At 40.4% G+C, this 288358-nt stretch overlaps 3 protein-coding genes across 16 annotated transcripts; 1 reads left to right on the top strand and 2 right to left on the bottom strand.

Annotated features, from left to right (window-relative positions):
* Positions 1-26658: 26658 nt before the first annotated feature.
* Positions 26659-73761, bottom strand: TMEM154 (transmembrane protein 154). 2 transcript variants are annotated; one of them, XM_032632714.1, is made up of 7 exons: positions 73582-73761; positions 50707-50964; positions 50578-50616; positions 44379-44406; positions 43118-43203; positions 41013-41073; positions 26760-30202 (listed from the first exon to the last, which is right to left on the bottom strand). In XM_032632714.1, the coding sequence occupies exons 1-7, from the start codon at positions 73667-73669 to the stop codon at positions 30187-30189; spliced, it is 576 nt and encodes a 191-aa protein (XP_032488605.1). In that variant the 5' UTR covers positions 73670-73761; the 3' UTR covers positions 26760-30186. The 2 variants fall into 2 exon arrangements, with proteins under 2 accessions (XP_032488607.1, XP_032488605.1); XM_032632716.1 differs by lacking the exon at positions 41013-41073 and having other exon boundaries at positions 26659-30202; positions 73582-73723.
* A 71089-nt stretch (positions 73762-144850) lies between these two features.
* Positions 144851-156645, bottom strand: TIGD4 (tigger transposable element derived 4). Of its 6 annotated transcripts, none has more exons than XM_032633576.1 (3): positions 156625-156645; positions 148968-149058; positions 145183-148804 (listed from the first exon to the last, which is right to left on the bottom strand). In XM_032633576.1, the coding sequence occupies exon 3, from the start codon at positions 148261-148263 to the stop codon at positions 146725-146727; it is 1539 nt and encodes a 512-aa protein (XP_032489467.1). In that variant the 5' UTR covers positions 148264-148804; positions 148968-149058; positions 156625-156645; the 3' UTR covers positions 145183-146724. The 6 variants fall into 6 exon arrangements, with proteins under 6 accessions (XP_032489468.1, XP_032489467.1, XP_032489466.1 ...); XM_032633575.1 differs by lacking the exon at positions 156625-156645 and adding exons at positions 152363-152476; positions 156430-156446 and having other exon boundaries at positions 145183-149855; XM_032633577.1 differs by lacking the exon at positions 148968-149058 and having other exon boundaries at positions 144851-148804; positions 156430-156636.
* A 158-nt stretch (positions 156646-156803) lies between these two features.
* ARFIP1 (ADP ribosylation factor interacting protein 1) lies at positions 156804-287313 on the top strand. 8 transcript variants are annotated; one of them, XM_032633118.1, is made up of 10 exons: positions 156813-157088; positions 174928-175007; positions 206284-206385; positions 223181-223289; positions 228739-228834; positions 230381-230493; positions 240872-241093; positions 248600-248757; positions 257913-258087; positions 285439-287313. In XM_032633118.1, the coding sequence occupies exons 2-10, from the start codon at positions 174930-174932 to the stop codon at positions 285592-285594; spliced, it is 1209 nt and encodes a 402-aa protein (XP_032489009.1). In that variant the 5' UTR covers positions 156813-157088; positions 174928-174929; the 3' UTR covers positions 285595-287313. The 8 variants fall into 8 exon arrangements, with proteins under 8 accessions (XP_032489013.1, XP_032489016.1, XP_032489009.1 ...); XM_032633119.1 differs by having other exon boundaries at positions 156818-156953; XM_032633120.1 differs by lacking the exon at positions 156813-157088 and adding an exon at positions 157121-157319.
* Positions 287314-288358: the final 1045 nt, after the last annotated feature.

Raw genomic sequence — 288358 nt, 5'->3', positions numbered from 1 at the left:
TTGAATTTTATGTTGATATAAACAATGTACAAGGATCTCTTTACGTGAGGGCCTTCCCATTTTGATCACTGCCTTAGCCTTCCTCTGGGTCCTAACAGTATAACCACTTTTTGTTTGTTTGGTATTGGTTACTAACGTATGAAAGTAGATTTCTGCTCTACTTTTTCTGAACTTGGTCTCAAATCTAAATGCCCCACTTTCTTTTGCCTAAGTGAATACACGATCAGTTCCTTTTTCCTGCCCAAATGAGTCTTTTTTAAAGCATGATCCAGAGAAGGGATAGAGGAAATGTTTAAGTATGATTTGGTTAAGGTTGTCTTCTGGGTAGCTTTTGGCAAAATTAAGAGCCTTTTTACATTCAGAAACTTGATGGTAAGCCCTGCCAGTTCTTGCTTAGTTGATGGGCCAAAATGAAGCCAGTCAGAGGTGCAGAGGAATTTAATTAGCTATAAAGCAGAACAAAAACAAAAAAGAGCGAGAAATCAAGCAAACAAGAACAGGATGCTGTGAGTACTAGCCTCCCCCTCTGGCTGGTGAGACAGTGGGAGCGTGGTTGAGTTGGTTAGTGCGGCCCTGAGGTTTTAAAAGATGAAATACCTCCAACCTTAAGTGAGCTGGACAGGAGCTAAGTGCAAGGGAGGTGTGGAAAACGACGAGGAGGCCCATGTCTGGTTCACTGTGGCATTCGGTTCAGGTTAGACACCAAAATAGCCCGCAGTTCCGTGCACAGCACCGGTGGCCAGATGGGAATGCTCTGCAGGGCTGAAAAACGGTCCTTTCTGGGGGGCGGATGACTTTTTCCAACTTATCTGCACATCTTTTTTTCCCCTTCATCTTTGAGATAAGAAGTTGAATCACTAAGTTTCTTTCCTGCTCCTTAACTCAAAAAACCAATAACTTTCATTTTCTAAGCATCTTTCTAGATTCTGCTGGAGGCTGCCCTATAACTGACTCAGTGCTTTCCTAATATCCTATGAACTGTTGATAAATTGAGATTTTAATGTTTTGTATTTCAATGTGACAACATTTGGGAATATCCTAGTTGTCTTTTGAAGAACTTGATCCTAAAGCACTATCATAATCTCTATAGCAAGCTGCTTTTTTGAACCAGAAGTGGTTAAAGATAGATAACTTCATTTTCAGTACATAACATACAACTTCTCTTTACTTCAAAATCAGAAATAGGTTTCTACTGGGGGGAAAAAAAAACCCCTCTCTTTCTCATCAGGCAGTGGTTTAAGAAAGTGTTCTGCAGATTTTCCCAAAGCAAAAACCATACTTTCACTTCTGCAGTGAGCACAGCCTTTGACCAGCACTGAGATGTCACTAAATTTGCAATAATTTTCAAACACGCCACACCCTGGCATCGAGTTACCAGTTGGAGTCATTGGCAGAGGCAGAAATCAGACGCCAGGTTTTGGCAGTAAGGAATGGGTAGAATAAAGCACGTAGGACAGCTTGCTGGAAGCCAAGTGCTGTTTCAGTGCAGTGTCGTTGTCAGTTTCATTTCCTAAGGGTTTGGGGCTGATTGGACAGCACAGTGAGTCCGCTGCGGTCGCAACACCTTCCCGTTGCCATGAATACCTGAAATAAGAAACAAATGTCCCTTATACCCTTTGGTAGATTCTTTAAAGGAATGTCATTTTGATTGTAGCAAGGAGTAAATAAATGGCTAGTAGAGGTACGAGTGAGTCTGTATTGACAGGTTATGCGGGAGGAAGTGACAGTTCCGATGGCCAGAACCTGCCCCCTGCATTGAACAGGGGATGTAAGGGACACTCGCACGTTTTGGCCCTGGAACGGCAGGTCTCAGGGTGTGATGCCAGGTTTGCTGTGTTGTGTCAGGACAGGGGTCTTGTTGAGAGCACAGGGTAAGACCGTATCCTCGTGGGTGAAGAGAGGAATTTCCTGGCATGGAGTGGGGTGGGGCCGGGGATTGGTCATTCCCAGGGAAGGAGGCTGGTCCTCGGGAAGGAGCTAGAAGTGGGAGGGCAGGGCATGTGGACAGAAAGGGCAACCCCTTCCTCTCATGGCCTCTCCCTGGCCTAGGGCCAGGATTTAGACATAATTCTGCAGCCCTGTCCCTCCACCGTGGAGACCACTTGGGAGCAGGGTGTCGAGGCTCATGCAGGGCTCCAGTGGATATCGGAGCACATTGTTACTCTCTGCGGCTTTCATTTAGGTTTGCATTAATGATTTTAGCTCAGTTGTGGCTGTGGCTGTGAGGAGTTAAAGGTAGGATGGTTCATCTTCTCCTGGGTCAAGGGGGAGCTTGTGTTACAAGGGGGTACTCCAGTCTCAAGTGGGACAATCCCAAAAGGATGGTGAGCATGGGAAGCAGAAGATGGCATCTGGCCACCAGCCCCGGTGGCGCTTTTTCCTCTGCTGCCCACCTTGGAAGCAGTTTACATGGTAGTTACCCATCGGACCCTTGAGCAAGACTTCGTGGGTGTATGTCTCTGTCTGTTGCTTATTGGTTGTTGAACTTGGGCAAGTTAGCCTCCTCTTGGCCTCAATTTCATTGTCTGTGAAAGGGGGATGCAACAGGTTGGTTGTAAGGATTAAATGAGTTTATTGGGTAACATGTAAATACTACTTAGGTGTTAGCTTTTCTTGTAAGATTAAGGATACTGGTGGATTTCCTTATAACAAGGTTTCTCAGGATCACTGGTGAAATGCGTGAGCAGCTACAGAAGGCAAGGCCAGGGGGTAAGGGAATATGGGAAGACGATCGAAGAAGAGGATGATGTGGCCGCCACACGGCAATGAACAGGAAATTGTTTAAAAGGATACCCTGCACTGTCACCTCCAGGAGAAGTAGTCATGGCACCCCTGTTTCCGCCCAGTGCAGGGGGTGGGGGGGGGAGAAGGACAGGGGTGAGGCTTCAGCCTAGACTTAGGGTCCTTGATGGTAACAAAAGGAGTTGATGCAAGGAAATCAACCCCCCAGCCAGTCCCCGCCATGAGATGAAAACTCTATATTTTACGACACAGTCTTAAGCACAGACTCCAAGCATATTTGGTGTAGCCGCTCACGGAGGAGCTGATGAAAACCCTCAGTCATAAGGGGAGTCTGTTTCACTCTGGTCTGCTGGCTGCTTCTCGTGACACGTAAGGTCTGCTGATCCCCTGCTGGATGAGTTTCCCAGGGCTGCCATAACAAATGATCACAAACTGAGTGTGGCATAGAACAAAAGAAGGGTGTTCTCTCACAGTTCTGGAGGTTGGAAGTCCCAGATCAAGGGGCTGCCAGAGCCCATTCCTTCTGGAGTCAACAGTCAAGGTTCAGGAGGAGCTCCGTGACCCCCTCCGAACCTCCAGCTGCCGATGGAACTTTCCACAGGGCCAGACTGTGACGGTAATAGGGTGCCTCTGGTGAGCTCAGGTTTTGCACAGAACAGCACGAGGGCAAATGCTGGAGGCAGGGTGTTGGGTGCCTTATCCACGTCTGTTTGTGCAGCTCTCTCCACACCAAACTGCTAAGCCTCCATCAGGGGGTTGCTCCGTCTCCTCAGGGCACAGGTGGCCACAGAGAAGGACAGGTCCTCTGCGCATAGCCCCAGCCCAAGCTCCTGAAGTCTGGCCTGGATCCTGGCGTGAAGGATGGCCCGTTATTAGATGCAACCGAGAAGGACATTCCAAGCCACTTTATTTTCAAATGGGCAGGAGCAAATCAACAGCCTTTCCTTTTCATCTGGTAGGGTATTTTCTCCATGCAGCAGTACTTAGCAACGGCTTCATCTGTCCTGATTAGAGCTGCCATTAGTGAAATGATTCCTCAGCGCCATGAGTCAGCTCAGATCCTGACAACTGTAACCATTCCAGATGGTGAGAACATCAGCGACGATAACGGTCCTACCTGTCAGTGTCTGCGGTACATTATTCTCGGAACCACGGAGACAGACGCAAGCTTGGAGCCTGCAGAGATTTACAAGGTGTGGCTGCAAAGTCACAACACCGATTGCACTAGCCACAGGTGGAAATCAGTATTTCTTTTGGTTTTTTTTTCAGAGTCACAGCTCACCAGAGGGGCCTGAGCACAGCACCAACTGTGAGAATCAGAGAACAAAAAGACTCGTGCGACCCAGCAAAATGCCAAGGAAGAAGTAAGAAACAGGTGCTCAGACCGTCTCGGGGACCGTGCTGGGGACAGGAAGGCTGTTTCTGGGATTCTTTCCTACTGTCACCTCAGTGGACTCGCAGACCTTCGAGGAAAACACAGGCGTCCAATATGTACGTCTTTCGGTGTGAAGAAAAAAAGGCCCCACTGCTGTTGCTCACGGGGGCAGCAAAAAGCCCAACATCCTGGCATATCGGTTTTTCAGGGGAAGATATGCTGAGTCAAAGAGAAAGAAAATCAGTTTTTAGAATGCATGCAAATGACTTCACGAAGCTGTTTGAGCGAAGCAGGTCCCACTTCCCCGCCCCCACACCTCCACCCGAATATCTGGTTTCTTTGGAGAGCTGTGAGCGTGTACTAAGCACAGCTACATTCACTTTAACAATTTTCAAGCTTACGTTATAAAACATAGTCCTGGGCGAAGCCCCATCATCGCTATGGCAGAGCCAAGCGTTCATTTCACAATCGGTTGTTTAAAGTCAATAATAGATCAAGTGAGCAACTGCTAAAAAGATGATGCATTGGCTTCGTTCCGTGTTGTTACAGAGCCCAGCATCCGGAGTTAATATACACACAGAGATGTTGGCAGACGGCTCCTTTTGGTAATAATCTTCATTTTTATGAATGGCTCATTTATTTTTTATATGTTCCTCTTTAGCCCTGCCCTCATTTCTCCCCTCTGTACCAAGCCCGGCTCCCAGGACTCAAAGGTAGAAGAGGAGACATAGATCTATCTGCATCTTAATGGAGACAGTGAGCAGGCTGCTGCAGACTGCAGCTCCACAGCAGTGAAAAACAATGAGGAAAAAAATCAGGAACACGAACCTGAAATTGGTCTCAGAAGTGCCAGTCAGCTGGTTATTTCCTGAATCTACACCCTGTGCATCTTTGTAGGTGTTCGCTTCAAATCTAGTTGGTGACTCATCATTACAGCGCATTCTCTCCCAGCTGCTCACCTCCTGCAGGAGGAAACTTTATATGCACAAGGCGTTTTATCTTTTTCTTCTAATCACCCGAAGACTAAAGGAGCATAGTTACTCGGTCAGAAAAAAAAAGTACAACCCTCAAAGGAAAATGCATTAGACCTTTGCCTTGAAGGTGATTGGGGCCGGGTGTAGAGGGGCTTGCAGTGGCTCCAGCTTTTCTTGCAATTGCCTGTGTGTTAATATCAGAGTCCCCAAGGGTCTGATCATTGCTGTTGAGCTGTCCTGTATTTTTTCTGCCCACCAGGCTCTCTGCTTTCCCCAGATTTCTGAATGTTTATCGCCAAAGAGGGCATGAGGCTGCCCTCTGTTATTCTCCAGAGCACGGATTCCTCTTTGACTGGTCCCCACTCTGCACAGCCCTCCTGCAGACGAAAGATGCAGATGGGCAAATCGAGAGAGGGATGGCTAAGCAGCTCTCTGGGGTCATGAGCTACAGCCAAGGGAGAGTTGAGACTCCTCAAAACATATAAGAAGTGGTAGGGCCAAGTGTAGGACTTTGGCTGCAGTCGGACTGCCCTGCCTGGAATCCTGGGTCTTCTGCTTAGTAGCTGTGTGACCCTCAGTCTCTAGAAAGTGAACACAATCATAGTTCCTCTCGCAGGGGGTTGCTGAGAGGCTTAAATGACTTAGTGCAGGTAGATCACTTAGACTGTCGCCTGGCACAAAGTGAGTTCTAGCCACGGTTGTTATTTCAACTATTGTACTGAGCAGTTCCCGCTTTAAATGCCCCAGAGCGCCCAATGGTGCCCATCACCCTAGATCAGCAATGAGAAGACCTCGTCGGGGGGAAATGCAGCCTCTCCCCCCTGCCTCTCAGATCCTTCGTGAAGGGAGCTGGTCTCTGAAGGTGATTGCTCCTGGGTGCTGATGGAGCCGTGCTTGCGTTTTCCTCCGGGTAAAAAACTGAAAAGATCTCCTCTCCCAGGACTCACGGTTGGTCATGCCTCGCTTGTGTTGGTATCTCATCAAGTCCTGGGGGGCTCACTTGACACTGTGGGGGGCTGTCAAAGCAGACCTGCAGCCGGAGCACTCACACTTTGAAGCAGTGTGGGAACAGTTGGATAACGTAAAAGGCAGCCTCTGATCAGACCTCCCCATTGTATGGCGGGGATGGGAGCGCCCGGGTGCTCAGGGCAGAAAAAGATCAGTGCAAACAGCTCGGCCCTGGAACCGTAACACCTGCCCTACAGACCGCTCTTCTCAGGGCTAACAGGCTCCTCTCTTCCCTTTTCTTTCTCTTCCTCCTCTTCTTCTTCTTAGAGAATTTATTTGAAATATGTTTCCGAGGAAGACCCAGCATATTGAGGTGGTATCCAATATGATGTCACAGCGGATTTCACAGTGTGGTCCTCAGATTCCCGCTGGAAAATGATCTGGTGTGCTCATTAAAGCTGCTGAGGGGCTTCCCTGGTGGCGCAGTAGTTGAGAGTCCGCCTGCCGATGCAGGGGACGCGGGTTCGTGCCCCGGTCCGGGAAGATCCCACATGCCGCGGAGCGGCTGCGCCCGTGAGCCATGGCCGCTGAGCCTGCGCGTCCGGAGCCTGTGCTCCGCAGCGGGAGAGGCCACAGCAGTGAGAGGCCCGCGTACTGCAAAAAAAAAAAACCAAAAAAAAAAACCCTGCTGATTCCCAGGACTATGAATTTTTAAGAAACTGCTCAGATGCTTTTTATGCACGGTTTAGTGTGAGAACTGGTGACTTGGAAATGGTTTAATCTAGTGTCTTGCTATTGCAGATGGGGAAACTGAGGCCAGGGAAGTGAAGCAGCTGTCCCAAAGTCACCCAGCTAGTTAGTGGTAGTTGCAGAAGCCCGTAGGAGAGGGAACTCGGGAGTGTTCTCACCGCAGAGAGGACTTCAGGCTCTCCGGATGAGAGACCTTCCCAGACAAGCAAATACAGAGTTCTGTTTCCTCTCCAGCTGGCATCCAGTCCTGGCCACAGCCATGGGAGACTTATTGCCATATTTTACAACAGACGTAAATTCTGTGTTTCCAAATAAAACTCAAATCCAGTATATGCCCAATGAAAATAAATTAATTTTAATGAGGATCTCACAGTGTTTATGGATTTTGCATGTTTCATTTAGTAGTTTTATGCTATTTTACCTTGAGTGTTGATATTGAATTGATGAAGTGTTTTTTTTTAAGATAGGAAAGAAAAGACCATAAATATAACTATATTTCCCAGCCTTTTATACTTGACAAGAATTACTAATGCTAACACAAAACTATGTAAAGTAGCAAAGAGTAGATCATGACAGAGTTGGGAAATGTCAGGGATAAAGGGTGAAGGTGGGGAAAACATAGCTACAACACAGGTGTCTGTATCTTACCTCCAAGTCACGACGCTTTAGAGACCCTTGCATTTGTCTTCAAATTGGAAGTAATTCAAGGCCAGAGTCTGTGACTGTTGTCTTCTTTATACTGTCCTGCAACACTAAGCTCAGCCTCATGGAAACACTCAAAATATGTTGCCCGATGAATGGAAGAGGGTGTTGAGGTGAAGGTGAAATAGTGGGAGAGGAGATATGTGAAGGTGAGAAAGGAAAATGAAATCAAGGCGTGGAGGAAGCCTTTCTAGGATTGGTGTGTTTGGAAGGGGATCGGTGTCACAGAGAAGAGTGGCATGGTTTGGCAGGCAGACCACAATGAGTCCAAGGAAGCAGAGATGCTAGTAGGACAGATGCGGAGAACTGGAGTGACGGAATTTAAGGCTGAGGCCCATGAGAAGCTACCTATCCAGCTTTACATTGAAAGCATCTCAGATGGCTGGCTGGCTGGCTGTTCTCATTTCATTCATTCATGTTTTATTTATTCACTAATTCATTCAATGACTCCAAAAAAGATTTGTTGGATAATAATGACTACCAATTATGGACTGCCTACTGTGTGCCATTCCCCCTTCACACAGCAGAGGAGCTGGGGCTCAGAGAAGCTGGGTGACTAGCCCAAGGTCACACAGCTGGGATTCAAATCCAAGCCTGCCCCCTGCCAGCTCTCCTCTGAGTCACTATAAAGTTGTTTAAAGTGAGCCCTTATTCAGACAGGTTCAGGTGCAGCTGCTACGAACTCTTCCCGCTGACTCTTCCCTCACTTCCTCCAGGGGCTCTGGCTCTGCCCAGCTCTGCCTCCTACTTGCTGTGTGATGTTGGCCAAGTCCCTTCGTCTCTAGGGGTCGTCTCTTCATCGGCAAAATGCGGGGACTGACTAGGTGATTCCCAAACTTCCTTATTGCTCTAGCATTCCACGCGTCTGTTACTGGACACTCATGCCTCTAAGCTGGGCAAACATTTATGAAAACTCACATTCCTCTCATGACCTCCACGGTCTCCTCTAGGCTGTTGCTTTGTGTGGTAGAATCAGCCCTCACCCACCTGATACACATTATTCTTAGTAGAAGAATCCTTGATTTTCTTCAATGTAGCAGTGCGCGCATCTCAAAGGCTACACTCTCAGCTTTACTTAAAGCAAGAGGCACCTCTTGCCTAAGCTTTGGCCAATGAGATGGAAGTGGGTCGGGCTTTCAGGGGAGTCCATTTCACCTCCCTCTTCTTCCTTCCTGCTGCCAGAAAGACAGCTTTGATGACTGGAGCCCCAGCAGCCACCCGGGGACAAAGGCAACTCTGAGGATTGAATGGTGGCACAGAAAAGAGAGGGAGAGTGTGGGCTCAGGGGACCATGACCCACCAGACCAGCCCTGGACTTCCTACCTCCAGACTTCTTTTAGGGGAGAGAAAAATAAGCCTTTACAAATTTAAGTCTCTGTCTTTAGATTTTATTTTGCTATATGCCCGCAAACTCTCACAGATATACCTACAAACTCTTCATTCTTTCTCTCTTTCCCTCTAGCTGTAATAGTTCCCTTAAGTTGTAGTGTTAAATTTGCTACATCCTGCTGTACAAATTCATGACCTGCTGGCCCCTCCACATCAATATGTACAGTGCCGGATTCATAAACATCCCTAGAAACTTTTTCTCCTGTTCCCTTTTGCGGTAAATGGCAGGGCCACTTTTTCTGTCACTAGCGTTCAAAAGCCTCCATTCCTCTTAATCAGTTATCAAATCCTATAGTTTCTCCACTCATTGATCTAATGTTTTGAGGGCATATTATCTCAAGAGATGCTTGGCATTGGGGTACGATGGTAAGCCAAACAGATATTAATCTATTCTCGCGATGCTTACAATCAGGGGCAAACATTTATCTGTTCTCGTGACGCTTATAATCAAGGCAGGCATTAGTTGGAAAAATAAAACACAAACAAGCAAGTGTTACACACACAGAAAAAGGTGCTGAGGACACACAGTGAGGGCCAGGGAAGGCTTCGACTGAGCTGAAACCAAAAGGATGAGTGGGACCTTGGGTATGGGGGCCCAAGGAAGGAAGGGCAGAGGACACTCCATGAGCTGAAAGAAGGCTGTTGGCTGAAGCAGTAGGAGTCTTGAGGGATCCAAAAGGCAAACGCATATCAAGGACTTTTTTTTTTTTTTGCGGTACGCGGGCCTCTCACTGTTGGCGGAGCACAGGCTCCGTATTGCCTGCTTCTCTTCATGAAGCTCACCCTCCACGGACTGAGCATCATTATCCCAAATTCCAGGGCTGATTATTTTGCCCCCATTCTCAAAAGTCTTCACGGGCTCCTCATTTCCTGCCAAATGAAATCCAATTTGAACTGCACAGCCTTTGTCACCGGCCGGTCTCCCTCCCACCCCTGTGTGCTCCAGCCAGACTGCACCTCGCTGTGCCTCCGTCTCCCTGCCCTTCCCCCTGCTCTTCCCTGGGAACTGCAATGTCATTTTCTTTCTATTTTTTTTGAACTTCTTTTATTAATTGATTCTGCCAGGATTTTTTTTTTTTCTTTGCAGTACACGGGCCTCTCACTGTTGTGGCCTCTCCCGTTGCGGAGCAACAGGCTCCGGACGCGCAGGCTCAGCGGCCATGGCTCACGGGCCCAGCCGCTCTGCGGCATGTGGGATCCTCCCGGACCGGGGCACGAACCCGTGTCCCCTGCATCGGCAGGCGGACTCTCAACCACTGCGCCACCAGGGAAGCCCTGCCAGCATTTATTAAACACCCACTGCATCTAAGTTATTACATATTCCAAAGTCTACCTGTATGATAATGTATGAGATGTATAATAGTACACTGAATATGCAAAAAGTACTTTTAAACGAAAATGAAAAATAATTTGATAAATAGAAATGAGGACTTTACTAGGACATTTTAAATATTATGGAATTAGTATAGATATTACTGCCTGATAGGTAAAATTGTGTGATGTTAATTTAGCAAGTTAGTAGTCATAAATTCAAAGTCATAGTTTGCTATGTATTGATTAAAATGTTATAGTACAGACATAATCTTGGCACTGCCCTGCAGTAAACAAATGTATCCTGTGGAGATTCAATATCTCATGTGTAAAAATTATTAGATCTATATTTAATGTATCAAAACTTATTATAGATTTTCATATTCACTGCTATTACATTTTAATAAACTTTTTTTTTTTTTAGTTTGGAATAAACTTCAATTTCCAGAAGAGTTGCAAAGATAGTACAAAGAGTTTCCCTATGTACTTAATCTAGTGATATTACCATAATCATGATATATTTGTCAAACCAAGAAATTATCATTGACTGCAATGTCATTTTCTTGAATGACCATCTGTAAAAACCTTCTGTCCTTCAAGACTCTGCTCCAAGTCAACTCTTTCCCTGAGGTGTTGCCGGCTTTCCCATCCCAAAGCCATCTTTGCTTCTGTGTCTCTGAGCTCTGTACCTGCTCCTTACTTGTCACTCTCTGCATTTGGGCACAAGCCTTATCGCCCAAAACACCTTGATGGGAGGATCCTAGCTTCCCTTCTGCACCCAACAGGTCTCACTGTGCCCAACTGAGAGCAAGGGGTTCAGCAAATGGCAACTGAAGGAACAGATGAATGAAACTCAAATAAGCACGCAAACAGCATCCAGGGTCACACTTTGCAAACTTTCTCTGAAGTCAAGAAAAATGGCACATCTGCACGGTGACCCTGGTGAGATGCAGGCTGATTTCGGAAACAGATGATCTGGGTTCAAATCCCAGCTCTACCACATACTACCTGTATGACCATGAGTATTTTACCTCACCTCTCTGTGCCTCCGTTGCCTCATCTGTAAAATGGGGATGATAACATACCTATCTGGTGAGGTAAGTGAGTTAACTCACATGGACACTTAGGAAAGTGCCTATTGCAGAGGAATTACTCAATAAAATCTTCATCGTCGCCCTGTCATGATGACTTAGAAGGACTCTCCCTTTGTGAGAAATGCCTTCTGTGACCCAGTGACCTACAAAATGGCACCTGGGGACAGAGCCCTGGGCAGCACGACGCCCCGCAAGCTGTTCATCGGGGGCACCTCCCAGCAACTCTGTAACTTGACGAAATAAACCTGGCAGGTCTTTCATCTTGTTTCATAGACTTCTCGTTTGTGCTGTTTCGGCCTGTGGACTGAACTCCTGAAGGGCAGAGACCATAAGAGCACCAGCCAGTACTATACAATCGTTAACACACGCCAGGCACTCACTGTTCAGAGCATTCACCACAAAAATCTCATGAGGCAACTAGGACACAGAGAGGTCAGGTGACCTGTCCAGGGGCACACAGCCAGCATGTCAACCCAGGTCATCTGGCTCCAGGGGCTCTGGGCTTTACCAGGCCTCTCCACCTCCCCTCTGCGTCTCTAACACCTGGAGCATAATAGGCACTCAATACATGTTTGCTGAATGAAGGAATCCCAGTGGAAGGGAAGCCTTCCAGTATTTTCTCTATACAGGATTTCTGACTGGCTTCCTCTCTCACTGACCCTTTTTTTAAACTCTCCAATAGCAGCTGAAGAGAGAGCCTGCCCTTTTCAGGAAACCCTGCTCGGCTGCTCGAGGGAGTCACCCGCGATCGCCCCACCAAGGTCCACCCCCAGCCCTCTTCTCACTTCCTCTTTCTTAGAAAGAGGATTTTAACTGGAGTTTATTTTCAATAACTTTTTACTCTATCAAAGTTGTGTGTATTCATTGTGGAAACTTTGGCTGCTGCAAAAGTGAATGAGAAACAGAATTTTTTTTTTTTTTTTGCGGTACGCGGGCCTCTCACTGTCGTGGCCTCTCCCGTTGCGGAGCACAGGCTCCGGAGGCGCAGGCTCACCGGGCATGGCTCACGGGCCTAGCCGCTCCGCGGCATGTGGGATCTTCCCGGACTGGCACGAACCCGCGTCGCCTGCATCGGCAGGCGGACTCTCAACCACCAGGGAAGCCCGAGAAAGAGAATTTTAAATGGAGAATATTTTTGCTCTTTATTCAAAATCTTCTTCAATGTTAAATGATCCTTAGGGCAAGAAAATGAAAAGAACCCTAGTGATTAGATATTATGCATTATGGGGAGAGAACATCTTTCCTGGTCTGCCTCAGTCTTGTTTAGCTTCTCAGGGTCCTGATGATCGCCTTAGCCTCCCCTGCTCCTGTCCTGAACAGTAACTTCATCCACAGGGTCTATACAGAGTTCCAGAAAATGCCCTGCTTCTCCCATAGTCTCCAAGGAGAGAGAGGCGAAGTGCCTGGCTTACAGGAGAGCATGTAGAAAAATCTATATATTCTGCCTTATGGAGCAAGTTTTTGAAGACCTCTTACCTTTTTCTTTTTTTCAGTATCCTTTTTCCTACCTACAAAAAAATGGTCCTGGTCATGTACACCTAAATTAAGTCAGTCAGCTTTGCAACTAAGTTTCAAAAGACATTTATGCTGCAAGAATATCAGACCTAAAATTAGGATTTTTCTATGTTTTGCTTCCTGATAGTTCTGCCTTGGTTAATGAAAACTTACCCACTCTGTTCTTTTTTAAAAACTTATACTACAAAGATAATAGATATTTACTGCAGAACATTTAGAAAAGACTTTAAATACACAAAGAAGGATGTGAAAAGCATCGGTAAATCCACCATCCTGAGAACCTGGATGGTTCTGGAGCTCTGACTCTCTGCATGGGTAAATGAGTGGAATGGAAAAGAAAAGCATACCTAGTAGTAAATAACTGTGTACTTGGCTGGGCCCGAATGCCCTTCATCTGGTTGCCACGCTCTGATTCCCCTTGGAAACTGCTTCCCCCGCATCCTCTTCTCCTCAACCAACCAACTAACCAACCAACCAACTAGTCAACCACCCACCTACCCATCCACCCAAGCAACGAGTGCATGCACACACATGCACAGACTTCAGCTTGTGGCCAGAGAAAGAAATGTCCATCGCAGTCAGTCCCAATCCCCATTTTCACGGGGTTAGACATAAAACCCAGATGGTCTAAAATACTTCCTTCTGGGGGACTTTTCTTAATTCGATGCAAGGAAAGAGATTCCCTTCTATTCTGATGGACAAGATGGAAAGATGAGCTCCCTGGAGCTACTAGCTGCAATCGTTATAGCCCTGTGGAGAAAGTTGGTCTCAGAATGAAGGATAGAGAGAAAACTGGAAGCCTGGTTGTGTTGTAGTCCCCAGGCTGGCGTCCCTCTTTCCAGACACTCCTGGCACTGGCTGTCTTCCTGCCTTTCCCCAGTTTGGGTCCAGGAGTCCCTAAGTTTCTTGGTCTGAGCCAGTTTGAGTGGGATATTTTCTTACTGGAAACAACAGTCTTGTTTAAACAAACACACCAACATTTAAGAAAAAAAATAAATTAGGAGAAGTATGTTTATTAAGGGTAATTTTTTTGTTTATTCAAAGGAAAGCATTGGGCCTTGCCCTGTCCACACCTCATGTCACCTCTCTGGATCTGGCCAGAGACATAGGTGGCCTGCCCCCTCCCTCAGGTGGCCTTGTCAGCTCTGACAGGAGTCGGGTATGTGCCCTGTGCTGTGGGGACACTAGTCCTAGCCCAGGGTCTGCTGTTCATGCTGTCTCCCTGGAGCTGGGGTCCCTCACCTGACAGGGAGGGTGTGCAACTCTGGCGAAGAGAAAGCATTAGCTCTTCAGTGTCTTTCCCACCCTCCCACCATTAGGCCAGGCTGACCACCACTCCCTGTGCATCCAGGGGCCAATAGAGGCAGGCTGTGGACATCTCGGCTCCACTGTGGAATCACCCAGAGCCCCTCATCCCACTCCCATCCCTTTCTAGCCCGCTTCTAACACCTGCCTCTAATCTGTGTCCCAGGCTTTGACTCCTCTCCTGCCTTTTTTTTTTTTTTATTTGCGGTACGTGGGCCTCTCACTGTTGTGGCCTCGCCCGTTGCGGAGCACAGGCTCCGGACACGCAGGCTCAGCGGCCATGGCTCATGGGCCCAGCCGCTCCGCGGCACGTGGGATCTTCCCGGACCGGGGCACGAACCCGTGTCCCTGCATCGGCAGGCGGACTCTCAACCACTGCGCCACCAGGGAAGCCCTCTCCTGCCCTTTTCTGATCTTCACAACGAATCCTGGTTTCTCCTGTTTAACCAGAGAACTCCCTAAGAATTTTTTCTCACATTCTCCCCCAACCCCCAGCCCACTAAGTTCTCCTTGCTCAGTTACCAGCCCCACTGAGAACACAAATCCTGACATTAATCCCTGTGGCTGCTTCCTCAGGTATATCTATCCCAACTCCCTGAAGATGGAAGTTGGGTAGTATAAGCACAGAGGAAGAATGGAGGTCCATCTGGAATGAACAGGGGCGGGGATACATTCACACCAGGTAAAAAGTCATCAGTCACCACTTGGAACAAGATGGAGACATTTCTGTCCAGATTCATGGAAGTGTGAAATAAATGGGTCTCCTACTTTATTATCTCGCCCCGTCAACTGGCTTGGCTGCCTTCACCGACATCCAGCGCTGGCTGGAGAACATCTTGGCAAGAATGTATAGCACCTCTTATCTAGTTAATCTGTCTTCCTGCCCAGAGAAGAAACAACCCATATCTTGTGCTTGTATCATCACCTTAAATAGATTATTTACTCTTTGATTAATAAAACCTTTATTTCTTTTCTCCATGGACCCTCCAGAGGGCAAAGAAGAGAAGCCCAGAGCTGAGGCAGAAAGAGCTGTGGAGAGGATCTTAATGATCTGCTGGGCTCCTTCCCGAGGATTCCTTCACCCTCCAAATTGGGGCCACTTTATCTCCTCCAGCTCCACTTGCTTGTTAGTTCAATTATGATTGTTCTCTGCCTCCTTCCAGAATAGATTTAAGGTAGCTAAAAATAAAACACACATACAATAGGACAATTTCAAATAAAGGTAAAAAGTGATATCAGAATCCGCTAGATGGAAGGTGAGAAAAAACACAAACTGGGAAACTTGGAGAGAAAATGGTGATGGAAATTGAGTGATTCTTTGGGTTCTGCTCTCTCTGCTGATAAAGACTGACTAGGTACCAGAGTAAGGGTAGTGCAGTGACTCGTAGCTCAGTAGGTGATTGGTTTTTCCATGATTATTGAGCATCTACTAGTGCAAAACACCGTCTGGGATACACTTGCCTGAGACTTTTCAACTCCTATCCTCAAGGTGCTCACAACAAATCCGGTCCCGTCATTACCTTATGTACTGAGAATAGTCATAAATTTCTATGTGTCTGACCCGCCCACAGTCTGTTCTGTGCCACGGCTCATGCCTCATGAAGTGGGTGAAACCAGTTCTACCACCTACCAAAAATTATTGGACCAGGGATGTATGTCTAAGCCGAAGACAGCCATAGGGGCACTGGCTTCAAGAGATGTCATATATTCCTGAGGACACTTGATGTGAGACCACCTAACATATTTCCTCTGTAATGCTTAGGGCTACACCAATTTGGGCAGATCGTATTTTCCAAAGATGCCTACAGCATATCTCTTATCTCACTTGTCTTCTCACAATGTGACCTTGGCAACCCTCCCACTGAGGGGTAGAATGTATGTCCTCTCCACCTTGAACTCTTTACTGTCTCAGAGTATGACGGAAGTGATGGGATGTGACTTCTGAGTCCAGCTTACTTGCGGCATGCATGTGGAATCTAGTTCCCTGAACAGGGATCGAGCGCGGGGCCCCTGCATTGGGAGTGTGGAGTCTTAACCACTGCATCACCAGGGAAGTCCTGATGCTTGGCTATTCTGAAAGCCAGGATGACTCTGACTGTGAAAGAGGTGATATTTCATGCTATTTTAAATTCTTTCAAATTCTAACATCAACACCCATTCTTAAATTGATTTTATTTGTTTATTTTTGGCTGCATTGGGTCTGCTTTGCTGCGCACAGGCTTTCTCTAGTTGCGGCGAGCAGCTTTGTTGCGGTGCGCAGGCTTCTCATTGTGGTGGCTTCTCTTGTTGTGGAGCACGGGCTGTAGGCGCGCGGGCTTCAGTAGTTGTGGCACGTGGGCTCAGAAGTTGTGGCTCACAGGCTTAGTTGCTCTGCGAAATGTGGGATCTTCCCAGACCAGGGCTTGAACCCATGTCCCGGGCATTGGCAGGCAGATTCTTAACCACTCCGCCACCAGGGAAGCCCCCAACACCCGTTCTTGAGAGTATCTGGGCACGTCTCTCCATTGCAACCTTCAAGAGCATACCTGCTATCCTGCTGACCTCAGCTTCAGCAAGTGGGAACTTCATTTTTTTTCCCAGATGGCCAAACCCTTACCAGTACCTGGGTCCAGAAACTAGACTTTTTCCTCTTCACCCCTATTCTAAGACCTGGCCTTTTTTCGCAGCACGATACACCATTTCCACTGGCTCTGGGGTCTTGCCTTTACTGCCATGCTGCAGCTTCTGTTATTTGTCTCAGGCAGTGCCCATCTTCAGGCCTCCTTGACAATGATTAACACCTTCTGAAACATTTTCCTATTGCTTATAGTGGGGGGAGGCAGTGTCAAACAGCGGTCTAAAGAATGTGCTTTGCAGTTGGGGAGACCTGAAAAGTATACTGTGAGCATTAAAATGAGATGACATGTTGTTTATCACCTATGGCCAGGATTGCTACTCCATCAAATGCCCGATATTCTTTCACTGCTTTGTGAAACAGAACTCTCACTGTTGGGTGTGACCAACCATAGAGACTACAGTTCCCTGCTGCCTTCCAGATGGGTTGGCCAACGAGATGCAGGCCGAGTTGTTTCATTGGGCTGGTGGGGAAAAGTGGCTGACCTAGTTTGGAGCCTCACCCTCGCCCTGGTTCCCTCACTCCCCTTCTTGTGAATATCATGCTGGAGCTGGGGCAACCATCTTCGATCACATGGTGACCCCGTGGATGGAAGCTCAGCACTGATGGACATGGGGGAGAGTCAGCAGAAGCCTGGGTCCCAGATGACCATGGAGTTACGATACCAACTTACCTCTCTACTCCTTCATGTGTGAGAGAAAAACCATCTTGTCAAAAACAATTTTATTAGAGGCTGAACTTAATCCATATCTGATACACATAAGAAATGCTAGTCGAAATTATTGTTCTCTCTAAGCATCATTTCCCTAACTCTGTGAAACTGTGGAAACTGTGTGCTCTTTGGGGCCAAGTCATCTCCAGGCAGATCGGTCCCATCACTTCGGTTGCTCGGTCATTCCAGTTAAAATAAGAAGGAAATCCACACTGCAGCAGACTCTAGAGGCCTATCGATGCCATAACTGACCAGGTTTACTTTATTTATTTATTTATTTAAACAGCTGGTACTGTTTAAAAATATATATATATATTCTTTTAATTTGGCTGCACCGGGTCTTAGTTGCAGCACGCAGGATCATTGTGGCCACATGTGGGATCTTTAGTTGCGGCATGTGAACTCTTAGTTGCGGCATGTGGGATCTAGTTCCTTGACCAGGGATTGAACCCGGGCCCCCTGCATTGGGAGTGTTGCCTCTTAGCCACTGGACCACCAGAGAAGTCCCTGACTAGTTTTACTTTAATTGGGACCATGAGGAGGAATCTTTCTGCTCATCATTTGTCAATGTACTGACTAGTTTTTGTGACCTGCAAGAACGCATCCGCATTCAAAGAAGTCTTCGTGTTTTCTACGTCACGAACCTGCCAGTCGGCCTTGCTGTAACTGTTACAACGTCAAGGTGCGGAAAATGAGATTAGAATTAAAGGCATGAAGAAAAGTGAGTAATCAGGAAAAAGAGAGGTTTTATCTCTAAGATTTTTCCATTTTTACTAAAAATATTTTTAAAAATTACATTCCCATAGACAATTAAAATTTTACTCCTCAACTTAAAAACACTTTGTAAGAAAGAAAAAGACAAGAATGGGTAATAATACCTTTTTGATATGCAGATAATCCAATTAATTTTTCGTCTCGACAATTTTGCATAAAGCAGGTTCAATTCTATGAGAATTTTTTGCATTGATATTGCTTCATTGATTTTAAAGATGTATATGGATCAAAGGAGTACGACTATGAGAGTAACAATCCTTTTTAATAGTCATGGAAGTGAAGTTAAAAGGATTTTCCTTTAGAAAGATGCATAATTCACCTCTTTATACTAAGTCATCAACATTTTAGTAAACAAATATCTTATTTTCAAATAAACATTTATTCTAAATATTGGTATACATTAATTACCTACATATTAACGTAGAAGGTATTCTTTTCTCCTATCTCGTAGAGCTTTTACAATTAAATTTAGAAATGCTTTTCAGTCTATCACTGCTGAACGAGCAATTTGGCATATAAACATATACCAAAAACCATGCAGCTGAGAATAGAATAATATATATATATATATGTATACCTGACATTTATGAAGCCGTAAGTCATAAAGAAAAAATATTATTATATATATCATTCTCAGCATGCAAGGTAGGAGGAAAAATCTGAAACCTTCAATCACTCTTAAAACTTTGACAGTTTTGCAAATCAGTTGCAATCATCAGCAATCGGATCATTTCTTGTATGAGGCTTACAAGGTAGAATTTATACGTTGGTGGGACAAAAGCCAAGTGATAAATATGGCCTCTGATGATCTTAGTGACCTCCTGAGGAAATACTTTACATTGCTTGAAAAATGAGACCATCTAACACAGTATTGTTTTTACATTAATCTCACTTTTAACTTTAAAAGCAAGATACACACATACTAAATTATTGCTGATCTATCAGATTGTTTTTTAACTTGTTGAATCACTACAATTCTTGTTCTTTCTGAAAGCTGACATTTATTAAACATGCAGTTTTCCCGTGTTCCTTATGTTATTTATAATTTCAGGGGTTTCACCTAAGTCAGACTAATACAGTGATTACTCTCAACTGATCTTTTTTTTTTTTTAACATCTTTGTTGGAGTATAATTGCTTTACAATGTTGTGTTCGTTTCTGCTGTATAAAAAATGAATCAGCTATACGTATACATATATCTCCATATCTCCTCCCTCTTGCGTGTCCATCCCACACTCCCTATCCCACCCCTTTAGGTGGTCACAAAGCACTGAGCTGATCTCCCTGTGCTATGCGGCTGCTTCCCCCTAGCTATCTATTTTATATTTGGTAGTATATATAAGTACATGCCACTCTCTCACTTCGTCACACCTTACGCTTCCCCCTCCCCGTGTCCTCAAGCCCATTCTCCACATCTGTGTCTTTATTCCTGTCCTGCCCCTAGGTTCTTCAGAACCTTTCTTTTGTTTTTTTTTTTTTTTGGTTCCATATATATGTGTTAGCATACAGCATTTATTTTTCTCTTTCTGACTTACTTCACTCTGTATGACAGCCTCTAGGTCCATCCACCTCACTACAAATAACTCAATTTTGTTTCTTTTTATGGCTATAATATAATATAATATAATATTAATATATATATATATATATATATATATACAATGTTCCATTTATATATGTGCCACATCTTCTTTATCCATTCATCTGTCTATGGATACTTAGGTTGCTTCCATGTCCTGGCTATTGTAAACAGAGCTGCAATGAACTTTGTGGTACATGACTCTGAATTATGGTTTTCTCAGGGTATATAACCAGTAGTGGGATTGCTGGGTCGTATGGTAGTTCTATTTGTAGTTTTTTAAGGAACCTCCATATTGTTCTCCATAGTGGCTGTATCAATTTACATTCCCACCAACAGTGCAAGAGGGTTCCCTTTTCTCCATACCCTCTCCAGCATTTATTGTTTCTAGAGTTTTTGATGATGGCCATTCTGACTTGTGTGAGGTGCTACCTCATTGGAGTTTTGATTTGCATTTCTCTAATGATAAGTGATGTTGAGCATCCTTTCATGTGTTTGTTGGCCATCTGTATATCTTCTTTGGAGAAATGTCTATTTGGGTCTTCTGCCCATTTTTGGATTGGGTTGTTTGTTTTTTTGATATTGAGTTGCATGAGTTGCTTGTATGTTTTGGAGATTAATCCTTTGTCAGTTGCTTCATTTGCAAATATATTCTCCCATTCTAAGGGCTGTCTTTTTGTCTTGTTTATGGTTTCCTTTGCTGTGCAAAAGGTTTTAAGTTTCATTAGGTCTCATTTGTTTATTTTTGTTTTTATTTCCATTTCTCTAGGAGGTGGGTCAAAAGGGATCTTGCTGTGATTTATGTCATAGAGTGTTCTGCCTATGTTTTCCTCTAAGATGTTATAGTGTCTGGCCTTACATTTAGGTCTTTAATCCATTTTGAGTTTATTTTTGTGTATTGTGTTAGGGAGTGTTCTAATTTCATTCTTTTACATGTAGCTGTCCAGTTTTCCCAGCACCACTTATTGAAGAAGCTGTCTTTTCTCCACTGTATATCCTTGCCTCCTTTATCAAAAATAAGGTGACCATATATGCATGGGTTTATCTCTGGGCTTTCTAAACTGTTCCATTGATCTATATTTCTGTTTTTGTGCCAGTACCATACTGTCTTGATTACTGTAGCTTTGTAGTATAGTCCAAAGTCATGGAGCCTGATTCCTCCAGCTCTGTTTTTCTTTCTCAAGATTGCTTTGGCTCTTTGGGGTCTTCTGTGTTTCCACACAAATTGTGAAATTTTTTGGTCTAGTTCCGTGAAAAATGCCATTGGTAGTTTAATAGGGATTGCATTGAATCTGTAGATTACTTTGGGTAGTAAAGTCATTTTCATAATGTTGATTCTTCCACCCCAAGAACATGGTATATGTCTCCATCTGTTGGTATCATCTTTAATTTCTTTCATCAGTGTCTTATAGTTTTATGCATACAGGTCTTTTGTCTCCTTAGGTAGGTTTATTCCTAGATATTTTATTATTTTTGTTGCAATGGTAAATGGGGGTGTTTCCTTAAATTCTCTTTCAGATTTTTCATCATTAGTGTATAAGAATGCAAGAGATTTCTGTGCATTAATTTTGTACCCTGCTACTTTACCAAATTCATTGATTAGCTCTAGTAGTTTTCTAGTTACATCTTTAAGATTCTCTATGTATAGTATCATGTCATCTGCAAACTGTGACAGCTTTATTTCTTCTTTGCTGATTTGGATTCCTTTTACTTCTTTTTCTTCTCTGATTGTTGTGTGTAAAACTTCCAAAACTGTGTTGAATAATAGTGGTGAGAGTGGACAACCTGGTCTTGTTCCTGATCTTAGTGGAAATGGTTTCAGTTTTTCACCATTGAGAATGATGTTGGCCATGGGTTTGTCGTATATGGCCTTTATTATATTGAGGAAAGTTCCCTCTATGCCTACTTTCTGGAGGGTTTTTTTTTAACATAAGTGGGTGTTGAATTTTGTCAAAAGCTTTTCCTGCATCTATGGAGATGGTCATATGGTTTTTCTCCTTCAATTTGTTAATATAGTTTATCACATTGATTGATTTGCGTATATTAAGAATCCTTGCATTCCTGGGATAAACCCCACTTGATCATGGTGTATGGTCCTTTAAATGTGCTTTTGGATTTTGTTTGCTAGTATTTTGTTGAGGATTTTTGCATCAGTGTTCATCAGTGATATTGGCCTGTAGTTTTCTTTCTTTGTGACATCTTTGTCTGGTTTTGGTATCCGAGTGATGGTGGCCTCATAGAATGAAATTGGGAGTGTTCCTTCCTCTGCTTTATTTTGGAAGAGTTTGAGAAGGATAGGTGTTAGCTCTTCTCTAAATGTTTGACAGAATTCGCCTGTGAAGCCATCTCGTCTTGGGCTTTTGTTTGTTGGAAGATTTTTAATCACAGTCTCAATTTCAGTACTTGTGATTGGTCTGTTCATATTTTCTATTTCTTCCTGGTTCAGTCTCTGAAGATTGTACTTTTCTAAGAATTTGTCCATTTCTTCCAGGTTGTCCATTTTATTGGCATAGAGTTCCTTGTAGTAATCCTCATGATCCTTTGTATTTCTGCAGTGTCAGTTGTTACTTCTCCTTTTTCCATTCTAATTCTATTGATCTGAGTCTTCTCCCTTTTTTTCTTGATGAGTCTGGCTAATGGTTTATCAACTTTGTTTATCTTCTCAAATAACCAGCTTTTAGTTTTAGTGATCTTTGCTATCATTTCCTTCATTTCTGTTTCATTTATTTCTGATCTGATCTTTCTGATTTCTTTCCTTCTGCTAACTTTTTTTTGTTGTTGTTGTTCTTCTCCTTTCTCTAATTGCTTTAGGTGTAAGGTTAGGTTGTTTATTTGAGATGTTTCTTGTTTCTTGAGGTAGGATTGTGTTGCTATAAAATTCCCTCTTAGAACTGCTTTTCCTGTATCCCATAGATTTTGGGTCGTCGTGTTTTCATTGTCATTTGTTTCTAGGTATTTTTTTGATTTCCTCTTTGATTTCTTCAGTGGTCTCTTGGTTATTAAGTAGTGTATTGTTTAGCCTCCTTGTGTTTGTATTTTTCACAGATTTTTTCCTGTAACTGATATCTAGTCTCATAGCATTGCGGTTGGAAAAGATACTTAATATGATTTCAATATTCTTAAATTTACCAAGGCTTGATTTATGATCCAAGAGATAATCTATCCTGGAGAATGTTCCATGAGCACTTGAGAAGAAAGTGTATTCTGTTGTTTTTGGATGGAATGTCCTATAAATATCAATTAAGTCCATCTTGTTTCATGTATCATTTAAAGCTTGTGTTTCCTTATTTATTTTCATTTTGGGTGATCTGTCCATTGGTGAAAATGGGGTGTTAAACTCCCCTACTATGATTGTGTTACTGTTGATTTCCCCTTTCATGGCTGTTAGCATTTGCCTTATGTATTGAGGTGCTCCTACGTTGGGTGCATAAATATTTACAATTGTTATATCTTCTTCTTGGATTGATCCCTTGATCATTATGTAATGTCCTTCTTTGTCTCTTTTAATAGTCTTTATTTTAAAGTCTATTTTGTCTGATATGAGAACTGCTACTCCAGCTTTCTTTTGATTTCCATTTGCACGGAATATCTTTTTCCATCCCCTCACTTTCAGTCTGTATGTATCCCTAGGTCTGAAGTGGGTCTCTTGTAGACAGCATCTATATAGGTCTTATTTTTGTATCCATTCAGCCAGTCTATGTCTTTTGGCTGGAGTGTTTAATCCATCTACGTTTAAGGTAGTTAACAATATGTATGTTCCTATTACCATTTTCTTAACTGTTTTGGGTTTGTTATTGTAGGTCTTTTCCTTCTCTTCTGTTTCCTGCCTAGAGAAGTTCCTTTAGCATTTGTTATAAAGCTGGGCTTGTGGTGCTGAATTCTCTTAGCTTTTGCTTGCCTGTAAAGCTGTTAATTTCTCTGTCAGATCTGAATGAGATCCTTGCTGGGTAGAGTAATTGGTTGTAGGTTTTTCCCTTTCATCACTTTAAATATGTCCTGCCACTCCCTTCTGGCTTTCACCGTTTCTGCTGGAAGATCAGCTATTAATCTTATGGAGATTCCCTTGTATGTTATTTGTTGTTTTTCCCTTGCTGATTTTAATATGTTTTCTTTGTATTTAAGTTTTGATAGTTTGATTAGTATGTGTCTTGGCGTGTTTCTCCTTGGATTTATCCTGTATGGGACGCTCTGTGCTTCCTCAACTTGACTACTTCTTTCCCCATATTAGGAAAGTTTTCAACTATAATCTCTTCAAATATTTTCTTAGTCCCTTTCTTTTTCTCTTCTTCTTCCAGGACCCCTATAATTCGAATGTTGGGGCATTTAATGTTGTCCCAGAGGTCTCTAAGACTGTCCTCAATTCTTTTCATTCTTTTTTCTTTATTCTGCTCTGTGGTATTTATTTCCACTATTTTATCTTCCAGGTCACTTATCCGTTCTTCTGCCTCAGTTATTCTGCTATTGATTCCTTCTAGAGAATTTTAAATTTCATTTATTGTGCTGTTCATGATTGCTTGTTTACTCTTTAGTTGTTCTTCTAGGTCCTTGTTAAATGTTTCTTGTATAATCTCCATTCTATTTCCAAGATTTTGTATCATCTTTACTATCATTACTCTGAATCCTTTTTCAGGTGGACTGCCTATTTCCTCTTCATTTTGGGGTCTAGTGGGTTTTTGCTTCTTCATCTGCTGTGTGTTTCTCTGTCTTCTCATTTTGCTTAACTTACTGTGTTTGGGGTCTCCTTTTCACAGCCTGCAGGTTCCTGTTGTTTTTGGTGTCTGTCCCCAGTGGCTAAGGTTGGTTCAGTGGGTTGTGCAGGCCTCCTGGTGGAGGGGACTGGTGCCTGTGTTCTGGTGGATGAGGCTGGATCTTGTCTTTCTGGTGGGGAGGACCGCGTCTGGTGGTGTGTTTTGGGGTGTCTGTGAACTTATTATGTTTTTAGGCAGCCTCTCTGATAACAGGTGTGGTTTTGTTCCTGTCTCACTAGTTGTTTGGTACAGGGTGTCCAGCACTCTAGCTTCCTGGTTGTTGAGTGGAGCTGGGTCTTAACGTTGAGATGGAGGTCTCTGGGAGAGCTTTTGCCATTTGATATTACATGGAGCTGGGAGGTCTCTTGTGGACCAACGTCCAGTACTCAGCTCTCCCACCTCAGAGGCACAGGCCTGACACCCGGCCGGAGCACCAAAACCCTGTCAGCCACACAGCTCAGAAGAAAAGGGAGAAAAAAAGAAAGAAAAAAGAAATAAACTTATTAATTTTTAAAAATTATTAAAAGTAAAAAAATTTTAAAGTAATTTTAAAAAAAGAAAGAAAAAGAAGAGAGCAACCAGACCAAAAAAAAATCCACCACCAATGATAACAAGCACTAAAAACTATACTAAAAAATAAATAAATAAAAAAATGGACAGACAGAACCCTAGGACAAATGGTAAAAGCAAATCCATACAGACAAAAGCACACAAAGAAGCATACATATACACACTCACAAAAAGAGAAAAAGTTAAAAAATATATATCTATATATTAAAAAAAATAAAGGAAGAGAGCAACCAAATCAATAAACAAATCTACCAATGATAATAAACTCTAAATACTAAACTAAGATAAACATAAACCCAGAAACCAGTCAATCACATACAGCAAACCCCAAGGCTACAGTTGCTCCCAAAGTCCACTGCCTCAGTTTTGGGATGATTCGTTGTCTATTCAGGTATTCCACAGATGCAGGGTACATCAGGTTGATTGTGGAGGTTTAATCCGCTGCTCCTGAGGCTGCTGGGAGAGATTTCCCTTTGTCTTCTTTGTTTGCACAGCTCCTGGGGTTCAGCTTTGGCTTGGCCCCGCCTCTGCGTGTAGGTCGCATGAGGGCGTCTGTTCTTTGCTCAGACAGGATGGGGTTAAAGGAGCAGCTGATTCGGGGTCTCTGGCTCACTCAGCCCGGGGCGAGTGAGGGGGTTACGGATCTGGGGCGAGCCTGCAGCGGCCGAGGCCAACACGATGTTGCACCAGCCTGAGGCGTGCTGTGTGTTCTCCCGGGGAAGTTGTCCCTGGATCACAGGACCCTGGCAGTGGCGGGCTGCACAGGCTCCCCGAAAGGGAGGTGTGGAGAGTGACCTGTGCTCGCACACAGGCTTCTTGGTGGTGGCGGCAGCAGCAGCCTTAGTTAGCTTCTCATGCCTGTCTCTGGGGTCCGTGCTGATAGCCGCGGCTCGCGCCCGTCTCTGGAGCTCCTTTAGACTGTTCTCTGAATCCCCTCTCCTCGCGCACCAGGAAACAATGGTCTCTTGCCTCTTCGGCAGGTCCAGACTTTTCCCCGGACTCCCTCCCGGCTAGCCGTGGCACACTAGCCCCCTTCAGGCTGTGTTCACGCCGCCAACCCCAGTCCTCTCCCTGCGCTCTGACCAAAGCCCGAGGCGAGCCTCAGCTCCCAGCCCTGCCTGCCCCAGCGGGTGAGCAGACAAGCCTGTCGGGCTGGTGAGTGCCGGTCGGCACCGATCCTCTGTACGGGAATCTCTCCGCTTTACCCTCCACACCCCTGTTGCTGTGATCTCCTCTGTGGCTCTGAAGCTTTTCCCCTCCACCACCCGCCGTCTCCACCCGCGAAGGGGCTCCTAGTGTGTGGAAACCTTTCCTCCTTCACAGCTCCTTCCCACTGGTGCAGGGCCCGTCCGTATTCTTTGCCTTTGTCTCTTTTTTCTTTTGCCCTACCCAGGTACGTGGGGAGTTTCTTGCCTTTTGGGAATTCTGAGGTGTTCTGCCAGCGTTCAGTAGGTGTTCTGTAGGAGTCGTTCCACATGTAGATGTATTTCTGATGTATCTGTGGGGAGGAAGGTGATCTCTATGTCTTACTCGTCCGCCATCTTGAATGTTCAGTCAACTGATCTTTACACTGGAAAAGATGTCACCTACTGTTTGTAGTATCTAGAGATCATTATCTTATTCCTTTCCATGTGGACCAAAGAAGTGAAAAATGTGATGAATAGGCTTTTTGTAAAAGTCTATTTATTTATTTATAACCTACCAAAAGCCAATGACAATAATACGATGGCAACGAAGGAGGATGATTCACTGAGCCTTCTGCACCTGGAGACCAATGGGCACAGGACACCATCCACATCTGGTTGTCTTAAGCAGGTTCAACATATATTTCTAATCTTGTACAGCAATGAGATTAAAGTCCTTATGTTACTGTAAGTACTTTGGTTTAAGAATTTAGCTTCTTAAAATATCATTTCAGAAAGGGCTTAGAGTATCCACAGAGGTGATTTTAAAAGTTTTATTTTATATAATTTTATGGATTGCTGTCTCATGAACATGACGTATTATTTAGAAAAGATAAGAGGGCAAAAAACAATACAACCCCCACCAGATATCTACAAGAGGACTAAGAGGAAAATAAAATTTGGCTACTAGATAAGACAGTATCAAGGCAAGGTGAAAGAGCTGTTCAAAAACATAAATAATTCAGGCAATTGGGTGTTTGGTTTTAGCAATTATTAATAACCAATTTGACTACTTCCACACCATACTAATATACGGTGATCTTTTGGTTATTGTAAGAGCAAAGAAATGTAATCTATGAATGAAGCTACTCTGGCCCACCTATTGTAGATATTAAATAGACAGGCCAGAATTCATCCTGAGTGTGAAAAAGCAGCATGTGTAAATTTAATTCAGTAGAAAATGTCAATGTTTTCCTCACAGTGAGAATTTCAGCCATGTCTTCCCAGTGTGAGCCATGTCTTATTGCTCTAGTATATTCAGAATATGTACTAATTCTGACAGAAGTTGAAACTAATGTGTACACTTTATGTTTACTCAACATAAGGGCCTTCTTACAGAGATGGTGAAAACGGATAGTTTAAACAACCAAAACAAACGAATAGACAAAAGTATTTTTTAAAGCACCCGTTTACATTGCTAGAGCTACAAGGGTGATCAGAAGCATCTGTCACCCCATGGATGTCAAGATTGATCCGTGCTATGTGTTCGCTGTTTGGATGACAATGACCTTCCCAGAGAGAGGAGTCACATCGCTGAGTTAAGACTGAGATTTTCACATATTTATTACAACAAGTTTCCTGAGGAGTTCAACAAGGCAATGTTGCTAACTTAGCTTACTTAATATGTACAAAAATACAATAAAATGTACACATTTGAAAATATTCTAAAGTCAGATTTTGCTCTGGTTGGCTACCCAATTAGGGCAAATTATTAAGATTTTTACTAACAGTAATCTGAAACATAAAAATTAAGATTAGGTTTAAATACAATTCTTGGAATGATCATAATCTATGATGCCTCTTGACTGGACAGTAATAAAAAGATACAGAGCACTGAACTTTGGCTGTTTTGACTCATACTAATGTCATGTATCTTGCCAGAATAAACTCTTCTTTTAAAGTGCTTTGCACGTGATGCAACTATAGAGGTTAGTACATTTTTCAGATATAAACACAATGACATATTGCTGAAGCTTGCTTCTTCTGGAATTTGAAATCATTTCAAATACTGAATGAGAATATATGTACCATATCATAAAATATCACTTCATCAAAATGAGACTCCAAGACCTCCTATCCTTCTCTGAACCGCTGAAGTCCATTATTTGATAGGGCTGGATGACGCTTACGGGCCTAAAAGTTCAGCAAAAATCTTAGCTACCTAGAGAAAGAAGAGACTCTTTACAGAGTCAAAATGTGGATGAGAAACAAGGTAACAAAACAGCCAGAAACGATGATTTGGAAAGTAGCGATTTGGGCATAAATATCTTGAGAGTCACTATGGACCACAAGTTGGATATGAATATGCAAAACAGCAAGGAAAACAAAAATGCCATATTAGGATGTGCTAAAGAGAATACAACAGACAGCTCTGTTGTGCTTCTGTACCATGAAGACTGCCTTTTGCCAAAGCTCTTTGCAACCCCGGGATGGCATAAGAGCAGTGGTTAAACACAGCCAGATAGTTCTATCTTTCACTGCGGTGGAAAGACCTCCCTGGCTTGGAACTCTGCCTTTAAAATTGTGGGCATAGTTCAGAAGGCAAGTGCTGGTTAAAAGGATTCTGAAAAAAAAGGACTGTTTTCGTTATGCATTAAGGCAGCCTTTCAAACACAAGACTCCAAATAACAGCAGCAAATATTTGGTGAACCTCAACCCCTCCTCCGTTTATATGCGGGGAGTAAGATACAGTTTTCATTCTTGGTTTCTTTCCTGGAATAAAACATCAGGTGCTGTGGAAGAGCTGAGGGCTCCTAATTTGCTAGATTGCTTTAAAGGTCAGAATTGGAAAATTAAGGATTAAATGGCGATTGATTTGACGTGAGTGGGAGTGATAACTAGGCCCTTCTGCATTTTGCACCATTACTTCTAGCAGGAGGATGTCAACAAATATCACGTAGAATGTCATCTCTGATGACCGGTGGTGGCCTCCTGGGAGCTGCGTTGAGGACACGAGCCCTGGTCAGGCTGGCAGGAAAGATCCTGAGTACGAGGAAGGGTACCTGCCTCGGGCACAGACAGAGCCTATTGCTGGTCTGTTTGTTCCAAACAACCTTAAAGATCTCAGAGACACTGAAGGTGGCAGAGGAGGCCCAGCTGCACACATCTATCCATACATCACACGCAAGGGAGTTGTGGTGAGGGCAGGGATGAGCCGTGGGGAAATGTGAACAAGCAGCTTATTTTCTCCGAGAAGGAAAACAGTTGCTCTTTCACTGAGAATTCCATTCCTCCCTCACCTGGCCAACTCAGGGTCAACACGTCCCCAAACAGCATCCCTTCAGGACTGTGGGCTCTCACACTGTGTCTCATGGCAGGTGGAAATGAGCTTACCCACCCCCTGGGATGGGGTCCACATTGAAACACTTGCTTTGTTTGCTATTATTCCATGACATAACTCACCTTGAGCAAAGTTCCCACTGAATGTAATTGATCTATCAGAGAACTTAACTCACGAGAGGAAATTATCCAAAGCTAGCTAGGTCGCAAGGTGACCCAGAAGGAAACCATAGACAGCTTCCTGATTTGTACCCTGAGGAATGAAGCAGAAAGGTAACAAGGACTTGAGAGCATGGCCAGGGTGATGGTACAGTCATCTAGAGGTTGGCTGAGCGGAGGAAACACCCACTGATAAGTGCTGACTGCATCTTATGGTTCCTCCACCCTCAGCGATGGATGGCAGCCACGCCTTTGCCCAGCACTTCTCAATCGAGCATTCTTCCAAGTACAGGTGATGCACTGGGCGTTGGAAGAGTGGGCACTGGAAGCAACAGCAAAAGGTTCTTGTGTTTACATTGATTTGAAATTAATTAAATTCGGATCCTCTTCATCCTCTGCTGGCAGGCCCAGCAGACTCCCTCCGGGGCTGCTTTCTCTTGGAAAACATTAGCACCATTCAGTTTCAGGATTCATTGTCACTGCAAAAAACAGAACAATAGTATATTTCCAAGAAGCTACTGAGAGCTGGTCGCTCGGCTATGGAGGCGACTCAGGATAACATAGCAGTCAGGGAGCCGACGGTGTCCAGATTACAATTTCTGAAACAAAGGTCAGTTCAGTTTGGATTTTATATCTGAACCCTGAGGAGGAAATCTAGGAAAGCCAAGAAATAATCCCTAGCTCTAGTTGTAATATCCTTCCCCAGGGCTGAGGTGGAGAGAACCAGATGGAGCCGGGGTTCCCCCTTTAAAGAAATCGAATCCCATTCTCTATGAATAGATGCCAAACTGCCTTTTCTTTTTCCTTAAAAAAAAAATTTCGATACGTTATTTTCTCTCAAGGCTTTGTGGTCCTGGCATGTTTTCAAAAGCCCATTTTTTTTTCCCAGGCACAGAGGATCTGGAAGTGCCTTCTCAGTGTCATTTAGAATTCAATCATCAGGCATCTTCAGGTGTGAGTAGACATAAATTATGGACATGGTGTGTGGACATAACCATGCTAGCGGGCTAATTTCTGCTTTTGTTTCTCACTTGGCTCTCTCAGCCACAGGTCTGGCTCTATAGCTCTTTCCCAGTGAGACCATGTCTCCACCCAAGTCTCGTGGAAAGCAGACTACTTGACCTCCCGCACCTCCACCCACTTTTCAAAAATTTTGTGTCCTTTCACCCAAATTCTAGCATGTCTCCACTTGAAATGACCTGTGTTTCCAAGGAAGTGCCTGAATGACGATCATCAACAGGACCTGGTGTCTCCTTAGCTCAGAGGCTCTTAGAGGCTGCAATAGACCGTGTTTTTCTGACTCCTACTTCAGTTCTCGCCTGCTCAGTGACACACCAGGTGTTTCCAAAAGGTCTCTGAAACAACTTGATAGATGATAGAGAGCCAGCTAGCTAGCTAGATGATAGAGAGCCAGCTAGCTAGATGATAGAGAGCCAGCTAGCTAGATGGTAGAGAGCCAGCTAGCTAGATGATAGAGAGCCAGCTAGCTAGCTAGATGATAGAGAGCCAGCTAGCTAGATGATAGAGGGCCAGCTAGCTAGCTAGCTGGCTAGCTAGATAATAGAGAGCTAGCTAGCTAGCTAGCTAGATGATAGACAGCTAGCTAGATGATAAAGAGCTAGCTAGATAGCTAGATGATAGAGACCCAGCTAGCTAGCTAGCTAGCTAGATGATAGCCAGCTAGCTAGATGATAGAGAGCCAGCTAGCTAGCTAGATGATAGAGAGCTAGCTAGCTAGCTAGCTAGATCTATCCAAGAAAGAGGAGGAGAGACATTGTGTATGTGTTTGTGTGTCTGTGTCTGTGTTGTGAAGACAGGGGGAAGAAGCTGTGACCAGGAAGACTGACAAATGGGAAGGAAAGGGGAAAGCAGACATGGACAAAAGGACAACTTCTGTAGGAAAACTTATTTAATGGAAACCTGACTGCAAATGAAGACATTCTTTATCTGAAGAACGAACATAACAACTCGTTTCATAAGTCACACTAAACAGCTCTTAAACTGGGCAAGGAGGCTTCCTTTCTTGGAAATTGGGTGGTAGCAAGATAATATTTCTGAGATCCAGGAGTTCATCTCTATGGAGCATAAGTCTCTGAAGTGCATGTTTTCCTTTTGTGGCCTTATCTTGACATTTCAGCTACTCTAAGCAGACCAAAATACAAGGCTGTACAGCAACGGGCACAATCCCTCTTTTGTCCACAACGCTAATCTGTGTCCAGCAGTTAAAATAGAAGTGATTTTTAAAGTTAATTATTATAAGACCAAGCCATATTCATTGTTGAAAAAATACAAAATACAAATAAGCCAAATAAAAATACTAACAACCTCACTACAGTTAACATTTTGGTATTTATTCTTCCAAACTTTTTTCTGTGATAATGATATATATTCTTTTTGTACAAAAATGGAATTATGTTATGCATATTGTTCTGTAATCTGCTTTTCTCACTCTCATTCATATATAGACCTCTTTTCTGGCTAATAAATATACCATATCTTTTTAATTGGCTATAGAGCACACCATTGTCTCACCAAGAACATTATTTTTAGGCGTATCCTTATTGTTAAACATTTAAGCTATTTCCAATTTATAATTTTTATTTATTATAAAAATTGCTACATTTTTGCATGCTTCCAGTTGTTACCTTTGCATAAATATCTAGAAGAGGAACTGCTAGGTTAAAATGTATGCAATTTTAAAGCTTGACCAGCCCATTGTCCAATTACCCCCCTTCCCTAGAAATTTACCTTCTCTTGACAGTTTCCTTTATGGAAATATCCTTTCCCCAACATTCTAATACTGGATATTATTACTTTTAGCTTTTGTAAATTCAATAGGTGAAAATAATCTAATATTTACCTTAACGTATTCTTGGGTTACTTTTTTTTGTTACTAGGAAGACTAAAGTTTTTTTCAAAGCTCTGTTGGTAATTTTAATTTCTTCTTTTGCCAAACTGCTCATTAATATTCTTTGCCCACATGGGGCATTATCTTTTTATTGATTTATGTATTAAGAATAATAATTCCTTGTTCATCATACATATCGCATATACTTTCCCCCAATTTGTCATTTTCCTCCTAATTTTATATTGTGTTTTTGGAAGTATAAAAAATTTGAGTTTTTAATGTAGTTAAGTCTATCCTTTTCTGATATGGTTTCTGACTGTGTGTCATGTTTTCAACCAGACCTCACCTTACAGTTATAACATTTATCTTTAATTTTTCTGGATTTTATTTCTTTCTTTTTCACGTATAAACTTATCCGGAGTCTATTTTAATCTAAAGTGTGAGGTCGAGTTCTAAATTTTCCCTCCAAATGTTAGTCAGTTGTTTTAAGACTATTTACTGAATAATCCACTTGCTATGAATTGCTACTTTTATAATATATTAAATGTTTACATATACTTGAGGCTGTTTTGAATATACTATTCTATGCCAGTAATACTTATTTGGTTCTGGGTATACACAGTTTTAATTATTGGAGCATGTTCCCTGCAAATCCACCTCCCCACACACAATTGTTCTTTTTCCTTCTCTTAGAATTACCCTGACTATCTGCGCACAATTATTCTCCCAGATGAAATGCTCATTGGGATCTTTAAAAGACTCAGTTGAATTTAAAAGGATAATTTTCACACTGTTGAGTCTTTCATTCAGAAACACAGTACGTCTCTCTCCATTTGTTTATATCTTTGTTGTCCCTCCATAAAAATTTGAACAATTTCTTTTTATATTATCCATACATTTTTTGATTAAGTTTTTGCCTAGGTATTTCTCTTCTTGGGCTGCTTCTATGGTTGAGCCAATGCTGGTGTGTGCTCATGGTGGCTTTTTGAGCACAGGGTCAGGAGGGCAGAGCTTAAATCAGGGCTCAGCCACTTTCTCGCTGTGTGACCTTGAGCAAGTTAACATTTCTTAGCTCATCTCATCTGCAAAACATGCATAATAATACCATGTGCCTTAGAAGGCTGTTGGAAAAAAAATCAATGAGAAAATGTAGGGCTTCCCTGGTGGTGCAGTGGTTGAGAGTCCGCCTGCCGAGGCAGGGGATGTGGGTTCGTGCCCCGGTCCGGGAAGATCCCACATGCTGCGGAGCGGCTGGGCCCGTGAGCCATGGCCGCTGAGCCTGCGCGTCCGGAGCCTGTGCTCCACAACGGGAGAGGCCACAGCAGTGAGAGGCCCACGTACCGAAAAAATAAAAAAAAAAAAAAAAAAAAAAAAAAGAAAATGTAGGCGAAGCTCTATGCCACAGGCCTGCCCTCCAGACACATGAACGGGCATTCTGATTTTGCTAGATTCTATGCTAGCAAATGTTCAGTTAAACACAAGCTTGAACATTGCTTCAAATATCCAGAGCCTTTAAGAAACCATCTTCCAAAACAAACTTTCAGTTTCTGAGGACAGTGTAACCTAAATGCGGTTTGTTTAGAACACTCTACAAACATTATGAAGGCTTAGAGTGTGACACTGCCCACCAACCAGAACCCATTCATTTAAAGCATCAAAGAGCACAGGACCTCACGCATGATACGTGTGGAACTTATGTGTTTATAGATCTGGCCACCGACAACGTGCCAGGCCCGCCACACCAGAGACAGTCCCAGTGTGGGTACAAGTTGCTTCAGCAGTGGGTCAGCAGGTCATTCCTAGTGTCGCAACTCTCACACGTGATTTTCACCGGTGGTGTGATGGCCAACGTGCCTGTTAGTAAGTCAGCAACCCGGGACCTGGCTCCCCACCCATGCCCGAGCCTGGAGGCATTATTCTCCCTCATGCTCATTCCTTTATTGAGTTAGATGTGTTCCCTGCTATCTTTGTGGCTATTTATCATCTCTGTGAAATGATCGAATCAGCCCTGATGTTTCCAGCTCTGGCAAATGCTAGAATTCCCTGTTAAAAATACCTTGGCAAACTGCCACAGAATTGCAACAAATAAAATCAGTGATCCCGCTTCAAACCTCTGTTGTTTGCCTTGATGTTAATTCGTACGGCTTTGGTCACTTATCTGTGACAGCAGCATGAGTGAGTGATTTTTCTCAGAGGGTTATATGTAGATATTTTAAGAATGTGGGGTAGCTTTCCAAAAAGCTGTATAGTAACAAGCCTCCAAACTGTAAAAAACCAATTGAATTGATTAAAAAGCATCATCTGATGATTTTTAAGAAAGCATTTAAGTGGAACGCCACCAGTTAAATGAGGAGGTGCAATTGTAACACCTGGTTTCATAACTGCCCCTTGGTTGCAGTCAGGATCAGATAAGCCATCTTTGTCCTTCTGACCAGTTTACCTTGTAACAATCCCTCTTTCTGACCACAGCTAATGTTGCCTGTCTCCCAAGATGTAATAAACCTATGCTAAACCTTTCTCTAATTATGATGCTCTCTAACTTGGTTTGGGGAGGAGTGCCAAGTTCAGTTTAGCACAAAGTCACGGAACAGTTAGATCATGCTCTCTTCCGCGTCATCAATAGAACGTCCCTTCTCCTTCCCGTAAGAGGCCTGCCCAGGTGGAATTATAGAGACGAGAATCTGGCTGCCATCAGAGCCAGGCCCAGAACTGGTCCAAGACACATAGATCATGCCCATGGTGTAGACACAATCTGGACTAGTATTCAAACGAGGCTGTGGTGTATTGAATTTAGTGCATCTTCTCTCACCCACCACAGACAGGCATAGACACACACACATACACACACCCCTACGTGTTAACCATGTCATTTGAGGTTAGCATCCTGCAGGATTATAAACTGTTACTTTGCATCCCTCATGATACTTAGCTCGGATTTGAGGGAAATCAGTTGGCACTTAATATACTTAATATTTAATACTTGTTGACTTTTAAATGACTAGAGGGACTGGAGAGAAAAAGAGGAAGGAAACTCATAAAGCAATTGGAAGCGGCCACAGAGATTTACTGGAGTGGAGAGGCCAGAACGGTTCACACAAAACTGCTGTTTTCTCGCAATTCATGGTTCAGTCTTGTCAATGTCTGCACTGCATCAGCCACCAAAGACTTTCATAGTTGGCCTCATGGTGGATGGCTTTCTTGCTACTAAGGGTTCTTTTTAAAAGTTTCTAATTTGTCTTTTCATTTATGGAATATCTCTTTTATTTTAACTAATTAGTCAAAGAAAATGAAAATCCAATTTTAAACTCTTCTCTAGATTGAGCTTCATCAAAAACTCGCTGTGCAAGTTTTTAACCTCTCTGATTTCCAGGTTTACTCAGATGGATTGTTTCAGTTTTAGCTGGTTGTCTTGGCATGATGTGGACAATGTCAGGCACATATTAGGCACTCAATAAGTATATTTGAAAAATTACACTGACGATCATACTTTCTCCAAGAAAACACAAAGAGAAGGGAAGAAACAGGGAGAAATTCAAAAAATTCTCTATTAATCTAACCTGCATTTTCCTGAAAAATACTAAAGTGATACATTTTTATAATATTATTGAGCTCAGCAATGAATCATAAAATGAACAATGGAGGGCTTCCCTGGTGGCGCATTAGTTGAGAATCTGCCTGCTGATGCAGGGGACATGGGTTCGAGCCCTGGTCTGGGAAGATCCCACATGCCGCGGAGCAACTGGGCCTGTGAGCCACAACTGCTGAGCCTGCGCGTCTGGAGCCCGTGCTCCGCAACAAGAGAGGCCGCAATAGTGATAGGCCCACGCACCGCGATGAAGAGTGGCCCCTGCTTGTCACAACCAGAGAAAGCCCTCGCACAGAAACGAAAACCCAACACAGCAAAAATAAATAAATTAATAAAAATACATTGGTGTCTGAGTCTCACACCCGAGATTCTTAAAAAAAAAAAAATGAACAATGGAATTATTACAAAAGCAGAACAGGTATACTGTTACTTCCCTTCTTTGACTTGGTTAATTTCCTAGGTAGTAGTAGCTAGGTGTCTGGCATCTAGAATAAGTGTCTTATTATTGTTGTTATTACCGTACTTTCAAAGTTATAAATTGACTTGGATGAAATCTAATTCTCCCCCAATCTTTCCCAATGCTGTTACTCAACATAAAATCATCACTGTGGCCAACAGGCATAAAGGGAAAGAAGACGTGCGCTTGGCTAATATTTGCAATTCCTTTTCTGTGGTTATTCACCTAAGCTTGCAGAGGCAGAAACACCACGCTTTCAGGAAATTGTCTAGTTATAAAGGCCTCAGGAAGAAGGAAGAGACTGCCCAGACTGTAAGCACCAAGATGAAAGGAATTCCATCTTGTTTTTGCCACTGTCGAGTGGCATTAGAGAACGTATTGTAAGGATGGGGGTAGACAATAAGGGAGTGAATTCTTTCAAGACAATTTAAACAATAATAAAACCAACTCAATGGATCTGTTTTTTGTTATCAACACACGCTGGCAAGGCTGAACAATGTCGGTGATGAAATTCTCTTCAACTCTAGGGCAGACCTCAGCTCCACCCTGCCCACCCCTTGGACACTGTTCCACTGACACTGTTCCCGGTACCCCATACGTTGCCTGGCACATAACATGTACGAATTATAGGGAAAAATGCTAAGGTGGGAAATAAGGATATAGAATTCCCCTTCCCCCACCATTCCTTTGCTGTCTTTTCCCACTGATTTTTTTGAAAACATGAAAACCATACTTTAAACTTCCCATGGTACTTTGTACATCCCTGGCCCTTATTAAAATCCTGTGCTAAATTTCAGATTCCACAGCTCAAGGAAAATGTCCACTCAGTGAGGACAAGGCAAAGTAATGAGGAACTGCTGGCTAATGGGATGTGTGGGAAAAGTCCGGAAAGACCTGAGCTTATGGACCTGAATAAGAGAAGGTGAAGGGTTGAAGTCTGCACACAATGTAGTGCATTAAGTGTAGGATGGTGACCAGATCACCTCGTTTTTCCCAGGATCAGAGTGGACTTTATGGATAACAGAGGCTCTATGTCACAGTGTCTTTCTAGCATCAAGAAGTAAATGGATTCCAGAAGTCTTAGTTCCCCATCCTCCTGCTAATCCAAGCAGGATGGGGAAGTGTGTTTTCCACTAAGTTCAGTCTGCAGTGACTGTTATATACTTTCTGAAGCATTAGAGTCACCCGTACACTGCTTAGACGGTAGAGGAAGGATGATTCACAGAGGTCAAAACCACTGGGGAACTTTGGACGTAATGATGTGTCAAAATAGGTTAACCGATTGTAACTAAGATCCTGCTCTGGTGGGGGGTGTCAACAGCGGGGAGGGTTGTGCATGTGGGAGCCAGGGGTATGGGGGACTTCTATGTACTTTCTGCTCAATTTTGCTGTGAATCTAAAACTGCTCTAAAAGAGAAAATCTTAAAAAAAAAAAAAAAAGTCAGTTGGAGAGGATGGGGAGAATTATTGCCAGAGCATAAAAGAATTCATTTCATTTGTGTGGTGCTTTAAAACTTACAAAGTTTTTTTCTCTCTTGGGATCCTGTGAAACTAGAAGGACAGGTGGCATTATATCCATTTTACAAGATGAGGAAACTGAAGCTTACAGAGTTAAAGTGACTTGTCTTAGTACAAGGAATAAATGATCATCCAAGTCGGGTCTTGAAACCAGTCTTCTGATTCTAAGCCCAGTGACCATTGCACTCACCACCTGTATCTCTAATGATTCACAAGCTTTCAGAAAAAAAATCTTCTATCTGTCCTGGATTCCAGGTTCAAAGTAAATGTTTCATCAATTATCAATGTAATTAAGACAATAAGAGAAAGAAATGTAAATAAAATCACGACAGAAAAGATTATCCAAAATACAAGATAATCCAAACTATGTACCCTTTCAAAAATTCCGGACGGCTGAGAGGACTATTCTGAAATCACCAGCATATTACCTACACTGGTAATGGATGCGGAACCTAAAGGCTCCAGATCATTACTAGGGGATGAAACAAATTGCTCAGGATTGGTAAGTTCCAAAAAGAAGTCCCCAGGGAAACCAGGAGCAAAAATAATGCTCCACATACTAGATGTGCCTGGACCTTAGGACACAGGCTCATTCACCCAAAAGGCAATACGTTTATGTATATCAATTATAAATTTTTATAATAATTAAAAATAACTAATACTTACTGAGAGTTAATTTTGTACCAGGATTTGTTCTAAGTGCTTTGTACTTTTCTGAGTTTTTAGTGAATAAAAATTAAATTTGCTCTGCAATGTCATGATACCCTTTGATGTAATCAGACAGTGTCATCAGCACCAAAGACTGGGGACTTGCCACTCTTGGTTCTATAACCCTGGTCCTGGCTTCATCAAGAGGGAATGCGGTGACAGCTTGACAGCTGTCCTGTGAATTAAAACCAGACCAACAGAGGAATGTAGACATTCCCTTTAAAATCAATAATTTAGCATGAAGCAGCTCTCCGAATAGGTCAAGCCTTTTTGCCTTAGAAGCGGAAATGTGGTAGAGCTTACTTCAGAGACCAGCCTCTCGGTATCTCAAAAACATGATTTCTAAGAAGCTTTTACCACCATACAATTCTCCAACGTTAAGCTTCTTCTATGTTGCCAATAATTTCAAGGAACAAGAGGTGGGTATATAAAAAACAATGACATCTCACATCTTTTTTTTTTTTTTTTCATCTCACATCTTTTGAGGGTGCACATCAGAGATGCAGTAATAAGATATTTATAAGGTTTTGGGGGGTGATCTGAGCCCTAAACTGGACACACATAGATATTCATTTTTAGGTAAAAATGCAAAGGAAATAATTCCTTCGTAATGTCCTCTGTGATACTCCCACTAGCATTCTTTTTTTCTTTCATCTTCTTGTTAATGTCTGATATCTTCTTTAAATAGGATAGACTCTTTTCTGAACCAGTGGTGAATTCTAACATGCAAGTACCCGCAGAGGTAACAATGACTGACATCTACAGTAAGACGCATATTCTACATCAGAGAGGAGGCTCACCTCAGTAAGATTATGGTGGCACGACTTCTCAGGTAAGGCTTAGGGGAGGAAGCAGAACAAGGGTCTGGAAGACAAACATCTGACTGCCCCAATCACTGTCTAATAATCAGTCTTTCCTTGCATCGCTCTGGCTTCAGGAACTGCTTATGACAAGTGACTGCGCTCTGGAAACATTTAAGGTGACTGGTGCAGGGCCTCTGGTTAACTTGGAAGGAGAGACGGTGGGTGGTCTTTATCCTGCTTTGGAAATGTATTCTCTTTGTTCCGACAGAAGTGTAATATCTCAGTTACAGGCTCAGTCAAGTTCCCTACTCGTTGGTCATCTCGGAGTCACCCCATCAGCAATTCTGTGCCCCCCAAATCACAGCAGTGCTCTGTGGAGCAAGTCCCTGACTTACTGAATCATCAATCCTATTTCCTGCGAGCATGTCCCAGGTCCTGACCAAAGGATTCTCTGATCAAAAACACCCAGACACGGTAATTTCTATCCTCACAAAAGATAATATAATTTAAACAAGACTGTGGAAGGCTAAAGGACACACAGGTCCCAGTGTGCTAAAATTTTCTATTAAGCAGAGCCACCTAGTGGTAGAATGGAATATGGTTTTTTTTTTAATTCTCATTTAATTTCTCTCATATAACAATCCAATTCAGGCGGGGTTTTCTTTTGTTTTGTTTATGTTCATTTTACTCACTCTTGTTTACAGTTACCCCTTTGAGATTGTCACCTCCATCTGTTTTCCTTACCAAACATCTACTCATCCAAGGTCAACAAACCTACAGTTTGTCATAATCAGAAAGTTTTAGGACTAAAACAGAAGCCAACTCGACAGTGTCTCTTTAGAAGGGCAAAAAACTGTCACTACTAATTTATTTCTAAAGATAAAGAGTCACTAGGATATTTAATTTGTACCTTTCTATTTTCCATAACTCACACTTTCGTTTCTCCATACACCCATGAAAACTGTCACATAAAATTTATAGGCACAGGGACTCTCCTGGTGGTCCAGTGGTAAAGAATCCACCTTCCAATGCAGGGGACATGGGTTCCATCCCTGGTCAGGGAACTAAGATCCCACATGTCGCGGGGCAGCTAAGCCCGCACGCCACAACTACTGAGCTGGCGCCCTGAACTACAGAAGAGAAAACCCGCACACCACAACTAGAGAGAAGCCCGCGTACCACAACAAAGAGCCCGTGTGCCAGCAACTAAGACCCGACGCGGCCAAAAATAATAAAATAAATAAATGAATAATAAAGAAATCTTAAAAAAAAATTTATAGGCACAGAGAAGGTGAGCAAAAGTCCTCAACTGTGGTCTCCAATCTCCCCCTCCCAACCATATATAATCTGTGGTAGAAATTAGAAGTACCTTGGGTTGCTGTGGTTTGGTTCCTTTTCTTCCTCTAAAGTAGGTAAACACTCATAGTTGGCTAGGACAGAATAAAAGCAAGCTCATTGTTAGTCACTAAAATTCTGGTTTTTATCTACAAAACTCGTGCAGTTGAGTATCACATTTCTCTGATCTGTATGGTTAGTTGTGCAGAAATGGCCTCACCAGGGAGTTTCAGAGGTTAAAAGATTAATGACGGCAAGGCTCTTGAAATGGAAAAAGCACTAACACACAGATACAAGACTTCAACGTGCCTCTGGCCCCGTTGGAAAGGGCACAATTCATCACTGCTTGGTTATTCAGTCCCTGAGGAACACCACTGGGGCTCCAAAGGCTAGAATCTGCGTGGATCAGAGTAGACACAGGAATAAAACGGCTTCACCCAAGGTCCTGATGTGTCTGCAGAATGATTTCAGTCTGGAGGCACAACAGGAAAGAAGCAGGTAAAGTGGGGAACAGCCGACCTTGTTAAAGTCATCAGAATTCTCTCCTATTACACGACTGCTGTTTCCAAGGGGGAGAAAAATCCACTGGATCTATCACCTATGTGTCAAAGCCATTCTCTGCTTTAGCTGTCAAATGGAAATGGCTTCTTCCAGATTTCTGGTTTTAGTGAGTGTAACAGGATCATGATTTTATATTACAATTTTCTGAGTCACAAAAGCAAATACACCAAAATATTAAGAGAGGTTGGTTCTGGGTGGTGGAACACTTTTCTTCTTCTTTTTTTTTTTGCATTTTCCAAATTCTACTGTGTACGTATAATATTTTTATAAACTAAAAACAACAAAATGAAACTACTTTAAGGACTATCTCAATGACCCACCCCATCCTCAAATGCTTTACAGAACCATTCTTCCCTCAATATTGGACTATGAAAAACTGCTCAAAATTGTACAATTTAGTTAAATGGTTCTCATCTTCTGGAAAGCTCATCTTGATGAGCCTCTGGTACAAAAATTCTAACACCAAGCCTCTGGATTTGAGAACTCCATTGTAGATTGTTGAATCTGACAGCTCCCAGGGTATTTTCTTTAAGATAAATGTTAAAAATACAAGTGATAGGATAATATAAATAGTAGATTGTAGTAGTTTAGCATGAGCATTAAAATAATTTATTTTTTTAAAGGAATCAAAAATAGAAAACACAGCTGTCATGATTTTTACATCTAAATGTTGATTTAATGAAAAGTAAGGGACATATACTACAATTACTGCCAGATATCAATTGGAAAGTAAGTTATAATTGGATATTTATATTACTATCTCTATTAGTGCTGTCCAGTAGAACTTTCTACAGTGAAGGGAGTGTTCTAGATTTGCACTGTCTGATATAATAGCTGTTAGCCACAGGTGGCTACTGAGCCCTCAAAATGTGGCTGGAATGAGTAAGGGACAAAATTTTAAATTTCATTTAATTTTTTAAATTTTAAGTTAAATAGACATATATGGCTAGTGCCTACTAGACAGACAGATCTATGTAAACCATATTTGATAAAGTTTTATATTTATATACAGATTAAAATCACAGATCTCTAGATTCTATAATATATCAGATAATGTCAGATGGTAACTTTTTCCAGATAGTTTGGTTTCAAGAGATTTCCTTGCTCGAAAATAAGATCATTTTCAAGAAGAAAAAGACCATTTGAAAAACTTGTGCAAAAATACAAAAGAGGGCTTCCCTGGTGGCGCGGTGGTTGAGAGTCCGCCTGCCGATGCAGGGGACACAGGTTCGTGCCCTGGTCCGGGAAGATCCCACATGCCGCGGAGCGGCTGGGCCCGTGAGCCATGGCCGCTGAGCCTGCGCGTCCGGAGCCTGTGCTCCACAACGGGAGAGGCCACAACAGTGAGAGGCCCGCGTACCGCAAAAAAATACAAAAGAGTAGCAACCATTGATGCAATAATTAAACTGCATATTTAAGGATGGTCAGACACCCTGCTTACTTCGTGCATGTGTCAGATGTAATGTGGGTGGGCTCACAGGGTCCCTCCAGGACTCATGGCATAGTTACAAATTGGGGGCAGCCTTCTCTACCAGAGAGCACAAAAAAACCCACCTTAGGTTATTCCACACCACATACCATTTCTATTCATGCTGTTCATCCACTTATCAAGCTCTTCCATTTCTATTTCCATCACAGAGGGTGTGTCTTCCTCAAAAATAGGGCTGGAGAGAGAAAATAAAGAGCTTGTTGGAAAAAACAAAACCAACATGTGTGATGTGCTGAATTTCGTTTGAGGAGCGCCTAGGATGTTGACCGTTGGCTGTGAGGAAGACGAACTTGATTCAGTGTCTTACACTCCAGGGTAGGCTGGGGGTTTGCCCTATTCAAGAGGACCAAACTCTCTAATAGGAAAAAAGGCAAAAACGAAAATAAACCGTCATCCATTACTGATGATGGGCTGAAAGGCAGCCCAGGAGACTCTGCTCCTCCGGAAGGTACCAAGCCCGAGACTCCTCCGGGGAGTTGCCACATTTAGCATTTTAGCCTTGCTCAATTTCACTTCCCTTTCTTTGGGGGTTTTTGAGCAGTGCTCCAGGTCCAGAGGCCACGGTCAACAGGCTACTTTCATCACCTCGCCCTTCCATCCCCAGGCTTTCCTGCCTTGAAGAAATGGAGCCCTTGTGCTAAAAACTCCACCGTCCTCCCTAGCCGGGGCTCAGCGCGCAGTTCAGGGGAGGAGCCCAGGTTAATGTAGGTGGGGTTGGGGGAGGGGACCACCTGCTCTGACCGCTGTGCTGCGTAGGCGCCACCCTGCAGAGGAAGCCAGCCTAGTGTCCAAATAACCGGGTGTGTGTGTGAGACAGAGGTGGTGGTGACATCGCCCCAGGCCACTCCTCCGGGTGTCATCCTCTCTTCCTCTCTCTCCTCCACCCCCTCCCGTCACCTCCATTCCTCTCCTCGCCCCCTCTCCCCACCACGCACTGCTTCTCAACATACAAACCTCAGGCTTCTACCAGGGCTCCCCTCCCTTAATAACCAGCTAAAGTCTCTTCCCTGGAGAGAAAATTTTTAATCAGAATAAATGAACGGATGTCCTTGAAATACACCCAGCGTCAGCATACTCAACCAACAATGCATTTGGAATCAGTAGCAGTCAGAAAAAAAGTTCTTTTCTGAACAAAGGACCTTGCCCTCCTCTCAGATCTCCCCTGGGGTGAGGTGTGGGCACTCGGGCACATCTTCCTGGGGCTGGGGAAGCCAAAGGTCCCCGGAAGGGGTGTCAAACCCAAAACTCTTGAAAAGCCGGCTCTCCAATCTGTTCATCCCCCGACATCCTGGCCCATCCCGGCCCATCCCGGCCCATCCCGAGCTGGACTGGAGGCAGTGGGGAACTTACAGTTTCATGTTTTCACTTCCCAGGTCATCTAAAAGAGAGTAAATATAAAAGTCATGTTAACTTTCAGTGTGTGTAACAACTTTTTATTTCTAACAGCTGAAATCTCCTCTACAAAGACAGGAAATTACTTCAAATAGATAACGTTTTGAAAGGAGCAGTAGTTAACCTCTATGTCACACAAGGGCAGACTGCCATATTGAAATGAGGTCCCATCCACGTGAAATCTGTTCTTTTAGATCTGGTGGTCCTCTGAGAGCGCTCACTTCACAGCGGATGTCCATCCCTCTTGACTATTTTTATCCATAGGAAGAGGAAAACAGTGGTAAGATGGAGAAAGGAGGAGTTGAAAAGAGGGCTTGTTCCTGGGCCCCCAGATGTGCCAGTTCAAACCACTGCTGTCTCATCTCCTTGCAACACACAAACCCAAACGTGACACTGTCCCTTTGTCCTGGAGTAGGATGTGGGTTATCAATCACCGGCTCCCCCTGGAACTCTCCTCTCGCCCTGCTCTTTGTATGGGTGGATCTCTCACAACCTTCTGGTCTCAGTGAAACCAAGTCCCCCCTAAGACAGAAGGTCCCCTACCAAGTTTATGATTAATCTCTCTATCCAAATCTTCATTCCCCTTCTTGTTCCCTCTGACCTCAGTCCTGTGCTAACTGAACACTAACCAACCAGAGTCAGATGACTAAAACTGCTGTTATCGATAACATTGTTAATGTACTAAAATTGCTGTTGTAGATCTCATCATTAAAGCACAGACTCAGGTTGTTTCTCCAGGGCAAGTGGTGCTCACAGACCCCCAGCCGTGGACCAGAAACCAGAAACGTCCTGACTCCCAGAATCACGATTAAGAAATGTCACAGAGGGCTTCCCTGGTGGCACAGTGGTTGAGAGTCCGCCTGCCGATGCAGGGGACACGGGTTCGTGCCCCGGTCCGGGAAGATCCCACATGCCGCGGAGCAGCTGGGCCCGTGAGCCATGGCTGCTGAGCCTGCGCGTCCGGAGCCTGTGCTCCGCAACGGGAGAGGCCACAGCAGTGAGAGGCCCACGTACAGCCAAAAAAAAAAAAAAAAAAATGTCACAAGACAATGACTAATCTCAGCTTTGTTCTTCTTTAAAAACACCCCTAACTCAGTGATCAAGTTGGACTGGATCTGAGGCGTGTCTCCCACCCCCTTGCTTGGCACCCTGCAATAAATCCTTCCTTTGCTGCAAACTCTGGCTTCCTTTGCTCTTTCAGAGCCTGGCTTCCTGCACCCTGGGCACTCGAGCCCTTTTCCCAGTTACATCAGCTTATACTCTTTCCTCAGAGAGGCCTCCCCTACCTCCTCTGTCTGAAGTAAGGCCCATCTTTCCTACTGCTTCCCAGCTCAGATCCTCGTGTGCTCCTCCATAGTGTCTGCCACAATTTGTCATTGATCGGTTTCTCTGTTTAACTCTTTTTTGTCTGTCACTCCCACTAGACCATAGCTGCCAAAGGGTGGGGATCATGTCTGCCTTGTTCATGGTGGCATCCCCCAGCCCTACCCCATCCAGCTTGCCCGGTACCTGACAAACACCCCGTAAATATTTATTGAATAAATGAATAGGTCTTAATCTGGATTGTCCAGCCCTGGGGTTAAATTCGTGCCCAATGTTTTGGATTTAACATTCTCATAATAGTGAAACTTCCAACAAGCCTGCTTTTTGTTGCTGTTAGTTGAAGTGAGTCAGGTAACAGTTTGCAAAATGGCTTGAATGCTGACCAGACTCCAGATGAACACGGGCAAGAATTAGAGCCCAGGGCTCAGACTCTGTTTTGTTTGGCAGGGGAACCAATGCACCCAGAGAAACGAGGCAATGATGGCCAGCGAGTGGATAGCACAGCCCCACTGCACCTTCTATGATGTGAAAACCACTGAGAAGCAAACCACTTTGTAGAGGTCCACTGAATAGTCAAATGGTCTCGCTCCTTAGCCATCAGAGGCCGCCTTTGTCTGGCAGGCAGAGGTGCAGGTCCTCAGCGAGGGAACACAACCAGCAGGCACCTGGAACTGAGCTCCTGGCAGCCGGGAGCTGCTGTAATTTCCTGTGGGTTGGCAAGCTTTAATGGCACAGCTAACCCAGGAAAGTTGGGCACAGATGTCAGTTTCATGCCATCACTGCTTCCCTTCGAGGGGCTGTAGGTTGTGTCCTCCTGCCTCTCGGTAGGAATCTGAAGCTTCCTGCAGGTGCCTGACTCCTCAGACACTTCAACTGGGGAAAGCGGAGTATGTTCATCTCATTTTATATCCATGCATTTTTCATCTAAAATGTACAGGCTATTTCCTTAAGGGATTTTACTATAAATAAAGCCCCTATACAGCTGAACCTCCCTTACAGGTGACCCATAACAATGCCCCTGTTTTGTCCCTCCCGCCCTCCCCTCCCTCTTTCCCTGCTTAATAACCCCTTACAGCCCCACTGTCAGGGGGCGGGGGGGATTTATCTTTCTAATCTGGGTGCCCGCAGGCTTCACGGTGAGTCAAAGCTAGCCCTGCATGCGGATGATAGAAAAGTTTAAAAACCCACTACAAAAGTGCTCCAGGTGCACCAAACGTGAAGCTCCTGTAATCGGTATTCAAAGAGAGCAAAAAGCCTCCTGTGGCCTCGTCTCCCCTGCTCCACGGCCATTACCCCTGCCCCAATCGCCATGGCAACGGGAAAACATCTGGGAGAGCGCCCAGGAGCCGAGCATTAAACTGGGAGGGAGACCAATTACCCGTCCTCAGCGATCAGGCCCTGCCCGCTCCACTCCACCTGGCTTCTGTCTCTTTATTAATAGCCACCTACTCCTTCTGCACCGGGAGGCAGAGGCAGGTCTCACACAACCCACGACCCGCGTTTGATTCCATTTTCCCTCCCACAGCCCTGCCGCTTCCTGTCGGCCTCCACACTCCCTCCGCCTCCTTCAGTTCCCCCCTGACACCCACTTAGCCCCACGAAGCCCCCTGCTGGCTAGACTCCCGGGTGCACTTGACGGTAGGATTGCAGGGTAGAGGTGGGGACGGGGGACCCAGCAGGGCACCGGCTCTCTTCTCTGGTTTCTGTGCTGAACAGTGAGCGAGAGAGTCTTTCTTGAGCCCAGCCAGGTGTCCTGGAGTTAAAGCCTGTTTAAAGGGATGCTTTACTGCCAGCTGTTTCCCCTGCAGCTCTTTCCCAGAGATGCAGCACATCAGGACACCTAATAAATGTTAAATAATAACAACTGCAAATCTAATGCCTGCAAGTCTAGGGAAAAGGACAATAGCTCATTAAGTCACTACACAGCCTTCCCTTTCCTGGACAAGGAACGGACAGGCCCAAAGAAAAAAGGTAATTTCCAAACAGGTGAAGTGTTCTTTCTACAAATATTGGCCAAGTGCTCCCCAGTTGTCAAATTTAAAGACATTTCTTGGTGTGGAAGAATACAGCAGGCTCTATTCACCTGAGGACAGAAACAACGTGTCTATTCCTAACCTGAGACATCACCCATGCCCTCCCACAAAACATTCCTTTGGGAACTTTCCAAGCAAAATGCTGGTCTGACGCAGTATGACAGTTTTATTTTTCCTGGAAAAATAAATTAAAAATATATTTAAAAAAAAAAAATTAAAAAAAAAAATATATTTAAATCAAATTCCGTTAATTTAAATATATTCTCCTTTTATTGACTTGCATTATAATGTTAAATATGAATGGGGGGACTTCAGTGGGCAGTGGTTGTGAACCTTTTCTCTGTCAGTCTGTCTGAAGAGAGAGTCATCAGTTAACCATCTGAATCTATATTAAAGGAGTGGCAAGTAAAAGAAAATATTCCAATAAAGCGCTCCTTACCAAAAACTTTGGTGATAAGCAGTTGCTTTGAAATTCTAAGTTTTCCATTTGTGTTTTCTTAAAGTGAGGCATATTTAAAGTAAAAACGATATGCCAATTTGTATTAAGAATAATGTGCAAATTTACTTTTACCTCTGAGAATAAGTGTTCTCTAAAAAAAGTTCTCACATTCTTTCATCAACTCATTCCTGCAACACATTTATTGAGCAGCTAATATAGGTGTTGGGCTAGGCATTCTGTTAGATAAAAGGGATAATAATAATTAGCTGACACAATATGCTGGGTACTGTTTTTTCTAAGTGCTTTAAACAGATGAATCCACTTAATTCAAGCAACAACTCTATGAGGTACGTGCTGAGTTTGCCCATTTGACAGATGAGGAAACTGAAGCAGAGGTCATAGAGCTAGGAAAGGCAAAAGCCAACTAGGCAGAGTATTCCAAAGTCTGTCCTCGCCACACTATTCAACAAGATAAATAAGACAAGTTCTTAGTTCTCTCGGACCTTAAAGAGAACATAACCTCGTAAGAAAGAGAGACCAAAAAAAGGCAAGTCACCAACTTATGCCAGTGTAAATACCGTGCACAATAGGTGTGAACAGTCAAGAGGTGGTGGTTAATTTTGCCTGGGGTGTGATTACTCAGCTCTTCATAAAATCCTTAGAACTGGGCATTGAAGAAGGGGGTGGCAGTTTGCCAAGCAACCAAGAAGGAAATTCCAGACGGAAGACATAGCATCAATCAGGCAATGGAGGCATCAGGAAAGGGAACAGCAAATACTGCCTGGACCGTGTCTGAGGTCAGTTCTCACTTGTGAATGGCTTTTGAATTTGAGATTCTCCAAATAAAATTCAGTGAAAAGTCCCTTTCTGGATTTAGAGCCTCAGAGCGTGACCATTTGACTAGTCAACCCCGACCTCTCCCTGACCCCATGACTACATTAGGTGAGATCAGCTATAGGCTAGGGTTTGGGCAGGAAATTCTTACTTTCCCTACTTAAAAAAAAAACAAACGGGTCCAGGCAGCTCTGTTTGCTTTTTCTCTTTCTCTAGCTTACAAAGGAGCTCCCACATGATGACTGTTATTAGGTCACCCTGAAATTGCAAGCAGTGGAGAAACATATGTATATCTTCTACTTTCTTGGAATCTATTACCCTGCCGTGAAAGGTAATGCTCTTCTCTGCTTCTTTCCCAACTCGCATTTGCCCTACCTGCTGGCATAATGGAAAACGACCATTTACAGCTCCACGAGAGCTTAAAGCCTCTCCTGGTACAAGGATGGTGAGGGGGCCCGCAGGCCAAGGGCATGATCTCAAAGCCAGAGGTGCCCTGTTAGTGGATGTGAAGTACACAGAGTGAGTTTTGTATGCACATATAAATATGTGTCTTATCACCCTTGAGTGATTTTTGGAATCCCTAAAGGCTTCAACTTGAAAATCTAATTGGGGCTTCCCTGGTGGCGCAGTTGGTTGAGAGTCCACCTGCTGATGCAGGGAACACGGGTTCGTGCCCCGGTCCGGGAAGATCCCACATGCCGAGGAGCGACTGGGCCCGTGAGCCACGGCCGCTGAGCCTGCGCGTCCAGAGCCTGTGCTCCACAACGGGAGAGGGCACAACAGTGAGAGGCCCGCGTACCGCAAAAACAAACAAACAAACAAACAAATCTAATTGGAGTCACTTTTACCAGCACAAGCCAAAAGAAACCAAGTTTGCTTTGGACTCGGAACTATCCCGACACCTAGTATTTGATAGTCCTGGCATTGGAAGTGAATCCTCTCAGAGTGTATCTCTGACCCCGGGGATGTTCTATCAGATTAGTTTTCCATTGATGATAGTTATCTTTAGCCGATCAGGGATTTCATTCTAAAATTTAGCATAGCTTTAATAGGAATAAGAACCATGCTTCACCCAGGCCTTTTCAAGATTAAATGGGGATGGGGCATGGGGCAGAAAACAGTATCTGTGACAAAGCACAGATGGAAGAATCCTCTTCTTGTGGCGATGAGCCCAAGGACTCCAGCCTTCCCACCCTGTCTGCAATCTGACCCACAGCTTCACCAGCCTGTTTCCTCCAATGGTCGGGAAATGTTACGTTGACCTATTGGCCAAAATTACACAGGGCCCTCATCTAGATTAGACACAGAGATGGCAACTGTGTATTTTAATTTTCAATTTAGGCTGAAAGCATTCTCTCTTTTTTTTTTTTTTAAATAGGAAGGAATATGGCATTTATAAACTCTGGAGAACTTCATTGAAACAAGTCATTCATCACGTATTATTTTATGCAGTTGCTTCACTTAAAAACCTCTCGGTTTCTTTTCCCACACCATCCCAACTCCAGGCAGGTGTTAGGATAATACTTACTTGTCTGTAAAGCACTCTGAGATCCTCGGCTAGAAGGCTCTGTGTGGAAGCAAAAAGTATTGTGTTTTATCGTTTATTCATTAACATATGAAGCAGTTGTCTGGAAATGGGAACAGGCAAAATATTTACCTTGTTTATTCCTTTTTCTTTTACGGTATATTACAAAGAGTATCACGGAGAAAAGTAGGACGGCCAATAAAATCACTGGGATCAACCCCATTAATATAAACTGTAATTGGCCTGCATCTTCATTAATAAGGGTAGGACTCATACTGACAGTGAATATTTCTGTGGTCACCGCAGCAAATATGCTTGGAACTGTAGCCTCTCCATCACTGCTTCCCATGTCTGTGGGTATGTCTGCTGACAGTTCTGTTTCTTCCATTTCTGTGGGAACACACACAAAATTGAGATTGTCATGGAGACAAAGTTAGTATGGTATGTTTTCAATGATTTGAAATTTATCCTACATGCATCCAGTGATAAACCTGATCTGCTGGCTTTGGTCTTCCAGTTCAGTGTGACACAGAATACTATTGATCGAACATAAATGGAGCTCAACCTGGGAGTATATTGAACATGGATCAGAGCCCAGAGATAAACCTCCCACAAAGGCTGGCAGTTTAGACGCACTTAAGCCAAGGGCGTTGAGAAGCTTTGTTGTGTCAAGGGCGATATTCCAGGATATCCTATAGGGTATTTTAATAACATTTCTGAATAAATCTAAATCCCCTTTTACTGAGAGTTAAGCACTTGGCACGTAACACTTTTAGGTAAAAGGATTTGCACTACGTCCTAATTTTTTTTTTTTTTAATAAAATTTACCTACCAATGGAAAAGAATTCTTTGAAATCAGGGTGACTGATCGGATGTCAGTGTAGGCCTCAGTTCTGCAGAGAACTAAGTCGCCTCTGAAATGATCCTACAGAAATCCTCCTGGACTCTAAATAAAAATACAGTGTGTATCTCATTTGTACAGTGAAATTCTCAAGGGGAAGTTCCCTTAGAAACTAAGGAAACTACACCAATATTTAAATTTATTGAATAACATGCATCTTTAGAACTTTCCCTATTAATAAGCTATATGCATGTTTATTCTGTTGGGACCTCAGATTGTGTTCAGAAACATCCATGGTTCATCACAGGATAGGAAAAGACTAGTAGCTAGATGATTATTTGAAAAATCTTTCCTCACCCTGCTCTGTAGTGACCATGGTCAGGAGAGCCCAGGTTTTCTTCCCAGCGTGTTGCCTATCATTCAGGTGGGGTCCAATGAGAAAACCAGCATATGAGCTGAGGCTACAGACAACTTATCCAATGGGATAATTTATGTGAAAGTTCTTTCTGAGGTGAAAGTTACTCTGCAAAGGAAGATGTCCACTTCCTGAGGCCATGTTGAGGCACGCTAGGCCACCACCCAGAGGGTGACCGACTGGGCATGGCAGGGTCAATTCCGTCCTTAGCTCTCCACATGACTGCGTGACAATGATCTATAAAAGGATTCCTTTGATCGCAGTCTAACTTTTCAGTTATATAAACACTTCAATTTCTCCGAAGGCCAGGGGATCCACTTGGTAATCATATCTGTCAAAGCCACCCCCAAACCCTCAGAATCAATTACAAAATGCAGAGTCTAAGTAACTGGTGTTCTTCTCGTGTATATACTGAAAGCAGGATTAAAAAATATCTACCACTTATTGACCTCTGCCTTCAGGGTTAAGTGACTTTGCCCTATATTTATGTCTCTGAAATAAGGTAAGTCAATAACGTATTCACTCATTTGTTAAAAGCTTTGATATGTCACGTATCACTCTGGACCAGGAAAAGATATTTGTCCACCAGGACAATCTCCTCCTTAAAATCACCCTGCTTGCAGAACTACTGGGACCAAACAGCATTCTTCACTGGTAACCCAGGCCAGCAAAGACTGGAAACATTTGGGGGGGACGGGTGGGCAGTGGGAGCAGTGGCACACACACAAATGCAGTTGGTGACAATGGCCCTATTCCTTGAAGTCAGTGCTGATGGACCTTCCTCCAATAATCAGACCTCCTTTTTATTTCTTCTGTTTATTTACTTCTGCTACTGCTATAGCTGCTGCTATGATTTCAAGTTACCTTTTCAGATAACTTACTAAGAGCCAAGCCCTGTGCTCTGCCTTGTACCCAGATTATCTCATTTTGTCCCCACCATTTTTTCAGATAGAAACCGGGCAGGGAGCTTATACAACTAGCACACAACCACAAAGCTATCACAGGGCAGTGAAGATTTAAACTCAGGAGGGATGATTGCAGAACCTGAGCTTGGAACCTCACACAATATTTTCCTTCCCATCAGGCAGGAATAGAATGATTACGAATCATGAAGTGGTAACCAAGAGAGGGAAACTTGTGTTCTTGCCCCTCAGCCTACAGGAAGGTGGATTTCTGGCACAAAGGCAATGAGGGGCTCTCATTGGACTCTTGCTAAGCTCCTCAGCCCAGGCAGCTGTGAGCAGAGCTGCACAGAACAACAGGATCTTTCCAGCCTCTCCACGGAAGGCGAACAATTTCCCAGTAGAACACTCAGAGCTCTGAGTCACACTTGACCTGTTGCCCCAGAAGAGGAGAAAATGGGAAAGGAAATAAGCTAGCAAGAATAATGAGGGTGTTTGGACAATCAGGCATGAAAGAGAAATGGAGAGAAGCACACAGATGGTCCTGGGTTGTGCACATTTATTTCTCAGCACAAGGGACAATGCTGGTCACAGGTGGCTCTTAGTGGCATTTTGGAGTGAAAAGGACTGGAAATTTTCTCCACAATATCCCTCTTACACACACCCTAACATATGTTTTCCATGTTAACCATCATTTACTCTCTCTGATTCTCTAGTGACTACTTAAATAAATGAGAGTCAAGGGTTCTCTGTGTGTGTTTTATTTTTCTTTATTCTGCAAGCCTTCATCTCCAGACGCTCCTGTGACATCCTTCCTCACAACCCTCCCTCCCCAAACAAGACCATAATAGCTCCAAATAACAAATAACAGTCATCTATCAGATGCTGATAGTACATGCTAGGTACTAGGATAAACATGCACCATCTAACTATCTTCACGACAAGTTCATTGTTCACAGTACAAATAAGGAAACTGAGTCTCAAATGTCTCACTCTGTGGTACAACCCTGATATTTACACTGTCGGCTCTACTGATACACAGAGTTCTTTTTAAATTTTATTGAAGTACCGTTGATTTGCAATGTTGTTCATTTCTGCTGTACAGCAAAGTGACTCAGATATAGATAGATAGATAGATATAGATATATATATAGATATACACACACACACATATAATATATATATATATATATATATTCTTTTCATATTCTTTTCCATTATGGTTTATCACAGGATATTCAGTATAGTTCCTTGTGCTATACAGTGACCTGGGAAGAGCCTCTCTCGCCTCCAACCCTCCCTTTCCTTTTGTTGTTTACCCATCCTATATATAACAGTTTGCATCTGCTAATCCCAAGATCCCAATACTTCCCTCCCCCACTCTCCTCCCCCTTGGCAACCACAAGTCTGTTCTCTATGTCTGTGAGTCTGTTTCTGTTTTGTAGATAAGTCCATTTGTGCCGTATTTTAGATTCCACGTATAAGTGATATCATGTGATATTTGTCTTTTTCTGACTTATTTCGCTTAATATGATAATCTCTACGTCCATCTATGTTGCTGCAAATGGCATTTCATTCTTTTTTATGGCTGAGTAGTATTCCATTGTGTATATACGCCACATCATCTTTATCCATTCATCTGTTGATGGACATTGAGGTTGCTTCTATATCTTGGCTATTGTGAATCGTGCTGCTGTGAACATAGGCATGCATGTGATATGTAGGGTTTTGAAGGCTGCGTTCCCTTGAGCATAGGTGCCAGTGACGGTGAGGGTTCTAGTCACTTAGTGGTTATGGAAATTTGGGCTCAATGTTCTAATCTGTACAACTAAGGAATGAGACCCAAGGTCCCATCTATTTCCACATCTCTATGTTGATTCTAAAGCATTTATCTTGTTTTTAATTAGACTTTTTGAACAGGCACTACACACATGGCACTGAGCTCAGAGAGGACATTTCACTACACCCTTTCCCCAGCCACTCAGTTTTCCTCCCCAGAGGTAATCACAGTTTCTGCCAGAAAACTCTCTGCATGTACAAGTGTAAGTATCATTTCCTGTTTCCTTTTTTAACACAAATGGTAGCAGAATTTATATACTGTGCTGCCCCCTGCTTTTTTCACTTAAAATTAGATCCTGAAGACTATTCCTTGTCTGTATACAGAGAGCTGCCTTTCCCTCCATTATTTGTATATATCACAACCTATTCCTATCGATGGGGACTTAGGTTATTTCTTTTGTGCTTCCCATGATGCTGCCACAGTCGCCCCTGCACACCTGTCAGCTTGCACATCTGCAGTGTATCTCCAGACTAGGGAGAGGAGGTTGGGTGCAGCACCAAACTGCTCTTGGGGGGTTCTGCCCTCACAACTGCTCCAAGACAACTCCAGCCAGTCCCTGCGCAATGAGAATCGGCAGAAACTGAGTTGGAGAAGGGCTGGGTACGCAGAGGGTCTGTGATGGAAAAGTTGAAAATGTTGGGGATCAGCCCAAGGGCCTGTGCCAAGAGCATCAAATGTCATCAAAGGGGGAGCCGGAAAACCAGGGCGGGACCGGCCTCTCTAACCAGGAGTGAGTCGCCAGGGGGACAGGAGTCCCAGCTGTGAAAATGCTGTGTGTTCCACAAAGGCCCACGCTCATGCCTGGTGTTGGTAGTTTGCTATTTCCTCCGTCCTCTGCCCACTCTGTTTCCCCATCTCTAGACTGATCTGTTCTCTGTTGCCCAGGAGACTAATCTTTCCGGTATAACTTCTTCATTTTGTCTTCTTATCTAAATGTGGACATATTTCATGGAAAAAGGGGTGCAGCCAGGGGTTGGGGGGTGGTAAAACTGAAGAAGCTGCAGAAATAGAAAGAGGACCAAGCGTGAGAGTGGAGAGATGGGAGGCAGCCAGCGAAGTGCACAAGAGAAGAAGCAGAAGAAAGAAGGAGGACCGTTGTCGACAGCAGAAGGGCTGTGTGAAGGGCAGCGGGCGTGGCTTTGAACCCCGCCTGCACTGGTGTAGGGGCTTGAGGGCGGGTCTGCCGGGACCCCTCTTCCCTCCAGGGGCCTTAGTCACGCTCTCTCCAGTGACCCCAGTACAAACCTCCCGGGATTCTCCCTTTCACTCTCTCTCTCTCTGCTCAGATAATGGAGCATTAATAGCAGATAATGGGAGTGGTCGTGTGAGCGATGAAATTAAGCTGCAATACTTCCCTTTACTTTTAATCCTAAAATCCTAAAATGGCCAGATAATTAACTGCACAGTGTAGAGAGTCACTTAGAAACGACTATTGACAATATCCATGCAAACACAGCTGGGATGCGTATTTCACACATCTATCTGGTGGGGACCCTGGGAGGGATCCTCATAAGTGGGAAAAGAGGGAAAATGCTTGAGGTGAGCCTGGCAACCCAGCAACCGGGTGGGCACCTCGCCCCTTTGTCACCACTCCGAGCATCGTCCCCCAGTGGACGTGACTCTGTTTCTCGATGAAGCAAACTAGCTGACTTCTCCTTTTGAAAATGGAACAAATGTGCGACCAAGCTCTAGTTCTTAAAGTTAAAATAAAAGTCTTATATAGCAACTGCAAGACTGCCACACTGATATTACAATGTAAAATAAAACAATGAGGAGAGAATGTTATTAAACTCAGAATATCGGGAAGCATGTTAGACCTCAATCAGACGCCCCATTCTTTCACTTGTTATGTCGACTCCATACACAGATTGTTGAAACTATCTTATAATTCAGGTAGTGAAACGAAGAAAACACGGCAGGCGTCAGGTATTCAAATGCTGTCCTGCTCGGTGGAGAAACTGGATTTAATATGGATTTCAAGATGCTCAAGAAACCAAACCCAAGAAGCCTGCCCACTTTCCATTCCCCCGTACCTCTGTCTACAGCAAAGAGATTCATGTTAAAAGGAAGAGATCAAACCAAACCAAGAAGTCCTCCAGTGCTTTTCAGCCTTGGTCGTACATTAGAGTCACCTGGGGCCCTTTCCAGCCTCCCAATGCCCAGGGCACACACCCAAACCATTACATCCGAATACCTGGGGTGAACCCAGGCCTCAGTATCTTTTACAGAGTCCAGTGTGCAGCCAAGGCTGAGAACCAGGGCTCCAGACCCTGCCCGCTCCTGGCCCTCCCCTGTCTACCCCTCTTTCTCTCTGTTCCTTCTTGGTGAACTGGAGGAGAATCAGGCCAGGGATTTGGATCCCAGCTCCCAGCAGCTGCCCACTCTATCACAAGAACACAGTCGTTTAAAAATCAACACTGAAGGGGCTTCCCTGGTGGCGCAGTGGTTGAGAGTCCGCCTGCCGATGCAGGGGACACAGGTTCGTGCCCCGGTCTGGGAAGATCCCACATGCCGCGGAGCGGCTGGGCCCGTGAGCCATGGCCGCTGAGCCTGTGCGTCCAAGAGCCTGTGCTCCGCAATGGGAGAGGCCGCAACAGTGAGAGGCCCACGTACCGCAAAAAAAAAAAATCATCACTGAAGTCTTGAACCCCTGAGAGCCTCTGGCCGGGATATATTGAGAGAGAGCTGTGACAATCGTGCCTTATTATACGAATAAGTTTGAATAAGGGACTTATTAATAACAGAGATTGTGCTGGAAGTTAAAAACCACGTCTCCAGCAAAGGTCACTGCTGGCAGAGCGGCTTGGAGGTCTGAACCAGCAGTCCACCCACATTGGTGTGCTCCAGAATCATCGGGAGGGCTCGTCCCACACACATGGCTGGGCGCCACCCCCAGAGCTTCTGATTTAGCAGGTCTGGGATGAGGCCAAGAACTTTCACTTCTAACAAAATACTGATGCTGCTGGTCTGGGGGCCATACCTGGAGAACCATGGGTTTGAGTGGCCCAAACAATCTCACGGAGTTGTGTTTAATTATCAGTCATACCTATTGCTGTTCACGGCACTTACTGTGCACCAGCGTCATCTGGTATTTTAAGCTCCGCCCAGATCAGTTACTTGAGGACATCCGAGGTTGTGGCCCTGAGCAACGGAATGTTTTTAAAGCTCCCTAGATGAGTCCATTAAGTGTTTATGCTGGGTTGAAAATTACTGAGTTAAATCATAATTCAAATGACTTTAATTTGCTGTTATTCATGAAGATAGTCCTATTAGCTTTAAAGATGACTGGAGAATCCTACCCAGAAAGAAGCCTTTGGGAGCAAAATTAATAAGGTGTATTTTGGCATAGAAATTGGAAGGAAAGAGTAAAACTGTCACTATTTGAAGATCACATGATACTTTATTTAGAAAACCCTAAAGTCTCCACCCCCAGACTATTAGAACTAATAAATGAATTCAGCAAAGTTGCAGGATACAAGATTAATATACAGAAATCTGTTACATTTCTATACATTAATAATGAACTATCAGAAAGAGAAAGTTTTTAAAAATGCTGTTTAAAATTGCATCAGAAAGAAGAAAATACCTCAGAATAAACTTAACCAAGGAGGTGAAAGACCTATACTCTGAAAACTATAACACATTGATGAAGGAAATTGAAGATGATACCAAGAAATGGAAAGCTATCCCATGCTCTTGGATTGGAAGAATCAATACTGCCTAAAGCAATCTACAGGTTTAATGCAATCCCTCTCAAAATACCCATGACATTTTTCACAGAACTAGAACAACTAATCCTACAATTCATATGGAACCATAAAAGACCCAGAATTGCCAAAGCAATCCTGAAGAGAAAGAACAAAGCTGGAAGCATAACCCTCCCAGACTTCAGACTATACTACAAAGCCAGAATAATAGAAACATGGTATTGGAACAAAAACAGACACGTAGATCAGTGGAAGAGAATAGAGAGCCTAGAAATAAACCCAAGCACCTATGGTCAATTAATCTAAGAGGAGACAGGAATATACAATGGAGAAAAGACAGTCTCTTCAATAAATGGTGCTGGGAAAACTGGACAGCTACATGTAAAAGAATAAAATTAAAACATCCCCTCACATTATATACAAAAATAAAGTCAAAATGGTTTAAAGACCTAAATGTAAGACCTGAAACCATAAAAGTCCTAGGAGAGAACACAGGCAGAATACCGTTTGACATAAATTGTAGCAATATATTTTTAGATCTGTCTCCTAATACAAAAGAAATAAAAGCAAAAATAAACAAATGGGACCTAATTACAAAAAGCTTTTGCACAGCAAAGGAAACCATCTACAAAACGAAAACACAACCTACAGAATGGGAGAAAATATTTGAAAATGATATGGATGACAAGTGGTTAATATCCAAAATACATAAACAGCTCATACAACTCAATATCAAAAAACAAATAACCCAGTCCAAAAATGGGCAGAGGACCTGAACAGACATTTTTCCAAAGAAGACATAGACATGGCCAACAGGCACATGAAAAGATGCTCAGTATCACTATTAGAGAAATGCAAATCAAAATCACAATGAGATATCACCTCACACCTGTCAGATGGCCATCATCAAAAAGTCTACAAATAACAAATGTTGAAGAGGGTGTAGAGAAAAGGGAACCCTCCTACACTATTGGTGAGAATGTAAATTGCTACAGTCACTGTGGAAAACAGTCTGGAGGTTCCTCAAAAAACTAAAAATAGGGCTTCCCTGGTGGCGCAGTGGTTGAGAGTCCGCCTGCCGATGCAGGGTACACGGGTTCGTGCCCCGGTCCGGGAGGATCCCACATGCCGCAGAGTGGCTAGGCCCGTGAGCCATGGCTGCTGAGCCTGCGCGTCCGGAGCCTGTGCTCCGCAATGGGAGAGGCCGCAACAGTGAGAGGTCCGCGTACCACAAAAAAAAAAAAAAAAAAAATCTAAAAATAGAACTACCACATGATCCAGCAAGTCCACTCCTGGGTATGTATCCAGAAAAAATGAAAATCCTAATTCAAAAAGATACATGTACCCCAATCTTCACAGCAGCACTATTTACAATAGCCAAGATAGGGAAGCAGCCCAAGTGTCCATCAACAGATGAATGGATAAAGAAGGTGGGGTAAATATTGTGGGGGCCAAAAGGTTCATTCAGTTTTTTCCTCAAGATGGCTCCAGTAGCACTTGGTTGTCTTTAACTTCAATCCAAACAGTTTTGTTAGATTGTATAGTGACAGCTGTCATATCAGCATGCATTTTAAAAAAGACTTACCAAAATTGGTGAATTTTTGTGCAGCCATTTTAATATTGAAGATGGAAGAAAAAAAGCAACATTTTCAGCATATTATGCTTTATTATTTCAAGAAAGGGAAAAACGCAACTGAAACGCACAATAAGATTTGTGCGGTGTATGCAGAAAGTACTGTGACTGATCAAACGTGTCAAAAGTGGTTTGCAAAGTTTCATGCCAGAGATTTGTTGCTGGACGGTGCTCCACAGTTGGGTAGACCAGCTGAAGTTGATAGTGATCAAATCAAAACAATGATTAACAACAATCAACGTTATACCACGCAGGAGATAGCTGATATACTCAAAATATCCAAATCAAGCATTGAAAATCATTTGCACCAGCTTGGTTATGTGAATTCCTTTGATGTTTGGGTTCCACGTAAGTTAAGCGAAGAAAACCTTCTTGACCATATTTCTGCATGTGATTCTCTACTGAAAAGTGATGAAAACGTTCTGTTTTTAAAACAAATTGTGATGGGCGATGAAAAGTGGATACTGAACAATAACGTGGAATGGAAGAGATCGTGGGGCAAGCGAAATGAACCACCACGAACCACACCAAGGGCCAATCTTCATCCAAAGAAGGTGATGTTGTGTGTATAGAGGGACTGGAAGGGAGTCCTCTATAATGAACTCCTTCTGGAAAACCAAATGATTAATTCCAGTAAGTGCTACTCCCAATTAGACCAACTGAAAGCAGCACTCGATGAAAAGGTCCAGAATTAGTCAACAGAAAACGCAAAATCTTCCATCAGGGTAATGCAAGACCGCATGTTTGTTTGATGACCAGGTGAAAACTGTTACAGCTTGGCTGGGAAGTTCTGATTCATCCACCTATTCATCAGACATTGCACCTTCGAATTTCCATTTATTTCAGTCTTTACAAAATTCTTTGAATGGAAAAAATTTCAATTCCCTGAGAGACTGTAAAAGGCACCAGGAACGCTTCTTTGCTCAAAAAGATAAAAAGTTTTGGGAAGATGGAATTATGAAGTTGCCTGAAAAATGGCAGAAAGTAGTGGAACAAAAGGGTGAATACATTGTTTAATAAAGTTCTTGGTGAAAATGAAAAATGTGTCTTTTATTTTTACTTAAAAAACTGAAGGCAGTTTTTGGCCCACCCAATATATACAATGGAATACTACTCAGCCATAAAAGAGAATGAAATTCTGCCATTTGCAGCAACATGGAATCACCTAGGCAATATTATGCTTAGTGAATATAAGTCAGACAAAGACAAATACTGTATGAGATCACTTATATGTGGAATCTAAAAAGTAATACAAATGAATCTATATGAAAAACAGAAATAGACTCACAGATACAGAAAACAAACTAGTGGTTACCAGCGAGGAGAAGGAAGGGGGGAGGGGCAAATTAGGGATATGGGACTAAGAGATGAAAACCATTATGTATAAAATAGATAAACAGCAAAGATATATTGTACAACATGGGGAACTATAGCCATTATCTTGTAATAACTTGTAATGGAGAATAATCTATAAAAATACTGAATCATTATGCTGTACACCTGAAACTAATATAATAATGTAAATCAACTATACTTTAACAACAACAAAAATAGGTGCATGTACCTGTCAAGCAGTCTATCTCTTCAACTCTGACATTTTTTTTTTGCGGTACACGGGCCTCTCACTGTTGTGGCCTCTCCCGTTGCAGAGCACAGGCTCCGGACGCGCAGGCTCAGCGGCCATGGCTCACGGGCCCAGCCGCTCCGCAGCATGTGGGATCTTCCCGGACCGGGGCACGAACCCGGTCCCCTGCATCGGCAGGCGGACTCTCAACCACTGCGCCACCAGGGAAGCCCTGACATCTTTTTACAAAAATCAGTTGTTCAGTATCTGTGACATCTGACTGTGATGTGGCCAGGGGTAAAACGGGAATACAACAGGAACAAACAAACCAGACTCCCCAGGCCCAAGCTGGGCTGCAGGAGGATGACTGTGCTGATGCAGGGGGTACTAACGCTGAGTGGATGGACCACCTCCTCGGTGCTGGGGTGCTGGCGTGGACCAGACGGTGCCACTGGGACACCATCCTGCATAAGGCACAGGGGGAGCTCTGAAGGGTTCTGCCCTTTCTCTAGTTTACTTGGTTTTGAAACAGTACTATGAGCTGTTAATTACCTGAAATGATTTCCTCCTTGTACTATTTGCTTATTGTCTGTGTCCTCCTTTGTTCTGCTCTGTATCTATCTCCAGCCCCGGGAACCGTGTCTGCTGTATGGTTGCTGTTCACTGAACAGCTATTTAGGAAAAAGGCCAGATGAGTCGGAGGTAAAGTGGTAGACAGGCCTCTCGCCTTTTTATCAAGAGACTGATATCCTCCTCCCTCAATCAACCTAACCCCCTTCCAGGAACACACACAGTGTGTTCTTAGTCACAGAGAGAAAAGAGATCTACGGTGGTTGTCTCAAAAACTTATCTGAATTTTAAAGAAAACACTGGGAAATGAGAGGAATTGTTTAGTGAAAAGATAAGACTCTCTAATGATGAAATTTCACGTTTCTAGCTTTTTGGGTTTTCTTTTTGTTTGCTGGTTTTGGTTTTGGTTTTGGAATCAGGTGTGTCACAGGGTTCCTCACGTGTATAGTCCAGGCACCTGAACTCTCTCTGGGGTGCAGGACTAGTGGGGGTGGACTGTTATTTCCTCTGTAAGCTCTGTTGTACTAGGCATCTGACCATCTTTATTAAGTGAATATGTTCACTTAGTATGTTTTTTTCCTGACATTATAAATCGTTGGGTGAACAGGCTCAGTGCAAAATCAGCGAAGGTTAGTGGCAGATTGTAAGCACCGAAGGGCAGTCTAGGTAAAGTGGTGTCTGTGTTTCGTACACCCTTTCTCTTCAGCCATCAGATGACGAAAGGTGACAATGCCTTATGTAGAGAGATCATTAAGAAATGCCTCTTTTGCTTATTTTGAGCAGGGTCATCTGATAAAAGGCTTTCATACAATAGTCTGCTCTGGGAAGCACCCGTGAAGCACCATTGTGTTTTACCCCATTGCCTTGAGAAGCACCCTGCAATTGCAATTTACTATCAGATTACAACACGCCTGTCATATGATATCACTCATACGTGGAATCTAATTTTTAAAAATGATACAAACGAACTTATTTACAAAACAGAAACAGACGTACAGATATTGAAAACAAACTTATGGTTACCAAAGGGGAAACGTGGTGGGGAGGGAGAAATCAGGAGTTTGGGATTAACATACACACACTACTATATATGAAGTAGATAACCAACAAGAACCTACTGTAGAGCACAGGGAACTCTACTCAGTACTCTGTAATAACACATATGGGAAAAGAATCTTAAAAAGACTGGATATATGTTTATGTATAACTGAATCACTTTGCTGTACACCTGAAATTGACACAACATTTTAAATCAACTATGCTCCAATAACATTAAAAAAAAAGAGAAGAAAGGAAAACATGTCCCACCATGGAGGCCCACATGCTCAGATGCATTTTTCATTTTATACTTTTTATTTGGTGTCTTTTTCAGAGAAAGCTTCCTTGTTTTGAAGCAGACTTGCCCAGACCCTAAGGCTGTCTCTGGTTTGAAGTTACTCACCTCTCCAGCTGCATTTTTGACCATCTGAGTACCTTTTCAAACACTGGAATCCTATCCTGGCCTGTCAGTACCTGGCAGTTTTAAGAAATGTATATATTTTTATGACACAGAGTACACTTTTAACATTTAAAATCTCTTCCTACCATCAGTGGGATGATAGATACAAAAGTACTTTATTGTTTTAAATTTTTATTTTATATTGGAGTATAGTTGATTTACAGTGTTGTGTTAGTTTTAGGTGTAGAGCAAAGTGGTTCAGTTATACATACACATATATCTATTCTTTTTCAGATTCTTTTCCCACATAGGTTATTACAGAGTATTGAGTACAGTTCCCTGTGCTATACAGTAGGTCCTTGTTGATTATTTTATATACAGTAGTGTGAAAAATTCTTTACAATGAAAAAAAGAAAGATTATTAAGTGATAGAAAAGTATTCAGGTTAGTAATGATAATTACTACTTTTATTATATTTCTACCTCTCTTTTGAAGCCAATTTCAAAATTACAATGGAAAAGAGTAACGTGAAAACAAATGTTCCTCGACCTGCCCTGCCCTCCCTGGCTGCTGTGTCAGCCTCCCTCTGGGTGGATAAATGAGGGGAACTCTGGTGCAGGTCACACAGGTCTCTGTGCTGGCCTGGCCTCCTTGCTCAGGTCAGCACAAGCTCAGTGTTACCAGAAGCCACTGCAGGAGAGACAAACCAAAACCTAAATGGTAGCTGCATGCTTGTGATCATCAGAGAAGAGGAAGGCAGGGGAAGGAGATGTGGGGGCCCAGGAGCTGCAGGAGGGAAGGGGGGAGGGTATAACCAAAAGTTCTCCGTGCCAGCCTTTGGGGCAGCAGAGGGCCAGAGTGTGTTTGCTGTTGGAAGTTTTCTTACAGGAGGCTCAAGAAGGAAGCAAGTTCGTGAGGTCTTCCAAGTGGCATCTGAGCGGAGAAAACGGTGGATGGGATTTTCTAGGGTCAGCAAAGCCACTTAGCAGGTCTCTAAGGCTGGCCTGGCTTGTGATCCTAGTTTACCTCCAAAGAGAATCAGTCCTGCCCTTGCATCCAAGATCCTTGCCCATCCATCTAAGTCCTCAGAATTTCAGTATCGCAGCTTGAGCTAGCTTCTGGGCTATTCTCACTCTCTTTTGTCAACCTCTTTCCTGCATTTATTAATACAATCCCATGACTTTTTTCCCATTTAGTTTTTTAAAAATTTAGTTATTTATTTTATTTTTGTCTGTGTTGGGTCTTGGTTGCTGCGCATGGGCTTTCTCTAGTTGCGGTGAGCTGAGCGGGGGCTACTCTTGGTTGCAGTGTGTGGGCTTCTCATTGCAGTGGCTTTCCTTGTTGCGGAGCACGGGCTCTAGGCGCATGGACTTCAGTAGTTGTGGGGCACAGGCTCAGCTGCTCTGTGGCACATGGGACCTTCCCGGACCAGGGATCGAACCCGTGTCCCCTGCATTGGCAGGCGGATGCTTAACCACTGCGCCACCATGGAAGTCCCTCTCATTTAGCTTTTGATGTGACAAATTACATGAATAGATTCTCTAAAGTTGATCCACTCTTGGATTCCTAGTTTTAGTCTACTTAATCACCAGGGGTTGGTTTGTTTGTTTGTTTATTTTTTAGTGATAATTCCTTGTTATTTGAATGACTGATCTAGGACTCAACTTAGATATTCTAATATTTGTTAACTGGCTACATAGCCAAAATGTCTCTGGTCTTCGTGATGCACCAATACAGCAATGGTCTTTGCCTGCCAAAACATCATCATAATCATAAATAGAGTTACTAGATAAAATACAGGACACCTGTTAAATTTGAATATCAGGTAAACAACAAATAATGTCTTACTATAAATGTGTCCCATGCAATATTTTATGTATACTCACATTAAATTGCATGGGATGTACAATAGTTATACTAAAAATTTTTTGTTTATTGGAAATTTACATGTATCTGAGTGTTTTATATTATTTGCTAAATCTGGCCATCTGAATCATAGAAAAATAAATAAGCATAATCTTTAGAAAAGAATAAATAGATGTTAAAATTAATAAACAGTGTTGTCAGGGGGAAAAAATGTCAACAAACCCTCCTAACAAGTAGACTCCTGTTTCTGAATGCCACAATGGGGTGGGGAAATAAGAAATAATAAAGATTGTTTTAATTCATATAAAATAAAGAAACATAGAAAAAAATTCAGATTGCACCAAAAAAACTAGATTCGCTGGTTTTGTTTTAAGGAAGCAAACGCAAAACACCACAACCCATGAGATCCTGCTGGGGTGGATAGCTCTCCTTTCCAACCACCTCCTCTAATTTCTCAGGAAACGCTTCTATGCTGTCTTAGGCACCAGAGGCAGACTTTTCTATTCTTTTTATGTTACATAACTTTTTTTTTCAAGTTTTCAAATCAGCTCTTACTGGCTTGAAATTTCATGTCTATGAAACTAATATTCCCCTTTTTTTTTTTTCAAAAATACTTCCCCAGGGACTTCCCTGGTGGTTCAGTGGTAAGGACTCTGTGCTTCCATTGCAGGGGGCACATGTTCGATCCCTGGTCGGGGAACTAAGATCCAGCATGCCGTGGGGCACGGCCAAATAAATAAATACAAAAATAAATATGTAAAAAAAAAAAAAAAGTACTTCCCCAAAATGTCTGTAACTACCTGGCTTTTCTGCAAATTGTCATGCTGCTCAATGCCTATCTACTGGGTCTGAACTTCCTCTATATTCTGAGAGGGAGATGGACAGAAGGCTCTCTCGGAACTACTCATAGGTACAGCCACGTAGCTTTCTCTACAGGAGAGGGAGCTGTAGCTGTTCCCTGTTTGGTTTGAGGAGCCAGAACTGAACTATTCACACACAAAATGATTTGGGAGACTTTTAACATTTCAGAACAAAATAAAACTGGATTAACGAAAAGTCACATTTATCCAGGTATCACCACAGTTTCATTGCATTATTGAAATGATTATAATTTTGTCACAAACACAAGTAAGTCTTGGGCTATAGAATAAATTTCATGTCATTCATTCCTTTAGTCAGTGAGTTGTGTGCCTGTCATGTACCAGGAACTATTCTAGAGACGTAAGGGTGAATGAGACCAGGCCCCAACCTCCCTGGGAAGTGACTGGTAAATAGGGACAATGGCATACAAATCAATAATTACATTACAGTTTCATAAAAGCCATAATATGTTTGGGCACAGAGCATCACGAGGATATGGGAGGGGAAGGCATTCATTGCATCCGGGGTGGAGGATTCAGGAGAACTTCCCAGAGGAGGTGACCACTGAGTTGAATCTCAGGAGTTCGTCAAGCAACGATGGCAAGGAAGGCACTGCAGCTGAAGCACAGCTATAGAAAGCTCCGTGGCCCGACAGAGGTTGGCACATTCAAGTACTTATATCATAGGATGCATGGCGGGAAGTGTCTAGTAGGAAAGGAACACAGCACAAGCTTACACGGGGCCTCTTAATGAGGCTGAGGGGGCTGGAATCTATCCGAAGGAAATGAAAAACCACTGAAGGGGTGAAAACAAGAGAAAAATAATCACAGTTTTGTTAGAGAACCATCACTCTGGAGGTTATGTGAAATTGGGTTGGAGAAGAGACTAAAGGCAAAGAGACTAGTTAAGAAGTTAATGAAGTAACCTAGGTGAGAGCTAAGAAGGGCCTAAACCAGTAGGGAGCAGAGAAAGAGTTCCGTTTTGGCCAAGCTGAGCCCAGGGCTCCTGGGACGTCTCCAAGGAAGACAGATGATGAATATGTAGGGCTGGAGCTAAACAGACATCCCTGATTGGAGTGATCTGGGGAACCATCAGCCCAGGAGGGAGATAAAAATGATGAAAGTGTGTCACGACCCTGAGATGATGTAAGGAGTGAGAAAAGAAAAGATAAATACAAAAGGAACAGGTGGGAGAGAAAGATTCATAACTCCAAACGGGAAAGGAACAATCAGAGTCCTAGGAGACCAAGAAGAAAATGGCCTCATAAGACCCAAGGAAGAGGAGGGTTTCAATAATTGATTATGTTAAGTGCTACAGAGAAAAACAGAAGATAAAGATGGAAATGGGTCCTTTGGGTTCGGCTATTAGAAGGCACCGGTGACCCAGACAGAGCAATTTGAGTGCGGTGCTTGACATGGCAGCCAGATCGCAGGGGGTTGAGAAGTGAACGGAGAGTGAAAATGAAGATGTGTTGGCTGTCTTTCAAAGAGACTGGGAGTTATAGAAAAGAAAGAGGGAGGAGGGCTCGCGGAGACTCAGGAGAGCTGGAAAGGAGCTCACAGGCTCTCTCACTTTTCATTATGAATGTATACCTACCAAAGGGAATAGAGACGAATGTAACAAATGACAGGGGACCAACCCTAATTATCTTCTATTTCCCCATAATGACTAGAGCAGAGGTTGGCAAACTTTTTCCTAACAGGCCAGAGAGTAACTGTTTTAGAGCTTGTGGGCCAAAATACAGGCTATTATCTGTTTTTATATAACCATTAAAAATATAAAAACCATTCTTAGCTCAAGCGTTGGAAAAAAGCAGGAAGCTGGCTGAGTTTGGCCCATGATTCTTGGTTTGCTGACCCTGGACCACCATGTATTTTTCTGAAAGAAACATAACATTGTAAACACAGCTGAAGCCCTCCTTCCCCCAATCTCTTTCAAGTTACCGGCTCTCCTCAATTAACACGGATCAGTCCCACACTTTCCAAATACACCCGTGTCCCTAAGCAATAGAAGCAGAATTTGGAGTGTTTTAAAAACTTTAAATAAATGTAATTATTCTGTAATTATTAATCTTCCACTGGTTTTTGTCAACATTACATTTGAGACTCATTTATCTTAATACATTTGGCTGTAGTTCATTAAGTTTACCTGCTCTATGATATCTCATTCTGTGACTATACCAAGTTTCATGTATTTTTCTTTTGTTAATAGATATTTAGATTGTTTCTATTTTTACAAACAATGCTACAATCCACATCCTTGGCCATGACTCTTTGAGGTCGAACATTTGTGAGTGATGTGACAGTGAACTGTTGTAGTTGTATATCTCCAGTTGACTAAATATTTCCCGATTGTCCTCCAGAATGGTTGAATCGAAAAAAATTCCTTTTCCGATAACCTCATATAGTTAGTAACCTGAAAAATTCGCCCAGTATGCAGCACCTAGAAATACTGGATGAAATAGAAGAAACAACTTCTTGAATGTATAAAGAAATAACAAAAAAGCAAGGAAATCCCAAGAGCCCAGAAAATATGGAGAAAGAAAAAAAAAACTTGTAGAGGAAATTTAAATTCAGAGCCATACCTACCCACCTATGGGGACTTGCCCAAATCCCGCAGGATATGAGAAGCTATATAGTACTCTCAGGCGTTCCTGTCTACCTACAGGGTCAAAAGTGAAAGCTAAAACACCAGTTCATGGCTTTAAAAAAGAAAGAAAGGAAAAAGAAAAGCAGCTGCAATGATTCTGGCAAAGTTCAAAGTCAGCTGCACTTCCCCCAGGCTGACCTCACCATCATCCTGACACTGTGGACCCCTGACCCACGGCCTTGTTTTGAATTTGTTTTTGTCTACTTTTTCTCCTTGGCAGTCACTTTGGTCTCTTTGGTCACCTTTGGTCTCTTTGGTCTCTTTGGTCACCTGCTTCTGGTTACCGGCTTGCCTCTGCTGGCCTGCACCTCTAATGAGGTTTTGGTACCTCACACAGCTCTTGGAGGCTGATCCCTGAGGTCTCCCTCTCCCCAACCCTAGGCTGGGGTTTAAGCCTGAGGTCCAAGCACCCGCTCTCCTCGAGCCCAGAGCACACCCCTATCTGAGTTTCTTCCAAACGCTATTTTGTGGTGACAGGACTGAGGCTGTCCTGGGAAAGTATTTACAGTAGCTTGGTGACAGGATCAGAAAATCTGGGGTTCTGTTAAATAGGGTGGGCCAAGCTCTGTGGGCTGGGTTTTGCCCTAATTCCCCCAAGATTTTCATCATGATGGGAGGTGACAGATACAAGAAGCAACAAGATCTGATCTACATAAACTTCAGATAAAAATTATCAAATAGTGAATAGTATGTTTAAAGACATAAAAGAAGGAATAAATAAGGAAAAATAAAACCAAGACTCTCTCTATATATTGTACAATATTCTAGGATTTTCTAGAAATGGAAAATATGGTTACTTAAATTCAAAGCCCAATGCATGGGTTCAGCAGCAGGAGACACTAGAGGACTGCACTGATCTGCCCTCCCATGGGCGGTGCCTGGTTCCTGTTTCTCCACATCTTTGCCAACAGTTGAGGGTGGTGCAAACTATATACACAGGTAGGCAAATTGCAGGTTGCACTGTTTCTTTACAGAACTGAGCCTATCCCAGCCAAAGTCCTGCCCTCTCCTGGTTTCCTGGGTCAGCCTTCTAGACACAGAAGAACTTTAAGCCTTAATAAAACCCTCTCTGCTTGTTTGTTTTTCTTCTTTTCTCTTTGCCCCTGAGGGCTGTTTGGTCCTTGGGGTCAGTTCTTAGCAGGGCTCTCCCACGGCAGTGACTCTGCCTGACAGAGGGCTGGGCTTTCTCTCCCTGGTTCCCACACCCCAAAGCCTCTTACCCAGTGACTTCAACATTCTGTTTTTCCTGCTTCTGGTCTTAACTGTGCTAATCCCCAGATTCTCTGTTGCTCACTCTGTACCTTTCAGCCTCTCCCTTCCCCTCCACAGGCCGAAGTTTAACCCAACTCCACTATCCCTTTTCCCGTCAGCCAGTCTCTGACCCAATCAAACAAATACAGCTCCTTTATGAACATGTGATAAACTTACCGCCCAGCCAAGAGTTTGTATGATACACCTACACAGTCAGGAAGGCACCAGAGACATACTTTTCCAAACCTAAAACTAGACACATAGCCTGGCAGAGCCTGAAAACCCAGAGGTAATACAGTGTATTGTTAGAGCGTGGACTCCTGAGGCTGAATCTTACTTAGATCCACTACTTAGCTGTGTGACCTTGGGCAAGTCAGTTAACCCCTCTGTGCCTGTTTTCTCATCTGTAAAATAGGAATAATAGTAGCCACTGTATAAGGTTTGTTATGAGAATTGAATGAGTTGGTCCTGTGTTCAGAACAGGCATATACTGAGCAGTATGTATGTTGGCCATCATCATTTTTACTACTTGAAATTGGGACTGTCCCAGGAAATAGCAGATGGCAGTCACATTCACTGAAATAAAAACAGTATCAGAAAGTGCAGTTTCATCTTTGCAACCCATATTTTCTTCTCTTCTTTCTCTCCTTCTGAAGGTTCGTCCAATAATTATATGATCCTTACTGTTCTGAAACAGCCCAGAAAAATCTCCTAGTCCTCTCTGTCAAATTCCATGTTTAGCTCTGGTCACCAAAACAGTTACAGAGGACTTATTTCTGCCTTGTGACTTTTTGCTCTTTTTTCTACAGACCGTTCTGCTTTTAGCAGCTAATAAATCCCGTGCTTTTGGTATCTGGAAGTTGCTTTTAGCTTTCTGATAGTGTTAAGCTGACATTGAGAGGGCACAGGGTAAGGAACGAGGTGGCCCTTCATTCCACGGGCAGAATGTTGCCTTGAGTCTGAACTTTCTTAGCATCCTACACTGGCCAAGATACCTAGGCTCAGAGCTTTTCTTTAATTATTCTCATCTGTTTTGTCAAAATCCCAGAAAAGCTATTTTCTCATTTCTCTCACTTCTAAGTGGATTATTTCACTTGTGATAGTAATCAGTTCTGCACCACACTCTCTATCTACATAAAGCAAAAATGATGCTGACTCAACCGTAATGATGCTGGTCTCAGGTAACTGCAGTTATTAAATAATGTTGCCTATTTGTGGTTAATAAAGGCTTGACTTGAGATAAACCTGGATTATGCCTGCAAAGGAGAATCAGGCTGTTCAGTAGATCGGATTCTTTTACCAAATACCTCCAAGGTATTTTTTGAAGGATTCAAAGAAATAGATACAACTGTGACACCTTTAAACGAACTCACGTCCTAAAGTCTCAGGCACCATTAGCTCAAAAGGATATACCTTATTTAATTTTACAATATATATTCAGTCCTTAATTTAGAACAGCCTTTCCCTTGGCTAATCTCAAAGTAATAAGCTTTGATTATACAGCTGCTTGCAAGTGGGCAGTTTTGCATTTTCAGGCACTGGGAATGGAGACAGGTGAGTGTGTGGGATGATTCAGATAATCCCTGTGCTCCCCTGAAATGCAGCTTTTCACCTTCCACTTCTCCTGACATCCTAACACTACCTGCTCTCAGGAGCTCATCAGTCTTTAGTGATCAATCTCATACCCATTCTAGGATGATTTTAGTATTTATCAAGAATAACTGAGTTTCTCATTTATGTTGACCCCTTACAAGATTTGGGGAAATCAAAGATGAACAAAAGGGGATTTTCTTTTCCCTGGAGGTGCTCACAGCCTGGTGGGAGGCATGGACACAGACACAGTTATGATTCCAGGTGGTTAGCTGGGTTTACAGAAGTTTAGGTCTCTGGGGGCATAACAGGCAGCGTGCCAGGGAAGGGGCAGTGAGAGAGACACCAAAGAAAAGGTAACATTCAGTCTGAGCATAGGCATAGGCATAAGGCATTCATTCAGTAGAAAAAAATGGAACTTGTCATCACTTGTGGCCAGAGCCCCAGAGGCCTGGAGCATACACTCTGTACCGTGACTGAGGGGCTGCAGCTGGGGAGCAGAAGGGAGACAGAAGGAGATACCGTGGAAAGGAGGTTGCAGTGAGAGGCCAGGGGCCATAAATGAGGAGCCACCGGAGCTCTTTCAGGGGAAGAGTCACTGCTCAGATACGGGTCTCAGAGGGACACCTTTCACTGAGTCCTTTGCACCTCCTGAACTGTAGACACTTTGAGTCAATCATTTTCAGATGCTCAAGAAACTACTCAGGCAGGTTAAATGTCATTCTCGGGAGTGTGTTTGAGGCAAGTGTGGTGGCTGTGAGAGTTAAAAGAGGTGAAGAGGGGTGGCTGGGCCCTGCTCCCGTGGGTGCTGAGGGACGCCCCTCAGGGAAAGGAATATGGTCCAGAGGTCCAGGCAGGGGGCGTGGTCGATCCCCTGCGGGGAGAGGGGAGAGCCTGGAGTCTAAATCAGGAGAGCCGACTGTCGGTGGGTCTCACCTTCCTCCACCTCAGTTTCTTCATCTGCACCCCCAGAACAGCTGTACACTCAGTATAGCTGCACCCCCAGTACAGCTCTACACTAGCAGCAGGCAGTGTTCACTGACAGGAACCACAGGCAGCTAGCTTACTTACCCAAGGGCAAACCCACACAACTGCAAGAGGCAATGGAGGGTGATTGTACTTGTCGTCAGGGTATAAATCAACTGCTGCTCTTAGCTCATAATTATGAGATTTAATATTTTGTCTTTTCTGGTACCTTTGATTCACTACAGTCACATTACTTTTTTTTTTTTTTTGTCACGTTACTTTTTAAAACAAAGCTTCATTAGTCACAATCAATACAAAGAAAATCTCTCCCAAAGTAACAAGATCAAAGGAAAGCAGATGAAAGACTTAATAAGTTACAGTGGATGCCTGGTAATTCCTCAGATAATTTCCTGTTTACTTTTTTTTTAATTTAATTACGGTGTTTCTTTAGTCTACTTTCCAGTAGTAAATGTCCATACTCCAGTTTTCCAGGAATTTTTGGAACCAGCAGACTTCTCAGCTCACATTATTAAAAGTAAATTCATAATTTCTCTGTTTCAGCTGATTGAAACGTTCTTTTACAGGAACTGCCAAAGAGTTGATCATTTTCTTAATATGCCCATTAAAGCCGGTAAATGACTGGGACCGGTAAATTACATCTTAGAAAACAAAGACTGCGGGAAGGGCGTAAATTCAGTGAGTGAGCTGGAGCTGGATTAGCCGGCTGCAAACGAAGCCAAGTCCCTCCTCCCTCCTTCCCCCCGAAAAAGACAGTTCGACTTTTCTCCACTTTTTTCACAGGAAGGCTTAGATTTTTCCGGGTGTTACCCTCCCCGGCAGAGTTCTGTAGCCTCGGCACGAGACAAGCGTTCATTATCCTCCTCGCCTGGAGTGGAAAGCCTAGGGGTGCTTACCCTGCGCCTGGCGGGTGGGGAGGAACGCGATGACCAGGGCGAAGATGAGGGCGGCGCGGCGAGCCTCGGGATACGCGCGCCCCGGCATCGTGATGCTGCGCGCAGTTTCAGCCCCGCAGAAACGTGAACGTTTCCTGTTTCCTGCTTGTTTGGGTCGGTGCTGACTTGAAGCAGAGGTGTTTGCCTGTTTTTTAGGAAGTGATGTAATTCGGCAGGAGCCTGTCAGACCAGCAAGAATTGCCAAAGAGAAGTTGCTCTTCAAGCACTGATTTAGTTAACACGCCTCTCGAGCCCTTGTGCCTCCGTCTTTTGACATTGTCCCCGTGGAAGCAGTGTCCGTTGCTCAGATGTCATTCAGAATCTGGGACTGGGGGGTCGGTTCTCGATTTGTGATTTTATTGATCCTCAGACTCCAGGTCAGCCTCCAGGGCTGCCTGGAGTCTAGAGCAGCGCTCCCCGGTAGAACTTTCTGACAGGATGGAAATGTTCTGAATCTGAGAGGTCCAATACAGTAGCCATTAGCCACATAGGCTGCTGAGTACTCGAAATAGGGCTAGCGAGAAGTGAATTGTTCGTTTTTATTTTTTTTAATGTAAATTTAAGTAACTCCATGTGGCTAGTGGCTACCATATTGGACACCAGACAGCAGGGACACCTGTGCTGTCAGGAGATGGTCATCCCACTTCTCTCTGGCCAGGCACATGCATGCTCCTCCTTGGGCCCCCCACAGCTCATCAGAAGGGAAAGGACAATGCTACACCCATGCCTGAAGGGTGTGCTCTTCTTCTCCAGAGAGAAATCACCTTTTTAGGTTTGGTTGGTTTATCTTTTTTCATTATAAAGACTTTATTTTTTAGAGCAGTTTTAAGTTCACAGCAAAATTAAGAGGAAAGCACAGAGATTTTCCATGTACCCCCAGTCCCCAAACATGCACAGCCTCCCCCATTATCAATACCCCCTGCAGAGTGGTACATTTGTTACCATTGATGAACTTACATGGATACATCATAACCACCCCAAGTCCATAGTCCACATTAGAATTCACCCTTGGCGTTGTATATGCTATGGGTTTGGACAAAGGTATAGTGATGATATGTATCATCATTATAGTATTATACTGAGTAGTTTCCCTGCCCTAAAACTCCTCTGTGCTCCACCCGTTCATGCCTCCCTCACCACCACCACCGCTGACAACTACTGATCTTTTTACTGTCACCACAGTTTTGCCTTTTCCAAAATGACAGATAGTTAGACTCATGAAGTACATAACCTTTTCGGACTGGCTTCTTTCACTTAGTGAAATGCATTTAAGTTTCCTGCATGTCTCTTCCTGGCTTGAGAGCTCATTTCTTTTTAGTGCTGAATAATATTCCATTGTCTGGATGGACCACAGTTTATTTATCCATTCACCTACTGAAGGACATTGAGGTTGCTTCCATGTTTTGGCAATTAGGAACAAAGCTGCTAGAAGCTTCCGTGTACGGCTATTTGTGTGGACATAAATTTTCAACTCCTTTGGGAAAATACCAAGGAGCTCGATTGCTGGATCTATGGTAAGAGATAAATGATCTTTTAAGGGGCCTATTTCCAAAGCAGAATATGTTCTCAGGGAGGAAAAAATTCTGTATTTTACCTTTCTTCCTTCTTGAATGACTATTTTCTCAGAGGTTGTTAACAACAAACAAAATAGAACTGAGTTGGATTAGAATGGAGGTGGAAATCTTACCCAGTTGAAACAATACAGGAAGGAGGTGATAGTTCATAGCAGTGTTTGGGGCAATTAGAGTAGGTTAGGTTTTCTGTGTCCTATTGAAGTCCCCTTGGTTTAGGTCTAGGTCCTAAACACTGCAGAATGGAATTTCATCATAAACGTTGAGCGTTTATCTCACAAATATCATAAGACCGTTTTGAGAAATAAAGTTTATAGAAAAACCACAAAAAAAGAATGGAATTTCATAATCATGTTTGTTATGGTGCCAAGAGAGACAGGCAGAGAGAGGCATCGGACACCCATCTCATCTCTAACCCTTTGCCGGTAGCCTATCGTGAGTCACCAACTTCTGGTCCATACCATCTTCACTGATCCAACAACTGTGAGAGCACGAGGTGACTGGATTCTTCAGCTCCTGACATGGCCATTAATTTTTTGTTTAGTGCATTGCTGCTCTTCACTGTCATTAGTCACTGCTTATCTCAGTTTTTAACTGCAGAAATAGGTTGACGATTCACGTGCTAATCCGTGTTAATGGATTTACAGTCTGCATTTCGATATTTTAAACTGGCAGTTAAGTCAATTCCTGATAAAATATGCTTTTGCGCTCTAGGTGACAATACAGAACAAACAGCAGAAGAAAAGAGTTCAAAACTGGATGATCGATTTGAAAACAAAGGAGGAAGACCTGTTAATCAGACTATCGATGAACAAATGAAAAGACCACTGGCTCCAAAACCCTCTAGTGCTAAGTTTGAGGGCTCTAGCAGGCATTTCTCCTGCTGCAACGCGTGTGTGCCAGAGAGAAGACCCAGGGCTTGGGAGATCTCTTCATTTTGCCATTTACGCTCTATTAAAACAATCTTGGATCCTAGGCTTGAGGCATGTGTTTGGCAATAGCAAGGTGTGAGCCTTGGTTTCCTTGATTTTTCTTTGATTTTAAAATACAGCTTGCTGGAGGCTTTGCAGAGTCAGGTGTCTGCGGCTGGAGCACAGACCTCCGTGGAGCCTACACCCTGCCAGCCAGTGTCTCAGTCTCTCTAAGGGTGCCCGGTGTTGCTTCTGAGCAGGCAACACTACCTCACTTAGAATGATGTGCAAAATAAGCCGCAGAGAAACCCTGCATCACCCTGTACTTTTCTCTTGACTCCTGTGCACTCTAAGACCCTTCGAGTGATAAGCTGACCTCCAGGGGAAGAAAATCACCATCACTGATCAGAAAATTGTGGCACCTCTGTGATCTCTTTGCTGCAGTTAAATCCCAGGGTGACTGTGCACTAGGTAAAGGGCTGTTTACCTTTGTTTGTTCTAATTTTACCCACCATTCATTTTGGCAGTGGCCTCCTGGCCTCAGATTAAATCCTGATACACTCGTGGCAGGAAGTCAGGGCCCCAGTCACAACTGTGAGGCAGCGGGGAGCCTCAGAGAGAATGGCAGGCACACGGGCCAGGGGGTGAGGTCAGCAGTGCCTGCCTTCGGCTCTCAGCGCAGGTAGGAGGAGGGGAGGTAAGGAGGTAGGGTGCCTAGGAGGTGCCCTGAAGGCCCCTCCTGCTCAGGAGGGCAGGAAGAGAAGCCCGTTACTGGTTGGAGGTGCTCTTTATGACTTTCACACAAGAGCCTGGCTTTTACAATCAACTCTCATCCAATTCCTCCTCCCTTCCCTTCTGCCCCTCCTCGTCAGCCCTAAAGGAAGAGGGACTCCAAGGGAACAGCCCAGAAGTGATAAGATCTTGCAGGGAGTGCACCCGCCCCCATTTTCCCCCTCTAGCTGCCAACCTCGCCACGTCCAACACACAGGCACACCCCCTACTCATGGACGCTGTGGAAATACAGGAAGGCCAACCAAATGATGGCAAAGGCCATTTATCGAGAGCTTGCTACAACAAGGGAGTCGGCCACCATCACTTGCATTACGCAGAAACTCAAAGTCTAGCAGAGGCGTGGGAAAGCTCTACAGTGGAAAAAAGGGGAGGTTTCAGCACCCTGATGGGAGCTGTTGGCATGGGGAACTAGAAGCCAGTTCTAGTGACTGGTTCCAGTGACTGGTTAGGCGTTACATATCTGGCTTCTCCTAAATTAGGAGCGGAGCAATAATTAGGGTCCACTCTTACTGGGATTGTTGCTCAGTTTCTTGGACCAGTTGCTAGAGGTAAGGTCTGAGCTCTGTTTTCATGTACATATATATGCCCTGGCCGTGGTCTGTATACAGTCTCTCAACACCCACCCACACGAACACTCACATCCTCATAAATGTACATGCACACACACAAACTCACACTTGCACACACTTTCTGGGGCTCCTTTCTCTGTCTAAATGCTAGCTGGTAGTAATGAAAGACTCTGCACTGTTTGCTCAACTAGGGGGTAGGCCCTCAGACAATGTAATAGTAACATCAGGTGGGGCCTGTAGATCACTCTAAAGCCAGCTAGGAGGGTACAGGTTAAGGTCCCAGGGTCTAAAGGAGTGCCCAGAGAGATGAGTGGGCAGGGCAAGGGCTGGGGCAGACTCCAGAGCATTCAGAGAATCCCAGCCAGGAGAGGGCCTGACAGCACTTCCACTGTGTCTTAGTCAGCTGGGCTGCCATGCAGAATACCATAGACTGGGCAGCTTAAACAACAGGCACATTTTCTCATAGTTCAGAGGCTGGAATTCCAAGATCAGAGGCCAGAACATCGAGTCCTGGTGAGGACCCCCTTCCTGATCTGTAGACGGCTGCCTTCTTACTGGGTCCTCACACAGCACTGAGACAGAGCGAGCTGTCTGGCATATCTTCTCACAAGGACACTAATGTCATCGTAAGGGCCTCACCGTAACAACCCCATCTAATCCTAATCACCCCCCAAAGACCCTGTCTCCAAATACCACCATATGGGAGGTTAGGGCTTCCAATCTGAATTTGCTGGGACATGAGCATTCAGTCTTTAGTACACTGCCTTTGAAGCTGGGAGTCCACACTGCTAGGTTCATCTTGACCAGCCCCTGTGACCCATCAGAACCCTCAGTGGCTCTGTCGCTGCATCCTGGCTGCCGACCCTGGTCACTCACCCTTCAGCTGGTCACTCCGAGAAGCTGTTGCAGGATTTGGGGAATTCCAGCAGCTTCAGCCTGGACCTCCTCTGTTACTGAGTCTAAGGTCATACTGCTGGCTGCACGACAGGCCAATAATCGAGAGACGAGTTGTTGCGGCAAGGAATAACGACTTTATTTGGAAAGCTAGCAGACCGAGAGATGGTGGACTCATACCCCAAGGAACCATCTTGCCTGAGTTAGAATTCAGCCTCCTTTTATACTAGAAGGGGAGGGAGTAAAGTCAAACACTTCCTGGTTCCCATCCGCCTCCAGAGGGGAACGTGTTTTTCTTCCTTCCTGCAGTCATTCACTGGTGGACCTGATCAGGATGTTTCCTGTGAGCCAAACAAAGGTATTTTAGCTTGATGCTCATTACCTGGGAGGCAGGATTCCTGGAGATAGGCCATCATGTATAATTTAAGCCTATAGGCAACATCCCTTTTGTGATTAACTTGTAATAGAATACAAAAGATTCTTCCCTATTACACCTCCACGACAGAGTCTTCAGGGCCTAAGCAGATGGTCTGGTCACCAAAAACGAAACTGAGAAGGTTTGAAGTTAGGAGCTGAAGTGGCGCGTGGGCTCTGGTCTGAAGGGTCCTGTGCGGAGCGCCTGAGGAGAAGAAGCTGGCTGGTCTGGAGATTCAGGGCCCTCCTCTCAGTGATCAGCAAGCCCCTGCGGGCAGGGGGCTTCTCTGTCTGTTTCTCCAGTCTAGCCACAGCATTTAGGACAGTGCATGTCTTGTTCTGTTTTTTTTTTTTTTTGCAGTACGCGGGCCTCTCACTGTTGTGGCCTCTCCCGTTGCGGAGCACAGGCTCCGGATGCGCAGGCTCAGTGGCCGTGGCTCATGGGCCCAGCCGCTCCTCGGCATGTGGGATCTTCCTGGACTGGGGCACGAACCCCCTGCATCGGCAGGCCGACTCTCAACCACTGCACCACCAGGGAAGCCCTGGTTTGTTTTTTTGAATGAATGAGTAGGCAGATAAAAAATTCCCTTTACAGCAGTATTTTTTAGGTGGGCTGGGGGTGGGGGCACCTACCCCAGAATTATTCGGGGAGTTTGTTCAAATGCGTAGCCTTGGACCCCACCCCAGCACTACTGAGTCTGAGTCACTGTAGCTGAGCTCCAGAACTCTGCATTTTTAATGATGCTTGGGGGCATTTTCACACACAATAAAAACTAGAGAATCACTATACTGGCGTTTCATTTTTGGTTCCTAGAAAATTATGTCCCCTTTGTCACACAGTAAGAAATAAATAGCACGATGTATTTTTGTTTTTGCCTTGTTTGCCAAAAAACCTGGAACTAGAAGTAAAGCTTGGGTGTAGAACTTTCATTAGCCCAGGTTTCCTTACCACTTCTATGGACATTCCTTTCCCTGACTAACTCTCATCCTTCAGGACTTAGTCTAGGAGACATCTCCACCAGGGAACCTTCTCAGAAGCCTCCCCCTGCCCCCAGCTGGCTTAAGGGGCCTTCCCCCACCTCATCCCACAACACACATCAGAATGTACCAAGAAGATCCGGTTGGTCATTCTCCCCACCTGACTGCCCTGGTGGCCTCCCACACCTGTTAAAAGGAGTTAAACTTCCTTCCACTGCTGTTTCAGTTTTGATCAAATCATATCTTGATAGCTTTTCTTTCTAAGTCCCTTCAAGTATTTTTGAAGTAGGACATACATCACTAATAAATACAGAGTATCTATATCAAACCCCACTTGAGAATGATAAATGCAGATGAGTGACTTCAGCGCTTGTTCTTTTATTTCTTTTTCTGTTTAATTTGACTTTCCAGATTCACAGTTGATGATGTACTGGCCAACTAAGTCCTCAACACCAATGAAACTGGATTATACAAAGGCACGAAGATTTGGGGGAAATAGTAAATTATAATGGAATAAAGAAAGACACCACGAGGAACAACTCCAGTGCCAAGGTATGTGGGTCATGCCAAAAATAAGCAAAAACTGGGAGGATATGAATCAAGTGGGAGAGAGTAGGGGAGGCTGGGAGGTAATTGTTTTTAAATTAAATAATATATTTTTAAATTGCAAAAACAGTACATGTTTATTGTGGACCTTTTTTTTTTTTTATAAATTTATCTATTTGGGTATTCGTTAACGCACACGGGCTTTCTCTAGTTGCGGCAAGTGGGGGTTACTCTTCGTTGCAGTGCGTGTGCTTCTCATTGCAGTGGCTTCTTTTGTTGCTGAGCACGCAGGCTTCAGTAGTTGTGGCACGAGGGCTCAGTAGTTGTGGTTCACGGGCTCTAGAGCGCAGGCTCAGTAGTTGTGGCGCACGGGCTTAGTTGCTCCGCAGCATGTGGGATCTTCCCGGATCTGGGCTCAAACCCATGTCCCCTGCATTAGCAGGCAGATTCTTAACCACTGTGCCAGCAGGGAAGTCCCTATTGTGGAACAATTTTAAATGCATATAAGCAAAACAAATGTATTTCATGTTTAAATCCTTCAGATCTTTTTCTATAGATATTAGCTAGCAGTATCACTTCTACTTCCACTTGCAGCACTAGCCATTCATGTCGTTATCCTGCCAACAGACTGTAGGTACAAACTCGGGTGTGGAAAAATGGTAATTTGCTCTATTTTTCTATTATAGCATCAATTTCAAATTTCAGTTCTGGTCGTGGTAAACTGAATACAGTCACAGATACAACCCGTCATCTCTCTCCCTCCATCCTCCAGCTTTCTCTGAGATTGCCTTGGGAATGCCAGAGCTGGTAGGGAGGGCTGTCTCCTTCCTTGGGCCTTTAGAAGATCACAAGTGATTGACTCTTTATCTTTGTATTTTAGCTGAGTTCTCCTTTTCCTAGACCAAATAGTAGCCTAATTTGCTAGTTATGGGGTCCTTAGGCAGGTGTGTAAATGGAGTCCAGAGCCCCCCGCTCCACATATTTTTTAAATTTCATCTAGTATCCTGCCACCATGTTCATGATAATTTCAATAACAGTGAAACTAACTCCCCTGGAGGGAGGATGGATGTGGTGGGACACTGGCTCCACTGGACTGAGAATCCCAAGTTCAAGGCCCCAGTCTTAGTTCTTTCATGAACTAGATTCTCTGGCCTCATTTGCTTTGCCTGTGAAAAGTGGGGTTGACTAGATGATTGCTAAAGCCCATATTCTATGAGTCTATGAGGTTCTTTTGAGAGCATGTTCATTTAAAAGTTCTTAGTGGAGGGCTTCCCTGGTGGCGCAGTGGTTGAGAGTCCGCCTGCCGATTCAGGGGACACAGGTTCGTGCCCCAGTCCGGGAAGATCCCACATGCCACGGAGCGGCTGGGCCCGTGAGCCATGGCCGCTGAGCCTGTGCGTCCAGAGCCTGTGCTCCGCAATGGGAGAGGCCACAACAGTGAGAGGCCCGGGTACCACAAAAAAAAAAAAAAAAAAAAAGCTCCACCCTCATAACCTAATTACCTCCCAAAATGTCCCATCTCCAAATAAAAATAAATAAGTAAATAAATAAAAGTTCTTAGTGGAGAAGTAGACCTCAACTTCTAAAGACAGGACCTGCAACAAACAACCCAGCCCATTCTCAAGCCTGTCCTTCATCACTGAGCTCCAGAAATGTAGGCAGGTATTTACAGCAACGTTGCAGCCCTGGGCTGAATGAGAGAGGAGGGCGGAGGACCTCCAGAATTGCCAGACAGCTGAGTACGATGAAGTTGAAATGGAGCAGCTGTTAACGTGGGGGTTGGAGCAGCATGACAATTGTGGATCTGGGGCAGGAGGAAGGAAATAAACCAGCAAGTAACACCGGTTACTTTAAACATGAAATACATTTGAAGCAGCAGGCGCAAGACTTATCTGAAGGCGGGGACAAACGTCTTCAAGTCCCTACAGTGATGATCATTTCAGCTACAACCACGCAGGGGCACTGGCACTGGTGTCTCAGCACCCACGGGTCCGCAACAACTCCACTACATGGAAAGAGGTCGCTTACTTCTAGATCTCATTGTGAGGTTTTCTCTCGAGGAGAATGGCAGTCCCTCATAGCTGATTAGATAGGAACGACAGGAATTTCATCCATGCCCTGTAACTTGGCAGTTTCTCCCACTCATGTAGGCAACATTTACTGCCCCGCCTTCTCCGTCTTGACCCAGGCCACGTATGACTTGCTCTGACCAAAAAAATACGGGTGGAAGAGACAGTGTGGGCTGAATTCTTTGAGAGCCATCACACAGTCTGGCTCGCTGTCTTGAGTTCCCGGGATCTTGCATTTCTGTGATCTGAGATCCTGAGGCCCGTAATGCGAAACAGACCTCAACAGGATCAGCAATGTGGAATCCCGTCCAGCTCAGCCTGGATCAGCCAGATCTCAACTGACTGACAGATCCATGAACATAAATGTTTATGGTTGTAAGCTATGGAGAGATTTAGGGTTGTTTTCACATAGCATCAGTGCAGCGATAGCTGACGAATACAGCCCGTAAGATTCTTCATTCACAAGTTGCAGACCTGAATAGAAAATGTCAGGGAAGAAAATAAGAGCTGCTTTTGGAGAAGTCGTGAAAGCACTGAGAAATGTGGCTGTCACATCATCCTGTAAACAGTAAAGATAAGGCTTGTGGAGATAGAGCTGTTTACACTTAACTCGCCACTGTCATCTTCCTGCCGGCCACCTGCGGGGGGGGCCAGTGTTCAGTCCAGAGCCAGCAAATGTACATGGCTGAGTCACGCTGAGCGATCACCCATGGCCTTCCTGGATCTCTGGGTCCCTGGACAATTGTGCTGGAAACACTGTTCACGGCAGTATTTATTGCAGAAGAAGTATACTGATAGCATCTGCAGCATGTTGGCTGTACTCGTGACCTTTATCACATTATATTTGGATTATATAATTTATTTATTTTTTATTTTTTTGCGGTACGCGGGCCTCTCGCTGCTGTGGCCTCTCCCGTTGCGGAGCACAGGCTCCGGACGCGCAGGCTCAGCGGCCATGGCTCACGGGCCCAGTCGCTCTGCGGCATGTGGGATCTTCCCGGACCGGGGCACGAACCCGCGTCCCCTGCATCGGCAGGTGGACTCCCAACCACTGTGCCACCAGGGAAGCCCTGGATTATATAATTTAGACAATCTCTTTCTGCCCTGATGGACCATGTGCTTCTGGAGAGCAGGATCCATGTCTGAATCAACTTGATGACTTCCGTCTCCTCAAAACTCTGCCCCACAAGACAGCCTAAAACTACTGCATACATGTTGAATGAACAGAGGAATTAGAGGAAGAATCTAAAAATGGCCCTTATTCAAATGGGATTTTTAAGACTCTCTTCTTTGTCCTTGGGCACCTGCATTTGTAAACAGTCATGAGTTACTGAATCAGCAACATCTCCCAGCCAGGAATTTAATCCGAGAGCCTTTTCAAAGGAGCACAGTCCCTGGAATGAGCCCCAATAACACCCTGCCTAATTCTCCTCCTCTGGTGTAGCTATTTTTTGCCATTGCATAAACCTGTCTGTCCTCTCTCCTCAGGCTCCTTTGCAAAACGTGTTGCTTCTTTAAAAAAAAAAAAAAAAAAAAAGAATCAAAGAGAATGGAATGGAGGTCTTCATGTGTGGGTTAGGGTGTGAATACCTGAAGGGGGTCGCCTGGCTTTGTTGGGCTACCCAGTGGTTCCGGCACATGTGGCTGCTCCCGTGGGGCTTTGGCAGGAGTGGACTCTATTTTTGATGCCTGCAGAGCACTAGTAAAACCTCTTTGACCATCTTTAGGGATGGAGAATTATTCTGGCCAGACACAGAATAAGAGAAAACTCATCGTCATCGTATACAAACATTAGCATGTTGAAAAAGCAGTGAGGAAAAAATATGCTTGCATCTGGATAGAAAACTGGAGGATAAGATCCACCAGGAATTAACAGTTATCTCTGGAGAGAGACAGTGAAATCCGGGCGGGAGGGGGCAGGGGGAGGGGGAGGGGAAATCAAGGGGACAGATCTCCTTTAATACACTTTGGTACTATTGGAAACAATGTAATACATGTATTGCCTTCTTAATATTAACAAGCAGAGCAAAACAGATGTGTGAGGAGAAAAAGAGACCCACAATGATGGAATGACTTTTAGGCCTGCAGGTAGGTTGGAAAAAACTTGGATTTTTAAGAGAAATTGTGTGTCAAAAGTAGGATTGTCTAGTAAACAAAGATGGAAGGATGAGTTAGAAAAGAGGAAGTGTTTTTCAGTTCAGTGTCCAGAAAATGAAGTTTTCTTCTGGGAGAGTCTGTGGACAGAATCCAGAGAAGCTACTAAGTCTGCACATGGATAACTGCAAAAACATCTTTATAAAAGGTTGGCAGAGAGTGGGAGAAGGCATCGGACATGGAATTTTTAAAAGCCTTGTTTATCTGATGATGAGAAAAGACTGTGAATGGGGCTAGAGGGAACAGTTTAGGGGGAGAGATGGAAGGGTGACCAGAATACAACTCTAAGGACTTCCCTGGTGGTCCAGTGGTTAAGACTCCATGCTTCCAATGCAGGGGGCATGGGTTCAATCCCTGGTCAGGGACGTTCCACATGCCATGTGGTATGGCCAAAACAAAACAAAACGAAAGAACACAACTTTAAAAATTCATCCTATACCAGGGGTTCTCACCAGGGGCACTTTCTCCCCAGGGACATTTGGAAATGTCTAGAAATATTTTTGGTGATGCTACTGGCATCTAGTAAGGAGACATCCTGCAACACAGGCCAGCACCACCACCAAAGGGATCATCCAGCCACCCAAGATGTCAATAGCACTGAGGCTGAGAACCCCTGTACTAGACTACAGTGAAAATTGAGATTGAGACGTGAACACCTCACCCTGGATGTGCTTTACAGCTTACAAGGTGTTTTCACACCCATTTACTCCTCATCTCAAACCCCGAGGGAGGCAGGGCAGGCATCCTTATTTCCCTGAGGCAGCTGAGGAATGGAAAGTCTGGGACTGACCCAAGGTCACAGAGCTTGGAATCCAGGTACTGGGCCTGGGCTCCATGCTCGTCCGACTTTCTCATGGTACCCACATGGCACACCGAAGTCCTCTTGGAACCAAATGGTTGAGTGAATATGTGCTATACTCCAGGAAAGGGGTTGCCATTGAAGCACAAAGTAGGAATGTCCCAATTCCAGGGTGTGGTGATCAGAAGAAACTGATGGAAAATTATTCAAGTGTCAGTGAAATAGCTACAGAGTTTTCTCCTTAGTAGTGGCTCTTAGTCACGTTTGTTGTACATCCGCAAAAGGAATTTTTGATATACAGAGATCTGAAAGTGCTCGGTTTCCTCAGGGAAGGGCAATCTCACATGGTCAGAAAGTGGGGTGTATCAAGAGACGTGGTGGGCGATAAGGTTAGGGAGGAAGCTAGGACGAGGGCTGGAGACGGAGTGAGGAATGGAATTGGATTCTGTCGGTGACAGGGAACCCTGGACATTGTTAAGGGCAGTGGTGACACGACAAGACTGGTATTTAGTAAGCCTGCTCCATGAAGAACATTGTCTTTTAAAGAACATTTATTGTTCCTGCCCATATTACAAAACAGGTTGCTTTCGAAATCATTGCATTTGATGTTGGTGGGTTTTCATTGAGGACTGGGTGCTTTGCCGCAATTTGGATGAAACCACTTTCTGAGAGACTGGAGCCAGATGAAAATAGCATCTTGCACAGCTGTCCGTCTGGGTGCCTATTTAAGTACATAGTAAGTGAAGTCATGGCACAAATACTCACATGACTAACCATCATCTGAACTAACCCAAATGGGTTTATTACTCCAATTCTAAATTCAAATGCACCAAAATAGGCTCCAGTGTGTTCCCAGGGTATGTGGTGTCATTTACACGTGCTAACTCTGGAATGGAGATCATCATACTCAAAGGCATTAGAAAAGAGAGCCCTTATTTACTTACTTATGGCACCATGCTGGCTACTAAACCAAATAAGTTGCTGTCTTTGCCTTTTAATTGCTTCCAATTCATATGTTAATACAACATTTATATATTTCTCAGGTGATACATTCTCACTGTAGAAACATTAGAAAATGCAGATAAGTAGATGGCAGAAAATGCATCGCCCACTAGTTCTTTCTAGAGTTTTTTTCAAATTAATAAAGATAAGTTATCATTTTTTTCAAAGAATAATTCTGAAATCACACTTGTGTTTTCCTGTTTAAAAATTAAATCTTGGGACTTCCCTGGTGGTCCAGTGGTTAAGAATCCGCCTGCCAGTGCAGGGGACACGAGTTCAAGCCCTGGTCTGGGAAGATCCCACATGCCGCGGAGCAACTAAGCCCGTGCGCCACAACTACTGAGCCTGCGTGCCACAACTACTGGAGCCCGTGCGCCTAGAACATGTGCTCTGCAATAAGAAAAGCCACGGCAATGAGAAGCTGTGCACTGCAATGAAGACCCAGCAGCCATCAATAAATAAATAAACAAATTTATTTTTTAAAAAAATTAAAATCTTCCATTTAAGTAAGTACATAAACCTAATCTATCCTCCAGGTAACTCTTTTTCTTCTTGGTGAGGTTTATGCCAATGTGATAACCTCTCTGGGAGTATAATTGCATGTACAAAAGTATTTGCCCTTAAAATCTACAACATTGCCTCATGAATTGTTTTTATTTTTAACTAGTTAATTTAACATTTCTAAATATTCTTAGTCTTTCAGAAATTATTACATTGTGGATTATTTGTTCCTATAGAGCACATTTTTGTTTCAGCCCTGATAATTCAATTTTCATTTCTTTTCCCCAAAACGGGTTAAAAATCATTGCTGATTCTAAAAGAGAGACTTTGATTCAATTTTACTTCGTTCTTTAAACCTGCGGTGGGGGAATCAGTGTGTGTCACTCATTCACAGCTCTCCAGGACACGGAGGCACAGTTAGTACCGTGAGGGTATCGCAGCAGTGACTGAAGGTTCTAGCTCTAGAGTTGTTTTCTAAATCATCCTTTTAAACATGCAAGGCATGGTGCCTTTCACTCCTAACTTCCTCTTACAGTTTCAGGGAAGATATTTTATTGTCTTGAGGTTGTCACTGTCATTGTCACTCTAGGGGGCCCTTGATCCAACGCTGTCCAGTGACCCATAAGGTAGTGGGTCTGAGGGCTTTTGCCCTGTAAAGGTGATCACAAGCTAATCAAACTTTGCCCCTCTGAAATGAGGACTAAATGATTTGTGGCCCTTTGGCCAGTAGGTAGTGAAAGGAGAAGGCAGAATTCACAAGCAGAGAAAGAGAGGCCTATGCAGGAGACCACGTGGGTCAGAGAAGCTGGAGGCAAGGAGAGGATGGAGGAGCTGTGAGTGGTCCATCCACGGGCATCCTTATAATAAACCTCCTTTCTCTTTAAGGGGATCACATGCCTTGTTTTTGTTTTGAACAATCAAAAGTGCTCCATGCTTATTTTCATTCTAGAGTTCATGGTGATTAGCATAAGCTTTACACAAAGTGAGTCTTAATGTTTATGGAAATAAATAATTCATTTGTTCTCTCCAACAACATTGTATTCAAGACTTTAGAAAAACTCCACATAAAATGTCATGATTCTGAAAGACAATATGAAGAGAATTGGCAGACAAGACCCAGACTGGGAGAAAATACTTGCAAAAGACATATCTGATAAAGGACTGTTATCCAAAATATACAAAGAACTCCTGAAACTCAACGATAAGAAAACAAACAATTAAAAAAGGAGCCAAAGACCTTAACAGACACCTTACCAAAGAAGATATACAGATGGCAAATATGCATATGGAACGATGCTCCACGTGTCTCATCAGGGAAATGCAAATTAAAACAAAGAGATACCACTACACACCTATTAGAATGGTCCAAATCCAGAACACTGACAACACCAAATGCTGACAAGGATGTGGAACAACTGGAATTTTCATTTATTGCTGGTGGGAAAGGAAAATGGTCCAGCCACTTTGGAAGACAGTTTCTCACAAAATGAAACAAATTCTTGCCACATGATTCAGCGATCATGCTTCTTGGTATTTACCCAGAAGAGTTGAAAATTTTATGTCCACAAAACAACCTGCACATGGATGTTTCTAGCAGCTTTATTCATAATTGCCAAAACTTGAAAGTAACCAGGATGTCCTTCAGTCGGTGAATGGATAAACTGTGGTCCATCCAGACAACGGAATATTATACAGCACTAAAAAGAAATGAGCTCTCAAGCCATGAAAATACATGGAAGAACCTTAAATACATATTACTAAGTAAAGGAAGCCAATCTGCAAAGGTATACATACTTTGTGATTCTAACTATATGCCATTCTGGAAAAGGCAAAACTATGGAGACAGTAAAAAGACTGGTAGTTGCCAAGGGTTGGGTGGGGGGGGGCGATGAATAGGCAGAGAGGAGTTTTTGTTTTTGTTTTTTGTTTGTTTTGTTTTTTTTTGCGGTACGCAGGCCTCTCACTGTTGTGGCCTCTCTCGTCGCGGAGCACAGGCTCCGGACGCGCAGGCTCAGCGGCCATGGCTCACGGGCCCAGCCGCTCCAACAGCACGTGGGATCTTCCCGGACCGGGGTACGAACCCGTGTCCCCTGCATCGGCAGGTGGACTCTCGACCACTGCGCCACCAGGGAAGCCCCAAAGAGGAGTTTCAAGTCAGTGAAACTACTCTGTATGATACTATCATTGTGGACTTATGTAATTTACATTTGTCTAAACCCATAAAATGTACAGCACCAAGAGTGAACCCTAATGTAAACTATGGTCTTTGGGTGATAATGATGTGTCAATGTGTGCTCCTCAACTGTGACAAATGTACCACTCTGATGGCAGATCTTTTAACAGGGGTTGGGCGTGCTATACATGTGTGGGGCAGGGAGTATATGGGAAATCTCTGTACCTTCTTAATTTTGCTGTGAACCTAAAACCACTCTAAAAATATGAAGTATTTTCTAAAAATACAAAAAAAAATCATCATTCCTGATCTCAAGGAATTTTTGAGATATACACACAAATATCTGCAGACAAATAAAAATATAGTAATTTTAAGATGGCTAAAATAACGTATAACATTTAGGATGCTTTTGACCTCAGCAAACAGAAGACCTAACTTAAATAGCTTAAACAAAGAGAATCTCACATAACCAGAAGTCTGGAGATAAGGCACCTCCAGAGTTTGTTGGTTCAGTGGCCCAAGGACATCATCAAGGAAGGACGTGGGTTCCTCCCATCTTTGTGCTCTGCCATCTTCAAGGTGTTGACTTCGGTCCTGAGGCTTGTTCCCTCATAGATGTCAGATGGCTATTCCTCCTCCAAGTATCAAACCTCACATAACAGTCTGAAGACTGGCACAGAGAATGGTCCTGAGTCCTGTTCCAAGGGAAATTTTCCCAGAGACCTACCAGCTGACTTCCCTTCACGTTTATTGCCATTTTTTTTTTTTTTTTTTTTTTTGCGGTACGCGGGCGTCTCACTGTTGTGGCCTCTCCCTCTGCAGAGCACAGTCTCTGGACGCGCAGGCTCAGCGGCCATAGCACACGGGCCCAGCCGCTCTGCGGCATGTGGGATCTTCCCGGACCAGGGCACGAACCTGTATCCCATGCATCGGCAGGCGGACTCTCAACCACTGCGCCATCAGGGAAGCCCTTATTGCCATTTTTTTATACCAGTCACTGGCAGAGGAAATGGAATTACCTTTATTGGTTTAGCCTAATCAAGAGTCCCACCTGATTATACTGTATTACAATAATTGAAATTTGCCAAGCAAAATGTTCTTTCTCTTTCCCTCCCTCCCTCTCCTTCTCTCTCTCTCTCTCTCTCTCTCTCTCTCTCACACACACACACACACACACACACACACACACACACACACACACACGATAAATATATAAGATGTCGGATGTGTTAATTAACTAGATGGGAATCCTTTCATAATGTATACATATATCAAATCATTACAATATACACATTAAGTATCTTACAATTTTATTTGTCAATTACACCTCAATAAAGCTGAAAAAAAGACTTTAGAGGGGCTCATGAAGTATATGACTATCCAATCCCTCAACCTAATAGGGGTCTAGTAAACAGGAGGTAGGCGGTATAAAATGACTCTTGAGTGGGCGAGAGCGTCTGTCACATGGATCAAAAAGGCAAGTTAAAAATACTGATAGAATAAAATAGAAGATAAATTAAAGGTAGTAAGAAAAATCTAGATAAAATATAAATTAAGAAAAAAGATTAAATACAGCATAGTTTAATGAGAAGAGGAAAATAAAAGCTGAGGAAAATTAAGATCTAACTGAAACAGTAAATCCAGACAACTAAAAGACTGAAAGGATGAAATGATAAAACAGGTTAAGACCAGCAGTTCTCAAAGTATGGTTCTTGAACAGGCAGCAGCAGCGTTACCTGGGAACTTGTTAGAGGTGCAGATGATCAGAACCCACCCCAGGGTTACTGAATCAGAAACTCTGGGGGTAGCACCCAGCATCTGTTTTAACAGGTTCTCCTGGAGATTCTGATGCAGCCAAAATCTGAGGACCCAAAAGGGAAATAGACATTTTCAAACATTAAGAATTATAAAACCGAAAAGATCAATAGGCAAAAGGGCAAAATAAAAACCAGCACCTGGACCAATTCCAGGGTTAACGGTCCTCTGATTCCCTTTAGCACAGCCACCCTTTACCATCCCTTCCTGACCGACCACCCATTTGGTTGCCCAGCCAAATCAGAGGTTCTCCCCCACTACCCTTTAGAATCACCTGGAGAATATTTAAATGATGTTATTTCTCAGATCCCACCTCAAACCAACTAGGTTGGAATCCCTAGGGGTGGGGACCTGTCGTCTGTTTTCTTAAGAAATCCTTAGGTGATTCTATTGCATACCCATAGCTTTGAACCACTGGCTGAGAGCCTCCGGGCTGAGAGCTGAGGGTCAGAGAGGCTTCCTGCTCTCCGTGGCTCCCTTGACCTCACGTTTGCTGCTCATATCCCCAGCAACCTGACTAAGAACATTTGGGGAAAGATGAAGCAAGCATGCGTGCAGCTCCTTTCTCCAGCAGGTCTACACATCCTGCCCTACCAAATAACTCCATTTGGATTCTGGGTTGCTCAGCGTGGGAAAGCACAGGCCGATGCTGGAGTCATTTATGTCTCTTGTGTTTTCTAAACACCTGCTGCGAACACAGTGTCCTCCAGCTAGGCAGCATCCCATCAGTGCAGCTGCTTTGGATGGGCAGAGCTTGGTCCCCACGGAGGCTGGGCATGGCAGTTAAAAGCAAACCACACTGGCCAACAACTCATCCAAGCACTCCCTCAAAGAGCGCCCCTCCCCAGGCTGATCTGGTGCTCTGCTCTCTCACCGAGAATGCAGCAACACTTTTATCTCAATCTTGGGCAGGTGTATTAGCCAGTTTTCCTTCCTGGCTCATTTTCGTCCCCTCTCTGACATGGATCGCTTGATCCTTCAGCGATCCTTCAGCCCATGGCCCACACCACTGACCCCTCATTGAATCAGCAGTGCTTACAAGGTAAGACACTTCCTGTTCACTTGGAGAAAGATTTCTGGAGTCCTGAGCATTAAAGGGCCACAGTACAGGCCTCTGGTCCATTCTTGAGTTATCTCCCTGAACTTCACATCTCTACAGACAGATCCCTTCTCCTCTGCACACCTTAGTGCCTGTCTGCCCTTATCCACTCTGCAGATAGGACCTGTTGACTCGTTTCCCCTATGTGTCCTTCAATCAGCAACCTTGACCCCCACGGTCCCCTCATCATACATCTTAAATATCTGAATCAATGATCCTCAGTCATGGCCAGACACCCCTGGGAAGATCATATACATACATGGGACTTCCCCGGTGGTCCAGTGGTAAAGAATCTGCCTTCCAATGCAGGGGACATGGGTTCGATCCCTGGTCAGGGAACTAAGATCCCACATGCAACGGGGCAACTAAGCCCGCACACCACAACTACTGAGCTTGCGTGCCTCAAAAAGAGAGACTGTGTGCAGCAAAAACTACAGAGCCCACGCGCCCTGGAGCCCACGCGCCACAACTAGAGAGAGAAAACCTGCAAGCCACAACTAGAGAGAAGCCCGCGAGCTGCAACTAGAGAGAAGCCTGCGCGCCACAATGAAAACCCGACACAGATAAAAAAAAAAAAAGAAAAGAAATAAAGAAGATTATATATATACATATGGATAGTGCTTTGTGGTGGTGATGCTTCTCAAGAGGGTGAGTGCAGAGAGGAATCAAAGAAGGGTCTAAGGAAGGAGCCTAAGGAAACCTAAGGAATCTGTGTGTGTGTGTGTGTGTGTGTGTGTGTGTGTATATATATATATAATTATAATATATAACATATATAATGTATAAAAGAATTCATACAATACATATGTAATGTATGTATAAAAGAATTTATATATGTTATCATAACATATAATATGTAAGTTCATATATATAAAGGAATTTACATATATAATATAATCAAATACAATATATAATCATATATAATTAATATAGTATATATTATATTGATTACAATATTATATAAAAATCCCTTTATATTTATATACTGTATGTAATTATAGTACATATGTAATTATATATACATATATATGAATTTCTATGAAATTTTATTATATATATTTACATACAATATAATATCCTATTATATTATAATTAATACAATACATTATATATTATTTATATATATTAAATTACATGTTCCATGTAATTATATTATATTAAATCCCTTTATATATTATATGTAATTATTATGCATATACCTATATATAAATTCCCTAGGAATTCATATATATGTAAACTATTATAATTAATATGATATGTAATATTGAAAGGAATTTATATATAACGTAGTTAATATATTATATATTAATTATATATGATTACATATTATATGCAATTATATATAAATTCTTTATATAAGTTCATATATTATTTATAATAATATATATACATTCCTTCAGTTATATGTAATTACTTTATATTATATAGATATATAAATTCCCTAGGTTCCCTTCTTAGAGATTCTGATTTATGTGGTCTAGGTCGGGGTCTGAGAATTTTAGAAGCTTCTCAGGTGATCTTCCTGCACAGCCAGGGTTGGGAACCACCAATTTAGAATGAAACTTCTGTAAACTCAGATTTCTAGGTAAGGTAAACATAACACATTTAAAGCAAAAGGGAGAAATACAGCTAACAAAAGTCCCCAAGTAATTCATGTCCAGGGGAAGAAGCCCTGACTGGTCACCTCCTCTGCCCTCACCCACTTGAGAAGCATCACCACAAAGCACTATCAGTGGCCCCTGAAGACCACACGGACTCCTCCACTGAACCTTCATCTTCCATCCTGGCCCAAAGTCTTCGCTCGCACTCCTCCCCACCCCCCGCCCACCGACCTCCACACCAGTAGGGAGCTCAGTTCAATCGCCTCTTCACACCTGCCTTTACTGCTAAGTCTCCCTGGAACCAACCACACAGGTGATGCTCCTGAGGCTTCTTCTCGTCTTCAAGACCATCTTTGCTGAACCTCCCAGCAGTGGCAAAGCAAGACACATGAGAGGAATGGCCCACAAGGGCCGGCAAGCGGCAGTTCAGCAGAAAAGAGGACTGGGAGGTAAGTGACCAGCTGTCCTGGCTTGCTTGTTTCAGTGCTAAAACTGGGACAGTATTAGACAAACCAGGTCAGTTGGTCACCCTACGGCTTTGTATCCTTCTGGAATGGAAACTCAGGTGGGGCAGTGAGACCTTCCTTAACGCAAGCATCTTCTGTCTTCTTTGTTGCCCTGTACCCATGCAGGGAGTTATTTTTCCAATTTTATTTTTGCTTTTTCAAAAAATTAAGCAATTGATGTGTCAATCATAGAAAAATTTAAATATCCAGAGAAGCAAGAAGAAAACAAATGAAATCGCTTGTAATCTCATTCCCCGAAGTAAACGGCTTTTGAGATTCTAGCGTTTCTCCTCCCAATCTTTTTATTCATATATATTCTAAGTTTCTATGCATATATAAATCTGTTAAATTTATTTTTCTATTAGAGAAATCAAAGCTGTCGAGAGAGTAGAAAAGATCATTCAGCACAAATGAAAGATGGCGCACCAAGGGAAATGAAGATGAAAACGTGAATGACTCGGTAAGTTTAAGTGGAGAGCATTTGAGCTTTGCCAGAGCCATGGTTTTGTTCTGAGGCATCGGGGTTGTGCTTTGTCTGTGAGGGAGACGGTTAGAGCCATGAGGTCATTCTCCTGGCATCCCCTCTGATGGTGACCAAGGTTCTGTGTACATCCTAGGCTCCAGAACTCAAGGGGACTGTATGGCGCTTTCACAAGAGGCAGTTGCTATAGCACGTGGAAAGGGCTCAGAGAAGAGAAACAGGGATGGCTAAAGGGAGCACAATGAAGCCTGCGAACAGAGGTGAAAAAGCAGAGCTCTTCAGCCTGAAAAGAAAGAAAGTGAGGTGCAACTTAATGGCACCCTTCATGTAGATGAAGTGTTTGCCCCACAGGCTGACCTGCTGTTCTCCATCTTCACTAAGGACCAAAAAAGGAGAACAAATAACAAATGTTCCTCTCCTGTGTAAGGGCTTTTACTTTGCCCAACGCCTTTCCTTCCCATTGGTTGATATCATCCTCAGAACATCTCTGAGATGCTGAAAGAACTCACACAAGGGATTTAGTTTACACAAGAGAAAATGACGTGAGGGTGGTTAGAGCACCCAATGAGATTTTCCACGGAGGTCACAGATTCTTCTTTTAAAGGTCAATGAAAACAGAGTCATTTTTCATCAAGTAGGGATGCTTTATACATCACCGTGCCTAAGGGCAAGGGATAATAAGTATGCCTTCCATTTATATAATACATTTAAAAAATATCTTTCACCTTCCTAAACTCATTCTTTCTATGAAAGAATCATTTGAGGTCACAAGGAGATATTACTTTCCCATTTTCCAGATGAGAAAATGGAGGTTTAAAGAAATGAAGTGGCTTGCCCGAGGTCCCATAGTGAATTGGGGAGGTAGAGTATATTCTAGACCTAGTGGTTCTTGATTTCCAGGTCTCTTGCCACACTAGTGGTCCTCAGCCTTTAACACACATCGGAATCTCCAGAAGGGCTTGTTAAAGCACAGGTCTCTGAGCACCCACCCCGCCCCTGCCCCCCCCGCCCCCCGCCCCCCCCCCACCCCCCCCACCCCCCCCCACCCCCCCCCCCCCACCCCCCCGCCTCCAAGTTTCTGATTCAGTAAGTCTGAGAATTTGCATTTCTAAGTTCCTGCTGGCCAACTAGATGAGTGATAGAAAATAATGTCAGTAAGGCCTTAGACCCATAGAAGCTGTGTTTAACTTCAGAAATTGTCTCCATGGAAACCATTACCTTCTGACTGCCTTTACAGCTGGCCCCTATGTCATCAGAGCAAAATAGCACATATGTCTGCTCACAGTGTAGGGGTCCAGCTCTCCTTCCCAAACAGTGTCTCAGAAGAATACAACCCAAAGGGTAGAAGTAGAGCAAGAAACCAAGACATTTTGGGCACCTATTCTTTTTTTTTAATTATTTTAAATTAAAAAAAAAATTTTTTTTTTAATTTACACCTATTCTATTCTGTGACAAGCACTCTTCAGGTCTTTTATAATAAATTACTTTACATTTGCAGTTACTCTTTGATATAGAAACAATTATTCCCATTTTATAGATTAAGAAAGTGAGGCTCTGAAAAGCTATGCAACTTGCCTAAGAATTAGAATTTTCAGCTTCGAAACTATATTTTTCTTTGACATCATAGATTTAATTATTTTAGATCCATTACCTGATTTCCATTACACTCAGCCTAATTCTTTTAGGTCCTCAGCATATTACACAATGGTTCTTTCCCCTACTCTACATGGTTAGTAATTTTCCCCAGCCTATGGTATTATACTTAATTTCTTTTTAGTTCATCAAGTTCTCTTCTGGACCTTGGAGTCAGAATCATTTAGGATTCGTTAGTTGGCTGATTAGTTTGATGCAAAAGACATGTCTAGGAGGGAATTAATTGGGATATTGTGGTACGTCCATACGGTGATGTTTTATTTAGTACATATTGACATGAAAAGATTGTCATGATATATTTGATTTTTTTTTTTTTTTTTTTTTTGCGGTACGCGGGCCTCTCACTGTTGCGGCCTCTCCCGTTGCGGAGCACAGGCTCCGGATGCGCAGGCTCAGCGGCCACGGCTCACGGGCCCAGCCGCTCCGTGGCATGCGGGATCTTCCCGGACCGGGGCACGAACCCGTGTCCCCTGCATCGGCAGGTGGACTCTCAACCACTGCGCCACCAGGGAAGCCCGATATATTTGACTTTCTAAAAAGCAAGTTATAAAACATGCACAGAATGCTATTTTTGTAAAAAAAAAAAAAAATTGTATGTAAACACAAACGTGCATATGCAAATGCACATTCCAACATATACACTCAGAGCGAACATCCAAACGTTAACAGTGATTAACTCAGAACAAGGGGATGATGGGTGACTTTTTAATTTTCTCCCATTTGCTTTTCTGAATTTTATAATTTCTCTTCCATGGGTATATATTATTTTGTGTAAGAAAGTCCTCTTTGCCCATCCTTAAAATTTCCCTCTTCTCTCCGCACACTACGTTCTTTATGTGTTCCGGGTGTTTATTCTCCTAATTAAATACTTAGCTCTATGTTATTCTCTATACCAGGAAATAATAGTTCTTTGGGAGCAGAAAGAAAAAAAACCAGCCTCCCACCCATGTCCCATTCAATGAGACGGAAGGCAGCTACTAAATCTCCCCTTGGACTCCCATTTTGTACATGCAGTGAGAGTGCTACTCAAAGGCATCTAAGAAGAGAACGTATGTAATAATTGTAAGGTCGGATCTTAACAAACGGCACCACGAAACAGAGGAAAGCTTCAAGTGAGCTTTATTAGGGAGTGCTCCCGGGCGAGGTTCACTGGTCCGAGAGAAAGGGGCCAGAGAAGTCGCACCCGGGCGAGGGTTGGGCAAGATTTTATAGGGGAAGAAGGGAAAGGGGCGTGGTGAATCTGGGAGGGCGCAGGGTATTCCTTATTTGGTGCTCTTTTCGGGTATCCTGGGGAACCGTTAGTCCTGCCCCTCGAAAGGCGGGAAGGCTGGGTTGGGTTCAAAGTCCCCAGGTCAGTTCCTGGAACTGGGTGGTCCGGATTGTCTCCAGGGCGGTTTCTGGAACTGGGTGGTCCATAGAATTTCGGTCTGATGCAACCTGTGAATCTGATTGTGTTCCCCTGCCTTGGGCCAGTTGGCCTTACAATAATGATTTCTTCAGGATTCCAGGGCTCTGGAGGGTATGCCTAAGAATTTATTAATTATTTATACTTACCAACTCGTAAATCTAAATGATTAATATCAACAGCAAATACACCATAATAAATACTTATAGGACTCAATGAACAAAACTTGCATGTTGCAGCAGTGCATAAACAATTAATAGCTGATGTTTGAAGCCCTCTGTAAAGTAGTAAATTCTCTGGCATTTCTCTGCCCAGGTGACTCTGTTTGAGACCCCCGTACAATGGGGACCAAAGCTGTGCAGGTTTGAGGAAGGAAGATTCTGCAGTGTGAAGCCACTTGAGGAACAAGCCTCGGGTCCAGGCCTCTTCCAGTGAAGGCCTTTCTCCAGTGAAACAGGGACCACAGGTGATGCCCTGGGTTGGGGAGTACTCAGTCCGTCACACCCGATGCCCTGGGTCAATCCACCCACCCAGTTAAAGGGAGTAGATCCTCAAGGACACAATCACCTTTGACCTCTACTGTCTCTGGAGCCAGAAAGGGAAGGAATGTGTCTTCTTTCATGTGAGCTTCTAGAAAGGACAGGATCTGCAAGTGGGGAGTGAGGGGACAGGGAATCATTCACTGCACAAAGACAAATATTTGAAACTAGGACGTCTCTAAGCCTGCAAATTAAAAAGAAATCTATAAATCTTCTGAATAGGATCATGAGAGTGAAAACATCCTCTGGTCCAGGTCCCAGCCCCTCAGTGCTGCGTTGGGACAACCCTCCTAAGGAAAGCAAAGGAGTGACCCATCAGGCCTGCTGGGCCCGGCCTGGGGGCTGGTTGCTTAAACAATGACTGTCTTCTAACGAACTCTCAGGGAGAGCAAAAGTCACGCAAGCATCTCAAGTATTCTATCTGGGAGAGCCAGCCTCTGGCATTCTCCACACTCACCCTGCACCTTATCTGTCTTGTCACCATTAAACGGGTGATGTGGGCAAGGGGTATACAAAAAACAGAATGACTCACAGGCCCTGCCCTGTGGGTTAGGGATCCAGGCAACTCTTTGCACCTGGGTACCTGGTGGCCAAGAACGAGGTGCCCTGTCGCTGCATTTCCACTGGGCGCTGGCTGAACAGGTTCCTTCTGCCTTCTCTCCTGGCCCTGTTGCTGAACAAAAGTACCCCAGACTTGCTTCCTCTCCGGGGTGATCTTTGGGAACAGATGTGCACGATAGGCGTCTGTTCCCAGCCTAGCCTGCCTGCCTACAGTGAATTAAATCTACGTTTCAGTCCGCCCTCAGCGATGTCAGGGGCTATCCACAGCTTGTTCCTTCCCCACCTCCCAACGCTCAGAGGGTCTGTGCAGACTGAGGCCCCAGAAAGGAGGGCCGAGCAGGACAGCACGGAAACGGCCCAGCTGGCGGCCCCTCACATCCTGAGCCCTCTGCCCAAACAGCACTGAGAATGTTTCTTGAGCAACCTAAGTTAAGAGGTAAACACACAGTGGTCCTGGGAATGCCTCTGCTCCAGCAGAGAAGCAAAACCATCACTTTGTGCGTGCAAAGGGGGAGAGAGCTCTTAGAAACATTCTTCAGGAACCTTGACAAGAAGCTAAATACCATGAGGCACAGTCGTTTTCTAGCCGCATTTTTTGCAGTTCTGTGCTGTGTGTTTATAACTCCCGACCACTCACTTTATCACTCTGCCTCCTTCCACTCCTCCAGAAAGGCTCAGGGAAGCAGCATCTCTCCGAGTGCCTTCCAGAATAGCAGAATGTTTCTTGTCTCCCACAGGCTGATAGCACCTTTGCTCCTGTAACCGAACCAGGGCCCCTTCTCCCTTCCTGTCCTCCTCCGACTGGTAGAGTCACTAACACATTCCCTCTGCCTTTCTACATTATAACTAAACACCATGACACTGATCTTTCTGATCTGCTCCCCATTCCCCAGCAATTTCTCAGGCGCACTGTTTTACTTTGAGTTTCTAAAACAGCTTGTGTCGGCAGGTACAAGAGCCCTATTGTGTAGACAGCCTCAAGCTCAGCTACTAAGAACGAAGCTAGAGCAAGACATCTGAATGAGCCCCTGAAAAGCTAGGTGGATGGCAAACAAGCACATGAAAAGATGCTCAGTGTCACTTGTCCTTCGAGAAATGCAAATTAAAACCACACTGAGATACCACCACCTATTTGAAGAGCTAAAACTAAACTAAACTAACCACACCAGGTGCTGGTGATTATGTGAAGCAACAAGAAGGTTCATACACTGCTGATGGGAATGTAAAATGGACAACCACTTTGGAAAACTTCAGAAGTTTGCCAGCTTCTTATAAGATTAAACACATACCTTGCCATATGACCCAACAATCCCACTCCTGACAGAAATAAAAACCTATGTTCACATAACAAACTTTATTTGAATGTCTACAGTAGCCTTATTAAAAATTGCCCAAAGCTGGAAACAACCTAAATGTCCTTCCACTGGGAACAGATAAACTATGCTTCATCCATACAGTGAAATATTACTCTGCAATGAAAAGAAAGGAACTGCTAATATACATGCCGCAACATTGATGAACCTCAAAAACATTATGCTGAATGAAAGAAGCCAGGCCCAAAAATCCACGTAATGGGGCTTCCCCGGTGGCGCAGTGGTTGAGAGTCCACCTGTCGATGCAGGGGACATGGGTTTGTGCCCCAGTCCGGGAGGATCCCACATGCCGCGGAGCGGCTGGGCCCTTGAGCCATGGCCGCTGAGCCTGCGCGTCCGGAGCCTGCGCTCCGCAACGGGAGAGGCCACAACAGTGAGAGGCCCACGTACTGCAAAAAAAAAAAAATCCACACAATGTATGTTTTTTCCATTATCATGATATTTTTGTGAGATTCTTGCAAAGGCAAAATTTTAGGGGCAGAAAACAGACCAGTGGTGGCCAGGGACTGGGGGTGTGGCGGGGTTAACTACAAAGGGGCGTGGGGGAATTCTGGGAGTGATGGAGTGTTCGAGATCTTAATTAGGGTGGTGGTTACACTACTGCACGCATTCATCAAAGCTCACAGAACTATACACTGAGGGTGAAGTTTGCCCTACATAAACTATACCTTAGCTTTTAAAATACAAAGCCAGAGTCTCCAGGCAGCCTGTGTAAATGCTTACGATGTCACCTTTCCTGTCAGCCTCCCATGAAGGGCCATGCCACTGCTTCTCTCCTCTCCGTCTGTATGAGAAATGTCACCTCAGAGCCGCTGAAAAGGAATGTAGCTTTGCCACAGGCTTTTCCATCTCTGGAGGAAATTGCTGTTGCTGCTTCGTTGACAGAGGTGACGCTGGTAATGAAAGTCAGCTTGTGGAGCTGGTTAAATCCAGCTGGGAGGGGCGCTGTCAGGTCTGCCCTTTATACACATCAAGTCATCAGGGGTCATGTAGGACACGGCCACCACGAGCCACTGAGCACCCAGGATGACCTCTAGGGTGAACGTGACAGGAGGCAGCCCTGCCTACCCTGTGGTCAGCACACGACAATCTCAAGAAGGTCCCCAACCCAGGTTACCCCCCATGCCTCCCCTCCCCGACACAATGCCCAGTGCCGGAGGTAGGCGCAGGCGCAGCTGTACTGGTGAGCAATGCCTCACTCTGCCAGCAGAAAGCTGCCTGGCTCTGGCTTAGAAAACCAGGTCCCCTGGTCGCTGGTTACCCTGATGAGCGAGGTCTAGCTCTGAGCCAGTTTGAGACTGTGGGTTCCCTCCACACGGAAAGCACGTGTTCCTGGGAGCCAGCCAGCTGCTGCTTCTGGAAAGAATCCTTTGGGCCCGAGTTGAACTGGACCCTGGATGTTTCTCCCAGGTGAGTTCCTCTCCAGACTGCTGAGCCCGGGGGGGTCCCTAGCGAGGCAGGCCAGCCCCGAGCAGAGCACGTGGAGGGCAGGATGAGGACTCGCCTCGCCCCTGGTTTCTGCCTCGCGCTGGCCCCAGGCCTCTCTCCACTGGTCTTTCTCCTCAACGTTCTTTCCTGGCTCTCGGTTATTCTGGCCATCAGCTTCTCTCTCTCTAGCAGCTTCTTTGAGGTATAACTGATACACGATAAGCTGTACACTTTAAAGCTCACAGTTGGATACAGTTTGCCATGTGCCTACATCCAGGAAACCCTCACCAGAATCAAGATAGAGAACCTACATATCACCCTCCAAAGCTTCCTTGTGCCCCTTGGTCATCCCTCCTCCTGCCGTTACTTGCCCCTCATTCCCAAGAACCACTAACCTGCTGTCACTATAGGTTAGTTGCATTTCTAGAGTTTGACATAAATGCAACCATACAGAATTGCTCTTTTTTGGGGGGTGGGGCTGGGGAGGGTCTGGCTACTTTCAGAAAAATTGTTTTAAGATTTACCCATGTTGCCGCACGCATCAATAATTCGTTCCTTTTTCTTGCTGAGTAGCATTCCACCGTGTGGCTACACCACAATCCATTTATCCATTCGTCTCTTGATGAACGTTTCAATCGTTTCAAGGTTTGGGGCAGCCTTTTTCTTAAACCAGTCAGGCTGGCTGTTCTCTAGGAAAAACCCAGAGCTCCTCACTCTGGCTTCTTGCTCTGACCCCTCCTGACCTTCCCAGTGGGAGCGGCAGGAAGTCATTCTGAGGTAGGAGATAGATAGGCCTTGGGAAAACCTGCTGAAGCCAGTTTCATGCTGACCCTTTAAGATAAACTACCAACGGGAACAATGCGCCCCGACTGGGGGAAAGACAAAGCAGCCCACCGCAGCCTCCTCATTTTTGTGGTTGAGAGGATTTCCCAGTCCAACACATGCACAGAAGGGGTCTCAAGTCATCCTCTAGTAACCTTGGCTGCATTGTAATATCATCATTAGCATTGCGGTTTTGACAGCCCCCCTCCCCGTGGGTTTTTCTTAGGTGCTCACTGGAAAGATTCAAAATGGCGCCTGGTGGAAGGCCAAGTAAGGAATTATAGATGACATGATCATAGGGGAGGGAAAAAGGGAGTCATCCTCATCTAAATCCCTGAAGACTAACCCCATATTAACAAACTTAGCTACCCCTACAGGGTGCAACTCACTCTGCAAGTTCTCGTGTGTGTTCTCCCACACTTACTGCGCTTCTAATAAACTCTGTGCCTGGTATGCAATCTTGGTCTCTTTGCTGAATTCTTTCTTCAAAGAAGACAAAGACCGGGCTTCCCTAATGGCGCAGTGGTTGAGAGTTCACCTGCCGATGCAGGGGACACGGGTTCGTGCCTCGGTCCGGGAAAATCCCACATGCCGCGGAGCGGCTGGGCTCGTGAGCCATGGCCGCTGAGCCTGCGCGTCCGGAGACTGTGGTCCGCAACGGGAGAGGCCACAACAGTGAGAGGCCCGCGTACCGCAAAAAAATAAATAAATAAAAATAAATTAAAAAAAAAAAAGAAGACAAGGACCTTCACTTGCTGAAATCAATTCCACAGAGCATGGGAATTATGGTGTGGAGCACTGACATCTCCTTACGGCCCTCCTCCTTCCCACCGCCCCCATTCCAGTGGCCTCTCAAATCTCAACTGCCCCTTGATTTGAGCCAGAAAGAGAGGGGAGAACTGGGAGGAATGGGGCAATTCAATACTGACACCTTCTCTCCGTTTGCCTTTGAGAAGAAGGCAAGTCTCTGCAGAGTAGTTGGTTGCTGACAGTTTTTATAATACCGGCTCTTGGAACATGGTTTTTTTTTTTTTTTTTTTTTTTTTTTTTTTGCGGTACACGGGCCTCTCACTGTTGTGGCCTCTCCCATTGCGGGGCACAGGCTCCGGACGCGCAGACTCAGCAGCCATGGCTCACGGGCCCAGCCGCTCCGCGGCACGTGGGATCCTCCCGGACCAGGGCACGAACCCGTGTCCCCTGCATCGGCAGGCGGACTCTCAACCACTGCGCCACCAGGGAAGCCCTGAACATGTTTTTAAGAGCCCAATATAGAACGTCAATGGCAGTGCTTCTTAAACTTCGATGTGGACACAAATCATTATAGGATCATGCTAAAAATACAGATTCTGGTTCAGTAGGCCTGGGATAGAGACCTCAGATTCTAGATTTCTAGCAAGGTCCTAGACAATTCGATACTGGTGGTCTTCAGACCACACTCTTGGGAGGGTCAGTCACAAGTGTTTAATTATTTAGTAATTTCTTTTAACAAGCGTTTAATCACTACCTATAAAACTCCACTAAATACAGGCTGATTGCAGTCTGCCTCTCTCCTAGAGATCCTACAGCTCTTCTGATCTGGCCAGGACTTACTGAACACCTCCATTGCTCCCTTGAAGCCAGGAGGAAGAAGGACTAGTCGGTGTCAGATTCTAGAGGGTCAAGAACAACATCTCTTATTAGCAAAATATCTACTGCTTCTCTTGTGTTCTGCCTTGTACATTAGTCCCTGGGAAATACTAAGTCCAGGAACTAAGACTGCAGAAATGGGTTATGGGACAGGCTGAAAGACTGGAAAAAAGGGGAAAGGAAACAAGGGTATTCAGAGGAATGCAAGGAGGAACTCCTAATTATGTTCCCCAGGCAGATCCAGCTTAAAGCCCAGGACCAAATGGGGAATCTGAGATGTGCTGTTAGTTTAAAACCTCGATCCCCAGGAAAACTTTCCAAAAGGGCTCAGCTGCTCCACTATCCCCATGAAATGCCCCTCCCCTTCCTTTCACTGGCCCTGAATAACCCCCACATTTGAGAAACGGTTGCATTCATTTGGCTCATTCTTTAGGCCGAACACACTTGGCCCAGAGCCTAAACCTAATGGAATCTTTTTTCCGTAGGGACCAACTATCGCAGACCTATCTCGAGTGGAAATGAGCTGGTAATGGTAACTGTGGAGATCACAGATCTCTGGGTGAAAAGTTTCAATCAAGTGATTCACTCAATCATGCAAATGAATATCCATCTCCTATAATGTGCCAGACACTGTGGACACAGCCCCTTCCCTCAAGGGAGGACGAGATATATACTGATATATCTACACTCCTTCATGGGGGGAGGTACAAACAAGCTTCTTGGGAGATCAGAGAAGGTCACTTCTAACCATGGTATACAGGGAAGGCGGCCCCGGGCAGGTGGCACTTACCTGGATGGTCGCTAGGAGCTGGTCAGGGGAAAGCTGGGGAGAGGGTTTTCCAAGACAAAGTCACAAAGGTGAGAATGCCCGCTGTCTGTGGAGAAAGCAAGTCACCTGGTCTTTGTGTCGAGAGGAATGGAACATGGAGATGTGCAGGGACGCCAGAGGCTCACCTGCTGTACTTGATGGCTAACTGAAGATACAGAAGGGACAGAACAAAAATGGTTCTTTAATGTTGATTGGCCCCAACGTGCTTGGATCAGAGCGTGGGTGAGTCGGGAAGTGAGGAGAACCATTAGGAGGCCACCTTGTCAGTCTAGGTGGGAGGGCCTCGGCCAGGATGGGGTTCTGGGAACAGAAATGTGGTTCGGACGAGCGGGTAGGGAAGGAAGACACCCCAGGATCAGGTGGCTGCGTGTCAAAAGTGATGGAGAGCAGGTGCAATTCTGAGTCTTTCTGGGAGAATGACAGTTCCAAACCGTGAGTTTGGTTCTAGTTCAATTGAGACATTTATGTGAAAATGTCCAGCAATCAGTTAGAAACACAAAGCTGCAGGTTTGAAAGCCAGGGCCTCCCAGAGACACGGGCTTAGGTTACTCACACTGGGGTCCTTTTACAGTCAAGCAAACAAAATCTCATGTTTGTAAAGGAAACAGGCCCTCCTGCCATCACAGATCCCAGGGCCGTGGGCCATCCGCCGTGGAGGTATGTGCAGAGCTGCGGGAACACAGCTGGCCAAGGGGTGTGAGGGAAGGACAGGCTCTTTTCTCTCGGGCCTACATTTTCCCAGTGTTTACAACGAGCCAGGCACTGGGCTGAGCACGGCAACGTGCAGAATCGTGCCCGCTGCACTCTACTGTCCCCCTAAGTAATGTCTGCCTAGGCAGAGGAGAGACACTAGTCAGAGAAGGAAATGGAAGGGAACAGTCCCAGGGGTAGGAAATCAAGATACTGAGATGCCCGGAAGCCAAAAAGGAAACAATTCCAAGTGATAGCCGTGCTCATCCATGTCAAATACTACTAAAAAGTCAGGAAGGAGAAGGAGAACTGAGCAGAGGTGACTGAATTGGGGACGTAGAGGTCACGGTGACCTTTGGTAGCAATTTCAGTTAAGACGCATCAGAGAAAGTCATATTCTAAGGGATTAAGGCAGGTGGAGGAACACTGAGTGTAGATGCCTTTTTAGAAAATTTTGGTAATAAAAGGGAAAATGACTGCTCCTGGTTCAAGGTGAGAGCAATGTAGGATTCTTTTTTTTAAGATAAGAGAGCCTGGGGCAGGACTTCCCTGGTGGCGCAGTGGTTAAGAATCCGCCTGCCAATGCAGGGGACAGGAGTTCGAGCCCTGGGCTAGGAAGATCCCACATGCCACGGAGCGGCTAAGCCCACACACCACAACTACTGAGCCTGCGCTCTAGAGCCCACGAGCCACAACTACTGAGCCTGTGTGCCACACCTGCTAAGCCTGTGCTCTAGAGCCCGTGTGCCACAACCACTGAAGCCCGTGCGCCTGCAGCCCGTGCTCTGCAACAAGAGAAGCCACCGCAATGAGAAGCCCACGCATGGCAACAAAGAGTAGGCCCCGCTCTCACAACTAGAGAAAGCCCATGACGTGCAGCAACGAAGACCCCACGCAGCCAAAAATGAATAAATAAATTTTTAAAAAAGATAAAGTACTTTCCCTTTAAAAAAAGAAAGAGAGAGCCTGGGCCAGGTTGGTATTCAGAGGAAGAAGGAACCAATGGGGTGGTAATGTTCAAAGATGAAGGAGATAATTAACGCACTAGATTCGAGAGTGTAAAGGTCTGGGCTGCCCACATCTAGGGGCCCTGTCCTCCCCTCGGCAGCCACCAGACCCTCCACTGTACCTGCAGCCTCCGCGGGGAAACGGGGCCCCCGTCATCAGCATTCTGGTTGGACCCTGAGTCCTTCTGGAACCGCCCTGCCCTGATCTGTGGTTTCTCTCTTCTGCTCCATTTCCCTGACAGTGAATCATTGGCCTAAAGCCCAGTTTCCTAGTGGCGTTATTTCTCCGTGTTCTCACCTGTAAAAATAAAGTTCTGTCCAGACCCAAAGACCTCAAGAAACTGGTTTTCCTAGTCCTAGACACCAGAATCCCCTGATACCCAATGACAGCTCTGTTAAGTGCTGACCATTTGTCCACCTAGATTTCTATGAAGTCCAGCTATGTGAACTTTGACACTCAGGATTTAGGACTCGATTTGGAAATTTTGGTAGCTGTCCTTCTCCCAAGAGATGTCATGCAGAAAAATGCCTTTCTTAACCCACAGCTGTCAAATTACTTGCTTTATTTGCACCAGATGACCAGTGTTCAGCTTCTCCAGTTTAGGCAGCCTGCTGTTGCTTCAGCTTCAGGGTTGAGAACAGGAGAAACTCTGCTAACAGGTGTAGGTGCGGGGCATGGGGTGGGGGGCACGTCCTTCCCTCCAGGAAGTTTAAAATTAGAGGAGAAAGCTTGGGGAGTTCCAGCAGTTCAGCCTGTTGCTCCCCAGTCTCCAGCCACAAAGCCATCCTCCTGTCCGTTCTTTTTTTTTTTTTTTTTTGTAACATCTTTATTGGGATATAATTGCTTTACAATGGTGTGTTAGCTTCTGCCTTATAACAAAGTGAATCAGCTATACATATACATGTGTTCCCATATCTCTTCCCTCTTGTGTCTTATTCCACCCCTCAGTCATCCACTTCCCTGTCTGCCAGTCAACAATGCTCGTGAAGCACCCACAGCATGGCGGGCTCCAGAAACAAGAGACCGAGAAAGCCTCAGGAAAGACTGCAACTAGCCCATCAGTGACTCAGAGACCTAGACACGCCCAAACCGCTCTGCTTTCTGCCAAGGAGAAAGGGGAAAACCTGTTTTATTTGCAGTCTCAGTGCCGGAGCTTCCCTTAACCAATTAGGACAGCAGGCCTCACACCCCACAGTCCGGCCTAGGAGATGTAAGCAGACCCATCCTTTGGCAATGCTGGGTAGTATGGCCCGCACGGGGTGCCAGGCATTTAAAGACCTCGCCCCATTGCCCAATCCGGAGGTGAGGATGAACGCTACCTGCCTGATAATTCTTGCTATTAATCATAGCGATAGGAACATGAGTATTTTTAGCATTTGAAACTCAAATCGAACACCAGGCCCTGCTCCAGCAGAAGACCCATTACCAGCGGCTTCTCCTGTTCAGCAGTTAGGGACCAGCAGCGGCTCCCACAGCCCGGTTCTACCTGGAGACGCCTGCTTCTACCTCCACTGCCTTCCCTAACAAGACGCATGGGACCCACAGTCCTTCCAGCTCCATCTGCTCCTCCAGGACCAGAGCAGAGCCCAGCCTAAGGCCAGGGAAAGGAAGATGCAGGGACATCAACTCAAGGGAGGAGTGAAAGAAAAGACTTTAACAAACCAGCAGGAAGCGTGGCCTACCTCACCCAGCCTCTGTCAGACATGGGAATCAACAGGCCTCTAGCTACGTGATGTTCATTTCAAAATAGATTCGTATTTTTTACTTTTCTGATTAAAAGCAAAAATACTGTTATGGTGGAAATTTATCAAACATTAAAAAGGATTAAGAAGAAATCAGAGTCATACAGAAATAAACACTGTTCACGTTCGGTCTGTTGCCAGCCTTGCTTTGTCTACATATATGTTATATGTTCCCAAAGTTGTCTCTTTTGTAATCGGCTCTTTTGTTCACTTCATACATCATGTCCACTTCCTCACATTTTCAGATATTCTTCGACACCATATTTAATGGCCATGTTGAATCCATGGAAAGAATAATAATAATGACAGCAGCTAACACTTAGAATAGAGCAGGCACTTAACACAGAATAACTCGTTTCATTCTCACAATAACTTAATGGGGCAGATGCTATAAAATTATCCTCATTTTACATATGAGGACACTGAAGCACAGAGAAGCCACACAGCTAGTAAGTGGAGAGGCAGAATTTGAACCCAGGCCGTCTCAGTGTCCATGCTGTTAACCACTTAATCATACTGCAACGAAATTTACTGAACCGAAATTCCCTCTTGATGGAGATCACTCCAGCTCAGGGGCTTTTTTACTGTCATAAACAATACTGAATTGAACATCCTTGAATACACAATTTTGTACACAATTATTTCTTTTCTTTTTTTTTTTTTTGTGGTACACGGGCCTCTCACTGCTGTGACCTCTCCCGTTGCAGAGCACAGGCTCCGGACGCACAGGCTCAGCGGCCATGGCTCACGGGCCCAGCCGCTCCGCGGCATGTGGGATCCTCCCGGACCGGGGCACGAACCCGTGTCCCCTGCATCGGCAGGTGGACTCTCAACCACTGCGCCTCCAGGGAAGCCCACACAATTATTTCTTTACAACAATTCCTAGGCCAAAGGGAAAAATCACTTTTAAGACTTTTGATACGTATTTCTGAATTTCAGAAACATACCAAATTATATTCTGCATATATGAAAGTATGACTTTTTAAAGAATGCTTACCAATGCTGGGTATTTTTTTTTTATCTTAGCAATTTATTTGGAGGAAATGGTTCCTTATGATTGTTTTAATGTGCATTTCCTTGTTTACTAGTTTTATAGAAATTTTTTTCATAAAAGTATTGGCTAGTTGCATTTTTTTCTTATAAATAGCCATTTTGTTTGTTAACATATTTTTTCTATTAGGGTATTCTCTTTTATTTTAATTAGAACTGTTCCGAGTATATTAAGATTTTAAGTCTTATGTCAGGTATGTGTGTTGGAAACATCATTCAAGGTTGTCATTTGCCTTTTAATGTTGTTTACAGTGGTTTTTAAAAATATACATTTTTAATTTTTACTGTGTCCAATTCACTGATCTTTTCCCTTATGTTCTATTTTTAATGCCATGTTTAGAAAGGATTTCCCTACCTCAAGAGATTAATATTCACTTATATTTTTCTTGCAGTTCTTTCCAAACAATATCATTTAATGGCTTTATGATCCAGTGAGGAAAACTGCAGAAAATCAGAACAACTTGTCCAATGACATGATTGTTTGCCCAGCTCAATACCTACTTTGCTGCCATTTTAAAAAATGTCCCTCTTGGGAAAGGACAGGACTCGGTGCCATTTTGTGGGTCTCCTGGGAGCTGCCTATCATTCCGACTCAGGGACTTTAGTTCCTCACGTACCCCAAGGCTTCATTTCCTATCTCAGAGGTTGCCTGCTTGAGTCAAGATGATTTCTTTGCTGCTATTGATGGGAGCCGTGGGTTGGCCATCTGTGTGCACTTGGACGACTTTCTTTCCTCTCCAGGCTTCTCCAAAGAATATGTTTAGGAAAAATAAACACCTAGAGCTCCCAAAGACATTGAGAAATTGGTCCAAGGACTCCAACATTTCCTTCCTTAAAAAAAAAAGAAAAGAAAAGATCATTGCCTTTGTAGATGCTCGCTAAACCTTCTCCCGACAGGAATACCCCACCCAGGGGACCACCTCTATCTGGCTGTGATCCTTACTCAGTAAAGTTGTTTTTCAAGCTCCACTGAGCATTCTTGCTGAGTGACAAGAAGACTTGGGGTATTCAGCTGCACTGCCACAGCAGCCACCAGAAGTAAGAAAAAGATAATTTAAGTGCCCGAGAGTCACACACTGCTGGCACGGAGTGTCTTTCTAGACAAACTTTACCAGGTGGGGAATGACCAAGTTACATTCTAAACGCCTGAGCAAGAAGCTGACAGTCAAGGTGACAGTCACGCGAATAGACCCACTTGTGAGTGAAGAGCCGCTGAATTCCCGATTCTTATAATATTTCTCCCCCGCATTGTAAGGAAAAGTAAAGAAAAATATTTTCTCTGCATAAGTTGTCTTCATCCCCTCATTTCACCATCTTTTTTTTCCCCTTGTATTACAATTACTAAAGAAAAATACTTTCTCTGCATAATTTACCTTTATCCCCTCATAGAAATTCTAAGAAATTCAGTTCAGCATACTATCACACTAAACCCAAAAACAAATAGTTTTGTTCTTCTAAATACACTTTCCTTCTTAGATTTACAGAATTTACAGTTTTAGAGTTACAGAATTATTGTGAAGAGAGAGTTCCTATATACCTAGATTCTCCTATTATTAACATCTTACATTAGTATGGTACATTTTTTACAGTTAAAGAACCGATATTGATACGTTATTATCAAAATCCATACATTATTCACGTTTTTTAGTTTTTACCTAATATCCTTTTTCTGTTCCAGGATCCCATCCAGGACCCCACATTACATGAATTTGTCACGTCTCCTTAGGCTCCCCTTGACTGTGACAGTTTCTCAGACTTTCCTTGCTTTGTTATGAGGGCTGGTCAGGTATTTCGTAGAATGGCCCTTAGTTTGGGTTTGTCTGATAGTTTTCTCAGGATTAGACTGGGCTACTACATTTTTAGGAGGCAGATGACAGAGGCAAAGGGTCATTCTCATCACATCAGGCTAGGGACACATACCATCAATATGCTTCACCACTGTTGACATTAACCTTGATCGCCAGGCTTGAGGTGGTGTAGGGCAGGTTTCTTCACTGCACAGTTGCTCTTCTTCGTGCCCTTTCCATCATGCTCTCAGGAAGAAAGTTGTTATGCTGAGGCCACACTTCAGGATGGGGAGCTATGATCTGCTTCGTTGAGGGCAGGGTGTCCACATTAATGATTTGGAGTTCTTCTTCCACACTTATGTATTTATTTTATGTAAATCATTATTGATCCATGGACATTTATATTATCATATTATAATATGTAAGTTCTATTTATATACGTTATATATGTTATAATTATAGTATAACTTTAGGTTATAATTCCATATGACTTAAGTCAATAGTTCTTTTTTCTTTTACTTTTTATTACAAAATATTTTGAATATATACAAAAGTAAACAAAATAGTGTAATGAGCCCTCATGTACCAGTCATCCAGCCCTAATAGCCATTAAACCATGGGCAATTCTGCCCCCCAAACACCCTCAGGTATTTCTATATGTATCCCTAAAAGACAAGGATTTTTTAAAAATAACTATGATACAATGAGCACAGCTAAAACAATTAACAATAAATCCTGAAAAGCAAATCGTCAAGATTTAAATTTTGCATTGTTTCATAATTGTATATTTTACAGTTTTTCTTGTAAATCAGGATCCAAATCAGATCCACACATTGTGATTAATGTGTCCTTTAAGTCTTGTTTAATCTGTAAATTCCCTTTTTATCTCTCTCCTTTTTTTTTTTTTTTTGTAAGCTTTGCAATTTATTTGATGAAGTGATCAATTGTACATCCTGAGAGTTTTCCAGGCTGGATTTTGCTGATGTTATTGCTGGGGAGAAGTTCGAGATTCCTCCGGCCTCTGTAGTGCATTCAAATTGGTAGTTGATCTAGCACCACCGCTGGTTTTCAAAGCTTACATCAATCGTCAGTGAATAATGAGACAGAAGTCATCTGTCCCTGCTAGTGTAACCAAGAACATGGAAGCTGGTCTGGGCGGGGCCACGTTCGAGCCTTGGACCAGCGTTACCTAGAGGTGGGTGCACGCTGTGCGCCTCCAGAACCCCGTCTTCACCTGAAGCTGCCTGAAGGATGCCCGCCGGCCGGCTGTGAAAATGACTGCATACTAACTTGGCATGATCTGCAAGGGAATCCCCACAGAATTCAGGTCCCAAGTGGCCTGTGCAGATCTCGATCTCCTGTTTCTATTAATTTTTAAAGGTTTTTGAGGTTCTTTATAAGCAGCTGCTGAGGCACTAAGTTTCTTATCTATTAAAATTCCTGAGCCCTGTGATCAGAAACAACTACATAATAGGTAAGAAGCCTAGGTATGAAGAGGTGGAGTCCCTTGTTCAAAAGTATTTAGAGGGACTTCCCTGGCAGCCCAGAGGTTAGGGCTCTGAGCTTCCACTGCAGGGGACACAGGTTCCATCCCTTGTTGGGGACCTAGGATCCCGCATGCCCTGCAGCGCTCCCCACCCCCTACCAGAAAAAAAAGTATTAAGAATTTCAAGACAGCAATAGCAGAGCATTAAACCAAGCACTGGGTCCTTCTAAGTGTAGGATCCTGTGTGACTGAAGGGCCTGGGAAGCCCGTCCTGGCTGTAACACTCATTAGGAGTTAAATGGGAAGATGGATACTTTTATCATCTCTGCCCCTTACACAGGCCGAAGGAAAGGCACCTCTACGGAACAGAGCACTTCCAACTAGAGCTCTCCAAGTTCTTTTTGGAATACCCTAGGACACCGACACACACATCCCTCCATGACAAATCCCTCCTAATCTAACTCAGGGACACCAGCAGCAAAGGCCTTGGCTCTACATCCAGGGCACGATGGGACAGTTCCATGGCAGGTTACACTGCCTGGCATCAGGGGAGTTCAGATTCCAAGAGCCCCATCTCTATTATTGTGGTTATGTGGGAAATGTCTCTTATTCTTAAGAGATACATGCTTAAGTATTTTGGACTGAAGCATCAAAATGCCTGCAACTAATTTTCAGATGGTTCAGGATATATGTACACTACATATACATGTAGTGGTAAGGGAAGGCCACTCTAAGAGTGCGTCAAGTGGAAATCTAGGGAAAGAACGTTCCAGAACAGAGAACCACAGGAGCAAAGTCTTGAACCAAGGTGCCCTTGAACCAGGCAACCAGCCTGGCAGAGCTAAAAGCTTAAATTTGGGGTTCCGAAAAGAAACACTTTATTCCATCTATCACTGTAGGAACTCATCCTGCTCTGTCATTTGTTTGTTTCTTTCTTCTCTCCCGGACCCATTAGAATGTGAGGCCGTGAGAGAAGGAAGCCTGTGCTCCTTATTCACCCTGTCCCACTGGATCCCAGCACCCAGAACAGGGCTGCAGCCTGAAAACTCGGGATTTGTTTACTGGGTGACAATGGATGAATAAGTGGTCGGAAGGCGTGCTTAACTCAAGACCGTCCCCGGGGGGCTTCCCTGGTGGCCCAGTGGTTGAGAGTCTGCCTGCCGATGCAGGGCACACGGGTTCATGCCCCGGTCGGGGGGATCCCACATGCCGCGGAGCGGCTAGGCCCGTGAGCCATGGCCACTGAGCTTGCGCGTCCGGAGCCTGTGCTCCACAACTGGAGAGGCCGCAACAGTGAGAGGCCCGCGTACCGCAAAAAAAAAAAAAGACCGTCCCCGGGGCCCGTTTCTCCTTGCTCTCCCGCGCACTGTTGGCCCGACGGGAGGAAAGGAATCGTTGATGTCAATCACACTGATCCATCAGATCTGCTGCAGCTTCTCGGGAGTATGAGACGTTTCACAGAAAGCCAAGAGAGAGTGCTTTTGCTAGAACAGCAAACATCTGTGGAAGAGATGGTGGGGTGGGCGGAAGAGGAGGATGAAAGGGGGAGCTTTCCTGTTGTTCAGCTCATTCCACACAGAGTCTGGGCTCCACCCTCCCTTTCCCTTTGTGGACCCTCCTAAAATGTGTGTGCCTGGAGTTGCTGCCGGTGTGTTTCATCTTTACTCAGCAGCCCTCTCTTGTCAGAAACAGGATTTCAAAGGTCCAAGGGTTAAAATACCACGAAGCCCCCTCACCAGGCTCCCCAGGGGGCTTCACAACCTGTTGGAATTAATCTCCTGAGGTTTAAGGCATAACCCACGGAGCGATGTGGTTATTATAATTTTTCAATCTGGCAAGACACAGGAGCAGGCTGATTTAAAGGGAGATTTACATTCACCTGCCTAGAATGTTGATGATCTGGAAGAATTACAGTGGAATCCAGGGCCACATTTTCAAAATAATTTTTAGCAGACAGGCCTAGTCTGGTGCCAAAAAAAAAAGAAAAAGAAAACAACTGTCTGGGAGATCAAATAAAATGATAATTCCGGACCTTGAGAATCAGAGTTGTTACATGCCACGGTGCTCAGCACTCTTGTCTAACATGTTTTAAGAACAGCAGTTTTCTTCAAAACAGCCCCATATGCGGTATTGAGCAACCTGTGAGGTTGCATCCTCACCTTGTGAAAATGTGTGCAGTTATTCATCCTAAAACTTCCTGAGATTGTGAAATACTGAAAAGTAAAAATAGGACTTGTTATGTCAGACAGACAGGATTTACGAACCAAATATGACTTGGATGTCAGAGAGTAAAAATTAGAAGCCTCTGAAGAGTTAGAAGTTTGAAAATATAAAGGTTTTTTTTTTTTCCTATCATTCCTCAAAGCCAAGAAAACAAAATACAAATGATGCCAAATGATTCCACTGTTTCTCTCTTCTAGTGAGTTTAAAATATTTTAGGGAACAGTCCATCTGTTTAGATAAAAGAGCCAGTCCCTTAGCCTTGACACAGGTCAAACTTCTTAAGAGACTTGGCCCTTTGCCTTGGATAAAAGCTAGACACACCAAGCCCACAGACGTATCAGAAATGAAGGTGATTCCCTTCCAGGAACACTTATTAGTTCAGCCATTTGGCAAATGAATAGGTAAGCGCCTTGTTGGCAGATGGATAAAACTGAAGCAAACAGCGGCTTGAAAGTTTCTGTAGCTTCTCTCACAATCAAAGAAATATAAAGTCGGTGATATCACCCAGCCCATTATGGACTAGAAAAACTGGCATTAAGTATTCCATTGCAGCAGGGCTTGTATCATACAAATAACCAATCTAACGAATCAATGCATCTAACAATAATTAGACAGCTCCTTTAGAAGAATTGTCATCTACGTCTTCGTCTTAGTCATCGTAAGTTTTAAGAACAAACTTAAAACTACTAGCAAAATCAAGCAAATCCCTTCAGATGGTAAGCAAGAGTCTGAAGACGACCTAGGAAATAAATGTAAGGAAAGGCCAAGTTCATCGTCTATTTTTCTTTGGGTCTTTACTTCTGCTTCTTTTGCTTTCAGGCTGGGGCAAGTCCTTTCTTAACAGTATCCAGCTAATGTCTTAGAAACTAAACCGGTAAGAACTGATACGGGGATATATGCTGTTGAGATAGCCTCTGAAACACACATTTTAAATGATAACAGTGTTTTTAAAAACAGTTTGGAATTTGAAACTATTTTCTAAGACCTATGTCTAAATATTAGTCAGAAAACTTTTTAAAAGCCCAGGCTTTCATGAATTCATTTGGAAAAAAATGTTTGTTATACATGTATGTTGGAACCAAAACAACACCTTTAATTTTTATTTTATTTTATTTTATTTTTTTCTGCAGTACGCGGGCCTCTCACTGCTGTGGCCTCTCCCGTTGCGAAGCACACGCTCCGGACGCGCAGGCTCAGCGGCCATGGCTCACGGGCCCAGCCGCTCCACGGCATGTGGGATCTTCCCGGACGGGGGCACGAACCCGTGTCCCCTGCATCGGCAGGCGGACTCTCAACCACTGCGCCACCAGGGAAGCCCCACCTTTAATTTTTAAATCTCATTTTCTTTATTCATATAAATGAAGTAATCATTTCTATCTTATGATTGCTGCTAGATAGAAAAATGCCCTCACACTAAGATTCTCAGCAAAGAGGGCTGATCATGTGTTCAGCTTGGGTCTCTCTTGACTATGATGACACACGCCACTCATCCTCTATTTACTGAGACCCACTATGTGCAAAGAAATGCACTAAATGCTTTGGTGCATACAGAGATGGCTCAGGTGTAGCTCATTTTGCATTTTGCATGTTAGATAAGGGACACACAGGGTTAGAAATCGGGGGATTGAGTTCTAGTCCTGGGTCTGCCACTGACAGTGTGACTCTTGGCAAATCACTTAACCTCTGGAGGCCGCACTCTCTTCACCTATAAAAATAGGAAGAAACTAGATCAGTAGTTCTTAACCTGGGGTCTACAACCCCCAAGGTGTTCGAGGATGATATTCGGGTCAATAAACTTGTATGGGGAAAAACTGCATTGTATTTCCACTCGCCTCTAACTGAAAAAGTACATTTCTTCCCATTGTGAATGTAGGCAACAAACCACAGTTTTATTAGCTATGTATTAGCTGTGCTTTGCCACCAACAGAAACCAATTGGCAATTGCTGCAAATATGTTGAAATATTGTTTAGGCTCATTATTACTTTGAAGTTATGGTAATTATTAGATTAGCTGCTAGATTTTTTTTAAAATAACCTGTTAATAAAAAGCATATATATCTATTACTACAAATTTGTTTTAAAAAATATGTTGAAAACTCCACCTTATACCCATTAGGATGGTTACTATTTAAAAACAAACAAACAAAAATAACAAATGCTGGAGAGGGTGTGGAGAAAAAGGAACCCTCGCACTGTTGGTGGGAATGTAAAATGGTGCAGCCACTATGAAACACAGTATGATAGGTCCTCAAGAAATTAAATATAGAATTACCATATGATCCAGAAATTCCACTTCTGGGTATATACCCAAAAGAATTGAAAGAAAGAGTTCAAACAGATATTTGTATACCCATATTCATGGAAGCATTGTTTATAATAGCCAAGAAGTGGAACAACTCACATGTCCATGAAGGGATGAATGAAATAAATAAAGTGTGGCTTATACTTACAATGAAATATTATTCGGCTGTGAAAAGCTACATCCATGCTACAACATGGATGAAGCTTGAGGACATGATGCTAAATGAAATAAGCCAGATACAAAAGGACAATACCATATGTTTCCCCTGTTTTCTGAGGTACTTAGAGTAGACAGTACATTTTAAAATGGTTAAGATGGCAAATTTTATGTTATGTGTACTTTATCACAATTTTAAAAGAATAATAATATATATTGGTAACTATATTTCAAGATGGTTGACATTTCTGGAATCTTACGCATTTTATTTTATGCATTTAAACATATTATTCTGAAAGGGGACAGTGGGCTTCACAAGAATGCCAAAGGGGTCCATGACACAAAAAATAAAGAACTCCTTAAAACCTCCAAAGCGGGGGCTTCCTTGGTGGCGCAGTGGTTGAGAGTCCGCCTGCCGATGCAGGGGACACGGGTTCGTGCCCCGGTCTGGGAGGATCCCACATGCCGCGGAGCGGCTGGGCCCGTGAGCCATGGCCGCTGAGCCTGCGCGTCCGGAGCCTGTGCTCCGCAACGGGAGAGGCCACAACAGTGAGAGGCCCGCGTAACGCATAAAAAAAAAAAAAAAAAACAAAAACAAAAAACCTCCAAAGCGGTTGTCAGTTTGGAAACTCAGGAATTCTCTGTAATGGAAAAAGAAGCAAGAGAAAAAAAATAGCTGTTTTATAAGATGGAAGAATGCAGCTCTACAGAGGAATATTGAAACCTTCACTATAAAGTATTTTTTCATAATAAAAATTTTAAACTAGATTCAGAAATATTTTAACTGTTCTTCAAATCCCAAGAAATAACAACGATTCTACAAGCTTCCCTTTTCTTCATAATGCTCACCTTGGGCATCTGATCAGGCGCTCTGTGAATAATTTTAATTATTGATTACAACTAATCAAGCCATTTTTTCCCCAGCATTTACCAAGATACTGTAGCAGGCTAAGACTTTTATATCATTTTGCATGTAGGAAAAAAACAGAAAAGACATCCTTTCACTTTTTTTAATATATTGACTTCAAATGGGAAGAGGAAAGTACCTCCAATCTTTAAGGCAGTTTATTTGCTCTGACGCTTCTGGACCAGCCTCCCCTTGCCTGCCCCAACTGGCCCCACTGCAGAAAGCAGGCCAGTTTGGGCAAAGGTCAAAAGGAAATTCCTTCCTCAAGGAGAAGCAAGGTCTATTTCCCTTACCTGATCCCCAAGGTTTTGTCTAATTACCTAAGTTGCAAGTATGTCATTTTCGGTTGTAAAGGATTTTTGTATTAACTGCTAACTAGGGTGTCATTTGTACAAACTCCCTGCCCTGCAGAAGGTCTTCATGTTGCTTATCTCACACGTTCCCGATTTTGTCCTCCAGGGACGTGTGGCCAGGCCTGGAGGCATCATTGGTCATCCCGACTGAGGGGTGGGATGGGCGGGGGTGTGTATTGGCATTTAGTGGAGAGGTCGGGGCCAGGGGTGCTGCTACACGTGCTGCAATGCACAGGACAGACCTCTACCCACCTCCCCCCCAAAAAAATTATCCCGCTCAAAATGTCCATAATGTTCAAGTTGAGAAACCCTGCTTTATCTGATTTTGTTTAAAAGAAAAAGATTCTCAGATGTCTCTTGAGAGCCATCTTGGGGGGAGGGGCGGTGGGCAAGGGAGAAGAGCAGAAAGTCCTACTGAGCAGTTCAGGCTTTACTAACACCTGTCATGCTCACTGCAACCGTGTATTTTAGTATTTTCTCCATTTGTACAAATGAAGAAGTAGGCTCTGTACACAAGCCACTTGGGGTTGTAATGTGACAGGTCTAGAATGAACCTGAGACAGTCTGGCCCTAAAGCCTATGAGCTCTCTATTATTTGTGATCTAGGTACTAAAAATTCATCTGGAGTGTAATAGAATGAGCCTCAAAAACCCGGGTTCCTAGTCTTTATTAAGCCCTTACCATGCCACGGACAGAGACCTAGGATCTCATACGAGACCCTGTCTAGCCTAACCCTCTGTTGCTAAAGTGGTGTACCAAAGAAGTACTGGATTGGGCTTCCCTGGTGGCGCAGTGGTTGAGAGTCCGCCTGCCGATGCAGGGGACACGGGTTCGTGCCCCGGTCCGGGAAGATCCCACATGCCGCGGAGCGGCTGAGCCCGTGAGCCATGGCCGCTGAGCCTGCACGTCCGGAGCCTGTGCTCCGCAACGGGAGAGGCCCCAACAGTGAGAGGCCCGCATACCACAAAAAAAAAAAAAAAAAAAAAAGAAGTACTGGATTGTTCGAGGGGAGCAGAAATGAATTGAGAAGAAAAAATGAATCTGTATGAAGCTACTAAATAATAACACAACCTATTGTAGCACAGTGTATTGAATTGAAATAATAGCACACATATACAACAAGAGTTGAATTATTTGGCATCAGCAGTGAGTGCGATGGGAGTTGAGAAGGGGCCCCTCTCACGTGTGTTGGTGTAGATAGGACCACTTCATAAAGGAAGTCGAAACTGTGCTTTCAGAGAGCATAGGCTTTGAAGACAGAATTAAATTCAGGAGGTTAAGGCAACATGTTATTGTGGGGAGTATGAGGTGCTCAGACATCACATTCCCTAGGTTTAACTCCTTCCTCTAGCACTTAATAAGTGGTGTGGGCTTGAGCAAAGCATTAAATCTTTTGGTGTTTGTTTTTTGCATATGTAGAATCCAGATACTACATTTGGGTTGTTATGAGAATTAAATAAGATAATGCATAGAAAGTCTCGGCCTAGCACTACATTACCCCATGGTAAATGCTCACTGACTGTTAGCTTAAAAAAAAGTCAGGGTGTGTGTGTGTATTTGTGTGTGCATGTGTGGGCACACAATGTCAGCAGTTCTTATTTGGAAGCAACAGAAACCTAGTTAACTTAAGTAGGAAATAATTTTGCTGGAAGGCTACAAGGTAGCTCCAAGAATTGACAGAAGACAAGAAACCTGGATCAAGAAGCCAAGGGCAGCTGGGTCACTGAAATTACAGCCCAAATCATGTGGTGACAGGCATGGTCCTGTCTCCCACCAACACTCACACAAGGAGGAGTTCCTCCAAGGAGGAAGGGGACGAAGAATTTGGGTAGCTTCTCAATTATGAAATATCTACTAATGTGGGTGTTATGTTTGGGGGGGAGTCAGAATGGATTTTAAGGGTTCGATGGTGAGGGATAACAAGAGGAAAGCCTCTGATATTGAATGGACACAGGGTCGGAGGTGCAATGGAAACTTCCAACGGTGCCTATAAGAGCAAGTCAAATGAAGGGAGTGAGTGGAAGGGAGAGCGGCTTCACCAGCAGGTAGAGGAGAATGAGCTCTAACCTCTGAAGGACCAGGAGGCACAGCCCAGGGGGACCCGCCACAAACTCAAAACTTCTTTTAAGTGTCCTGTTTAGAATTTAAAGTTGCTGTGAATTTAATATTCTTGTTCCTAATAGGTTCGTTTTACTATATAGTATGATTTAGGTGCCATACTAGTTAAAACTTTTTAATATTTTTCCCTCAAATCTTCCAGTAAAATGGATATTGCAGGAAAATATTTTATCCATGTGACTTCACACATCCCTACCCAAACCCTACCCAAACCTTGTACGCTCCAGGGGGATATGCATGGTTTCAAACATTCATTCATCAAACCTTGATTAAGCCCCTCCTATGAGCCAGATGCTAGGTATACGAAGTGAGTAGTAACCAGTAAGGCCCCTTCCCACGTGGAGTGATGGTCTAGGTCATACTCCAATCTAAGAAGCGTGAATTCTAGACGGTTGTGAACAAATACAGATGGAGAAATATGGATGGGGCAGACCATGGAGTTGATCTCAGTTCAACAAACACTGGGCCCTAAAAAGAAAAAAGAGTTTACAACAAGTAGGAGAGGCAGACAGGAAGAGGAGAAAATTAGACTCAGAAAGTGGGCAGAAAATATATAAAGACTTTCAATATGAATGACGTAATTCCTCATAGAAATACCTATAAGAAAGAAAGACAGCACAAATGAGGCAGAAATGAATTCTGCAGAGGAGGGGACATTGGCCTGAAGAGGGTTTTAAAGGATGACTAGAAGCTGATCAGGCAGACAAGGAGGGAAGGGCTTTCCAGGCAGGGAAGACACAGCCTTGTGACACAGTATGGGGTGTTGGGGAGTTTTAAGTGTAAGAGAGCGAGTGGAGGAGACTGGAGAGATGATCAGGGGCCAGACAGTTGTCCCTTTGTCTGTCTGTCACATAAGTGCTGGGACTTTATCTGAAAGCAGTGAAGAGTCACCAAAAATGTAACATTTCTCAGGAATGAAAGGATCAAATTTGTTTTCAAGAAACATAACTATGGAAGCATTGGGTGGGTCTGAAGGAGACAAAACCATGGACTGGTTTGAGACTAGTGAGATAGTCTAGGCAATAGATAGTAAGAACCTGAAATGGGAAAACCACTGTTTTGTACGAACTGGGAAGGAGAGGAGGGAATAAATCCAGTAGTGATGAAGAAGATGATAATTATAGCAATAAAAAATTCCAGTTAAGATTAATAAAACCGGGCTTCCCTGGTGGCACAGTGGTTGAGAGCCCGCCTGCCGATGCAGGGGACACGGGTTCGTGTCCCGGTCCGGGAAGATCCCACATGCCGCGGAGCGGCTGGGCCCGTGAGCCATAGCTGCTAAGCCTGCGTGTCCGGAACCTGTGCTCCACGACGGGAGAGGCCACAACAGTGAGAGGCCCACATACAGCAAAAAAAAAAAAAAGATTAATAAAACCATTACTATATGCTAGGCACTGTTCTATGGCCATTAAGTGAATTATTTCATTTTATGAATTCACTCAATAAATACTTATTGAGCACCTAATATATGCCAGATACAGAACCAGGCAATAGGATACAGCAGTGAATAAACTCAACAAAAAATCATTGCCTTCATAGGGCTTACATTCTCCTGGGGGAGACAGACAATAAACAAACAATAAATACAATTTAGTAGCATGTTAGATAGTGCTAAGAGTTAAGGAGAAAAAACTGATGCCGGAAAGGAGAAATAAAGTATTGTGGAGGGTGTAAAGATTTTAGAGAGCAGAGCCATGCAAGACCTCGATATAAGGTGAGATTTGAATAGACGTGAAGAAATGAGGGAACCAGCCACAGAGATATCTGGGGGAAGGGCCCTGCAGGCAGAGTGAACAGCATGTGTGACACAGAGGCCGAAGCATCCCTGGTAAGTTCCAGTAACAGCAGGAAGGTCATTTGGTCTTAGCTAATGAGAGGAAGAGGAACTGGAGACATGCTAGGAACAGTGATGGGGTCGTGATCTTGTTGGACCTTGAAAGCTATAATAAGGGCTTTGGCTTTTACTGAGTGATTCGGGAACTGGAGCACCTGGAACAGAAGAGTGACGCGATGGGACTTGAATCTTAACAGGGTCACTCCTGGTGGATTTTTGAGAATAGATTGGAGAGACCAGGGCAGACTTGGAGAAACCTATATGGTACCGTCATCCAGGAGACAAATGGTGGTGGCTCAGAACAAAACGGTCACAACAGGGATGTTGAAAAGTGATCCGTCTCTGATTAGAATTTGAAGGTTGAGTCAATAAAATTTGCTGATGGATCAGATATTTTGTGTGTGTGTGTGTGTGTGTGTGTGTGTGTGTGTGTGTGTGTGTGTAAGAGAAAGAGAGACAGAGAGAGAGAAAGAGAAGAGAGAGAAGACAGAAACCAAGGATTTCTAAGGGGTTTGGCTGAGCAGATGGAAAAAATCGAATGACGTTTACAGGGTGGACTGCAGGGTGGTGGATTCAGCGGCTCAGCTTGGGACCTGATAAATTAGCGATGTCAAGTTAACAGCTGGATATATCGGTCTGGGCTTCAGGGGAGCGGTCTGTTCTGGAGATAAAAATGCTAGAATGATCAGCATATAGGTGACGTTTAAAGCTAGGTGAGATCAACGAGGGAGTGAATAGCTAGTAAAAAGGAGAGGTCCAAGGAGTAAGTCCCCACGCACTCTGACGGTCAGAGGTTGAGGAGTTGAGGAAGAAGAAGTTATTTTAGGAGATGTAGATGGAGCAGTCAGAAGGGTGGGAGGAAAACCAGTAAGTGTGCTGTCCTGGAAGCCAAGTGAAGAAAGCGTTTCGAGGAGGAAGGTGTCGGAAACATCATCTGTGTGTAACTTGAGACTGTGAAGACTTAAGCCAGGGGTAACACTGGAAGGAAGGTGAGACAGCTATTAAAATAAACAAAAAGTGATACAAATGACTGGAGACTAGGTGTTCCGGTCTGAGGACAAGATCATCAGAGTTGACGCGACAAGGAAGAGCCCCACCCCACCTCCGAGCTCTGTGAGTGGGGATCCGGCCCCCAGCAGAGGGCGCAGGGGAGGGAGTGTCCCTGAGGGACAGAGCCAAGTTTCAGTTAGGGAGGACAAGAGACTGCTCAGGAGAGGGAAGGGAAGGAGGTTTTTGCTGATGACTGACCCAAGTTCCAGAGGGTAGGTGAAAGGGTTTCAGAGATGGGCAGGGGAGCCCAATGAGGTCAGAAAATAACGTGGGGATTAGACTCCCAGGGACGAAAGATGACCTGTGAATGCTGAGTCTTGTGGGGGTGGGCATCGGTGGGGATAAGGGACACGATGGGCTAGTCTTGATGGTCACAAGGCAGATGGCAAGGGATCTGGGGGACTCGATAGGAGTTGGACAGGTTTGGGGGCTGCCCCCTGATGGCTGTTGGGAGGGGTGTGGGGTCTGGCATAGGGGTGGTCTACCCTGAGCTGGTCCCTCTCTAGGGCCCTATTTAATCCACACAACACTGTGAAGTGAGTACTGTTATTCCAATTTTACAAAAGAAGACATATTCAAAAAGCAAGGAGGATGAAAAGCAAGAGGACTTGGTGAACAAAGGCCTTAAATTGCAGGTTGAATCTGGTCTTAATCACCAGAAGGGAGTTGAGAAGGGAGGCTACTTGGGTGTGAAAGTGGAGGGAAGAATAGACTGGGAAGTTGATTCCTGTTTAACAGGTTTTGAGTTGAAGGTGCAGGCAGAGGGAATTGGAAATGAGTTGAAGATGACTGGAAACATAGAAGCAGGCTTGACTGATATGTCAGAGCAGGAGAGCTTGATCTGGAAGTCAGCAGTCCAAGCCAGAGCACACCTTTCCATCCCACATCTTCCCTGGGTAGGGGTCTTACTACCACAGGGGAAACATTTGTTTTCTAGGGGTGAGAAACAGGAGGAGATTAGAAGTGGATTTCAATTTAGGAACTTGATAAAATCCCAGCTGTTGCCCTCAAACTACCCTTGGTAGTTTGCCCTCAACTTCTCGCCCTCAACTTCTCATACCAGCTTCTCACTTGGCGTGATCTGAAGGATCTTCTCTCAATTTTATTGCTGGTGTAAAGCTGATGCTTTTGAAATATTGCTTGAACAGTGACCTCTAGTGTTATAAAGAGATCTCTGCTAACCGATGAGGCAGTCTAAAAATGAAAATTCCCTTAAGAGTCATTGCGTAGATTCATATTGCCAGGATGTACCTTAATAAATTATTCAATCCATCTCTCTCCCTTTAGGGAGGACATCACTTGAACAATTCCAGGTCACTTCCCTTCGAGGCAGATGTAATGGAGCTTGAGAAAGTTCAGAGAATGGCAACTAGAGTAAACAAGGAGAGAAATGTACTTTTCTGTGAGAATGGATTTTTTTTAGAGATGAAGAAGAATATACTACAGACTAGAAAGTTGACACGTATGAAACACTGAACTAACGGAACAGATCTCCAAGTGTGAGATCTCTTTGAAACCATGAAGAGAGGACTTTAGTATAATACTGGCTACCACTTTTGAGTATTTGCTCTGTGCCAGGTATGCTTTCAACCACCCTAGAGGTAAGAACCATTATGATCTCCATTTTACAGGTAAGAAAACCAAGGTATAGAAAAATTGATTGCTATTGTAATGAACCAAGGTGACACAGCTGAAAGGGGGCAAAATCAGGATTGGAACCAAGCTTCCTGACTCCCAAGTCGGCGCTCCTAACCTGTAGACACAACAACCCTGGAATAAACAAGAATGCTAATTTAGATATAGGATGCACATGAATCAGTAAATTAGCAAAGGATAAAAATGTAAATGTGGGCTTCCCTGGTGGCGCAGTGGTTGAGAGTCCGCCTGCCGATGCAGGGGACGCGGGTTCGTGCCCCGGTCCGGGAAGATCCCACATGCCGCGGAGCGGCTGGGCCGTGAGCCATGGCCGCTGAGCCTGCGCGTCTGGAGCCTGTGCTCCGCAACGGGAGAGGCCACAGCAGTGAGAGGCCCGCGTACCGCAAAAAAAAAAAAAAAAAATGTAAATTTGTTCAAGAAAAGTGTGGTTGTGGACATGGCAGTTTGGGAACGACTAGGATATTCTAAGCATGGGTGGTTCTCTTCCATTTCTCACCCAGCGCTCCTCAGTCCTAGCAAACCGTGGATCTGTGAACCTTCAGAGAAGAAACCCCATGCAGACTGAGCCAGGCATTTCAATTTTTTAAAACCCTCATTAGCAGAAAAATTCTTCGTGTCTAGTCTAAATCCCTCCTGTTGATGCCCATTTTCTTTTATTTTCTTTTATTCTTTTTTTTTTTAAAAAAAGAATCAATTTATTTATTTAGTTTTGGCTGCGTTGGGTCTTCATTGCTGCACACAGGCTTTCTCTAGTTGCGGCAAGCGGGGGCTACTCTTCATTGCAGTGTGTGGACTTCTCATTGCGGTGGCCTCTCCTGTTGCAGAGCACGGGCTCCAGGCACGCGGGTTTCAGTTGTGGCACACAGGCCCAGTAGTTGTGGCTCACGAGCTTAGTTGCTCCGTGGTATGTGGGATCTTCCTGGACCAGGGCTCAAACCCATGTCCCCTGCATTGACAGGCGGATTCTTAACCACTGTGCCACCAGGGAAGTCCTCATTTTCTTTTATTCTGTCATCAGTGAAGATGGAAAACAGGTGGACAGAATCCTCACTGTTTTTCTGTATCTGAATACCATCCTCAAGTCCCTCTTCAGTCTTCTGGTCTACCCGCCTTCAAGATATACCATCATCCCCCATCATTTCCAGTATCTCCATAGGTCTTTTGTCTACCTTAAGGCTTTAATGCATCTTATGGGAACATTTTCAACCCTAAAAAGAAGTTTGTGCTTACAAAATAAATCATAAAAATGTCTTCCTTCATAATATTTACACAATGTTTCTCATTTTCAAAAGACTTCCATATACCTTATCTTGCTTGATTCCCATGTGCTTGTCCCTGTTTAACAGAAGAGAAAATGAGGCTCTGGGAAGTGAAGTGATTTGCCTAAGGTCCCATAAGGGAGTAGTAGAAAAATAATGAAGTTGACAAGAAAAGAGGCTGCATGGTATTTTATGACAGATTTTTTTAGAAGGCATGTAAGGGTTAGAAAATAATCCTTTTTATCTTTTCTGTTTGTTTTAGTAGCTCTCAGCATCTGATGATAGAAATATCTAGCAAACAAAACAAAAGTACAGCTTCCCTTTCCGGTCATCCTTGGGGGTTTCATTTTCATAATTAGAGCCCAGAACCTCTCCTTCAATTTACGGGACTTAGGTAACTGCCAACTCAGTGCTACCCAATTATTGGGCCAGGCACTGTTCCAACCATCCTCCATGCACCAACTCATGTAATCTTCACAACAACCTTGTGTGGTGGGGACTATTTTTACCTCTCATTTTACAGATGAGGAAATAAGCACAGACAGGGTAAATAATTTGCTCAAGATTTTACAGGTAGTCCTGGCCAATATAAAGGTAAAGTTAAAGTAAAATCCGCCTAAAGCCTGCTGTCAAACAGTAAGCATCCATCACAGACTATGACCCATCATAATGCTGTGTAGGCCGACAAATATGCTTCCTTTGACACATGAGGAATTTGGGTTTTAGTGAGATTAAGTCACTTAGTGTTGGTCACACAGTGAGGCAGGGCTGGTACCCGCTGGCACCCTCCAACGGTCATACCAGTTGTTAAAACGGTAAATTTTTCTGTACGGGTTGACCATGCTGTTGCCTCAAGCTCCCCAAGAATCCCCATCACCCCTGCTGCCCAGGCTTCTCGCCTACGAGCCCTCCAGATCTCCCTACAGCCCGGCGACTCCAGGGGTCCCTGCTCCGATGATGCTTTCACCCAGCTCTGGCAGGCTCCCTTTGGGAACTGGCATCAGGGACACAGGAGGGGGGTTTCAGGGAGAGGGGGTGTCCACAGGAGAGAGGGCAGCCCAGGACAGGAGGATCTGAGGGGTGTCTGCTGCATAGGTGGTTTCATTTCCCCTCTGCGTTATTACCTAACAGACAAAATAGGACTCAGGAACGGCAGGAGGTATTTCTCCTTTGTTTTCACATTTCCTGGAGAAACTCTAGGTGTCTGAGCAAGGAAACAAGCCTGTCTGTGCTGCTGGTGGACTTAGAGGAGAGAGGACCCCAGCACCTGGGGAGGGCCAGAGGGCTGGAAATGAAGACTAAGGGATCTATCTCCTTCCTGATAGATGGATCCATGATGATACCTACACATGAAGCCCTCCTATACCGGGCCAGGCCCTCACCTGGGCCTCCGTAAGTATGTGTGTACTTTCTTAAATTATGATGTGAGTTGTTTAAAAAAGAGCCGTGAGTCTGCTTTCAGCCTTGCATTTAGTAGGGGATTACTGTAGCTCCAGAGCAGACAGGCGGCAGCCAGGAAGGGATCACCAAATAGGGAGACATTGTTTTGGTAAAAGAGAGAGTCTCTGAAATGGGCCAGTAGTTATAAATATCAGTGGGAAATGCCTGTATGCTGATGTCAGAAGATGAATAGTAAAAGCAAGAAAGCCTTAGAAAAGGCCTGTGAGCATAACTGATTCTTCCAAGTATAAATCCTCTCAGTTAGTTCCCAGTCTCCTCAGGCATTATGTGGAAAAAGGAATAGCAGATAAGGCATCCATCTGTCTGTACAAGTACGCTCTCAGAGCACAAGGAAGCAAACAGAAGCAAAAACAGGATAAATGGCACAGGGTGGAAGTCAAGACAGATGACCTGTGCCTGTCATCTGCCTGAAAACTGGCAAAGGTGTGTGAAGAAGTGTTCCTTAGTCAACAAAGAGATTCCACAAAGATTCACTTGTTGAGTTTAATAACCACATTCTTGCAAAGGGTATAGCAGAAAGAGAACTGAGCCATAAAAAGCAAAAGATGTTTGTATTACTTTCCTAGGGCTGCTAACTCGGTGACTTACAACAAAAATTTATTCTTTCACAGTTCCAGGGGCCAGAGTCCAAAATGGAGGTGTCGGCAGGGTCATGCTCTGTCTGAAGGCTCCGAGAGACAAACTTTTCTTGTGTCTTCCAACTTCTGGTGGCTCCTGGCATTCCGTGGCTTGTGGCAGCATCACCTCAATCTCTGCCTCTATCTTGTGACCTCTCCTCTTTTTATTTTTATTATTTTAGGGGTGATTCTTTTTCTTCCAGTTTTGTTGAGATATAATTGACATATAGCACTGTATAAGTTACAGCATCCTGATTTGACTTACATACATCGTGGAATGCTGACCACAATAAAGTTAGTGAACATGCATCATCTCGTACGGATACAAAATTAAGAAAAAGAAAAAAAAACCTTTTTTCCTTGTGATAAGAACTCTTAAGGATTTATTCTTTTAACTTTCACATATAACATATAGCAGTGTTAGTTATATTTATCATGTTGCATATTACATCCTTAGTATTTATTTACCTTAAAACTGGAGGTTCACACCTTCTGACTGACTTCATCCAACTCTCCCTCCTCCCACTCCCCACCTCTGGTAACCACACATTTGATCTCTTTTTCTATGACTTTTTGTCTGTTTGTTTGGTGAGGTGTAATTGACCTACAGCACTGTGTCAGTTCCTGGCACAGTCTTTCCTCTTCTTATAAGAACACTGGTCATTGAATTTAGGGCCTGCCCTAAATCCAGCCTGATTTCATTTCAAGACCCTTAACTAATTACGTCTGCAAAGACCCTCTTTCCAAATAAGTCCACATTCTGAAGTTCTGGGTGGATATGAATTTTGGGGGGGTCATTATTCAACCCACTACAATGTGTGACCCATTGCAGGAAATGGACAAAAGGGGGAGACTATGCATTTATAAGACAGGAAATTCTTTTACTCTTTGTGATTAACTTGTTATTCTTACTGCAGCAAATTATCTCACGATTACTGACAATTAAAAGCAAACTTGACCTTTACCTATATCCTGGTCCAAGGGAAGTTTTCACAGGTCAAGGCATCTTTTCCTATAAACCCTGCAGGTCCTGAGTTGAGGCCCCGGGGCCTCCAGCTGCCCAGTCTCAGCTAAGCGGAATCACTGAGTAGGAGTTTCTTATAGGCACCTGGGTTCTTCAGGGCCCAGCAGAGAATGAGTGTGGCATCAGCGCCGTCAGTGAACTTGCTTCAGTTTGCACAGAATATTCCAAATTAAGAGAAATGCCCTGAAGAGTGTCACTTCCGTTTTTGTTAACAAATCTATGAGAAACAGAGTTTAATAGTGAAAGATAAAGGCAAAATATGAGAATAAATTGAACATTTACGCTCTACTTCATGATATCTCATTGAATGTATAACCACAAGCTGATAAGTGTGTATCAGACTAACAATTATATAAATGTAATATTGTAAAACAAAATTTCATATTGCAATTCTTCTCAACTCAAACACTATGTATATATTTGTAAAATTGTATTTCATCTGTGTTTGTTGTCAGGCTATACCAACTGACCTTTATGCTATGTCCCTTTTACTTTCTGCATGTCAAATTAGTATTTTTTTAATGAAATAATAGCAAAAATAGATTTCTACCTCACAAAATTTAAAGAGGGCAATTTTTTTTTTTTTTTTTTTTTTTTTGCGGTACGTGGGCCTCTCACTGTTGTGGCCTCTCCCGTCGTGGAGCACAGGCTCTAGACGTGCAGGCTCAGCGGCCAGGGCTCACGGGCCCAGCCGCTCCACAGCATGTGAGATCTTCCCAGACCGGGGCACGAACCCGCGTCCCCTGCATCGGCAGGCGGACTCTCAACCGCTGCACCACCAGGGAAGCCCAAAGTGCTCCTTTTTAAGAACTCAGCTTCTGACGTGTAGATAAGCTTGAGAGAGACTGGAAGGGAATCCAAGCAGTGTTGTATTATTGGACTTGTAGGGGGCATACAAGTATCCTTGTCAGCTTCAGAAGGGTCAGTGAGTACACTGTTCACTGAAAAATTTCACCCATTGCACGGAGATGAAATGGTATGGAGAATGAAATGAAATGTCACCCACAGTGAAATTAAATGTCTGGGGGAAGGAAAAGGAGGCTGACAAGGATGACATAGTTGACAGTCACGGGCAGACAGCGTTTAGCTTAAGTTAATTTACCGGCCAGCTCAATCCAAAAGGATGCTTATATCTGCCTCACACTATGACACATTAGACTCTAACATGATGGGAGGAGGGGGAGAAAACAAGGGCCATTTCCAAAGGCATAATGTATTTTATGTATGAATTGCAGAAGCACAAGAGAGACCAAGAAGAAATTGTTTTTCATCTTCTTTAGACTCCTGCCATCCTCCTGTCTATGCCAGCTCCGTCTCTGGAATGCAAGGCCCAAGCAGTTTGATGCATTAAGTTAAACTATGTATCTCCATGGAGGTGAATAAGAGATTTCACTGGGAATCAGCCAGAGATACGCATATACCACAAGTTAGAATTTGAAAGCAAGTCAGCCATGTGACAGACATGTCTCTTAGAATATGACTTGGTACTGGAGATTGGTAAATAAACCTCTGGTTGTAATTCAAAAACATTTAAAATGAATAAGACCTTGGTTTCTAAAAGCTTGAAATATTTGGAAAGACTAGATGACAACTTGATTTAGTGCTTTTCTAATTATCGGTAGCTGACAAAAACAATTCCTAGAAAAGCATCTGAAAGTTTTGACTTTTCTCCCTAAGGATACAGGGAGAGAAGCACAGAAGCAGTTACACAGACAAACACCAAAGAGGTAATGACAATAAAACACGATTAGGCATGAGCCACTCCCCTTGGAACACCTTGGACAGAGTAGGTGTTCCACTTCCTTTAAACGAGGCTGGGGTGAGGGTTTCCTTCTCAAGGAGGACTGAGGTCTTCTGCATTTGAAAGTGACTGGAGTGACGATCCGGGGACCCTGCCATCACTGTCAGTTGTCACGTGCTGGTCAATTACAGTAAAGGCCCAGGGAAAAGAAGAGCCGATGTCCTGGCCAGGATGACTATGCCCAGTCTGGGTGTGGCTCCCACCTCTGCAGCCCTTCTTCCTGCCTGATCTCAAGGTGCCAGGGGAGCGCTCAGGTGGGTGGGACAGGTGGGAGCTGCAGCTAGAATACCGTGCCTACCGCTGGCTGTAATTTGATTTGCAAAGAGTCTATACTCTTTAAATTTTGGATTTAAATATAAAATGGAATCATATTATAAATGCACTTCAGAAGCTGATTGTGTAAAGGACCTCCATGGTGTACCTTCCCTCAAGTGCAAACTCTCTTACTGTAAAGCAAAACAGTACATGTGGTAATATTTTAACCAATATAGCCTTTAAATCTGACTTTTAAATGGCAGGTTTTCTTTTCTTATGGTGAAATACCTTTATATTCTGAAATCTATTTCTGTAATCATTCTGTGCTCCAAATCAATAGGTTAATAAGTCACTGAAATGTAAACTATATTCAGTAAATTTTTTTTAAGGTACAGAACAACAAAAAGTTGCCCTCTTGGGCTTTGCCCACTAGCCTATTAAAGACCTTCATGGGATAGATTATCCTTGATGGTGTGTGTCTGTAATGAAGGCTTAAGTCCAGTTTTGGGATTTGAGCACAGGTGGGAGAAGTGCTCCTTTTCAACTCTTTTTTTTTTTTTTTTTGCGGTACGCCGGCCTCTCACTGTTGTGGCCTGTAGGAATCAGAAATCAAGGTATTTTCTAAGCACTTAAACAGTGCGACCTTGGGTGTTGGCCTGGTCTCAGAGTCACATTAGGAGCCCGTGATCCTCATGTGCTTTATGATAATAAGAGATTCCTAGCAGAGCAACTTTCTGGACGTCTCCTATAAATATACTGGGGACCTAAGTTCCCTGCACCTCTTCAGTCCAGATACAGAATCACTTTCTCACACAACTATTTACTGAGGTCCCACTACGTGCCAGGATTAGATATTGCTAAATGCTGAGAATGCAAGGCTGAAAAAGATGTGTGTGGCTTAGTTCCTCACCAAGCTTATGGTCTGGCTGAGGAACTAGACAAGAAAACTATGAAGAAAAGAAGCTGGGAAGCATAGAACACTGTGGGAGCACACAGGAAAAAGTCCCTAACACAGGTCTTGGGAATCAGGAGGGCTTCCAAGAGGAAGCAATATTAAGCTGAGACCTGAAAGGTGAGTGGAAATTAGATAAGAGAATAGTGAGGGGACCAATCTCCTGTGGATTAAACACTGGCTAGGTTTATTATAGTAATCACTCACACACATGCACACACACCATTCTCGATTAACTTTAATGACCTCTTACTATCTCATGCTCTTCTGAAACCTGAGATGCAGTTTCTGGTTCTACTGCCCAGTCTCTACAGCTTGGGTTTGGCCAAGTCCTGACTCATGGTGGGTGCCCAATAAATGAATGAAATGAAATGACTATGAACCCAGCATCTGACTCATTGAAGATGCATTCTTTTGTTTCCTGGGAAGTTGAATCAACTGAATGGAGACAGAACGTTTTTGGAGAGGAAGTAGAATGAAATAGTAATTATAGATAACCCTTACATACTCCGTGCACCTGAAACTATTCTACATGTTCACACATATTAATGCTTGTGCTCTTAGGACAGTTACTTAACCTCTCTCTGCCTTAAGTTTCCCATCTGTAAAGTGGAAATAATAATAGCACTGACCTCATAGCCTCGTCGTGAGAGTTAAGTCGGTTAATCCATACATAATTCTTAGAACAATTCCTCATACATGGTAAGTACTCGATACGTTTTAACTCTGATTAGGTTATGAAATCACCACCCCTCCATGTTTTACCAATGTGCTGTTCTGAGTTCAGTAAATAAGTGCTTTACAAGTTCTGAAAGGCCAATGTAGGCAGTAGGAGCATTTACCAGAGGACATAGGATTTAAGCTGGGCCTTCACTCAATTTGGGTGGGCAGAGTGGAGTGGGAAGGGCATTCCAGGAGGAGGGAGGATGTAGGGGGATGAGGTTACAGTCATCCTCTAATGTGCTTGGATTCCAGCTTGACCATTTACTGGTTTCCCCGTGTGTAAAATCAGGACAATATCTGCCTCACAGTGTTATTGCTATTTGGATGTTCTATGAAATAGTGAACATAAAATTCTTAGCACAATGCCAGGCACATGGTAAGCATCCAATGTAGGTAGCTAGTGTTACTATTGTCATAGAATAGAAGGGCAGAAATAGAAGTTTGTGAGACTATGAGGAAACTAACCACTTCCATCTAGAATTGGCTCCCCTATTCTATCATTAACTTACTGACGTTTTCACCTACATAAGACCTTATTAATAGCACAAACCTGGTTTAAGTGGAGCCTTAAATTTTAATGGTTTGGAATTGGGGAGTGGGCAGTGGGACCTGATTTTGAATAGACTACTTAGAATACCTTTCATTCTTAAACTGGTTAAGTTTAAAGTTACTGAGAAACTGAATCACCGGAAAGTAAACCAAATAGCAAGTGTAGTGGGGAGGTGATTTGCTCTTTCTTCACACCCTTGCAAGCAGGCAGACTCGTGCTCCTTGTAAGTCCCCTTGCTGCTGCTGGGGCAGGAAGAAGAAGTAACATGAGCCAGATGCCTTTCCAGCCACTCCTTAACATACTTGATATGAACTTCTAGCTCCCAGAATAATTTCCCTGACCTCAGCGCTCTTTTGAACTCGGGTTTTCCCTACTTGATCTTTCAGCCAACTCTACCCCAGATGTCCTACAGAAGCCCAAGCTTAGGCCCCTCTAACGTTTTCTTTCATATCTAGGGCAGGAATTGTTTTAATCAATTTTTGGTTTCCTGTGAAGATTCCATGCACATATGGGATGCAAGGGCATTTTCTCTTCAGAGCTTTATGCACTCAAGGGTGGTGTTTTGTAGATTTATCTACAACATGTACGAAGCCCCAAGTGACTTCATGGACTCTTCTACAATCTACATTTGGAGATACTGTAGATGTACGCTCTTTCTTCCTTATATACAGCACAGAAAATATCAAATTAAAAACCTCTGAATTCTTCCAACCTGGTTTTATCGCCCTGCACTTCACCTGTCCAAGCCTGGGACCCCCTGCAGGAAAGCTTCCTGAGCAGCTCATGCCAAGCTTTTCTCTATACTCTAGGAATTCCTTTACCACACTGATTTGAAACTTAGCATACGATGGCTTTTATTACCCAGTGTGTTTATTCTGTCTTCCCAACCAGATGGCAAAATCCAAGGTAGGGATGAGGTCTTTCACTTCTCTTTATCCCCTCTCACTACCTAACGCGATGCACCGGCAGAGAAAGCTCTCGAAATAATATCTTACCCCTATGCGACAGTCCTCTTCCCATTTCAGAAATAACTCAACTAATAGTGATCCTATGATTGAATCTTTATTTTCTTTGCTCTGAAAACAGAAAATACGTCATTCTGAAGAGGTTCGCTTGGGGTCTGTAGGGTTCACTTTTTAAACATTGTGTTTCAGATGTTTCACCAGATGAGAATATCTCTGAATGTCAAAATGACCAAGTCCTGGTGGTGGAGATTCAGCTGGGGGCTAATTTCGGACTCTGTGTTCAGATTCTAGAGAGCCAAGCCCTCACACAGTTCTATTTATTAATTGGATTTGGCAAGGGGAGTTAATTCCTTGTAAAAGTACACAAGCAAGCTTTTAAAAGTGACAGTCAAAGAAGAAAGTTAAAAATAATGAGCAAAAGACCAAACTACTTAACTCAAATACAGGTTTAGAAAAATAATTCTCTTACAATTTCTCTAAGTATTTATTGGTAACATTGAAGAGTTTGAAAAAGAAGAGGGAGAGGTGGGATGTTAGCTTAATATCCTCAGAGAGTGAGACATCTTTTTTAACAGTTTGTATAACTTTTAATACTGAATACTTTATATACGGTGGAAAGATGAAGTAGGGTTTCCTAATAGTGAAATCTTAAACAAATGTTATATGCACGTCCTTTTTCTGGAGAAAAAAATCCAAAGCTTTATTTGAATTCTCAGAAGGGGCTGTTAATCAGAAGAGATTTAAAAACACAGGTTACCTTCCTCCATACTACTCTGAGTTTAGTAGGAGAGATGTAGACACTTCTAAATTACCTTTATTCCAAGTACATCTCAGATTTCAACGCATTTTTCAGTTCTTTTAAAGTAAACAACAACCCAAAAAATCTTGTACCCTTAACAAATCTTAAAATCAAAAAGAAAAAAAAAAACGCACAGATAGTATTTATTCAAAGGCTAAGCTTATACAATGATCCCATGGGCCTATGGAACTTGACAAGGATTTCTAGAGTTGCTCTCCAGAGCTTTGAACATCTGGAGTCCTCATAGCAGTGGGCTGCTAAGTCATTAAAAAGTGTTAGCTTTTTAGTTTGCCTGATTAAAAACATGTATCATCTCCCTCAGGCCCCACGAAAAGCACTATATGTACTTAACGGATTTCCACACAGTGAAACCATTCTCTGGGCAGTTAATTAGGAACCAGGTCTTCCCTAGACTCGGATGTTTTTTTTTTTTTTTTTTTTTTTTTTTTTTGCGGTACGCGGGCCTCTCACTGTCGTGGCCTCTCCCGCTGTAGAGCACAGGGTCCGGACGCGCAGGCTCAGCGGCCATGGCTCACGGGCGCATTTGCTCGGCTGCATGTGGGAACCTCCCGGACCGGGGCACGAACCCGCGTCCCCTGCATCGGCAGGCTCGGATGTTTTTTGAACTGATCAGTACGATGTATCTATTCCACACATTATTGAAAGTAAAAAAAAAAAAGAAAAAAAAAATTGCCGAATTTGTGGAGAAGGTTCTTACAGAAACTAAAAATCCAAAGAACCTTCTTCTAACCAGGGGCATTATGTGAGATAGTTTTTTAGAAGTCTGGCTTCGCATTTTGAAATAGGGGGAGGTGGAGTAGTGTGAGAAGAAGAACGGATTGTCAGTGAATAATTTTAAAGACACCGTCTCCTGCTCATGTGCTCATCACAAAGCAGTGAATGATACTCGAGCTGAGAACAGTGGTCATTCAAGTGACAACAGAATTTGGAGAGGACGGCGAATAGTTCTAAAAATATATATTCTATCTTTTATGTTAAGGATAGCTGCAGAAGAGCCAAGAATTAAAAATTAGAGAATGAACCTTATCTGTTGGGCTTTCCATCTCCTAAAATATACTTTTATTATTCCTTCTTGAGCCCCAGCCTGTTATATAGACCAACACATCTTGTTACTATACTAGATAAGAAAAAAAATAAAGGAGGGGGAAATCATTTAGTAGAGAATCATTTGTTTTTAAACATTAATTTTGCCTTTCGCCATGTTGTATTTTTCCCTCCTCAGGTGTTTTCAGATCCTCATTTTGAGGCTTGAATCTTAAAAGACATAGCTTTCAGATGGATTATTTACTCTTTTTCCCAATAGTATTGAGGATGTCTTATTCCAAGGAGGATGTTCATTCCCAATGAGACCATTTGAGAGCACTGGCCTAACATAATTCAAGCTGCCCCCGATAAACCACACCTCAAAACAGAGAATTAGGAGAACCCTGGTTATTAGTTAACCTGTGGTTCCTAATTACACACAATAGTCATAATATTTATAGAGAAGTGACAGAAAGGGAATCAAGAATGTTAATATGTGGGGTGGGGGAGGGACAGACTGGGAGTTTGGGGTGAGCAGATGCAAACTATTACATATAGGATGGATAAACAACAAGGCCCTACTGTACAGCACAGGGAACTATATTCAACATCCTGTGATAAACCATAATGGAAAAGAATATTTTGAAAATGTATATACATGTATAACTGAATCACTTTGCTGTACAGCAGAAATTAACACAACATTGTAAATCACTACTTCAATTTTTAAAAAATGTTAATATGAGACTGTTCAAATCTATTTTATTGTCTTGTAAAGATGTATGTCTTACAGCGTGGCCTTATCTATTTGTTCCATAGACACGTTCTTTCCTTCCAGGTTATAATTTACCTTAACATAAAGGAAATGGTTTCAGCACTAGGAGAGTATGTCAGGAGGAGGGGGGACAGTTTACAGGGATCTTAAATGAGCTCCGTTTAGGTCTTATTTCAGGAATGGGAAGATTTCTCTTCCTCGTCCCCGCTGCCACCTCAGAGGCATCCAAGGTCCACCTGCCCTTCTCTTGGGCAGTTGAAAGGCAGGCTGCTCACATGGGGAAGTGGACAAGATCTGCCAAGGTCTTGGGGCTAAGATTGGAACCACCTCTGCAAGGTGGTCACCAAACAAAGTACTGGCTGCTGTGGAAGGAGGATTCCCCCGGATGCCATGAGGAGGGGGGGGCAACGGACACTGCCCATCCCAGGGGGCACTGGGCCATCTGCAGAGTCAACTCAGCTCCGGTAGTTATTTGACCTCCAAACAATGTCCATCTCAGTGACCCTGGCTATAATCTTCCTCATTCCTGTGTGGCTCCCAGGGCCTTTCTTTTCTCCCCACACCTGGAGGAAATTCTTTTTCTTCTTGAGAGGAGCCTCCACTTTTCTCAAACTCTCCTTTCTAATGCTTTGCTTATGTTCCAAGTCAGGCTTTGGAAAACAAAGATGGGAAGACTTCTCCTTTTCCTCCTCCATTTTATTTTTGTTTTGGAAATAAGAGAGTGAATGCTTACCCCGTCCTGACTATAGGCCAGTCCCTGCAGGCCTGGCTTCTACCTCCTCATCCCACTTTTCATCACTTGAGATGCTTTCTTCCGGTTCTTTAACCCATTCAGTCTCCTTCCCTCCGAGAACCTTTGCCTAGAACGTCTTCTCTTTTCATCTCCTTCGACTCGTTGACCCTTATTTATCAGTCAAATCTCAGATCTCAGCTCCCGACACTTCCTTCCTGACCTTGAGATTAGGTCAGGTTCCCATATTATATGGTTTTATAGAAGCAGGTACTATTCCTTCAGATATTTCAGCATGGTCGTAATTTTTTATTTCTTCGTGTCATTATTGAGTACCGTCTGCCTCCGCCACTAGCCTGTCAATTCCATCACGGCGGGGACTTTTTTTTCACTCTCACCGTTCAACCCGCAGTCCCTCACATGATGAGTGTGATAGGCTCTTATGGAATAACCAGCCATTTTTTTCCTCACTATAATCTTCTGGAGTCACTAGGCTTGAATCAAGTCTATCTGGAAAATTCTCTGAGCAACAAACTCAATTAGGCAATATCAATCTGGACTTCCTAGGATTTTGTATTATTTCTCTAACAGAATAACTGAATATGGCAGATAATGATCAAATGTAGGGAAAGAGAAAAGATAAAGTTGAAATTCCACAGCCTAAGTGGATGTTGTAATAGGTTATTAGCCTTGTTGTAGACTTTAACTGTACAACTACAATTCAGGAATGCAAAAATATACTTTTTTTTTTTTTTTTTTTTTTTTACAAAATTAAACTTTACGGGACTTCCCTGCTGGTGCAGTGGTTAAGAATCCATCTGTCAATGCAGGGGACACAGGTTCAAGCCCTGGTCCGGGAAGATCCCACATGCTGTGGAGCAAATAAGCCCGTGCGCCACAACTACTGAGCCTGCGCTCTAGAGCCTGTGACAAGAGAAGCCAACGCAATGAGAAGCCCACACACTGCAATGAAGAGTAGCCCCCGATCACCACAACTAGAGAAAGCCTGCGCGCTGCAACGAAGACCCAACGCAGACAAAAATTAAAAAAAAAAAAAATTAAACTTTACTTGTCCACGAGCCCCCATTTCCATTTAGCCGCAGGAAAAACAACAATCTTTCCACTTAAATATTAATTGTCTTCTGGTTTAAAATTTAATTTCACTTTAGAAATTACTCAGACATTGTGGGATTTAAACTCTTCAGCATGACCTCTCAGTGCAGGTGCAGGAACTTGTTATAAATAGAAAAGACATTACAAAAGAGTAAACTAGTCAGATAGGGTGATAACTTTCCCTTTAGGAAAACAGGATTAGATTCTTGCCTCTACCACACAAAGGATAAATCCAAATATGAAAACAAAGCTTGTAAGCTACTAGAAGAAAATCCAGAGGACTATTTCACGGCCTTGAAGTAGCGACAAGAAAAATAAAATAATTAGTATAAATTAAAAAAACACAGAGATTAAGTGATCCCAATTTTAAATAATGAAATGATCTGACTAAAAACCATACTTGAATTAGTAAGAAACTTTGATGATGTGACTAGATATAAAATAGTCAAAAATCATTCACTATTCTCTATACTAGTAATAATCAGAAAATTAAAAATTAAAAAACTATTCCATTCACAGTTGCAACCAAACTATAAAATATTTAGGAATAAATTAAGAAAATAAAGGATATATATGGTAATCTGAAGCAAACATCATATTATGTAAATTGGTAGATATTTGTATTGTATATACTTTCCCATATTTTTAAATTAAAAATTAGAGTATGTCAAATTAATGATTATTCTCTTGTGATATTGTATATGAGTCTTCTTTTACCAAGTTTATTGCTGGGTGACTTTACAACAATTAAAATGGTTGCAGTGTCTGAGTTTTTTGGTGTTATTTGCTTTATTTTCTTTCTTACTTTTTTGGTAACTAATTTGTTTGGTTTAATTTTACTTGGGAATTAACTGTTCATTGCAACAAACAGTATGAAATTCTCATACATATTTAGAGTGTAGGGGTGGGGCAAATATCTCTCTGCAAACCACTCCAAGTGTTGAGAGATGCAATTTTGGATCTTTTTATGGGAGCAGTTGTGCTCAGTGGGGCAGGTAATAACATGAAAATGACTCTTATCTCCGTGCTGAGTTATCTATTTTGCGATATAGAAAATAACGTGCGGCACCAGCCAGCAATGCTGTTCTGACTTTGCATTAACAGCAGGAGAGTTTAGTGGCATACAAAGAGGAAGTTAGGGGAAAACAAAACAAAACAAAACGTGGTCTTTATTCCTAATACAGGAAACAAGACTATCTGTAACGTCATTGAGTTCCCCAATTGAGCAAATATTTAATCATATCAACAACCTGCCTATATTTAATAGGTACTATTGGAAGGATATAAAGGGATTATATGAGTCCACCTTTAAAAAGCAAAACATGATGTTGTTGGGATTTGATGACTCAGAAAAAAATAAGTAAAAGTGGAGTGAAATGGGGCTCCTATTCTTCTGATTTTTCTCCCTGACACATTGGCTAAGAGTTTTCCTATCAAGGAAGCTGACTTCTTTGGACTTGTATTGGACTAAGGAGCGAAGGTGAACGTGTAATTTATAGTACCTTAAACCAGCAAGTCTAGTTTTTCACCAGTGTAATCCTATGTATAGTTTCTGTTTCACTTGGCAAGGAATTTCCTAGCCTTGTGGTAACAGTAAGATGTTCAAAAAGGAGAATCAGAAGATTTTAGTTCCAGAATTTGCAAGTTGAATTTAGAAAATATCCACTTCAGTTCAAGCAAGGAAATTTGCATATACACACAAGTAAAAGAAATTTTAGAAAAGTTTAGACCTTGATGTTTCATCAACGTAAACATATACGTAATCAATTTTCTTAAAAACCTTCAAATAGTTTTTGTTTTTGCTTTAAGCTATTATAGGACTGCAATCTGCTATCTGCATTCTGAAACATGAAAAGCTCTGAAAATCTTTTTGTAACCTGCATGGTGGTAAAAGCTGGCCTGACATGAACTTATTTGGCAGTAAAAACTAGGAAGCTACTAAGCTATTTATAATCTTTACATATCTGACTTCATGCGAATATGATTCACCACAAAATTATTGTTTGGGGATGCTGCCATAGTATTCCCAGGGGGTGTTATATAATATGAAGTATATGCATTATTATCTTTTTCAAATCTGAGAAATTCTTAATTCTGAAACATATATGCCCCCAAGGCTTTGGATAAGGAACTATGGTCCTGTATACACTGCAACAAATATTCTTAATATCTTTGTTTTGTTAGGATGAATTTATATCATGTACAACATATTTCTAAGTCAGGTTTTCTGGGTTTAAATCCTTGTTTTGTTATTTATTAGCTGTAGCTGTACTTAAATTTTCTCAGTGGTAAAATGGAAACGATAATAATTGGAGGTATTCTGAGGATTAAGTGAGACAACATATGCAAAACACTTAGAACAGTTGGGTAATTAGTAAGCATTTAATACATGTCAGCTGTAATTTTAACAGAGTGTACCAAATTATATTTCCAACAACAGTGCACCCATTTTTCTGTGCTCTTGTCTACATTTGGTATTATCCTTCTTTATAACATTTTCTAATGTGCTACGCCCTCCCCCAAAAGATATCCCATTTTTGCTTGCATTTCTTTGATTTCTAGTGATGTTGAAAATATTTTCATACTTTCTTAGTATCTTAATACTCAACTACTTTTCTTGAGTATCATACTTTTTAAAAGATCTCTGTTGAAGTAATATTAAAATATATACATTTACCTATATTTTTCTTGGTGTTTGCAAGTTTCTTTCCTCTCTTCCTTTCTCTTTTTCTTTTGCCTTTCCTCTTCTCCTTCCTTTCTTCCTTTTTCGCTTTCTTTCCTTCTTTTCTTCCTTTTAAGAGTTTAATCCTTCTAGGATTCATTTTGAATATGACTTTAAAAAATCCTATATTGTTAACCAGTTGCCCCAGTGCCAGTTACTTAATAATCCATCTTTTTCACCACTGATTAAAAACTATTTTTATCATATGCAAATTCTTTGTCTTTTTCTAGACATCATACATTATTCCTTTGATTGAGCTATTAATTCCCTTGCCAACACTATACCGTTTACACTTCTGCTATAGGTCAAATACTACCTACTTTTATTTTTCAAGAATTCCTTAGATATTGATACATTTTTATTCTTCCAGATAAAAATCAGAATTATTTTGCAAACTTTTCAGCAAACCTGCATTGGGATTTTGTTTGAAATTAACTTGGAGAAAACGGACATATTTCAAAGTTGAGTCCATTTGTTCAAGGACATGAAATATGTTCCCATTTCTTTTTAAAGTTTCATAAATTTTAAAGTCTTTGCTAATAGCTACAGCTAATTAACAAGTTCTGAAATATGCATGCCTTTTTAGTTTATAGCAAATTGAAAACTAAATTAATATGTGAGAACAGTTAACCCTTGAACAACTTGTGGGTTAGGGGCACCGACCCTCCAGGAAGTTGAAAATATGCGTATAACTTTACAGTCTCCTCTCTGTATCCATGCATTCAACCAACTGGGGGCCAGTGTGGTCCTGTAGTATGTATTTAGTGAAAGAAATGCACATCTAAGTGGACCCTTGCAATTCAAAGCTGTGTTTTTCAAGGGTCAACTGTACCTTCATCGGTACGAGGTAGTCGTTATGGACAGAACGAATGACTCAGAATTCATATGTTGAAGCCCTAACTCCCCAGTGTGATGGTACTTGGAGATGGAGCTTTAAGAAAGTAATTAGGGTTAGATGAGGTCATGAAGATGGGGTCCTCGCGACAGGATAGTGCTCTTATAAGGGACACCAGAGAGCTAGCACTTGCTCTCTCTCCCTGTGCTGGCACAAAGAAGAGGTCACATGAGTATCAGTAAGAAGACAACTGTCTGCAACCCAAGGCAAGAGCCCTCACCATAAATTGACCAGCTGGCACCCTGATTTCAAGACTTCCAGCCTCTAGAATGGTAAGAAAATAAGTTTCTGTTGTTTAAGCCACCCAGTCAATGATATTTTGTTATGGCAACCCAAGCAGATTACACTAGCAGTGTGTATATTAGTATTCCCCCCGACTCGGGGTTATCCTCAGCTACACAAGTTAAGCACAGGCCAAGGAAATAGTACAATCAAATCAGCTAGCGTGGTGATGGAAGGGGCTACTTCGAAAGGGCTACTTCACAATGAGTGCTTATTTTATTGAATTGCTTTCCATGAGGATCCGTTTTTTAAAAGTGAAGCTTTCAAAGTCTCTTTATTCCCTCACTCAAAAAGGAAATAATTTTTTTATTTCTACAGATGAATTGCGTATTTCTAGAAGTGTTGGCTTTTCTGTTTTACTGCACAGAAGAATCTCAATGAGAAAACTGTCAGTGGTGTTTAGCGACCACAATATTAATACTTGAGCATATCTGGGAGTAGCAACATAGAGGCACCTTTCTGGTCATTCTCTATAGTTCTGGAACACTTCAGAGTTTGCTAAAGGCATTCACATGCAAATTTTTCTTTCATCTTCAAAATAAATTCAAATGAAGTGTCAGTCTCATTTTATGGATGGAGGAAACTGAGATTCAGAGAAATGAAATGTCTTTTTCAAGGTAGCATAGAACTAGGGCCAGATTTAATATATTCCAGCGAATGAAATGTTTTCTTAGAACTTAATTGTATGCATATCGTGGCCCCTAACCTAGGCCTTTCTCTCATGGGATCTTCTCTCAGCAGCTAGGGTAGCTGTCTGGCTGCCTTATACCACTCTGTCCTCAGCCCAAGTAGCTTTTAGTGCCCCCAAAGATCCAGCCCACCACTGGACTCTGAACCTCTGGGCAGATGTGTGGTGTCATCTTTCCTAGAGGCAAACCTCTATCTGCCTGTCTCTACCATGCCCCTGCTGGGCCAGTGATTGAGAGGGCTTCTCTTGACATCTGACATGTTTGCATGGCAAGCTCTCCTTCGACTCTTCCTCTCCTACTTTACTCCCCCTTCCAATTATACTGCTTTGTATACACTAAGAGGGAGGTTTAACATTTGATATTAGGTCCAAGTAAGAAGCCAGGCATGTAACATGAAACCCACAGGCCTTGATTTACTCATTGTCCTACTTTATCCTGAACCAAACCTCTTACTAGTGGAGTGAAACCATGTCCCAAATTCAACACAAGGTATGTTGCTTGATGAAGTAGAAACAGGTAAAAACACTGTTGAAACAGTAGGAATTTATAAGGAAGAATAATGAAAATAATGCCACATTTAATTGAAAAATGAGTGAATTGCAAATCAAGTTCTTTGAAAAGGCAAGTGACATTTAGTCCCAACTTTGTATTGACTGTGTATAGAGAAGATAAATCAGGAGTGAGGCAAGCAGTAGTGACTGTCTTAGGAAAAGTGACTTTTTAAAACTTTTGTTCTGAGAATGATTTAAATCTATATATCTTGTAAACTACACAGAAGCATGCACGTCATCAACAACTTAAAAGTTTATCTTTGAATTTAAATCTGCAGGTATCTTTTGCTTATTCTTTATAGGAGCTTTGTCTTATTTTATCACCTTTAGATTTATTATGCCCCAGAAGTAAAAAATGGATGATGTCATACAGAGGAAAAAGGAGTAGGTACTTTGGGAATATTAAAGTTGTTCTAAATATTTTCATTAGAACTCCACTGGAACCTCTGTGTTAAAGTGGTACAGAATTACCAAATCAAAAGTTCCTGGTATTTTATTAGCAACAATGTTCTCAGGAGAGATGTTAATGAATACAGCTATCAGCAAAGATCCAGGCAGGGTATTTTCTGAAATACTTTGACCTCGGGGCCCTAAACTCAAGGGAAAAAAAACAACAGAATTTTCTTTTATAGAGTATAGAAAAGAAGTATTGTGGTATATAGTTAGAAGAACACAGGACGAGGTGATGGGGAACTACTGCATTTTAGTTTTGGTCCTGAGATTTTAACCAAGTCATCTTTCCAGGTTTTAATTTCCTCATCTGTAAAAATGGAGATAATAATTCTTATGTCATAAAATATCTGGAATGATTAAATAAAATATTTGATATCAAAATGGTATGAAGTGGAGAAAGAAAGAGAAAAAATTTATTGAGGGCTCAGTATACACCAAGTACTTTGGTTACGGGTGGGGCTCTTAAGACAGATCAACGTCCATGATTTAAGTCCATGATTCCACCACTTTAACATTTTAAATCAAATCATTAATAAAAATGCTTTTAATTAAATTTAAATAATCCGTATTTCACTCTAAAAGAAACTTTCTTAATATTAATATATTTTTAAGGCTTACTGTAACTAAATCTCAAAAGCAAAGTAAACCAACAGTGGAAAATAAAAATACTTTCTATAAATATTTCCTTCCAAATGTGTCTTGTGTTGGCAGATTAATGATAATTCAGAATAAAAATCATCTGTATAATGTTTTATACTTTTTCAAAATACTTTTCAAAGGGAACACTAAATTAGATGTAATAAGTTAAATAAACGTAGTATTTAAAATTTAACAACAGTAAAGTCTGACACATTGTTATATTTTTCTGTTGGTTAAAGACTATTTTATGGATGGAATATAAATAATTTCATACAACATTTTAAAACATTCTGAAGACAAAACTTCCCCAAACAGAAAGCTAATCCAAAATGTTACCCACTGGATTTGAAAAAAAAAAAAAAAAAAAAAAATCAAAATATGCTGAAAGAACAATCAGTTTTTCCTGAAAATAAAATTCAGTAAAATCCAAAAAATTCAACATTACAGATTAAAAGTTTCAGCTCTTAAAATCGGAAAACTATCTAAGAACTACGTAAGACATTTTCTTTTTTAGTAACTGCATATGTATATTCATATTTACTTTTTAAGAGTAATCTTATTAAAATATAAATATCGTAAGAGTTTAATACATGTTTTAATAATGTACTTTTCTATTTAAACACACACATATACATACAAATATTTAGGAAGAACCCATATCACCTTCTGGTTATAGATGATTAAAAAAAATCTGATAAGGTCATAGTCTTTTATTTGATCTTATATAGAAATAACTTGAAAGTTAGACACATTTTTAATCATATCGGTATATAATTGGGTCAGATTTTATTTTCAGTAATTTTTCATAGTTTTTATTAGGATGATTAGCTAGTTATGAGAAAAATAATTTAAAATTAACACTTGATATTTAAGTCTAGTTAGAATATATATGTTTATAAAACTAAATATCTAACCAATAGATAGATATTTTGTTTCTTAGATGAGGTAGATAAATTAAAATATCCTAGAACATGACCTGAACTTCATAAAAAACAGAAAATAGCAATCACCAGTTCAACCTGTATGAATCAAACAGCTGGAGAGTTCTTTTTATTTTTGACATATACGCTGTATGTTTCAGGTACAAGGCCTCTGAAATTCACTTTCTGCTCCCCAAAACCTTACTAAATTGAAATTCATATTTTTCATTTACTTACTTATTATTTAATCTACCTAGGGAACTTTGCTCTTCAGACTAAAGACATTTGCAATTAAACCAAAGATTACTAGTTTTTCATTTTTTAGGTTTAAGTAGTATTTTCCCTTCACATACCTTAAACAGTAAAATGTATTACAAAAAGCTATTATCTTCAGATGTTATACAATAAATAATTACTTAGATGATAAAGAGTTAATAAAAATTTCAAGGTCTGCTAAAGAATTATGAAGCTCATCATTCATATCTTGACTTCTAAGAAAACTTTTCAGAGTATCTAAAGCGGTTATTGCCACATTTTTTGATGGTAAAGGGAGTTCGGTTCCCAGAGATCCACCATCATCCTCTTCGTCAGAAGTATAAAATCCAGTTTCATCTGATTTACTTTCTTTGGTCCACACAGCATCATCACTTGGTGCTGCTTCACATGTCTCTAAATCATCATCCAGGCCAGCGTACTCTTCTATGGATAAGCCTTCAGGAAATTCCACTCCTGCCGCCTGGGCATGGACAACCAAATCAAGACCAGTGTCCGTCTCTGCATTTGTCTTGTCACTTTCTCCCTTTTGAGATTTGAATCCTGCCTCTTCGTAGCTCTTAACAATAGTCTCTGGGGTGACAGCCCTCCAACAGAGATGCAAGGTATCAACTGCATCTAGCAGGGAAAACATAAATTCTTTGCTGCCTTCAACAGAGCTTAAAAATTTCTTAATGAGACAATGTCGATATTTGATTTTAAGGCTTTTAATAACACCTTGTTTCATGGCTATAAGTTTGGAAGATAAACATGATGGAAAGAACGCTAACTCAATGGATTTTAGGTTTTTTACCTCTGGATGTGCAGGAAACGATTCAACAAAAATCACCACTCTTCTTTGCTGGGCTTGAAATTTCTCATCAAGCTTCCGCATCCATTGTTCAAAGACAACTGAGGTCATCCGTGCCATTTTGTTAGCTTCATAATACACAGGCAATGATTTTACGCCTTTGAAACAATGTGGATTTCTGTTCTTTCCAATGATAAGCAAAGGAAGCTTCTCTGAGCCGTCCATGTTTGTCCCAACCACCAGAGTTATTCTGTCTTTGCATAACTTGCCAATTGAGCATGTTTCCCCTTTAAATGCAAATGTATTTGTAGGCAACATTCGATAAAGCAGCCCAGTCTCTTTTACATTAAAAACATTTTTAGGATGATAATCATTTAAATAATAAGGAAGTATGTTTTGGTGCCAGACATCTGAAGGGTCTACTGATACACCTGTAGCTTCTACAGGTTGAGCTCTGAATACTAAACCATACCTGGATTTAAAGCGATCCAGCCAACCATTGCTGCACTTAAAATCATTATGTCCCAGTTTCTGGGCAAAATCATTAGCTTTTAGACGCAACATTGGACCATTAACTGGTACATTCAGACACTGGGCGATTCGATACCACCTCATTAGTGCCTCTTCCAGATCTGTGTAAAAAGCAGTTCTCAGTCTTTTTCTCTTTGGATCAAATCTCAGAGATTCAAAGGCTTCTAGAACCTTGTCTTTATTCTTCATAATAGAAGACAATGAATTTTTCTTTATTCCATATTCAGCTGCAATCTCTGCTTTTTTCTTACCACTTTCTACTGCATTTATGATGTCGATCTTTTCTTCAATGGATAGACTTTTCTTTTTCTTCACAGTTACGGGCAGAGTTGAGGCATCCACAGGAGCCTCTGCCATCTCACCCTGTGCTTATGTAGAGATGTCTTCTCTTTCTGGGTCTGTTTCTTGATGAAAATTTATTTTCCAGTATGATACAAGTTGCTGCTTTCTATTCCACTTCATGTATTAAAAGTCGTAAGTGTCTAATAGTCGTATTCCTCAGAAAATGAATGAGTAAATAATTTCCTCAAAGGATCTGAATAAGAAAAATGTTATCTGCAGCTAGAATATTTTAGAAGAGAAACTTCCTCCCCAGGACCTTGTGTAGCTCAGTTTATAGTTTATTCGGAGTTCCAGAAGTCAAGCTAAAATAGAAATCTCATTATGTCAAACCTGTCCAGTCCTGCTGATGTATTTTTGGAACGTCAATCCTTTAAGATGATCCATTTTATCCATGCGTGCATTCAACCTCCTCTTAATTCTCCACAGAAGGCCTCAGAGATAAGAAGAAAAGCATCCAGTAATTTCATGCAAAATGTTACCCATTAATTTCCAAGTCTCTTTAGGATGGAGAAGAAAATGGTAGAACCCTTCTAGGACTTGACGATATCCTCCATCTCTTGAAATATTAAAAAAAACCAAAACAACAATTTTAACAATGATATGTCAACTGAATATCAAAAGATATTTATACTAATTAGTTATGCTTTTGATAATAATGAAAAGAATGGGAACATATTTCTAAAAATACAATAACTAAAGCTTCCAGGAGAAATGCTTACCTCCTAAATGGTGTCTCTGTGAAAAGCTCTCTAGCTCTGCTCTGAGACTCTGAATTCTCACTTGCCTTTAAATGCTTTGTAATATATACTTCTGAAATAAATCAGACAAATTTAATCTGTTTTGAAAGTGTGAGCTTACCAAAATTAAAGAACTAAAAATGCTGCTGGATAGATCTTTGGTGGCTATTTTTTCCATGAAGTCACACACTGCCCCCTCTGACTTCTCTAAAAGAAAAACACAGTCAGACAGTGGTCATAATGTCCAACTTTTAATAGCACATGGGAGACAGTGTCTCTTTTATAGGAGTCTGGTACAAAATGCTTCACTAAAAATCAAACCAAGGGATTCCATTACAAATTTTAAAAATCGAAATCTTGTTCTGTCTAAATGCTTAAAAATCTAGTAACTTTAAATCAATTTGACACATTAGCTGGATGCACAAAGGCCAAAAATACTTGACAAAATGCATAGGAATAAACAAATTACTTAGAAGATATAATGCAGAAAAAGACCTAGACGAAGAGTTAGAATGAGAGTGACCATGGTCTTAACCTCTCAGGACTTCCACTTCTTTATCTGTAAAATAAAGGGCTTATCATAGTGTAAGGAGATGGGCTTTGGTGCCAGACACACCCGAACTGACAAGTGACTCTGACATTTAGTACTGAATGTGATCCTGGGTAGTTTATTTAACCATCTGAAGCCTTGGCACCCTTATTTGTAAAATAAGGGTAACTACAGCACGTACCTCGTGGGGTAATTGAACATGCAGTGAGATGGTGTAAAGCACTTAGCACAGTATTTTGCACCTTACAGAGTGTTCAATAAATGTTTGATGATCTCAGCATCATTGTCTTCTCTCTAATGTTCCTTTCATCTGTGTCAATCTATAAAATTCAGAGATTTAATGAAATCGTACTTCGAATAGAAGCAAGAATCCCACCTAAAACATACACTGAAAGCAGAGCTCTTCTTAAGCCAAACAGTACTGTGAGAACAGTCACAGGGCCCCAGGTGGGCTCGCCTCTACCTTCCCAGGTAGCATCTCCCCTACCGGAAACCACAGTCTTTGGGTCTCCCGCAGGCCAAGGAAACAAGCTAATTTGATGAACCCGTGTTACTTCCCTGTGAGAGTGTGGGCACTCCATTCCTCTAATTTTTCTCTGTCCTCCGAGGTTTCAAGATGACACATGCATTTTTTTTTTTTTTTTGGCACAAAACTTTGTTAAAATTCCTCTGCCTTTGTCATCAAAATCAAAGAAGTGATTTTTATTATAGGAAATACAACCAGTAAAGGAGTTTTCGTTGTTGCTGTTATTGCAAAAAAAAAGGTCTTAAAAATAATTATGAGAGCCTAGAGTGTTAGTTTCTAAACTGCTTGATTTCCTGTATTCCAAACAATGCGGGAGGGAGGTAAAAGTGGATTCAAAGCTCATACAGTTATAATGTGGTTGAATGCAGTCCAGAATCCAGGCTTTCTAATGTCAAGTCTACATTCTTTTCACTATATTAGTGTCCTTGAATTACATGGTGTGGCTCCTCTAACAGGGGCACATTCTATGCCCCCAGCACCAAGCCAACTCAGCATTTCCAATGCCTATCCAAACCTACCCCCACCCCAAGAAGCAATATCAGGCCTCCATAGGAGAACAGCCATTATGAATTCTGTGGACACAAATAGCAACCACATTCCATATCCAACTGTTAGGGTGGTCTGACCTTTCTAAGTAAATAAGATTTGACCATTCAACTAAAAAAAAAAAAAATCTTACTCATATATGGGACCTCCCTGTATATTTTTCTGCAATTTCCTATAAATCTACCATTATTTCAAAATAAAAAATTAAAAATATCTTGCTCTCATTAGGAAGATACCAATCTTCAGAAATTTAGGTAGCAAGAACCAATTTCTTAAGAAAAATCAAGCAAAACTACTCTCCAAAAGAAAGAGGGAATCTCTTTCTTCTTTCTGTTCTTTCCTTTCTTCCTCTTTTCTTCTTTCCTTCCTTTTTCCCTTCTGCCTTATTTCATTTGTCAGAAATAAACCCTATCATCTCAAATAACAAGGATTACAGAAAAGTGACTTGAATTTTCTCCCTTACCCCATCCCAAATAAAGCAATGTAATATACACATCAGAGATTACTGATTATCTTGATCAAATTGAAAATAGTGATATGTTTATTTAGGAAGATAGTTTTTTTCTGAAGTTAACAGTATATTTTTCCTTCCTGAACAGTAGTCAAATCTACAATTTTCCATGGTAAGATGCAATATATCTTTATTCCTGAAACAACCACACTTCTAATGACAAACCAGACATGCTAAACTTTTTCCCCAGCAAAGAATAAGGCACCAATACTGCCTGATTAATGAAGCTGACATTTTCCATTCTCCCACAGTACAATGGCTCGGACATCTTTTTGCAGGGAGTGATGGCAGCAGCTAATATTTCTTAGAATATTCATTCTATCAATTAATTAATCATTCTCTCAATTAATCATTCTACTCCTTGAAAATATTACATGTTTTAGGAATAGTACTACATGTTAGGAACATGTAGTTCCTACATGTTAGGAACAACCTTCTCTATGTCAACAGTAAAGCTAACTAACGACTAAGAACAGGCAATTCACTAAAAAAGACTTACCAACTGAATTCCAAATGAAGAAAACAATGGTCAGTAATAAGAGAAATGTAAATCTTCCTTCAAAACAGGAGATACCTTTTTGTTTTTCCTTTTATTTACCAGAACAGCAGTATCTAGTGTTTGCCAGGATGCAGTAACATAGGTTGCTAGGAACCTATGTTAAATAAATTGGTACAAAGCTTATGGAGGGCAAATTAGCAATACAGTACAAAAACCTTAAAAAAGGGGCTTCCCTGGGGGCGCAGTGGTTAAGAATCTGCCTGCCAACGCAGGGGAAACGGGTTCGAGCCCCGGTCTGGGAAGATACCGCATTCTGCGGAGCAACTAAGCCCGTGCGCCACAACTATTGAGCCTGCGCTCTAGAGCCTGTGAGCCACAACTACTGAAGTCTGTGTGCCTAGAGCCCGTGCTCCACAACAAGAGAAGCCACTGCAACGATAAGCCCCTACACTGCAACGAAGAGTAGCCTCTGCTCGCCACAACTAGAGAAAGCCCACGCACAGCAACGAAGACCCAATGCAGCCAAAAATAAATAAATAAAAATAAATAAATAAATAAATAAATAACAACCTTAAAAATGTGCATAGGTTTTATCCAGCAAGTCCATACTGAGGATTTTATCCCCTCCCCCCAAAATTGTAGATGTAAAAATAATCTAGCTTACAAAATATATTTATTTTCTATTGCTGTGTAACAAATTAACACATATTTAATGGCTTAAAACAACACCCATTTATTATCTTACAGTCTGTAGCCAGAAGTCCAGGTGGGCTTAACTAAGTCCGCTGCTTCGGGTCTTACAGGGCAGAAATCAAGATGTCAGTCAGACTGGGCTCTTATCTAGAGGCTGGAGGAGAATCTGTTTCCAAATTCATTCAGGTTATTTGCAGAATTCAACTTCTGTGGTTGCAGGGCTGAGGTCCCTGGGTTTTTTGTTGGCTGTGAGCAGAGACTGCTCTCAGCTCTTGGAAGCCTCCCTCAGGTACTTGCCTGTGGACCTCTTTATTTCAGCAACAGAGAACCTTCCTCACGTCAAATCTCTTTCATGCTTCAAACCTCTCTAATTTCCTCTGCTGCCACCAGCAGGAGAAAACGCTCTGCTTTTAAAAGTTTCATGTAACCTAATTAAACTTAAAAGCTTTTGGACAGCAAAGGAAACCATACACAGAATGAAAAGACAACTTACTGAATGGGAGGAAATATTTGCAAATGATGTGACCAAGAAGGGGTTAATATCCAAAATATATAAACAGCCCATTAACTCAATATCAAAAAACAAACAACCCAATTAGAAATAGGCAGAAGATCTAATTAGACATTTTTCCAAAGAAGATACACAGATGGCCAACAGGCACATGAAAAGATGCTCAACATCACTAATACTCAGGGAAATGCAAATTAAAACCACAATGAGATACCACATCACACCTGTCAGAATGGCTATCATCAAAAATAATAAAAAATGTTGGCGAGGATGTGGATAAAAGGGAACCTTTGTACACTGTTGGTGGGAATGTAAATTGATGCAACCAATGTGGAAAACAGTATTGAGGTTCCTCAGAAAACTAGAAACAGAGCTATCATATGACCCAGCAATTCCAGTGCTGGATATATATCTGAAGAAAACAAAAACATTCATATGAAAAGATACACACACCCCAATGTTGTTAGCAGCATTATTTACAATAGCCAGGATACGGAAGCAACCTAAGTGTCCATCAACAGGTGAATGGATAAAGATGTGGTATAAATATACAATGGAATATTACTCAGCCCTAAAAAAGAATGAAACCCTGCCATTTGCAATAATGTGGATGGACCTAGAGGGTATTATGCTTTGTGAAATAAGTCAGACAGAGAAAGACAAATAATCTATGATATCACTTTTATGTGGAATCCAAAATATACAAGGGAATGTATATAACAAAACAGAAACAGACTCACAGATATAGAAAACAAACTAGTGACTATCACTGAGAAGAGGGAAAGGAGGAGGGGCAAGATAGGGGTATGGGATTAAGAGATACAAACTACTATTTATAAAATAAATAATCAACAATGATATATTGTACAGCATAGGGAAATGTAGCTATTATTTTGTAATAACTTTAAATGGAGTGTAATCTATAGAAATATTGAATCACTACGTTGTACATATGAAACTAATATAATATTGTAAATCAACTATACTTCAATAAAATAAAATAAAATATAAGGCTCACGTAGTCAGTTTAGGACCACTCAGATTATCTTCCTTTTGAGTAACTCAAAGTCAACTGATTAATAACCTAAATTACATCTGCAAGATTCCTTTTGTATGTAATATAATATAATCATAGGAATGATATCCTATCATGTTCACAGAGGAGGGAATTATACAAGGTGAACGTCATTGGAAATCATCTAAGAATTCAACCACACAAGACTGTTCCTCATATTGTTGTTTTATAATTATAGACAAAACTAAAAAAAATCCAAATGTGTAACAAAAAGGATTAGATAACTAACTTAAGGAATATCTATATGCTAAAATACTATTGAGTCACTGAAGGAGAATATTTAATGATATGATGGAAATTCCATAATATATTAAGTGGAAAAAGCAAAATACAAAACTGTATGCCAACAAATACAACATACACTGAAAGTTACATGAGGGCAAAGGCTCATGGCTATCCCTACAGTGCTTAGTGCCCAGGAAACAGTAGGTTCTTAATAACGATCTGTTAAATAAATGAAGAAAAAAATACTCACAGAAAAAAAAGGTACTGACCAAAATGTTGAATGTTAACTCCAGAAAATGGAATTATGAATAGGTTTTTTTCTTTTAGTTAAAACAATTTCTACTCTGATGTTCTACTCATTTGACTATTCATGGGCTTGTTTAAATGTTCCATTAATCAGTACCCTCTAATAAAGGGTTTATTTCCAGAGAATTACACTGTGCAATCAGTAACTAAATATCTCTTCATGAAAAGGAAGCTGTCAATAAACAGTGATAAAATTACTGTGACACTACCAGAATTCCCCTAGAAAAGAAAAATAGCACCTTCTTCTTCCAAGGAAATACTGATAAGCAGAATACAATATTCAACATCTAAAGCAAAGAGAAAAGGTTGCATGCACATTTAATTCACTCAGAAAGGAAAAGTAACAATATCCTTTAACCCGTTGCCTCCTTTCCTTCCCGGTCAATAAATAAAAGATAGGCTGCCACAGTTTCCCACAAGCCAAGTGAATAAATGGTACCTGATTTTTCTAAAGCTGAATAATAGCCAATAGCAGCGCAAAGGTAAATGAGTAGATAAGCCCCATGTCATAAGCATATGTGACAGGCAGCTATTCCCTTTTTGTCTTACTTCTCCAAACACAATGGCAATTAAAAGAAAAGTAGTAATCTTCTGTTCTTCCTAAGGAGAATGGGCAGGCAGAAGTCCCCAAGCTGTAGGGAGAGGGGGAGATAGAGATAGAGATAGAGATAGAGATAGAGATAGAGAGAGAGAGAGAGAGAGAGAGATGAAAAAAAGTCTCCATCTAAGCAAGGTTAGGTTTAAAATAGTCTTGAGTTAGTATGAAAAATTTTCCCCAAACCCAAGAATAATGGCTACTACTTCCTTTTTCCCAAAGAAAGTGCATAGACTTTCACTGTTTTCCATCTACTACTAAGTTCCATTCTGTTCCTATATAATAAGAGCAGTAATTATCCTAGATTGGAATCCTTTTCTTATAATTGAGAAGCCTAACAGGATGGCTTTGAACAGGAAAATCCACAGTAAACTGTAGAACTTAAGTTAAATGAACCGGCATATATATTCACCCATTTAAGATAAGGGCCCTTTAACCACAGATTTATGTTTTGGGATTCCATTACGGTTTTTGTCAGAGAAGGTGTCCTGGAGATTTCAGACAATAAATATTGTTATTTACTTTTGAAATATTGGTGGTGTCACGGGTATCTACTCGTCACAGATATGGGAAAGATTATCTGTACAGGGATGTACAGTTCACTACGCTGAAACTCCCTACAAATTTGGTGCCTTCGGGCACTTAGTCATTAAAAATGTCTTGTCAACTAATGTGACAAGGCAGGTGAGAATTATGGTCTAAAGAGGGGTAGGTCCCACGGAGTGCACTGTTGCCTTTGGCATTCCTGCAAGTGAAATGGTGGTGAAAATGAGCACCCAAGGCTGTCAAAGTAAAAGCGGAGTCCGGAACCTTGAAGGGAGATGCGCTCGGCTGGATCACCGGTATGTACTGCATGTAACTGCGCTTCAGGCTTGTCTAGCACCACTGTAGAGCCATACAGTGCTGGGGACAGCGAGAATATCCGAAGTACAGATTGGGGCCTCCACTTAGGAAACTACAAAGAGAGAAGGACTGTTCGTCGGTTTCTGTAGACAGGGCAGTGATCTACTTAAGTAACGGGGCGAGCAAAGAAAGCAGAAATCAGTCCTCTGGATAAACAGTAACAGGAAAGAACAGTATCATGGACCCACTGTCTGCGAGCGAGCAGAGCAGAAGGTGATCACAAAGATAGAGCAAATAATAAGAACTCAGGGGTGCCGGGCGAGGAGGTCTGGTCTTCCTGAAGGGGGTGGGCGTGAGTGACGTGGCCAGAGGCACTGGGGAAAGAGAGTGAGGCGCCCGCATCCCGTCTGCTCCCTAAACCCCGCATTCCCTCCACCCTCCCACCTCCCACGGGGCTGAAATAACCTTCTACGTGCTCTCTGGCAGCTGAGAAAGAAGCCTGGCTCTCCTGTGATTGCGAGGCGGTGAGCTACGTCCACCTCCACCCTCCCGCCACCGGCTCACCGTCTGTTGGGGGGACGCCTAATACTTGAGGCTGGGGTGTGTGGGTGAGAAAAGGATGCCGAGGGCTCCTGGACCTCCGACCACTCAAGACCAGGCCGGCGCGCCCTTCGGCAAGCCCCCAGCTCTGGCAGGTGCATCTGGACCCGCGCTCACAGCCGCCCCCACCCAGCGATCTAGCCGCAGCCAGAAAATTACCCGGGCAAAGGCGCCGGCTGAGTCCCGGATGTGGTTGCTAGGGGCCGCAGCGGGAGGGGCGGGGCCCGCCTCCTGGAGCGGGGCGGAGGGGGCCTCGGGGGAAGCGCGCTGGCACCATCGAGACGCGGCTGGGCCGGCCAGACTGAGGGAGAGAGAGGCCGTCCAGGGCTACGGACAACGCTACTTCCGGTCCCCTCACTTCCGGCTCCGCTGCTCTCGGTGTTAGAGCTGTAGGCCTGGTGGAGCTGCTGCCGGTCTGAGTGTCCTCGGCGGTTGGTCAGTGTGAGGCTGTGACAGCTGCTGTTGCTCCCCGCCCCCGAGGAGCCTAGGTGCGTGGGAGAAGGGGAAGAAGGAAAAGGCCCGGGTCGCGTTTCCGCTCACTTCTTGCCAGGGCTGAGGCGACTCCGGAGAGCAGAGGCAGGGATAATCCTCGACGTGCGAGCTGCCGGCTTCCCTGCAGATAGGTGAGGGCGGAGCTGGCCGGCTGGGAAAGAGGCGGGGGAATGCTTCTCGGAGATGGGTGGCGGGGCTGGACACGTTGCCTCTGGGGCTCGCAGTTCCGGACTTCCACAGGGCACCTATGTCCTTAGTCTGTGTGTGCCATCTCTCTCTGTCCAGGCATTCGGCCTTGGGTTTCTGTCCCTTCGTTCCTCCTGTGCCCCCTGAGTGTACCCCCGAAACAGCCGGGTGAAGAGGTAAGACTGGCCCTCCTAGGGCGGCACCCTCCCGGTTTTGCATGTATTGAGCAGAGAAAGGGGTTGAAGGATCCAGGTCTTTCTCGACTAAGCCTCGGAGCGGGCCACCTTCAGGTTTGGTGTCCAGCCTTCATTGCTCTCCTTCTTTCCCTGCATCCCCTATTTCTCCTCTCCCGCAGTGAGAGGAAGGGAGATAGCGATAGTCCCTGCGAGAGGTTCGTCGGGCAGTGGTGCAGGGAGGAGCCTTGCCTGTGACATGTCCCAAGCCTGACTGCTTGCGAGGACGTCCAAGGAATGCTGGAGTTTGGGAAGGAAGTTGTGCCGTCGTCTCGTCCGTTCCTCTTTGCCAAGTTACTACTGTTTACGTGTCTAGGAAAAAGGAAGGAGGTTTTTGTTTTGTTTTAAGAACAGTTTCTAGACGCTTTTCCCTTTTACTTTATTTTATTATTACTTCCTTTGTTTTATTCTCATCTCCCTCTTGAGCCCTTTGATCTCAAAAGGTTTGTAGTTAACACTTCCTGCAGATCCTTTAGCCATCACGTTTGAGGATTTCTGGCCCCCTCCCTTCCTTTTTTCTCCTAGATTAAAGCATATAATTTCTCTCAGTCGGTTCTTAAGGAAAAAATGGAAGATTTGCAGGACTTTGGTTAAACTTGTGCTTTCACCTGCAAGTGTGGCAGGTGTGTGTTCACATTTGCCATTTAATTAACTTCACTGGCGTGGGAGTGTGCACCAGAATTGGTTACCTTAAATCGTTCCTTGTTAAGGCTGCAGGAATTGGCCATTTTATTGCTGCTGTCTCAGAGTGAATGCAACAGACTACATGTCACTGTTTTAATTCCACTTTTCTTTTGTTAGTCCTGTATTTTTTTGTTTTCCCCATTCAACATGACCAACACCCTCTCCCAGCCACCACGTCTAACACTCATTAGCTGAGAAAACAAAATGTTTCTAATCTTGTTTTATTTTCTGGATTAAAATCTCGGTCTCAGTTACTTTCATTCCATTTCAAATTGATAAATTAGTTTGCCTTAATCCTGGGTCATGCCTTTGGGGACTGTGGTCTAGTGGTCAGTGACTTTCAGGGGACTTCCTCATCCCCACCCCTGAAATTAAGTGCACAGTTTTGTTTTCAGTGCATGTTCTCCTTTCTGGGGAGAATGTCCATTCTTTTTATCAGATTCTCAAAGGAGATATATAACCTCCAGGTAGATAAAAAGCCACTCCTTAGACAGTGTCTTGAAGTTAATGAAAACTTTTTTTGTGGAGCTACTACTTTTTCAAACTGTACATAGCTAGTTTGGGCACCAAGGAGAGTAGAATGCAGAGATTCCAGCTTTATAGTGATGAAATCTCTAGCTACTTCAAAACTTCAGTGTTTCTAAATTTCTTCCTAGACCTAGAGAAGGAAGTAAGACCGCCTCTTTATTTAGTTCCTGATTTGTGGTTTCGAGGTTTCTCTTTAGGGATAAGTATTTGTGGCCAATGTTGTGGCGATCCAGTGGATTTATAAATTGATACATTTATTATTATTTTATACATATTATATCACCTACCTACTGGGTACGGTTCAGAGTAAAAGTTTAAATTTCTAGTGTACTTTGTTTTCATTTTCTTGTTTTTCACTTGAGGCATCTACTTTGGGCTTCGGCTTTGTTCAGAAGGGCAAATGATGCTTCAGTGGTGTGGTCTGTAAGCCTTTGGCATGTTGCTGCTCATCTCGACATCTCCTTTCCCTCCATATTACCTCTATATTAGGAATTTAATGATCGTTCTCTTTTGTGACTAAGTTAGTATCCTTCCAAACTTAATGTAAGTTTAGAGCGCATATTTGAACTTACGGATTTGATGGTAAAGTGTTTGTTGATCAAAGGTTGACGTTCTAAAATGTTTGACACCTGTTTCATAGAATGTTAGAACTTGAAGAGACCTATACAGTTCATCATAGTCTATATGGAGTAACCCGTGTATTCTGCGCACAAAATAATTTTCCCTCTGTCTAGCATCCTCACTTTGGGGGGCAGAAAACATAAGTTTATAAAGAGTCAATTATGCTAAATTAGTTTCCTTCTAAGGTAATGACAAAGTCAGAAGATTGATTACATCTGACACCATAACAACAATTAACATTTGTTTGCTTACTGTGTGCCAGGCATTATGCTAAGTGCTTAATATGATTATCTCATCCAACCCTCACAGCAACCTTATAAAGTGGCTAAATTTTTCATTTTTGTAGATGAAGAAATTGAAACTAAATGATTAACTGAAGCTGAAGTAATCTGCTCAGAATTCACTGGTCAGGCCAGGATCGAACCTAGGTTATCTGAATCCAGACTGTGAGCTCTTAACTACTACTCTAGGCTGCTTCTACGATATTTTCGTTACATCTTTTATTGGCATGTGTTGGGGTATCTCACCTGATTTTCTATCAGACATTAAGTAAAGAAGGTCTTTTCCTTTATTAATCTTCAGTAGCTGAACACCTGGTTGAATATCACACCAAAAAGTATGACAAAAAGAAATGAATTCGGAGGAGGCCTATGGAGTGTTATTTGATAGTTTTCCCACAGGGTGGATATAAATCTGTGTATGTGTTTGTCGGGTGTGTGTGTGTGTGAGTGTGTGTGTGTGTGTGTGTGTGTTTGTGTGTATGTATGATGACATATGAGGAGTGGAAAATGTGAAAATAAAGGTTTTAAGTAATAGACTTGGCATTGTAAGAGTCTGGAGGTATAAATACATTCCAGAATGATAACCTTGGGATGGGGTAAGGAATAAATTCAGGATGGAGGAAGGAGTAAATTTAATAGGGAATTTAAGATAATATGGCTGTGGATGAAAAACTAACAATATATGTACAGATTGGAAACAGTAGTCCCACAAAATATGGATGATGATGATGTAGGGACCATAACAGTCTAAAAGTCAGATACACACCAGCATTAGTTCTAGAAAGTATGAAAAAGACTATAAAACAAAGGAACCTGAAAATAATCTTGTTCTCTTTAGTCTCTAGATTAGCTTTAGGCAGTCATGGAAGCCAGTGATTAGCTCTTACGGATTCTCAGCTATTTTCTACAAGACAAAAGTCTACATTTTCTTTTTCTCTTTGTTTCTTTTCTCTTTCATCTTCCCTCCATCCCTATTTCCCTCTCTTCCATTACTTCTAAACTTTTGTCTTAAGATGGTTCTAGGCAGGTATTGCTGGAAGTTGCTCAAATCTTTTGTGAAAATATGGTAACATCTTTGCCATATTGTCACCTGAGAGTTTTTATTTTGTTTCATTTTTTGTATATGTATGATGGCATTGGACTAGCAGCTCCTTGATGTTCGGGCTTGATCCTTTGGAGAACTGTGACATCACTGTCTTTGAAGCAGGATCATAAGAATAACAGAGTTGGTGGTGAGACCTAAATTGTCCAGAGGAGGGAGTCATTTGGCCATCTCCAGTGTCTGCCGACATGAGATAGTGTGTTAGAGCAAAGTTTCCAAACTTCTGCATCATGGCACACATAAAAATGATTATTTGTATGGCAGATTCCCCAGCTCCCTGTAGGCCGAGGGGACCAGGGAGAGGGGGTGTCAATATTTTCAGCACATCTGTAATCCATTCTTTTTTTTTTAATTTATTTATTTTTGGCTGCGCTGGGTCTTTCATTGCTGCGCATGGACTTTCTCTAGTTTCAGTGAATGGGGACTACGCTTCACTGTGGTGCGCGGGCTTCTCATTGCGGTGTCTTCTCTTATTGTAGAGCATGGGCTCTAGGCGCGCAGGCTTCAGTAGTTGTGGCACATGAGCTCAGTAGTTGTGGCTAACGGTCTCTAGAGCGCAGGCTCAGTAGTTGTGGCGCACGGGCTTAGTTGCTCTGCGGCAACTAAGAGATCTTAGTTGCCACGGAGCAACAACTAAGATTGGGATTTTCCCGGACCAGGGCTCGAACCTGTGTCCCCTGCCTTCCCACCAGGGAAGTCCCTGTAATCCATTCTTGGCATATTGATTGGAAAGCTTTGTCCAAGAGAGGAGGAGTATGATACTCTTTAATACCTTCTTTTTATTTAGCATATAATAATTTACAAAGCATTTTCCCATATATTCTCATTTTATTTTTACTCCAGCCATCTCAAGTAGGTAAGAGCAGATAACATAACCATGTTAGAAATGAAGAAATTTAGATTTTAGATGAAGTACTTTTCATAAGGTCACACATCTAATAAGGGATGGATCAGGAATTCACATCCCAGATGGAAAGAGTCCCTGGGGTTAAACCAGTGTAATGTAACCTCTAGGATGGCTGGGATTCTGTTTTGTTTCAGAGCTCTCCCCTTCAATATCTAGGGCAGCGCCAGGCACATAGAAGTCCGTAATAGTTGTCATTTATCGAGTGCTACTCTGGCTAGGCATTATGCTTTATAGATGCTATCTGTGTATTAGGTACTGTTATTTTCTATAAACAAATGAAGAAACAGGTATAGAAACCAGCAGAAGTAATTAGTCCAAGGTCATCCAAATGGTAAAAGGAGAACCACAGACTCATAAAGTTGCTTGACTCCAAAGCTTGTACTCTTTTTCACTATAGTGACTAATGATTCCATGATATTGTGGGGTAGAGATTGGGTTCCAGTTAAAGTGTATGACACTGGTGGCAGAGGGTGGTCGTGATGGTGGTGAAAGGGAGATAAGCAAGAGGACTATTGTTTATTTTTGGCAGCCTTGAGGTAGAGTTCTAGAGATGATAGCTTTCTAATAGGATTCTCAAGGTGTTTGGGATGGGGATGGGGTAGAAGAGAAATATGATAAAACTCATAGAGAGTAACTTGGGCCATTGGTGCGCCTTCTAACAAAAGGGTTAAAAATGTAGATCCTCTTCATATATGGCTAAATGTTAATTATAGATTATTTCTTAAAGGAGGTTTACAGATTATTTTCATTTTCCTCTTTCTGTATTTCCTAATTTTTCTGTGCAGCATTTAATTAATTTTAAAATTAAAAATATTTTAAATTTTACAAGTAAGATATATTCTTGAAATAAAAATTCAAATAATATAATAAGCGGGTTGAATGCAAGCTTCTACTTCTTTAATCCCTCTATCCCCCACACTGGCTCTCAATTAATTCACAAGGTGGTTGTTTGGGATTAGATGAAATATACAAGGAAGCTCTAAACTGCACCTCTCCAATAGAGTAGCCACTAGCCACATGTGACTATTTAAATTAGTTAAGATAAAATAGGATAAAAATGCAGTTCCTCAGTCAAACCAGTCACATATCAAGTGCTCAGTAGCCACATGTGGCTAGTGGCTACTTTACTGACTAGTGCAGGTATTGAATATTTCCAAGGACATTGGCCAGCCCTGCTAAAACTTTAAAATACTGTATGATTAGTGACATAATAAATATACTGTTGAAACAAGATTTTTAAAACTCTGTGTTCCGCATGGTGCCTAGCAGTTTTTGTTGTAGTTGATGAAATATTACTGCCATGTTCTGTCTCAGCTTTTTGTTTTAACTAAATACAGATGGTCAAAGTCTAATGTTTTTCTTGGATATTTGGCAATTATAGTTAGCTGTTTTACTAGGATAAAGATGTCAGCTTTTCTAAGGACGTGAGTGTTTTCTGTCTCGTCTGAGCTCTAGATCTATATATTTTGCTTTCCAGTTGGCACCTCTCTTGCATATATTAGAGATATCGCAAATACAAGGTCTAAAACTAAACTGATTTTTCCCTCACTCCCAAAACCCCCCCAAAATGTTGGTCCTCTTTCTTTGCTTTTTATTTCAGTGAATGACTCCATTATTTTTCCAGTTGGAAAATACAGGGCAGTAGGAGTGATCCTTAATATCTCCCTCTCCCTTATACGTCTAGTCTGTCAACAAGTTTTATTAATCTTACTTTCTAAATATCCCTTAAATCTGTCAACTACTTCCCATTTCCACTACCACCACTTTATTTTGTTACCATCATCTTGCCTGAAATTTCTACAGTAGCCTTCATTCTTGTCTACCCACTTCTGTTTCAACCCCTCTCTAATCCAGTATCCATCCCGAAGGCACAGTGATTTATTTTGAAACACATGTCTGATTGTCACTCTTCCCTCCTCTTCACCAGTCTTTTTATGGCTTCTCATTGCTTGTAGGATAAAAACAAAACTCCTTCACAATGGTCCAGCCTTATTTTTTATCATGTTCTGCTTAACTCTCCATTTCACCCATGCTGGCTTTCGTTTCTCCCTTTGTACTTGTCTTGCTCCTTGCATTACATGGCTTTTGCACATGCTTTTCTCCCTGTCTTTACCACTCTTTCTTTTCTTCCATTTCACTTGTTGGCTCTTAGCTATCCTTCACACCTCAACTGAAGTTTTGCTTCTTGAGGAAATATCCTGACCTCCCAGATGAGGTAGTAATGTCATACGTTTTCCACAGTTTGCCATTTACATTTATATGTGTGACTGTATGATTGTCTTTCTCTTCTGCTACCGCCATATCCATGCAGGTAGGGACCACATCATATTTTCTTTTTGGCTCATTGACTCCCAAGGACCTAGGCCAGTGCCTGATACCTAAATATTGATTGAATTTCCAAGTTGATAGTATTAAGATTTCAGTTCATGGAGTTTTGCCATATAGGATTTTAATATAAATATTTATAAAATATTAGTTAAACTGCCAGTTATGCTGTTTTTTCCAAGTGCATGAAAATAATTTTTTTTCTTTTTTATTGGGGTATAGTTGCTTCGCAATGTTGTGTCAGTTCCTGTTGTACAACAAAGTGAATCAGCTATATGTATACATATATCCCCTCCCTCTTGGACCTCCCTCCCCCCTCCATCCCGCCCATCTAAGTCACCACAGAGCACTGAGCTGAGCTCCCTGCGCTATACAGCAGGTTCCCACTAGCTATCCGTTTTACACATGATACTGTATATGTTATCAATCCCAATCTCCCAGTTCATCCCACACACCCGTTCCCCACCTCCATGTCCACACATCCCTTCTCTACGTCTGCATCTCTATTCCTGCCATGCAGATAGGTTCATCTGTACCATTTTTCTAGACTCCACATACATGTGTTAATATACGATATTTGTTTTTTCACTTTCTTACTTACTTCACTCTGTATGATAGACTCTAGGTCATCCATGTCTCTACAAATGACCCAATTTCGTTCCTTTTTATGGCTGAGTAATATTCCATTGTATATATGTACCACATCTTCTTTATCCATTCATCTGTTGATGGGCATTTAGGTTGCTTCCATGTCCTGGCTATTGTAAATAGTGCTGCAATGAACATTGGGGTGCATACATGTAAAAGAATGAAATATTTTAATAATATACATTTATATTATTAATTATTAAAAACAATAATTATAGAATAATAATATAGCAAAGTATTCTTAGATTATTTTATAATAAACTCTTATTTTAGAATCATTTTAGATTTACAGAATTACTGTAGAGATAGTATACAGATTCCTATATACACCATGTCCAGTTTCCCACATTATTAACGTATTACATTAGTATGGTACATTTGTCACAGTTCATGAACCAGTATTTATACATTACTAGATAACATATGTTCAGATTGCCTCAGTTTTCTCCTAATGACCTTTTTCTATACCAGGATTCTATGCAGGAATAAATCCTGGTTATCATGTGTGCTCTTAGCTTTAACAGTTTCTCGGACTCCTCATTTTTAATGACAGTTGATAGTTTTGAGGATTGCTGGTCAGGTGTTTTGTAGAATGTCCCTCAGTTGGGATTTGGCTGATTCTTTTCTCATGGTTAGGCTGGGTAATGTGTTTTGGAGAGAAAGGAACAGAGGTAAAGTGCCATTCTTAATCATATATCAAGAGTAAATGCTATCAGTATGCCTTACCACTGTTGATGTTAACCTTGATCACCTGGCTTAAGACAGTGTTTGTCAAGTTTGTACCTTGTAAAGTTACTTTTCTTCTCCTCCCTTTGCATATTTTACTTTTTAGAAGGAAGTCATTATGTGCACACTTAATGTGTGGGGAATTATGTTCTACCTCCGTAACAGTGGAGTGTGTACATAATTTTTTGGAATTCTTCTGCAAGGGATTTGCCTCTTCTCTCCCATTTATTAATTTATTCAATCATTTATTTATATCAGCATTGACTCATGGTTATTTATTTTATACTTTGCATTATAATCCAGTATTACTTTATTTTATTGCTCAAATTGTTCCAACTTTGGCCACTGGAAGCTCTTTCAGTTGGTTCCTATATTCTTTTGAGCTTTTGTTGTTGTTCTGTTATGGTGTTTTTTTTTAAAGCATGTTCTTACTTTCCAGCACTACAAGATACTCCAGGCTTATCTTGTATGTAATCCTGCCTCAGTCCTAGAATCAGCCATTTCTCCAAGGAGCACTGGTTCCCTTTATTGGAGAATGGTATTAGAAACCAAGATCTGGGCACTATGTGTGCTCATTGTTGCTGGAGTTGCTTCTAGGAAATATACACTAACTCATGTATATACACATATCTATAAATATTTCTGTGTGTAACTATCTATATTATTAAGCTGTCTTCTTAGATTATTTCCTCTGAGCTTTTTCCCATTGAAAAAATTACCTGAGAATATTGAGGGGTTTATTTTATATGGTTTTGGGAATTAATACGGAATTTTAAAGTAACTCTCCAGTTCTCTTGGTTGGCTTCATTGCTGATGTTCTGGACCTTAGCTAGCCATTTGTGAAGAACGAGGCCACAGTACCCTGAATAATTTAGAGTTTATTTACAGCTAGTTTTATTTTCAGGGAGTAATTTAGTTTTGAGAGTCTTATCATTTTACTTCTCATTAGTTTCTCTGTAACACAATCTGAATGGGGAAAAAAAAAAGACTTCTCCAAACTGTTAATTTTGTCACTTAGTTAGAAGGTGGTATAATGGTGAGGATGAGAATAGTTGAATATCTCTTGATTTTTAAATTGTTTCTCATCACTGCATATAATTGAGAATTAACCTTTTTTTGTCAAAGCTTTCTACTTTTGAATTATCTAGGCTGATGTGTTTATCTTAATGAGCAACGTGAACTTAATTTATCACTGTCTAAAAGATTTAGGAGTATCTAACAAAATAGCTTTTACAGATACCAGATAGTTGTTGACATAAAGACAGCAGTATAATGTAGATGATTCTTTATCTTACTCTTGATTATTCTACTTATGAAAGAAAATGTAATATACTTTGAACATATTGTGTGGTAAACCATTTTCAGTTTAGTATCATTTGCATTGACAATAGGGAAAAGGATCTTTCCTCCATGTTAAGGAAACTACCATCATAAAAAAACCCCACTATTTTAAATTGTTTTGACCAAAACAGAAAAATAATGTATTTTGGATACTGTTTTTCACTCAGCATATATAGTTATTTAATGTAGTCACTATGTATTTTAACTCTAAATTTTTTACTGTAAACAAGTCAGTTCAACTTGAAAATTAATATTGAATTATGAAATTAAAACAAATCTTACCATTCTCTTCCTGTTTATCTATGAGCAAGAAAAGACAGACATATTTGAGTGAAAGAAATAGAGCCATTTTCTTTAATCTCTAACCAGTCTCTGAAATCAGTGATATACCCAGTCTAGAGAAGCTAAGCAAGTTCAGACCAAAGCAAGCCCAAGTTTTGCTACTTTTTGCCCTCAGTTTTCTGTATTTACCTCCCTAGCATTGTCCTTGAGTTCCAGTCAGAGCTCCTTACTCCCATACATCAAAGTTATTTATAGTACTTCTCCAACTTTTTTACTGAAGTACCCCTAGAAAGAATAACTCTTCAGATATTCCTTTGGAGATTCATATTTCATCATAAAAATTCAAGAAATTTCTTAGAAGGCTTATGTGTATTTTATTCAAGTGGATTTTGTTTTACATTCCATAACAGCATACTTATTTTCATTTAGAAAAAGTGTAAATTCTCATTCCACTATGATGTGCTCTGTTTATCCTGTTTGTATCTGCTCTCCTGTGCCTTGAGCATACCATTTCAGATCCCCTGTGGTATGTGAGTACCTTAATTTGAAATGTGCTCATGTTATAATTTCTATTCAACATTCATCCTTTAGTATTATAATTCTGAATCTTTAACTCATGGAGATTGTAAATGCAGTCTTTTCTTCTCTGGTATCCATGGAGTATTTTGTTTCTTCTTACCTTATAGGATCCTGGCAAGTCTCTTACCTCCTGCCCTCTCTTTCCTGGGTCCTTGGAAAGACCTTAAATGCACTTAACAGTTGTAGGATATAAAAGTCTCCCTCATTAAATTCTGGTTAAAGTTCTTATATAGTTTCCCTCTATAAACTGAATAGATCTAGTCTGTTCAGTTTATAGAAAACAAAATGTGATTTTGATAATAAATCAAAAACAACTCCAAAAAGTTGGATGAATTATAAACTTCAGGTAATATTATACTTTTTTTTTTTTTTACAAATGTTAATTAGTAATTCACTTTATTGGTCATTGGTTCTCACATTCATTAGTTAATGAATACCCCTGGCTGATTTATGGAAGTAGAGCCCCAGAGATGACTTGAGGCATATTTGGCCTCAAGTATAAACCAGTCTGTGAAGCCTCAACATTGATGGCAGTTTTGTAATAATGATTTATCATTTTATTTTGAAGACAAATTTAAAGATAACTTTAAATTCGTGTAAAGATCAGAGCACATATATCTTAAACAGCACATTCTGCAAGTCATTAACTTTTTGTTTTGTTTTCCCATAATTATAAGTTTTTCTTTTCTTCCAGTTTTATTGAGATATGATTGACATATAGCACATATAAATTTAAGGTGTACAGCATAATGATTTGATTTACATACATCATGAAGTGATTATCACAGTAAGTTCAGTGAATAAATCATTAACTTTAAATCTTGTTGTCATTCCCTATGTGTGTCCATTATTAAAGTTATGAACAAATGAACTTTTAAAAAATGTGAAGGTAAGAGCATTTAAATAATATGAAGAAAACACAGACTTAGTACCTGACTCCGTAATTCTCAGAAATTTGATTCCCTGTTTCCCAATCTGCTTGGAGTTATTTGGTCTTTTTTTTTTTTTTTAATACTTATCGGTTTATTATATAGTAAAGGATATGATAAAGGATACAGGATAGATAGCCAGATGGAAAGGACATTGGGCAAGATCTGGAAGCGTTCTGAGTACAGGAGCTTCTGTCTCTGTGAGTTGGGGTGTTCCATGATCCCAGGACATGGATGTGTTCACCACAGAATTTCTCCAAACCCCATAGTTCAGGGATTTTTGTGAAGGCTTCCTCACTGACGCATTATCAGTTATTAACTCCTCTAGCCCCTTTCACCTCTGAAAGTTCCAAACTTCTAATCATGGCTTGGTCTTCCTGGTGACCAGCCCCATTCTAAAGTTATCATTTGGTCTTTTCTTGAGCTGGATGATAATGATATATTTTGCTAATTGGCGCTACTGATGAATACAGGGGAGCAGATGATAACCCCTATTTCACAAGAAAGTAGAAGACAGCAAAAATGAACTGTCTTAACTTTCTTCTGTTTTCCATTCCATTCCTCACTATTTCCATGGGTTCCTTCCTTCTTTCACTCTTCCTTCTAAGGAAGAGATTTCCTCCTTCTATCTAAGGGTAATTCCTCTACCTTTGCTCAGCATTCCTTACTGTTCTTTAAAAACTTTTATTTTGATCTAATTTTAGACTTGCAGAAATGGTACAGAGAGTTGCTTTATATTCCTTACCCTACTTCCCATAATGCTAACGTCTTACATAACCATAATATAATTATCAAGAATAAGAAATTAGGGGCTTCCCTGGTGGCGCAGTGGTTAAGAATCCGGGGACACGGGTTCGAGCCCTGGTCTGGGAAGGTCCCACATACAGAGCAATGAAGCCCGTGCGCCACAACTACTGAGCCTGCGCACCACAACTACTAAAGCCCGCGCGCCTGAAGCCCATGCTGCACAACAAGAGAAGCCACCACGATGAAGAGTAGCCCCTGCTCACTGCAACTAGAGAAAGCCTGTGTGCACCAACAAAGACCCAACGCAGCCAAAAGTAAAAAAAAATAAATTTATATTTTAAAAAAGAATAGAAAATTAACATTGGTATAATATTATTAACTGAACTACAGACCTTATTGGAATTTCACCAAATTTTCAACTAACTGTCCTTTTTCTGCTGCAGGATTCTGACTAGGAACCCATATTGAGTTTGGTTATTTCTCCATAGTCTCTTTCAATCTGTACGTTTCTCACACTTTCCTGGTCTTCATGACCATGACACTTTGAAGAGAACTGGTCAGTTATTTCGTAGAATGTTCCTCAGTTTGGGTTTGTCCAGTGTTTTCTCATGATTGGACTGAGTTAATGCATTTGGGGGAAGAATACCACAAAAAATAATGTTGTCCTTTTCAGTGCAATGTATCAGGGATTATGCTCTTGATATGTCTTACTACTGGTGATTAATTAATCACTTAGTTAAGTTAGATCTGCTGAGTTTCTTCACTGTGAACTGTGAGTTTCTCCACTTAACTGTCTTTCTTTTTTCAGTTAAGTACCTTGTGGGAGATATTGGAGATTATGTAAATGCTGTTTCTCATCAAACTTTTGCTCTCTAATTTTAGCATCCATCAGTGAATCTTTCTGCAACACTTATTACTGTGATGTTTGCCTGGTGGAGAGTTCTGGTTTTCTCTTTCTTTTCTGTGTTTATTAATTGAGATTCTGTTGTGAGGAATTGTCACTTTACCCCCATTTACCTATTTATTTCTATCAATATGGACTCATTAATATTTGTTTTATTCTAGGAGTTTCAATTCAGTACTGTCATTATTTGTTGCTCAAGATGTCTCAGGATTGGCCATTAGGGGCCTTCAGGTTGGGTCCTTTTTTCTTTCGACAAGCCCCTGTCCTCTTTTGAATTTTTTCTTATTTTCTGACACCAGAAAAATGTCCCAGGCTCCTCTTGTATTTTCCTTGCCTCAGTATTAGAATCAACCACTTTTCCTTAAGAGTTGTGGTTCCTTTTATTGGAGAATGGTGTTTAGAGACCAAGATTTGAGCACCAAGTGTACTCATAGTTACTGGGTATCACTGCTTCTAGGTCCTCTCAGTGGACAAAGCTAGGAAACCTATACATACATGCATATGTATGTGTATAACAAATATATATACATGAATACGGACACACACATATTAAAAACCATGTGTTTATACTGATAACTCTGATTCCAGTCCAGTACCACAGGGTTTATTTAGCATTTCTCCTTTCTTTATTAATTTTTTCTCTAGCAGTGAGAAACCAAATTCTCAATATCTACATTCTATTTACATATTTGTTCTGTTCTGTTACATACATAAAGTACTTTAAGAATTACTAACCTATACCCCTGTGAGAAATACTTTTACTAACTATATTAACAGAATTTGTGTATAATTCTTTTTGTCTTTAGCCTCATGGTGTCCAGTCAAGATACTCTTTTCTACTGCTCTTCCTTTCCCTCCCCTTCCCCTCTACTCCCCCTCCCCTTCTTCTCTCTCTCCGCCCCCATCTCCCTTTGCCCCACCTTCCCCTTTCCCCCTTCCCTGCTTCCCCCTTCCCTTTCCTGGGTTATTCATTTCTAATACAGTTGGTTTCATGTGTTAGTGATTTTTTACTGTTTGAATTCCTCTCAAATCCTGGTTGGTTTTATTTTTTTTTTGAAGGGTATGTGAAAATTTCTATGGTTCTAAGAGTCAGAATTATTTAAAACTATATATTCAGAGAAGTGTCACTCCTTCCGTATTCCTGCTACTTTGTTCCCATTTCCTACTTTTTTTTACATTCTTTTCCCACCTCTCCCTGTAGGTAACCTATCTCTTTAGTTCCTGGTTTATTCTTCTTGTATTTCTTTTGTTCCAATGAGCAGAAACATGTATTTTCATGTATCCTCTTTGTTTTTATATGGAGACAGCATACCCATAGGTATTTTTGGACTTTGCTTTTTTCGCTTATCACTATGTCCTGGAAATTACAGTATATCATAGAGATCTTCATTTTTTTCAACAGTTGCACAGTACTTCATTGTCTGGATGTGTCATAGTTTATTCAGCCATTTTCCTATGTAAAGACATTTAGGCTCTTCCCAATATTTTACAATTATGCAGAATGCTGCAATGTGTAAGTATTTTTGTATTAATTGGAGATGTATTCCTGGGATGGATTCTAGACATGGGATTGCTGGTTTCAAAGGTGAGTACATGTGTGATTTTGTTAGGCATTACCAAAGTTCCTTCCAGAATGGATGTACAAATTTGTGTTCCTATCAGCAATGTATATGAGTGCCTGTTTCCTTACATCCTCAGTAGCAGAATGTTTTGTTACATTAAAAAAATTTCTTCTAGTCTAATAGATGAGAAATGGTATCTCAGCATTGTTTTAACTTGCATTTCTCTAATTATGAGTGAATTTGATCATTTTTTATATTTTGGAGACCATTTTAATCTTTTTTTTTTTGAATCGTCTGTTCATGTCTTTTTCCTGCTTTCTATCTGATTTTGGTTTTTTCCCCTTTGTTTTTAAGACTTTAATATATTAGGGATATTAACCTATTGTGGCATATGTTGTAAATTTTTTTTTTTTTTTTTTTGGCTGCACTGGGTCTTCATTGCTGCGCACCGGCTTTTTCTAGTTGCGGTGAGCAGGGGCTACTCTTCGTTGCGGTGCGCAGGCTTCTTGTTGCGGTGGCTTCTCTTGTTGCAGGGCATGGGCTTCAGTAGTTGTGGCTCACAGGCTCTAGAGCACAGGCTCAGTAGTTGTGGCACACGGATTAGTTGCTGCGCATGTGGGATCTTCCCAGACCAGAGCTCGAACCCGTGTCCCCTGCTTTGGCAGGCGGATTCTTAACCACTGTGCCACCAGGGAAGTCCCTGTTGTAAATATTTTATCCTAGTTTTTCAGTTGTCTTTTTTCTTTGTTTATAGTGCTTATGTTATACAATTTTTAAAACATCTTTATTTAGTCAAATTAATCAATTTTTAAAATTATCTCTAGATTCTTAGAATTAGAAAGTTTAAAGAACAATTCATCTATGTTTTCTTTTAACAGTTCATCTATGGTTTCATTTTTTACATCTAGATTCCTAATCTATTTGGAGTTTATTCTTGTGTGTGGTGGTCTAATTTTTTATTTTTCCAAATGGCTACCTAGTTTTCCTGGCATCATTTACTGAGAAGCCCATCTTTAATTAAGCAATTTGAGATGTCACCTTTGTTATATATTAAATGTTTGTATATATTTGGTCTAACTTTAGACTTTTTATTCTGGTCTCATTGTTTATTCATGTGCTAGTACCATAGTGCTTTAAGTATAGATACTTTATGGTATGTTTTAACATCTGACAAAGTTAGTCCCCTTGTGAGTTTCCTTTTTCAGTGTTTTCCTGACTACTCTTGCATGTTTGATTTTTCCATATCAACTTTAGTATAACTTATCTAACTGTATGATTTAGCTTGTTATATTTTTCTCTATTGCACTGAATTTGTGAATTAACTAAGGGAGAAATGACTTCTTTATAATGTCATCATAGCCGAGAACAGGATGTCTTTTCATTTGCTCAGTCTTTAGTGTCTCTCAGTTGTGTGTAAACATTTTTCTCATATAGGTTTTATACATTGTTTAATTTATTCCTAAGTATTTAATCTTCTTTGTTGTAATTGTAAACGGGATTTTTCTCTGCCTTTATGTCCACTGATTATTGTTTTTCAATAACAGTTCAAAAATTGAGTTTTTTTTAATTGAAATATAGTTGATTTACAATGTTCTGTTAGTTTCAGGTATACAGCAAAGTGATTCATATATATATATAATATATATATAATATATATATATTCTTTTTCAGATTCTTTCCCCTTATAGGTTATTACAAAATATTGAGTATAGTTACCTGTGCTATACAGTGGGTCCTTGTTGGTTATCTATTTTGTGTATAGTAGTGTGTATATGTTAATCCCAAACTCCTTTTGTATGTTAATTTTTTATCCTACTTTTTCACTGAATTCTTTTAATTTTTAGTTAGTTTTACCATTGAGTCTTTGGAGTTTTTCAGGTGTACTATCATATCATCTGCAAAAAGAAATAGTTTTACTTCTTTACCTATTATTCTTCTAATTGGTTTGTCTACTTGGATTGGCTAATACCTCTAGTTCAGTGTTGAATAGTAGCAGAAATGGTGGGTTCCTTTGCATTGTTCCTGTTCGTAGTGGAAATGCCTCTGTTATTTCTTTATTAAATAAAATAATGGTTGTAGGATTAAAGCGTGTATCATGTTGAAGACATCTCCCTTAATTCCTTTTTCCTTGAGTATTGAATTATGAATGGGTATTGAATTCTGTCAATAGATTTCTCAACATCTACATAGAAAACCATGGTTTTTTTCCCCTTAGCTTTATGAATATATTATATATTAATAGCTTTCTTAATTGAACAGCCTTGTATTCCTGGAATAAATCCCACTTGTTCATGTTGTATTACTTTCTTAATGGGGTATTGGATTTGATCTGTGAACAATAAAATTGTTCCCTCCATTGTATTTCATGAGTAAAACTTTGCTTCTGTACATTATAGTACCTAATATGGTGTTTTGTACTTATTTATCTGTCTCCTTGATTAGATTCAGAATACAGTCGCCCTCGCTATATATGGGGTATGGGTTCTAGTACACCCACAGATAACAAAATCTGCAGATGCTCAAGTCCCTTATAAAATGGTATAGTACTTGCATATAACCTATGCACATCCTCCCATATACTTTAAATCCTCTCTACATTACTTATAATATATAATATAATGTAAGTGTTATATAAATAGTTACTGATGCATGGCAAATTCAAGTTTTGCTTTTTGGAACTTTCTGGAATTCTTTTTTCAAATATTTTTGATCTTTGTTTGAACCTGCAGATATGGAGGGCATTATGCTCTTATAACCTGAATTAGATTTTACTTTTCTTTCTCCTTAGTGCCTAGCAGAATTCTTCACATGTAGTTGGCATTCTCTAAATGTTGTTGAATAAGTTAGAAGCAGAAATAGCACATTAAAGTTTTATTGAATGAAATCTGAGTATAGTGTTTGACTTTGACAATGAGCAGTCACATCTGTTATCAGTACTAAAGAGCACTGGTCAGAGAGTTGGAAGATGTCTGAGTTCTGTTCTGAAACTTTGATTTTATATAGGCCATGAAAACTAATATTTTGGCTTTATCTTTGGATATTTTGACATTTTTGATCTCAGTTTTTTCATCTAGCAAATCAAGTTGACACTCTGATCTTTTAAATTGTTTCATATCTAAAATGATTTTATGAAATTATTTTTTAGTCACTGAGGTATGTGTTTTTACATTTTGCATAAAAACTTTTCCTGAATTTTTGTCTGTTTTTAGAATTGTTTATCTGTTATAATCAATAGATACTCATGTGGTTATAGATAGTTTTGCAAAACAAATTCTGACTGCAAATAAATGATTTATGTTGTGGATATATTGTAAGAATATCGGTAAGGTGATATAGCTCTTTTAACTAAATTATTTAATGTGTGCTTAACACATTTTACTTTTAGGTATGTCTGACTGCAGCAATGATACTACAACTCTTGGTACATCTAAACCAGCCACAGAAGAAGTCAAGTCTAATTCTGAGGTGAATGGGTGGTATTTATATTGTTTTCTTAAAGTCAACCCATATCAATCAAATTTAGACTGTCCAAATTAACTTAGTTTGTCTAAATATGTGCCATTCTAAATAAACTCTTCTACACACATAGACACAGGAAAGGGGTGGGAGGAGAGAGAGCTATTTCTTCATAATTGGAAGTAAGTTAACATTTGCCTTTGGGCATATGAAATTTTAGAGTATACCTGTCCCATAAAAACAACATAAAAGTCTGGTCGAACTATAGTTTTAAGTTTAAATATGAAATGAAGTTTCTGTTGAAATAACAGTGGTAATTGGTTCACATTTGCGTTCACCTACTCCCATATTCTCTCTCTAGTTAATTATGCATCAGAATCCAAATGTAGTGTTTAAAAAAATACTGAGTTCTGGACTTCAGACTCACGAAATCTGAGTCTGTAGTGATAGACACCAGGCTGTGTGTGTGTGTGTGTGTGTGTGTTCTTTTTGGAAATTCTACAGGTGATTCTAATATATACCACCTAAGAACCACTGTTCTAGCTCATTAGAGTAGAAAGATGTTAAGAAGTTAATTTTATATTGAATTCAAGTCATCAGATGTTTTTTTGAACACCTAATCCTAGTAACATCTCTCAAATTTATAATGCTTAAAGATTTACAGAGTAGCACTTTCATAATTGTCCCGCCTTGATCCTTAGACTGATTTGATACAATTCAGTTAGGCAAGTAGAACAACCATTATCTCCCCCATTTATTTGTTGATCATATTTACCTTTCACAGAGGTAGTGCCTGAGTTAGAGTAGCTGGCAAGGCTGGAACACAACATGGGTTCTTCCAGCTCTAGTTGCAGTGTGTTCTGAACTAGTTTGCCGTCTGTGTATGTGGCATAGTGCTAGCCACAGTGTTTCATCATCACTCCAAGATGCTGAGTCTGTGTGACAGGCTTTAATGTAGGGTTTAGAGCTGGATAATTTATTTTTCGCCCAAAAGTCAAAGATGAGTTCTGGTTGGCAAAATATGTATTATCTGTGAAGGATTCAGGATTCTTTGTGATTTAAAATAGTTTGGCTGGGACTTCCTGGTGGTGCAGTAGTTAAGAATCTGCCTGCCAATATAGGGGACACGGGTTTGATCCCTGTCCGGGAAGATCCCACCTACCACAGAGCAACTAAGCCCGTGTGCCACAACTACTGAGCCTGTGCTCTAGAGCCCGCAAGCTGCAACTACTGAGCCCGCATGCCACAACCACTGAAGCCCGCGTGCCTAGAGCCTGTGCTCTGCAACAAGAGAAGCCACCGCAATGAGAAGCCCACGCACCGCAACAAAGAGTGGGCCCCGCTCACCACAACTAGAGAAAGCCCGTGCACAGCAACAAAGACCCAATGCAGCCAAAAATAAATAAATAAATAAATAAAATAAAAATAAAATAGTTTGGCTGTTTACCATTTGTCAAAGCAGTGTTGTAGTTATATTTAGTTCTGAGAACCTAGGGAATTATGTATACCGTATTTGTCTTAACTCATGGATTTGATTTTTTATGATCAGATCTCTGAATCTATACTGTTGAGAGATGGTCAGAGGAAGTTTAATGCTTGTGAACTACAGGAAGGATTGGCAGCCCTGTCAGTGATGGGACTCATCATAATAAATGAAAGTATTCCCTTTGTGGTTTACCACTGTGAGTTTCTTCTATGTGAATGTCACACCAATAGATGCTAAAGTAGAAATCTGCTCAGGAGAGTTAAGGCTGGATGACAGTGATCTGAAGGAATCCACTACCAAATAATTGTTCAAATTTGTCTGTAAATTAACATTATAATTCATATTAGGCATTCCCTGTGTTTTTAGCCATGCCCAAATGTGCAGCATCCACAGGGAATATTGTAATTAAAAAAAAAAGGGCCAGGTGTATGAGTATAATCTGAATTTATACCCAAATTTAAAAGCATTGTATGAGTTTGCAGTTAACCAAAGTAGGATTTAGGAATATTCTGTAACTTTAAAATTCCCCATTTATCAGTATTATTATTCTACTAACTTAAATCTTCTTTTTTCAATATCCTTGATGAAAACATTTTGGGGTCAGATTTGCTTATAAGAGTTCTTCTTTTAATATATGTGTATATATATTTATATTTTTAAAGTTTTTGTCTGCGTTGGGTCTTCATTGCTGCGTGCAGGCTTTCTCTAGTTGCTGCAAGTGGGGACTACTCTTCGTTGTGGTGCGTGGGCTTCTCTCATTTGCGGTGGCTTCTCTCGTTGCGGAGCACGGGCTCCAGGTGTGCAGGCTTCAGTAGTTGTGGCACGTGGGCTCAGTAGTTGTGGCTCCCAGGCTCTAGAGCACAGGCTCAGTAGTTGTGGCGTGTGGGCTTAGTTGCCCCACGGCATGTGGGATCTTCCCGGACCAGGGATCAAACCTGTGTCCCATGTATTGGCAGGCAGATTCTTAACCACTGTGCCACCAGGGAAGTCCCTTCTTTTAATCTATTATAACTCTCTATATATTATGGTCATTAACTCTTAATTAAATGTTCTATACATTGGACTTTTCAGTAATTCAGGCTAATCCTAGCAGAGGTTGGCACATCACTGATGGTCAGTTTGAAGAATGAATTAATCCTCACACCACTAGTATAAATGATATATGGATACTGGTTTCTTAGGAATAGAATATGATGACCTGGATGATAGTTTTTATTTCTTTAAGAGCAAAACAAAACAACAACAACAAAAACTCCAGCATTTTGAACTGAGCCAAAAACAGTATCAACCCTGAACAAGAAGGGACTTAAGGTTCATTTTAGGTTCTGTCAGGTGAATTGCCTTTGTGCAGGATCACTCAGCTAGTTAATTGCAGAATCCAGGTGATTTCCTCTCAATCAAATGATGTTTTCATTAGGATATCCATCCTATCAGTGACTATAAAAACGCTTTCTTCTCATTTTTTTTTATGACATCAGTTGTTTGGGTTTTTTTTTCTTTTTGAATTAAAAAAGAAGAAAACGTGAGCTTGGCTTGCTTTGTACTCTATTCCAGTCTTGATTAGAGCAGAAAAAGGTGGATTTTGTTTTTGTATTTTTAATATTCAAACTTTACACCCTGAAATGTGTTTAAAATCTGCAGCTTCTATATCTGTAGAAGAAACAATAGCCAAATAGGCACCATTCACTGAGAGCCTGTTAGGTGCCAGGCACCATACTGGGTTTTATGAGATATATTATCTCATTTAATACTATAATAACCTGCTTGCAGTTGAGGTTTTCTCCTTCATTCTATAGATTAGGCAACAGAGACCTGGAAGGGTTAACATGGCTGATGAGGAAAAGAGCTATGATTTGAACCCAAAGAAAAGTGGGAAAGATGAGTAAATGTAAGAAACTTAATAGGAAAAAATTATGTAAAGATGGAAGCAAGGAAGTTGGGAAAACAAGTGTATTTTTAACAACAATAAAAAAGGAAAGAAAGCAAAGTAGTTGTGTTGGGTATTTATTAGTGTATCTTAGGATTATTGCATGAATTCTCCTTTTCTGTCTGCCCTTTGATACAGTAACACTAATACATATACTTACTTCTAATATCCAAGAAAAAATATACAGATATTTCCATTCCTCTTTTATGTAAGTAACCCAGAGGTCTAAAAGTGAATTGGTTTAGATCCTGCACTCAAGCTGCATGTTGATTATTAGAGGAAATTTTAAAATAAATAAAATGTAGAATAATAATGCCTTTAGAGTGGTACAGTTCAGAGGAGTATCAGCCAGGAATATCAGTAAAGGTGGTGTTTAAACTGTTTCTTACAGTGTGGGTAGAATTTGAGTATGTGGATGATGATGGTCACAGCTTGGGCTGAGTCGTAGAGAAAGGAAATTGAGAGATGTGTATGGGGAAGTGTGAGTAATTAAGTTTGATTTAATAGGGTATCTGAAGAAGCATAATAAGTGGGAAGAACATAGTTCAGGTCATGGAAGGATTGTGAGTGTCCGGAGGAGTTGGCTTTTATGTTGTAAACATATTGGGGAGGGAGACAGACATGTTAAATATATACATAACATATGCATAAATTATTTTATAATATAATGTAAAGTAGTCTTTACTGCTGTAAAGCAGGATAAGGGGCTAAAGAGTGATGAAGTGTGCTAATTTACATCAGTTGTTCAGGGAAGGCCCTTTCTGTTTGAGCAGAAACCTAAATGAAATGAGGAAGGGTCATGTAAAAATCTGGGAGTAAGAACCTTCCAGAGAGAGCAAAGTCAAGGGCAAAAATAAGATTGGTATGTTTGAGGAATAGCAGTGAGAACTCTGGCTGGAACTGAGGGTCAGTGAGGGAAGAGTGGGAGGAAATGCAGTTCAGGTGGTAGCTAGTGGCTAAGATTGGCTTGACCCAGAAATGAGAATGACAGGCAGAAGGTGAGAAACTTGGGAGACCTGAAATGCAGTATTCGAGTAGCAAGCGGTTGAAAATATAAGACAAATAGGTGTTGATGCTAGTAGATTCAAACATCAGTTAACAAAAATATGCAACGTATGAAATAAAGGTGAAGTGGTAAATGAATTACCATATATTAATCATCCAGATTCAGTAATTATTTGGACTTGACCACATTGCTTTATCCATCCTTATGTAGGATCATCTTCCTTTTAAAATCATGAAATTGCCAAGAAGGAAAAAAAAGAACTTGGCCAAAGATGATAACACTTGTAACCATATTTCAGCTCTGTCTTGATATTGTTCTGTTTTAGAGAAATGTATTTAGGGTACCCATAGTGACAGTTAGGAGGAGTAGCTATGCTGGTAAATGCTAGTGTTGATGGGACCACTCCAATATTTGTCCTTAGCCGAAATCAGTGTGCTATAATTATAACATCTTTATAACGTTTTCAGTTTGCCAAGCAATTTCATATTTGATTCTTATAATGGCTGTATGATATATAGGTGAAGTTAAGAATCTCATTTTATAAATGAGGACTTTGAAACTTAGGGAAGTACAGTGACTTCTGTAAACTTATAAAAAAGTGGCAGAGCTGGTCCTTAAATCTGTGTCTCCTGACACCTTGGTTAGTTATCTTGAGACCTCACGGGTAGGCTTATTCACCTAATACTTTTGAACCATGTTAAATTAACTTTGCTATAAATATATTAACCAGTTTTTAAAGGTCATATTTTTACTAATATGGGGGAAATTTCAAAGACTGAATTATGAGTTTAATAGAATTGCTTTCTTTTTTTGTAGGCAAGCAGAAATCTAAATAATTTCATCTGACACAGAAGGCATTTGTGCTTTTTGGTTTTAGAACAAAATATGGTCTCTGTTGACATACATAATTAGTTCACTAAGCACTGCGACCTTCATTGTCTGAAACCATAACTAGAACAATTAGAGTTGAATATTTGTAGCTTCCCTTCTTTTCATTTTTTTTTCCCACACTGTTTATTCACTGCTCTGTTGTCTAGATTTGACTGAAATTAAGAATTCAGTCCTTTAAATTAGAAGAACTACTTGATAGCAGAACAAAATACCTACGGAGCATTAGAAATATTTCATAGTGCTTTTCAATGCATTTTCAAATAACTATTTTTAAAAAATGGTAGATGTAAGAAACAATTGGAAAAACTTTAAGCTTTTTATTATACTACTTTATTTTTACCAGCTCAGTGGTAAATTGGATTAAAGAACAATGTTAAATATGTGTGTTTTAGAAGATGTGATGCCTTGTATTGTTTCAGAAGTCTGATTAAGGCTAAGACAAGTTCTTTTACATCCTTTGTAGAAAGTTTCTGTCTTTTTCTAATAAGCATTTTAGAAATTAGGTTTTACCATTCATAATGTAATATATTGATAACATCAAGAAACTTATTTCCAGTATCCTTCTCTTGCATTATTAAGATAGATTTTTAGTCTTTGGGTGAATTTTTGTTAATGTTGAATCTTTTATTTTTCATTAAGTGTTCACCCATAGATGCTGATTGTCAAATGTAAAGCCTTTTATAATGTTAATGTCAAGGTATATTTTCAGGATTTGAAAAACATAAGTAGTGCCAGGAAAAATTACGTGAGCTTTTTTCTTTTAGCTTTGGTCTTGGGCAGCTACAGAAAAGGCCATAGACTAAGAGTTGAATTTACAGGGAGAAGGGTTACTGTGCACCATGAAGTGAGCAGACATTTAGTTGGCCAGTACGGAGAAAGGGAAGAATATGGTCTGAGAAGTGGCTGGAGAAGTGGGTAGGGGTCAGACTATCAGCAGTGTTATGAGCCATGTTATAGCTATTGCAGTGTTGAGAAAGTTCTCTGGAGTGATGGATAGTGTTAAGTGGTGCACCCAAGGAGGGCATGGGGGAGTTATCCTCCCCCAGTGCAGTTGGTCTTGCTTTGAAATGGTTACATTTATGACATTAAAGTAAGTTTTGTTTTTAATTGAAGTATAGTTGATTTACAATGTTATGTTAGTTTCTGGTGTACAGCAGAGTGATTCAGTTATACATATAGATACATATTCTTTTTCATATTCTTTTCCATTATGGTTTATTACAGGATATTATATGTAGTTCCCTGTGCTATACAGAGGACCTTGTTGTTTACTTTATATAGTTTGTATCTGTCAATCTCAAACTCCTAATTTATCCCTCCCCCACCCCCTTTCCCCTTTGGTAACCATAAGTTTGTTTTCTATGTCTCTGAGTTTGTTTCTTTTTCGTAAATATGTTCATTTGTGTCATATTTTAGGTTCTGCATATAAGTGATATGGTATTTGTGTTTCTCTTTCTGAGTTACATCAGTATGATAATCTCTAGGTCCATCCATGTTGCTGCAAATGGCATTATTTCATTCTTTTTTACAGCTAGTATTCCACTGTGTATATGTACACCACATCTTCTTTATCCATTCATCTGTCGCTGGACATTTAGGTTGTTTCCATGTCCTGGCTATTGTAAATAGTGCTGCTGTGAACATTGGGGTGCATGTATCTTTTCAGATTATAGTTTTCTCTGGATATATACCCAGGAGTGGGGTTGCTGGATCATATGGCAACTCAATTTTTAGTTTTTTAAGGAACCTCCATACTGTTCTCCATAGTGGCTGTATCAATTTACATTCCCACCAACAATGCAGGAGAGTTCCCTTTTCTCCACACGCTCTCCAGCGTTTGTTGTTTGTAGATTTTTTTGATGATGGCCATTCTGACTGGTGTGAGGTGGTACCACATTGTAGTTTTGATTTGCATTTCTCTAATGGTTAGTGATGTTGAGCATCTTTTCATGTGCCTGTTGGCCATCTGTATATCTTCTTTGGAGAAATGTCTACTTAGGTCTTCTCCCCATTTTTTGATTGGGTTGTTTGTTTTTTTGTTACTGAGTTGTATGAGCTGTTTGTATAATTTGGAAATTAAGCCCTTATTGGTCACATCATTTTCAGATATTTTCTCCCAGTCTGTAGGTTGTCTTTTCATTTTGTTCATGGCTTCCTTCGCTGTGCAAAAGCTTATAAGTTTGATTAGGTCCCACTCATTTATTTTTGCTCTCGTTTCTATTGCTTTGGGAGACTGAGCTAAGAAACCATTGGTACAGTTTATGTCAGAGAATGTTTTGCCTGTGTTCTCTTCTAATTTTATGGTGTCATGTCTGATATTTAAGTCTTTAAACCATTTTGAGTTTTTTTGTGTATGGTGTGAGGGTGTGTTCTAACTTCATTGATTTACATGAGGCTGTCCAGCTTTCCCAGTACCGTTTGCTGAAGAGACTGTCTTTTCTCCACTGTACATTCTTGCCTCCTTTGTTAAAGCTTAATTGACCATAGGTGTATGGGTTTGTTTCTGGGCTCTCTATTCTGTTTCATTGATCCATGTGTCTGTTTTTGTGCCAATACCACACTGTTTTGATTACTGTGGCTTTATAGTATTGTCTGAAGTCTGGGAGGGTTATGCCTTCAGCGTTGTTCTTTTTCCTTGGGATTGCTTTGGCAATTCTGGTTCTTTTGTGGTCCCATATAAATTTTAGGATTATTTGTTCTACTTCTGTGAAAAATGTCTTGGGTAATTTGATAAAATGAGTAAGTATTAAGACCCATTGGGCCTGCTATTATAAGAAGGAGTTTATAGCATCAGGCTATTTACAGAGTTTTTCAGCCTTGACTCTGTGGCATATTTGGCTATATGATTTTTTATTGTGGGGGATTATCCTGTGCATTGTAGGACCTCTAGCAACATTCCTGGCCTGTACCTTCAAGAAGCCAGTAGCACACCATCCCCAGCTATAACAACCAGAAATGTCCCTAGATGTTGTTTGGGGGGATGGGTACTAAAATTGACCCCAATTGCTAGCCAAGGAGTTATCAGGATCAATAATAACATGCATATTTTCTGGCAGCTGATGCCATTTGCAGCATCAGGCTTAGTCCATATCCTGAAGCTCCTGATTCCCAGATGTCCTAGTTTAATTCTGCAACCTCCCACAGCTAGGAGTAGGAAGTTCCTGGTCACAGCTGTCTCTAGGGCTCTGTTACTAGCAAAAGGCAGCAATAATGATATAATTGGAGGCTGTTGCTTCAATCTTGAATTGTTGGAAGTGAAGGGTCAGATTAAGACAAGTAGCACAGTTAGAGTAGCGCAGGTTGATATGGAAACAGAAGGAACAACGGTACAAGTCAACATCAAGAAAGCAGTACGTTTGACTCATAAATATCTGAAGGCATATATATTGGTTGGCATGGCCCATTGATGTATTTCAGTCACCTTTAGGGAGGCAGTATAATGTCGAGGTTAAAAATAAGGTCTCTGAAGCCGGACTGCCAGATTTGAATCCCAGTTCATCACTTGCTAGCTGCATGTCATTAAGCACATTTCTTAATCTTTGTGTTCTCTTACCTGTAAAACAGGAATAACAATGGTATCTAGGTTTGCGAGTTGTGGCAGGTTTGAATGAGTTAATGCATAATTAGAATTAAATCAGTTAGTATGTGAAAAACGTATAGAACAGTGCCTGACACTTGGTATGTACTCATTGTTAGCTCTTACTATTCTGGTAGGGCTCCATTTGCAAGAGGATACATTATTTAAATTCTTTAACCTTCCTAGCCCTCAGTTTTCTCATCTGTAAAATTGGGAAAATCTTATCTACCTTACAGGGCAGTTGTGAGGGTTAAGTGAAATATTTCCTGTAATGTGCTTATTATTAGCACAGTGCCTGGCATGTAGAAGGTAGTTAATTAAGGTCAGCTTTTTGGTTATTATTGGCATATTAGATTAGGGAATCATGAAGGTATCAAACAAGTTCCATAGCTAACTTGTTCACTAACATTCTCAAAAGTTTCTAGACCATTTCATAGTTATCACTTGGTATGCAGAAGCACTCATAAAGATAATATAAGACCTTTTCACATTTATCCACTTTTTGCAGGTCAGCTGTCAGGCTCTTATGTTGCAAGCAAATGAAACCAACTCCAGCTCACTTACATAGAAAAGACATTTGCTAAGAGGATCTGATGTAGCTTACTGGAAGGTTGGAAAACCAGTATGCATGCTCCATATCTGGGAGTATGCTCCAAATCATGGTTCAGCACAATTTCAGTGAGGGCACTGTCGCTGCCATTGCTTAGCACTGACCCTAGCACCTCGCACTGCCAGGACTCTGGTGACTAGCTCTGGTGACTGGGTTCTGCCCCTGGTGCTGTGGCCACTGCTGAAGGCATTTGGTCTCACTACAGTTGTGGCTGCCCCAGAGTGAGCTCCCCATCATTCCTCTTTCTTGTTATCGCTAGTTTCTGATTCCAGGTCTGGGGCAAGTGCCTTTGATTTGGCAGAGCCAAGGTCATATGGCAGTGCCCCCAGAGTTTGGGAAACAAATAATTATAATGTAACCTATATACCACTTATTATATGCCAGATACTTTTCTAAGTACTTTATATTTTATTTTATCCTCACAACAACATTGTAAGGTAGGCACAATACTATTATCATTTTACTGATGAGGAAAGAGAATTTTAGGAAGTTTACATAGCTAGTATGTGGAGGAGCCAGGGATTGAACTCAAGTAATCTGGCTCCAGATAGTTGCTTGATTATATGGTGTTTTGAGCTTTTATATAATAAGAAGCAGGCTCTGCCTTTCCCCAGACTTATGTGGAGGCTTTCCCCAACATTGTGGGGGACTGTGGCTGGGCAGCCAGGAGAATGAGATATACACAGTGCTTGGCTAAAAGTCTGACTTGGCAAACCAGTCATTGCCTCTGTGGCTGCCTTAAAAGATCTAGGATGAGGGACACTGGATCTGAGGAACAGAGGGATTTTTTAATGCTCTGCCATTTTTTAGATATTCTCTTAGAGGCGAGTGCTTGTGAATTTTCAGACTCTGGATCAAACGGAATATATGTCTGTAAATGACACTAAGGATTCTGCAGTAATTTTTATAGTGAGAGGGTATTGACCTAATTTATTTTTGTCATGAACACATATTTTGGAAGGTGACAAACTTTATTTGCTACTGGGTTGTAGAGCTGCAAGTCCGTTCTTCTTGTAGGTGGGCAAGGAAGATCATGATCAGGGCCATATGCCTCCCCCCATCAGGCTGGTATGGTCTCCCTGAGGGTGGATTTTGGACTTTCAGGCAAAACGGATCCTCTGTCCTTAGAGACAGTAGAATGGAATTCACCCTTAAAAAAAATGACAGTTTATTGAAGTAAATTTTGCATATGATAAAATGCATCCATTTAAAATACGCAGTTTGATGAGTTTTTTTTTTTACATCTTTATTGGAGTATAATTGCTTTACAATGGTGTGTTAGTTTCCGCTTTATAACAAAGTGAATCAGTTATACATATACATATGTTCCCGTATCTCTTTCCTCTTGGATCTCCCTCCCTCCCACCCTCCCTATCCCACCCCTCTAGGTGGTCACAAAGCACTGAGCTGATCTCCCTGGGCTATGTGGCTGCTTCCCACGAGCTATCTATTTTACGTTTGGTAGTGTATATATGTCCATGCCACTCTCTCACTTTGTCCCAGCTTACCCTTCCCCCTCCCCATATCCTCAAGTCCATTCTCTAGTAGATCTGTGTCTTTATTCCTGTCTTACCCCTAGGTTCTTCATGACATTTTTTTTCTTAAATTCCATATATATGTGTTAGCATACGGTATTTGTCTTTCTCTTTTTTTTTTTTTTTTTTTTTTTGTGGTACGTGGGCCTCTCACTGTTGTGGCCTCTCCCGTTGCGGAGCACAGGCTCCGGACGCGCAGGCTCAGAGGCCATGGCTCACGGGCCCAGCCACTCCGCGGCATGTGGGATCTTCCTGGACCAGGGCACGAACCCATGTCCCCTGTATTGGCAGGGAGACTCTCAACCACTGCGCCACCAGGGAAGCCCCTGTCTTTCTCTTTCTGACTTACTTCACTTTGTATGACAGACTCTAGGTCCATCCACCTCATTACAACTAGCTCAGTTTCGTTTCTTTTTATGGCTGAGTAATATTCCATTGTATATATGTGCCACATCTTCTGTATCCATTCATCCAGTGATGGACACTTAGGTTGTTTCCATCTCTGGCCTATTGTAAATAGAGCTGCAGTGAACACTTTGGTACATGACTCTTTTTGGTTTTTTTTTTTTTTTTTTTTTGCGGTACGCGGCCCTCTCACTGTTGTGGCCTCTCCCGTTGCGGAGCACAGGCTCCGAACGTGCAGGCTTAGCGGCCATGGCTCACGGGCCCAGCCGCTCTGTGGCATGTGGGATCTTCCTGGACCAGGGCACAAACCCGTGTCTCCTGCATTGGCAGGCGGACTCTCAACCACTGCGCCACCAGGGAAGCCCCATGACTCTTTTTTTTTTTTTTTTTTTTTTAAACATCTTTATTGGGGTATAATTACTTTACAATGGTGTGTTAGTTTCTGCTTTATAACAAAGTGAATCAGCTATACATATACATATGTTCCCATATGTCTTCCCTCTTGCGTCTCCCTCCCTCCCACTCTCCCCATCCCACCCTTCCAGGCTGTCACAACCCATGACTCTTTTTGAATTATGGTTTTCTCAGGGTATATGCCCAGTAGTGGGATTGTTGGGTCATATGGTAGTTCTATTTGTAGTGTTTTAAGGAAACTCCATACTGTTCTCCATAGTGGTTGTACCAGTTGGCATTCCCACCAGCAGTGCAAGAGTGTTCCCTTTTCTCCACACCCTCTCCAGCATTTATTGTTTCTACATTTTTTTGATGATGGCCATTCTCATTGGTGTGAGATGATATCTCATTGTAGTTTTTTTGGTTTTTTTTTGCGGTTCGCGGACCTCTCACTGTTGTGGCCCCTCCCGCCGCGGAGCACAGGCTCCGGACGCGCAGGCTCAGCCACTATGCCCAGCTGCTCCTCGGCACGTGGGATCCTCCCGGACCGGGGCACAAACCCGTGTCCCCTGCATCGGCAGGCGGACTCCCAACCACTGCGCCACCAGGGAAGCCCTCATTGTAGTTTTGATTTGCATTTCTCTAATGATTAATAATGTTGAGCATTCTTTCATGTGTTTGTTGGCAGTCTGTATATCTTCTTTGGAGAAATGTCTATTTAGGTCTTCTGCCCATTTTTGGATTGGGTTGTTTGTTCTTTTGTTATTGAGCTGCTTATAAATTTTGGAGATTAATCCTTTGTCAGTTGCTTCATTTGCAAATATTTTCTCCCATTCTGAGGGTTGTCTTTTGGTCTTGTTTATGGTTTCCTTTGCTGTGCAAAAGCTTTGAAGTTTCATTAGGTCCCATTTTTAAATTTTTGTTTTTATTTCCATTTCTCTAGGAGGTGGGCCAAAAAGGATCTTGCTGTGATTTATGTCATACAGTGTTCTGCCTATGTTTTCCTCTAAGAGTTTGATAGTTTCTGGCCTTACATTTAGATCTTTAATCCATTCTGAGCTTATTTTTGTGTATGGTGTTAGGGAGTGATCTAATCTCATACTTTTACATGTACCTGTCCAGTTTTCCCAGCACCACTTATTGAAGAGGCTGTCCTTTCTCCACTGTACATTCCTGCCTCCTTTATCAAAGATAAGGTGACCATATGTGCGTGGGTTTATCTCTGGGCTTTCTGTCCTGTTCCATTGATCTATCCTTCTGTTTTTGGGCCAGTACCATACTGTCTTGATTACTGTAGCTTTGTAGTATAGTCTGAAGTCAGGGAGTCTGATTCCTCCAGCTTCGTTTTTCGTTCTCAATATTGCTTTGACTATTCGGGGTCCTTTGTGTTTCATACAAATTGTGAAATTTTTTGTTCTACTTCTGTGAAAAATGCCAGTGGTAGTTTGATAGGGATTGCATTGAATCTGTAAATTGCTTTAGGTAGTAGAGTCATTTTCACAATGTTGATTCTTCCAATCCAAGAACATGGTATTTCTCTCCATCTATTTGTACCATCTTTAATTTCTTTCGTCAGTGTCTTATAATTTTCTGCATACAGGTCTTTTGTCTCCTTAGGTAGGTTTATTCCGAGATATTTTATTCTTTTTGTGAAATGGTAAATGGGAGTGTTTTCTTGATTTCACTTTCAGATTTTTCATCATTAGTGTATAGGAATGCCAGAGATTTCTGTGCATTAATTTTGATTAGCTCTAGTAGTTTTCTGGTAGCATCTTTAGGATTCTCTATGTATAGTATCATGTCATCTGCAAACAGTGACAGCTTTACTTCTTTTCCAATTTGGATTCCTTTTATTTCCTTTTCTTCTCTGATTGCCGTGGCTAAAACTTCCAAAACTGTTGAATAAGAGTGGTGAGAGTGGGCAACCTTGTCTTGTTCCTGATCTTAGTGGAAATGGTTTCAGTTTTTCACCATTGAGGATGATGTTGGCTGTGGGTTTGTCATATATGGCCTTTATTATGTTGAGCAAAGTTCCCTCTCTGCCTACTTTCTGCATGGTTTTTATCATAAATGGGTGTTGAATTTTGTGGAAAGCTTTCTCTGCATCTATTGAGATGACCATGTGGTTTTTCTCCTTCAGTTTGTTAATATGGTGTATCACGTCGATTGATTTGTGTATATTGAAGAATCCTTGCATTCCTGGAATAAACCCCACTTGATCATGGTGTATGATCCTTTTAATGTACTGTTGGATTCTGTTTGTTAGTATTTTGTTGAGGATTTTTGGATCTATGTTCATCAGTGGTACTGGCCTGTAGTTTTCTTTTTTGTGACATCCTTTTCTGGTTTTGGTATCAAGATGATGGTGGCCTTGTAGAATGAGTTTGGGAGTGTTCCTCCCTCTGCTATATTTTGGAAGAGTTTGAGAAGGATAGATGTTAGCTCTTCTCTAAATGTTTGATAGAATTTGCCTGTGAAGCCATCTGGTCCTGGGCTTTTGTTTGTTGGAAGATTTTTTTTTTTTTTTTTTCTGTACGCGGGCCTCTCACTGTTGTGGCCTCTCCCGTTGCGGAGCACAGGCTCTGGACGCGCAGGCTCAGCGGCCATGGCTCACGGGCCCATCCGCTCCGTGGCATGTGGGATCTTCCCGGACCGGGGCACGAACCCGTGTCCCCTGCATCGGCAGGCAGACTCTCAACCACTGCACCACCAGGGAAGCCCCCTGTTGGAAGATTTTTAATCACAGTTTCGATTTCAATGCTTGTGATTCATCTGTTCATATTTTCTATTTCTTCCTGGTTCAGTCTTGGCATGTTCTGCATTTCTAAGAATTTGTCCATTTCTTCCAGGTTGTCCATTTTATTGGCATAGAGTTGCTTGTAGTAATCTCTCATGATCTTTTGTATTTCTGCAGTGTCAGTTGTTACTTCTCCTTTTTCATTTCTAATTCTATTGATTTGAGTCTTCTCCCTTCTTTTCTTGATGAGTTTGGCTAATGGTTTATCAATTTTGTTTATCTTCTCAAAGAACCAGCTTTTAGTTTTATTCATCTTTGCTATCGTTTCCTTCATTTCTTTTTCATTTATTTCTGATCTGATCTTTATGATTTCTTTCCTTCTGCTAACTTTGGGGTTTTTTTGTTCTTCTTTCTCTAATTGCTTTAGGTGCAAGGTTAGGTTGTTTATTTGAGATGTTTCCTGTTTCTTAAGGTAGGGTTGTATTGCTATAAATTTCCCTCTTAGAACTGCTTTTGCTGCATCCCATAGGTTTTGGGTCATCGTGTCTCCATTGTCATTTGTTTCTAGGTATTTTTTTAATTTCCTCTTTCGTTTCTTCAGTGATCACTTCATTATTAAATAGTGTATTGTTTAGCCTCCATGTATTTGTATTTTTTACAGATCTTTTCCTGTAATTGATATCTAGTCTCATAGCGTTGTGGTCGGAAAAGATACTTGATATAATTTCAATTTTCTTAAATTTACCAAGGCTTGATTTGTGACCCAAGATATGATCTATCCTGGAGAATGTTCCATGAGCACTTGAGAGAAATATGTATTCTGTTGTTTTTGGATGGAATGTCCTATAAATATCAGTTAAGTCCATCTTGTTTAATGTATCATTTAAAGCTTGTGTTTCCTTATTTATTTTCATTTTGGATGATCTGTCCATTGGTGAAAGTGGGGTGTTAAAGTCCCCTACTATGAATGTGTTACTATCGATTTCCCCTTTTATGGCTGTTAGTATTTGCCTTATGTATTGAGGTGCTCCTTTGTTGGGAGCAACATACAATTGTTATGCAACTGTAATTGTTATTACAATTGTTATATCTTCTTCTTGGATCGATCCCTAGATCATTATGTAGTGTCCTTCTTTGTAACTTCTTTCTTTCTAACATCTTTATTGGGGTATAATTGCTTTACAATGGTGTGTTAGTTTCTGCTTTATAACAAAGTGAATCAGTTATACATATATATATGTTCCCATATCTCTTCCCTCTTGCGTCTCCCTCCCTCCCACCCTTCTGTAACTTTTAATAGTTCTTATTTTAAAGTCTATTTTGTCTGATATGAGAATTGCTACTCCAGCTTTCTTTTGGTTTCCATTTGCATGGAATATCTTTTTCCATCCCCTTACTTTCAGTCTGTATGTGTCTCTAGGTCTGAAGTGGGTCAAGATCTTGTAGACAGCATATATATGGGTCTTGTTTTTGTATCCATTCAGCCAATCTGTGTCTTTTGGTGGGGGCATTTAGTCCATTTACATTTAAGGTAATTATCGATATATATGTTCCTATTCCCATTTTCTTAATTGTTTTGGGTTCGTTATTGTAGGTCTTTTCCTTCTCTTGTGTTTCTTGCCTAGAGGAGATCCTTTAGCATTTGTTGTAAACCTCGTTTGGTGGTGCTGAACTCTCTCAGCTTTTGCTTGTCTGTAAAGATTTTAATTTCTCCATCAAATCTGAATGAGATCCTTGCTGGGTAGAGTAATCTTGGTTGCAGGTTTTCTCCTTCATCACTTTAAATATGTCCTGCCAGTCCCTTCTGGCTTGTAGGGTTTCTGCTGAGAGATCAGCTGTTAACCTTATGGGGATTCCCTTGTGTGTTATTTGTTGTTTTTCCCTTGCTGCTTTTAATATGCTTTCTTTGTATTTAATTTTTGACAGTTTGATTATTATGTGTCTTGGCGTATTTCTCCTTGGATTTATCCTGTATGGGACTCTCTGTGCTTCCTGGACTTGATTAACTATTTCCTTTCCCATATTAGGGAAGTTTTCAACTATAATCTCTTCAAATATTTTCTCAGTCCCATTCTTTTTCACTTCTTCTTCTGGAACCCCTATAATTCGAATGTTGGTGCATTTAATGTTGTCCCAGAGGTCTCTGAGACTGTCCTCGGTTCTTTTCATTCTTTTGTCTTTATTCTGCTCTGCAGTAGTTATTTTCACTGTTTTATCTTCCAGGTCACTTATCCGTTTTTCTGCCTCAGTTATTCTGCTATTGATCCCGTGTAGGGTATTTTTAATTTCATTTATTGTGTTGTTCATTGTTGTTTGTTTCATCTTTAGTTCTTCTAGGTCCTTGTTAAATGTTTCTTGCATTTTGTCTATTCTATTTCCAAGATTTTGGATCATCTTTACTATCATTGTTCTGAATTCTTTTTCAGGTAGGCTGCCTATTTCCTCCTCTTTTTTTAGGTCTGGTGGGTTTTTATCTTGCTCCTTCATCTGCTGTGTGTTTTTCTGTCTTCTCATTTTGCTTATCTTACTGTGTTTGAGGTCTCCTCTTTGCAGGCTGCAGGTTCGTAGTTCCCGCTGTTCTTGGTGTCTGTCCCCAGTGGCTAAGGTTGGTTCAGTGGGTTGTGTAGGCTTCCTGGTGGAGGGGACTAATGCCTATATTCTGGTGTATGAGGCTGGATCTTGTCTTTCTGGTGGGCAGGTCCACGTCTAGTGGTGTGTTTTGGGGTGTCTGTGGACTTATTATGATTTTAGGCAGCCTCTCTGCTAATGGGTGGGGTTGTGTTCCTGTGTTGCTAGTTGTTTGGCATAGGGTGTCCAGCACTGTAGCTTGCTGGTCGTTGAGTGAAGCTGGGTGTTGGTGTTGAGATGGAGATCTCTGGGAGATTTTCATCGTTTGATATTATGTGGAGCTGGGGGGTCTCTTGTGGACCAGTGTCCTGAAGTTGGCTCTCCCACCTCAGAGGCACAGCACTGACTCCTGGTTGCAGCACCAAGAGCCTTTCATCGACACGGCTCAGAATAAAAGGAGATAAAGTAGAAAGAGAGAATTAGTAGAAAAGAAAGAAAGAAAGAAAGAGAGGAAGAGGGAGAAGAAAGGAAGGAAGGAAGGAAGGAAAGAAAGAAAGAAGGAAAGGAGGGAGGGAGGAAGGACGGAAGGAGGGAAGAAGAAAAGAAAGAAGATAAAGTAAAATAAAGTAAGATAAAATATAATAAAGTTATTAAAATAAAAAATAATTATTAAGAAAAAAATTAAAAAAAAATAAAAATGGACGGAAAGAACTGTAGGACAAATGGTGGAAGCAAAGCTATACAGAGAAAGTCTTACACAGAAGCATACACATACACACTCAAAAAAGAGGAAAGGGGGAAAAAAATCGTAAATCTTGCTCTCAAAGTCCACCTCCTCAATTTGGGATGATTCGTTGTCTAAAGGAGAGAAGCAAGGAAAGAAGGAAAGAAAGAAGATAAAGTAAAATAAAATAAAGTTATTAAAATAAATAATTATTAAGAAAAAAATTATTAAAAATAAACGGACAGATAGAACCCTAGGACAAATTGTGGAAGCAAAGCTATACAGACAAAATCTCACACAGAAGCATACACATACACACTCACAAAAAGAGGAAAAGGGGAAAAAATCATAAATCTTGCTCTCAAAGTCCACCTCCTCAATTTGGAATGATTCATTGTCTATTCATGTATTCCACAGATGCAGGATACATCAAGTTGATTGTGGAGGTTTAATCCGCTGCTTCAGAGGCTGCTGGGAGAGATTTCCCTTTCTCTTCTTTGTTCTCACAGCTCCCGGGGCTCAGCTTTGGATTTGGCCCCGCCTCTGCGTGTAGGTCGCCGGAGGGCGTTTGTTCTTCGCTCAGACAGGACGGGGTTAAAGGAATAGCTGCTTCGGGGACTCTGGCTCACTCAGGCCGGGGGGAGGGAGGGGTACGGAGTGCGGGGCGAACCTGCGGCGGCAGAGGCCGGTGTGACGTTGCACCAGCCTGAGGCGCGCCGTGCGTTCTCCCGGGGAAGTTGTCCCTGGATCCCGGGACCCTGGCAGTGGCGGGCTGCACAGGCTCCCTGGAAGGGGGCTGTGGTTAGTGACCTGTGCTCGCACACAGGCTTCTTGGTGGCGGCAGCACCAGCCTTAGCATCTCATGCCCGTCTCTGGGGTCCGTGCTTTTAGCCGTGGCTTGCGCCCATCTCTGGAGCTCCTTTAAGCAGCACTCTTAATCCCCTCTCCTTGCGCACCAGGAAACAAAGAGGGAAGAAAAAGTCTCTTGCCTCTTTGGCAGATCCAGACTTTTCCCCGTACTCCCTCATAGCTAGCTGTGGTGCACTAACCCCTTCAGGCTGTGTTCACACCGCCAACCCCAGTCCTCTCCCTGCACTCCGACCTCACCCTCAAGCCTGAGCCTCAGCTCCCAGCCCCGCCCTTCCCCGGCGGGTGAACAGACAAGCCTCTCGGGCTGGTGAGTGCCGGTCGGCACCGATCCTCAATGCGGGAATCTCTCCGCTTTGCCCTCCACACCCCTGTTGCTGTGCTCTCCTCCGCGGCCCCGAAGCTTCCCCCCTCCGCCACCTGCAGTCTCCGCCCGCGAAGGGGCTCCTAGTGTGTGGAAACCTTTCCTCCTCCACAGCTCCCTCTCACTGGTGCAGGTCCCGTCCCTATCCTTTTGTCTCTGTTTATTCGTTTTTCTTTTGCCCTACCCAGGTACGTGGGGAGTTTCTTACCTTTTGGGAGGTCTGAGGTCTTCTGCCAGCGTTCAGTAGGTGTTCTGTAGGAGTTATTCCACGTGTAGATGTATTTCTGGTGTATCGGTGGGGAGGAAGGTGATCTCCGCGTCTTACTCTTCTGGCATCTTCCCCTCCTCGATGAGTTTTGACAAATGTATAAACTTGGGAAACCCATAACCACAATCGAGATACAGATAAAGTTTCTTGTGCCCCTTTGCCATCAGTCCTCCCCTATCCACCCCTCTCCCCAGGCAACAACTGATTCGTTGTGATAAATTAATTTTGTGTGTTCTAGAGTTCTGTATAAATGGAATCATATAGCATGTATTCTTTTTGTGTCTGGCTGTTTTTAGCTCAGCATAATATTATGAGATCAATCAACAGTTATTGCATGCATCAGTAATTCACTTGAGGAATATTCCGTTATATGTATGTACTATAATTTGTTTATCCATTAACCTGTTAATGGGTTTTTTTTTTTTTCTAGTTTTGGGCTCTTAAGAGTAAAGCTGCTATGAATACACATATACAAGTCTCTTTGGGACATTTGTTTTTATTTTTCTTGTGAATGCTTAGGTACAGAATGACTGAGTGATATGATCAAGTGTATATTTACTTTTATAAGAAATTGCTAAACAGTTCTCCAAAGTGAAGTAGTTTTTTACATTTCCTCCAGCAGTGTATGCAAATTCCAGTTACTCTTTACCAACACTTGGTATTGTCAGTCTTTTTAAACTTTAGCCACTGTATTGGGTATATAGTTGTATCTTCTTGTAGCTTTAAATTGCATTTCCTTGATGATTAGTGATGTTGAACATCTTCTCGTGCACTTACTTGCTATTCATTTGTTTTCTTTAGTGAAGCGTCTGTTAAAATTTTGGGCCATATTTTATTTGGGTTGTTTGTTGTCTTATTGAATTTTAAGACTTATTTATATATTTTGAATACCAGTCATTTGTCAGATACATATGTTACATCTGTTTTCTCCCTATCTGTGGCTTGCCTTTTCATTTTTTTAATGGTGTGTTTTTGAAAAGAAGTTTTTAATTTTGATGAAGTCCAGGTTATCAGTGTTTCTCTTATTGTTTATGTTTTTTGCTTCCTAAGAAATGTTTGCCTACCCCAAGGTCATTGTTCAGTCTACTAATAAGCCCGTCAAAGGCATTCTTCATTTCTGTTATTAAGTGATTTTTATCTCTAGATTTCTTTTTGGTTCTTTCTTAGGATTTCTACATCTCTGCTTATGTTGCTCGTCTGTTCATGCATGCTGTCTACTTTATCCATTACAGCCCTTAGCATATTAATCATAGTTGTTTTTAAATTCCTGGTCTGATAATTCCAACGTCCCTGCCATTTCTGATTGTGATGCTTGCTCTGTGATCTCACATTGTGTTTTTTTGCCTTTGGAAGCCTTGTAATTTTTTCCTTTATAGTCAGCCATGATGTATCAGGTAAAAGGAACTGCTGTAAATAGGCCTTTAGCAATATCTGGGTAAGGTGTGGGAGGAGGGAAGCACTGTGTAGTCCTATGATTAGGTCTCAGTCTTTTAGTGAGCCTGTGCCTCTGGATTGTGAACTTCACAAGCGTTTCTCAGTTTTTCTGTCCTCCCCTTAGGTGGGACAGGATAGTTAGAGTGTGCTGGGTTTGGGTATTTCCCTTCCTCATCTCTGTTAGGTGCTGGTTTTACCCAAGCAGGTTAGGTTCTGGTTTCTCCTGAGGGTAGGCCTTGTTAAGAACAGAGTGCTTGGTGTATTTCAAAATGGTTTCAATTCTCCACCACTTGCTGGAAGGATGAGGGGGTTTTTCTGCGATATTTGCAGGGGTAACCTGGTCTGGCTCGTGGAAGCACTCAATATTGTGAGACCCTGCTTATGACTGGGTCCCCTTGGAGTCTTTAATTCTCACAGTTGTCCACACTGAGCCTCCAGCAGCTCATCGATTACAGTTCAGGTTTTCCTACCCCAGCACTGGTTCCTGAGGTGTTTTTTGCTGTGGTGAGCCATGGCTCCCTGCATTTGCCTGTCTCTCTAATTTTGGGAGTAGCGGTGTGCCCTGTGTCTCCCCTTTTACGAATCCAAGAAGAGTTGTTGACTTTTTAATCTCTTCAGCTTCTTACTTATTGTTAGAATGAATTGGTGACTCCCAAGCTCCTTCCATGCAGAAACGAAACCGAAAGTCAAGGTCATGACTGAGTACTTCCTCACACCAAGATTACCACTGTTCTGCCTACAGTCATCGTTCCTTATTGGTTTTCTTTTTGAATTGAATCGTATGGTATGTACTCTTTGGGCCTGGCTTCATTGGCTCAACATTGTCTGTGAGATTTTTTGTTTTTAATACCCACAGTTCTGTTTTATTGCTGTGTAGTGTTCCTTTTTATGATTATGCTACAGCTTCTTTATCCATTCTACCGTTGATGGACATTTGGGTTGTTTCCAGTTTTTAGCTATTTTGGATAAAGCTGCTATGAATATTCTTGTATTTGTTTTATGATGGACACATGCACTATGTTTCTTGGGTATATTTCCTAGGAGTGGAGTTGCTGGGTCATGGGATAGGCATATGTTTAACTTTAATAGTTAAATACTGCCAAAAAGTTTTCCACAGTGCTTTTACCAATTTTTACTTGCACCAGCAATGTATGAGAATCCACATACTTGCTAACACTTGGTTTTGTCAGTCTTTCTAAATTTGGCCATTCTAATGGGTGTACGATAGTATCTGATTTGTGGCTTTAATCTGCGTGACAAGTTGAACTGAATGACTTGTAGATCCTCCCCGATACTAAAGTTTTATGTTTGGTTGTTTGTTTAAAGAGTCTAGTGCCTGCTTATAGCAGTGGTTCTCAATTAGCTACATGTTGGAATCACCTGGTGAACTTTTAAAACTTTAAGTTCCCCAGGTAGTTCTAAGATTCAGAGAGGGTTGAAAATCATTGGCATTTATGGATGAAACAGTCTGTGCCTCTCAGGACTTTGCTCTACCCTTTGGTGAGTGACATGTTCGTCTTTCTCCTTGCCCAAGCCAAAAATTGGGTAGGGGGCAGGGAGGGGGCATGGGTTATCCTACATTCCTCCCCCTTCTTGATCCCCCACAATCTAGTCACTCTGTCTCTTACTTTACCTCCTAAAGAACTCTTGAATCTACCTTTTTCCATTCCCACAACCTTAATTTAGATCTTTATTATTTCTTACTTGGACTGTAAAATACCTCCTAAATAGTTCTACTTCTAGTCTTTCCTTCTTTCCCTTCAGTCTAACCTCCTACCAGACTGTCCTCTAAAATAAATTGATCAGATTCTTCTGCTTCTTTCTCCCTTACCTGTTTTAGGAGAAGTCCACACTTCTTGGTCTGGCATTTATAAAGTCCATCATGATAGTCTCCTGCATACTTCTCTAGCCTCTTTTGTTATTTTTATTTTTCAAACTTTAAATTTTGATAAAATTTCATACAGAAAACTTAAACTCTTTACCCAGATTTACCAGTCATTGTTTTGTCCCATTTACTTTAATGTTTTCTCTTTATATATATATATATATATATATATATATATATATATATATATATATATAGTTTCTTCTCTTTTCAACCATTTGAGAGTGATTTGCAGACATCATGTCCCTTTATTCCTAAGAACAAGGACTTTTTCTTATATAATCTCAGTACTTTTATCAAAATTAGAAAATTATTTAGGAAATTGATACAGTATCCACAGTTGTTCCAGTAATATCCTTTATAGCTATTTTTTTCCTATTTTGTGATCCAGTCCATATTGTATATTGTATTTAGCTGGCATTTATCTTGTCTCCTTTTATCTGCAGCAGTTCATCTACTTTTATTTTTCATGAGCTTAAGCTTTTTGAAGTATGCGAGCCAGTTTTTCTACTGCCTACCATCTATTTCCTTGATTTTTGGCCTTTATTATTATTTCCTTCCTACGTCTTCTGGTTTAATTTGCTCTTTTTCTGTTTTCTTAAGGTACAATCTTAGATTGTTGGTTTAAGATCTTCCTTCTATTCAAATATAAGCGTTTAAAGCTATAAATTTCTCTGTAAGCTTTGCTTTAGGTGCATCGCACAAATATTGCTATGTTATGTTTTCATTATCATTCAGTTCAAAATATTTTCTTTCTCTTGTGGTTTCTTCCTTTTCACATTAATTTTTTAGATGTGTTATTTAATTTCCAAATTTTGGGGGTTTCCTTCATATCTCTATGTTGACTGTAATGAAATTCCACTGTGGTCATAGAGCATTCTCTATATGATTTCACTCTTTTAAAATTTGAGTCTTGTTTTATGGCACCAAATATGACTTGTTTTGCTAAATACATCATGTTTGTGTGAAAATAATATGTATTCTGCCATTATTAAGTTTCCTATTCCATAAATATTAGTCAGGGTGGCTGATGGTGTTCAGATCTTCTATGTCTATGCCAGTTTTCTTTGTCTAGTTGCTCTTTCAGTTGCTGTAAGAGTGGTGGTAAAGTCTCCAAAGATGATTGTGGAGTTGTCTGTTTTTCCTTTTAATTCAGTCAATGTTTGTTTCATTTATTTTGAAGCTCTATTATTGGAACCAACATACGCATTTATGTTTGTTACATATTCCTGATGAATTGATCATTTTATCATTATGAAACACCTCTATCTTTGGTAATACTTTAAAAAACCCTATTTTATCAGATATTAGTAAAACCATGCCAACTTTCTTATGCCTACTCTTTGCGTGGTGTATCTTTCTCCATCCATTTATTTTCCATCTATTTATACCTTTGGCTTTAAAGTGCATCTCTCATAGAAGATAGTAGGGTCATTTAAAAAAAATATACAGGTAATTCCCTGATGGTCCAGCAGTTAGGACTTTGCACTTTCATTGCCAAGGGCCCAGGTTCAATCCCTGGTTGGGGAACTAAGATACCGCAAGATGTGTGGCATGGCCAAAAATAATAATAATAATAAAAATTCCACTCTGACAATCTCTGCCTTTTAACTAAAATGTTTAGTCCAATAATATTTAATGCCATTATTGATGTGGTTGATTTTGTATCTACCCTCTTAGTTTCTTTGTTTTTTACTTCTTTCCTCTGTATTTTTTCTCTCCTCTTTTCCTGCCTTTTTATTTATTATCTGAATATTTTAAAGAATTTTATTTTCCTGATAATTTTTTACTTACACTTCTTTGCATTATACTTCTAGTGGTTGCCATGATTATAGAATATATATTAAACTTTTCATATTTCACTTATAATTAATAATGTACTGCTTTTCTCTTAAAACATAGAAATTTTGTATCCTTTTAGGTCCATATTTCCCTTACCTCCCCCTTTGTTCTTTAATACAGTTGTTTTATATATATTACATCTAGATACATTGTAAACCACAGAAATGATGTTCTAACATTTGCTTTAAGCAGTTTTATGGTTTATAAAGGATTGAGATGAAAAGGCAAAAAGAAAAAAAATGGTTTTTGCATTTACGCGGGGACTTACCATTTCATTTCCTTCTCATTCTTTTCTGAACATCTATTTTTTCTGTCTGGTTTTATTTCCCTTCAGCCTGAGAACTTCCTTTAGCATTTCTTGTAGTTCAGGTCTGCTGGTGATGAATTCTCTTAGTTTTATCTGAAAATATCCTTAATATCCTCTCTAATTCTTAAAGGATATTTTCACTGGATATGGAATTCTAGGTGGACAGTTTTCTTCTTTTTACCATGGTGTCCTACTCTCTTCTGGCCTTTACAGTTTCTGATGAGAAATCAGACATTAGTTGGATTGTTGTTCTCTGATAGTAATTTTTTTTTTCTCTCTTGCTGCTTTTGAGGTTACCCTTTTCTCTCTCCTTTTCTTCTGGTATTTTACTTACACATAAATTGGAATATTTAATATTTTCTTACAGGTCTGTGAAGCTCTTTTTCTTTCGTCTTTTTTTCTCTCTGTTCTTTACCTTGGATAGTTTATATTGATTTAATTTAGTTTTATTTTACTCTTTCCTGTCATCTTCATTTGGCTAGGTCCATCTAGTGAATATCTTCTTTGAAAAATTGTAGTTTTCAATTCTAGAATCCATTTGCTTCATTTTTACTATGCTGAGATTTCCTGTTATTTTTCACTGATATTTTTGATTCACTGAAAATATTTTGTTTTACTTAATTGAAGGTATTATAATAGTGTCTTTTAAATCCTTATCTGTTAGTTCCAATCTCTTGTTCATCTCAGAGCCAGACTAAATTGATTTTCTTTTCCCTTGGGAATTCTGTTTCATTTTCTTGGTTCATTATATACCCGATAATTTTGGATTGTATCCTGAATGTTTTGAACATTGAGATGTGAAGATCCTGAATTCTGTTATTTTTCTCCAATGAGTATTGCTTCCTTTGTTTTGGCCGATAATTTTCTTGGCTGGACTTGCATTACAAACTGTTTCTTGGGTGGCAGCTCTGGTCTCAATTCAGGTCTTTTGGCTTTAGGTGAGCTCAGTCGAGTCTGTTCTGTGCAGGTACCTTGAGGGGTTAGAGATGTGAGTAGACAGAGTTTGGGAATCCCCTTTCTGGATCTTTCCTTTTCAGGATTCCCCTATACCTTTTACTTTTGTGAGCTTAACTTTTCCCCAGCTCAGGACTAGTTTTCCCCTGGATGCTCTGGCAGCTACCGGGCGCACAGCATAGATAGGATTTAGTTTTAGGCTAAAAGCCAAGGAGATGGAAACTTGCTTGCATAGCTCCCTATCTCCCCTCCTCCAAGCAAGCATGTGCTCTCCACCAGAGTCTCTTTACTCTCCAGTGGTTTCAATTAATTGCTTTTTAAATTGTGTTCAGCTTTTACAGTTGTTTTCTGTGCAGGGTTGGGGAGGTTTAGTATAGGGGCTTAGTCCATTAGTTCCAGAAGCAGAAACCTGTCCTCGGAAGCCTCCTGTTGTGGTTTTCCTCCTACCCTGCTTGCCATCCCTTATAAGTTTCCTTTGCTAGTTCCTCCCATGTCCAAATATTGGGGTGTCTACAAACCTCTCTTTTCTATCTACATCAACTTTCTAGATCAGAGGTCAAGCCAAATCCATGCCTAGTCATTTATGTATTGCCTGTGTCTGCTTTTGGGCTATAACAGCAGAGTTGAGTAGTTATAACAGAGACCTTACAGCTCACAGAGCCTAAAATGTTTGCTATTTGGCCCTTTATAGAAAATGTTTGTTGACCCCTGTTCTAGGTGATCTTATCCAATCCAAGGGATTTTAATGTCATCTACACACTGATGACTTCTAAATTTCTTATCCCCAGCTTCAAGCTTTCTTCTGGACTCAGGCTCATATATCCAAGAGTCTAGTAACCTTATCCACATAAACCTTAATATGTCCTACACTAAACTTTAGCTATTTTCTCTATGTTGTGCTCCACCCCAAGTCTTGCCCAGATCTATTAACAGCAATTTCACCTTTCCAGCTGTTCAGGCCAAAAACCTCTGTAGTTGTCCTTCACCTCTCTTTTTCCCATCTTTCACGTCTGTCTGTAAGGAATTCCAATTGGTTCTACCTTCAGAATATGCCTAGAATCTAACCACTTCTTACCTCCTCAGCCACTGTCACCTTACTCCAAGCTACCATTATCTCTTGCTTAGATTATTCCATTAAATTGTTCTTCTTGCTTCTGCCTTTGCTCACTTATAGTTTAATGCAACACAGCAGGAAAAAAGTGATTCTTTTTAAACATAAGTCAGGTCATTTCACTCTTACGTTCAAACCTTCAAGTGGCTTCTCATTTCACTAAGAATAAAATCCAAAGTTCTTATTATGGTCTTTAAAGCTGCACATGTTCTTGCCCTTCGCTGCCTCTCTGACATTTCCTTCTGTTCTCCTCTGGCCCGCAAGGTGCATGGCCTTCTTCTTGTTCCTCGAAAAGCTGAGCATGTTCCCACTTCCTCGTCTTTGTATTTACTATTTCTTCTGCCTGGGATTCTGGACTCCCGGATATCTTTATGGCTCACTCCCTCACTTTATTCAGTTCTCACAAAAATATGATACCTCTTCTGAGGTTTTCCCTGACTACCTTATTTAAAGCAGCACATTCGTGAGCACATGCCCATTAGCATTTATGACTGTATAACATGTGTATTTATTTATTTGTTTTCCCCAACTAGGATATGAGCTCTTTGAGGGTAGGGAGTTTGGTCTGTTTTGTTCACCACTCTACCCTGAGTATCTGATTGTGCCTGGCACATGAGAGAGCTCAATAAATTAGTAGAACCGATGAATGTATGAAAGAATAATCACCATTCTACCCAAATTGCTTTAGTTGCAGTTTCTAGAATATACTAGACTCTTTCTATTCTGCTCCTGTTATTCCTTCTATTTAGAATCTCTCCTTTACTGTGTCCCCATCTGTCATCCTATAAGATTCAGCTTAAATATCACCTCTGATTAAGTCTTCCCTCTGAGTGCTCACCACACTGTACTGTAATTATTTTTTACCAATACTTCTAGTTCCTAGAAGCCTAAGATCTGATTTCTGTTTCTATTTCATCCCATGCATATTGCCTAGAAGATAGTAAATACCTGTTGAATCACCAACTATTTTTAGGAGGAAGAAAGTAAGAGCATATTTTACAATTTGGAAGAGTGATGATTATTTAGATAGCTAGATCTTAATCTTCCTGATTGGATTAGAGACCAAATACCTAGTGTCTGTACCTCTCTTAACCACAAGGAGCAGAAACTTAACTCCAGTAGCCTCAAGTAAGCTGGGTATATTGTAAGGAGGCAGTGGCAGTGAGCAAAGTAGGGATCTCAAAAGAAGCCAAGATGCTGAGACCCTTCAATGGGAAAAAGAAAGTCTCTTCAACAAATGGCGCTGGGAAAACTGGATATCAACATGAAAGTTGGACCCTGTCTTATACCATACACAAAACCAGCTCCAGAATGTATCTAAGACCTATAAGTATAAAACTCTTAGAAGAAAAGCTTATGATAGTGGATTTGGCAAAGATTTCCTGAATATGACATCAAAAGCACTGGCAACAAAAGTAAAAATAGACAAATTGGGGGCTTCCCTGGTGGCGCAGTGGTTGAGAGTCCACCTGCCGATGCAGGGGACCCGGGTTCGTGCCCTGGTCCGGGAAGATCCCACATGCCGCGGAGCGGCTGGGCCGTGAGCCATGGCCGCTGGGCCTGCGCGTCTAGAGCCTGTGCTCCGCGGCGGGAGAGGCCACGGCAGTGGGAGGCCCGCGTACCGCAAAAAAAAAAGGAACTTTTGACATATGTCCAACATGGATGAATCTTGAGGACATTATGTAAAGTGAGATAAGCCAGTCATAAAAAGTCAAATACTATATGATTCCATTGGTATGAGGTATTCAGAACAGTCAAATTCATAGAAATAAAAAGTAGAATGATGCTTGCCAAGGGCTCTGGGGGAGTAGGGGAGGGGAATGGAGAGTTGTTTAATGGGTGTAGAGTTTCAGTTTTGCAAGATGAAGAAGTTCTGGAGATTGCACAGCATTGAGAATACTATACATAACACTACTGAACTATACATTTAGAAATGGTTAAGATGGTAGATTTTACGTTACACTTTTTTACCATAATAAAAAAAACAGAAGATTTTCATAAGGTTATAATTTAGAAACAGAGGAAGATCTAGATACAGATAACACTTTGTCAACAAACTGACGAGTTTGATAACACTTGTCAAGTAGAGTTTGTGAATTTTTAAGCTGTGACTTTTCATCAAAATAATTCTACTCTTTGCTCTTCTTGTGCTTTCATTTGTCTTCCCAGTACCCTAGTTGACTGATTCACTCAGCATCCCCAACTCAAACCTTCTGAAAGAGTCTGGATTAGCTCAGGAAATTCCTCTTTCCTCTCTCGGGCAGTGGTTTTCTAACCCGGCCTTATCTTGAAACCTGTAGCTTGCGAGGCCTTGTGTCAGGGGTTCTTCTTTGGTTCAATCAGGAGCCACCCCTTAATTGGGGACTGTGAAAGAGACAGTTTGTCTTAGTAGAGATCAGTGAAAGTCTGTAAATATATGCATAAAAGTAACCAGATATAATTTAAGACATTTCAAATCCTTTTAAAGTAGATACTGCTTTAGAATAATAATAAGGAAGATATAGTGGATGCTATGGTGAGGGGCTCAGTTACCTCCTTTAGGACCAGGGCTGTCCTTCCAGGAGTGATGCCTGCTGAGGGCTCATAGCTGAGTCTCCCCAGGAATTGCCTCTGCCAAAGAGTACTGCCTTGTGCACGATTATACCCCTATCCAGGGGATAGCCTGCATCTAATAACCAGGGGTAGGGATGCGGGGGTACAAAGGCCTGGCCCCCTTCCCTTAATTTGGAACAACTTTAAAGAGCCATCTCAGCTTCAGTGCTCCATATACGATTGGCCAAGGCCTATGATGTAACAACAGCATTGCAGCTCTGTCCAGTCTTACTACCTTCACTCACTGCATTCAGAGACCCTTCCCCCAGAATCCAGTCTAAAGCAGAGAAGTTTTTGTTTTCCCCTCTTGAACTTTTGAAATCTTCTCTCTGAATTTTTTTTTTTAATTTTCAAGTCTTACATGAGATGTTCAGTTTATTAATTCCCTCACTAGTTTCAAGCCTGTGGTAAGGTGAACTGTGAAATACGGCATTTTTTAAACCAGTATTTTTTTAATAAGATATTTAGGAATGCAAGGAAATAACTGAGTGTTCTGGGAAATGTTTTAAGTGATATTAACAGGATTTTGCCTTATTATAAAAGTTCTCTTTTCATTGGCTTAACCAAGTTCAGTTTGATATTTTAGTCTTTTATTAAAACTGTCTCCATATAATTAAAGTACACTGATTTTGAGATACTTGGTAATTCACTTTTTTTGTTTTGCTATTTCGACATTTCCCCTTGGTTTGTTTTACTGCAGTGATATCCATAAGAAGTAACGCATGTGTGAGTATATGCTCAATGGGTGGGACAAGGGAGAGAGTGAGGGTGGAACATAATGATCATTTTAACACCTTCATAACTACAAATCAGACTTTTGATGTAGCTCGTATCCTTTCCATTCAGTAAACATTTATTGAGAACCCTGGGCTAATCTCTAATGATACAGAGATGTCTATGACTGTCTCTGTCCTCAAGGACCTGACTTTACTGAAAGGGAATGTATTAATTTATTTGCTTAGATTTGTATTCTGTTGCCCTGGGAATACAAAGATGTAGAGGTAGTCTATGAAATTTTGTGTCAGACATTAGAAACATTACTATGTATAAAGTTTGTCATGGTAAAGAAAAAGAGGTTTGTATAAGGAGTAGAAGTGTAATATAAATGTGGATCTATGGGAAGCAGAACATTTCTAGAGCTGCCAGGAAATAGAAATGTGGCATAGGAAGACCGTAGGATTTATCCGATCTACAACTATTCCAAAAGGTTTGGTTTTAGAGGATCCAAAAGGAAGAGGGGCAGATACTTACTGTTCTAGGTATTTACTGAAGAGTCCAGTCAGTCTCCCAAACTGAGGCAGTGGTACTTTCCCCCAGAGCAGTGCCTATCTCATCTTTTTTTTTTTTAATATTCTCTAGAACTAGTAGAGTGTCTTGCACATAACAAGTTTCACTAAATATTGGTTAAATTTGTCTATACCAGTGTTTTTCAAAGTGTGGTCTGTAGATCCAAGAATCTTTCAGGCAGCCTGTAAAGTCAAAACTATTTTCAATCATACTAAGACATAATTTGCATTTTTTGATTTTTGTGTCATTTGTACTATTTACAAGGTAAGGATATTGCCCCCTGGTACCTACAATACGATCAAGAAATCTAAGTTGAATGCAGTTTTAAAGGCCAGATGTGTTTTTTATTATATTAGTATCATGTTTATTTCATAAGGATTAGGTAGGTTGTAATTATTTTTAAAAAGGGCTATAATGATGGCTTTTAAGTGCCATAAACATGAATATAGTCTTTTGAATGTTTGCCTTTTATGATTTGGTGTTATTTATAACTATTTCTTTCCTCCTTTTTTTAGGAGTCTACTATGGCTCAAGAATCTCCAAAAAATTCAGCAGCAGAAATTCCAGTGACTAGTAATGGAGAAGTTGATGACTCTCATGAACATGGCTTTAATAGGGTAAGAACACTTTTCTGTCTCTTAATACAGAGAATCATGATAAGCCCTTAAAGCTGAGACAAAAGTAATAGAGTTTAATATAGGAATATGTTCTTAGATAGGCTGAAATGCCAGGAATCCACTGTTATTATGGAGGGATGACTAGGTGGGTCGTGTTAGTGATTTGTCAAGAATAAGCTCCAGGCCAGTAAAGCATTTAGGCTTTGATGTTACTATCTGCAGTTTTATTACATGACCAGAACAAGAGTATATCTGATGATTTTGGCATATAACTTTAAGAAAATGACTTCATTTTACTTGTGATAAGAAAAAATATTAACTATAGATCATCCTTTAAAAAACTGGTACTATCTTATCGCTTTTCTTAGTACATAATTCCGTAGTACATAATTCCTAAGTAGGCTTCTCTTGACTTGGCCGTTACTTTCTAAAATGGCATATTTGACTCAGTGGAAAATGAAACTCGGGGTGTGTTTTGATCTGCTCTGGATTTGAAATTGACATTTAATGCATTTTAATGGAAGCATCATGGGTTTAGAGATAATGTGGGTTCAAATTTCAGCTGTGCTATTCCTAGCAGTGTAACCTTGGGCAGATATTTACTTAATCTCTTCTAGTTGTGGTTTTCTAATCTCTCTAAATGAGATCTTATTTTCATGGGGATATTAATATTAAATGAGATTAAAATAAGTTATATGCCTAATATAGTCCTAGAAATGATAATGATGGTTATCATTTCTGGAGATACTTGAATTAAACATCCCTTTTTATGACATTTGATACATGTGTACAACTTTAAATAACTTTAAAAATATAGTTTCATATTCTTGAAAAGGTATTGGTTGAAAGATACTTGAATTATTTTACAGCTTAAATAGGACTCTTTTTACTTCATATGTTTTAAGAATAAAATTCTTTATTTTAGTTTAACAGAAGGTGATATTTTAGATCAGGATTTCTCATTCTCAGCATTATCTACATTTTGGGCCAGGTAAATTCCTTAGTGGAGGGTTGGCCTGTGCATGTAAGGTGGTTAGCTGGATCCCTGGCCTCCTCCTAGTAGATGCCCGTAGCACCCTCCAGTTGTGACAAGCAAAAATGTTTCCAGATGTTGCCAAATGTCAAGGGTAGGGAAAAACTTGCCTCTGGTTGAAAACTACTGTTTTAGATAGATCATTTTAATGGAGTTTTAGAAAATTCCACTGAATTTCACTTATTTTTGGCTCAGTAGTCCTTTGGAAGAAACAAATGTTTTCAAGCTTGGGATATGTTTATTTTAATTGCAAGTGTTTTAACTCGGTTTCTAGGCATCCATGGCCCAATATACGGTGACTGACAGAAGAAAGACTTAAATTCTGAACACTCAAAGGAAATTTTCACTTTCTGGTATTTGAAAACACTAAGACACACTTGGATATTAAGGAGACTCAAGTTACCATCATTAGACAGTCTACCAATTACTTTATAAACTTCTATTAATTCAAATAATTTGTTATACCAGGATTTTAGTTAATGATTGCTTCATCTTATTTTTGGTAACAGTTCCTTTTTGTGAATTTATTCTGCAAACATTTATTGAGTGTCTGTTGTATACCAGGCATTGGGGATATCATCACAACAAAAATGACAGAAATACCTGCCACCAGGGAGTTGATACTCTAATAGTGTAATGAAACCTTTGAGAAAAATGCAACACATACAAAATGCTGCATTATTTTGGGGATTCGCCTGTTCTTTTTTTTTTTTTTTTTTGAGCTATAGCTATACATAGTAAAAAGCACAAATGTTAAGTGTAAAGCTCAACAGAACCACTACCCACATCAAGAAGTAGAACATTTCGAGGTCCTGCCTTACCTAGCTCCCTCTTGCCCTCTTGTAAGCAATATACCTCCCTCCCTTCCAGGATAATTACTGCTATAATTCTGTTGTCATTGATTGCTTTTGACTCTTCCTGAACTGCATATAAATGGAATCATACAGTGTGTACTCTTTTCTGACTGGCTTTCACTCAACATTATGTCTATAATATTGTTGTTGTTGCTTTGGCAGTATTTAATTCTTTTTCATTGTAATATAGTTTTCCATTGTGTCAATACACCACGATTTGTATATCCATTCTTCAGTTTGGATACCTAGGTTGTTTCCAGCCTGTGCCAATTATGAATAAAGCTGCTGTGACCATTCTTATACAGGTCTTTTGGTGTACGTAATCACCTATTTCTGTTGAGTGTATACCCTGAGTGAAATTGCCAAGTCATGGTGATGTTTGGGTTTGGTAGATATTGTCACCTAGTTTGCCGAGTGATCAAACCAGCTGACAATCCTGACAGCAGTGAATAAGTATTGTAGTTATTCCACATCATTACCAATTTTTGGTATTGTCGTACTTTTAAATTTTAGCCATTCTGGTGGAATCATAATGGTTATCTTATTGTGGTTTTAACATGCATCTCCCTGATGACTAATGATGTTGAGCGTATTTTCAGATTATTATTATTGACTATTTGAATATTATCTTTTATGAAGTATCTTTTCAAGTGCTTTGCCCATTTTTCTATTAAGTATATGCCTTTTTCTAATTCATTTGTAGGAGTTCTTTATATGTTCTGAGTATAAGTCATTTGTATGGATGTGTGTATTGCAGATGTTTACCTCCAGTCTGTAACTTGCTTTTGTACTCTATTAATGGTATCTTTAGATGAGCAAAAGTTAATTTTAATGAAGTCCAATTTATTAGTGTTTCTTTCCCTTTAATGATTTTTGTGACCCTTCTAAGAAATCTTTGCCTATCCCAGTATCATGAAGATACTCTATCTTCTTCTAAAAGTTTTACTGTTTTACTTCTTACACATAGGTCTGTGATTCATCTTGAATTTTGTGTATGGCATGATGTAGGGGTCAAGTTTCATTTTCTTTTCTCATATGCATGTGATTTTCATCATTTGTTGAAAAGACTATCCTTTCCCACGTAGGGGCCGTTGCTGTTAATCAGGTGATCGTAGATGTGTGGCTCTGCTGCGGGGCTGTTTTATTTCTTGGTCTTTTTGTCTATCCTTGCAATAATACCACACTATCTTACCTACTTACTTATTAGAGTAATTAAGTCTGGAGCAATACTAGCTTCAACCGTGATACCTGGTAGTTAATTCCGCCAGCTTCATTCTTCTGCAGGGTTGCTTTGTACCTTAAACCTATTCATGAGTTTTAGTTAAGAACCTTTATTGCCTTTGAGTAGTACTGAAAAGTTTTTTTTAATCCTTTCAAATTTTAACTTTAGAATAGAGTCTTATTAGAGTGAAGTGAATTAAATTGTTATATATAAGTTCTTTGCTTATGCAGTCAAAGCCAGTTAACTTGCTGCTTTGTAAGTTTACTTCTTATTTAATGTTTAGTTCTCTTTTTGGAGATTCCGCTATAATGTTATTTCATTTTCTATTGAGGGGTAAAGAAGGAAAAAAGGAAATGATGTTCTGGAGCTCTCCTCTTATTGGATGTGAACTTTACCAGTAGGCAAGACTCCTTAGAAGCAATAATCCACTTCAAACAGTACACCCCACTTTACCTCCCTAAAGAAATTCAACACCATAAAACTTGTTTCTCTTTGTAGCTGCTCTTATGAACAATATATATCATATATATATTGAAGTATCTTTTCAAGATACTTGAAATATATACAATATATATATACAATATACAATATATATACAATATATACAATATATATCATATATATAAATATGTAAGAGTTTCTTACATATTTAATATTCTTTAAAATAAAACTTGGCTATGTGATCCCTTTTACTATGAGTGAAAACAGTATTTCAAAAGCATCTTTTGACTGTTTTAAACAAATTACACTCAAGATCTGTTAGGCATATATTTACCTACATTTTGGCATACTCCTTTATTTTCCTGAGCAATAAAAGGGAAATTGTATTTAACGTCATATTCATATTTCTCTTTTAATATAGATAAAAGTTCATAAGGAAATTGTGAATAATGTACTGCTCTGCTTAGCATTATATAGACTAATAAAGAGATTTCATGAGAAACTAGCTCATAACTAAGGGTATTTTACTAATATACATCTTTTATACATTTTGATGTTTAAAATCATACAATACACAACATTGTAAATCAACTATATTCAATAAAAAATATTGAAAAAATGAAATAAAATCATATAATGGCTTTTATTTAATGCATACTGCCTAATGCATTTTAAAAGGTATAAAGTCTTGTATGAAATTAAGATGATGGCTTATTAAGTTGTCATAACTTTTCTGGCCAGTTGGCGTCACTGTGGCCCAGGCAGTGAAATTGTAAATGATTGTGTTCTCCTTTGTGTGTCTCACTGCCGATGTTTCATTTTTCATTTGATTTCCCTTCTTAGTCTCCTACTACGAGAGGCTCTGGTGGACTTTAACTCAATATTCACATTGAAATAGAGAATGTACTGGGAGAATTTGTCCTAGAAATTCCCTGGCAGCAGCTTAACATGTGTTAATGTTTCAAGGTTTGTTACTTTTATTATTAAGATGAGGGGCAACAGCTATACGTAGAGAGGATAGGATAATAATCTTAGTATTATCTCAGTTCTTTACAGCAAAAATATTTTTGCTTCTAAATAAAAAGTAATTGTTATTTTTTATAGAGTAATAAAGTTTAATCTCTAAAGAATACAAATTACTCTTTTACTTATGAACTGCATATTATTTATAATTTATTCTGTTATAGTGCTGGTCAAAATATTAGGTTAGAAATGTGCAATTTGTACCATGAGTTAAAGAAGTGAATATTAGCTCCTTGTGAATTAAGTTGAAACTTCTTGTGAATTAAGTTATATTTGGCAGATTTAGAGAAATTACCTTAGTAAATATAGCTAAAATAAAACTTTTCCTGTGGTAGGCCCAAAACTAAAATTCATAATTTAGGTTTTTCCACCTATAAACATTTTCTCTAGAAAAACCTATATATACACGAAGCTACCAAATCTTGTGTTCAATTTGAAGGAGTTTAGGATCCCTTGAACCTTGCAGGTGGATCCTTAGGTTCCCTGTGTTTTAAATACTCCTGATCTACAAGTTTTGAGTTAAATCACAGGATTTTAATCCAGTAGGAATACCTTGAAGATCCCTGTGTCTCACTACTTTATTTTACAACTGAGGAAAAGGGACCCTGAGGTTGTGATGGAATTACCCATATTAACTCGCTGTACCAAAAGCTTATGTGATTGACCGTAAGTATAGTGTGGGCAAGAATGCTCATTCATTACCTTATCTCCAGGGCCTGGCAGCATTGCTGGCACATAATAGATAATCAGGCTTTCATTAAATGTTTAGTGAATGAATGAACAAATGTTAGAACCAGGACTAGGAACACAGTTTCTAGACTTCCATGGAACAACAGGAAGAGATATTATACTCTTAGAGTTGACACATCTTTTGTCCTTAATTTTCCACATGCATCATGGTCATCACTGTTGTAGCTGTTGGAAGTTTTATTGTTTTGGAAGTTTTTATTGTTATTTTTCTTTTACTCTTTAATTCTTTTGTTAAACTAAGTAGTTTCTCCATTCCCCTGTACTTATTAGTCTGGATAACATACTTTAGCAGTCTAAAGAAGACTTGGGAAAGAATATAAGAATAGAAATTATAAGAACCCTTTTTAGAACATATTTCCTCTCCTCACCTTAATGTCGTAACTGTCCATTTATTTATCTGCTTTTCCCAAGAGCTTGGAATCACTCTGTTTATGGCGGAGATGGTATGTGTGCACTGCACAGCTTATGGTTCACAGTAGTTCAGTGAAAGAATGAGTTTCAGTATGACTTAAATTTAACATAATTTCTACTTCAGCCATCCTATCCTAGAGTTTGAGTAGCATCTGATGACAGTTTTTCCCCATACTATATGGTGATACAATATAATGCTTCTGCATTGTCTGAAAAATTTAGTAGCTCTGTCATTGGCAGCATTGATTTTTTTTTTTTTTTTTTTGCGGTACACGGGCCTCTCAACTGTTGTGGCCTCTCCCGTTGCGGAGCACAGGCTCCGGACGCGCAGGCTCAGTGGCCATGGCTCACGGGCCCAGCGGCTCCGCGGCATGTGGGATCCTCCCGGACCGGGGCACGCACTCGCGTCCCCTGCATCGGCAGGCGGACTCTCAACCACTGCGCCACCAGGGAAGCCCGGCAGCATTGATTTGATGAGGGCTTTTTCCTAAGGCCAGTTTTTTTTACCAGATGTATATCTTAGATCCTTTTAAAAGTATGGCAAATGTTTTTCAGGGGTTGTTTAATCCATGCAAATCTAAATTCATTTTAATATTTACTTTTTTTAAGTATAGAATATATTCTTAGTACTATTACCACAAATTAAGTTTTAAAATATATGTTTATTATATATACATCTATTAAATTAACTCTGGATTCATATTCCTGTTGAAAATTGTGAATAAGTATAATTTTTAATGAAAAGCCGAAGCCATATGTGTCTTAATTATAATTTTTAGATTGCACCTTTATAAACAAATGCTATCATGGATAAGTGTTTTACTATTTAGGAGAAATTGTTTTGAATGTAGTTATATACAAACATTTCCATAGTGATAGTCTTTGAATGAGTTCAGCATTTCCTTGATGCAAATTGGTACATCTTAACTTCAGTACTACTTAGAATCTAGACTTTAGTCTAAGATGCAGGGGTTGGGGTGGAACCAAGAGAATAGACAGTAAACTGCCAGAAGATAGTGATGCTCTAAGTTCTTGTTAAATGTTTGTTGAGTAAATGAGAGGGAACTGGAGAGAGAGAGAGAGAGAGAAATGAGATTGAGATTTTGTGTGTGTGTGTGTGTGTGTGTGTTGATAAAATGAAAGTAGGTAAGTCAGGAGATTTGCTGTCTTGATCAACTAGAGTAACAGATATGGGAGGAGATTGTGATCATAAAATAAGTTATTAGATTTAAGATTCCAGAAGTGTTGCTTCCTGAGCAGTGACAAGATCCAAAGAGTGGCCATGGGAGTTCCAGTTGCTTAAGTAGAATTGGGCGTGAAAGGTGAAAGCCATTAGAGATGAAGAAGTTAATGAAATCTGAGACTAAAGTGTAGGTTGGGATGTACTGTATTAGTTGAATATATCTTTTATCTGCCGTCACACTCTTGGCCTCTTGTCCAGCTACAGATCACCAAATCTGAATGAAACTACCAACCTTAGGCTTCCTACAAGCATACTGAGGGGGAAGAAATCATACATCTTTACAGATGGTTATTACTACAACCCATCATTCTGCATCAACATAGGTAGGCAGGCTCATGCAATAGATTTTATTTCATTTTAAGTATTTCACAGTTTGTATTAAAAAAAATAAAGCAATAGACTACATACCGTGCCATTAGTAGAGTATGTTTTTGATGAGCTGTAAAACTCAGCTTAGACACCTTACATATCACTTTGGAAGTAATTGCAAACTGAACATAGAGTCATTCCCTGAAAGCGTCCCCAAAACGTTGGGAACACCCAGGATAATGGTAAAAGTTGGGGATAGAGCAGAAGACCTGGATATGCCAAAGCCCTCATTATTGAGGGGACTGACCGGAAAGAAGGTGGGTGATGGAGGGTCAGTAGGTGGGGCGGCTCGCAAGGGCAGTGAGGTGGGAGTCAGCACTGCACACTACAGCAGAGTTCCTCAGAGTGTAGACAGAGGGTTACCTACATCAGAGTCACCTCACTTAACTTGTTTGAAATTCTGACTCCTGGGCTCCACACTTCAACTTAACCAGAATTACAACAGGCAACTAAGAAGAACCTGCATTTTTAGTAGTTTTCTCAGGTGATTCTTACCCAAACCAAAGTTTGAGAACTGGTAGTTAGGAAGTGGAGAGCTGAGAAAATGCTGACCCTCCCTCTACCTGCTTGATAAACAATGTTGGAGAATAGTCCACTTTGACTCAAGATAATTGTAGAGTGTCAGAGAGGACACTGTGAGGAGGTTAAGGATGTTGCAGTATGTTTACAGCAGAATTAGGAATGTGGAGGTCTGTTGAATAACAGCTTTGCTTCTGGCAGATACTCCTTATAAGCAGCTAACTGTTAAAACAACAAAAGGGGGTTTTAAATTACCAAAGTTTATAGAATATTTAACATAAAATTTTCAATTTGTTTCTTTTAAAATTATATTATGTAGATGCTGTGGAAGGTTTTATCCATTTTGAAGAATGAGATAAGGTGTTTAAATTGAGAAAATTAAATGAAGTATTAGTATTATATCTGCTAAATACTAGGAGTACCAAAGAGGAACAAAATAGATGGTCTTAGGGAGCTTACCGTCTTCAGGAGAGAGAATGTAGACAAATAATGTCAATGCTGTGTGAGAAGTGATATGCTAAGCCCAGTATAGCATGGGCTGATAACGGGTACGAACAAGTATGGGAAGATTACCTGAGGAAGTGCTATCCAAGCTGAATCTAAAGGATGAGCCAACCCGATGAAGAAGAGTAAAGAATGGTCCCATCAGAGGCAACTAGAAAGACCTGAAAAAGTTGCGAGACCGTAGAATTGAAAATTCGTTATTGTTGGAGTGGGGAACGTGGGGGCAGATGTGTGAGAAATGAGGTTGGAGAGTAAGTAGGGACGAGGTCCTGTAAAACCTCAAAACCGTGTGGAGGAGTTTGGACTTTACCTAAAAAGCAATGGAGGACCACTAAAATGAGTAAAAACTGAAGTGCCTCATCACATTCGCATTTTAGAAAGTTGTCTCTGCCTACTGTACAAAGAATGAATTTCAGGGCTGACAAGACTAAAGACAAGGGAGACAGATTCTTCAGGTCACCATGGGAGGAAGGGAAGTAAGACTTCGGACTTTGCTCTTGGAGGGAAACTAGAGCCAGGAAAGAACACAAAGCAATTTTTAAATATGCAGATAGGAGGAAAACTGGGAAAATATAGTGTAAGGAAACTAGGGAGAAGAGAGTTCGTGTAGTTTGTGGAATACTTGGAGAATCCTTACAGATTGTTGGTGGTTACAATGCATGCTTTGCGAATTCCTCATTTTTAAAAGATTTCTCCTCCTCTCTCTGAGTAAAAGGGGAGAATTCATTAATAAATCTCTAATTTTTTTTAACATCTTTATTGGAATATAATTGCTTTACAGTGCTGTGTTAGTTTCTGCTTTATAACAAAGTGAATCAGCTATACATATATCCCCATATCTCCTCCCTCTTGTGTCTCCCTCCCACCCTCCCTATCCCACCCCTCTAGGTGGTCACAAAGCACCGAGCTTAAAATCTCTAGTTCTACTTATATACTGTAGTGTTGTGCATCTTACTGAGCATGTGTATTTTTTAAAATTAATTAATTTATTTTATTTTTGGCTGCGTTGGGTCCTCATTGCTGCGCACGGGCTTTCTTTTAGTTGCAGCAAGTGGGGGCTACTCTTCATTGCGGTAGGCGGGCTTCTCATTGCAGTGGCTTCTCTTGTGGAGCATGGGCTCTAGGCACACGGGCTTCAGTAGTTGTGACACGCAGGCTCTAGAGCACAGGCTCAGTAGTTGTGGCGCACGGGCTTAGTTGCTCCGCGGCATGTGGGATCTTCCCGGACCAGGACTCAAACCCGTGTCCCCTGCATTGACAGACGGGATTCTTAACCACTGCGCCACCAGGGAATCCCCAAAGCATGTGTATTTTAAAGCAAATTTGCTGAACATTTGGTGTTCTTTAATTGTTAATTTTGCTGTAACTTCAGTTCAAAAGTAGATTACTATGCTAAATTATAAAGTTACATCTTTAACCTCATTCTTATTCTTACCTCTGTTAAAATATGCAAATGGAAGCAAGTTATTTTGGTTGAAAATGAACATCCCTTCACAGCTTTATGGAAGCTGTAACTACAAGTATTATCTTGTATCCTCTGAAAAGAACTTAAACTATACATGAAACTTTTTTGCCAAAAGCATTATATTTTATTTTAATTGTTTGAAGATTTATTTTTAAAAACTGTTAAATACGCCAGTATTATCCTAGTAGCTTGAATAGAAAATTAACTTCAGGTTTATTCCATTTTATTGTGCAATTGTTAAGCATGACTTTGCAAAGTCTTAAACGTTGAGTTGAATGTGAGCGACATAAAAATGCAAACTAGGGATTTTACATTGTTGGTTATAAATGGGCTCATTGTCTCTCAAATATATTCTGGAAACTATAGGAGTAAATGCAGTAACATATATTTTAAAAGTTACTAAGCTAGGCACAACCTTACAACTGAGACACTAAAAGTTTAAGGGTTATGTAAAGATACATTTTAAAGTTTTTGTGAACTATGAGGCTAAATTATATTACTTAGAGAATGTGTATTTTACAGAAAGCAGTCAACAAGCTCATAAAATACTGTTTTCTTACAAGTCATGCATTCCACTCATAGCGCATATCATTTTGTGTTGCAGCAACTTAACTGCCAGACCACTATCAAAATGATAATTCTGTTCACAATCTGAATGGATCTATTTGTACCACTTTTGGTGAGGCTCCTTCTGCTAGTAAGAGTTTAAGCAAGGGAAGGCCTTAGTGTTTTTCAGATTTTACAGCTGTTTTACATAAAGGACACGAGGTTTTTTTCTAGAAGAACTTTTGTTTGTTGAGTAAAGGACCCTTGGGAGACCATTGGGAGAGGTTTGAGTGAAATGTAATATCCTCAGACAGCTAGAAGTTGTTTCTTCCAGAGGCCATGCATGACAAGATGGAAGCATCCCTTAACTTCTTAAAAACTTAGGGAATGAGAGGTATCCGTCAAATTCCCTATTTAACCTGTTACTCGCTCCCCTCTTCCCAGCTACTACTACTATATCTCTTTTCTGGGAATTCACACAATATTTTGTGACAGGACAGATGATTCAAATGAATAATGTTCTTTCAGTTAAGTTCTAAGAATACAGCAAACTCTCCTGGACCTCTGTGCCATTTGTATGTTGTTTATGGTTTTTCACCCTCATATTTTGAGAGAGCTGTCTTTGATACTTTTTTCCTTAAGGAGAGCTAAAAAGCTGTCAAGACTTGGAGCAAAGCAATATCCAGGGAAACCACTCTATAAATAATTGACCTTAATAACCAAACTCACAGAGTTTAAGAAATATCTTGGTGCTTTGACATTATTTATTTTGTAAGTGATGTATTTGTCTTTTAGAGAGAAAAAATTATCTGGTTTTATGTAAATATGAATAAAAGTGTCAGTAGTATTTAAAACTGGAAACCATTGATTTAGTACATTAGTATATTAAAAAATAAACTGGGATGGTAAAGATCATTTATTTAGCAAAATGAACAGACTCAGAGATTTGGTTTAAAAATAAGAAGTAAATAAAACTGAGTGTAAAGAGTGTTGTCTTTTTAATTCTAAGTGCTCTCCAAAACAATACACAGATGAAAAGGATATTGTCCTGTGACAAGAGGTTTTACGTGACATTAGGAAATAAGTGAAATGGAATGAAAGTTGTTTTCTGTTTTGTGCCAGTAGGAAATTACAAGTTGAGAATATATTTGCATTAGTGTGTTTAAACTAGTGAGCAGATTCTGCAATGATTTTTAAAAGATACTTTTTAAATAATTTTTTTAAGAAAACATACTAGCTAAAATAAATTGAGTCTCTAACAAATTGCTTGTGTCTGTTTACATTTACTATACATTACAGTTAATAGTGTGTCTTGAAGCTTGGTCCTATTTCTGTGTTCCTGTTTTCTCATCTGTAAAATAGTAGTGATAGTACTACTAAATGAGATAATATTAGGCAGTTCTTGCTTTGTATAGTTCCAAAATGCATTAATTTTGGTTAATTAAATAATATCTGTCCCGAACAACACAGCTCAGATTTCTTTCACCACAGTGTATTAACTGTAGTTGTATAAACTTCACTGCTAGCACTTAAGTTCAAAAATCACCATGTGAATGACGATGCATATCATGATTATTGAGTAATCACATGACTTTCAAAGTCTCTTGGTGACTGGTCACTGTATCTGTTATTCATTTCATACACAGACAGCAAATCATGTGGTTCTGTTATCACCTTGTCTCCTGGTCGTAAACCCATGTGGCACTTTACAGAAGTGGATAATCAAAAGGGAGTGGGTAAACAAAGGTAGAAGTGCAGCAAAGAAATGAAAAGTGATAACATAAATTCAGACCAAACCTAAACGGGGGTGGGGGGGCTTCCCTGGTGTCTCAGTGGTTAAGAATCCACCTGCCAATGCAGGGGACACGGGTTCGAGCCCTGGTCTGGGAAGATCCCACATGCCGTGGAACAGCTAAGCCCGTGAGCCACAACTACTGAGCCTGTGCTCTAGAGCCAGCGAGCCACAACTACTGAAGCCCGTGCACCTAGAGCCCATGCTCTACAACAAGAGAAACCACCACAGTGAAAAGCCCGTGCACCTCAACGAAAAGTAGCCCCTGCTGACTTCAACTAGAGAAAGCCCGCATGCAGCAACGAAGACCAAACTCAGCGCCCACCGCAAAAAAAAACCTAAATGGGGAACTTCCTTGGGGGCACAGTGGTTAAGGATCCGCTTGCCAAAGCAGGGGACACGGGTTTGAGCCTTGGTCCAGGAAGATCCCACATGCCGAGGAGCAACTAAACCCATGTGCTACAACTACTGAGCCTGTGCTCTAGAGCCCAGAAGCCACAACTACTGAGCCCATGCTCTAGAGCCCAGAAGCCACAACTACTGAGCCCATGTGCCGCAGCTACTGAAGCCCGTGCGCCTAGAGCCCGTGCTCTGTAACAAGAGAAGTGACCACAATGAGAAGCTCACGCTCGGCAACGAAGAGTAGCCCCCGCTCGCTGCAACTAGAGAAAGCCCGCGCACAGCAGCGAAGACCCAACGAAGCCAAAAATAAATACATTTATTTTTTAAAAAAATACCCCAACAAAACCTAAATGGGACTTCCCTGGCTGGTGGTCCAGTGGTTAGGACTTCGAAATTCCACTGCAGGGGCGTGGGTTTAATCCCTGGTAGGGGAACTAAGATCCATGTGCCCCGCAGTGTGGCGAAAAGAAAAATAAACCTAAACGGAGTTGTGGAAGAAATAACTGGCCCACAGGCATGTTGACACTGCCACGGTTTGAGAGACTCTAGATCTGAGCCAGAAGAACATAGTGAAGGCTAACTAAACAACATAAGCAAGGAAAGAGTTTTTTAAAGTTTTGACAAGAATTTTTGAAGGTAATGGAATAATCAGTTTTTCCCATTAACCACTTCGCACAGTTTCTACTTGCTTGGTCATTTTTATGATCTTGATCTTGCCCTGTCATGCAGAGTGAAGACTGTCTGTACATAAAGTGCTTAGAACAATCCCTGGCACATAGTAAGTGCTCAGAAATGTTTGCTATTGTAATTATTAGTGATAGCACTAATTAGTTGTAAAGATGATTGTAGTAGGGGAGAGGGATGGCCAGCTTAACTGAGTGCCTAAAAATATGTACTGGGTATCTCGCCCATATTATCTCGTCTAATTGTAGTAGTACTCTGGGGTAATTTTGATCCTCTTTTTACAGCTGAGCTAACAGGAGCTAAAACGTTTTTAAGTACTTACCCAGGATCACATAGCCACTAAACATTGATAGGAAAGTAGTATTCAAATGAGGCCATCTGAATTATCTTTCCAGGTCTTTCATGTTTCTAGTAATAGTTGATACTTGATGAGACTATCACAAACTTTAAAAAGTGATTTTAGAGTCTTTGCTGTTGATAAACATTTTTAAGGTTTGCCACACAAAATTCAAAAGGTGATTTCACGGGGAGCTCTAATTAGGGTGAAGAAAGCAAGAATCAATCTTTCAGCTTACTTGTATTTACTATTATGTTACTGTGCTTTTATTTTATGTTTATTAGTTTTTGTTTGTCCTCATAATGATTAGCAGTGAGATCCTTAAATTTTTTAAAAAAATTATGTCATAGCTTTGCTTATAACAAATCATTGGAGTGGGTACTTTTTTTTTTTACAGGCCAATTCAAAGAAATGTCCCTGGTAAAACTAATGTTAATTAGTTTTCTCTTTTGGAGTAGACATATCATCTCCATTGGATTATCCAACAGAAAGTTTGCCTTTGATCTTTTTGGTCTTGCTAATGAAAAACTCTAAATGTTAAGTGTACATTGGTTTTACCACTTTTTTAATGTTTTTATCAAATATTGGATATAAAAGAGTGTTGATACAATATGTATAATGTGTAAAGAATAACTATACACATAAAAGGCATACAGATTGGAAAGGAAGAGGTAAAACTGTCTCTATTTGAAGATAACATAACCTTGTATATAGAAAATCCTAAGGAATCCACACACAAAAAAACCTTTTAAAAATAATAAGTTCAGGGGCTTCCCTGGTGGCGCGGTGGTTGAGAGTCCGCCTGCCGATGCAGGGGACACGGATTCATGTCCAGGTCTGGGAAGATCCCACATGCCGTGGAGCGGCTGGGCCTGTGAGCCATGGCTGCTGAGCCTGCGCGTCTGGAGCCTGTGCTCCACAACGGGAGAGGCCACAACAGTGGCCTGCGTACTACAAAAAAATAAAAAATAAAAAAATAATAAGTTCAGCATAGTTGAAGGATAGAAGAGCAATATGCAAAGCTCAATTTTATTTCTAAACTCTAGGAATAAATAATCCAAAAATAAATTTAAGAAAACAGTTGCATTTACAGTAGCATCAAAAATAAGAAAAAACTCAGGAATATGTGCAAAACTTGTACCCTAAAAACTATAGGACATTGAGGAAAGAAATTTAAAAAGATCTAAATAAATGGAAGGACATCTCACGTTCATGGATCAGAAGACTTAATTTGTTAAGATGGGAGTCTCCCTAAATTGATCAGATTCAACACAGTCTCTATCAAGATCCCAGCTGGCTTTTTTTGGTAGAAATTGACAAACTGATCATATGTAAATGGCTCACTCCCTCATTTTGTTCAGAATTCTGCCCACATCTTACCTCTTCAGAGAGACCTTCCCTGAATATCCCATCTAAAGTAACACCCTTTGCCTGTCACTCTGTGTCCCTCTTATCCTGCCTTAAAAAAAAATAACAAACACACTTACAATTTATTACTGTTTACCCTTGAACAATGGGTTGGGTGCCCACCCTCCCCACAGGCAAATTTTTGTGTAACTTTTCCTTTGGCCCTCCTTATCCACGATTCGGCATCTGAGGAGTCAACCACCTCCGATCTTGTAGTACTGTAGTACAAGCATATATATTGAAAAAAATCAGCATATAAGGGGATGCAGTTCAAACCTGTGTTTTTCAAAGGATCAACTGTACTTACTACAGCACTTCTTATTACCTGAGATACATTTATTTACTGTCCATCTCCTCCTTCCCCTATGCCTCACATGAGTCTGATGGGCAGAGACCATCTGTTTCCTACAGTGCTTATCTGTAGTTTCTAGAGGACTGGCTGTCATAACTTGGTGCTCATTAAATGTTGATTCAATAAATCCTTTATGTTCCAGAGCTCAAGCAGTACTTTCTCTTTTCCTATTCGGATTTTCATGGACTTAGTCCCTGTTGTGAATTCCTCTGATACTTATTGTCTTTACTTTGGCACCAAGTTCAACTTTTATATTAATGTTTGTGTATGTTGTCTCTCCGGTGAGGCAAGTACTGTACCTTATGTTATCTTTTTCTTTGCCCAGCAAGTCTAACATAGTAAGAATAAGCAGATACTCATTAAATTAAATTTTAAAATAAGCCTATTGCTGTATCAACTTCTTAATCTATATGGTGTTGTCATAAGTCCTTTAGTTTATTCAACAAATTCATTTATTTATTCATCCAACAAATATTTATTGAATATAATAAATTATATTTATTTATCACTAGCTACTTAATGATAACTGCTGTGAGAAAAATAAAACAGGGTAAGCAGAATAGAGAGTTCAGTGTGAAGGCTGCAGGAGTTTCAAATGATAACTGTACAATATATGTGGTGGCATAGAGTATTAAGAAAGGACTTCAAAGACGTTTATCTTTTAGTGCATCGCTAACTTGTCATTGTTGTGAAAAACCAGTAGGATCCATTCATAGACTCTGATTATGAAAATTGGGTAATTCCTCATATCCAAGTCAGAGGACAGAAAGGACTTCTAATTGGAAATCTGTGTTTCGTGGCTTTTTCTCTTTTCTTTTCCTATAAGACTGAATGTCAAATATTATATTTATTACCATTAAAAGCTAAATTGCAGTTAGGTTGGCTAATATAATTTATATTATAGGTTGGTTTAATATAAATCTAAATAACAAGAAATTTTCTTTACCTCAACCTTTATCTCACCCTGACTGAAGTGAGAGAAGCCCTGTTTACTTAGCTAACCTGGAAATCAAAGGGAAGTTTAATTTTGCAAATGAATGATTTGTTTATACTGAACATTAGCCAGGCTCATCATGATTATATTAGACATCATGAGTTTTTTAATGTTAGACTTGACTTTTTAATCTTAATTCTACTCTTTAAAATGATTTTCCTGACGTATCAGTGGATTTGAAATTGAATTTTAACATCTGCCTGATGCTTAGTTCTAAAATGATGAAAGTATTTTGTATTTGATATACACTGTACCTCTTAATAGCAAATCTTACTGAGTTTGCTGCTGATTATACATCATTACAGAACACTGTGACAGCATAAGGGAATAGTACATAGTAGAGAGAAAAAACAGTTTAAGGCGGATTAAAAGGACATAGTTATGCCGAAATGTTATGTGATGTGAGATTTTTTACAAGATTTTCTCTTTTATTTAAATGTTGCTAAGGATTTGAAGCGTTCATTACCAGCTGGACTTGGTCTCTCAGAAACCCAAATCACATCTCATGGCTTTGAAAGTACCAAAGAGGGGGTTATTGAAGCAGGAGCATTTCAAGGTAAGGAACCCATTATTTTGAAAGATGACTGGGGTGGAGCCTTTATTAATAAAGTATGAGGGTTGAGCCCTTTAATTCCGTGATAAAACACTGATTATAAACATAATCCTTTTTCTCTTCAATTTAAATAATTTAAGAATTGTTTAGTAGTCATCTCTATATAAATAGATCAATGTGCATAACTGCACTGATTATTACTTAAGAATTGGTTTTAAAATACTGAAATAAAAACTCAAGCATTATGTCAAGAATGCATATTTAAATTATTTTAGGGGTAACCACAAAATTTATAGGTCAATATTGATTTGTATAAATACATATTTCCTGTTTCATAGCAATTAGGAAAATGAAACTTTTATTTTTCTTACTATACATGCTGTGTAGGAGGTCTCCAAGACCACCCTCAGATTCAGTAATTTCCTAAGAGGACTAACAGGACTCAGTCTATAGTCATACTCTAGGCTATGATTATTACAGCAAAAGTATACCGAGCACAGTTAGCAAAGGCAAAGGATGCCTGAGGCGAAGTCTAGGGAAACTGGGCATAAGCTTGCAAGGATCTTTTCCCCGTTCGGTCACACAGGACATGCTTCATTCCCCCAGCAGAGCTGTGACAACAAATGTGAAATGTTGCTAACTAGGGAAGGTAATTAGAGCCTCAATGCCCAGAGTTTTTACTGGAGATTGCTTGCTCACATAGGCACCCTCTGTGAGCACGTGCCCAGATTCCAGACTCCCAGAAGAAAAGCGTAAAGCACATTGTTTGTATAAGCAGTTTAGGCATAGTGAGCAAGTCTTACCATTTTGGGAATGGAGGGAATCACCCCAAAATTAAAGTTCTCAGATGCCAGCCAAGGGCCAATCTTCTATAAGCTGGTCTTTTTAAGGATAAGTAGTTAGACCTACTATGTTAGCTCTTTTCTGCACACATCCCATGTACATATGTCTATTTTTAATATAAAGTAAAATGCTTCCTTTTTTAATGCTCTTGCCTATAATAACATTTTTTAGGTATTCTTTCATTTTCACACAAGTGAAAGAAAGTAAAATCATGTGGAGATTTGGATGTGAAAATGGATCGTTTTCTCGACAGAGCTGTAGTTAAAGTAGTAATAGTTGATGTTCAATGAAGAATTTTAATTTTAATATTGCATTATAATTTCACAAAATAAAAAAGATATCTCCATGCCTTTGTAATCCTTAGCCCTCTTGCAGATAATAGTATTCTATATTTTTATTATACTAATGGCCAATACTTCAGTCAGAAACAACTTATATTTTGGGACTTCCCTGGTGGTCCAGTGGTTAAGACTCTGCGATCCCAATGCAGGGGGGCCTGGGTTTGATCCCTGGTCAGGGAACTAGATCCCACATGCTGCAACTAAAGATCCTGCATGCTGCAACTAAAGATCCCACACACAGCAAAGAAGAGCCCATGTGCTGCAGCTAAGACCCGACGCAGCCAAATGAATAAATAAATATGTTTTTTAAAACCTGTATTTTGAAATATATTCTTTGTTAAATGGATCCTGGAAATAGGCATTTAGGATAACCCAGTATAATATCCTCTGCTCTAGGCTGTAAAATGAGTGGGCTACCTACTGACATTATTTTTTTTTTCGTTTTTCATTCTTATGTTCAGAAAAATAAAGATATAGAAAGGGAGCATACATGTCAGTATCTCCATAGTCATTGCATAGCATTGTGGTGTTATTATCTAGGGGATAACTTTGAATTTGAAAAGGTTGACTGATTGCCTAAAATTATGAGTGCTTAAAGATATAAGGCTTACTTTGCATAATATGACATCATTTTTGCACCAGTCACCAATTTCCAAATTTAAATGTCAACATAGAATAAAAAAAAAAAACTTTTACAATTAAGAGATTCTAAGTATTTTCAGTGAAATTGTTTAGCTGGTGTTTGGTTTTATTCTTTCCCCCTTAATCAGAATAGTATTATATAATAATCGAAATCAGCTGGCCATTGCAACCTGCTGTGCATGAGTGTGAAAATGCCAGTCACTTTCACTTGCTTGTAGATCCATCCTAATCCTTCAAATTGGAATAAAAAATGTTTCATGATAATGGCGGTAATTTACGTCTCTTTGAATTGACTTTGTAAAACACTTTTTAACACAAACTGCGTTGTTTATCAGTATATGAAAAAGATAATCATTCTGCCATACTCAGATTAGCTGAGCATTTATTGGAAAGTTGTAGTTGTTTTAAGTGCCCTTGTTTTTGTTCTGTTTTGTTTTTTATAAATTTATTTATTTTTGGCTACGTTGGGTCTTTGTTGCTGTGCACGGGCTTTCTCTACTTGCAGCGAGCGGGGGCTACTCTTCATTGCGGAGTGCAGGCTTCTCATTGTGGTGGCTTCTCTTGTTGCAGAGCACGGGCTCTAGGCACACGGGCTCAGTAGTTGTGGCTCACAGGCTCAGTAGTTGTGGCGCAGTGCTTAGTTGCTCCGCAGCATGTGGGATCTTCCCAGTGCAGGGCTCGAACCCATGTCCCCTGCATTGGCAGGTGGATTCTTAACCACTGCACCACCAGGGAAGCCTTAAGTGCCCTTATTTGAAGACATACATAGATAAATTGGAATGAGCATGATTTTCTCATGTTTAAAATTTAGGAAATAGGTCTTATGAAAAAATGTTAGGAGTTGGGGCTATGTTAGCTCTCTGGAGAAATGACTGAATGATAACTTTAAATGACTTATTACCATTGACTTTTCCATCTCTAGAGCAAATTTAGAAGAAATGATACTTAAATTCAGCCTAACAACGAGAAGTACTGAAATCTGCCCAGCAAATACACTGTAGAATCAATAATAGTAGAAATCATGAATAAATCAACTCATAAGAGTGAGGTATACTTGGTATCTGAGTTTTGTTTTAATGGGGTTTTGATCATTGCATGCACATATTCATATTCCTAGATTTCTGCTGTTAAGAGAAAACAGAGCAAACTTCCCAAATTTAGTCAATTAGCAAAAAGAGTTTTAAGAATTATTTTTTGTTGGAATGATTTACTTATTTATTGTGAATGATTTTAGTAACTAATTGAGTCTAAATTAGTGGTTTAAAGGGTTGAAGATACAGAGAATAATTACCCTTGAGCAAACAGTTGAATGTACACACCTCAGCACCATGTCTTTTGCTACTTTAGTTTGGAAAGTTCTGTATCATTTGTTACATATATTATACATATCTCATGTTATGTCATGGGATTATCTCTTATGTAAGATTAATAAACAGTGATAACCAGAACAACAGAGCTCTGTTCCCGGGATCATCAAGAAATGGAACTACAGTAGTCCTCTTTTATTTAACACTTCCTCATATAATAGAAACCCTTGTGCCTTGGGTAGTAGAGATAGTCTTTGTTTAAAATGGTGATTGAACTGGATAACATTAAATGCCTTCCAACTCAACAAGTAATTTATGGATTCGTGTTTTCTGTATTGAATTTAATGATGGAGACATTATGGTGTGGATTTGGAACATCTGAGTCTCTAATAAGAAGCAGTTTTAACCTCTCTGCACCTCATTTCTCCTGTAGTTTAATGTCAGGCTAGTTGGTTTCCGTTGTCCCTTCCAATTTTCTTGTTTTGTTTTTTTGTTTGTTTGTTTTGGCCGAGCGGCATGTGGGATCTTAGTTCCCTGACCAGGGATTGAACCCGTGACCTCTGCATTGGGAGCACACAGTCTTAACCACTGGACCACCAAGGAAGTCCCCTTCCAGTTTTAAATTTTATGGCTCAACAGATTTTTTTTTTTTTAAAGACAGGTATCTCTCACTTTGAAAGGTAGCACCAGCCTATTTAGATCTATTGCGTGTTTGGATTTTAACATTAGATCCAGTCCAGATTAAGGTTTTCATATTATTAAACCTGGTGGCTGTTTCTGATCAGAACTTAGTATATCTGGGATATGAGAAAGTTGACGTTGATTCTTATTAGAAAATTTTAATTATAAATTTTGATACACTATGTGTTTTTTAGAGAACTGGGAAAGAGTGTAGTTGAAATAAAATTATCTTATAAACATTAAAATATACTCAGTTAAATGTGGAAGGATGTTAATAATTTTCTCAACTTCTTTTTAATTATCACTTCCCTAAAGATATATAGCCTTTAGAATTTAAAATAAAGAAATCAGTTGAAGCTAATTTTCTTTAGTTTAATGCCAGACAGTTTTCTTAGTTTAATGCTGGCCATTAGCAACAATGTTAGGTAGTCAGTTTTTCTTATTTTATAGGTAACTGAGGCTCAGAGACCTTAAGTAATTTGCCAGGGTGTTACTGGCAAATTACTGATACTAAAATATTGATACTATGTGGTTAAATAGAGCCAGAATTTCAAGCCCAGAGTTAGAATTTAAAACTCAGTTGTGTTTCACTCAGAAATTGTGTTCTTTCCTCTGGTTCTCAAGCTTAGTTGTGTTTGAGAATAGCCTAAGTAGCTTTTAAAAAACTACAGTTGCCTAATGTGCAGCATGGTGACTATAGTTAATAATAAAGTATACTTGAAATCTGCTAAGAGAATAGATCTCAAGTTTTTTCACCACACACACAAAAGAGGTAACTATGTGAGGTGATGGATGTAATCATTTCACAATGTATACATATATCAAAACATCACTTTGTACACCTTAAATATATACAATTTTTATTTACCTAATAAATAAATGAAAACTAAAAATCAATCGAATAAAAAAGATAAACCTGGCAAAAAAGCCCTACAGATACCTGTTTCACTGATAATCAGAAGATTTTATGGAGTGTCTCAGGTATGTTTTAAAAGCTTCAGAAGTAATGCTTATGATTAATCGGAATAACACTCTATGTTAGCACTTCTCAAGCTTAAAAAAAACATGCAGATCACCTGAGGATCTTGTGAAAATGCAGATTCTGGTTCAGTAGATTTGTGGCAGGGCCTGAGTTTTGCATTTCTGGTGAGTTCCCAGGTGACATAATTGATGGAGACCCCTTGCATCCATACTGTGAGTAGCAGTGACCTACACTATGTGATATTTGATATATGATATGAAAATGTTGGCTACAATTTCTGTGAAGGCTGTGATTCATTCACATTTCTATGAATTTTAATTTTAAATTTGATACAGTGTTACGTGCCTTTGGATTTCTACTTGAAGAGCTTTCCTCCCTATGTTAGAGTAGCAAGTGATAAAATATTTACTTAAGCTTTAAATCATTCAGCTGTGGGACTCTAATCACATTCTTTTAATTGATTTGGAAACTAAGAACTCAGTCTGGTAGCATCCATTTATTATTAGTCCATTTCTGCAAGAAAACCAGTATATTAATTCTAGCTTTTAATCCTAGTTTTTGAATATCTTAAAGAAAATGTCAGTACACCTATATTCAAAATGTAAGTATGTGGAGGAAGAAAAGGATTTTCACAGTGAAATGTCTGCCCTTTTCAGGTTCCCCAGCACCACCACTGCCATCTGTTATGTCTCCTAGCAGGGTGGCAGCTAGTCGACTGGCTCAACAAGGAAGTGATTTAATTGTTCCTGCAGGTATTCACTGCACTGATTGGATAAAGCCCTTCTTGCTACTGCTGAAACTAAACTAATTCACTCAGTTTCTTATCACTTGCTTTATATTCTTAGGTGTGTGTTATTCTGGCTGTTTGGGTGGCTGCTTTTTTTTTTTTTAACAATAAGGAAAATAATCTTTCTAGCCATAGCTTATCTTTCTGGCTTTTCAAAGTTTATTAGGCTCTATTTCAAACCCGAAATTTAATTTACCTTACGATTAAAAAACACTGTAAAATTGATTCATTTTAAATCATCCTCTCTTTGCTCTGGAAAATGTTGGTTTACTTATTTGATCCTAAACTGCTCTGCACTTTAATATTGCTGGACTATAAAAACAGGGAAAAAATAAACTTTGTATTTCTTTTTACATGAAATGTTAATATTTTGTTTCTGTGAGAATTTTGTAAATTCTTAAATGTGTTTGATTTTGTATGCTGTTCTCTTTCTTAGATTGTGGTAAAGCTATGGTAAAGGCTGGGCTGGCTAGAGGAGTGAGAAAAGAAATTTTTGCTGACTGTAACCTTTTACAGCCATTTTATAAAACATTTTCTCTTGTCATCTTCTCATTGTTATTTTAAAATTATTATGAAGTTTCTATCCCAAGTCATTAACATCACACATGTTTATTAAATACTTTCTTCTGGGCTTCCCTGGTGGTGCACTGGTTGAGAGGCCGCCTGCTAATGCAGGGGACACGGGTTCGTGCCCCGGTCCGGGAAGATCCCACATGCCACGGAGCGGCTGGGCCCGTGAGCCATGGCTGCTAAGCCTGCGCGTCCGGAGCCTGTGCTCCGCAACAGGAGAGGCCACAACAGTGAGAGGCCCGCATAACACAAAAATAAAAAAAAAATTTTTCTTCTACGAAAAATATTTTACTATTAGGAACTATATAGTTGTAGAGTTGCTTTTATGTCATAACTTCTTGATTGTTGGAGCAATGCATTATCAGGGCTTTATACTGCCTGTATTAATTATGGCTTTTTTGGGAAGTGGAGGGTTCTCTTGAGAAAAAACGAAGTACAGTCTAGGTCTTGTTATAACACAGCCTCTTATACTAGTGGTAAGATATTTTTAATGACTTTAAAATTATAGTGTTTTTAAATCCTCCAAAATTACAGTAACATTCTATTGTTGCTCTCTTCTATGTAGTATAGTGAAAGGAGATCACTGTGAAGAGTGCGTGGCCTTTCAGATTTTCACTGACAGTTTTTTTTAGAATCATTAGGTTATAAGATTAATTGTGGAAAATTTATTTTTCTGGAAGTAAACAGCAACGTATTTAGAGAAGAAGGCTGGTTGCAGGATTTGTTTTTAAGAAGATGGACAAACCTCAGAAATATATTTTTTTAAGTGTTAGGAAATTATCCTCAAAATGATTCCAGGAAGTTCTAGTCCTTCACCTTGTGGGGACTTTTTTATTTCTTTAAATGCATAAGTAGTTTAATTTGAACAGCATCAGTGTTTTGTTTTCTTTCTACTTGTCTTTATCTGGTTTGCATTTTTATCTTTTGTTCTGATCTTATAGGTGGCCAGAGAACGCAGACAAAAAGTGGACCAGTTATTCTAGCAGATGAAACTAAAAATCCTGCAATGGAAAAGTTAGAACTTGTTAGAAAATGGAGTCTAAATACCTACAAGGTTTGTAATTTTTTTTTTTAAATTCTGTACCCTATCTGGCTTTAAGAATTTTTATTTGTATGTTATTCACATTATTATTTTGCAATTATATGAATATATAGGAGAGAATAATGCTATTTAAACATAAACATACAATTAGAAAATGAAGTATTTTGTCTTATTGATCTTGGCATAAATGTATTTTAAAAAGTCAGTAGCAAGAGTTTAAAAAAAAGCTACTAAAGTTCTTACTAATTGACGGATAACACATAGTTGAAGAAGAAATACAGTGCCTGGGAGGGAGCACATTTAGCTGTATACAGAGCTGCTCTAGATATGTTTGTCACAATCTGCAGGTTTTTGATACTTTATAGCAGCTGAATGTCAAAAGAGGTATATTAGTTTTCCAAAGTTTGGAATTCTCTGATTTATTGTAATAACTAAGCACTAACTGTGCACACAGCAAATGAGTTGGATTTCAGAAGTTTATTGTTGTTAGTTGTATTGTTTCAGAGTAATTGTTGGTTATTTTTTTTATGTTCTCATAAAACAAATAAGCAAATTATTTAATCTATACTATATTTGATGTATTACAAATAGATAAGCCCCAAATCCACTTAGTACCTTCAAATCTTAACAGGGACAAGATGGTAGAATTCATAGAATAGTTAAGTGGGTGAAAGCCCTAGCAGTTCAAGTTAGAGCATTAGCCTTAACACTGGCTGTATTTGTGAATTGGTAGTGGGCCTAGTGGTTTGTAAGTCGGGAATTGTCTGTATTTTTATACGGAGTCTCTTATGTGTCTTCTAAAGAGTAATACAAAAGCGAATTTATTCTTTCAGTTAGTATTTTTAAAGTATGATCTACAGTTTTCTACAAAAGTACAGGTATTCTTAAGTTGGTAAAAGTGCCCTGAAACTGCTACACGAATCTTTCCAAAAAAGTATTTAGTTCATGTCAGTGTAGAACTGAGAAATGCCAGTGGTAGCCGTCAAAAAGGCATCAGTGGATGCCTGCGAAACTGTTCCCACTCAGGACATTCTATTTACTCATTGCCCCTTTTGTTCTCAAGGACATGGATTCTCTCATTCCATGTATTGTTTTTCCCATTGTATTCCCTCATATCACAACAGTTCAACCAAATATTCAAATGTCTACTTCATCTTCTCGCTGATTCCACGTATCTAGTTAATTAAAATGGATTCTGCGTCTTTAATATTCTTTGACTTTATACCCTCGTCTCCATCTCACCCTTCACAGCCATATGATTACTCTCTCACATTACTGTAGTAGCTTCTTGACAAATTCTCTTAGCCTACATATTCTGCTCTGCCTGACATGGTTCATTCTTGCTTAAAATCCTTCACTCGATCCCCATTGTCTTTAGAACAGCATGAATCTGACCCCATCTACCTTTCCAACTTCATCTCCTGCTGCTCTTCTCTTCACCCAGGGATCCAGTGATCCATACCAGATTATCCAGATATTTCCTAAACAAGCTGTGCTTTCTCACACCTCTACTACTTTGTTCACAGGGCTGTATTTGCCTACTGCTTGGAATTCCCCTTCATGCTCCCTTTCATTCCACTTGTTTGTCTTTCATACCAGACTGAGCTCCATTCATTTATTTATTAAATTCTGTTCAGCCATTCCTTTGTTCATTTATTCCTGAAATTTGACTCTAACCATTGGCATTCTCTATCCACACATTTGGAGCCTAAAGAATACAGGCCTTATTTCTGAACTAAATCCTAGTAATTTTACAGATTACCAAATTAAATTTTTCTCATTCTAGCCTTCCTCTCTTATGTCATTTAATTTGTGTTTTCCTTGTTCTTTATCTTTTTTTTTCCTATATGTGTGTGTTTATCATGTATTCCTTTTCTTCTGTCTTTTACCTCTTCAATAATCTGAGTTGAATCATTAAGATTCCAGTTATCTCTACATTAACATACCACATTCAGACTTTCTGTTAATAAAAATGACCAGTCTTCATAATGTGTACACATGGCATAGTACTATGTGAAAGAGTTATTCTCTTCAGAGTGATCACTTTATTTTTAGCTGAAACTTTTTTTCATTAGAAAAGTTTGGATATCTAGTCTAAGTCAAAGGAGAGAAAGTCCTAGCTTACGTGATTTTATGAAGTTTGTAGCCCAGTGTGTCTGGGCTGACATATGACGCTCTATTCTTGTGGCTTTTTGACCTTTTTGGTCCAAATTGTGAGCTGATATAGGACATTCGTTGTCATTTGGATAATCCTTCAAGTATTGATTCTGATTTGGGTGAATTAGGACTTTGCTTGTTATCCATCATACTCTTGAGGACCTTGATTCTGGCTATGGCTTTGATCCTTTCTTTCTTGGACTTCAGTTCCTACATGATTTCTAACTTTAATTTCTTCTGCCTGTTTCTGTTCTCTAGCAGACACTTTAAGGCTTTTCCTAAAAGAGAATATTAGCACCTCCTTTACTGGTTGTTAATTTTGGCTCCAAGAGCAGTCTGGTGATTAAAACCAAATATGTAATAGGAGTGATTTTAAGTTTAGGCCTTGAACCTATCTTCTTAAATATTATTATTATTAATTTATTTACTCATTTATAGCTGTGTTGGGTCTTCATGGCTGCATGCAGGCTTTTTCTAGTTGCAGCGAGCAGGGGCTACACTTTGTGAGCATGCACGGGCTTCTCATTGCGGTGGCTTCTCTTGTTGTGGAGCCACAGGCTCTAGGTGCGCAGGCTTCAGTAGTTGTGGCACGCGGGCTTCAGCAGTTGTGGCTCGTGGGCTCTAGAGTGCAGGCTCAGTAGTTATGGCACATGGACTTAGTTGCTCTGCAGCATGTGGGATCTTCCCGGACCAGGGCTCGAACCCATGTCCCCTGTATTGGCAGGAAGATTCTTAATGACTGCACCACCAGGGGAGTCCCTTAAATATTATTTTAATCTACCTGATTTTATTCACACACTTTGAATACAAAATTTATTTATTTTCTTATTTATTCTCATCTGCAAGAACAGTTGTGAATAATGAACTCTGGTTTATCATTTTTGTTTTTTTTGTATTTTCCTAGTGTAAACTAGGGTCCTTTTAGAAGTCCATCTTATTTTTTTAAGAATAATCTCTGTTTCAGCATTCAGACCTGTTTGGCATCTTTTCTAAACATTAAATGTTTCTTAAAAATGTTTTAAGAATGTGCCACCAGTATTCACACCTTTATCAAGTTAATATTTGTTGTCTTAAAGCCAGTATCTTTAAAACTTTCATTCCCATTTTTCTTATCATATTACCTTCTTTATTTACTTCTTGATCTGTCTCCCCTGTTCAATTTCTAGTATTTCCTTTTATGCTCCCTTTTTCCCTATCCTTCACTCTTAATAACTCTTTTAATGTAATATCTATCAGTTGCTGTCATGAAATTATTCTTTTTCTTGTACTTAAATTGTTTTATTCTTTTTTTTTTTTTTTTTTTTTGCATTATACAAAAGCTCTGGTGCTATTTAAATACTAGTAGTACCTAGTGACTATCTTGTAAATTCATGACCTATATGGTGGTGATTTATGGTATTTTATACACTGTTTATCATTATATTATCTTACCCCAAGTAGGAGATCTATGTAGAGCAATAATTTACTTTTGCTTCTTCCTGCCCCTTTAATTTTGTTCCATTTGTCCTATTATTTTCAAAATGAATTCGTTTTTTTTCTTTTTTTTTTAACATCTTTATTGGAGTATAATTGCTTTACATTGTTGTGTTAGTTTCTACTGTATAACAAGCGAATCAGCGATACATGTACATATATGCCCATATCCCCTCCCTCTTGTGTCTCCCTCCCACCCCTCTAGGTGGTCACAAAGCAACGAGGTCATCTCTCTGTGCTATGCGGCTGCTTCCCACTAGCTATCTGTCTTACATTTGGTAGTGTATATATGTCAGTGCAGCTCTCTCACTTCTTCCCAGCTTATGCTTACCCCTCCCCATGTCCTCAAGTCCATTTTCTACGTCTGCGTCTTTATTCGTGTCCTGCCCCTAGGTTCTTCAGAACCATTTTTTTTTTAGATTCCGTATATATGTGTTAGCATACGGTATTTGTTTTTCTCTTTCTGACTTACTTCACTCTGTATGACAGACTCTAGGTCCATCCACCTCACTACAAATAACTCAATTTCCTTTCTTTTTATGGCTGAGTAATATTCCATTGTATATATGTGCCACATCTTCTTTACCCATTCATCTGTTGATGGACACTTAGGTTGCTTCAGTGTTCTGGCTATTGTAAATAGAACTGCAATGAACATTGTGGTACATGACTCTTTTTGAATTATGTTTTTCTCAGGGTATATGCCCAGTAGTGGGATTGCTGGGTCATATGGTAGTTCTATTTTTAGTTTTTTAAGGAACCTCCATACTGTTCTCCATAGTGGCGGTATCAACTTACAGTCCCACCAGCAGTGCAAGACGGTTCCCTTTTCTCGACACCCTCTCCAGCATTTCTTGTTTGTAGATTTTTTGATGATGGCTATTCTGACTGGTGTGAGGTGATACCACATTGTAGTTTTGATTTTCATTTCTCTAATGATTAGTGATGTTGAGCATCCTTTCATGTGTTTGTTGACAATCTATATATCTTCTTTGGAGAAATGTCTGTTTACATCTTCTGCCCATTTTTGGATTGGGTTGTTTGTTTTTTTGATATTGAGCTTCATGAGCTGCTTGTAAATTTTGGAGATTAATCCTTTGTCAGTTGCTTCATTTGCAAATATTTTCTCCCATTCTGAGGGTTGTCTTTTGGTCTTGTTTATGGTTTCCGTTGCTGTGCAAAAGCTTTGAAGTTTCATTAGGTCCCGTTTGTTTATTTTTGTTTTTATTTCCATTTCTCTAGGAGGTGGGTCAAAAAGAATCTTGCTGTGATTTATGTCAGAGTGTTCTGTCTATGTTTTCCTCTAAGAGTTTGATAGTTTCTGGCCTTACATTTAGGTCTTTAATGCATTTTGAGCTTATTTTTGTGTATGGTGTTAGGGAATGTTCTAATCTCATACTTTTACATGTACCTGTCCAGTTTTCCCAGCACCACTTACTGAAGAGGCTGTCTTTTCTCCACTGTATATTCTTGCCTCCTTTATCAAAAATAAGGTGACCATATGTGTGTGGGTTTATCTCTGGGCTTTCTATCCTCTTCCATTGATCTGTATTTCTGTTTTTGTGCCAGTACCATACTGTCTTGGTTACTGTAGCTTTGTGGTATAGTCTGAAGTCAGGGAGCCTGATTCCTCCAGCTCCATTTTTCACTCTCAAGATTGCTTTGGCTATTCGGGGTCTTTTGTGTTTCCATACAAATTGTGAAATTTTTTGTTCTACTTCTGTGAAAAATGCCAGTGGTATTTTGATAGAGATTGCATTAAATCTGTAGATTGCTTTGGGTAGTAGAGTCATTTTCACAGTGTTGATTCTTGCAATCCAGGAACATGGTATATCTCTCCATCTATTTGTATCATCTTTAATTTCTTTCATCAGTGTCTTATAATTTTCTCCATACAGGTCGTTTGTCTCCTTACGTAGGTTTATTCCTAGATATTTTATTCTTTTTGTTGCAATGGTAAATGGGAGTGTTTTCTTAATTTCATTTTCAGATTTTTCATTATTAATATGTAGGAATGCCAGAGATTTATGTGCATTAATTTTGTATCCTGCTACTTTACCAAATTCATTGATTAGCTCTAGTAATTTTCTGGTAGCATCTTTGGGATTCTCTATGTATAGTATCATGTCATCTGCAAACAGTGACAGCTTTGTTTCTTCTTCTCCGATTTGCATTCCTTTTATTTCTTTGTCTTCTCTGATTGCTGTGGCTACAACTTCTAAAACTATGTTGAATAAGAGTGGTGAGAGTGGGCAACCTTGTCTTGTTCCTGATCTTAATGGAAATGGTTTCAGTTTTTCACCATTGAGGATGATGTTGGCTGTGGGTTTGTCATATATGGCCTTTATTATGTTAAGGAAAGTTCCCTCTATGCCTACTTTCGGCAGGGTTTTTATCATAAGTGGGTGTTGAATTTTGTCGAAAACTTTCTCTGCAGTTATTGAGGTGATCATATGGTTTTTCTCCTTCAGTTTGTTAATATGTATCACGTTGATTGATTTGCATATATTGAAGAATCCTTGTATTCCTGGAATAAACCCCACTTGATCATGGTGTATGATCCTTTTAATGTGCTGTTGGATTCTGTTTGCTAGTATTTTGTTGAGGATTTTTACATCTGTGTTCATCAGTGATATTGGCCTGTAGTTTTCTTTCTTTGTGACATCTTTATCTGGTTTTCGTATCAGGGTGACGGTGGCCTCGTAGAATGAGTTTGGGAGTGTTCCTCCCTCTGCTATATTTTGGAAGAGTTTGAGAAGGATAGGTGTTAGCTCTTCTCTAAATGTTTGATAGAAATTGCCTGTGAAGCCATCTGGTCCTGGGCTTTTGTTTGTTGGAAGATTTTAAATCACAGTTTCAATTTCAGTGATTATAATTGGTCTGTTCATAATTTCTATTTCTTTCTGATTGAGTCTTGGCATGTTGTGCATTTCTAAGAATTTGTCCATTTCTTCCAGGTTGTCCATTTTATTGGCATAGGGTTGCTTGTAGTAATCTCTCATGATCTTTTGTATTTCTGCAGTGGCAGTTCTGCTTTTTCATTTCTAATCCTATTGATTTGAGTCTTCTCCCTTTTCTTCTTGATGAGTCTGGCTAATGGTTTATCAATTTTGTTTATCTTCTCAAAGAACCAGCTTTTAGTTTTATTGATCTTTGCTATCATTTCCTTCTTTTCTTTTTCATTTATTTCTGATCTGATATTCATGATTTCCTTCCTTCTGCTAACTTTGGGGTTTTTTTGTTCCTCTTTCTCTAATTGCTTTAGATGCAAGGTTAGGTTTTTTATTTGAGATGTTTTCTGTTTCTTAAGCTAGGATTGTATTGCTATAAACTTCCCTCTTGGAACTGCTTTTGCTGCATCCCATAGGTTTTGGGTTGTCGTGTCTCCATTGTCATTTGTTTCTAAGTATTTTTTGATTTCCTCTTTCATTTCTTCACTGATCACTCGTTATTAAGTAGTGTATTTTTTAGCCTCCATGTGTTTGTATTTTTTACAGATCTTTTCCTGTAATTGATATCTAGTCTCATAGCGTTGTGGTCGGAAAACGTACGTGATACAATTTCAGTTTTCTTAAATTTATGAAGGCTTGATTTGAGACACAAAATATGATCTATCCTGGAGAATGTTCCATGAGCACTTGAGAGAAATGTGTATTCTGTTGTTTTTGGTTGGAATGTCCTATAAATATCAATTAATTCCATCTTGTTTAATGTATCATTTAAAGCTTGTGTTTCCTTGTTTATTTTCATTTTGGATGATCTGTCCATTGGTGAAAGTGAGGTGTTAACGTCCCCTACTCTTTCTGTGTTACTGTCGATTTCCCCTTTTATGGCTGTTAGTATTTGCCTTATGTATTGAGGTGCTCCTAAGTTGGGTGCACAAATATTTACAATTGTTATATCTTCTTCTTGGATCGATCCCTTGATCATTATGTAGTGTCCAACTTCGTCTCTTGTAATAGTCTTTATTTTAAAGTCTATTTTGTCTGATAACGAGAATTGCTACTCCATCTTTCTTTTGATTTCCATTTGCGTGGAATATCTTTTTCCATCCCCTCACTTTCAGTCTGCATGTGTCCCTAGGTCTGAAGTTGGTCCCTTATAGACAGCATATATATGGGTTTTATTTTTGTATCCATTCAGCCAGTCTGTGTCTTTTGGTGGGAGCATTTAATCCATTTACATTTAAGGTAATTATCGATATGTATGTTCCTATTCCCATTTTCTTAGTTGTTTTGGGTTTGTTATTGTAGGTCTTTTCCTTCTCTTGTGTTTCTTGCCTAGAGAAGTTCCTTTAGCATATATTGTAAAGCTGGTTTGGTGGTGCTGAACTCTATCAGGTTTTGCTTGTCTCTAAAGGTTTTAATTTCTCCATCAAATCTGAATGAGATCCTTCCTGGAGAGAGTAATCTTGGTTGTAGGTTTTTCTCCTTCATCACTTTAAATATGTCCTGCCAGTCCCTTCTGGCTTGCAGAGTTTCTGCTGAAAGATCAGCTGTTAACCTTATGGGGATTCCCTTGTGTGTTATTTGTTGTTTTTCCCTTGCTGCTTTTAATATGTTTTCTTTGTATTTAATTTTTGACAGTTTGATTAATATGTGTCTTGGTGTGTTTCTCCTTGGATTTATCCTGTATGGGACTCTCTGTGCTTCCTGGACTTGATTAACTATTTCCTTTCCCATATTAGGGAAGTTTTCAACTATAATCTCTTCAAACATTTTCTCAGTCCCTTTCTTTTACTCTTATTCTTCTGGGATCTGTATAATTCGAATGTTGGTGCGTTTAATGTGGTCCCAGAGGTCTCTGAGACTGTCCTCATTCTTTTGTCTTTATTCTGCTCTGCAGTAGTTATTTCCACTATTTTATCTTCCAGGTCACTTATCCGTTATTCTGCCTCAGTTATTCTGCTACTGATCCCTTCTAGAGTATTTTTTATTTCATTTTTTCTGCTGTTCATCGTTGCTTGTTTCCTCTTTAGTTCTTCTAGTTCCTTGTTAAATGTTTCTTGCATTTTGTCTATTCTATTTCCAAGATTTTGGATCATCTTTACTATCCTTATTCTGAATTCTTTTCCAAGTAGACTGCCTATTTCCTCTTCATTTGTTAGGTCTAGTGGGTTTTTATCTTGCTCCTTCATCTGCTGTGTGTTTTTCTGTCTTCTCATTTTGCTTATCTTACTGTGTTTGGGGTCTCCTTTTTGCAGGTTGCAGGTTCGTAGTTCCCTTTGTTTTTGGTGTCTGTCCCTAGTGGCTAAAGTTGGTTCAGTGGGTTGTGTAGGCTTCCTGGTGGAGGGGACTAGTGCCTGTGTTGTGGTGGATGAGGCTGGATCTTGTCTTTCTGGTGGGCAGGTCCACGTCTGGTGGTGTGTTTGGGGGAGTCTGTGGACTTATTATGATTTTAGGCAGCCTCTCTGCTAATGGGTGGGGTTGTGTTCCTGTGTTGCTAGTTGTTTGGCATAGGGTGTCCAGCACTGTAGCTTGCTGGTCGTTGAGTGGAGCTGGGTGTTGGTGTTGAGATGGAGATCTCTGGGAGATTTTCGCCGTTTGATATTACGTCGAGCTGGGAAGTCTCTTGTGGACCAGTGTCCTGAAGTTGGCTCTGCCACCTCAGAGGCACAGCACTGACTCCTGGCTGCAGCACCAAGAGCCTTTCATCCACACAGCTCAGAATAAAAGGGAGAAAAAGTAGAAAGAAAGATAGGAAGGGAGGGAGGGAGTGAGGGAGGAAGGAAGGAAGGAGGGAAGAGAAAGAAAGAAAGAGAAATAAAATAAAATAAAGTTATTAAAATAAAAAATAATTATTAAGAAAAAAATTGTTTTTAAAAAGTAAAAAAAAAAAAAATTGGACGGATAAAACCCAGGACAAATGGTGAAAGCAAAGCTATAGAGACAAAATCTCACACAGAAGCATACACATACACACTCACTAAAAGAGGAAAAGGGGAAAAAATAATAAATCTTCCTCTCAAAGTCCACCTCCACAATTTGGGATGCTCCTGTTCCTCCACCTTCCCTCCCTCCCTACCTCCTCTTTCTTCTTTCTCCTTCCTTTCTTCCCCTCATTCTTCCTACTCACACACATATACGCAGCTATTTAAGGGGAAAATCAAAGGAAAAAAAGCATTTGAAACCAATAGGAGAGTAGAATTTTGGTATTCTTATTATTCCTATATTAATAGTTGAGTATCGTTCTTAAATCAATGCCAAGTATCTCAGTTGTTTTCAGTAATCTACCAAAGTGCACAAAACTTGAAATATGATTATGTGAGAGAGTTCATCTGGCAGTATATACACTAGCTAGATACGTCTTAAAACTTCCTCTAATAAGTAATAGTTAAAAAACATGTCTGATAAATTTACTTTCTGGGGCTTCCCTGGTGGCGCAGTGGTTGAGAGTCCGCCTGCCGATGCAGGGGACACGGGTTCGTGCCCCGGTCCGGGAGTATCCCACGTGCCACGGAGCGGCTGGGCCCGTGGGCCATGGCCGCTGGGCCTGGGCGTGTGGAGCCTGTGCTCCGCAACGGGAGGGACCACGACAGTGAGAGGCCCACGTACCGCAAAAAAAAAAAAAAAAATTTACTTTCTGAGTCCTGATGAACCTCTAAGGGGGCTGACAATTTTCTGTTTGTTAGGCTAGCTTGTTTGAAGCCAAAAATGGTGTATGCCATATGCTCCAGCATTTGCACTTTGGATTGCTGTATTACTGTTTTTTTCTTCTGTTCTTTTTTCTTCCTAAACAAAGTATATCTTTCCACTTCTAGTGCACTCGACAGATTATCTCTGAGAAGCTGGGCCGTGGATCAAGAACTGTGGACCTTGAACTTGAAGCTCAGATTGATATATTAAGAGATAACAAGAAAAAATATGAAAATATTCTAAAACTGGCTCAGACATTGTCAACCCAGCTTTTCCAGATGGTGCATACCCAAAGGCAACTTGGAGATGCATTTGCTGACCTGAGTTTGAAGTCACTAGAACTCCATGTAAGATTATTTGAAATAACTATTGGGGGGTGAGGGGGATGAAAATGGCAATAGGAGTATACCAAGAGGTAAGTTGTTACATTTCTGATTTGCTGAATTCTTAATAAAATTGTAATCTTGTGGTGTTCTTTAAGGTATTTCATCTAATTTTCAGGAAGGCCCAACTGACTTCTACCAACATAGTGGTCCAGTTGTACCCTCAAGAAGATGTCATCTGGAGGTTTCAGGGCAAGGGAACTTGGTAGAGGAAAGGAAAAAGAGTACTCAGCCTGCTAGAGCCTAGAAAGAATCATAGCTATGTATATAGCTGGGTGTGGGTAAAAAGTAAATTCAGGCACCTATTGAAAATCTCCTGCGTAGTCTCTGAATGTCCTGAGCAAAGAGTAGCTTGCTTGGCTGCATTTGTGATACACTTTTACTGAAATCATTACTGTAAAATTGTGAATTTTAGAATGAAATTATTTTTCTGTATATATCTATATAAGTATTCAGCAAAGCATTATTAACAAATCCTAATAATATCTTAAGTGACTCCTTTTATGTCTTTTTTTTTTCCTCACGTGGAGCCAAAAGGTACAGAAATTCCTTGCCTACAGACTTCTAACTTGTACAGTTAGATAATTTAGAGCATTAAATAATTTGATAATATCTAGTATCTTGGACAAAGAAAGTTTGGCTACAGATGACAATGTTGAGAAAAACATTGAGATTCAATTCTGAGTCATGAGATAGTCAAAAAGAAGAATGAAACTAATATTTAGGAAGCTGAGTTATCATAACAGCTGTAATTATTGAGTATCCAAAATTTCAATATAATGGGCTAGGTGCTTTATAACCATTATATCATGTAATTTATCTAACACTGCAAGAAATGTTATCCCCTATTTATAGATGAGGAAGTTGAGGCCAAGAGAGTTTACGTAGTTTTTATAAACTCACAAAACAAATAAAAGATAGAATTGGAATTTATATCCAGGCCTTTTTGTTTCTCCATGATCTCTTTTTTTTTTAAATAAGAATTAATAGCATTTTTTAAAGTATTTATTTTTTGGCTGCGTCGGGTCTTAGTTGCAGCACACAGCGCACAGGCTCTTTGTTGAGGTGCGCAGGCTCCAGAGCAAGTGGGCTCAGTAGTTGTGGTGCATGGGCTCTCTAGTTGTGGCGTGCAGGCCCAGTTGCCCTGTGGCACGTGGGATCTTAGTTCCCCAACCAGGGATTGAACCAGTGTCCTCTGCATTGCAAGACAGATTCTTAACCACTGGATCACAAGGGAAGTCCCTTTCCATGATCTCTTGCTGTCTCTTTAAATGGAATCTTTAGATGGTCTGTGACCCAGAGAAAAATCCCCACAGTATGGAGAGAGGTAGCCAGAGTATAGGGTCTGGGGAAGTGCTGCAGTAATGTTATCACTGATGCTATATTCAGTAGAACTGATGCTATATTCAGTTATCACTGATGCTATATTCAGTAGAACCTATTAATTATAATAGTTAACAGAGATTGGGGACTTACTATACACTAGATACAGTGGTTTATATGTGTATTAGCTCATCTAATGCCCAGTCTTAGCTAGTAGTACTTTTATTATCTTTCTTTTACAGATGTGAAGTCCTTTTTTTTTTAAACAGAACTGAGAGGGTAATCCTCAGTATTCAAGTCCATTGGACCCAGTTTGAATTTTTGAGTTTTTTATTTGAGCATTTTTAACTCTCTGTAAGGATTGGTATTTCATGACTTTATTCTTTCTTGGAGGTCTTCCAATGAGAAAATTTACTTATGCTTTTAATAGAATAAAACTTGTTATCTTGCAGCTACCATATGGGTCCATTGGAAATCAGACACAATATGGGATCTTAATGATCCTATTTTCCTATATCTTAAAACATTTTGCTGTTTCACCATCTTAGGAATTATTTCGTTATTACTCATCAGTTTTTTCCTACCATGTTAAAAATGACTAAGACAATAAGAAAACTAAAGAATGACAGCATTGCCTAGAAGAATGATACAATAGTGAGATAAATACTTTTTGTTTGTTTGCATTGCCAAAAAGAAATCTGGAGAAACTATTTATGTAGTTGTTTGTTTGTTTTTTAATGTTCGTGCAACACAATTAAGAATTTTGGAATTTTTCATTTTTGCACATAATGGAAAGAGACTACAATACCAGATGAATACATTTCACAATTACTACACAAATCAGAAGATGACTGCAAAAAGATAGCAGTATTGACTCTTAACAGTGATGGCAAAATTGGATAATATCAGTGAAATTGCGGGCTATAAGTATTCCAATGATGATATCCTACGTGAATTTTCTTAAAGAGTCATTGAATAATAATGTATTTTTAAGGACAAAAGGAAATACGGTATTGTGTTAGTCAAGATTCTCCAGAGAAACAGAATCAACAGGATACATAGCTATATAGAGATTTATTTTAAGAAATTGGTTCACATGATTGGCAAGGCTGCTACCCAAAATCTGTAGGGTAGGCTGGCAGGCTGGAGACCCAGGAAAGAGTAGCAGTACAAGTCCAAAGGCAGTCTGCTAGCAGAATTCTTTCTTGTCTAGGGGAGGTCAGTTGTTGTTCTATTAAGGTCTTCAGCTGATTGCATGACACCCGCTCACGTTATGCAGGGCAGTCTGCTTTACTAACAGTACACCAATTAAAATATAAGTCTCATTCAGAAACACCCTCACAGAAACATCAGAATAATGTTTGACCAAATATTTGGACACTGTGACCCAACCAAGTTGATGCACAAACTATCCCAGGTATTTTCATTTAGTGAGTTGTTCAACAGGAGCAACTCCAACAAGCAACATTTTTTTAAAGAATCTGGACCATCCTGTTTTGCTAAGAAGACATGATATTCCTTCTTTTATGATGTTTATGCACCAAAATATACTTGATATATTTGTTAGTGAACAAATGCTGAAAGTAAATGCGTATACAAAAGTGATTTGAAGGAAATATATAATATAGAAATTTTTAAAAATTCATTGAACATTCTAATTGATATTTATAAATGTAAAAGTAATGGTAAACTAGAACCTACTGGAGATGAATTTGAAATCTGGAATCAACATTTACAAGGAGGATGTTTTTGTATCATTCAAGGTTTTCCAGAGAAAGAGCATCAATAGGAGATACACACACACACACACACACACACACACACACACACACACACACACAAAAGATTTATTTTAAGGAATTGGCTGACACTGTTATAGGGATTGGCAAGTCTGCAATCCATAGGGTAGGCCAGAAGGCTGGAAACTTGGACAAGGTTTCTGTGTTACAGTGTTAAGATGGAATTCCTTCTTCTCCAGGAAACCTCAAACTTTTGCTCTTACGACCTTCAGCTGATTAGATGAGGCCCATCATGTTATGGAGGATAATCTCCTTAAAGCCAACTTTAAACCACGTCTTCAGTGTTTATCATCGTAAATGTGGATCACATCACAAAATCTGCACCTTTGTAGCAACATCTAGACTGATGTTTGACCAAACAGCTGGACACCATAGTCTTATCAAGTGGGCACATAAAATTAACCATCACAGTCCACCCTTTGTCAACTTAGCAGCACTTATATGCATCTCTTTAAACCACACTTAATCTCCAAATCAAGACAATAAAGTCTTACTTCCACCTAATGTGATATAACTATCCTGTGTACTATCAAAGACACAGCAACTCTTTCCCTAGAAGATGATGCAAAGTCCTTGGGTGAGGATCACTTTTTTCCTTGATCTCCTGAAACTTAAATACTATGGTGTTAAGTTAACAATAGCTATATATCATGATATAAAGTTAATATATCTTATGTGATAAGGGAGGAAAGATAAGAGAGGGAAGAAAACAAAGGTACTTGCTTTACACACACACACACACACACACACACACAAACATTCATAACAAAGTAAGGAAGAAATAAGAATTATAGTCCTCATTTCTACAAATGGTCACATGGTTGTAGCTTCTTCCACTACCCATTCCATACTGCATTTGTTCTCAGGTAGCACCTCAGTCTGTGGTGGTTCTTTGCCTGGTGAGGTGACCCAAACCATCATTCCTGCAAGGTCCAGACCATTAGCAGTCCTTCGTGAAATGGGCTATTGTAGTTTTCCATTGAAATTAATCACAGGACATGGTAGTAGTAAGGGATCACCTGGGTTCCAGGCTTACTCTTCCTTACCTCCATTGTGGAGGGGCAGTCCAAATTCTCCTTGGTAATCAGGATCAGTCACACCCGCCAACACAGTAACTCCCTTCTTTGCCTGTTGGTTCTTTTTGAGGAAAAGCTTATAGAGTACAGTAAAGAGCTGAGGTCCACTTCCTTCCACCTTATGCCATATTAACTGAGATTTCTGGAAAATACATAGGGCAGGGGCTGGCACATAGTGGCACTAGATAAATTATGATGGTTATGATAGCTGTTGTTGAGATTGTGACATTTGGGGGTTGAGGAAGAATTTATAGATTAGTCCAGTTTCTTCATTTTCTAGAGAAACAACCAATATCCAGCAGTAAAAAAAGTCAAATCTCCTGAAGGGGATAGGAAATGATCTTTTTTTTTTTTTTTTTTTGCTGTACGCGGGCCTCTCACTGTTGTGGCCTCTCCCGTTGTGGAGCACAGGCTCCGGACGCACAAGCTCAGCGGCCATGGCTCATGGGCCCAGCCGCTCCGCGGCATGTGGGATCTTCCCGGACCAGGGCACGAACCCGCAGCCCCTGCATCGGCAGGCGGACTCTCAACCACTGCGCCACCAGGGAAGCCCAGGAAATGATCTTTTAATGAATGCCTGTCATCTGTCAGAAACTTTATACAGGTTGCCTTGTTAGACTTCCTGTCAAGCTTGTAAGGGAATTATCTTCATTTTATTAGTAAGGAAATGGAGGCCCAAAGAATTTGAGTTATTCATGAGAGACACAAATCCATTGAGTGGCAGAATCAAGATATGAATTCCCAAACTGTTTGAATTTCCAAACTGTTTGAATTTCTAAACTAGACTTTTACCATTTTATCACATGCCTTCCTCCTAGTTCTGTTGTACCATGGCACCTTATTAAATTGCATTTTCTCAATTTAGAGGGTAACATCTACATTGAGATTAGGAAAGTTTCCACAGTCCGAATTACTATCAATTGTCAATTAGTTCTTGTGATTCTAGTTTTTTTGCATTATTGTTTAAAATAACTCATTTGTGATTAATTAGGTAATAATATCTATTACTAAAACTAGATGTTTTAGGTCCAATCATATGCTTCTGTTATTTAGTCCTAATGTATAAGCTGAATGGGAAATGGTGGTCATTTATATTTGGTACCTTTACATCTGATAAATACTGTAAATAATGTAGGAGCTGCTGAAGAGAAAATAGTTCAAGTGTTTTGAAACTTCATTCTCTCTATATATAAAGCAAGTAAATTTTTAGATCAAGGAATTGTGTTGGCCTTTCTTCTTCACTGACAGATTAGAACTGCAGCCCTGTTCTTGATACGTATACCCTTTGACTATTAAAATAATGTGTAAAATACCCCTGTCCAACTGAGAATACTAAAATAACTTATCAACTAAATGAAGGTTGAGGCATGTTTTATTTTATTTTCATTGCCAAAAAAGCATATTTAATTATGTATTTATAATGCATATGCATATGTATATTTATTTATTTCTAGTGTCCTAATTGTTTTGTAACATTTACTACTATGTCTCTTGTACCTTACTATAAAAAAGCTTTTTTATTTTAGCAAATTAAGTTTCCAAATTATGCAATAAAATCTGAAGTTTTATGCACATTTTCATCACAGAATTATGGGCGAGATTTACACTCATGAAACAGAACAGTGTCCATTTACTCCTCCTGTCTGCTTTGAATTTAAGGCTGTTTTTCTCATCTGTAAATATAGGATTCCAAATTCTGCTGTATAACATATCAATCTGCAGTGATTTCATCTTACAGTACTCTGTTTTTTTTGTTTATTTGTTGTTAGTAAAAGCACAGCTTTCTAGGTTATATAGATCTCCCTGTGGCTAAATTAGGACTTCTGGCATTTTCAAAGTTAATGTGGAATTGTGGATGTTGAAAACTTTTAGCAATGAACAGTGTTACAGGGATATGATACAATGACATATACTTTGTTATACAGTGAATAGAAAAACTATGATATTTATATCCAACTCAATTTCATATTTTTCTTCCTCTTATTTGGTGATTTTTTAATTTTGCCTTTTACCTCTTAATGAACACCAAAGAAAATAAGAACAATTGTGTGAACTCTTTCTAAGTTTTTTTTTAATGTTCTCTCCTATATTCTATTTCCAGTAACATTTATTTAGTCTTCAATATTGTAACTTAGCTTGTAAAAATGGTGCCAAAACTCTTCAGCTTTTCTGCCTTTTATTTTAGTTTTTACATATATTGATTGATAGTCCTCTTATGTAATCCTTATCTGCCAATATTTGCAAATCAAGGGCTCTACAATTTTGAAGACTGAGTTCCAAGTAAAGAGTTACATGGACCTCTCTTAGATGGAAAATGCTTTTAGCATAATAAAGATAATTTTACTTTCTGTGTTTATTAATTATTGAATATTCTATCACCTGGAAATTTAATTGTACCTATAGCACTAACGTTAAATTTGCATCTTCTAAAATTCTAGTTAATTTAATATTACATTATTTTTTTCAGTTGAAATTTTAAAATGTTTTTAACAAACTCACAATTCTCAAATTGAATGATATATCTTATAATAAGATATGATCAAAGTTTTTATTTGGTCAGATGTGTTCCTGATAATCTGTTAACTAATCAAACTTAGACTGGAAAGCTTTCTCTGCTCAAAATTTAGAGTTAGCCCTTGCCATTCATATGTTAAGGAGTCATGTGTAATGTTTGCTAAGCTAAGACTCAGTTTATTCAGAGAAAATGAACTAAAACTGGTGTTGAGTGATCTTTCCTCAGCTGTTTGTCCAGATAGATCTGAGCTTGGGAGTCAACTGGTTGCTAAGTTTACAAAGAAGTGTGTATTGTTAATATTTATACTTTAAGGAGATTCAGTCAAAACACAAAAATTACAATCTATTTTATGTCTGAAGGTTTTAGCCAATTGTTACCTAATTTGGTTGTGAAAGTTAAAGTTTCTCTGATTAATAATCTGCTATAGTTTTCTTCTTAACAGCTGTGCTTACAGTATAATAGAAACAAAACGTAGAAATGAAAATAATTTTTCTAGTACAAAGTAGTTTCACTTTTTAAAATTATTTGATTTTAGCTATGCCTCAGAGCTGAACAATTTGGTTTATTCGACTTTTTCTGGAATTCTGTAGCTAGTTGTGATTTAGATTCCTTTTATTTATTTAAACATTGAAAGAGAAAACTTCTAAAGCTAGATTTCTAAATCAGATATTTTCCCAATAGTGATATGTTTGAGATTTTCTTTAGTCACATTTACTAATTTGTAACTGGATAAATTAAGATGACTTTTTTGTTTTAGGAAGAATTTGGCTATAATGCAGATACACAGAAACTGCTGGCTAAAAATGGAGAAACTCTTCTAGGAGCCATTAATTTTTTCATTGCCAGTGTGAACACTTTGGTGAATAAAACAATTGAGGATACATTAATGACTGTGAAACAGTATGAAAGTGCCAGGTAGGTATAGATTTTCATTATATTGTCTGTTTTACCAGGTGGTACATAATTTGGTTAAGGTCTTGGGTTGCAAATAAGAGAAACTGACTCTGGCCAATATGGGCAGAAAAAGAATTTATTAGAAGGTTATAGGGTAGCCCACAGAGCTAACAGAAAGGCAGGAGAACAGATTCTAGAAACAAGCAAGAACCAAAGCCAAGTTAATGCCTCAGAAGAATCTAATTAGGGTACCTGATGCTGCTACAGCTCCCATAAATAAAAATTTCCAAAAGCTCCTGAGTACCTTGCTTCATTGCATTGAGAGTATCCGGTTGAGCGCTGGCCATGTGCCCAAACCCTGCCTGCTAGGGAATAGGGAGGTGGAGGAGCTCCCGGCTCCAGCTTCCTTGGAAGAGGACAGGGCCTTGTGTTCTGCCAGGTAGATACCAGATGCCCTTTCTAATCTGGCCTAAGCCTGCCTCTTCAATCATACTACCACTGCTTCCCTATAAGCAGTTACACTGCTTCCGCAACAGCCAGATTCATAGTTTCAATTTCTCTTGAATATACTGGCTCATTTCTGCCTCCATGATTTTGTTTATGTTGGTTATTCAGATTATAACCAGGCTTCACAATCTTCCAAATTTTACCTTTTACATAAATTATTTACCTTAAATTTTCATAGTTGTTTATAATGCAGTGTTTTCATACATCTTTTTTTTTTTTTTTTTTTTTTGCGGTACGCGGGCCTCTCACTGTTGTGGCCTCTCCTGTTGCGGAGCACAGGCTCTGGACTCACAGGCTCAGCAGCCATGGCTCACGGGCCCAGCCACTCCGCGGCATGTGGGATCTTCCCGGACCGAGGCACGAACCCGTGTCCCGTGCATCGGCAGGCGGATTCTCAACCACTGCGCCACCAGGGAAGCCCTCATACATCTTTTTATACACACACACACACACACACACACACAATTTCCCTATCTCATAACCATCCTGTTAGGTAAACAAAATGCATATTAATCGGTACTTAGAAATGTCTAAAAAGTAGCAGATCTACGATAGCATTTTTCAACTTTGATTCCAGGCCCAGTTTTTTTCCCCCACTCATTCCTGTCCCCTTTGAGTTTTTTTCCTCTGAACACTTGATTTCTTTATTTTCTGTTATACTTTTTATAGCATAGTTGAAGATAGTGCAAACTTTACCTTTTGGGTATATAACTTTACTTTTGGCCTCTTGATGTAGTTTAATAATGTGAGAAATGCCTATGAAAACTCTAAACTCATCTAGTCTTTTTGCTATTGAGTGCTTTTTCTGAAGTATATATGTCCTTATGCTTTATATAGCTAAAAGCCCAAACCACTTGGAAAGTTAACTTTTTTTTTTCTTAAAATTTATTGGTGGTAGTTACTGAAAACATTTTTGTACCTTATAAACACTTACACAATTCCAATTCAAGCTATAAAAAGTTACTACCATGTTCTGTCTGTAGCTTACCTTTTTACACACACCCTCCTTACTCTCCTGAAACTCTTTTTTTTTTCTATTGAACTATAGTTGATTTACAGTATTACAGTATTGTGTATAGCAAAATGATTCAGGTATGTATATATTCTTGTTCAGATTCTTTTCCTTTATAGGTTATTACAAGATACTGAATATAGTTCCTTGTGCTATACAGTAAATCCTTGTTGTTTATGTATTTTATATATAGTGGTATGTATCTGTTATCCCTCCCCCCTTTCCCCTTTGGTAACCAAAAGTTTGTTTTCTATGTGTATGAGTCTGTTTCTGAGTTGTAAATAAGTTCATTTGTATTATTTTTCAGATTCCACAAATAAGTGATATCATGTAGTATTTGTCTTTCTCTGTCTGACTTAGTTCACTTAGTATGGTAATCTCTAGGTCCATCCATGTTGCTACAAATGGCAATATTTCATTCTTTTTTATGGCTGAGTAGTATTCCATTGTATATATGTAACACATCTTTATCCACTCATCTCTCAGTGAACACTTAGGTTGCTTCCATGTCTTGGTTATTGTAAGTAGTGTTGTTGTGAACATTGGGGTGCATGTATCTTTCTGAATTAGAGTTTTCATCTTTTCCAGATAAGAGCCCAGGAGTGGGATTGCTGGATCATATGGTAACTCTATTTTTTGTTTTTTAAGGTACCTCCATACTGTTTTCCATAGTGACTGCACCAATTTACAGTCCCACCAACAGTGTAGGATGGTTCCCTTTTCTCCAGAACCCCTCTAGCATTTATTTATTATTTGTAGACTTTTTTTTGATGATGGTCACTCTGACTGGTGTGAGGTGATACCTCATTGTAGTTTTGATTTGCATTTCTCTAATAATTAGAGATGTTGAGCAACCTTTCATGTGCCTAGTGGATGTCTGTATGTCTTCTCTGGAGAAATGTCTATTTAGGTTTTCTTCCCATTTTTTAATTGGGTTTTTTTTTGATATTGAGTTGTGTGAGCTGTTTGTATAGTTTGGAAATTAAATCCTTGTTGGTCACATCGTTAGCAAATATTTTCTCCCAGTCCATACATTGTCTTTTCGTTTTGTTTATGGTTTCCTTTGATGTGCAAAAGCTTATGTTTGATTAGGTCCCATTTGTTTATTTTTGCTTTTGTTTCTATTGCCTTGGGAGACTGATCTAAGAAAATATTGCTACATTTGATGTCAGAGAATGTTTTACCTATGTTCTCTTCTAGGAGTTATAAGGTGTCATGTTTTATACTTAAGTCTTTAAGCCATTTTGAGTTTGGTTTTGTGTATGGTGTGAGGGTGTGTTGTAACTTCATTGATTTACATGCGGCTGTCCAGCTTTCCCAACACCACTTGTGGAAGAGACTGTCTTTTCTCCATTGTATATTCTTGCCTCTTTTGTCAAAGATTAATTGACCATAGGTGTATGGGTTTATTTCTGGGCTCTCTGTTCTGTTCCATTGATCCATATGTCCATTTTTGTGCCAATACCATGCTGTTTTGATTACTGTAGCTTTATAGTATTATCTGAGGTCTGGGAGGGTTATGCCTCCTGCTTTGTTCCTTTTCCTCCAGATTGCTTTGGCAGTTCTGGGTCTTTTATGGTTCCCTACAAATTTTAGGATTATTTGTTCTACTTCCGTGAAAAAAGTCATGGGTAATTTGAATAGCGATCTCATAAAATCTGTAGATTGCTTTAGGTAGTATGGCAATTTTAATAATATTAATTTTTTCCAATCCAAGAGTGTGGGATATCTTTCCATTTCTGTGAGTCACCTTCAATTTCCTTTATCAGTATTTTATAGTTCTTAGCATATAGGTCTTTCACCTCCTTGGTTAGGTTTATTGCTAGGTTTGTTTTATTTTGTTTTGTTTGTTTTGTTTGATGTGATTTTAAACGGGATTTTTTTTTTTTATGGAAGGTTAACTTTTGATCTTTGCACAAGAAAAGATGCTTCTATCCTATGCTGTGTTTGTAATTTTCAGTTTAGTATTAACATACTAAATCAGATTCTTACCAGATCTCAATCAGATTCTTAATGACTTGGATAGGAAGGTCAAGACAAATAGCTGTGGTTGTCAGGTGGGAGAAGGACACAGATGGATCTGTGTGCCTTATTTAGGATTTGGGCTTGGTTTTTTATTTTTCTTTATTGTTTGAAGTATTTACTAACATTGTATTAAAATCAGAAGGTGGGAACAAAGAAACAGAAGAAATCTTATCAATATGATTTCCCTCAATAACATTGCAGGAATGTCTCAATAAGGTATCTTCCAGTGGGACTTGCTTCAGTTCCCAGTAACTGGTTTTCCAGTCTCTGTTTAAATCCTTTCATGGGCATTGCCAGTATTTTTCAAAGTATATACATTATTTCAAAGTATATACATTTATTATGTAAATTTTTCACTTCTGTAAACTCTGGTTCTTTTCCAAATCTATCTATTCCTTACTCTTAGTATCCTAATTTGTTTTCCCTTTTACCTGTTTAATCATTTTAAGCATTCTTATTTTCTAGTCTAAAAAGATTTTAAATATGTGCTTTTGAAGATGAAAATTCTTTTGTTCCAAAAGTATCCCCTATCACTTCCCAGTTAAGAACTACATGAATCTAGTTTCTATAGACTTTGTAATTGTCCACCTGTCCTGAAATATATTTTAGCTACTATTTTTAGTTTTAGGTATTTTAAAATATAAAATATATTTCATTTGAAGTATGTCATATGTTTCTCTTCAGCCTTAATTTCTAACATGCTTTTAAAAATATTAACCCATATTAAAGAAAGACAAATATATTACATGTCACTGTTCGTACAGAAAACATTTTATATTTAATTTGCAAAGGAGAAAAATAAGCCTCTAGAGGTTAAATGGTTTGTTCGCAGGAATCAGTTTCAAAGCCAAAATGAAAACCCATGGGCTCCTTACCTTCTATTTTTGATCATTAGGCCTCAAGCCTGAACTGGACTAATCTCAAATTTTCACATCTGATTATAAAAAATAATTTTCATGTCTTATGATGAGGAATCTGACTTAATGTACAATGTGATATAAAATCTCAATTTATCCAATGTATAGGTTTGTTTAAAACTTTTGAGCAAAATTATAAACCAGGTTATATGTACTTGGTAGCTGGTTATCAGGAAACCTTTAGAATACCTCTGTGTGTACTTTAAAAACCAACAACAGTAATGACCTCATCCCATAATTTATTCTCTTTTATTGAAATTGCAATATATGATTTTATTCATTAAGCTTGGCTTGGTGGTTAACTTTTCTGTACATTTATGGAGTAGCTGAGGCATTGACTAGTTGTAACACTAAAACATTGTCTACTGAGGGATAACACTGAAAAAGAATCCCAGATTAAAAGTTTCTCAGTAGCTGAATTTTCTTCTCTGTCAAAACCAGAATTTATTGAGTTTTAGGGCAAGGGTCAGCTATTTGATCAGCACAAAAAGTGGCAGTTTAGGCAAATGTCCGGGTGGCCTTTTAATGCTCCCTATTATGTATTGTACAAGTATTTCCTAGCTGTCTGGTGCTTCGTGTATAGAAAATCTTATAACAGCCCATTCAACACTTCTCCATAGCAGCACCAACAAGGGAGCCTATTGTGGTCAAAACTTTTCAGATGTGGACACCTGTTCTCTAGAAGTTTTATAGAAGCCATAAAGTAACCAGCTATCACTAACTTTATTGGTATGGACTCAGGGCAGACTGGCAACCTTGAAGTGAAGAGTTGCATTTTGAAAACTTAGTATACTTCTCTTCCTAGTGTTAATGAGCACTGTTAGATAAACTCCTAGGGGAAGTTTTAGTTTGACACCATCTACAAACTGGATATAAATGAAAGCATATAAGGTCAGTATTATAACTGTGTTTAAATTAATTGCTGTTATTTAAAAGTATACCCGAGGCTATGAGGAATATTTGTCTTCACATTAAATCACCACACATTACTGTTTATTTTTGTCTACTTCTCTCTCATTTTTTACTGTTTTTAGTATGTTTGCTTCAGGCCATCCCTCTTCTAATTTGGCTGAAATAATAAGCCCTCTAAACATATTAGTTATTGGCAGGTGTCCCAAGTACTTTGTACATACATTTTTTTGTGGAGATTATTATTTCCATTTGTAGATGAAAAACTGAAGCAGAAGGAGAGAAAAAAAAACTAGCTCAAGACATTAGAGCCAGTAAAGGGCAGACTGGTCATGCAATTTGGCCATAGAACCCATGGAATTTAACTTGCTATCCCATGTCAGTCTTGCCTCCCAAATTTTTAGTAACTGTCTCCTCCTCCTTAGCTTTACTACCATTATCCTTCCTGATTTAGTGACTCATTTCTCTTTTGCCCAGTCTTCTAATTGGTTTCCTTGCTTCTGATTTCTTAATCTTCTACTCTGGTCCATCCTCCATGCCTTATATTGCCACTAGAGTCACCTTTCTATCCTGAGCGAATAGAATGTGTCACTTTCTAGATCAAAGTTCTTCCATGGCTTTCCGTCACTTGTCCTACTGGAGTCAGTCTGATCCCTTTAATATGGCCCTGCTTAATCTCAATCCTGCCTTCCTGTCTGATACTAATTCCTTTCGTTATCTTATTCCAACTTCAGGTTCTAAATTATTGAATTACTTCCCAAATGTGTCATGGTATCTTACAAATCTATGCCTTTGTTCATGCTGTTCTCTTCCTGAAATATTCTGCCAATCTCCCGGCCCCAATCCACCTCATAAACTCTTACCATCCTTTGAAATTTAATTGTTTTAATTCTCTTCTGAGATGCCTTTTCAGATACCTGATTAAGTAATTCTTCCTCTTAATTTCCACCATACCTTATCTTCCTTCCCCCATGGCAGTATCCATTATCTCATTTTGTTGTTGTGTTTAAGAGCTTCTCTCCCTCCAGGCTGTTAGCTTCTTGAAGATAAGCTATGAAGATGAGCAGATAGTTTTCCTTTCTAGCACAGTGCCTGGAACATAAAATGTTAATACTTAATGTTTGTTGAATGAATCATTGTATCGATGAATAAATAAATGATATGCTTTTGACCCTGAAAGATAAAGTTACTAAATTTAGCACGAGTTGAGAATAAATTAGGCTTGGTGTGAGGGACTGATGTGTTCTTTCTCAAGTCGTATATACATTCTAGAGTAAGTTGTTTATTAATTCCTGAAATAGGAGATATGAATTGTACTATAGATATTTTAATAAAGAGCTTTAGTTTTAGGGCATAAGTTTGTGGTGCTGATTTTGACTAAATTAGAGATCACTTTGCTTCTTCCTAGCTGAGTACTGAATAGTTGACACTGCTAGATAAGTCACTGTTTAATTAGCAAGGTAATGCTATACCTACACGGGTGCTTTGACAGAGGTATTGTAACGTGCTGTGGGATTGTGGTTTGTTGGTGGTGGGGTAATTATTTCAGTTAGTGGTGGCAGAGTATTAGGAGAGGCATCTCAGGGAGCACAAGGTGATAAGTGCTCTGTAGTAGATGCCACTGTCACATTCTAAATACTAATGTTACGGAAATCCGTCTAGAGTTCCCATACGGTAGTCACTAGGCACATGTGTCTATGGATTATGAAATGTGGCTAGCCTGAATTGAGATGTGATGGAAGCTTAAAACACAATGGGGACTTCCCTGGTGGCACAGTGGTTAAGAATCCGCCTGCCAATGCAGGGGACACAGGTTGGAGCCCTGGTCCAGGAAGATCCCACATGCCACGGAGCAACTAAGCCCATGCACCACAACTACTGAGCCTGAGCTCTAGAGCCCGCGAGCCACAATTACTGAGCCCGCATGCCACAACTACTGAAGCCCTCGTGCCTAGAGCCTGTGCTCCACAACAAGAGAAGCCACCGCAATGAGAAGCCCGTGCACCTCAACAAAGAGCAGCCCCCGCTCGCTGCAACTAGAGAAAGCCCGCGCGCAGCAACGAAGACCCAATGCAGCCAAAAAATAAAATAAATTTAAAAGTTTTTAATTAATTTTTTAAAAAACAATGGATTTCAGAGACTCAGTCCCCCCTCCCCCAAAAGTAAAATAGTTCATTAGCAATTTTTTTGCATTGATATATGTTGCAGAGATAATATTTTGGATATATTGTGTAAAATTAAATATACTGTTAAACAGGTGAAGTTAACTTTTATTATTTTAACATGACTGCTAGAATATTTAAGTTACATATGTGGCTTGCATTATATTTCTGTTGTGCATTGCTGACCTAGACTATACTTTAAGAAGTGCCAGCCCACAGTTAACTCCCTTTTACGAGTTAGTTTATGTCATTCTAAAGTCTACTATCCCAACACAGCCAAAATTAAAAAAAAGAAGAAGAAGAAGTAGTCTACTATCCTCACCTGCTTTGCCTTATCAATATTAACCAATTCACATGGGGGGTTGATCACTACCCTGATCTTGCTAGTAGTACGTTTTAACATCTGTTTTTTAAACTGGTTTTTATTTATTTTTTTTAGCCTCATGGCACGTGGCATCTTAGTTCCCCCACCAGGGATTTACCTGGCACCCCCTACATTGGAAGCACAGAGTCTTAACCACTGGACCACCAAGGAAGTCCCTAAACTGGTTTTTTAAATTGTGGAGGGACCTCCCTGGTGGTCCCGTGGTTAAGAATCCACCTTCCAATGCAGGGGACCCGGGTTTGATCCCTCGTCGGGAAACTAAGATCGAATGTGCCGCGGGACAACTAAGCCCACACACCGCAACTACTGAGCCTTTGTGCTCTGGAGCCTGTGTGCCGCAACTAGAGAGAAGCCCACACGCTGCAGCAAAGAGCCCGTGAGCCACAACAAAAGATCCAATGTGCCGCAACTAAGACCCAATGCAGCCAAAAATAAATAAATAAATATTTTAAAAATAAATAAATAAACTGGAAATTTTACTCTTCAGTTAATACTGTTCTTGGAAAGGAATAGTTAATGAGATTAAGAAGCAGCCCCTCCCCTCCCACCATGCTTATATTAATAGCTCTTTGTACTAAAGAAGTACTTGATTTTTGTGTTTTTGTGGTACGCGGGTCTCTCACTGCTGTGGCCTCTCCCATTGTGGAGCACAGGCTCTGGACGTGCAGGCTCAGCGGCCATGGCTCACGGGCCTAGCCGCTCCGCGGCATGTGGGATCCTCCCGGACCAGGGCACGAACCCGTGTCCTCTGCATCGGCAGGCGGACCCCCAACCACCGCGCCACCAGGGAAGCCCAGAAATACTTGATTTTAAAGGCGTAAGTTGGGCTTCCCTGGTGGCGCATTGGTTAGGAATCTGCCTGCCGATGCAGGGGACACGAGTTCGAGCCCTGGTCCAGAAAGATCCCACATGCCACAGAGCGGCTAAGCCCATGCGCCACAACTACTGAGCCTGCTCACCTAGAGCCCATGCTCCCCACAAGAGAAGCCACTGAAATGAGAAGCCTGCGCACCGCAACAAAGAGTAGCCCCTAGTCGCCGCAACTAGAGACAGCCTGCGCGTAGCAAGGAAGACCCAACGCAGCCAAAAATTAATTAATTAAATTTTTTAAAAATAAAAAAAAGCATAAGGTGTCAAATATGCGTGAGAATTATTATATATTAATGTATAATATGGAACTATTATGTAGTTCCACTTCACGTCCTGAAGTTATTTCACACTGTCTTTGTAGTGTGCTTCACTTACTCTCTTCTTTCCAGAATTGAATATGATGCATATCGTACTGATTTGGAAGAACTGAATCTTGGACCACGTGATGCAAACACTCTGCCAAAGATTGAGCAATCACAGCATTTGTTCCAAGCACATAAGGAAAAATACGATAAAATGCGCAACGATGTTTCTATCAAGTTGAAATTTCTAGAAGAAAATAAGGTAAATTTATTCTTTACCTTCTGAGATCTTTCTGTGGACTTTAAAGTCACCCTAAAGAGAGATAAATAGAAAGTTTTTTGTTTCTGTTAACTGTCTTTCATTATAGAATTGACCCTTGAACAGCTTGGGGGTTAGGGGTGCCAACCCTCCATACAGTCAGAAATCCACATGTTGGTCCCCCGAATCGAGGGTTCCCCAGAGTCTGCGCTTCCACATCTGCAGGTTCAACCAACCACAGATCATGCAATTCTGTAGTATTTACTGTTGAAAAAACTTCACATATATGTGGACCCATGCAGTTCAAACCTATGTTGTTCAAGGGTCAACTTTGGAATTGTTGGAAATGGGATTCCACTTATAATCAGCGTTTTAGTTTTTAGAAGTACATAAAATATATTTACCTTTCTGTCATAAAAGTCATCTTTCACATGTAACAATTGGCAAAAAATACTTGATGTTGATCTTCAGATTGGTGTTGGTATCAAGTGCTTTAAAAAGTTGCATAATGATAGATTCTGTTCTGAATATTTTGAAAAATTTTTATTAATGGTAGGTACAGATTTCAGGAAGGGGACATCATTCTTCCCAGTAACTAATAAATGAGGAATGACTGAAAGGTTCCGTTGAGGGCTGCAGTTAGCATAACCTAGAATAAATAAGCCAGGAAACCAATTTTATACATTATTTTCATGTAACATGAATACATCCAAGGACTAGAACAGTAAGATCTGAGATGGACCTGCTTTCCTTGGAGGTAGACTCAGGTAATAACAGGCTCCCGAGCTTTGGTTTAAGTGAAGGACAGGTTCCCATGTTTAACATTACATGCATATTCAGTTCGGGGAGGGGGATTGCAGTTCTGAAAATGGAAGAGCCAGTAGTGAGCTAGGTACAGAGGAGGTGTAGATCAGTCCTCTGGAGGTGGGGTCTCATCATTGCACATTGGTGGTCCCCTTTCTGCGCTTTTCACATCCTCTGAAGTCATAATAGACCTTCAGCTCTGCTTTCTTCCAGGTATCGTCTTAATATTAATTTTCTTCAGTTCTAACTGTCTGTTGATATCTTCTTGTTTTCCTTAACATTTCCTTAGAAACTCTTCTGGCTACCATAAGAGCTGCATACATTTCCTTCAGGCCAGCAGTATCACGCACTTGTTTTGTTAGCTACAATGGGTGAAAAGTACTGATTTTCCATTACACTGAAACCATTATAGTGTCAGTAAAGGAAACCTCAGCGGAGTCAGGAGACAGCTTGCCCAGCACCATTCAGACAAGAGCACAGTGAGCCTTTTAGCGTTCATTAGCTGAGCACGTGAGATGGCATTCATTTCAGTCATCTGGTTTAATATTTTGAAGGATAGGAATATGTCAATACTTAGATATAGACATATATTTTAAATAAAAATATTTTTTACGTACTCCCCTAGAATCAGCATGGTACAGTGTGGTGCTAAATGAAATATGCTAGCATTTTATGGGCTCTACATAAAGCTAATTTGAATGGAAAGAAAGGAATTTGTCTAATTTGGGGGTTCAGGACCTCTGCTAATAGAGAAAATTATTTTAGGAAATGTTTAAAATGGTAATTGTGGTCTATTGGAATCTATTGGTATTTATTGTGTGCTATTCTCTGGATAGTGAGATTATGGGTAATTTTGTTTTCTATGTATTTTTCTGTATTTTAGACATTTTCAATGAAAAGTTACATTGCTTTTATAAAAAGGAGAGAAACATTTTGAAAGAATTAGTATCCCTAAACCATCTATGTTTATATGGTTCTTGCCAGAGTAAATAAAAATAAGCAAATTATACAAAGATAAATAATGTCTGTGTGACTGCTGCTTCTCTTACTATGTAACTGTTTTTGAAACTTGGCAGTAGATCTCCAGATTTAGACATGAATCAGGGAAGGCAGTTATTTGTCAGTTACTAGGCATTTTATTTATATTCTCTCACTTAATCCTCATAACAACCTTCACACTCAGGAGACACACTGAGAAGTGAGGAAAGAAGAGACCAGCCAGGTCATCTCTGTAAATTGTACATGTCAGTCAGGTGGCTCTCATATCCAATTTTATCTTATTGGCATTGAAGAATTTTTAAAGTTGCGAGTAACAGAAAATTATGACTTAAAAACACTCTTCAGGCACCGTAGTAAGGGTCTCGACTAGGTTCACTGCATTAACAGAGAAAGGAAAGAGCAGTGGCTTCAAGGCTGCATGACAGGAATTAGGAAATCAACATAGGAAGCTGGTTTGGCCTGAAGCTTAGGGATGAAGGTTGGGAACTTGTTCTATTTAACCCAGTATTTAGTTTGAAATGACAACAAGATATTCACATGGAAACAATTGGTAGGAAGTTTATGATGTGGGTTTGCAGTTTGGATGAACAAAGTCAGGGTTCCAGAGATAAAGGTTTAGAAGTCATTACTTTGAGAATAGTGTTGTCATTGTCACAGCTTCTCTTCTTTCAACCTTCCTTACTATAAAATTTTAAAAATTGCCTTTATTCTCAAGGATTTCATGTTCTTAGAGAGCCTAGACATATTCTTTGTTTGGGGTTTTCCGCAGTTGTCATCAAGCTAAGTTTCAGTTTCAACTCAGTAATCATTAATCAGCTATGTCTAAACTAAAATCTGAAAGAAACTCTGATCTTTTTATCTTTTGTGTTTAATTCTTTAAAACTACAAAAAGATAATGTTTTTCATCTCTGTTATTTTAAGCAATAAACAACTATAATTTGGGTGAAGACTTAGATCCATGAGAAAATTTTTCTTTGTTTTTTATTATTGTTGTTGAGCAACTTTTACCCTTTTCTCTTCTTTTATAGCTCTAACAAAGGGAGGAAAAAGCAAGCCTTTAGGCCTAGGAATTGCCTGTCATTCCTGTTTGCTTTCTTGACAGTTTGAAATGCCTCAAATTGGGGGTTTTCTTCTCTTGTTGAACTACAACTGAATTTGTACCTTAGTATTTCCTTTATACACAATTGTCAGGTAATCTACTTAGCACTTGAATTTTACCAAAATATAATATACTCTTTCTATTTCTTAAATATTGTATATTAAATTTTTTTTAAATGTAAGTTATCTGAAACATTGATGAGTATGCTATTTTGTAATTTGATGATGTCCTGAAAGCTACTGTCTTTTTCTAAAGTTGTTTTTGCAGCTTTTTTTGTGGGTGGGGGGGTGCCAGGGGAGGGGTTCTTTTGGTTCTCATATCCTGGCTTTTGGAGTGTCCTACCATAGCGACATTTCTCTTGCAAAATGCGAGACCAGATAACCAAACAGCTAGAACAGTGCAGAAGTAAAATAGTCACTCAGACTGTGACTCGTTATAAATTTTAGTGGCCAAACATTGTGAGAATATTTTTGTTTATTTTTTTTTGAACTTTAAAAAGTTTTGAGAGTAACTGGGAGATGGATTCTTTACTATTATCTTAGAAAATTGAGGTGTTTATATGTACTTAGTCTAACCTTCCTTCTCTCTGGCAAAACAAAGGGAATATGTGTGTAAAATACCTATGTGCATACCGGGGTGTGTATGTGCATGCATTAATGCTGAGAGATGTGTGCACATATCCATGTTTGTCATTTCCCCTTAATGGAAAAACTTGAATTCTTCTACTGTTTACAGTCTGTACTCTATGCAGCCCCCAGCCCTACTCCCCACCCTCCTGATATATTGTGTTTACCTTTAACCTAAACAACCCTCTGATATTCTCTTCCTCGTTTACTAAACAACACTGAGTTGCATAACAGTAAGGACACAGTTGATTAGGCTCTTCTAATGTTTCTCCTTTCATCAATATTTCTTTTCTTCTAGACCTTTAAATAATGTAACTTGAGCTATTTTCTGACTTAAGGCAGTTTATTTACCTTTTTATTGTACCTTTGAAGGTTCAAAACAAAACAGAAGCTAGAAAATAGAAAACATAGGCAAGAGAGAAAATAGTCATTTCTGGTGCTTTGTAGACTTTGTGGGAACACAAAACACATTGTAAATCAACTATACTTCAATTTAAAAAAAAAAACACAGAACAAAGTAAACATACTCACATAATGTGAGACAGCTATATATGTAGTTGTGGTTACCCAGTGACTTTATACAAATATGCACTGTAATAGGAAATACCCAAAGCCTAGTACATTTTTATAACAATATGCTGTAAATGTCTAGAAAAGCTTGGAGAGCAAAGGTATTCTTCTCTTTGAGAAGAAAAAATATAAGCCTCTGAATTTAAAAATGGATATCTGTTGCCAGATTTTAAGAAACATGTTAATCATTACTTAATATGTACAATCAGATACATTCTTGAAATCTTTTTCCCTATTGTCAAAAAAAAAGGACCCTAACTTTTTATTCTTGATATTTTTAAAATAGTCATGCCAGTGATGTACTGTCATCTTTATTTCTGTAACTGTAGGCATAAACAGTATTCTTGGTATTTGCTCATAAGTCAAGTGAAATTAATTTCTATAGGTAAAAGCACCCAGTTCTAAATAAAAAATAAACATTTATGGATTGAGATGTGTAAATACAGTAAACAACCTCAACACCGTGCCAAATATGATTACCTACATTTGGATCCTGTGAAATAGTCCCTTAGTCCTGCAACTCTACTTCCACACTTAATTCCTCAGTGTATTTTATCATGTAATTTGATATAATCTCATGTTATTGTTCTTTTTTTCATTCATTTAACAAACATTTATCAAGTATTATACTGTGTACCAGGAAGTGTTCTGGATATTGGTGATGCCCAGTGAGCAAAAGTTTAAAAAATTCAACCCTTAGAATTTATAGCCTAGTAAAAGAAACAACGCTGATCAAATCACACCAAAATATAAATGTAAAATTTTGGCTGTGACCAGTGAGTGCTCAGGCTCAGGCTTCCATGGGATGTAGAACATTAACCAGGTAAAGTGAGAAGCAAAGAGTATTTCTGGTAGAAATGGCAGGGTGTGTGAGGTAAACGGCCAGACGATGCAGGCCTTATACGCCATGTTAGGGAAAATTTATTTGAATATCAGTGGGAAGCCACTGAGAGAATTCTTGGCAAATGATGGGTCTGTTTTTGTTTTTGTTTTAATATTTATTTGGTTGCACTGGGTCTTAGTTGTGGCAGGTGGGCTCCTTAGTTGCAGCATGTGAACTCTTAGTTGCAGTATGCATGTGGGATCTAGTTCCCTGACAAGGGATCGATCCTGGGCCCCCTGCATTGGGAGTGTGGAATCTTAACCACTGCACCACCAGGGAAGTCCCGGCAAATGACAGGTTTTAAAAATGGTGCATAGATTTTAGTAGAACCTAAGAGTGAATATAGGAGTTTAGACGAGATAATGGGAGCTTGGATTAGTATTAGTGGAAGTGGAATGAACTGAAGGTTTCAAGAGATACTTACAAGGTAAAACAGAAATACATGTAAAATACTAAGAACAGATTGATGTAATTGGCACCTTTGACATTTTATTCCTTTATTCAGCAAATACTCATTAATTGTTTTTCATATGTCAGTCACAGGGTTAAGTAATAGAAATATAATGGCCTTGTTGTCATAGAGCTTTTGGTCAAGTAAGAGAAATAGACATTAAACAAATAATTACAGAAATACAAACCATGATCAGTGCTGTGAAGGGAAAATAGAGGGGTCTTGTGAATATACAAAGGGGACTTGGCTTGATGTGGTAGAGAAAGTGACATTGCAGCTGAGGATCCAAAGGGATGGAGAGGAGTTACCAAAGGTGTGTGGAGGAAGGAATAGAATATGCAAATCCAGTTGAAGGTCAGTGAGGCCAGAGTATGAGGAGAATGGGGAAGAGTAGCTCTGTATGAAGCTGGACCGGTAGATCAGGCCTACACAAGGATGAAAAGACCTATGTACAAGGTTATTCATAACAGTGTCACTTGTAATATCAAAAGATGAGAAACAACTGAAACAGTTCAGCAGTAAGGCCTAGTCGAATCAACTGTGGTTCATTTATGCAACAGAATACTTTTCAGCTGTTAAAAAAAAAGAATAGGGATGCAATTGATAGAAAGATCCTCAGAACATACTATTAAATGAAAAGAGCAAGGTGCAAAGCAGTGTATATGGTACAGAACTTTTTCTGTGAGAAAGGAAGGAAATAAGAATGTATAATCATATTTTCTTGTGTTTGCGTAAAGAAAAACCAAAGGAATTAACTAATTAAAATTTTTTACCTATAAGGGGAACAGAGTATTTGGAGACAGGACTGAAAATGAGACTTCTCATTATATGCTTTTTGTGTCCTTTCAATTTTGATCCTACCTATTTAAAGAATAAAATTTGATTTTTAAAAGAAAGGAAAATAGGTATAGATAGAAAATGTTTGTTTTTAAAATAGTATACCTTCTGTTTTCAAAAAGACTCAACTGGATTTCTGTTTTTCTTTTTTTTTTAATATTTATTTATTTATTTGGTTGCACCAGGTCTTAGTTGCAGCAGTTAGGCTCCTTAGTTGTGGCTCATCAGCTCCTTCGCTGTGGCACATGGGCTCCTTAGTTGTGGCATGCAAACTTTTAGTTGCGGCATGCATGTGGGATCTAGTTCCCTGACCAGGAATTGATCCCATTCCCCCTGCACTGGAAGTGCAGAGTCTTATCTACTGCGCCACCAGGGAAGTCCCGATTTCTATTTTTCAAGCATAGCTTAATATACATATTTATATAACCTATAATTTTCCTCTTAGCTTAAAATCAAATGATTGATTCTGTGTTGGAAAGAATAAAAAACGGTTTCATCTTAAGTGACAGATTAGAAATGATGTGATAGTGCCTTCCATTAATGCAGAAAGTATTTTCTTGTATGCTGCCATGTTTGCTGTTCTTAGTGCTTTGACTTCCAGGTCCCTTTAAAACTTTCTAAACACACATGGAGCAGGAAAAATTTGACTGTGATTTGCATTGTCTCCTTTCTCTCTTTATGAAAGAGGCAGAAGTTAACTATCTTTATATGAATCATGCAACCAAAAAGAATTGTGAGTTGTGGGTTGATTTTGAAATTAACATCAACCAAGCCATATCTATCCAGAGTCGGTTGGTAATTTGCAGTTCTCAACTGGTGAATGCAGGAGAGAGCACGCCCAGCTGACCAGTTCATACAGTCTCTCTGTCGGTTGTGCTACGATTTCCAGCATGCAGTTTTTGTGAAAGAAAGGTGTTTTGTACAATAGATTTAAAAGCCTTCCAGAGGGATAGCTGTATAATCATGAGTTGCTGTTTTTATATGTTTGACTTGGTTCTGTTTCTTGGCAATTATATTTAAAGTACTTGTGTTTTCTGACCCCTTTTGGTCATAAGTGACCAACTCATTTGGAGGATAGGTTCATTTTTCTGTTGTTTATCTTATAGGGGAGAGGATTGTTCAGTCCTTTCACTTTGAGTGTATAGGATTCACTTATTAAAATTTACTTCTTGGGAATCCCCTGGTGGTCCAGTGGTTAGGACTCCATGCTTCCACTGCAGGGGGCCTGGATTCAATCCCTGGTTGGGGAACTAAGATCCCACAAGCTGCATGATGCAGCCCCCCCCCCAAAAAAAATTAACTTCTTGACCATTACTACTGCAATGTCTCTATTCTGTTAGATGGTTGGTACTGTGTATGCCTCAGATCCACATTTCACTTATTTTGCTGGCCTTGGGTATCACCCAAGTCAGTTTGCCAGGTTTTGTGATAAAGGTGAGTTTTTAAGTAAGCAACCAGTGTGAGATTTGAACAGATCACTGATACTCCACATTAGTTTTGGTGGCGGTGGCATTACTGCACTTTTTTTAGCTCCTAGTAGTTACAGTCTCTGCAATTTACTTAAAAGTAAGCCCTTTAATTAGTATCTCTGAGTAAAATCTCAGACGATACTAGCAGTGTTTAAGAACTTGACTTTGCATTGTTCTTTTTCACCTTTCCTTGAAGTCCTTTCAGTAATGACTCAGTGCTTTCCTGTTGACTCTCTATATATATATGCTTAATTACATATATATATGTGTGTGTAATTAGGCATTACAAATAGCTTGCTTTGGGCTATTTGTAATGCCTACTTATAAAGAAATACTGTATGATGGTATTATGACAAGCTTGCTGACAAGCAACTTACAGTCTAATGGAGAACATTTAGTAAAATCTATTCTATACAAAATGCTGAGTAAAGCATGAGGAAGAAGAAACCTAGAATTTGATGAAGAAAACCTTAGTGTTGGCTAAAAGTACTTGCTGGGCTGGGTGGCAGTGTGACTTGAGCAGGGCCACACAGAATGAGGAACACGAGCACTGGCAGAAGGAGGTCAGAAAAAAAGCCTGCAAGAAATCCTGGATCATATGTTTCAATGATTTGTAAACTTTTGTTATATTTTCTGTTCTATTCTTAAAGCAGAACAGTATTGCTGCTTATAGATCTTTTTTAGGAAAAATAATGGTTTTTTTTTTTTTTTTTTTTTTTTTTTTTTGCGGTACGCGGGCCTCTCACTGTTGTGGCCTCTCCCGTTGCGGAGCAACAGGCTCCGGACGCGCAGGCTCAGTGGCCATGGCTCACGGGCCCAGCCGCTCCGCGGCATGTGGGATCCTCCCACACCGGGGCACGAACCCGTGTCCCCTGCATCGGCAGGCGGACTCTCAACCACTGCGCCACCAGGGAAGCCCAAAATAATGGTTTTATAATAACATTTTAGTAAAGCTTTTCCATTAAGTTTATAAACAGCTGTTAGGTGCATGGGATGAGAATTTTGTAAGCTGTATAAGAGGGAAAAAAAGTTAGCTTTCCAAGATAAAATAACAGAACCATACTTCTGAAAGAAAACTATTTTGTGAATGTAAAGATGAATTTGAATTGGCCATTGGTTTATCTGTAAGTTCCTGTTGCCCAGTGTCCAAAGGCCAGTGAGAACTGGGTCACCTCATTAATGAAAGGAAATACCCAGTTCCTTAACTACTCTTCTGGACCTAAATTAATTTTAAGCTAGGAGTTCAGATGCTAACTTGAATGATTTCTGCTACTTAATATTTCCTCGAGCAGAGTTTCATTCTTTCGTCCCCTGTGTATTACAATAGTGCCCAAGGCTTTCTCCAATTAAAGCACAAATCATACTGTGCTGTGAATGCCTGCTAGTCTGTTTCTTCTCCTAGAGGTAAGCCCCATGGATACATATTTAGGGCATTCCCTTCCTACAGTAAGTGAACTGATAGAGACTGACCTTTAAGTAATCTGCATATAGAGGAAGCTTTCTGTAAGTATTTTATATAATATCTGTATGTATATCTATAATCTGTGATCTAGATGATCATACTAGTGTATAGATGATGATGCTGAGGTCCAGAGAGGTTAAGTAACTTGCCCAAAGTCTCACAGCCAGACCAGGATTCAAATCTAGATCTGTTTGACTCCATAGCCCTGCTTTTAGTTAAGTAAATGATGTTATAATGCTGCTCCAAGAAAGGCTTGGAGGGAAAAGATTGGAGATAACGTTGGAAAACAGAAGCCATATTGGTCACATCTAAACCTGGAACTCTTGGAGGGAAGGGTGAGGACAGGGAGTGAGCTAACATGGTAAAAGCCATAGAACAGAAGCGCCAACAGGCATTTTTGCTAGGGTGAGAAAACTTGTGCGTTGAGAATTTTAATGTACCGTTGGATAAAAAACGATAAGGCGTAGTGCTGTGACTCACCGTTACTGGAGTTTACAGATTGCGTTTCATCAGTTATCTTTTCAAAACAAAACTGCCATTTTTAACTCATAGGATGCTTTTTTTTTAAAAAACCCACTTGTCAGTGATTTGTTGAAACCATCCCAGTGAGTCAGAAAAATAAAATCTATTCTTCCACCTCCATGTTTGTCTTTCTTTTTTCTCACTCCCTTCCCAGTGCTCACTCCCATATTTCTGATAGTGCTTCTCTTTTTCAGCTGGTAGCTGCTTTCATGACAAGCATTTCCAAAGCTATTACAAAATAATAAAATTATACTTCACAAACCTAATAAAAGGCCAAGACAGGTACACATTCCTGCTGTTACTCTTCTGGTTTCTTCCTTACTGGAAAAAGATCAATGATGGGCAAAGAAAGCATATCATCATACATTTTTAAATAGTTGGGAGTAAAGAAAGGAATTAATTCTTTACATATCAGTGGTTGGAGACTTCTTACTAAAGAATGATTTTGTGGGCTTCCCTGGTGGTGCATTGGTTAAGAATCCGCCTTCCAATGCAAGGGACATGTGTTCGAGCCCTGACCTGGGAAGATCCCACATGCCGCGGAGCAACTAAGCCCCTGCACCACAACTAGTGAGCCTGAGTTCTACAGCCCGTGAGCCACAACTACTGAGCCCATGGGCCACAACTACTGAAGCCTGCGTACCTAGAGCCTGTGCTCCGCAACAAGAGAAGCCACACCAATGAGAAGCCCGTGCACCGTGAGGAAGGCACAACACAGCCAAAAATAAATTAATTAATTTTTTAAAAAAAAAGAAAGAATGATTTTGTTCCAGCTTTTCCTTTCATGTTTAAGCCAAGGTACTGCCCCAATATTCTTGTACACTTAATATAAAGCCCTATTTTATATAATTACTGGAAGAGCCAATAAGTACTTTGAAGAACTTAACAATTGTAAATATGTTAAAATAGCTTTTTTGACTAGAAATTACCTCATTTAAAAAAATGACTTCAGTGTCTCTGATAAAAAGGTATGTAATCTAAATTTGATTTGGAAATAAGTTCATTTGGTAGAAATAAAGTACTTTTTTATGGTTTTGATGCCTATGAAATAACACTTTAAGTTTTTTAGTCAATAACTTTTAAGTGGTATTTATCTTCTGTTGATACATGCTGTATCAGCAGGAGAAAGTTTTCAGTGTGATCCACTTGACATCATCTATCAGTTCTGCTCTTAAATTTCTCTTACCCAGTTTCTGTTTAAAACCTCAGCTTGTCTCTGTGTGTCAGTAGTCAGTGCTGAAGTTTGTTTTGCCTTTTAACAGTTACAGTATTGTATGATATATTTTCGGTCATTCACCAGATGTTGCTATAGTGGTTTTGCTTGTGTCTGATCTGGGTTGCTCATTGTTTGGTAGGTCTTTATGAAAGTTCTTAGTAATTGAGTTCACAGTGATTTAGTATATTTCTAAATTACTCTGTTTCTGATGTTAGGTTTTCAAAGTTGGTCAAATCTGTCATCATCTCACCACAGGAAATATTACCTCTGTCTTCTCCTATTTTAAATCTGCTTTTGTGTCATGTTTTATTTATCTTTATAACCACTTTAAACCTTTTTAAAGTTAGGAGATAACATACATAAATAGCTCAATTTAGATTTTTTTTCCTGCTCTGTAATTATGGAAAGATTATATGAAAGTTTTTTATTATATGAAAGTTTAATATTGCATTATTCTTCATAATTTTAGAAAGAATTAACTTTTTTTTTTTTTTTTTTTTTTTTTTTTGTGGTACGCGGGCCTCTCACTGTTGTGGCCTCCCCCGTTGCAGAGCACAGGCTCCAGACTCGCAGGGTCAGCAGCCATGGCTCACGGGCCCAGCCGCTCCGCGGCATGTGGGATCCTCCTGGGCCGGGGCACGAACCCGTGTCCCCTGCATTGGCAGGCGGACTCTCAACCACTGCGCCACCAGGGAAGCCCGAAAGAATTAACTTTTATCTGTTCCAACCCTTGCATTAGATCCTTGTCCTGAGGCTGTTTAAATGCAACTTCAGGACCAGAGACAAAATAGGAAGGAGGTTTAGATATATCTTTTCTACATTTCTACCCTTCCTTTAACTGATCTGTTATACCTTCTTTTGTTTGTTTCAAACTTTGTTTAAAAGCTTTCTAAAATGTAGAATAGAGGCAGGTTAGAATAGGTGAAAGAACATGGACCAGTCTTGGAATAAACATTCCTGTTTCCCAAATCCAGCCTATCTGCTTCCTACCTGTCTAAAACTTAGGTGAGTTACTTAACTTTCTGAGTCTGTTTTGTTTTTTTTTAATGATAACATGGAGAGAATAGAAGATGTAAGATGTAAGGGTAACATACTACCTGTCACACAGAAAATGCTTCACAAAAGTTAGTGTCACCCTCCATATCAAAGAATAGTCTACCAAAAATGCTTGGCTGTTTCTTTGATACTGTATGCTTATCACTTCTCATGATTTCATAGCATAAATATAGAAGTAAATTGAAAAAGTGTAATGACCCTAAAATATTTCCTCCAACATTTCGGCTTTTTGCCCCTTCTCCTAAAAGCAGGGTTTGACCTTTTTCCCCCCACCTTATGTTCTTCATCTCTCTCCTCAAGCCAGTTCTAGTTGAGAAACCAGAATCTTTCCCAGACTGATCTTTTTTCTTTTTTTTAATTTATTTTATTTACTTTTATTTTTGGCTGTGTTGGGTCTTCGTTGCTGTGTGCGGGCTTTCTCTAGTTGTGGCGAGCGGGGGCTACTCTTCGTTGCAATGTGCGGGCTTCTCATGGCGGTGGCTTCTCTTGTTGCGGCGCACGGGCTCAAGGTGCACAGGCTTCAGTAGTTGTGGGTCACGGGCTCTAGAGCGCAGGCTCAGTAGTTGTGGCGCACGGGCTTAGCTGCTTCGCGGCATGTGGGATCTTCCCAGACCAGGGCTCAAACCCATGTCGCCTGCATTAGCAGGCGGATTCTTAACCACTGCGCCACCAGGGAAGCCCTGCCAGACTGATCTTTATAAAAAAGCCAGATAGCCTAGTAAAGTGAACCTGATAGACAAGCCGTATACTTAAAATAATACTTTTAAGTCTTGTTAAAACTGCTTATTATATATAGTGACAACAGCACAGTATCATTACCAAGGTTGCAAAAATTATCTTTAAAATTGTATTGCAACTGCTTTTATAAGGTTTCTTAATTTTTCCTCTGTTGGTAATGATTTGTATTTACTTAATAACCAAAGCATTCTGAAGATTCTTTGTAGCCTATCAGTCAGAGCTGCACTGAATACATTATATGAGTACAGACCCTAGTGCAAATTAAAATTAGTCAAAAATAAGTGGAGATTGGACTTCCCTGGTGGTCCAGTGGTTGAGACTCCGTGCTTCCAATGCAGGGGGTGTGGGTTTGATCCCTGGGCAGCGAAGTTCTGCATGCCACGTGGCACGGCCAAAAGTAATAATAGAGTAAAAAAATAGAAAAAAAAATTTTTAAGAGAAAAAAGATAATTAGAAAAGCAAAATATTCTAAGTTTTTAATTCATTTAATTTAGAAAGTATACTCCTGTTGAGAACTGATTTATTAGTTTATTTTAATTTACCTTTATTTTTTATTTACTAATGGTTTGATTAGATAAAAGAGTCAACTTACCATTGTTATTTAAATTTGCATCTGATTTTGAAGATTACTACCAGAACTAAAACTCTTACTAAGATAACACTTACATAATCAGTGCTAATAGAAAAATGAGATAAGTTGTCTGTTTTGGTATGAAACAGCTTCTGAGATTGAAGTGACAATGAAATTTTATATTTTATTTCCATAATTATAATTGAAAAGCTGTGACTCCCCAGAGGCTCTCTTTATTCCAGGAACTTATCTGAAGTGCTGATACTTTAAAAGGCTTTTACACATCAACCTTCTCACAGTTACCAAGCGAATGTTTTTGTGAAAATGGGTATTGTATTATTTTGTTGTGAAAACTAGAATTCAGTCCTAAAAAGCATCCTCTTTCCTTTATTTCCCATGGATTAAATTTCACTGGGTAGTGGGGGACCATTTTAAATACAGCTAATGGCCCCGTTTTGAGGCTTGGGTGGTGGGCTCCCAAGCTTCCCTCAGCTACAAGAAGTGTGTCTCTGTGTTAGGTTTGTCGACTGTCGGGGGTGGGGACTCTGACTTGTGTTGACAGCAGTAGGGTTAGCTAGAAATTGTCTGATTCCCTTCCCACTTTCTTTCTGATGCTCTAACTTTCTGGGCCATGATAACAGTTCTCTGCAGTTCAGTACGTGAATCAAATCCTGTGCTCTTTTACTGTCTTCTCCAATTCTTTTTTTTTTTTAATATTTATTTATTTGGTTGCATCAGGTCTTAGTTGTGGCAGGTGGGCTCCTTAGTTGCAGTTCATGGGCTCCTTAGTTGTGACATATGAACTCCTAGTTGCAGCATGCATGTGGGATCTAGTTTCCTGACCAGGGATTGAACCCGGGCCCCCTGCACTGGGAGTGTGGACTCTTAACCACTGCAACACCAGGGAGGTCCTTGTCTTCTCCAAGTTCTAAAACACTGGGAGTTAAAATTCAAGTCAAAAATTTTTTGTGGTCCGAAAAGGAGTAATTAGTTAGAACCTATTTCTAAAAATTATTAGACTTTCATATGAAAAATACAGAAGCCCTTTAGTTGCTCTGTTGCTCCAGGAGCCAAGGGTCATCTGAAATTGGAAAACAAGAAAGGCCAAATAATACTAGTAGTTGGAAAATTACTGTGTGACTCAAGTAGGTTACTACCATGAAAACCTTAAAAATTAACTCAATAACAGGGAAGAGTGTTTATAAACTGGTACATAAACTTTCAGCTGAATTTAATACATCTCTAATAGAAGTGCCAGTTTCTGTCCTTAAAAATAAATAGAAATAATGTTTTTCTACTGAAAGAAAGCCTTTCAACAGAACGGCTTTTTGAGAGCCACTTGAGTTTCCAAATATATGTGTACCTCTATTTAGAAAGCAATTTTCTCAGAAAGTTTTAGTAGAAAGGAACCATAAAAATTATCTTACTCTCAGTTTCTTCATTATGCAAGTGAAGAGAGTTCATATGGTTAACTTGAGGCAGAAATGGGAGTTGAGCCCAGTTTTCCTGAATCATTCTCCTTCAACTATATCAGCCTCCTTCTGCAGTTAATAAGAGACAGGCAAAGAAAAAGGTTATCTACTTAATGGACATAGAAAATAAATAAATGGTTTATTTGTGGTAGATTTGCTTTGTTCCTAATCAGGAAAATGGCATTTTAGGGAAGGAAATTTTACTTACGTGTGCTTTCCAAAGAATCAAAATGCATCACATTACCAGTTTGTAAGGATCGTAACATCATATTTTAGGGCCAAATAGGAGTTTTCCTTGAATTCTCTGAGGTGTATTACTTTTAGAATCTACAAGCAAAGGTGAAAGTCTCAATTATAAACAGAACTGACTTATGGCTTTAGGGAGAATTAGAAACTAGAAAGATTATTTGAAACTTTCTAATTTAGTTTCTTTTTTAAATCTATCTACTCATTTATAGTCTTTATTTTTTATACTACATTTGAAACAAGTCATGAAGCTTCATTATTTTCCTTTTTTCTTTCTTTCTTTTTAAAAAAGTATTTGGTATACACACAAAACAATATACGTAATGCATTCCTCTCAGGTCAGTACCTACCTGTGGAATAGCTGGGTTGTATGTATATATACACATGGGAATAGTAGGTGCATGTTTAACTTTTTAAGAAACTGGCAAACTTTTCCAAAATGGTTGTACCATTTGACATTTCCACCAATAGTATATGAGAGACCAATTTGCTCCGCATCCTCACCAATAAGGTATGGTTAACCTTTCATTTTAGCCATTCTGGTGGATGTGTAGTAGACCTCATTGTGGTTTAAATTGGAATTTCCCTAATAAATAAAGATGTTGGTCATTTCATGTGCTTATTCGCCATCTGTATATTTTCTTTGGTGAAATGCCTGTTCAGATTTTTTCCCCATTTTTTCGTTGGGTTTGTCATTTCCTTATTCATTTGTAAGAATTTTTTGTATATTCTAGCATCAGGTTCTTTGCCAGATATGTTTTGCACATATTTTCTCCCAATAGGAGAAACTAGATAACATGCCATGGGACCAAACACAGCCTATATATATATATATATATATATATATATATATATATATATATAAAATATATAATTTTTTACAAAGGAAAAACCAATTATATATATATATATATATATATATATATATAAAATATATAATTTTTTACAAAGGAAAAACCAATAGGGATGATAAGCAAAACTCAGAATAGGGAGGAAACTTGCACAAGTCTCTTAGATAGCCGCAGACAGCAGAAGCAAGAAGAACTACAGTCCTGCAGCCTATGGAACTAAAACCACATTCACAGAAAGATAGAAAAGATGAAAAGGCAGAGGGCTACATTCCAGATGAAGGAACAAGATAAAACCCCAGAAAAAAAAACTAAGTGAAGTGGAGATAGGAAACCTTCCAGAAAAAGAATTCAGAATAATGATAGTGAAGATGATCCAGGACCTCGGAAAAAGAATGGAGGCAAAGATCAAGGAGAGATGCAAGAAATGTTTAGCAAAGACCTAGAAGAATTAAAGAGCAAACAAACAGAGATTAGCAATACAATAACTGAAACGAAAAATAAACTAGAAGGAATCAGTAGCAGAATAACTGAAGCAGAAGAACGGATAAGTGACCTGGAAGACAGAATGGTAGAATTCACTGCTGCAGAAGAGAGTAAACAACAAGAATGAACAGAAATGAAGACAGCCTAAGAGACCTCTGGGACAACATTAAACGTAACAACACTCACATTATAGGGGTCCCAGAAGGAGAAGAGAGAGAGAAAGGACCTGGGAAAATATTTGAAGAGATTATAGTTGAAAACTTCCCTAACATGGGAAAGGAAATAGCCCCCAAGTCCAGGAAGTGCAGAGAGTCCCAGGCAGGATAAATCCAAAGAGAAACACACCAAGACACATAGTAATCCAACTGACAAAAATTAAAGACAAAGAAAAATTATTGAAAGCAACAAGGGAAAAATGACAAAAAACATACAGGGAACTCCCATAAGGTTAACAGCTGATTTCTCAGCAGAAACTCTACAAGCCAGAAGGGCGTGGCATGATATATTTAAAGTGATGAAACAGAAGAACTTACAACCAAGATTACTCTACCCGGCAAGGATCTCATTCAGATTAAACGGAGAAATCAAAAGCTTTACAAACAAGCAAAAGCTAAAAGAATTCAGCACCACCAAACCAGCTCTACAACAAACACTAAAGGAACTTCTCTAAGTGGGAAGCACAAGAGAAGAAAAGGACCTATAAAAACAAACCCAAAACAATTAAGAAAGTGGTCATAGGAACATACATATCAATTATTACCTTAAACGTGAATGGATTAAATGCTCCAACCAAAAGACACAGGCTTGCTGAATGGATACAAAAACAAGACCCATATATATGCTGTCTACAAGAGACCCACTTCGGACCTAGGGACACATACAGACTGAAAATGAGGAGATGGAAAAAGATATTCCGTGCAAATGGAAATGAAAAGAAAGCTGGAGTAGCAATACTCATAACAGATAAAATAGACTTTAAGATAAAGAATGTTACAAGAGACAAGGAAGGACACCACCTAATGATCAAGGGATCAATCCAAGAAGAAGATACAACAATTATAAATATATATGCACCCAACATAGGAGCACCTCAGTACATAAGGCAACTGCTAACTGCTATAAAAGAGGAAATCGACAGCAACACAGTAATAGTGGGGGACTTGAACATCTCACTTACACCAGTGGACAGATCATCCAAACAGAAAATTAGTAATGAAACACAAGCTTGAACTGACACAATAGACCAGATAGATTTGATTGATATTTATAGGACATTCCATCCCAAAACAGCAGATTACACTTTCTTCTCAAGTGCACATGGAACATTCTCCAGGATAGATCACATTTTGGGTCACAAATCAAGTCTCAGTAAATTCAAGAAAATTGACATCATGTCAGGCATCTTTTCTGACCACGACGCTATGAGATTAGAAATCAATTACAACGAAAAAAACGTAAAAACACAAACACATGGAGACTAAACAATACATTACTAAGTAACCAAGAGATCACTGAAGAAATCAAAGAGGAAACCAAAAAATACCTAGAGACAAATGACGACAAAAACGCGATGACCCAAAACCTATGGGATGCAGCAAAACCAGTTCTCAGAGGGAAATTTATAGCAATACAAGCCTACCTCAAAAAACAAGAAAAATCTCAAATAAACAATTTAACCTTACACTTAAAGGAACTAGAGAAAGAAGAACAGACAAAACCCAAAGTGAGCAGAAGAAAAGAAATCATAAAGATCGGAGCAGAAATAAATGAAATAGAAGCAAGGAAAAAATAGCAAAGATGAATAAAACTAAAAGCTGGTTCTTTGAGAAGATAAACAAAATTGATAAACCATTAGACAGACTCATCAAGAAAAAGAGGGAGAGGGCTCAAATCAAGAGAATTAGAAATGAAAAAGGAAAAGTTACAACAGACACTGTAGAAATCCAAAGCATCCTAAGAGACTACTATAAGCAACTCTATGCCAATAAAATGGACAATGTGTAAGAAATGGACAAATTCTTAGAAAGGTATAGCCTTCCAAGACTGAACAAGGAGGAAATAGAAAATATGAACAGACCAATCACAAGTAATGAAATTGAAACTGTGATTAAAAATCTTCCAACAAACAAAAGTCCAGGACCAGATGGCTTCACAGGTGAATTCTGTCAAACATTTAGAGAAGAGCTAACACCCATCCTTCTCAAACTCTTCCAAAAAATTGCAGAGGAAGGAACACTCCCAAACTCATTCTATGAGACTACCATCACCCTGATACCAAAACCAGACAAAGATACTACAAAAAAAGGAAATTACAGACCAAAATCACTGATGAATATAGATGCAAAAATCCTCAACAAAATACTAGCAAACAGAATCCAACAACACAGTAAAAAGATTGTACACCATGATAAAGTGAGATTTATCCCAGGGATGCAAGGCTTCTTCAGTATATGCAAATCAATCAGTGTGATACACCATATGAACAAATTGAAGAATTAAAACCATATGGTCATCTCAATAGATGCAGAAAAAGCTTTTGACAAAATTTAGCACCCATTTATGATAAAAACTCTCCAGAAAGTGGGCATAGAGGGAACCTATCTCAACATAATAAAGGCCATATATGACAAACCCAGAGCAAACATCATTCTCAATGGTGAAAAACTGAAAGCATTTCCTCTAAGATCAGGAACAAGATGAGGATGTCCACTCTCGCCACTATTATTCAACATAGTTTTGGATGTCCTAGCCATGGCAATCAGAGAAGAGAAAGAAGAGGAATACAAATGGGAAAAGAAGAAGTAAAACTGTCACTGTTTGCAGATGACATGATACTATACATAGAGAATCCTAAATATGCCACCAGAAAACCACTAGATCTAATCAATGAATTTGGTAAAGTTGCAGGATACAAAATTAATATGCACAGAAATCTCTTGCATTCCTATACACTAATGATGAAAAATCTGAAAGAGAAATTACGGAAGCACTCCCATTTACCGTTGCAACAAAAAGAGTAAAATACCTAGGAATAAACCTACCTAGGGAGACAAAAGACCTGCATGCAGAAAACTATAAGACACTAATGAAAGAAATTAAAGATGATACAAACAGATGGAGAGATATCCCATGTTCTTGGATTGGAAGAATCAATATTGTGAAAATGACTATACTACCCAAAGCAATCTACAGATTCAATGCAATCCCTATCAAATTACCAATGGCATTTTTTACAGAACTAGAACAAAAAATCTTAAAATTTTTATGGAGACACAAAAGACCCCGTATAGCCAAAGCAGTCTTAAGGGAAAAAAATGGAGCCGGAGGAATCAGACTCCCTGACTTCAGACTATACTACAAAGCTACAGTAATCAAAACAGTGTGGTACTGGCACAAAAACAGAAATATAGTTCAGTGGAACCAGATAGAAAGCCCAGAGATAAACCCACGCACCTATGGTCAACTAATCTATGACAAAGGAGGCAAGGATATACAATGGAGAAAACACACTCTCTTCAATAAGTGGTGCTGGGGAAACTGGACAGCTACATGTAAAACAATGAAATTAGAACACTCCCTAACACAATACACAAAAATAAACTCAAAATGGATTAAAGATCTAAATATAAGCCCAGATACTGTAAAACTCTTAGAGGAAAACAAAGGATGAACAGTCTTTGACATAAATCACAGTAAGATCTTTTTTGATCCACCTCCCAGAGTAATGGAAATAAAACTAAACAAATGGGACCTAATGGAACTTAAAACCTTTTGCAAAGCAAAGGAAACTACAAACAAGACGAAACAACAACCCTCAGAATGGGAGATAATATTTGCCAATGAATCAACAGACAAATGATTAATCTCCAAAATATATAAACAGCTCATGCAGCTCAATATTTAAAAGACAAACAACCCAATCCAAAAATGGGCAGAAGACCTAAATAGACATTTCTCCAAAGAAGACATACAGATTACCAAGAAGCACATGAAAAGCTGCTCAACATCACTAATTATTAATGAAATGCAAATCAAAACTACAATGAGGTCTCAACCTCACACCAGTTAGAATGGGCATCATCAGAAAATCTACAAACAAGTGCTGGAGAGCATGTAGAGAAAAGGGAACCCTCTTGCACTGTTGGTGGGAATGTAAATTGATACAGCCACTATGGAGCACAGTATGGAGGTTCCTTAAAAAACTAAAAATAGAATTACCATATGACCCAGCAATCCCACTACTTGGCATATACCCTGAGAAAACCATAATTCAAAAAGAGTCATGTATCACAATGTTCATTGCAGCACTGTTTACAATAGGCAGGTCATGGAAGCAACCTAAATGCCCATCGACAGACGAATGGATGAAGAAGATATGGTACATATATGCAATGGAATATTACTCAGCCATGAAAAGGAACGAAATTGGGTCATTTGTAGAGACGTGGATGGATCTAGAGTCTGTCATACAGAGTGAATAAGTCAGAAAGAGGAAAACCAAATATCGTATATTAACGCATATATGTGGAACCTAAAAAAATGGTACAGATGAACTGGTTTGCAGGGCAGAAATAGAGACACAGATGTAGAGAACAAACAGATGGACACCAAGGGGGGACAGTGGCGGGGGATGGTGGTGGTGGGATGAATTGGGAGATTGGGATTGACGTGTATACACTAATATGTATAAAATGGATAACTAAGAAGAACCTGCTGTATAAAAAAATAAATAAATTCAAAAAAATGAAAACTCAGAATAGGGGTTATGGAGGGAGCAGGATGGTTATCTATTTTATATATAGATATATATATAAAGATATTATATATTCAGAGAAAAAAAATACCACACCTAAAATGTTACTTACATTCATTCACTCAATAAATATTACCATGGATCTGGTGTTGGGCATTACTCTAGGGGCTGGAATAACTTTATTTATATATATAGAGAGAGAGAAATAGATACAGATATAGATATATCTATATATATATATAAAGAGACATATATATCATTATATCTGTATCTTAATTTACTGTTCCATAGGATATATTCATCTTTCATTTTACTAGTTAATGCCAAACTTTTCAAAAGTAGTTGTACAAATTTATACACTGATCAGCAGTGTGTAAGAGTTATTTCTAATGAGACTGGAAGTCTTCAGATTTAATTGGCCACTCCCGTTTCCTCTGCTGTAAAATGGTGTTCATGTTATTTGCACTTTTTTTTTTTTTTTTTTTTTTTTTTTTTTTTGCGGTAAGTGGGCCTCTCACTGTTGTGGCCTCTCCCGTTGTGGAGCACAGGCTCCGGACGCACAGGCTCAGGGGCCATGGCTCATGGGCCCAGCCGCTCCACAGCATGTGGGATCTTCCCGGAACGGGGCACAAACCTGTGTCCCCTGCATCGGCAGGCAGACTCTCAACCACTGTGCCACCAGGAAAGCCCTATTTGCTCTTTTTAATTGGGTTCTCGGTGTATAGCAGGTCTTCACATTTTCTAGATGTGGACCCTTTGTCAGCCCCTGTAATGCAGATCCCTCTCCCCAGTTTGTAACTTGTCTTTTCAATCTTTGGGTGAATAGAAATTCTAAATTTCAAAGTCATTTAATTTATCGATCTTTTCATCATAATTTATGGTTTTTTATCTTTAAGAAGTTATTTCATACCTAAGGTCATCTGGAAACTTTTCCACCCTTCTGTCAAAATGTACTGCCCTCAGAGCTCTCCTTTGACCAGTCTTTGACAGTCTGTTCTCCAGAAGAGACCTGAAACTCATTCACACTGGCAGAGGTTACTGAGAACAGGTCAGTTTTAGACAACATTTTTATTTAAATAGGAATCAAATGCGAACTAGCCTGTAATAATTTACTTTACTTCTTTTTTCTAGCTGTAATTTTCATTGACTCTAGTGACTTACAGGAAAGAGATTTGGTCCTGAAATCAAACTCCATTCATGTAAGGTGAACACTGGTTATAACTTTAATTGGCATAATTTGACCTTTTCATAGTAGATACTTAACACAAATCAGTTTATCATTTTAAAGCTTGTTTTAAAAGTGATTGCAATGCAAAACTTTTCTGTCTAGACATAGAGAAAGAAGTCAATATGAATTAGTGGAAGTCTGTATTAAGAATGTTAACAAATTTTTAGTGTGATACTGTTAACTTGAATGGTGCTAACAATGAATAATTTGGAAGAAATTAGGTGCCTTCTTGTTGCTTGAAAAATGTGTTCATTTTAGAAGCACAGAATCATGGGGTTGTAAAAGGACCCTTAAAGTTTCTTCTGAGGTGATCCACTAGGCAGGGGAATTCCTTCTGCAGCATCTCTGCCCTTGGATTGAAGGCCTTGTCAAGGCAGGCAGTGTTGATAAACCGTGTTCATGCACTCTTGTCAACAAAATTTATTTGCTTAGCACACACCTTTTTTTCACTGTGCGAAGGTAGACTTCACATCAGCTTCTATCTTTGAAAAGGAAAAAACTCTGTTTCTTGTTTCACTCACAGCACTTCTCTGACATTAGATGTGTGTGATTTTTTTCCCCCACACAGACCAAGTCTCTGATCTTCTGGACACTAGCTGGGTGTCCTACAATTCGGTTCACTTCTGACACTGTGGACCCCCCTCACCACCACCTTTAGACACCTTTCGAAAGTCCAGATCATCACCTGTGCTTCTGACCAACCAGCTCTAAGTCGAAGGTTCCCACAACCCCCTTCTCAGCTTCAGTCATTTCCTAGAGCAGCTCACAGAGCTCAGGAAACAGTTTACTTATTATATTACCAGTTCATTACAAAAAATATTAAAGGATACAGACACAGAGGTCCATAGGGCAAGGTCTGGAAGGGTCCTCAGCACAAGAGCTTCTGTCCCCATTGGGCTTGGGGTGCACCACCCTCCTGGCTTGTGGATGGGTCAGCCAACCCAGAAGCTGTCCAAACCCCCCACTGTAGGGATTTTTACAGAGGCTTCATTGCATAGACACAGCTGATTAAACCGTTGTCCGAGGTTGGTGGGGGTGAGGGTGAAAATTCCCACTCTCTAATCACAATTTAGTTCCCCTGGCAACCAGCCCCAAGCTGTGGTTATCTAGGGGCTTTCCAAAAATCTCCTCATTAACATAAAGGCAGGTGTGGTTGAAAAGAGCTTGTTGTGAATAACAGAAGACACTCCATTCACCTTTAAAAGCTCTGGGGCCATTTCAGGAACAGAACCAGAGACCAAATATTACAATAGAAGATGCTTCCTAGGCTCTTATCACTTAGGAAATTAACAAGAGTTTTAGGAGCTCTGTGCCTGGAATGGGATGAAGACCAAGTATTTACTTCTCATTATAAATCACAGTATCACAATCTTACTTCTTATAAGTTCCAAATCAGGGGGTTCTAAATAAATGAAATTTTATTTTACTAAAAAAAGTCAATGTTGTTTGAAGGTTTAACCATCAACTAGGTAAACTTAAATTCCACTGAAATCGAATGAGTACTTATCCTGTGTCAGACAGTGTGCTAGGTAGTATCTCATTTCATTTAACCCTTACAACAGCACTACAAATGCGGTTTGGTAATGGCATCCCTGATAAACGGATAAAGACCTTGGCCAGTGAAGTTAGAAGTAACCTGTGCCTGGTGTCACAAAGAAAACTGGGAAATGGTAAAACTGGGACTGGCACGCGTGCCCCCTGATTCCAGAGCTCGTTCTGGTAATTTCTATAAAAGAACAGTACTAGTAATGGGGATATTTTACTAATGACATAGGTGAATAACAAATAAAAATTTGGGAAGGCTGTGACCAGTATCAACTATGCCTAATGCACCTCTTCCCAGAAAATTGGAAGTAAAAGTTCTCAAAGATACTGTATGTGCTCCTAAACTGCGCTTAGGTCTTGGGCCTGGTTAGTAGCAGTTTTGCGTCGCTTGTTTGTTTGAGTTTCTGTTCCCTAGCTGCTTTCTCAATTAATTTCTCTCCTGTATCACAGCCACGTTTTAGCCTTTCTTCATTCTAGGCCTTTCCTCCTTTTCACTGTTTTCTAGACCCTCATTCATTCCTAGGAAAGCACATTCTTAACCTTTTCCTTTTTTTTTTTAATAAATTTATTTATTTACTTATTTATTTTTGGCTGCGTTGGGTCTTCATTGCTGCACGCAGGCTTTCTCTAGTTGTGGCAAGCCGGGGCTACTCTTCGTTGCAGTGCGCGGGCTTCTCACTGTGGTGGCTTCTCTTGTTGCGGAGCACTGGCTCTAGGTACGCGGGCTTCAGTAGTCGTGTCTCACGGGCTCTAGAGTGCAGGCTCAGTAGTTGTGGCGCACAGGCTTAGTTGCTCCGCAGCATGTGGTATCTTCCCACATCAGGGATCGAACCCATGTCCCCTGCATTGGCAGGTGGATTCTTAACCCCTGCGCCACCAGGGAGGTCCCTTTATTTTATCTTATTTTCTGTAATAAACATTTTTTTTTTATATATATTTATTTAGCTGCGGCATGTGCGCTCCTTAGTTGCGGCTCCCCAGCTCCTTAGTTGTGGCATGTGAACTCTTAATTGTGGCATGCATGTGGGATCTAGTTTCCTGACCAGGGATCAAACCCGGACCCCCTGCATTGGGAGCATGGAGTCTTAACCACTGTGCCACCAGGGAAGTCCCTTTAACCTTTTTCAGGGATGTACCTCTTTTGCTGCATAATGAAACACCCACTACTTAGTGGCCTATTACACCAGTTATTTATTATTTCCCACCATTGCCTAGGTATGGGATAGGTGGATTCTTCCTGTTGCACTTTCAACTACAATGCCTGCTGGGTATTGGGAGCAGCTGGAATGACTGGGCCTCTGTCCCCATGGGCTTTCATCCCAAAGGGAGGCTACACAGGGTTTCCTCACAGCGTGGTGACACCAGTCCCAGAGCACCAGCACTTGCTTATCAGGCCTCATTTTCTAAAGTTACAGGCCAAGCTTATTCTCATTGTAGAAGCCTCCCCAAGAGTGTGGATTGAGAGGGGTGGTTGGGCCATTATTGTAACAGTCATTATAATAATATACTTTGCTCACCTCCTAATTGCCTTCTAGAAACCTGCTTTTCCTATCATTATCCTGTTTCCTTAATAATTGCCCCTGGGTGGAGGTTCATCATCCTTTGAAATATCCCCCCCTTATCTCAGCACCAGAGGGCAGGGGAGTTAGAGTTCTCCCATCCCGATGTTCTCTTTCAACCTTTCTTGAAAAAACCCTCTTCTCCCCACAAGTGCCTTTTTTTTCTTTTTTTAAGTTAACAAGATGTATTTTTACTACCCATTTATCATATTGACCATCATTTGTACTGCACTCTGCCTTAGCCTTGTATCCCTGTATCCCTAGTACTGTGCGTGATGCGTAGTCTTATGCATCAGGTTTTGTTGTCATCCTTGTACCTGGTACCAAAGGTTTTCATTTAGGAAGGTTGCAGGCCTTAAATTTCTGACCAGGTGAATTCAAGGTGTTGTTTTTAGTTTGTACAGACATTTTTAGTCTCTGGCCCTCTTCAACTATCTCCCTGCCAGAAACTTTCTTATCTTTGTCAGAGAAAGAGGAAAAAAGTCCCTTTTATTTTTTAAACAACTTTAGTTGAATCAGCAGCTCCAGATGCCCTAAATGTTAACCCAGCTTCTTCGCAAGGCTTGAGATACTCATTCCCTGGGGTCAGTACTTATTTGGTTTCCTGCCTACCTCCTCCTTTTTCCACCCCAAGCCTGTAAGCTCATGAGGGAAGGAATTTCTTTCTGTATCTCCTAGAACAGTGCCTGGCACTTAGAAGGTACTTAAGGTCTGTTGAATGAACAAATGAATGGAATTAAAAGTTATCTAAGATACTTTAAGTAAAAATCTGTTACTGCAAGTGTGCATGGTGCAGTCTGTTTGTGTTTTTACATATTGTATATAAGCCTAGAAAATTTCTCAAAGGACACACAATAAAATGTTAACAGTGCTTCCCTCAGGCGAGGAGGAGAGAATAAATGCAGAGTGGATCAGGAGATTTTACTTTATAATCTTGAGCAATGCTGCCATTTTTATAACATTTTAATTTTTAAAATAAAGGCTTTATAAATCAAAGATATCTGCTATAAATATATTAGTGTTATTTCCTTTATAGAGGTACATGGACGAAGAAATGGCTAGAGAGACTATGCATGTGTGTGTTAATAGTGAATGCAGATGTCATATCATATATGTTATAATCCTAGTTTTTCACTTAGCATCATATATCAGATGTTTTTACATCATTAAAAATGATTAAAGCTCAGTTTTAATGAATATTGCATTGGATGGGTAAATTAGAGTGTATTTTATACTTTACTGTTGAACAATTTGCAGTTATAAATAAGACCTCAGGAAACACTTCATTCATAAACTCTTTTTGATGCTTTTTTTGATTTCTTTAAAAGAGTCATAGAGACAGTGTTACCTGATTAAAACATACCCTTGATATCATTAGAAGTAATACGCAGTTGAAAAGAACTGAGAGGCATATGAACTTTAAGTACATTGGCCTTCTGGGCAGCTCTTGCCATCCTTCTTCAGTCTTTGCAGAGAAGTACGGTATTTAAAAGTATCCAGCCTACTCAGCTTTACGTAAAGTGTGGCCTTAATGATGTCCATACTTGGTATAGAGCATGTATCATATAGTAATTATTTATGTATAATTTTGCCTCTTCAAAATTTGATTTTGAATATACTTAGTTTGAAGGGGGATCTAATGATATGTTTAATTAAAGTAAGCTCAATAATGTTTGAAAATGGTTAAGAGAGTACATATTTAGCTGATCTGTTCCCTTCAGGGAAGTTAAGAACCTTCATCGAAGGTTCAGTGACTTTACAAAGCAATGTACAATCGGTGTGTGAGAAATACTTTGTCAGAAAAACTTTTCTGGAGGAGAGATATGCTCTTTCATTACGACATGTAATAAATCACCTTATATTTCATTGTCATTGGTGTTAATGCTTGGTCTTGTAACTCTGCCCTGTTCACAGGTTAAAGTATTACACAATCAGCTGGTCCTTTTCCACAATGCCATTGCCGCTTACTTTGCTGGGAATCAGAAGCAGCTTGAACAGACACTTAAACAGTTCCATATCAAATTGAAAAATCCTGGAGTGGACACCCCGTCTTGGCTTGAAGAACAGTAAAATCACACCTGGAAAAAAAGGGAAAGTCACATTGTTATATTTCTAAACAAACCTAATAAGAATTAAGCAGAGTTGGGGGAAGAGGAAAAGGGTGACAACCATTGTAGTGATTCTTGCACAAACAGCTTTAATTTTTCCCTTTTTTCATACTTTAACAATTGAACTGTTAAATTTGATGGGAAGGTGGGTGGTTTTAATGTAAACATAATTTCTATAATCTGAACACAATAATTTTCCTTTTTGAGAAATCCTTTTGTATTGTGAGGGTTGATGGCTATTTCTGTAGTTTGAAAACACTTAATATAGATTTGCACTGACAAGATAAAAATTCAAGGTTTTTGGTCCTGCAAATGAGGACCAGTTGTACCTTTTCCGAAGGGAGGTTTACGTGATTTGTATCAACATCAGATATTTTATATATGAATATATTAAATATCTTTAAGAGATTCATTTTCATGTATTGTCTTAAAGAAAAAAGAAACTATTTTGCAGAGTAAAATTATATGGTGTTCCTGCAGCATCCACAGAGAGGTGGCAGCTCTAATGAATGACTGATTGGCTTGTGGAGTTGTGGCAGATACCTTTTTAAAAATGAATCTGTACCATTATAATTTTGTTTAAGACTTTTTCTTAAAGGCGCAGGAATCACACTGTCATTTCTGTGAGGCTTTTGAACTTATGAATTTGCGTCACCCAAAGTCATGGAGCGTTTATGTTAGCCATTTCTTTGATTAATAATGAAACCTGCTTAAGAGAATTTTTTTGACAGGTAGACTTGGGAATAGAAATTCTCCATGGTTTCTAGAGTAGAACTCTGTGCTTGGAAAGCTAGTTTTTGGGTAAGTTCCACTTTGACAGAAGTGAATTCCTAGACAGCTTTCATTGACTTCTATGTGTAACAATACCGGTTAAGCCTTAAATCACAGATATGTGCCTTCTCAGATACAGTAATTCTCATTCAACCAATGTACATAAATCCATAAAGAAGCCCCTTTCAGATAATGTTTGATGTGTCTGTTACTTCCTTGCAAAGGAGCACTGTGTATAAATGTTGAGTTTCTTTGTATTTGTTAAGCCACATTTAAGGTTTATGGAGAAATCAACTCTAAAATTTGCTGTTTGGTTTTTCTTCATTCCTTTTGCAGAATGGGAAGACAGAGGACTTGTTTTCATTTGAATAAAGGAAAGGTGGCGTGGGTCCGTGTGGTGGTAGCCAGAAGAAGGGGGCTGGAAGGGCCAGTGCTGTTTCATGCTCAGTGCCTTTGGTTTTGTGTTACGTGGTCGGCCTGTCTGCTGTGTGGTTTTATCAGTAATGTAATCCTTTTAAAATATAAGTTCTCTTGATTTTTGACATAGACATAAATTAATATTTTGAGAGGTATCTCTTCTTCTGTTCATTTCTTTTGTGTTGAAATGAAGTACTTAAAATTACTGTTATACGTGAACTTTGTGGACTGTAAGATTTGTTATATATGTTCAAATGCCATTTAGCTGGCTTTTTAATTAATATGCCTGTTTTCAGTGCTTAACACAATGTAATGTGACTATAAATCATAAACCTATTTTAAATCATTCCCTCCTGTATATTTGTACTCTGAGAGAGCCTTATTTTATTCTTCCAGCAGAATTACTACTTGTGATAGTTCATTTACATTCCCCAGAATGTGCCTCTGGTGTGAATTTTGTATTCTTATTAAAAGTGTTTGCTTCAGTACCTCATTCCTCTGACTCTTCATAATTTAAAATAAGAAGCAACTATTTGGGAAAAAATGAGGACATGTGATTTGTCTTTAAAAACAGTGACGAAAACTGGTGCTTCTGTCACTTAAAATGGTTTTATTTCAGTAAGTTACTCTTTTCCCTCAATTGGAATCTCTTGGGAGCAGCAGATCATGTCCACTCTTACACACTTCAATAACAGTTGTAGCTAAGGAATTAAATTGTTTCATGGATTGATGATTTTTCAGAATAAACTAAAATTATCAGTGATTTTGAGTAGTGGGTACATGTGCAAAAGAAATAAGTAAATTAACATATTAGCCAGTGGTATATTTACTTTGTTAGGAAAGTAACTCATATTCCTTGTAGAAAATAATTTGAAGATAATCTCAAAAATTGAGGATAAAATAAATAACTTCCCAAGTCAATAAGTACTGCATGGGACCCCCTAAATCCCCCTGAAATTAGATACTTTAGTTACCAGTTATTTCTATTGTAAGCTCTAGTTTGAATATCCTTTAAGGTGTACTCTTATCAGGTTATTCCCTTAGGTTAGATTCCAAAAGTGAAAATGAGCCCTCAAAGTATATACACATTTTTAGGACTTTACTATGCATTGCCAGTTGGCTTTCAAGAAAGATTTTGCCAATTTATATACATGTGCCTGTTTAGCATATTTTTAAAGCCAGTGTACATAAAAGGACACCATGCATATAGTCAGCAGAACATCCTTTTATAAATGTTTTAAGTGGATAGGGGAAAACCACCAAGAAGATAAAGGCTGAACCATCAGGATTTGGGGAGTTGTGGGGTGTGGGGCAGAGGATAGATAGAAATGGCTAACTTTTCTCTCATTAAAATAGAAATTTTTCAAGAAAAAGCACTGAAGAGCAAGCCTGTGAAATTGAACTCTTCATCCTGTTAAAAGATGAACTGAGGCATATTAAAAATTTTGAGTTTATATTTAAAATCGATTTGAATCAGGTAGCACCAAACTGGAAGTGGTTAGCCCTCCACCAGCAGGAGCTGGGGTTGGGGGAGGCTT

This window comes from Phocoena sinus, chromosome 5, assembly GCF_008692025.1.
Source record: "Phocoena sinus isolate mPhoSin1 chromosome 5, mPhoSin1.pri, whole genome shotgun sequence".
In the NCBI taxonomy this organism is placed as follows: domain Eukaryota; kingdom Metazoa; phylum Chordata; class Mammalia; order Artiodactyla; family Phocoenidae; genus Phocoena; species Phocoena sinus.
Note: the sequence above shows the minus strand (reverse complement) of the source record. Positions and strands in the feature narration are given on the sequence as shown.

What these genes read in the sequence shown, in the direction of transcription:
- ARFIP1 (XM_032633118.1), top strand. Translation starts at nt 174,930, where the DNA reads ATGTCTGACTGCAGCAATGATACTACAACTCTTGGTACATCTAAACCA. An exon ending in ATGAACATGGCTTTAATAGG is followed by an intron (nt 206,386 to 223,180) that starts GTAAGAACACTT and finishes AATGTTGCTAAG; the next exon opens with GATTTGAAGCGTTCATTACC. An exon ending in AAACAGTATGAAAGTGCCAG is followed by an intron (nt 248,758 to 257,912) that starts GTAGGTATAGAT and finishes TCTTCTTTCCAG; the next exon opens with AATTGAATATGATGCATATC.
- TMEM154 (XM_032632714.1), bottom strand. Translation starts at nt 73,669, where the DNA reads ATGCCGGGGCGCGCGTATCCCGAGGCTCGCCGCGCCGCCCTCATCTTC. An exon ending in CCCCACCCGCCAGGCGCAGG is followed by an intron (nt 50,965 to 73,581) that starts GTAAGCACCCCT and finishes GTGTTCCCACAG; the next exon opens with AAATGGAAGAAACAGAACTG. An exon ending in GAACAGCATGAATAGAAATG is followed by an intron (nt 41,074 to 43,117) that starts GTATGTGGTGTG and finishes ATTCTGTCCTAG; the next exon opens with CCAACTATGAGTGTTTACCT.
- TIGD4 (XM_032633576.1), bottom strand. Translation starts at nt 148,263, where the DNA reads ATGGCAGAGGCTCCTGTGGATGCCTCAACTCTGCCCGTAACTGTGAAG.